Raw genomic sequence first — 243,793 nt, forward strand, 5'->3', positions numbered from 1 at the left:
AGCTAGCTGTTAAGTTGAACAAATCCAAAAGGGACAAAAAGAGACTGATTGAAATCAATGCATTAACATGAACCAGCATTTAAAAACGTTTCATAATGTTCCCAAAGAGAGCAAGTAAACTGCAGCAGTCTCAGTGCAAAACTGCTGTAATCTGTGTTCCCATGTAGTCATTATTCATACATGGGAGTATTCAGCTCCTACAGTCATTTTTCATGCATGAATAGTTTAAAACCCAAAATCACTGACATAACCCACAAGGGAGACCTCCCTTTTGAAAGTTAACATCTCGAGAACTCTGGTAAGGAATGTGAAGCCAGATACCAGTCAGTGGACTGAGACCACTTTTCTGTGGGGAAGGATGTGAGTGCAGCCCCCCTTGGACCGCAGGCACACCCAAGCCTTCTGCAGCCCCAGAGCCACCACCGGCCTCAGTCCCGTTTGCAGAGCCAAACCCAGCACGGTCAAGCCAAGTCTTGCTGCTTCTCCCTTCCCTCAGCGGCATGAAACGGGGACCTTGCACATAGCGAAGGGAGGTCAGCCCAACAGCTGCTTTGGGCACGCACTTCCCTTGTCAGGAGAATATAAATTCGGAGACAAAAACTATCCCATAAGCCGTTTCTGCATTAAGGGAAGGGCTCTTTTTCTCCCTTCTTTCCCACAGGAAGGGTGACGGGCTGGCTGCGGGCAGATGGATAGGCTCGGTGCAGAGGAACTGGGCTCCGAGGCGCTCCATGGAGCAGTGGCTGGAAATGGTGCCCTGGCTCGGCCGTCCCCTCTGACTGGCCCAGCTGTCACACGAGAGTGACAAAGAGTCAAGAGGGAACTGAGGTGCGGAGGGGGTCACACGTCTCCCTCGTCGGGAAAAATCCCGGAAGGATGGTATGTCACCTTCGCTCTGCAGCATATGAGCCCCTTGGCAACCATGTAACCAATTTGGTTACAATACACTGCAAGCCCACAGAACTGGCCATCTAACGTAGGCCTCTCTCCATTTAAAATGTACAGCTCTTGCTGGTGCTACGATAGTCGGTGCCCTTGCTTTCAACTTGCGTTTTTGCATGGGCGTTCAGTATTCAGGGCTCTGTTTTTTAAGTCCGAACAAGGCCAGCCGCGTGCCCTGCCACAGGTGCCTCCGGGGCGCGGGTGGGCGGCGGCGGGGCCCTCCCGGGGTCCCTGCCCGCGGGTCTGTCTGTGTCACCTAGCCAGCCGTGCCGAGACGGGAGAGCGCTCTGGACACGCACCGGGGAACACACCACGGCGTGCCTAAAGCACAAGCGGTGCCACACCGCGGTCTCACCCTGCGCCTGGTGCCAGCACCAAGGCGGAGCGCAGTGGCCTCGGCCCCGCACGGCCCGCGGGCTGCAGGGAGCGGGCGCGGAGCCAACGCCCCCGCGCTGTCCCGGGCCCGGCCCCGCGCTGTCCCCCCCGCGCTGCGCCGGGGCCGCGGGGCTCCCGCGGGTGCGCAGGGAACAAGAGCTCCTTCCACGCACGGTTCCTGCACGGCCGATGGGCGAGTCCCCAATGCGCCTCAGGCCGGCGATCGTGAGCGTGGTAACGGAGCGGAAATGTGCGATGTGAGCCCCGCGTGAAAAACATGAAAACACTAAGGATGCGGTGCATGCTGAGAGTTGTATTCCTCAGTGACCTTTTAAAAGAAATATGGTCTGAAACTTCTTGTCAGGGTCTGCAGGAAGACACAGCTGTTTACAAATGGTAGCCGGTACTCAGAGTTGTATTACCCATTCCACTTGGTGACAAAGAGCTCCTCATTTCCCATTCCATCCACACAAGGAGTGGAAATGTAAATTTAGTGCTGCTCTTTTTTTAGTTCTTTCATTACAGATACAAAGCCTAGCACAGTTTCAAGGCAATGAGGGATGCTATGAAACTGGGATGAAATCTTGGAGCATCCCAAGCCCTTTCAACCACCTTTATAGCTAACAAACAGAACTACATCTCGGTGAGTTATGACTAAGCTTCAAATAAAAAATAGTATTGAAAATATATTAATAGCTGCCAATGACAATTCTAAGCAGGATTTAGGACCTCTGTTTCATTAATGTTATGTAGTTCACTTGCCACATACATGAAACAAAAGCTACTTTCCAACTCAAGGATGAGTGAAGTACAGCCATGGAAGCTAACATTTGAGTCTGCTTTGCTCTTTGCACACATGCCCTTTCTTCTGGCAATAACAGCAGCATTGCTAAGAGATAAGAGACAGGCTTCTCAAAAGATAATTCACGTAACAACCTTAGAGAACAACTGGCCTGGTACAATAGCTGAGTGACAGGGGCAAGACTGGAGCTCCACAGCATCAACAAGCTTTTCTGACAGAACACAGATTTACACTTAGTGACTATTTTCATTACTGATTAGGTTTCCACATCTTCACAAGCACATTCCGGTCATACTTCCGAAAGTATCTGGCCAGACAGCACAACCTTGTATAGCAGTAGACAAAATGGCATCTACGTAAAGATTGTCTACAGGGGAGAAAATGCAAAACACAGGCATGAGGGTGAGGATTGTCCCAGACTCAGCATTACCCTCGAAGCCTCAGTGCTTCATGTAAGCAACAGGTGGTTCCTAAAGCCGTGCCTCTGAAGGAGGCAATACATTGTCCACTATTTTTCCTCCTGTTTTGCTTTTTAGTCATGTTATGTCCTGAATTAAAAGTCTTAGAACAGATACCCACTCCTGCATTAGAAGTTACGGGAGGGAGTTTTTTATAAAAACACATCCATCAGATGTTTCTCCAGTAAACTTTACCTGTTGGGATAATGGATTGTTGTCCCTGTCCTGGAGGAGGCTGATGCTGGGCATGTGGCTGCTCTGTGTGCCCTCCCTGATGCAGAGCTCTGGGACTCTCCTTCCAGGGCTAGATCGTGATGTTTCCGTCTCACACCAACTCTACCTATGGCTGCACTCACAGATTTTTCAGTGAAAACTTACACAGCTACAGCACCTGACACTATATCAGCCCAGCATTTCCCAATATTAGGGATATAGAGAAAGATAAAGTACTTTACTCCCTTCTGTGCATCATCCCACTCCAGGAGAGGAAACCATTTCTCACAGGGCTTAAGTAAGCAAAAGGTGATGCCCACAATTAACTAGAGCCACAAATACAAATGATAATTACCTCAGTGGAGAGGTAAGTGTTTCAGTATTAACACCTGAAAAGTTTGAAATTGAGTGACACATTTTCAAATCAGCCTCAGAGTGACAAACAACGCAAAGAAAAATATATAGCTATTTTGGAAAGTGTTAATGCAGATTAAATCCAGTCAATAACAGAGTTATTCATTAATTCTTCTGGTTCTCAGATCTGTTCTTCCAGAAGAAAAGCACTTGAAGAATGCAACAGATGCTTTGCTTTTGAGCACACTCCAGTAGATCTCAGTACAGCTCATCTACACCTGAACAAACAGGAGTTCATTCAAGTGAGGGAGCAGGCCTGCCCCACATCTGTTACAACTTACCCACCTGCAGGACTAACACCCAGTTATCTCTGTAAAGCTAAAACCAACAAAACAAAACCAGGAAGAGTTAAGGTGTAAGAATAGTTGGCAATTTTTCATTGTATCCAGAAGGACCTGGAATCAGCAATTGAGTTTAGGTGGATGTTTTTCTGTTTGATAAGCACAAACACAGAATCCAGATTTATAAATGCAAGTGTCACTGGAATGGGAGGATAGAATTGTTCTTAAATCACAGGTCTGATCTGTTGGAGAGCTAGTATTAATAAAAAAACTTGAAAATTAATGTTCCTATTGTGTCACTGCAGGGTAAATCTTTCTTTCCAGTTCTCCTTCCAATCTGAAATTTCTAAAACAGTTCACAGAAGTGCCACAGACACCTGCTCTAGGAAACTTAACTTTCTCCTGTCACTTCCAAAGCTTACTCTGTCCTACAAGCAAAATCACAGCTCCCCCACTACACTGGCTACAAGATGTCCAGGTCATATCATTTCCCTTCTCTAGCCAGCTTGGGAGCATGAGGTATCTTCACCCCTGAGCACTGCTCAGCTCCTCTTAGAGGAGGAGATGTCTGCCCCTTCCAGATCACAGGAGGCAATCGGGTGCCCGCCCTCCTTGTAGCTTTCTTCACACCTGCAAAAGTTGCAGCAACAGAGTGTAACAATACTTCTGTAGTGAGGTCAATGTTCTCCACCACACAAAAAGGGAAAATCCAGGAACATCACAAACAACTGAGGGGGGACTTGGATTTTTCTTTGAAACAATCCTTTTTATTTACAAAGACTGTAGAAAAGTACTATTTTCTTGAGCACAGTTGTTTTTTTAAAAGCAGGAGGTATTTTCTGTGCTCAAAATTCAAAGAGGCACTCAATTGCACTAAGCATAAACATGCTTTTAGCATTTTATTAAGCAAGATGCTTCTACTGTCAAAATGACTGGTCCTATCTTACTGTCACCTTTCCCCAGTTATTCACTAGTGCTGCATGAACATGCAGATACACCCATCTACTAAAACAAAATGCAACAAAGCCTCTACCCAACTCTGGATCTGCTTAAACTGACAGTAAAGTCACAAGTTACAGTAGGAACTATTTTTAAGTATTTTCAAAAAATACAATTAAATAACAAAACTAGAAAAAAAATCACAGCAGGTCCTATAAGAGTGTTCAGACAAGAACTTACAATAACACCTCATTTCTTTTCAGGTTACCATTTGTTTTGCACTACATTTAAATATTGAAGAATGCTGGCAGAAAAAAATGTTTTTCATTCTTCTGCCGTGTCTCTAGGCACTGTAAGACAGTCCATTCTACAGCAAAACTTCTGCTGAAGTAGGCTCTGGTGATGGACTGCATTTAGAAATGATGGCCAGATGATGGCACAGTAAATGTCCTTCTTTTGACGGGCTGTACATGTCTATTAGAAATACTCCTTGTTCCATATGCCTGTGGAGGATTAGACACATATACTCGTCACACAGAACAGCTACCTCCCAGAACATGTCAGCAGAGTATTTACTACCAAATCCTGAAGGAGTTTGTGATTCGTACATTGTCCCCATTAATGAGAAAAATGTCACTATACAAAAGCTTTCTCTTTTTTCCCCTTTCTTATCCAATCCTTCAAACAGCTGATAACTAGGTTTTATAGATTGGAGAGTCAGATGGAATTCTGAATCTATTATTTTACTAAAACCCCAGGGGTCAACTTATCACCTGAAAATCATTTTACATGGACAATTTGACTTTCATGTGGAGTGTCAGAACATACCCTAGATGGAAATCTAAAATAAATTATATGGAATAGTGCCTTCTTTGTGCTGAAATTTATCGGTCCCACACTACAATAATTTTGAAAATTGTATCCCTTAAGCTACAGTGCTGAGATATTATTAACTGCTTGAACTAAAAGAGTGGGTCTGATCAGCTGCTATAAAGTCTATGGACAGAGATTAATTTCTGTTGAACCACATGCTTATCTGAAGCTCTGTTCCACCATTGCAACTGCCAACTTTATTTTCTTCCAGAATACACTGCCCATCTTTTTACCATCATCCTCAGTATGCACTGTCACTTCAGCAAATCCATTCCAGAAGCTAAAAAGGCATCTAAGCTTCTGCTAATATGGTTGTGTGAGACAATCACACCCAGGAGACAGGGAGGGAGAGAGATCCACTTGTACCTCTTATCTTCCTAACACAGGTTATTTTCCTCTCTAAGCAAGCCTCCAGTCTCTGAAATGCATCTCTGGGATGTATCACAAGATAAGCATATCTATTTCATGGCCAACACTTTCTTTATCACTTCTGCTGCCACACTTTAGAAATAAAATTATTTGATAATATGCTGCTGCTTTGGTCAATGCACCTTTTACATCTTAGTAAAATTAGTTATTAACTAAAATTGTTAGTACAATCTTTAGAAACCAAACTGACCTCAGAACTGAAAATCTTTATAATTGAGAAGGTCCTAAAAATAGTAAATGATAACAGCTGTTGGGTGACTATTCTTTGAGTAGAAATTCCCAGCTAGACAGAAAAACCTTCTCTAGGCATAATACATAAGACACAAGGATAGAGTTCTGGGATAAAAGAAGTGTATTTCCCACACTCAGGAACCTAACAAATCTGAACTACAGCAGCTAAAATATTACACCACAAACAGGAAAAATAGTAATAAACCATACTGCCCATTTTCATTCAGATAATTTAATAGCCTTTATAAACTGAAAGAAATTGCTAAAAAGGAGGTTCTAATTTGTGCATCCAAGTTTCTAGGTAGCACTACTTTCCCTTTTTTTTAACTAGACAGTGTCAAGCTCTCCATGAGGTATTCAAAACTGACAATTCACTGGGGCAAATCAATCTCTCTAAGCAGAGAACCTATTGCTTTCAGCAATGGCACTCAGCTCACTAAGACCTTTGCCAGGCAGGAATTTGAAAACCAAGGTGTGGCAGGTCTCTTCCAAACCTTTTAATGCCTAACATTACTATTTTAGGATAGAGCTAAGAAGCAGCAGGAGCCTGTCAGTAAGTGGACACTTGTCCCAAATGAGTGGCTTGGCTGCTAAAAGAAACACCATCAAAGGTATTGGCAAAGCAAGATATAATAAGAATCTGTGAAAATATAGAGTTCAGTGGCAAGGTTCACTGTATTACTACACAGATTAAAGCACTAAAAAAGGTAATATTTCTGTGTCTACTTTCATTACATCCTACCATTTATTAAAGTGACCCGAGCAAGTTAGCAGCCTTTTTCTGTCACACCCAAACAACAGGAATTCTATCACACCACAAATTCACAGTACTGGAGATAAGGAAAAGTGCCAAGTTCAGAGTTTTCCACTTGTACTGATGAATATTCTGAGTACTTTAAAGTGCTTAAACTGATGAGATAAATGTTTTGTAATCTATTTCTCTAAATCACAGCTTAATTAGATCAAAAGAAGAAATCCATAATTTCAAAGGATAAAGCCTGAAAATAGCCTGAATCTAGCTGGGAGTGTGATCAGGTATCAACACGCAGCAGCTTAAAACAAGTTACACAAGCTGACCTTATTATGTGTGAATAACAGGTTTCCAATGTAGAAATATGTATTTTTCAATATACTTTTCTGAGCAGAAATCATGTCATTTATATGCAAATCAGACTATATTCTGCAGCTGATTCTTCTGTGCTGAAGCCATGGGAATTATTTGCACTTAATAAAGCCTCATAAATAGGTTTTGCCTCTAAGTGGGTGGGGGAACAGCAAATATATCATAGCCATTTACAGTTACAAGCGTCTTTTTATTTCAAAAGTTATATGCATCCTTTAATAGGAAGTTTCACAGTTACAAAAGAAACATTGTTTCCTTTATATAAACAAAATACCCTTACAGCCTTCAAAACAAAGTATTTTGCCTTATTCCCTATGCTCAGCTATCTAAAATGTAGAAATTGCCATCTAGCCTCAGTCAAAAAGACATGCTAGTCGCATGCAGTATATGTTAAATACAGGAAGAAATTACTTTTTATTATATCTAGGCACTTTTATTATATTTGAAAGGACATATACCTTCTTTATGTTAAGTATGTCCACCCAGTACAATCTATTGCATTTCTGCAAAGCATGTTAACATTTTCACACACTACCAATTAGATGTGCCCCTCAGGTCCTGGCACATGGAAATCATCAATTTAAAAAGCACAAGAGGACAGACTTGGGAGCACTCAAAGCACATTCCCCAAAGTGCAGTAAAGTGCAGTGTTTCTGTGTGGTAGGCAGCACACTAAAGCAAACTGGGAAACAATTCTCCCTAACTGGTATGAACAGCCTGGACTGGGACTCCTGTTAAGGGTAGGACTGCAAGTTAACAGTAGCACATCTTTTCCAATCACTTCACAACCAGAGGGAAGAGCAACAGTGATCAGCATTGCCTGGAGACAGAGCTGCGACAAAAGGGCCCCGAGGGCCCGTGGTGCTTACCGAGGTGCAGTCCTTATCCCAGCCCATTCCATCTGAAACGCCCGTCCAGAGCACGTGGAGACCAGGAATTGTAACACTGGGAGAAAAGTGAAGGCTTAAACTGATACAATTTAATGTCACACAGATTGCAAGAACACATACAGAAACATGGCTCAGCCAGGTTGGCCTTTATCTCAACTGGACAGTGGCAGCCAATAAACACCTGCCCTTTTTCTATCTGATTATTTTCAGTCAAGCTGAAATTCATCACTGAAAACACTGTATGTGCCTCAGTTAATTCTCATGGAAGTCTTCCAAAAATTCAACGTGTTATTAGCCCTCTGCAGGAAGTGAATTTTACCCTGATTAGTACCTTCTTTTCTATTTCCTTGTTAAGCAAAGGAGCTTGGAAAAAACCCAGGCATTCACGGATCTCATTTCAGAGATATAATTAAAGATTCTGGCAGTGAAACAATTGACATGATACAGCTCTTTTGCTTATCTACATAAAATACAGATGGGGTGACAAAGAGCTAATGCAAGACACCCTTTCTTTCAGAAGAGGTACTACCAATACTGTCATAATGAAGCATTACAGTATCATTTGTGCTCTGCAAAATGACTGATTTTAACTATTTTGTGTATATTGGGTTCACACGGTGACTTCTTTAACATTATTCTGACTGCCTTTAAGAGCACCAACTTTTATACCTCACATAACTATTCTGTGAAGGTATAGCTGAGTAAAAATACACCCAAATAACAAGAGTCTGACGTGTTGCAATTATTTTAACTTATTTTAACAATTCCTGTAATGTTTAACTCCTGAAAAATCTTCAAATAAATGAATAAAGGCTACATAATTAAAATGTGCTTAAGACATGCATCACACAATGAAAATTATGTCACAATACATTCACAATATTCTGTATGGTATAAACTTACCTTATATACAAATATGTCTGGCAACATGTTTAAACACTTCTTATATTCCCACTATCTTTGAAGATTATGGGTTTTGAGTGCATGTTGCATTTTCTTCAGGCACAGATATGGTTGACCTCAGTTTATATTTTGAAATATAATATTTGTGATAGGACACACACAATATGTGTGACAGGACAAGGAAGCATATAAGGAAGTTGAAGTTAAATTAAAAGCAGGTATAAGCATGTATTTTATTATGGAGAATCACACAAGTAAGATAGTAAAATTTGACTTCTCATCACATTGAATTTTCTTTCACTACTCCATTATAAGAAACTATTTTATATAATGTAAATTTTGTAGAATTATGCCCAGACTAAAGTCTGTGGCATCCTGCTGTATCCCCAAAGAATTACCTACACAATCCCATTGATTGAAACTCAAGCTACTCATTTAATGTTTTAACTCTATGTAGAATTAAAATAAGGATCAGTTTAAACTCTAACAATATTTTTATGTACTTTAGTCTGTATTTTACTCATTATTCGTAGCTTAGTGAAAATGTTTGATGATATCCTGTTGAATTTAATTAGTCTCTCTTAGTATTTGGTCAGCACCTGAAACAAAGCACAGCAATTTTTGCCGTTTTACTCACCTTAGGATAGTTAGATCCTTACATGGATAATAAAGTGTCTCATGTGCACAAGGAAGGCAATATTCAGTGAGCCTGTCTGTGAAATGGCAGCACACCAGCTTCTCCATGTCACTCTCATTACAGGCACTTTGGAGAGTTCCACCAGAGAGCAATTCAGCCCACTTACAATCGGAAATATCTTCTACAGTGCCTGTGTCTTTCTAGTGACTCGACAGGGAGTCCAGGTGAACTAGGTTTATCACTTCCTGGGATTCAGTTAAACAGGGGCAATCACAGCTCTCCATAGCTGTACCAACACTTCCCTTCTGGGGCTTGGCCTGGGGTTTTGGTTGCCTGGTCATTTATATGAAGCATCATTGAGAAACACCACGGTATCTGCCTGGGAGCCATTTGTTTCCCATGGAAATCGGAAGATGGTGATGGGCAAGAGATAAAATCTGCATTCTTAAATCTTACCCTGACACAGAACTGCAATGTGTACATGACTAGGACTACTGGGCTAAATGTAATTACTGTAGTAATTCTGAGTTACATCAGCTTGGAAGTTTAATTAAAAAAAAAAATCTGACAGAAAGAGATGTGGCATACTAGTAACTTTGAGATGTAATAAAATACTTGAGGTGCAGAAAAGTGGGGCCTGTTGGCATTTGCATAGCCAAAACATATTGAGGGATGAGTATTGAGGCTGCTTAGATTAGGCCATTAGAGAAAGAGTTATGTCAAAAGAGTAAGGAAACACTGGAGTCAAGCAAAATGTTATTAGCTGAGAAAATGACAACCTGCTAGTGCAGCAAAACATGGCTGCATTTAGTTGCACCACAAACAATGTTGAAAGAAGAGACAGCTAATGATTGTAATGTGACTGTAACATTTTAATTCCTCACATTTTTGAATAATTAACGGTAAAAATTAACATTCTCTTGGATTTCAGGCAATATCATATATTCCACTAACTGTTGAACTTACAAGATCTACTATTCTAGTAGACAAACACTATTCTATTCTACAAACAATTCTATTCTATTCTACAAACACTTAAGCCACATGAAGATATCCAAATCTAATGCTTGGTGCCTAAATCTGTATTAGGACACATGGATGTCCATTTTATGACCTTGAAAGTGTCAAGTGTATGAAAGTGAACAGGCAACAGTTTTAGAGTATTTTTACAGACATTTAACAATTGATGTGCTGAGAATCTGGAAACATATATGCTTAAATTGCACTTTTTTATTAACATGTTCATAGCACTGTCAAAGGGAATATCTAGAATAATTTACCATTCTATTACTTCTATTATAAATCTAATTATATTATAGAATCAGTACAATGAAAAAAATCACATTTAGAGAAACCGAAAGAAAAATCAAAAAAACATTATGAAATTTCCAAAGAAAAGTCTTTCATTCATTTAAAGATTACTTGAGAAGCAGGACATGTTACTACAAACACATTACTACAAATCCTTTACTTTCCCTAATGGGATTTTCTTTTATCTATAAAAGTATCCTCAATTTGTGAACTATTCTTCTTTGACATATTTCAATGTTTTCTTTGCAATCCTGAAAACAGCAAGGTCAACCAAACAAATACTTAAGTACTTATCAAAACAAGGTATTATTTCTTACATTCTATAAATTCTGTAAATTAGATATTGATAAATAGGTATACAACAGAAATCAAATTCTCTTGACTGAAGCCTTCACTGTAAAACTGACTGTAGGTTCTTTCCCTAGCACTTACAGTGTATTTTGTTTACATGTTTTACAAAATACCATCAAATATTCCAAGAAAGGGCTTGACATCATTGGATTCATCATCAAGAAGATATCTAAAGAAGATTAAGCAAACAAATTAGGTATGGCACGTCAAAAATTATGGAATCAGGAACACTATATAGAGTCAAGAGAAACCAAGATAAGCAAAATAATTGTAAGTAATTTCTTTTTTAAGAAAAGTTAATTGTTACTATTATTGTGAAAACTAAACTTTTTAACAATGCATATTAGCAACTAACACATTGCCTGAAGTTCTGTGTTCCATGGAGACCTAAGCACTGGAACACTAAGGAAACAGAAAAACATTAGTTTTTATTACCTAGGATCTACTTCTTTTTCCTGTTCTTTAGTGAAAATAAAAAAATCTTCTTTCCTTGTGAATTTAGAAGAGTCAGAGATCATTTCTGGGATGGAAGAACACTGTACAGTTTTCTGCTCTTGAGAAAGACTTGAATGCTTTTTTTCTTGAAAACTGAACTGCAACATAAAAGTTAAAAAGCATATAATGGTTAAACCAACTGAAACTCCCAGAGTGTTGTAGAATGTAGGACTGGTATTTAACTGGTATTAGGGTGTTTGACAAGGACCAAGCATGTCATGACTCTAACTATATACTGGATAGAGGAACTATCAAACTGAATAAATAGTGTTGAGATCATGCCATATAAAGTAAATTCATATCCGATTTCTTTGTAGCAGGAATATCCCACTGAACACAGAATGCCTGCAGGTTTGGACAGCACAGAGAGGTTCAGAAATTTAGGATATCCTAATTGATTCATAAGTCAGGTATGGCATATATATTTACACAATAAATACTCTAATTTTAGAAAATTCTGTTTTCAATATATTTCTACTCACCGAAGTTATATTTCTATTCTGTACAGATAAATTCACTTTTGATGTGCCACTGACCATAAAAGCATTTGAGTTCTGAATATTGGTCTCATCTTGTACTGTGCATGAACTGAAAACACCAAGTTGAATAATTTCAGTATTATTACAGAAGTGCAAAATTATTTGCTTTTCAATTCAGGATTTTCTACTTATTTCCCTGCATACTTAAATAAAATCCAAATTAAAATCATTCAACAATTCATACACTTTCACTCACTTTTATGAGTGAACAACCTTCTGTATGTTTGATTCCACAGCTACATGTGAGATTCAGACAATATTTTAAGCAAATATTTGAATATTTGAATAATAGTAAATATGTAAATAGTAGTAAATTATGTAACTCTTACTCTTTTGAAATGTTATTTGTGGCTTTGCTTGCTGTATACTGGCAGAAGGGTTGACATTCATCTGGAATTTGAAGGCAGGTATTTCCATGTTCTGTGAAAGAATGAAAGTTTTAAAAAGAGAGTTAAGAAGTAGCCACAACCCCGTGTAAATATTTCACATGACATGATAAATAATACTTTGAAAATTAGGAAAGTGTCTTTACACATGAAATATTTCTTCTGTGGGTTTTGGGCTAATGTAAAGATAAACACAGAGATACAGTCATATATTCTGCAACAAAAATTATGCAGTTGCAGGCCATCAAAAAATTTAAATTGTGACTTTTTCAACTCTACCTTCTATATTAGATTTGTCAAAATATATGTGACATTCAAGGTAGAATAATAAACCTGTCAGTCAAGTCAATTAACCAAAAATTTCAGGTGGCTCTATTCATTGTATACTATAATAATTTATTCTCAAATAATAGCCCATAGAATAATTTATATGTAGGAAAGAAAAAGGTTTGTTGAAATAACCTTACCTAATTCTCTACTGACAAAATTACTAGCAAATACCAATTTCTCATCATCAATATCATCCCAAATATCATCTCCCAGTTCAAAGTCCACATCCAAAGCATCTGAAAAAAAACCCAGTATCTGCTGTTATCTGTGGCAAAAAAATATGAAGCATTAATTTAAAGATCAAAACAGTGAACACTGTAATTTTAAACATTAGCAATACTTACTACTCTTTCTGCAATTCCAGGATTGCAGTTGTTTCTGAGATACTCCTAAGGTATTAATGTTATCTATCTGATCCACTGAAGGTGATGAAGATGACAGTTTATTGCTAGACCTATTTAAAAAAAAAATCAGTGACATGTCAGTTAAACAGCTGCAGAAAGTTGCAAATTCATTTTATTCACAAAAAAACTCTAAGCAGTACCTTGGCAAGGCTGGCAATAAAGACTTAGGTGTAAAAACAAATTGTTTGAGATCCACATTTTCAGCTTGATTTAACATCTGCATCTAAAGAAAGCAAATAATTTTAACTTTTAAGATATAAACACACTGAGAACTGTTTTTAACAAGTTTAATGACATCATTAATATTATAAGTTAGTGTAATATTCAAATGTCATAAAAGCTTTCTGATATCTGCTTATCTAATGCACTCAGTTAAAAAGGTTTGAATTATGTGCTTCTAGTGGAGGTATCCAAGCACCCTGGCAAAGCCAGACTGGTTAACTCTCGTGTATTAGCTGTAGGCTAAATAAGCCTCTAGTGCAAACAAACAAGCAAACAAAGCTGTGAAGGGGAAATAAAACCCTCCAATACCTCAAATATCATTCTTGCTGCAGAAAGACCTAGTCTGACACTACATTCAGAGGAATAAAGTGCAAACCATGAAATCTTTCAGAAGTTTAAGACTAATATGAATGGTTTTCTTATGAACAAGTGGATCTACCTGCCACTGAAAAAGGACTCTTAGTAGCATGACTAATAAATACCACCATTTGTTTCATTCAGGTCATATTTTGCCCAACCAAGTCACAGTGAGTACCTTCCAAAATGCCTCTGAACCTCACCAACCACAACTTATCAAATACCACAAAAAAAAAAAAAAAAAAAAAAAAAAAACCACCACCAAAAATACAGAGGACATGCACAAAAGTGGACCATTGGAAGTGTCCCAAAGAACAGTAGAACCTCTCAAATATTCCTGGACCTTTGTACTTCTTTACTTTTTTGCACCCCACACAGAAAATTCAAAGTTGAATGCTCATATTTAGTGATAAAATTCTCTCTGCAAACAATGCCTACAAATATGTAACAGATTAAAATAAACCTATGAAATGTCTGACTGCATTCAAGTGAACCTTTAGCCGTTTTACTGGGGGTATAGATGAAACTGAGTTCCTGCTCCTTAAGTCAGCCAGGTACAAAGAAAACTTCATGTCTCCACTTATCTGTGACTTTGGAGGTACTCCAGTCTTACCTGAGAAAATGAAGCAAAACAATCTTTAGATTAGTTATAAAGGATAAATCCTAATTATTTTCAAATTACTTTGAAAAACTTTGCCACTAAGCTTAGTATCTTCTGTTAAAAGATTCTAAAAGATTTAACATGCTAACTAAAAGCTCCAACGCAGTATTTATATAAAAGCATAACAAGCTTGACATTTTTTAAATCATATCCTAAGTACAAAAGGTATTATTAATCATTGTAGTGCCTATGAACAGGTTGACAAAGCCATTTATAACTGTTTTTATGACTGCATCCTAACAACTCAGGCCCCATTCTCTTGCTTGTATTGTTGCTGTTAACATAGCCATTGGTATGATGGGAGCTGTTCTAAACTGCATTTGTCTAAAAGTATCAGAAGTTGTAGATTTAATGAAACTCACAGCAGTCATGCCCACACACATCTTTATTTTTACAGCGGTGGTTGCATTCTCTGTTTCCATATTTCTTGTAAGCAATCTCCTGTTTAGATCTGCCTCCTAGATAAATATAATACAGAAATTCAGACAGTTATATTGGATATCAAACACCCATGATTTTTCTTACTTTCAAAATCATCAAAGAATTGCACTGTAGTACTTGACAAGTAGAAGCAGCACAGTTGTATTTTTATTACCTTTGAGAAAGAAACAGCAGGGATAAATAAAGATCTAGCTCCCTAGTGAAAGCAAAATTCAATTTTCTGTTGACTTTTCTTTTAGCCAGACACTGTGATCTGACCATTTACCTGTATCTACTTCTGCTGCTGGCAGGCTTTGGGGTGAGCCACAACATACATCAAGTGTAGATTCAGCTTTCAATTTTTGATTTGTGACCACCTTACATCCCTCTGGTTTTGGTGTTAAGTAGAAGGCTGTATATGCTTGCTTTATATCAAGGCCAACTTGGAGGAAAAAGACAAAAATATTAAAACTGCTTTAAACTGTTTCTATACTACTGATTCTCTTCAGTATTCTGAAGTGTTTAAGCAAGTAAATATTAATCAAAGATCATGGAACATTTTTAAAAATAATTTGCCCTTAAAGCACACTCTTGTATGATCCGATTCTTTAGGATTGAGACTAAAAACCCCAAACATTTTTTAGAATTAGATATAGTTACTAGAAGAAAAACAGAATTAGTTCCTTTAACCAAATGTTCTTGTACTGTCTTAAAAGTACATTTATCTATGGCTTTGCACTGCTGATAAAATTTTAAATTTTAAACTGTATTCCAGTCTGTGTTCAGGAGTATCAGTAGCTCTGAACTGGCAAAGGCACAAAATGAGTATGCTGATAATGCTTCTCCAGTTGAATGCAATATTCACAAGTGACTGAGACATACCCTTTGTAAAGAGAGTAATTTTGTCTTTTATCAGGGAAATAACATTTTCTGGAAAACCAGACAAGCTTTTAAAAAATGTGAGATTTCTTTCAAGTCTGAAATAGGAATAGATTTTGAAATAAGTAGAGATTAAGATGACCTAGTTTTAGTCTAATTTCACTGTTACCAGTTTCAGAAAAATTAACTGTTGTGCTAAGTTTTATTGAACTCAGTACAACATGGAGAAAAAAGAACCATTTTAATTTCTGTGTGGTTAGAAAACCCTTCTTTTTCCAGAGCCACAGGTCTAGCTATAGAAATATAAATTATTCCAGGCTTGATTATTGTAATAATCTCAGTGTCAATATTTACCACAGAAGCATCAACTACACTTTAGGTAATCTAGCACACAGCAATCTTCTCTACAGGTTGGGCATGATGATAGAATTTAATGGAGCCAATCTGTTTTTAAATTGTTTTTAAAAGTTTTGTTTTCAAGCTCATAAGGGTCTCTCCTCATTTGCTGCTGTAGTTCCAATTGTATGGAAACTGAGGGGACCCATGTTTAAACCTGCACACAGTGAGGCACAACACTTTCAGCTGTGGGAATTTCTTGTTACCAAAGCAGAGATGAATCCATATCCAACACCCTTTACTACAATACAAAACCTAACCATTCACAAAGACAGCTCTGCTCAGCATAAATAACCTCTCAGGCTGATAGGCTATCCCTACTCAAGTTAACTCCCTTCAAGGAGAAGGACAAAAGAGAATCCAAATCTGTATTAACAGAGCAAAACACTATCTCCTAGTACCAGTTTTGATGCTTCCCAGTTCCTTAATGTGGTAGTAAATTAAATAAACAGGTAAGTAATTGTGAGAGATAGTATGCAACCCAGTAAAACATATGTAATAGAGGTTTGTTTCCAGACCAGCTTGCTTTATTATACTTTGGCTTAATAGAAAGGGTTTTAGTAATTTGTTCTAAAGTCTTATGCATATTAGTTTTTAATTCAAAGAATACCCTAACCTACCATAATCAGAACTAATTAAATTTATACTAATGTCTTCTGATTTAAGAGCTCTTTTAACTTCAATTTTCTTCATCCAATTCCCAGTTTTCAGCAGCACAGAATCCCTGTAATGCATCAGCAAACTTGTTAGTAATTGACAATGAAAACACAACTGCACACTATGGTATCTGTAACCAAGGGAGAGCGCCTGTATTTGGTCCTAGTACTTCAACTTTGCTTGATATTTGGCCCAAGAATAACTTTCCAATAATGTATGATTTATGGCCATAGGAGGGCCAAGATCCTGCAGATCAGTTTCAGTTGTGCCAAAAGTGCCAGATTCTGGCCAGAATTCTCATTAAGGTCAAGCAGTTGGAAAAGATTTTGTTTCTCTTTTCCTATTTGCTCCAAGCATCTCAGCCAACAGGAGAATTTAAATCCATCTCTGAGGGAAAAAACCCCCGATTTTAAAAATATAATTAAAGAAATATAGGTAACATGAGTAAATAACAACTGGATTACCTATCTTTTTTACAGATATTGAACTTGTTTTATATTTATGGTAAAACTGTTATGACTTTTCCATAATATGACATTGATGTTGAACATTTACACGTGCTCTCTTGCACTGACAAGCACACTGGCATGTTTTGGGGCTTTCTGAATCTTGTGTAGCATTTTAAATTACAACAGTGACTAGAAAATGCTGTAGGATAAAGAATAATTTTGTACTATTAGACATCAGTAGGAAGTATTGGAAAACCTGCAAGTCACAGAACAGATGAAAGGCCAACATCATAAAATGATGTGAGGCAAAAACCCCGATCATACATACATAATTTTCTGATTAAAAATGACTTGGTTGTCAGCATCTCCTATGACCAGCGTAACATAGTGAAAGTCTGGCGCTGTTCTCTTTGTCTGTAGCTGCTCATAGTTGGTTAATTTGACGGTTACTAAGATTTCAGCCAATGTGTCACTGTATTTTGGAAGCTAAGGGAAAATGATACAGAAGACATAACTGTTAAAATATGCAAAGTAAAATATAAGCCCTTCCATAAATTTCTATCTGTTGACACAAGCACAAAAGCTCAACTCAAGCAATTTGAATTTGTGGTGCAATTTTTATTTGTAGTTCTGAGACACTGATTTTTAGTACTAGCTTGGCCATAGCTGAATATTCCAACTTTGATTCAGTACTGGGAATCAAAGACAAATGTAAAGAGAAATATGCAAGAATAAGACATTTATACAGAAGTTATATTTTGGCATCCTAGCAGTCCTCTATAAGATATATTTATAATTGTTACAACTTTGTTCTGAGAATTGAGCTACTTATCTGGTATTATGTCAAATGAAAAGTAAACTAGAACTGATTGTTATACCAATAGTATTTCACACATCTACTGAGTTTTTAATTTCAAATGTGTCTTCATTTCTACCAATTTTAAGGTTACTTTTCAAATTTTGCATTTTAGAAAGCTAGAGTGTCTTTGTGATCCATATAAAGACAAAATGCATATCAGAACCTCAAAGCTCTTGATTACACATAGAATTGTACCCTTCCTTTGAAAGGGCACCAGCTAGGTTAATGTAATAATTTATTGTTTCTCTATACTCTAAAGTGTGCTATAGAAAGTAAACATGAGTTAATACCATTTCAGTAAGCTTTATTTGGGTGTTTTGCTGTCTCTAGGGTTTGTTTAAATTCAAGATAGAAGAGACCTCTCAGACTCATATATAATGCTAGAATGTGAATATACTGGTTTACATCTGTAACATGAAATGCTATCAATGACAGAGGCCAATATATTATGGGGAATGTCTGTTCCAAGGCTCTCCTTTGAGATGTAGGAGTTTCATTCTACCTACTAAGCTGGAAAGAGGCCACAATATTGTGTGATCTTCTGCCCACGAAGACTCAAAATTTCTTTAAGTCAGTATTTGCTTTTTCGTTTAATAATAGCAGCATAAAAACATAAAATAAATATAAAATAACGTACCTGTTCAATTTCAAGTTCATATTTTGGAAGGTGCAAAACAGACTCTTTAATCTGGTTTCCAAAGGGAGGATGTCTGTTTAAAATCTGCAAAGATGTAAATCCAAGGAATCAAAGTCCCCTCAGTAATGATGTTAGCAACAAAAGCCCCTTTCACTCTTAGTTCTCTATTGTCAGTGATGCCCAGAACAGCAACATCACCAAAAGAAAATTCCAACACTTTTTCATGTTGCTCCTGCTTTTTTTCAGTTAACAGCCAATCAGCTACCAATGTCTACTCAGGTTTTATATGAGATGACTCCTCTATGTTGCACAAGCTTTAACTAAAACTGAACAAATGACAAGAAAAAAACACAAAAAGAGCTAGAAATGAGAAATCAAAACTTTCTTAAGTCAAAACAGAAAAACCCAAGTAAGATTTAGAAGCCTGTTATATCTTTCAGAATAGGAATAACAGTTTCCACAGAAAAGAAGCCAAGAGGCAAAGAACCAGGCCTAGGGTAACATCCACCTTTTCTAAAACTTAGAAGATTTTTATTCGACTCCTATCTCAAACTTGCAATAATGGAAAATTGGGATTTTCGTAATTAACATACATAAAGAGAAACTGTAAATACATCTCCCCTTTTATATTTTTCCAAGACTCCTAATAGAGAAGTGCATATTGTCCTTTGTTTCAAACCACAAAAATGGTGAATTTCTACATATTTAAGCATCTGCTTTCCACAGCCAGCCAAATCATGAAATCATCATTCACACTAAATTTGCTACAACAAAACATCATTTTCAAAGGAAAACACATTTTCAAGGAAAACCAGCAGCAGCTACACAGCTTTTTAATTCTACTAGTTAAAATGAATAAATCAGCTAAACATCTCAATTTTGCTATGATCACATAACAAATATATATTAACTATACTGCTTTTGCTGGAAACAGTATTAATCCTCAGTATTTTCCCTATCATATTTATCTATGTACAAAATAATAAGTTACCAATTCAAGCTCCCTTGCATTTATGTCTTCAATTTTTTTAAATGATGTCAGCCCAGCATTTACCATGGCATTTGACAGTGATACACCTGTGAAAAACATGTATACGAGTTTTATGCTGTTAAAGGACAATGAATAACCTCAAATTATTCTAACAAGTGCATTACAGCAGGTAAACCCAAAGCATAAATAATTTTATTTTACATTTGATGCAGCTTCTGCCCAGCAAATCACTATTTTTAAATTAAGTATTTCAGTATTATTTAATTTCTCTATTAGTAAAGAGAAAAAGAAAGGCAATACAAACCCAACATATTTCAATATTTCAATCATGACAACTTTGCATTTTCTACAGGAAAACAGACTTTAGATCACTGTCTAAAAGAGTCAAGGAACGTATTCTGTACATATATGATAAAGAAGCATGCCACACAGTATTCTTTGTCTCAGAATTTTTTCCCTAGTCAAGGAATTATTTAATTATGTTGAAATAGTAAAGATCTCAATGTTTTTGAGCAAGTTAATAATGAAATTCACTGAAAAAGAAGTATTTATTATAATCTTCTACAGTCATTGCAGCTTCAGCAAAAAGCTTTCCCATGGCATACAAGCCACAAAAGCAGAGAATTCCACGTACACTTCTGTTTCTCTTCATGATTCCAGTAAGATTTAGAGCTATCACAGCATATGAAAAGGCATTTAACTGACCTGGAACTACAGCCTATTATAATAACTGAATGACTGTAAGTAAAAACAGTACCAAATACTTAGAACGAGTATTTGGATCCTTCTCACACAGTTCTGCAAAACAGTATAAAAAAATCTGAAAATCAGATGGGAAACCTCTGTAGATACTTCTAGGTTGCTTCTCGGAAGACACGACAGTAATCTTATAAGAAAAGACTTAATTCAAGGATTCAATAATTTAGTAAACAGAAGACCTTTTGTCTTTTTATGTGTACTTGAACATCTTTTGGGTCTGGTTTAGGGGAAATATATTTTACCATCTCCCTGCTCCTTCACAGAAGCTCTGCAGTCTGAAGACTGAAAACTCTCACAAATTACTTCTGCTGCTAGAGCTGCTGCCCTGCTTCTTTATAACTGAATTGAAGATTAACTCTTTTATCCTAATTCCAAAAATGGCAGAAGGATTTCTGCCAGTGAAGAGAATACTGTTTTTTATTTTCACCTACACTTCTGAGCAAAATATAAATGGGGGTGGAAATGAGACTGAACAAGTAGCAAACATCATAAATCCTGTATGACAACTGATCATTACCCTGTCTGTCAGAACAAGCAAACAGAAATCAAGCATACCATTCAGCAACAAGAGGGAGTGTAATTATTGGACAAGAGTTGTAGAAATGCAGTAAGAATTCAACTGAATTATCAGTCTCAGTACAGTCAAATGTCAGTCAAAGAACAATCACTCTTATAAAGGAAATACTCATTAGTAAGGCATTTTTAAGGTTCAAAAATAGCATACTGAGATAAGAGTTAAAAAATTAAGGATTTCTGAATATGCTACATGGTATCAGCAAATTTCTATGAACTTAAACAATTCATCTAACTTCAGAAAGAAACAGAATAAGATTAGCAGCCACAAGCAGAGGTTACAAATCACATCATACAACAGTTGTCAGTTCAGTGTTTGATTCAGGAAAAGAGTGAACTGTCAGAAGAATGTTCAAAAGAAGCTTGTGAGGGGAACAAATGACACTTTGGAAGTTAGCAGTTCTTTGTAACATACACTGCAAGAGCTATGACAGCATAAGAAAAAAGTACCCAAAACCAGGAAAATTGGACAGAGATGTCTGTATATACACCACTTATATTATTAAAAAACTAAACGTGACTTTATTCTACTGAATATAGCATACAGGAAAGGATTTGTCTACACTGCAAGTGCCATATTTATTCCACTCATCCTAACCCCACAGAAATGCTGAACATGAGGCAGCTTCCTCAGATGATTGTGTCGACATTGCCACAGTGTGGGATAGTGGAAAGGTGTTCCCAGCGCTGTGCACAGAGCTGTGCACAGGCTAACAAGCCCTGCCCTTGCTTTGAATCCACATGCATGAAGCATTACAGCCTCTGCACTTGAGCAGGCAGGCTGCAAGGTACTGTACCCCATGGACCTTTGGGTTTAGCCATTCTCTAATTTGCAGATCTCTGTACTACTCTGTACTGTTCAGTGCAGAGCTGATGTATCTCTAAAGAAGAAACACAGAGAATGTTGCAGTGAATTTTGAAAGCATGAAGGTACGATAACACCAGACATCAAAGCAGGAAGATACACTACTACCTCAAACAAGTAAGACTACATTTTTATAACACAGAGGACTCAAAAATTTCTGAACTCCTTTTCAAATAATTATGACAAGCCGGTACTTCCAGCCAGAAGTTCATTCAATAACAAGATACAGTGAAAGGAAGAAGATCATTAGAAACTTTTGATCATCATGTGTTTCAGAACCTCATGCAAAATACATTGATTTCTATTTCATGATTCCTCTCCCTTTCAATGTGAATTAAAAGGTTTTCATGCATACAAGTAAGAGGACCTAAGCAACAGCTGCTTGGAAAGGAAGGCATAGCCTAGTCAGGGGCACGCAATCACATCAGTGTGGAATATGTCTGGGATACTGAGAGGAACATTAAGGAGTAAGAACAACTCTGAAATACTTTGAAAGCCTGAAGAAAATTACTGAATAGTTTACTTTTGTTATGGCAGATTCTTGTGACAACAGTGGTACTCAATTGTGGCAAATAAGTAATTAGCAGATTAATTCAATTATGTAAGCAGACATCACAGAAATTAGCAGGCTAATTATGTGTTTTGATTCTCTGTCAAGATTACATTTCTATAATTTCTAACTAGTACCTACCGATTTTCTCCAATTGTTTAGACACGTGAAGTGAATTTTCCCAAAGTCTGCACCTGAAACACTTTGCTAAAATCAAAGAGTTTAATAAAGCAGAGAAGTTGTTCTTAGATGATGCCAGAAAGTCAGATAACCCTGTAAAAGGAAGATTGACTTATGTTAATAAACTAAAATGTACCTTATTAGTACATGTACCAAAAAAAAGGATTAAATTTTACCATACATCTAGTAACTCTCAAGCCATTTCTAAATATTCTGCCAGTATCTTGTGTCAAAGTAAAGTCTTGAATAGGAATGCATCCCAGCTGAGCCTGAATGAGACTGGAAAAAGAAAGGGCTAGATATATAAACTATACTGTAAACAAAGAACAACAAAAAAGTTTTTAATGGGGGGGAAAAAAAGGAAATTCCGAATAGAAACAACAAAACACAAGATCTAGTCCTCTGTAAAATGACCAAAAAAAAAAAAAATAGAGACTTCAACAGCCATAAAATGACCGTTTTTCAATAAAAAATAAAAAGGCAATATAATATTTACCAGTTTACTTTCATTTCTCTTGTTTTTATCTTCCCCTCCATTGGAAACCTATGCACAAAAACATACATATTTTCTACAATTCATTTTATTTATTGTTAAAAAGGTATTTTCGATTTTCAATGCATTTTTTTAATACCTGATAGTTATTTTGTCTTTGTCTTTATTCAAAGTGTTCAATATTTTCTTTTCATTTGTTCTTAACTTCACATCCACAAATTCTGTGCAGTTGGAGATCATTCCAATCTGTTATAATTAAAGTTTTTTAGTAATTGTTTTAATTTGTAATTTTTTCTATGACTTCTATTTTTTTTTTAAACAACACTTTAAAAATTTATATTGTCTCAACAGTACCTGAAGTACCTGAAGTACCTGAACAAAATTTATATTGTCTCAACAGTACCTGAAGACACAATCCATCAGTTCCTTTTAATACTGACCAACTTTCCTTCCTTTCCCTACAAAGGCTATTAATGAATGGGGAAAATTTTCTTTCAGCTTTTAGATTACTATTTCAGTTGACCACACATTGCTAACATTTTATACATGGCAAATACAGACAACTTTTTTGGTTGTATATTTCACCTTGCTTTCTTCACACTTTAACAACAAAGATAGTCACAGGAAAACAAGCGTTCCATGTTTTTCATGCCAAACCTGTTCTACTACAGTATTTGCTTGAAAGGAAAATGTCTTGTGATTCCAATAGCAACCTGTTATCTGAAAGAGGTAAGTTGTTTAAAACAGAAAGACAATTCCCTTAAAAGTAAAATCTGCTCTTGATGCAGCTGGTTTTTGCAACAAAAAAATCTACTCAACCAGAAAACATTAAAGGTTTTAATACAGAAACAGAACAGCTTCAGCAACTTTGCATCTTTATAAGCAAGGTTAGTGAGGGGAGAAAGAGTTGGTAATCAAAAGATCTCAAAGTACAAAGCCTCAGAAATACTCCACATAGAATTTAATTAGATGTATTATCTAAAACTTTATATAAACAAAGCCTGAGTTATTTAAAATAAGTAACACCTTATGCTTCTTTTCTTAGACTGTTAAAGAACAATTGAATATAAGTAATAAAAACAAAAAAAGGTCAAATTACCAACTCATTTAGTGTCTCAGTTCCCTTAATTGTGAAAAACTGCTTCACTGTATCAAATGCAATGTAATACCAGGCCATCAATCTTCCAGTCTCTGTAAAAGAAGAATATACCTTAAAAAACGAATATGCCAAGAATATTTCAGTGGGATGGAGTTTCTTAAGCCCCAAAATCAAATTAACTTTCTGACAGGCCTCTGTGAGATTTTCCACCACTCCTCAGCCGTTGCCCCCAGCTGTCCCATGGACATTACTGACCCGACCGTGGCCTGGCAGGCAGAACCAGGTGCCACTTGCGGCTCTCTCCAATGGAGACAGTCACACCAACACACCGGGCAGCGAGCTGTGCTTGCTAAGAGGCCAAACACCTCCATCAGAGGACAGTAAAGAGCAGGTATTGATAAAACCTGTCCTTCATTGCTCTGTGCCACAACCAATTATCCTGTCACAGTGTTCTGCAATCTTCTCCTAGTCTGCAACAAATTTTCAGCAACAAGAGAAGATCTATTCATGAAACAAGATTAAGAGAATGAACATCCATTACTTGGTCAAGAAACTTGTCCATATATTCTACTCAAACAATCCCTCAGATTTTTCTCTCTACCTTTGTACTACTAAAGGGTCACAAGGGTAGTTGAGAGCCTGTATAATTCACCACCACCTCTACATCACTTCTGAAAATTAGGTTACATGAAACAAGTGTTACCTGTTGGTTTGAAATTATTTGCTTCATCCATCCTGATCAAATCAAAAGATGATAAATCATTTAAGTTCTTCAGACACAATTCTGTCAAAAATTTGAAAAATGTTTTCTGCATGTACTAAAAATACCTATCTATGTACAAACCAGAAACATCATCACCATATTGCAATGAATGTATATCCATGTAATTCCACTGAATTTTACTTAAATTCAAGAAAACTTGTATTTTTAGATTTGCAGAACTCGATAGCAAAGTACTCTTTTATTAATACACTGATTTTTTATCTATCAGAAAACTTACATTAAAATAAATTAACAAAACAAAACCATCTGAAGAGTAGTATGCTATTTCTGTATTTAAAGTTGGGAGGCACCAATTCCCAAACTATTTATTAGCTGTATGTTTTCTATTGGAATTGCAAACAGCTAAAATGCAGTATTTAAAAAAAAAGGTCAGTAACTGGGTTTTATTTAAGCCTTAGCAAAAAAAAGCCTCTTAAAATCATGCAATTTAAAATTGTTTCTGGACAAGGCAAAGAGGTTTACATTTTATATTCTTTGTTTTCAAGGCTAGTTTTATGAAGGGAAGATGAATTTCTGAAAAGGCCTTTTTTGAAAGTATAACAACAGAAATTAATGAAAGCAAATGACATCAATCAAAGGAAAATTAGGAAGAATGACAAACAATCAAAATTAAAGTGTTTTGTTCCATATTTCTGAGTGTGTATATGGAGATGAGGTCGGTAAAGGCATTTAATTATTTTCCTCTAAACAAGAAAAGCTTTTCTACCAGTTAAAATGTACTGATAGTATTTCAAAAATATTAATAATAAAATTAATAACACATCATAAATTACACTTGTTCTGAAAATGGATCTGTTGAAATTAATGAATACAGATAATAAACATGGGTGAACCTATCCTAAATTGTAACATTTTACTGAAAAAGGCTAAAAAACCACTTACCTTGTAATTTTGCCTCTATTCCAACTTTATCTAATCCAGATGAAAAACCTTCATGGAAAAGACAAAAGTTGTTTTAACCTAGTACTATCATACACTTCCTCCTCAATTTTATTACCCATTAAAACTGATTTGCTGACTTTTAGGAGCTAGACAAATATCCCAAAGTGAAAAATGTGGGAATATTCATTATACTACAAACAAGTCAGAAGTCTTACAGGGTGTTAACTATCTAAATATCAGTAAGAGGCTGTTAGAACAGATGTGCAAAGGTAAAATCTGCAGATGTTCCCCCATGTAAAAATATCAGAGTCCTAAAAGTTTCAGAAATGTCAGTAGAAACTTCCAGGTACGGTTTTGTTATTTTGGAATATAGGAAGCCACTAAATTTTAACATCTACTCAAGTACTAGATGTACTATGTTCCAGTCCCAGCCATAAATCCTTATTAAAAAATTGTCTCCAGCAATTATCCAGTGACTTCAAAAATCCGGTGTTGAGCAAGTGGGCAGGAACAAAGGTATGGCCAGGGCTGAAGACTGGGATAATGTTCTGGACAAGCCAAATTGAGTACACTGGAATTTTATTCTAGAAAAAAAGCTATGAAGTAGTATTCCTTTTCTTAGCAGATTACATATTCAGCAGTGAAAAATACATTATGGCTTGATACTGCATTACTGCATGGTACAGCATGTTAAGAGAAAAAGAAACAGATTATGAAGCTGTAAATGGCTTCTTGACAGCTTTTAAATGTTATACCATGCTGAAACTCCCAATATTTATGTTAAAGAACAAAATGTTACAGGCCTCATTGCACAGCTTGTTTTCATCACATTATGAAATAACAGTCTATAAGAAAATTACAGAAACAAGTTATATGGGCATAACACATCCTAGTGTTGTAATCAGACAAAAAATAAAACCACACAAACCATAATGAGTTGGATTTTTTAAGGCTCTAATGTACAAGAATGTTGATCGTATCCATTCCAAAGCTACACTGACATCCGTGACAGTATGCAGCACTATTTCTGCATTTAAGTGTTCAATAAGGTGCCTGTGCAAGCTAGTGCAAAAAAACAAGAGTTAAAGACATTTACCAATGAGCAATACAAAAAGTGCTAAAACTATTTTTTGGGAAGAAACAAAAACCAAACAAACCCCCTCCCCCCAAACCACAACTGTTCACCGTAATCAGTGAAACTGATGGAATACAATAAAGATTATGTAAATAATCAACAATGTAAATTTATTATTGCATAATATCCAGCAAGCAAAAATAAACTATCAAGTGTGAAGTTTCACATTCATTAGTAAAACAAAGTTACATACATTTTAAAATGACAGCACAGACATTCTGTACTGTTGACATTCTAAATATATTTGAAAAATTAAGTTTTAACAAAATTACATGAGTAAAATTTCCTGTTTAACCTTTTAACATCTTAACTTTCCCACATATTTCTCTTGATAATCTGTTAACAACAAATAGAGGTCTAGTGTTCTCCAGTCTCTACCATCTAGAAATTCAGAGACGTGGTCTGCGTTCAATTCCTGCTTTTTGTCTTTGCAATAAATACTCTTTCAGCTTCCTCAGTTTTCCAGCAGGAATCTAAAACTATTTTTTTTTTTAATTTAAGATGTTCTAAAGATTCTTTTGTCTGATAAAATAAGAGGCCATTAACTCTCAAATAGCTTGGTTTTATTTTTTTCTTGATTTCTTCTAAACACCCCAAAAGCCACATGAAAAAAACCACATTCTGTAGAAACTATGAAGTTTTGCTACTACCTGCAGAGTCTTATAAAAAATACTTAGTTACCTGCTTTCTATTATATCAGCACCATTTAACATCTGTACATATCTCTCCCTGGTACTGCAACGAGTCATAATCACTGCTGTAGCTGTAGTGTCAAACTGAAAAATAAAACCCCCAATAAAAGCTGCTCTCTAGTTATAAGAAAATAAACTAGTTGAATATGCATCACATACCTGCTGAATCCACTAAAACTCTTTTCTTAAAATCCTGTCTGAAATGGATATTGCATGCCAGCTTCCTAGTCTTTCTCTAATCCCCATCCACTATGAACCCCAAATGTAATCTTCAGATCTTTTTCCACTGTAAGGTGAAGCAGTGATTTTTGATGGACAATACAAAAGCAAACAGATTTCTTTCTCAACAGAAAAGTTATCTAGGAGTAATTTAGGTATTAATAACCCTTTAAAAACAAAATGTTGCAGTAAGATTCCTGGCACTGTACTTTCTTTGACAAGAATAGTTTCTACTAATCTGACTACAGACAGCACCAACACAATAAAACATTCCCTTACCTGAGGCCTTCCAGCTCTCCCAATCATTTGCAGAATATCAGTTTCACTGTACTCTTGGAACACTCCTCCAACATAATGCATTGTGGATTTTATAACCACCAGGTGTGCAGGTAGATTGACTCCCATAGCTAAGGTGCTAGTAGTAACTACATCAGATCAAAGGATATGAACATCATCAACATGTCTGGCAGGCACTAAACAAGCAGCAAAGAGGTGACAACGCTCGATGCCCAGGAGTTCTTAGTTCCTAATGGAATCAGTGGGCATTCTGCACCACAACAAATTTGATGTAGATTACAGACAAGTACTTGCATAACAGTTTCTGTGTATCTGATCATCAGCAATCATTTGTTTTCAAGTTTTTAAGAAATTACGTCCCTGATACTTTTATTTAAACATTCCTTTATATTTGGAGATAATCCAGAATATGATCCATGTTCAATATAACAGACACACAATGGAGAAACCTTATTCTCATTTATTCAAGGGTATGTATTTGAACAGAGCCATGACTTCATCTTGCTTAGTAGTGGTCAATATTTTTAAGATTTTTTTTTAAGTCACCAGTCATTAACACTGTTTATACCCATGGTACCAAACCAGAATCACAACCAATACTATACTTTATCAATACACACTGTCAGAAAACAACATTCAGATGTGGCAAGCAATCTTACACTCATGTTTCCTAATTCACTTTCTCTAAAGAATATATGGAGTGGAAAGAATTCAACACAAAGCCAGTCATATGGGCCAACTGCTATTACTATTCTGCTAGGAAAACAAAGGATTAATGAAATTTCCAATTCTTTTTGAGACTAAATGAAAATTAAAATTAATAATTATATTTTTTTTTCTTATGACCATTGTAATGGGAAAGAAAAACATCCACAAATCATTTAGTGTTGTACATGAGCCACACAGACAATTCCCCATAGCATCTGGATCTTTTTTACAGAAAAAGAAAGCCCGGATGAGATGAGACAATCACATCTCAGACTCCTTGTCACTTCACATAACAACAGATGGAATATTTCTTAGAGACCTCCCCATCAGTCACAACACCTAGCATGGGATTTTGAAAATAGCATCCTGCCCACTTAAGAGGCATAAATGTAGACAATTACCTTCAGGGAAGCCACAGTTGCAAAGGACCCAAAGAAAAGATGTTGGGAACTCAGGGGAAAGATTCACTAGCGCAGAGCTCCATCTCAGTGGGAGGGTTCAGTGACAGGAAAAGGGAATGGACATGGCCAGAACGCTATGGACATAGGAGGGGGATGACCTCCATGTGGGTTAAATTAAGTTTTGTGGCCTTTAATAGCAGTGCATATGTAGACTCACAGGGTAAAAGTGCATGTGAAACACAGAAACACCTTTACCTGGATTTCACAACTAGTTCCAAAGGCTAAGCAAGCTATAGAACCATAATATATTACCACTTCCAAACTGCAATCTTCTCAGGATACATAAATGACATTTTGGCTTTCAAAATTAAAGTTACTTACAAAGTACTGGCAAGTCTCCTACAGTGAAAGCTCCTTCAATTATTTTTCTGTCCGATATCTCCATACCCGCATGATGATAAGCCACACCATATGTCAAAAGGTCTAATAATAAAATTATTATATACATCATTTAACTAAGTTTTCTCAAGCAAATAGTCAATCACAGAGCAGAGAAGCAGTAAGTTATATTTACCTCTCAGTTTGGAGTCTTTCAATGAATTTGCAAACCCCTGTAATCTATGCAACACACACAAACAAAATAATTAAATTAAAATGTATACATTCTTGGAATATTTTCAACCATCACCTTTCCCATCTTCACAGAAGGAACAGACTGACTCTCTGGGGCAGCTATTGTAGATTTTTGAGCCTGGTCATCCCTCCAAGTGACAGTCTACAATCTTTATGTATTGCTCACATAAAGCAAATAAGATCACATTTTAGGTCCAAAGCAACCCTAAAGTAAATAATAATTAATATGGCTGTATTTATTAACAGTTATCTGATAAAGGAGAGACATCTTACGGCTTAACTGAAAACACTAGTAGAGTCATATCCAATTGAAGTATTCATAGGCTTAATCTTTGCACTACAAGGTCTCAGAGGGCCATAAGAATTAGCATTTTTACGTTTAGAAAGCAGCTTTGAGAAACAACTTAATGTTTGTGAAAGGTATCCTAAAACTCTGAGAAGCAAAAATTTCCCAAGATGAGTGCCAGTTTATCAAAAAGGAAGTCAACTGCAATGATTTTGTTGTACACTCCTCTGCTAGAAACTGTATTAGCTCAACAGCTTTCTTCAGATATCACAGGTTTACTAAAATGTACAGACACTTATCTCCAATTTAAATAGAAAAATACCTTTGTTTCTGTTCTATACTCAGTAGAAATTTAGCATCTTTTGCAAGAACAGAAGCAGCCTGCTGTACTCCTTTTCTTGTGGCACAGAACTATAAACAAAAGATTTTTTTTGAATCAACACAAACAACACTTTCAAGAAAAAAAACAATTTCAAATGTGATAAAAAGCTATTGTACCACAAGTGCTGGTTTTTGCTCCGAGTATGTTTGTATAATGCCAGCTATCTTGTAGTTAAGAGTTAAGTCAAATTTGAATTCTGTCTGATTGTCACTGCAAGGAAAACCAAGAACAATTTTGCGTAGCTTCACTGGTCGTTGATCTTCATCTATTTTCAGGCATACAGCAGGCATCTTATTATCTGAAAGCCATTCTGCAATCTTTAAAAAGAAGTAGAATAGAAAACATAAATATTCTTGTAATCATGCTCCTTCTCTAATAGCATCACACAACAATTAACTTAGCTTTTGTCACATGTAAACAAGTAACACTTTTTAATAATCTAAAATCCCACATGAGGTTCTGCTTTTACAGGACCAATACAATTTGGATTGAAATCTCGAGTCTGCTGTGATTTGTACATAAGAGGCATCACAAGCAGAAATCTAAAACTGAAGCATGTCCATACATGGCAGGTATTTCCATATGGTTGAAGGTAATCTTACATTAGCAGCAGCCTCATAGCTGTCTTCAGATGACAGCTTAAAAATTACAATTTTACTATCAATCTAAAATTGTAATTCCAGATAAATTTTATAAAATACTACCCTATTGATCAAAATACAGTTAAAATGTAACTCTTACATCTTGAGTATTTGGGATTGTTGCAGAAACAGCTACAAATCTCAAGGGAGGAACAGTGTCATGCTTCTCTAAGAGACGCCAAAGAGAAGACTGAATAGTTTTCATCCGACTGACTACAACCTCCAAAGTTGCACCACGGCTTTCATCCTTTATAACATGGACCTACCAGGAATGTTAAAAGATGTGGTAAATATTTTTCAGTTACAATCTGAACATGTGCTAAATACATGTAATATTTCCTAAGCTTCCATTTATCTTCACAAAAGATACAAAACCAGTGCATAAACCCTGATTCATTTTCTTACCTCATCAATGAGAAACAGCCGTACAAGCTGGACTATAGAGTTGTCTCTCCACCTTCTAGTCATGCTATCCCACTTTTCCTGGGAGGAAAAAACCAACACATCAAAACAACAACAGAAGCTGCAAGATGTTTTAAAGGCCAACATGTGCCACGACTATAGCACATGCAGACATGCCTAAACTTCAATAAATCTTTAAACAGAAACAATTAAATGAATTCAAGATAATGCCATCTGTGTTTCATCTAGGACATTATTATATTACTAACTTTTGTTTACATGAACTGAGAGTATGTACAGCAGGGTGCAGACAAACAAATGGATCATTAAATTACTATGTATTACAAAGAAAAAGGAGCAGTCATTGCAGCATACAATTAGAAGACTGCTAATGTCTGTTTATTCTAAGTTCTTGTAAGAACTGGGAATGAAACCTACAGGTGTAGTGATAATAATGTCAGCATGATGTATTTCAAATAAATCATCCATCAGTGTATCTCCTGTCAGCTCCTTGCAGGTGAGTCCTAGAGGTCCAAATTTTTCTTTCCAATCATCAAAACGCTGACTGCATAGAGCTTTTATCGGCGCCACTAAAAACACCAAACAATGAGAATTAAATCAGGAAACCCAAATCTTCAACTGTATTAAAAATGTATGCATTTATTTTCTCCAGGAAGATATCTTCTTGAATTTAATTTCCCTAATTTTCAGCTTTGCTTCCAGAACCATAAAATCTGTACCTGGTGTTACTGTCCTTATTATCCTACTCCACGTGTACAATCAGTGTTGAGCTTTGGGCCCCAGTTCTTCCCATCAGCAAGCAGAAACAGAACCCTTTAATTAAGGTTATTTATGCTCTCTCTTAATACTGTAGCCTGTTGGGTTTGATTTTTTTGCAGTACCACATGGAAACAATCATTTAGCTATCAAAGGTCTTCTCACAGATGGAAGAAACGACATGAACTACATCTTTTCTAATGGAAGCTCATACAAATACAAATCTTTTCCCAGTTAAGAATGATTTGAGTAGTCTGTATTCGGAGAGAAAAGAGGTTATAAGTGAGAAACCACCCAAGAGCGAGAGACAGACTATTTCTTCTGGTATTCTATCGAAATCAAATGTACAGTTAAGTGTAGTGTCACACCAAGCAGCTAACATAGCAAGTAGCAGTCCTTGTGCTGCTTCTCATGAACAGACACCTAAAACAATCCACTCTTTTTTTTCTTTCCTGAGGATGCACACTGTAGTTTTGCAGATTCTTTTTTTCCAGAAATCCAATGCAATTCTCAGTAAGAACTGATACTAACAACACATGTAAGGCTATACTGGATGATTCATCTATATGGAAAATACGGGGCTTAAAGTGAAAGAGGCAAGCTATGCATGAGCTGAAAACAGCCCTAGTATAACAGAACTTGCACTGATGACATTCTAGCTTACTCAGAGCCACTGAAATACAAATGATTTCTGCATATTAGCTCACAAATGATCCCTAAAATGAAGAGATTCAAAGAACCAGTCTCTGCTTCAGAAAGAGCTGTAAAATCTCATAAGACTATCAGAGAAAAAATTAGCTCCAGACAACTAATAAAGCTGACAGCAAGTAATTCACAAAATCACATAGCTAATCATCTTTAGCAGAGCAAGAAAGTGAGATGCAAGTGATTGCTCCTGGAACTACAGTCACCAGTCCTCCGCTACCAGCAAACAACTCTACAGAACTACTGCAAGCTAATTCACATACATGGGGCACTGATGAACCAGGCCCCAGTGCTCACACCAGCAGGGCATAGTCTGATTCCCTCTGTTCCAACATTCAGAAAACCGACAAGTCTCCTCCTCCATCACTGTGGATCTGGAAAGGTCAGCAGATCTAACTCCACCAGCAGGTAACTGCTTCCTTACTGACACTTCCAACCAACCACGCTGTATGAATTCCAGCAAGGCAAGCGGAAATCATTACCATACACTCAACCTTGTGCAGCTGACAGAGAACCTGAAGCACGTGCCTGCTTCTAAGATCAGTTTACAACACACAGTAAACTCTAAAGCAACACTAGCTTTATTGTAAGAAGTTGAACAAAATGGAATTAAAAAAAAAAAAGAAGGTTCTGTAAATATAAGGATGAAACCTTTAAAGCAATACTGACATATCAGTGTACGAATAAATTAAAACTGGGAGAAATTCACCAATTTAATCAAATTTACATGACATGAACTCAGTTCACCAGGAAGGAAAGAAAAAAAGTGTAATTGGTGTGACTATTTCCAAATATTTTCATATTTCTACAGAGATCAGTTAAACCCATGAAGATCACAGTTCTGGTGCCTCTGAGGTAATATACAGAAAACAGAAGGAAATTTTGCCAGGTAAGTGAATACTGGAAAATTTGATCCTCATCTCAGAGCAACAGACAGCTATAGAAAAGAGAGTCAGCCAGAAATCACGCACTAAGAATGTCTTTGTTTTCTTTGCTTCCTCCTTACCTTTTTGTGTACATCTTGCCTTCTTGAAGGACAAACTGCTACAGGATTTTCTGATTTTTATTTGTAAAGACAATGCCGAACACTACAATTACACAATGCTGGTAAATACTAAGTATATTACAATGGTACTACAAATAAACATTAAACCAACTTTTTAAAGAATGAATTAGGTTGCAATTTCTTAATATATTTAATCTTAATATCCTGGACTCACTCCAGATCTCTGCATTCACAGAATGACATTTTCTGCTCTGTCACCAAAATGTTTAAAGCTGCATAATACTTACTGTAAACAACTTTAATATTTAACCAAGGCAGTGGGGCTTCCATGAGTAATCTGGTAATAGCTAGCTCAAACATTACAGTCTTTCCAGAGCCAGTTGGAGCACAAATCACAAAGTTCCTGTCTGTGTATAAAAGCTGGGAAAGAATTGCCAAGCCCTGTTAAGTTTTCAGTAATGACAAATGAAAGTCCTGCATGACTGTGCTTCCTTCTCCCACATTTTATCCTCCACCCTCTTAAAAGCCAGGTATGTCCATGTCAGGCTCCCTCATTTTCCTCTGACAAGATTGATTCTTCCCTCTTCCCTCCTCTGCGGTGTCACTCACCCATGTCACGCACTCATCCACCCACTCTTCCTCCATGCAAATATATTGCTAATCTGTATGCATAAATAGAAATATAATTCGCATCTTCACACAAATATATTTTAAGAGGAGAAAACACTTTTTAAAGTTCTTCTGGTCTCCTCTCCCAGCTAAGCACAACCCTGATAAACTATTCCAGGAAGAGGTTTTAGATACATTACAGTTTTCTAACCCCTTTTATGTTCTGAATATCAAAGTACCCCTTAAATTTATCTACAAAGTACTACTTGCAGCTGCAGTTTATGTTCCATACTTACATCATCCAAAGCTTTTGACTGTGCATAGTTAAAATATGGGAACTCCTTAAAAATACTCCTAAATTGTGTAGCTTGAGAGCATTAAGGAATTTAAAATACTAGAGTGTAAGTTATAAAATTTCAGGAATGTAAATGCATCTTGTTCTTGCAAACTAAATGCAAACTTAAAACATACCACACTGTTTCACAGGCTTGTAAAAAGTTATCCAAAAGTAACCTATTTAATGATTGAGTAGTTTTATATTCTTGGTGTGCCATATATTCCCTATCAGTGAAAAAACCACAACCTATTTGAGAGGTCTCAGAATTATGCCAGTAATCAGGAACCTCCTCCCTGGTACAGGCTTCAAGGAACGGCAAACAGTTCTGGAATGTGACGCTGCAAGGGACAAACCAGATACAAGAACAAGCAGAACACTGCTGTTACCCTGTCTCAGGTGTCAGATGTCACATAATATTTGTAATACAACATAAATTATTTAGCATAATATTGTATGTTCAGACATAACAGTGGCAAAGAAATTCCCCTATGACCACTTCGTGCTGACTGTGGGTTTCAAGATTTTTCAGTAGCTAATAATGCATGTTCTTCAGACAACATTCTTATCTAAAATATGCAGAGGACAAAAAGAGAGCATTGATAGGCTACAGCTCCAGAGGAGTGGGCTGATCCTTGCCTGGACTTGCCGAGCAGCCACACAAGCAGCCTGACTGTGAGCATCTCATCAGGCCAAGGACGAGCACACAGTCAGGTATGACACCGACAGCAACAGGAACAATGAACCAGATTGTTCATTGTAAAGGCCTCAGATTACATTCACCAACTACAGAGAAGATGATACATGAGTAAAGCAAGAAATAAAAGCAGATAAACATTAAAAATGGCTAAAGATAAGTAAGTAGCATTAGACAAAAGAAAATAAGGATTTTTTTTAAAAAAAATACTTATTTAAAATCCATGCTCTAAATCAGTGATCTGTTTTCAAACTGCAAAGCATTAATGATCTGTAATTGTAATGAATCTGTAAATTTACAGAATTCACAGAATTAGCAGGCTGGAAGAGACCTTCAAGATCTTCGAGTCCAACACATGCCCTAACACCTCAACTAAACCATGGCACCAAGTGCCACATCCAGTCTTTTTTTAAGCACACACAGGGATGGTGACTCCACCACCTTCCCAGGCAGGCCATTCCAGTAGTTGATTCCCAGCATTATGCAACAAATTGAAACTATTACAATGTAATGCTTTAACTCCTACGGCTATGAATTAAACACTATAATTTTGCAAATGTAAAAGCCCTGTAATAAAATCAGGAAAATCAGATACAGCAAATACAAGGATACGTATTTCTGTAACAGCCCTCAAAATTTCCAATTTTCTTCCTGTAGATCCTAAAGAAGTAAAAATAGTACATTTATAAAATCAGTTTCATTTTCAACCAATAGCCATGACAAATATCTTCCTGACCCCAAGCTGTGTGTTCTGTAAGGAGCTTCAAGGCTGTAACAAGGTCCAAGTGACAGAAAGGAGATTACGGGATAAGACAGGGAGGTCACTAGCTCATCTTTTGAAAAGGCCATCCTGGTGGCCCTTTGATGAATTCACTCCAGTTTAAGGCTGTCTTGCACACACCAGAGGCTCAAAACTTGATGCAGTATCTAGGTGTGGTCTCAAAGTGCCCAGGAAGGGACAATCACTTCTCTTAACTTCCCAGCTTTGTTAGCAAAGCCCAGGCTGCTGTTGGCTTTTGTTAGTGCTGGGACACAGAGCTCCCTCAAGTTCAGCAAGCTGTTGTCAGACCCCAGGGACTTTTCCACAGAGCTGCCCCCAGTCAAACCATCTCAGGGGAACCCCATGGGTTCTTCTCTTTCCCTGGGGCAGGACTGTGGATTTGCTCCTGCTGAATTTCATGATACTGCTGTCAGCTGCTGGCACGTGGGCAGTGTGACCCGATCACCACCACCCTCTGAGCCCAGCCAAGCATTTTTACACCAGGCAGTTGTTGATCCACTCCTAACACCCTACCATGGGTACCAGAATCTTGTGGAAGATGGTGTTTCGCAACCACTCTGATTCTATGAAAACTCTTACTGAAGGCAAAGTAAACAATATCCACTGCTGCCCCTCACCCACAAACCGAATCACCACTGCTCATAAGGCAATCATACAGGAATCATGCTTTTCTATCCTGACCTGTTTCCAAATCCCATCCTAAGCCACTGCTCTGCCCTACTCTTTTCTGCTAGAACTAATTTTCTACTCCATATTTCTGTAGCAGTTAGTCAGGCACACAAGGTACATTCCACAGACTGTCATGTCCCAAAAAGTTTAAAATCTAGAAATTTATTACTTTGTTAAAAAGTATTAAAACCCCAAAATAATTTGTAAACTAAGTATTTTATAATTTCATCAAAATCTCACCATTTCTCTCCATTTTCTAGGTATCTCCTACTTAAATTCTGTCTATACAAAGATAGAAATATGAGCCACACCACAAATAAACATTTCGTTTTCAATTTCTGGTTTCAAATGAAGATGAAACTCTTTACCACGTGAAGTGACAAGGCTGTTTTTTTTTCAAACTGCTGAGGGGATGTGAAGTGACATTTTCAAATAGGTTTACACAAGTTAGCACTTCTGAAAACGTGAATCTTCTTCATAAATTGTTTAGCCAGTTCATATTAAACAACAACACAATTAAGTTCCACAGGACTGCAATACATTCTATCAGTTTTAGCCAATTATCTCACCCTGAACTGGTGAAAATATTGTTTACCTCAGATCTTGGATACCATTTATTATTATATACCAAAGACAGACAATGGACTATTTTTCTTGAAATAGAGTAAAAATAATTACCTGTCATATCCAGAATCTCTGAAGCATTAGAAAATGATTGAATTTTAATTCCATTTTCAGACACAATCTCCTCATTATTTATCCTATGCAAAGTAAATTCTGAGTCTTTAGTTGTTGGAGCATGATGATTATTTCTCAAAAAACCTCCTTTTGTCACTTCTTTCACGTTTTCACTTGTATTTAAGTAAGTACCAATTTCTTTCACATCAACAGAACCAGCTTTAAATTCTGTATTTTTATGGATATTGCCAGACTTTTTAAATAAGCTGCAAAAGATCCAGAATTTTCATTAGCTTGCTGTAATGTTACAGTCTATCTAATATTTGAAAAATATTAGATATAAATTGTATTAGCAGCAGAACTAGTAAGATAAATGATGAAATTGTATCAAACTTTATGTAATCTGACCTGAAGACTCATTTCAAGATACATTTTAACTTTACTTTCATTCCAGAAAGAACACGAAAGAACAAATTCCCTGTCCAAATGGGCTCTGACTCCTAATAGCAGATTAACTCTGAATTTCTATATCATGAAAACCAATAGAGACATCCGGATTCTGTGGAATGGGAGGAGCTGGACACAGAAGAGCAGTTTATCAATAAAATCTCTCCTCCCAGGCAGCACTGAAATCACACTGAGAACTGCTCAAGGTATTCCTGACTGCAAATGATCTCAGCCTTCTTCTTTGTCACCATGTAGATAAAGAAATTCACAGCAATATTTTTCAAAAGCTTTGTTAACTAAAAATATCTTTAAAATTTAAGCAACAAACCTGAGGTTTACTTTTCTCATGAATGAGGCAGAGCTCGGGACACATTTAATTAAAGTACTAAAATATTGCGAAAAAGAAACATCTTTTTCTTACACTGAAAGAATTAGCATCTGGAGTCTGCTAAAGTACCTTCAATTGAAGGATTCCAAACATTGTGTTCAACAGATTGATCTAAAATAAGAATATGATTCTGACAGTGATAAATTATCTGAGTTGACTAGACACCTACCTTTTTCTCAATGTTGAATGGACACTTTCATCATCACTGTTTTCACTTAATGCTTTATTTTGCAGCTGCTGAGAAAAATCTATTACTCGTTTAGATTTATTTTCATCAAAAGAGAGAAAAGATGACACCATTTTCAGATTTTCAGGCTGAAAACCAGTTTTATCTCTTTCTCCTAGACTTAATTGTAGGACTTCTTTTTCAGGGGCTATGCCAAAATGAACAGGTGCTGATGATTTATCTTCTACTTCCTCTGTGTTACTCTTACATTGTTGTATGAAATTCTCGTGTTTTCTCCCTCCTACAAAAACTATAAATTATTTCATTCATATTCTTATTCACAGTCATTTAATCAAGTATCTTTCACACAGAATCAGCCAAATACACATCTTTTATACAAATTGATATTTCTATCTTATTGCGAAACCTTTAGTGTGTATTTTATGACTTATGCTAATGAATGTAGTGCATACGTTGTCAATGAAAAACTTAAAAAAATAAGGTCCCTTTCTTTCCTTCCCATGCAAAGTAAAGGATAAAAACTATTCTTCAGAACTACAAAATACTTTGTATGACAGAACTCTTTACCCTGTCACAGAATAAAGATGTTCTTTAAAACAAAATGACAGTGACCAAGCTTAAAGTTCCTGCTACAAAACAGCCAAGGTAAGAACACTGCAATCTCAACAGTCAGAACTGGTACTGATGTTGGTGCCAGGCTGGCTTCAGAACCTTCTTGGTTAATTATCACATTTTGCAGTGTAGAGTCAGTGTCCTGATCTGGCTGACCAGATCGACAAGCACTGCTGTTGGCAACAGGAAGGCAAAGGCAGGAATAGAAATAAGCAACTAAATGCAACAAGGTAACAGCTCTGTTTTGCTGTCTGAATTTCAATATTATCCATCTAGAAACTCACAATTACCATGCCCTGTTTGTGACACAAACCCAACAGTTCTAATTCTACAAATATCAAAAAGCTTATTTGAATAAGTAGCTCTTAATGGAATTTTTCTTGCATAAAGTAGAAAAAACCCACCTTCTGTTTTAGTGTAATTCCTAAATAGAGAATATCATAAATCAGCACAGCAGCTAAGAAATGCACAAATCTAGTCGACAGAGATAAAGCAATGAAATTCTTTCAAATAAATTTCCTTAAGATAATCCTGAATGTCTAGGAATATGCCACTTGGCAGCAATTAATGACCAAATTCAAATTCAGATGCCTCAGCAAATTGATTAAAGGCCCCAAAGGAAAGAAAAAAGTGAGTTTCATATAAACTCTCTGTTCCTTGGGTGGGAGACAAGCCATCAGATTCATGTGATAACATTATGCTCTTACAGCCACTTTCCACTGTGTTACAATGCTTCGTGAAACAAGGTGCAGTCACTGAAATTTTGATTATACTTCTTACCTTGCCAACTGCTGCACAGGAAACCTGTGGCATGTATATGCCTCAAGAGGACTGCCATGCTTCTGGCACATCTAACACCATCATTCTCAACTCAATGACATTCTTTGTCTCATGCATACCCAGAATATTTCATATCTCACACTAAAAGAGGAATGATCTGTCACACTAATTATGTGTTGAGTAATTTAATATCAATGCCAAGTGCTATGGTGTGAAAAAAGTGTAGTGTAAGGTTTATGGGTGGACTTGATCATCTTAAACGTCTTTTCCAAGCATCCCAATGATTCTGTTATTCTGTTCTACGATACTTTACCCATATGAGTGTTGGCTGAGTTTTTTTCCAGTTCCCTCTGTAGCTCCTCTGCAGCTGGAATTTCAGCAATAGCTGGAGCAGGTGCAATAAACCAAGTCTTACGCTCTTCATTTTCCAGACACCTATTTTTAACACACAAATGTGAGGTTAAAGCATTTTTTAAGTACCCTCCACCACAACTTGCTCAAAATTACTAGTCCTAAATAAACTATTGCTTCTCCTGCTAAAACATTCTTGTTCTTCAATTCATGTGACTTTTAATAACATAAAATTACAGAGGCAAAATTCCGCTAACCCTTATTTCTTATAGCCCTAAGATACACCTGCACCATTGAATGTGCTTGGAGAAACATTTCAAAGTATGGGTCATGAACCCTCTAGAAATTTCCAGCCCCATATTTTTATCAGTAGATAAAAAAGTGAATCATAAGAAAAAATACTGCTGCAAAATGATTCCGTTTGGAAAACAATTATATATCTCATAATAAATATTTACCTTTGTCTCACATCTGGTTTTTCATAAAATAAACTATCCAGTGAAAAGACCATGTCTGCAGAGTTGAACATTTTTAGATCAAATGTGAAGTCTCTTGGTCTGCAAAGGGCAGCACAAGAAAATGTAAAACTGAATTTACTAGACTTGAACCTGTCTAAAGCAATAAAAAGTTTATTATTTGTAAGTGCCAATATTTCTATATTGTTTTGCTTTAAAGCCCTTGACTACATTCTTAATCCTTCTTCAAACAGAGAATCTCTCTCCTGATGAAATAAAGCTCTCCTATTACTTCTGCTGAAAACACCCAGCAGGGCAGCACTTGAAGCAACCTTTATTACCACAACATTATCTGGGAACAAAACGTGGGTAGGAGTGAAGATCCAGACAAAGTTGATCTTAAAGTATTTAAATTCTAAGAACAATGCCTAGAGAAGGATAGAGAAGAGAAGACTGAAGGGACAAATCACATTCTTCAATTTCCACAGGAAGGGAAGAAGAGAGGCAGGCACTCATCTCCTTTCTGGGGTGACCACTGACAGGACCCCAGAGAATGGCCTGAAATTGTGTCAGGGGAGGTTTAGGAGGGACATTCCAAAAAGGTTCTTGACACAGAGGGTGTCTGGGCACTGGAACAGCTCCCCAGGGCAGTGGTCACTGGACTGACAGAGGTCCAGAAGCACTTGGACAATGCTCTCAGGCACAGGGAGTGACTCTTGGGGTGTCCTGTGGTTGGACTCAATGATCCCTGAGTCCCTTCCAACCCAGAACATTCTGTGATTATTTTATACAACTGCAGACAATTATTTTTTTCAATTGTTTTGTTATGATGACAGTCCCTCAAGTTTTTGCAAAACAAAATTGTACTGTTACCCCAACAATTATTTTCATTTACAAGTAAATGAGACTTTTTAAAACATACATGCAAACTACTTACCTGGATACTTGGAATATGGGCCCAACACATTGAAGCTGTTAATAGCTGTTAATAATTCTGAAACATGAGGACCAGAAATTATTTCTAAATTATTTATTATATACATCAGTATATAATAAATCAGTTAAAAACACCCCAGCTAACTTCAATGTTTTTAATGTAACACCATCTGTAGACATCAGACATGCTTCTTTATGAGTTTGTGTTGAGAAGTTTTACAGCTCTTAATTTTGCTTGAGGACAACTTTAAAAAGCAAAGATCTTACTAAAAGAATACCACACAGATGATTTTATGAGTCAAAAATCTTAGACTCACTGAAAAAAATAGTAAAATATAAATAAAGTTTATAAAGTTCAATAAAGGCCAACTCTGGAGGTAAAATAACAAAACAAAGCTTTCTTCTTTATCTACAGAGACAAAACCAAAGGTGACACTTCTTTTGTACTCCAGCATCTCATTAGTACCATATGAAAAGGATCTCCTAAGAGTGCTTTGCAAATAGGCTTCAGGTTTACTTAATTACTGTAGACTGTCAGATGTAAGTCAAAAATTTTAAAAGTACTTTTCTTTCACAGAATCTGTAAATCTTCAAATATCCCAGCGAGAGGTTTTAAATTTAAAAAAGAAAACATTTCACAGTAACAGAATATAGAGCACATAATCAAAACTACCTGAGAACACAGTGAAGAACTTTAAACAAGAACTCTGCCCAATGCCCCTTTTACAAACAGTAAGTCTGCAGTACCACTTCTGCTAATGTCTGCCACTCCCCCACTGCCGGGTTTTGCCACTTTCTCCTTCACATTAATAATCTAGTATTTAGAAATCACACTGATAAATCTAACAAAGGCATTTAATTTTGCCTCCATGTTTTTAGTGCCAGTAATCTAAAGCAGGAGCTCTCAGGCTTGGTATCAGTAGTGGCAGCAGAAAGTATCTGTGAGGAGCACTAATCAAGCTGAAGTAGTAATAATGAACGAAGTAGTAATAATCTGTGTTAGTGCCTATCCAAGTGAATAACCACTGCTCCATCAGCTTCAAGGAGCTGCAGTACTGCACACCAGTATCAAACTGTTTTCCTACCTCAGGTGGGGAATCATCAGTATATGATGATTCCATTTAAATATTCTGGATTTATTATTCCCATTCTTGAACAGCCTTTGTTATGCACAATGTTTCATCTCCTGGGCCCCTGCCTCTGCTCTCTATGTATCATTTTTTTCTTTTACCCTATTAAGCCCAATTGCTTGATAATGTAAGTAAAAGTAACAGGAGATGTCATAGTCATTCTACAAGACTGGAAATCTAAAAGAAACGCACTCCTTTATGCAGCTCTGCATTCACCCACCTACTCCAGCTGGGAAACAGTGAAAAGTCTCTCAAACTTTTAAAAGAAAAGAAGAAAGCAAAAGAGGCGGGAGTGGGAGTGGTGGGGAGGAGCCGAGAACGTTTCCAAGATGGCCAGGAGACAAAGCACCTTTTCCACGCGCTCACTGCTGTTGGATTGCACAGGGGAAATGCATATTCCAGATGGCAGAATGAGGGAGTAGGTGTTTGCAAGAGCAGCACAGACCACTGATACACATTTACTGAGAGGTATTTGCCAAATCCTGAAAGCAAAGACCTCTCTCGTGAATCTGCTTTAACAAACACCACAGACACTGCAGGCCACGAGGGAATTTAATTTGCTCAGTTTTGAAAGCCGCTTTCCTTTTTACATTCCTCCTAAAACAAATTCTTTCCTGAGTCCACGCATTATATCACACGATTCTCTCCAGGGGCCCAAAGTGAAGGACACAACCTTCAGGGGTGCCGACCCAAACAAACTGCCCGGTGTCCCGGAGGGCAGAGCGCATCCCCAGCTCACTGCGCTGCTCCGCGGGTGCTGCCAGGCCCTGACGCCCCTCACAGCCAGGCTCCCGCTCCCGCACCGAGGAAGGAGAACTCTGCGCCTCCCGCCTCACCCACAGCGCCTCCCGCCGCTTCTGCCGCGCGAAATGGCGGCGGCGGGGAGGGCGGCTGCAGCCGCCTCAGCGGGGCGGGCGGGAAGCGGCGATGGCGGCCCGCGCCTCCCTCAGCGCGAAATGGAGGGCGCGGAGCCGCCTCGCGCCGCCGCCTCCTGTGAGGGGCGGCCCGGGCGCAGCACCTGGCAAAGCCCTGCTCGGGATCCCGTACCGGGAAAGGACGGGCCCGAATCCCCGGGAAACTGCCAGGGAGGGATGTGGAGACACTCCACCGATGCTGGATTTAGAGCTTGTCCGAGCGTGGATTTAGTGGGAATTACTCTCTTGAAAAGTCTCTACTCACTTCGGCCCTGGTGTAAATTAGAAAAGGCAGCTGATTCCTGAACCATACGACTCAGGAAAATTATTCCTGCAGGAAGAAATAAAGATACAGAAAATATTCATCCTTTTAGTGGATTTTTGAAAACAATATGGGTTTTTCCTTGCTGCTCAAGTGCAACAAAATTCTTCAAATTATATGAATTGAAACAATATGACAAAGTATTTGTAAAATGCAGAATTAGGTCGCTTACCCTTCTCCCCCCTGAAATACTGCGACCTCAAATTCTGGACTTGCCATTAGAGCATAGCTTTTGAACTAGCAAATTTTAAATAAATGGCACAACTGTCTAAGGAAGTCTAAATTTTAAGCTGGTTCAAAGCTTCATGACATTCAACAAATACTATAGAGGCAGCTACTGTAAATATGTATTTCCTCATACATAAATAGATGAAAAGGAGAATATTTTCTCAAATATTGATTGATTTTTACATAAATAATTTTTATTTAATCAACTTTTTTGTTTTTCTTTCTTGAAAATATTAATTTTTAACCTTCCATTTCAAATTCTTAGACATTGTGTATATTTACATAATGTGTGTTCACTCAAGTTGTGCAGGCCCAGGTCAATTAAGAATTCAATGCAAGAAATATTACATTCATTTTTACTATCCAGTGTATATCCAGGTCTTTCCCTTATTTATTCTTCCCTTTAAAAGACTTGATGAGAATTGTCATATTACAATATTGCAAATTTTATACCACACATTTAGATGCTTTAACCCACCTCCCCATCTAGTTACAGCCAAAGGTGAGAAGCACCTCATTCCTACTTCCAACATGACAGGATCCTGGCCAGCATGGAATAACAAAAGATTTTATAAAGAGCTTAGAATACAATCAGGACTGATAATGAACCCAGTGTCTGAACTTAGATTCTGAAGCCATCAACTTTGTTCAGTAATCGGAATAAAAGTGGGAAAATGTTTGTGCTTATAAGCATGCAATAAGCATTCATTTTTTGCATATAATAAATTCTGAAACCAGAAAGCATTTTTCCTTCCTACTATTAGTCAATGCCTTCTTTGATTCTGGCCTCAGGCAAGTTTCCATCTTAGTTCACAACATCTGCTTTTAGCTGACCAGACTTTAATGTTTAAAGCCATAATACAAACAGTTCATTTTTTAAAGCTATTTTTTCTTCGATTCCTTTCCCTAGGTGACATCTCCCTCAACACACACACAAATCACATAAAATATATAGCAAAGCAGTCTCTCAACTGCTCTGAGACAGTTTAATTTTTGATTTTCCCCAAGCCTAACATCTGATCTGCCATATGTTTTGAGTCTTTCCAGCTCATGAAGATCACATACTTAGTCACAAACTTGCATGTTCTGGAGCAACACAACTAGAAAATCATGAGCACCAGACACTGGTCAGTGATCCATATGATAACAGACTAATTCTCACACTTGCTAAACACAGAGTTGTTAGAACATTCAGTTTTCTCCAGAACTTAGAAACTGAACAAATCAGCAACAAACAAATTAAGTGCAGAAAAGTAGGAAGATATAAGTGAGCTCACAGTCTGTGGTAACTTCTCTCAGTTTTCTTTGTTGAGCTTCTTCCACAATTTCAGAGACATGACAAAACCATTGGTCTCTAAAAAGCCCCCTTCCTCATGGTAGAAATCACTGTGAAATGTTAGATGACACAAAATCACAGGCAATCCCTGAACTGCATGATTTTTATCAGTGCTTGAGGCAGCTGCAATTATGAATTTATTAAAGAAATTTTAAAAGTCAATAATTTAAAAAAAATATTTAAGCCTGTAACCTTTTCCAGTAAAATAAAACACAAATAAAAATACAGGAAAAATGAAATTACTTAGCTAGGTGAGGAAAAGGGGAGTTTCTTCCATTTTATCATGTTGGCTAGGATTCACGAACGTGGGCTGGATGTGGCACCACCCCTGCAAAAACTTAAAAGAGGTGAATAAGTTGATTTGTGGCAGCTGAAATTACTCACGTGCATAAGTGTTTGCAGGACTGGGTCTTAGGAGAGCTAAACGCGGCTCCCTGGGGGCCGCGGCAATGCTGCTCTGCGTGTCCGCCCCAGGGCTGGCCCAGCGCTGGAACACGGCACTGCTCCCCAGGGCACAGCCAGCGCCTGCCCCTCCTGCCCCCAGCAGATGCTGCTCCGGGAAGTTTCGCTCCTGAGCTTTCATTTTTATGTGCCTAAACTAAAATGGGTTTAGCATTAATGGGTTTTTTCATGGTGAGGTGGAGAAAGTGATCGTTCCTGTACTTTTTTAACCTTTGTTTCCCTTTTCAATTTCTTACCCATATATGTTTTTTAGTTGGATTTTTTTTTTTTACACTTTTAAGAGATGAATCCCTCAGGTATAGACTAACCAAGAACTATTTTCATTATGTATAGTATTAGTCTTATTATAAGACTATAGTATTAGTCTTATATTCTGTTTCAAATTAACAAAACAAGCACATTCCACGTTTATAACTCCACCCTGAACAAATCTTGTCATGTAAAAGCATTTATGTTATGTCCTATAGAGACATTAACAATTCTGCACATAGACAAAGGAGATATATTGAGTATAGACTTTATAGTTCACACAGCTGATACTTGACAATTCTAGTACATCTGAACCAAATGCTCAGCTGACAAAATAAGACACACGCAGAAGGAAAGAAAATGAGATTAATGCTATAGTTATATTTGCTCTTTTGGAATGTACCTCCCAGGAGCCAATTCATTGCTGCTTCCCTTAAAAATGAAACACAAAATGTCTCATTGAAAAGTGTCTGTGGAGTCTGCTTTTGTACAGATGACAAACCTGAAAGTTATATCTGTAACCACTGTTTTGGAAAATACCTGGTTATTTTCATCTTGTCAATTCCAACAAGGCAGGGATAGAACGGATTATTTTAAGCTAGAGCTATTTGGTTAAAGTCAGTTCTCAACAGAAGTACAACAAATGCTCCTATTTTATTAGCTTTTTACTTAAAATTATTATGAATCAATTCTGTTTACAGCTATACTGCTAACATCTGGATTCCAGATCTTCTGATGGTTCATGCCCTTTGAAAATGTTTCCTGTCAGCAAGATTTCTTGCTTTGGATTGGAAATTATAATTCTATAATTTAAAAAAATATTCAGAATTCCTGAAAAGTAACTTTTTTGAGTTCTTCCTTTAATTAGATGAGTGTACTAGGAAATCTATAGATTATATTCCTAGAATAATTTTTTCATTTGTAAAAAAATAAATATTTGTCTGTGGTCAAGAAACAGAAGAAAATTTGAGTTTTGAAAAAACGGATCTGATATATGATTAATTTTTAGAATACATTTTGTTTTACACATAGCATTTTTATTCACCAAGAAAGTTTATATCTTTTCAAATGCAGTTTATTATTTTGGCAAACAATGATTTGAGGAAACTGTGACACTATGGCCACTTACCAACTATGTGTCTGATTCCTCCTCAAGGGAATTATTTTCTGGGCTTTGTGTCCACTCCATTATGTTTGGGGAAAAAAAAAGGAACGAACATCTTAGATACTGTTCTTTTGAAATGCTCATCCAAAGGTTTCTAGAAAACTTCACTTTTTGCCTTCCCTGGTCACAGCCTAATTATTAAATTTATAGTGATTAAGGCAGAATAAAACAACTCAACCACAAACAGTGTTTAAAGCAGCAGTGTGATCCATATGGAAAGTGTGGGGGGTCCAGCCAGTGTGATTAATGGCTTGATGTAGTCAGGGCTAAGACACATATGTATTCCAAAGATAATTCTGTTAATTTGAAACTGTCTTTCTAGGATGACAGCCTACTTACTCAGTTATTTCTAATAATCTTCTATACTGTAGCTATGCTGTGCATTTTAAGTTTAACAGCAACAATATGCCAATTAAATTTCTGCAGACTATATGATCTGAACACCCTACAGATCCTTAGCTTTTTCAAAGTGGGTCCGTGTATACAGAATTTGTTTGATCTCTGGTTCATGTCAACCTGGTTTTGAAACATACCATAACTAGGAAATGTTGCTTTATGATATGTTAGTTATCAGGAATGTGATCTATTCTGATAGAGGAGGAAACAAGTTCATGCACTGATCTTTCTTCAAAAATGAAATTTATTCTCCTTGCATTAAGGTAGAAAGCATACATTCTTCAAAGTTTATATTTTCTTCCTGTTTCAACTTTTATGATCATTGCCTTAAGCCTTAGGATTTTAAATTTACTAACTCAAATTTGATAATATATTTACTGATACATCATAAAAAGGTTAAGTGCAAAACTGTGTGTCTTGTACACAGGTAACAAATTGTGGTCTAGTCTTGAGAAGAGCATTGGGATGTTATTGCAGTGCAAGTAATACACAAGGAAGTACAAGTGCAGAAGTATTGTGCATCCTTGCAGATGATGGAATGGACACAAGCCAACCCTCCTGACCCATATCAGATACCAGGAAATTGTGTTTTACAGCACTGGAACCATATTGATGTAGGAACTCAACATGACTTGGCCTTTGAAACTGTAATCTTATAGATGCAGCAAGATGCCACACACAAGAATGACACAAGTATGCAATACCAGGATAAGAAGAAACGGCCTCAAGTTGCACCAGACAAGATGTAGATTGAATATTCTTCATGGGAAGGGTTATCAGGCATTGGAACAGCTGCCCAGGGAAGTGGCCTGGTGAAATGACCATCTGTGGGGAGATTTAAAATGTGGTTCTTAGGGAAATGGTTTAGTGGTGGATTCAGCAGTGCTGAGTTCACAGTTGGACTTGATGATATTACAAGTCTTTTCCAAACTAAAGGATCCTATGGTTAAGCTATCTGTTCAGTACTTCATCATAGTCCATGGGTTCACTGCCCTTTATGAACAAGTCTATGCAACTCCATTGCACAAGTCTCAAAGGCATTGGAACAGAATATTTTTTTCCAACTCAAACAAATTTGTATCACTGTAAACTCCAGCAGTATTGTATTTTGGGGACTGAAAATCCTTGTGAAACAGCATAATTCAAAACTGTAAAGTAGCAAATGTCTTACATTTTGGAATGCAGTAACAAATACAGATGTTCAGATTCCAATTGGGGCACTTGAGGCAATTGTACCAGTTCCTGATATGTTCTGAAAACAAACCCAAAAACAAAACAAAAAATTACATGAGAAACAGCAGAATAGAATGTCTGAGAACACTCACAGTTAAGAAATTTTCCGTCACCAGATGGGTTTGTTCCAAGCAAACTGTGGACTCCAAACTGCCGAGCACCTCAGGAGTAGGCACAGTACTAAACAGAACACATTCTGGGAAAGTTCCAAACAACGAAGTAAAGACAATGACGGAAGCTTGGGGACTTATCATCACAAAAACATTTGAGTACAAAATCCCACTGCACTTTGGCACAAAATACTCAAGATGGTTTACACAGACTCAACTTATCCTCAAAGTAGCACAACTGCTTTGGTGACAGTGGAGAACCTGAGATATCAACATGTTGCAAAGAAAGAGAAGAACTTCTGTCACACCGATTTTTTGATAAAAATGGAAGAGGCAGCAAGGAGCACAGCTGAAAAATGCAGTATGTCAACACTACCAAAAGAAACAGAGTTAGATATGAAACACTTTTATAACAAGCTGACTACTGACAACGATACAGAAAGTAGGTGACAGCATTTCAAAGTCAAGACATTCTACATACTTGTTGATGTGTTTACAACATAGATGAAAGAGCAGTTTCAAGATTTCACAGAGAAATGCAGGCTGACATGTTGACATTGATAAAGTTTTTAAAACATCTTCTCATATAAAGCCTCAAAGAAAACTTTGTAATTTGCATATTTAGTCCAGCTATTCACTAACCAACCCTTTCATGTATTGATTCAGACCATACAGACCTATTGGTAAATTTTCAATTAAGATGTTCAGAAGAGGACATATACATTTAAATACACAAAGTAAAAATGGAACGATCACTGGACTTTGTCTACAGAAGAATTTGGGATGTCATAATGGTCTGACAGTTTGTAAGTCTTCTGCAAGGTGGTATGTATGTTTTCTGCTGGAACATTCTGTAGGAAATTGAAAGTCCTGGCTTCCATATATTTCTAAAGAGGACTAGGGAATTTATTGAGTCTAGCCCATTACTATAAAGTATGATAGGGTTCTCCCTTCACATTTTACCAAACAGCATTATAGTATTCACTGAAAATCCCTTCCCTTTCTGTGAAGTGATTTCAGTCCACATGTCCCATCTCATGAGGGAAATCTCCAGTTACTCCATTATTGGGTTTTGTGATCCAAGCCTGTACCAGTTCTTTGAGGGTAAAACCCTCAAAGTTTGGTGAACCCCATTCAAAGTTGTATGGAATAATTAAACCTGATGTAGAAAGAGCACATGTGTGCCAATAGCACTGTTTGACTTGGGAAAATCACCTTAGACTTGTGAGACACCCCCCAACGAAATCATTGCATTCCCCTAGGATACAAGAGAATACAGTCATTTGTGCTCTTGTCCAAATATTTAATTCATGCAAAGGAATTAAACCCACTATATTTGGGGAACAAATAGCCGCTGTAAGTAAGCAAAGCATTTCTAGTGACATCAGCAATGTTTGGATCACATTTGCAAGAAAAGTCAAATCACTATTTAAAACTGAAAAATTGTTCACATGCTAATGAAATTGAATTGCAGGAGTGGATTTTATATAGGTCTTAATGTTTAATTTAGATGAAAGAAACTAAAGATTAAAAACTCATGCCTTAACAGAATGTTTCTGCAAGTCATACTAACTTACAAAAAATATCAGCCTAACCTAAACTATTGCTGTAGCATTGCTAAATGTTACAAAGTGTGAATTCCAAGTGTTGAATAGCCATTCATTACTTCTTTGTACTTAATTTAATGTGTTATGCTTTCCTGTTAATCAAGCTAGATTTGCAACATCTAAGCAAATTACTCTAACATTTGGTCTTCATAATCTGACTACAAAATACCCAATGTGAAAAAGATTTTTTTCATGAAAAGTCTTGTTTTCTTTGTTGAGAAGTTGCTGATAGATAAAATTCTCATTATATTCAGACAGTATTTTAATTAATATATATGTACAAAAAGAAATCCATCTCCTGTCTCTTTGTTTTAGCTCTTTCTGGCTTTACAGAGCCAGAATGGTATGACCAAGGAGGCTGTAAGAATCCCCAACCTGAGCTTCTTAATGTAAAAAAGTCATTAAAGTTCACGAAGTCACCTCCTTTTTGAGACCTGTAACTTTTCATTTTCCCTCCACCCTTCTGTTTTCTCCAAAGTGTGACCTATGGCCTATATTCACAGTCTGAGCAGAGACTGTGGATGCAGAGGGATTTGAGGTAGAAACATTTCCTTGGGCAATAGAAGTGGTAACAGCAGGAGTACTAAGGAAAACAAAGTGCTAGGATAAATCTCCTCTTAAAAAAAAAAATAAATCACAGTGCCAAGGTGTTCCTTGCAGCTACTCTGTATGTATGGGGAAGAATCTTAATCATCTGTGCACAAGGTATGGGATATATAAACCATCTACAGAATTCCAGAATTAACTAAAAGTCACTGTATTTGTTTAAAATAATAGTAATTAAAAACTGGAGTGTGAGAAAGAAATGCACTAAAATGTTAAGACAAAGCCCAGCAATCATGCAGTTTTAGAGCACATATTTATCCTGTTGCCAGCTTTTTGCACTATCTAAATTTTTCCTAGTTTTACTTTAATAGGGAAAAATCTCAGCAACATTATTTGGTACTCTCATAAAAATAAGCCAACTTTCCCATGATGATTTATATAGCTAGACAGTATGCATCAAGTATCTTACGTCCTATAAAACTGAAATTTGCACAAAATGGTAATTATACCATTTTGACATTATACAAGGGACTGTTTGCCAAGGACTAAAAAGGACTATCCTCATAAAATTGGGGAGAGGGGCTTGCTACTCACCAGATTTCTATTCCTATTTACAGCACTTCAAGTAATTTCTATTTTAAACATAAGAACCCTCAAGAAATATCTACAGAAATATTGTAAAAGAGAGGAAAAACCCCTGATACCAAACACAAAAGACAATGCTGCATTTCATTACTATAATTGTTGCATCAAACCAAGCATCCAGGTTAGTAATCTGGATGTTCTCAGAAAAAAGAAACAAAATTTCATTCATATACACCCAATTTCTCCAGTTTAAAATTAATTTCTTTCAAAGAAGGTTAACACCACGAGGGTTTTTTGCCCCTTTGCAATGCTCTGTAGTTCTGAACCACTAGCTGAAAATAGGACTTCAAGGCAGTGGAGGAAAGTGTAAGATGAGTTCAGGAGCGTTCTGTGATTCTCTATCCATTGAATCATTAGTACTTCTGAAACTCAGGAAAACTGGGTATTGTGTAAAATAGCTTGAGGGAACAGCTTCAGAACATTAAAATACAGTCCACAGGCAATTTTCTAAAAGAACTCTCCTCACCATGGTTCTGTCCTCTTTTTCAATATTTTAAGCTAGCTGCCTTAAGTGATGTATTGCCCTCTGCTCAGTATGTACCTTCCCTTTGACAGGCTGCCTTGGTGTGAGTGCCACCATCCGCTGGGGCTCCCGGTGCCCACTGGGACGCTGGCACAGCTCTGCCAGGGATGCTGCCAGCTGGGCACAGCACAGCTCTTCCTGAGTGTATTTCCACCTTCTTCTGCATGCAGCTATGGAACAGAACACTTCTCTCAGGAACCTGTGGCTCTCTGCTCCTGTGCTGGCAGCTCTGCGGACAAAAGTGCGGCAGGCAGAGGGAAACCCCTGACAGTCCCACTGTTGCTCTGCTCTAGTCAGTGAGCTGAGGGCTCTACCTCTGGTATACTGATGAAAAAAAGAGGAAATACAGTCTTCCCTCTAATCTTAATCTAAGAGAAAATATACATAAAAAAAGAGCAACTAAAACCTAGAGTTTTGGGGCAGGGATGTGAGGGCTTTTAGAGATTTGCAATTTTTTGATTTTTATTTGAAACATCACCCATAGGGGGTTGTTTCTTTTTTTTGCTAAACAACAAGAATAAAAGAACCAGAGTTTTAAAAGCTGGAGTTCAAAAACAAATACCTAGCCTCTTCTGGGTTTAGAGTAGTAAATCCTTGTGTGCATGCATACTTGCAGATAAGTGGGCACAGTTTTACTTGTATGGAAAGCTAAGTGTTAGATTAAAATAACTGTTCTCACATCAGTGACAATTTCAAAAAAAATATAAATGCTACAAGTATAAAAGATACAACAAGCAATACAAGATATTGTTTCAAACAAAGTCAGTTTTCCAGCTTATTAATTCTGGGAGCTGACTCTCTTGTTTATCACCTTTTTTTAAACCACCAATACCAAAATAGAAAGCATGAATACTAGCAGCATAGCAAAAAAAGAAAAAAACCTCTCATTTTTTTAAAATGAGGATCAGTGGGTAGAATGCACAAAGAATTCAGTTTTAAAATCTGAATAAAATACTACACCTTTCAAGAAATAGCATACAATATCATGCTTTCCTAAAATGATCTTTTAATTTGAAGAATTCAGTCTTGCTAAAACAGAAGGCCAATAAGAAACAGGTATATTTTTACACAGAAGATAACACGAGAAGAAATTCAGCAGTATCTAAGATCACAACAGTAATAGCAGTGGAACAATGAAGTTACAATTGCCTAGAAACAGCATAGGAGAGTGGAAAATCTAGCCTTGTGCATGGATTTAAATAAAAGCCTGCATGTATGTTGTTAGATCCTATTGGAAGTGACATTGTGTTAAGAGGTTTCAGCCATTGAAGTTGTACTGATGTAAGCTCGGGCAGGATTTGGCCCTGCCTATCACATTTATTATACATGTGCTGCTCACTCTCTTGTTTTGCTCCAGTCTGACCTATTGGCTGTCCCTGCTGGCTGGGATGCTGACTTCATCCTTGACCCTGGATTTCTTCCACACCCCAATTCTCCTGTGGCTGCACATTACTGCTCTCATTGCTTTGGCAATCTATTTTTTACTGTAATTTCATCCTCACTGAAGTCTCCCATTAAGAAATCTGATTATTTCAAGCTATCATCAAATCTGTTTGCTTTCCTAATTTGAAATACTTGCATTTTGACCTCAATGCTTCTCAGTATAAGCACCCTGCAGAAACATTAAAATTAATCCTCTAAAGGCCAATTTTAATGTAAAATTATGACAGTTTTCATCTTCAGCTATCCCTACCAGGTCTTCATTGATTGCAGGATCTGTTAAAAAATGTCTCTCCTTGTTTTCCTCCATGGATTTTCTCCAGACTACCTTTTCTTCTAAGGCTGGACTTTTCATTCCACCTCTCCTTAGGAAGTAACTTTCATCAGAGCTGTGTGGATACCAAAGGCTATCAAGTAAAACTGTTACACACAGCTTTGTTTGCATTGTATATATGCAAATACAGATAAAAATCAGCAGAGAATAAGGTCCCATTGGTCAGTGCTATGCAAGAGTGCCCTGGGATAAACATACCATCTACAACACAGAATACCCCTAACTGTGTCCAAAGGATGTATTTTGGGTAAAAAACAAGAGGAAATTGAGTTTTCCGAGTTGAGAGGGAATGGTTAGGACACAAAGCCTGTGGCTATAAGAATATTGAATATAATAGGGATCAAAAAGCTGAGAGGCTGTGCCTTTCTTCTGGCATGAAAGGCAGTGTTCATAGTGGAGGAAGGCATTACAGTTGCCTTATTTCCTTTCCCTTACTGAAATCTCTGAAGGCAGACACCCTGCTAAGTTGTGTGTTTCCACAACAGCTTCGTGGTCCTTGCTAGAAGAGCAAACAGGAAGACTTCAGCTCTCCCCAGCCACTCCAAATGAGCTCTGTAGTGTTCCTGTGAGTTCCCACCCCCACATTTAGCACCATCTCCAGTCTGTTCTGTCCTTTGTTAGAGTTTTACCAGCATTGTTTACAAAACTGCTTCTGCTACCTGTAAAAAACCCTTTTCTCAGTCCTTCCATCCAATCCTATTGCTTTCCCATTTCTTTTCAAAATCATATGATAATACCTGTTTGAGTGACCCCTTGTACTTTGATAAAAATTTCAGTTAACAGAGGGTTAAAAGAGAGAATATGAGGGATTTCTGTGACAGAGAGCCATGTCTGAGAATGACATGGACTTGCAGAAAGGTCCGTTTGCTACCACATTTGTATCAAAACCAGGGACATTTCAACACCCCCTGTTTGTTGAATACATGCACTAGTCACTAGGTAGCTGATAACTCCTATGGACAAAATATGAGCAGCAACCATTGCGTCCCTCATGCCCCTTTCAGGGAATGCTAGTAGAAAATATATTTTCAGTTAGGCAAAATATCTGGAGTACTCCCTGTGTTACTCATAAATTAAATTAATTTTCAGTTTTCTTCTTAACATTAGATATTTTAGAAATGCCTATTGGACAACAACTTTTCCATCTTCAGAGGTAAGGGGTTTGGGCTTACTGCTTTCTTGAATAGTGACATAACTTTTGATGAATTTAACTCATAGCTTCTGGATTTTGTAGCTGTAATAGGAAGCAGACTTATAGTGAGCACACATATTTCTGTGGCTTTACCATATGGTCCTGTGGCTTGCATACCGCAGAGTGAAGAACAGAACTAAAATCACAGTGTAGTGAGACCAAAAATCTTCCTGGAAAGCTCATGTGCAGCAAAACCCACTACTTGGAGCATGCTAACACCAAGTTACAGCTAAATATTTCCTCACTGAGGGTATGAAGGGGATCCACAAACTCCAGAAATGGTGTTGTGTAGGCAGAATTGACAACTAATGCCCTATATGCCTCTCCACAAAAAACGCATTACAGCAGAAAGCAACCAGATATAGGCAAGGCAGTGTCACAAAATATTCTAAGTGAGCTCCTATGCTTAAAGGAACACTGAAGACTGAGGCATTTGAGGGCTCAAAAAAGTTCATTTTTAAGTGAGTGTCCTGTCTATTCCATGTAGCCATATGTGCCATTTGGTCCATTGCCTCACCAGCCTGGAGAGGGCTTGTCTGAGACACCTGAACTTGTAACTTGGTAACAAGGAGAACACGGCTCCCATTTATTTGCCAGAGGTCACAGTGGACAAGAACACATGGCATGCTTTTCCATGCAGGGAGGAGGAGAAGCAGAACTGCCTTTCCACAGGATCACATCCCTGCCTTCCCTGTGCCAGAGCTTGAGAAAAGCCTTCAGCTGTAACCTGACACAGAGCTGCCCCTCTCACAGGGGGCCAAAGCCACAGCAAACTTCAACATCCTCTGCCAGCCCCCAGAAGTTACCACCTTAATCTGGCATTAGAAAAGTGACCTCATTGTAGTTTTCCACATATCAATAATGAAGCTAGTTTTCATTTCATCACCTGTAGCTCAGAATAACAACAATAAAAAAAGGAAAAATCAAAAACCCCAGATAATTGTCTTTAAAAATAAATGAATCCGTCAACTTGCAGCAAACTACTCACAAGAGAATTCATCCTTGGAATTTAATACAGAACAAGCTCTGCAGTGCACCAGTACACACTTTAAATAAAGCCTTTCCAAGGCATGTTATCCTCTCAGTGAAAGGGAAAAAAATCCAAAAGAGGAAAAAAAAAAAAAAAAAAAAAGGCTCTATATTCAAAATCAGCACTGTTATTCCTACAGTAGCTGGTAAGCACTGCAGAAGCATTGGAGACAACTGACTTGGAAATATGACTACTTTCAGTATGAGAGATTGCAAGAAATTAACCATTTGTCTTAGATTTCAGTGTTTCTGCCCCAAGGAAAAATTGAAGTGGCAGCAGCAGAAAGTTACAAGTGTATCACAGTCCAGAGCAAGGAATTCTCCCAATTTACTGCTAGGCTGCAAGAGCCTAAAAATTAGGTTGCTTGGTTGCCCAAACTAGGCTATGTGGTGTCCAATTTAAATTTCTGTATTTGCTCTCTTTGGCCAAAGAACCTGGGAGTCTGAACCTGGAGCACACACAATTATGTGCAAAGAGAGCTGCCAGGCTGCAAACACCTGGGTCAGCACCTACCTGGTCTGGAAAGCTTCCATGGAGAGTCTCCTGGGCACATCTTTGTACTGGGGGAAAGAAGTAAAGGAGAACCGAGATAAGTGTGGCATTTCTTCCTCAGTAAAATTTACCTATAATAATCCAGGCATAATATAACCTTGGAGTGCTGGGAGGGACCTCCAGCGTGGGCAGGACCTGAGCAGGGCAGGGAGGAGACAGCCCCCACACCCCTCTGTCACCTCCCTGGGCACAGGGACAGCCCAGGACATCAGCCCACAACCAAACAGGGCTGGAGGGAGCAAGAGAGCACCACCAAAACCCAGGCCAAGGAGCCCAGGCTGGGCTGAAATAGGGAGGTGGGCAGGGTGGGGAGAGGCCCCAGGTGGGGATCACCAGGCCATCATTACTGTATTGACTTTTTTCTTTTTAATTAAACTCCAGAAATGAAAACTACAGAGTTACACTATTCATTCATCTTCAAAAATTAATGCAATGAATACTTTAGGTGTAGTGTTTTCCGGTCTTATTCAGTGTTATAGAAATAAAATAAAATAAGTGGTTAGACAAGCTAGCATGAAAAGTGGCTGGTATTTTTAGGAATTTTCTCATTCAAAACACCTGGTCATGTGTTAAAGGGACAGGAATTAATGTACATTATTAAGCTTTGCTCTGACCATAAATGACTATGCAGAGTTTAAAATTGTCAGAACATCCTTTGCCTCTGTGGTTGGGTTATCCAAACCAGGATCCTTCAGGTAGCTGCCTGCCCATTTACACACACTCACAAACACACGTCCCTACCTGGCACATGCTGCTGACAGCAGCACACAACCCAGTTCAGTGCCTTCAAGGTTACACCTGTGTTTAAAGTTATGTGTACGCTTAAGTGCTTAGTTGCATGAAGCCCAGCACAGTGGCTCACAGACCCTTATTTCACATGCAAAACATTGATTCAAGAACAGTCATGCACACAGTTAAAGGCTCATTTCTTAGTCTTGGTAAGTTTGAGATGCTGAGAGATTTCCCCAAGATGTGCTCCCAGAGAAGCACTAAATTCAGTAAATTCAGTCCATACCAAATCAACAATGTCAAAATTCAAGCCAGAAACTTTTCCTGCAAAACATTCTTCAGGTCTCTGCACCAGCCCTGCAGCCTGGATGTTCTTCTCTATTGCTCACTTACAGTCATTTTGTTATGGTGGATTTCAGAGGTTCTGTGGGTAAGGTTAAAACTCTGCTTGGGTTACAGCATACAGTAATAAATCCCTGTGGGCTGCTCTGTAATGTTCAGCAGGTAATTCACATCTGGACTCTCACTAGGATGGGTACCTGAAGGGAACATTAATTGCTGCTCACCTGAATAATGGTTTAAAAACCAGGTGGCTTCAGGCTGGATTGTGCTGCCACACATGGAGTTAAACCTTGATCTGCATACCAGCACCTCTGCCCAGTGGAAGAATTTTCCCTACCTGCTTCTCCCTGGCATTCCTTATAGTCTTCCTTAGGCATCTTTTATTCAAAATTGTTTCAGTGTGTATGATTTTAAAAAAGGTATTGCATTTCTCTGCCTTTCATAGGCATTTCTTGGAACTCAGGGATGGGACAGGTTTTGCCTATTTTCCAGAAAGTGCCTCTGCCAAGGAGAAATGCATAAAGAAAACATTTATTTCATCTGGATAACCCAGTGTTTCCATTAGAATCACATAATGTCTAATTATGTACTCCATAAATCTTCATATTTTGTTATGAAGCTCATAATAACAAAATCTGATAAATAGATTCTCTCCCCTGGCCACTACCAATTCAGTCGAAAAAATACTTATTTATGAAGCTTTATTAATAAAGTCTGAATAATTCAAACAGCTTCTTCAGTGAAGAAACAGCATATTCCTATTTGCATATAAATGAAATGATGCTTTAGTGTCAGAGTGAAGAATTAAATAATACGAATTTTTACAGTGCAGTCCTGACAGCCTCATAAATATTATGGTCATAAGTTGCAGTTTCCTAAAAATTTCATTTTATCTTTTATTACAAAAATATGACCAAAGGGCCAAGTCCTACTCATTTTACATGTGTGAGTATTCCCAATGACAACACAACCACTCAGTAAGTGAGGTTACCACATTCAGCCTTGTGCCAGCTACTGGAGCAAAAACACTCTGTTATCTACATATTTTCTAGGAGACCAGAATCTCCTATTTAACCATGAGGAAAATCTTGTGTGATGATAAAATATAAAGAACAACAAAAACCCCTGTAGCTCTACATTCAAAGAGACAATATAGAACATGAGGAAAGGAAAAGCACAGAGCTAATACACATAAGATGCCAGATTTGCTCTTAGTTACACTGGTACCAGTTTGGCCAAGCCAAATATTCCTGTTAGGTGTAAGCAATCACAGAAGCTGATGCAATTATAAGAACACCTAAATGACTTCAAATGGACTGATGCTGCTGAGGAAAGCTTTGATTTTATCTGTTTTCTTTGAAAGGTTGAAAAATCTCTGAAGCATAACCCCAGACCAGCTATAGAGAGAGCTGAACTGAATGAAGCACATTTTCCTAGCGGTCAAATAAAAGTGAGGGCCATGACACTACTTAAGCAATTTCTCAGAGAGGTGTTGTGCAGTCTCAGCAGCTGAGACAAGGAGTGGGTGCCTCCATAACCTGTCAGTGATATATTTCCAGCCACAGTGCTGTGCAAGTGGGACAAAATAGTGAAATACAGATAAGGCACACATGGAAAATAAAGCTAAACTTGAGGTGGTAGGAGGAAAAGAATTATTTATAGATGTTTTGGAGAGTTTACAAAGTATAGAAATTTATTTATGAAGTCTAAAGGAGATTATGGGAATTTATAGTTTGATCTGTAAATTAGGGGCAAGTGTATCCAACCCTGACCTAAGCCTGCTGCACTCAAACACAACACAGCCTGTGTTTGCCTTGCCTTGCTTTCCAGAGAGACACTGGGTCTCAATCTGAAGACACCCAAAGCCAAGTAATCAATGATGGCCCTTAACTATTCCAGGGAATACTTATTGTCAGTACTGAACTAGGTACTGAAAACTATTTTATTTTGCTTTATTCCAGCTACTAGACATTTTTCCTTCTTATTCCAGTGTGGTAGGTTCAAATGTCCCTTATATTCAACATTCTTTTTGTGTATATGTGTATACAGTTATCAACTCACCTTTCAATCTTTTTGATTCAGTGGCTAAGTTAAGGTTCTGAGTTCTTCAATTACAGTGCATTTTCTCTGACTCCTGATCATTCTGTAGCTCTTCTCAATACTCACTTTGTTTTTTCAGTATCCATCCTGCAATGTGAGCATCACAACCGTGCACACCATGGCCCAACCACCCTCAGCACTTTGCACACACAGGTAAAAATTGCCAACATTAACAGCTGCACTCTGTCTATAAGTCAAGGTTTGCACAAACCCTTTCTGCTACAGCAAACTCATCAGCTTACTCAGCTTGGCCTTTTTAAACTTTTCCATTGTGCAGGAGAGCCTACATTCTTATTAGTATATATCAATAGATTTTATTAAAATATACTTTGTTTGAATGAGACCCAGTTTATAAAAGGTTAAGAATTCCTCTGTATCTTTGCCTGAAGTAATTTTTATATCTATTTTTAACTGCCTTTAAATAGGCTGTAGACACTGCTATTGTAGTATGTTTTCTGGCACCACAATAATTCTTGATATGTGAGATATAGCTGATCAGAAAATGTTGGCAGAGACAGTCACTGACACATCTGAGTGCATTATTCTAGGGCTGCACTTATTTGCATGTGAGAGCAAAGCTGGCAATCTCAGTTTTCCTGGTTAAGAAATGGAGATGGAAAATGAAAAACAGAAATAAAGGACTTTAGTCCCATGGTTTTCAAATCAATCTCTTCATGTTAGTGCAAGACTCATGAGTCCTGAGTGATTGGATTTGACAGTATTCCTAAAGGGCACAATAGCATGAAGAGATTTGTCTCAACCTGGTGCCAAAGAGAGCAAACTTTTGCCATTCAATCATATTGCTAACAAAAAGAGTAATTAGAGGTAGGAAAGTATGTGTCATTTAGGCTAATGAAAACTGAATAGTACATTTAACAGTCGCTAAATTAACTGTCATTAAAATTGAATTTTGTCTATATGCATATATGTATATTTCTAATACTGACAGGGCAGCAACTGCTTTTCTTTACTCTTTTCTAAGTAGTCTCTAAGTTGTAATTATAAATTTCTAATTTATGAACAGGTGTTCATGGCAGCAAGGGGATGTTAAGGATCTCCTACCTCTGTGCTGGCTCTTGCTTATTGTTTTTCTAAGGCTGTACAAACACAGGGAGGCTTCTAGTTTCCTTGACCTAGGAAGCAGTTAATAGATGTGCTCTAGTGTCAGCACAGACTCTTTTAGGCCCATCAGCAGATACAAAAAGCTTGATTCTGCAGCAGTGGATGCAATCACACAGCAATGTTTGGATCCTTTCCTGGCGAGCTCCCAGATGTGGGTTTTGGCAATTGCTTATCAGCCGTAGGGAACGTCCTGCATGGGCCTGGCTCATCATTTGGCTTCTCATCCTCCATATCCAGTCTAGAGGTAAAGCCACTAGAGAAGACAGGGCACCAGTTTGGCTCACAGAGCATTAGATGTGCTGCTTTGTCATTTTCAGTTGATGTGATTTCTTCTCTTTCCTTCTGAGAAGTCCCTGCCGCGGTGCATGGTTGGAACTGAATGCTCAGTGTTGAATGAGAAGGTGGAGCCTTCTTTGCCCCACAAGTGAAGGAGTTTCTGCTCATCCAAGCCAACAGCAAAGAATGAGTGTCTTGTGCCACAGCAAAGGCACAGAAGCTGTGTAGATGCAAAGCAGAAGCTATACCTTTAGTTTTTCTACTTCCATTCAAAATAGAGCAAAAATAAGCTCAAGGTACTTAAGCAAGTACTGAGGAAATAGAGTGGGAACAGTACATATAATCTTATCTCCTCTGAAGATGTACATGGAGAAAAACATTGATGAAGAGGTGACTTTTGAGAAGTATGAGAAGAGTCATATCTATTTTGGCTTAATTTCCTCTTGAAACAGAGGAGAAACCAGAAGGTAAAAAGTCTTTTGCAAGACATAAATGAAGGCAAGCATCAAGGCTGGCGTTTGTGGCAGGCTAAAAACTAGGGCAATAAATTAGGAAACAATATGAGATTATACTACAAAGCCAGTTATGCTCATGAGAACAAAAAAAAATATAAATTTGACATGATGGAGAACCAGAATCACTGGAAGGATGGCATGAGAGAGCACAGCATGTTTGGATCAATAAGAAAGGAGGAAATGGAGAGGAGCTAATGATCAAGCTAGAAAAATGACATGGGTCTAAATGAAAATAATTTTAGGTGTTGGAACCAAGATAAATTGAGACATAGCAGGGAAAGAAACCACAGCTAGACAGGGTCTTGATAAGAAGATGTAAAGAAAGCAGATTTCTTGAAAGTCCAACTGAAGTGATGAGGATGAAGTTATGTATAGATATGACTGACAGGGAAGTGCCAATAATGGGAGCTGTATAGAAATGCTGGTGATTCAGTATTCCACATGAGGACAACTCCAAGGCAGAGGCCAAGGAAGTTGGATGGAACTCTGACCTGGCCAGGAGGCAGCAGAGCTAAGTATGCAACCTGTAAATAATCAGCAGCTATTTTGCAAGTATTAACTAGCAAATATAATTCCTGGTTCAACAGTATTCAGAAATGGCTGTAGGTAAGATTGTCCCAAGAGGTTAATTTAGAATGTTGTTGGTTGTCATTAGCACTAGGACAAACTTGCACTCATGAATACTTATGGTGCCCTTTGAACTTCTGTAAGATTACATGGACAAAAGAAAGAACAGAATTTGGCCTACATTATTTTCTCATTATAACTAATTTAATTAATGTTTGGTATAATCTGCTTTTAAATACAGTCACACTTAGCTGAAATTATTGAGCTTGCATACTTCACTTAATCTCAAGCTGCTGCACTGACTTCTTAGAGCCCTAAACAGAAAGTGCAAATGAGAACAACTGTTGGAAAAGAAAAATCCACACATCAAACCAAAATCTGCTAAAAGCAACAAAGCAGCTCAGCAACTCATTTCTGCACCCTCCTTGTAGAATGTGTCATAGAAACACAACAAAAGCAGTGGAACCTGCGTCTGCATTTAACAATTTGTTAACCTAAACACAGCTTGTTAAAAGGTAAAACCAAGATAGAACATTGCCTTGGGAACTTTGGAACCCCAGGCTTGGTTGTTGTTTACCAAGGGCTGCAGTTAGAGATCTCTACCTGAATTATGCAATAAACAAGAGTATTCTGGTTCATATTCTAGTGAACAAGAGATCTGTGCATTATCAAGTGCAGTGGAGCTACTCTTCAACAAGAGTAATATTATTTTTATCTTTAAAAAAGAAGAAATATTGACTAAAAATCGGTAATAGACAAGAAGTGCTAAATCCTTTTATTTACAAACAACTGCATTGGTTTCAATAAAATCCAACTACTCCAAACGTCTGCAAAACATTACAGTGAATGGTTCCAACAGTTCCACTAAATTTCGTAGTCCTGCTCATTTCTGGTCAGCAGTTACAGCCCAGGCCAGAGCCAAGATACAAATTTAATTTTGTATTCTGTGCGATCTTTTCTGTTGTGTAACCAGGCAGCCAGGCAAAGCTGCAAGCCAAGCTGTTTCCCCCGTTAAATGGTGTAGGTGGAGCCATTCCTCGGCCTCTGGGCCATTGACTGAGTTTATAGCGTAGCTAATGAGAAAAACAACTTAATGGAGACTTGGGATTGGATTATTTCACAATAACCACACATAGAAAATGAACTCTAAGGGACAAACACCCCTGGAGGCGCCTCGACCCCCGCGCTCTCCTCCCGTCCCGGCCGGGGGCCGGGCACTGAGGCGGCCCCGCCCCGCCCCGCGCGCCGGGCCCCGCCCCGCCCCGCGCGCCGGGCCCCGCCCCGCCCCGCGCGCCGGGCCCCGCCCCGCCCCGCGCGCCGGGCCCCGCCCCGCCCCGCGCGCCGGGCCCCGCCCCGCCCCGCGCGCGCCGCTCCGGCCGGCCAATGGCAGCGCGCCCTTCCCCGCCCGGCGCCGCCATTGGCCGGGGCCGCCGCTTCCGCCGAGGGCCGGGATTGGCGCGCGCGGCGAAAGGCGGCAGCAGCAAAACCCCGGCGCGCGCCGGTGCCCGCGTGAGTGCCCGTGTGAGTGCCCGTCCGCGCGCCCGCTCCCCCCGCTCCCCCCCCCCCCCCGTCCCGCTCGTGTGGGGGCCCCGCTCCGCGCACCCTCCGCGCCCGCGATCCCCGCGGCGGCGGCTCCCCTGCCCTGCCGGAGGGAGCTGAGCGCCGGCCCCGCGCGGGAGCCGAAGGGCCCGTCTGCACCCCGCCCGAAGGGCCCCTCTGCACCCCGCTGCGGCCGCCCTTGAGCCCCGGGGCCGATGGGGAAGCCCGCGGCGTGCGCTTGGCCCGGGGCCTCGCTGGCGGGGGCTGCCCCATAAAGCCAGTGACGAGCTCCGGGTGTTCCCGCTTTGTGTGACCCCTCTCGCAGGGGTTTGGACGTGTGACGGCTCTTGCTCTTCCTAAAGCAGACAGATGCTCTGTATCTGTGTGTTAGCTTGCCGTCCTTGTGCTGCTGGTGAGGGCATGGTGGTACACGTCTGGAGCAGGCTGATCTGCCTACTCAACACTAGCAGAGGGAGTGGCTATCTTAGAACCAAATAATCGCGTCCCAGTAGCTTCCAAATCCCCCTCCAGCAAAGCTCCAGCAAAAAACGGGGCTCAAAAGAGACAGCTTCTGCCTCTTGTCCCTGCTATTACACAGGGATGACAGACTAAAGGAAACTCAAATTCTTTGGGGATAAAATGTATTTCTGGCTCCACAGCTGAAACAGATGAATTCTTCCATCAGGAGTTTTTCAGAATATGTTTTCCCCATATGGAAAACTTCATCCGGAACTTTGAAGGTTTATTAAAGTGACAAGGAAGGAAGTTTTCTGAATGGAATCAGTTTTGAGTAACTGTAAGAGCTGCTGCTTCCAGGCTCACTTGTCACTGGTTGTTCTGCCCTAGGAGTCCCTGCCACTCTTTTGCTCCTGAAAAGGGAATATCAGGGCGTTTTTTGATTGTACAATATTAGTGGACTTTACTAGCTGACAGTTTTATGTATTGTTTCCAAGATTTGGGAAGAAACATTTCAAAATAATCATGTTCTATTTTTCTTGTGGTGGGAGGGCAATGAATAGTTTTGCATTCTGTTGAATTTGTCGAGGAGGGAGACATCTCTTGTATGGAAAAGGGTTTTTTTTCTTTTATAATTTTTTTCAGTTTTTCTGGCTTTCTGTAGCTTATGCAGTGTGCAGTACAGCTATTCCTGTGTACATCAGTTCCTTGCCTTTCAAAGCAAACTTCAGGGAAAAGACAATGCTTTAATGTGAATGAGGAAACATGAGAGATGAAAATCAGTTGTGTTTAAGCTTATCCTGCAGTCTTCCTTCCCTTCCCCCCTCTATCCTCGTTGCTTTACTGGTTTACTCTTTCACTGGAACAATAGGTGACACTTTGTTTTAGGCAGCACAGAGAAACTTCTCAGACTCCCTAAATCTCATCTCAGGAACTGAGTGCAGGGCTAGGGAGTGTCTTACCAGATATGCTTGCTCCCCCAGGTGTCCAGAAGTGGCCTTCGAAGTCTTGGTTTTTTTCAGTTGAGACTCATTTTGTGATGGAGGCAGTGTTGAAGTCTCCCTGTGACGAACAGCACCCTCAGCAGGCTGAAGACTTCCACGGGAATCTTGAGCAGAACAGCAAACTTTCAGGTATGTGCTGAAACAGGGATGGTGAATATTACATTTTGTTGTTGATATGCTGCTTCATCACTTAGGGAAATTCCAGTATTGATTATAAGCCTGTCTGTATATGATCCTGTTGTATAAAGAATTAATGAAATGGCAACATTTGAGGGGGCTTTTGATTTTAAGTTTATTCCTGCTGTTTGTACTTTACAAAACCTCAGCAACAGTAGTTTGTCACAATTTGCTAAACCTACTATTTATATATTACTGAACATGTAAGAGGATACCAGAATGAAAAAAAGCCAGTCCTTGAAAATAAAACTGACCAGACAAGTAGACAAACCCAGTATTTTGCCTATGATCCCCAGCTTTATGTTTCAATCTCTTTAAATGTGTTTATGTCTGTAAAAACACTCTTCTTGTTTTTCTTTGTAGAAGCTGAACTAAGAACATGAGTTCTGATAGAGGTTTTGTTGGTTGTTTCTGAGCCTCTTTGTGTACCTGAGTCTCCACTTTCTGTACAGTGCTTGCTCAGGAATCCCTGATGGTCAGCCAGTTTATAGATATAACATGATATATCTATAAACTGATTTATAGATTCTGATTTTTTAAAAATATATAGTCCTCTTTTCGAAAAATCTTCTAGCTTCAAAAGAAGTGATTTCTTATGTGGGGTGTAGAAAATGCTTGAACAACAAGGATTTGTAAGCTGAATGGAAAACAACATGATTTTTTGAAATACTACACTACAGCATCCTTGTCGTGCCACCTAGTGATTGCAGCATGCAGTGCAGCAGCCTAAATGCAGCGCAAACATGGGCTTTGGTGGCAACTGTTTTAAGTAACAGTAGGAAGGATTGCATTATCGATCTTAAAAAATCTAAAAAATAATACTTTTTCTGCATTTCTGATTTGCATCTGATGTATTTGCACAGAAACTGTTATCGTTTAGTCTTTTGTCAAACTGCTGTTGCAATTTGCAATTGCAAATCTCATGTAAACATTTAATGGTGAGCTGTAGGTGTCCTACGAACCAGAAGGTTTTGCCCTCTCAGAATCTGCTATGTGTCAGATGAGTAAAAAATAATTGTTTACATGCTGCAGCTGATTAAGGAGTGTGATGAGAACAACAATATTGAGTATCCACATGGCAATGTCAGCAGGATAGAATACTTTTGTGCTGTTTTTTCCTCTGTATATGTGAAATGTAACTTGTGATCTCCAAAACAGAGCAGATATTGAATCAAGTAATAAAATTCCTGAATTATTTTCCCCATTCCTTCCACAGCAGGAGTAAAAAAAGATATTGAAAAACTTTATGAAGCAGTGCCACAGCTTGTAAATGTGTTCAAAATAAAGGAAAAAATCGGAGAAGGTAAATGTTTCATTTTATCTTGCTTAGAGTTAAGATTTCTTTTGGCATTTCTAACTTAAAAAGTATAAATCTAAGATCCCAATATACACAATTTAAACTAAATGCCTTTTTTTTACTTACTATATTGTCACTATAGGAATTCTAATATGTTGCCGAGCACATAGGTGTATTAATTTGGAACATTTTCAAGATATTTTCTTGAAAATATTAAAGCCTTTTCAAAAAACAGCATTCCAATTCTGTCAATTAAAATTTTTTGAGGTAGATTCAAGTAAATAGTCTTAAAAATCTATTCTTTTTCTCCTTTACATGAGGAATCTACTTATTTGTAGCTGCGTTTTGACATACTTAATTGGCGTTCATTAGGATAAATTTACTTCCTAAGAGGTTTCTTAGGATATCCTTAAAATTAAATGGCTGGGTAAGTTTATACAGTGTGAATACTCCCTTTCTCAAGCAAGTGTATCACACTGGATGTGGTAAAATGCTCTGGGTAAATAAACAGTGTAGTTACACATCATGTGGGAAGCCTTACTTCATAGATGAAGTACAGAATTAAGGAAAATGTAGCAATTTCAGACGTCCTTTGAATAGCACTGGCAGTGCTTTTCAGATTAGCATTATATAGTCCTCTTACATTGTAGGGAGAGGAGTTAGATGTCAGATGAAAGTAAGCTACCTAAACAAGAAAGCAAATCAAAGATAGGAAATTTACATTCAAAGAGCACTGTGTCCCAGGCAAGTTAGACAGTGTTATATTTGCATTTTTACTGACATAAAAAACTTGTATACAAGATCAGTATATTCAGTAGTAGAAAAAAGGAACTGGATTTTTCTCTTCCAGAATCTGCTTTTGATGTAGTATCAAGTGTACTGCATGATTGTGAACAGTTAGATCACTTCTGTTAAAATCTGCATTGACCTAATTAAAAATGTTGAAGACAGGGTTTTTTCTCCTTTGTTTACAGGTACTTTTAGTTCTGTTTACTTGGCCACAGCACAGCTGCAAACAGGATATGAGGAAAAAATGGCTCTGAAACACTTGATTCCAACCAGCCACCCTCTGCGAATAGCTGCTGAACTTCAGTGCCTCACAGTGGCAGGGTACATAAACAAAAAAATTATGATTGTCATGACTAAACTGCTGAACGTTGTCTCACTGTTCTGTATTTATTTAAGCTTTGGCACTTCTCCTGATTTGTTTCTAACTACATACATGTGTATTCTTTTTATTGAGAGCAAATAACAAAAGGAGTGTCTTACCTGTAATGGATGCCCTTTGCTGCTACTCTCTGTTTGGGGGAGTGCTCTATTTACCAACTGAGAAATTCCATTATATGTGGTGGTATACAACACTCCTGTGGTAACAAAGTTCCATTTCTGAAATGCTGGGAAAAAGGAATCACTTCATTAGAAAATGTGGTTTTTGGAATGAATACTTGTTGGCAGAGTGTTCTGCATAGCACCTTCTTAAAGTAGTAGGATCATGAAAGTTGGGGCCTGTATTAATTGCAGTGGTAACTACAAACTACAGCCCCACAGATAATCTGCAGAGTTCTCTTTCCAAACTGCAGAATGGAGCACAAAATGGAGTTCAAATGGAACACAGCAGTGAGCAGCAAGAACGCAGCTGCTGACTGCTGATACAACTGCTGTCAAAATATAAATTAGGATTATAAAAGAAAGCCTGACTGAAGTTTTTAAGAAATAAAGGAGAATAAATATCCATCTTCTGGTCTTTGTTCAGTAACATTACTTTTCTTCTAGGGGACAAGATAATGTTATGGGAGTTAAATACTGCTTTAGGAAAAATGATCACGTTGTTATTGTTATGCCATATCTGGAGCATGAATCCTTCTTGGTGAGTCTCAGACTTCTGATAAGTAGCAAAACATTTAATTAAAAGCAGATGCATAATTATTCTATCATTACTCTATGATTCTATAAATTACAATATCCAAATAATCTTTCAGGACATTTTGAATTCCCTTTCCTTTGAAGAAGTGAGGGAGTACATGTTTAATCTGTTTAAAGCGCTGAGGCGCATTCATCACTTTGGTATTGTTCACCGTGACGTCAAGCCCAGCAACTTCCTCTACAACAGGCAGCTAAAAAAGTGAGTCTGGCCATACTGTGATCTCATCTGGGGATGTGTGCCTTGGCAGAACAGAGTCAATTAGGCCTTTAGGCTTCTTTCCTTCCAGCTGCATAACATGTGCTTAAATAATAAAGATGAAAATGTGGGTTTAATTTGTAAAAGTTTTCTTTCACTGTTTAGGGACTTAAGAAGGGAAGGATTTTTTTTACCTGATGTAATATATGTTTCCTAGAGTAACAAATACCTGCTGAAATTAAGATTTTACCACTGAGTAAAAGTACTACATTTTCAAGTAAGAATGAGAAGAGTAAAATATGGGTTTTTTTAAATAAGAACGTTAATTACAATTTGTAGCGCATAGAATGATCCTTGTACATTTTTAAAGATAGCTGGCTTTGGGCTTTTTCACCTTACATTAAATTAATATTTATAACTGATAGGGCTGCCTCTGCCTGCAAGTTACAAAATAAAGATTGTAAGAAGGGACTTTCTGCTTCTTTGTGAAGCGCTGAAATGGACAGAATGCTTCAGTGCTAGCAGTCCTGTAGCTGTATTTGTTAGCATTGTGTTTGTACAGTTGAGACACTGAGGTGTTGGAGTGTGTCCAAAGCAAAGCACTGAGAGGAGGCTGTAGCAGGATGCACATCCCCAAGTGAAAAGTGATGACAGGAAATGGCCTCAGGTTGCACCAGGGAAGGTTTAAGTTCGATATTAGAAAAAGATTTATCAAGCATTGGAATGGACTGCCCAGGGAAGTGGTAGAGTCACCATCCCTAGAGGAATTTAAAAGACCTGTAGATCCAGCACTTAAGGGGCATGGTTTTGTGGGACTTGGCAGAGGGGGATTAACAGTTGGACTTGATTTTAAAGGTCTTTTCCAGCCTAAATGTTTCTGTGATTCTATGCAGTGAAAGTTTGTAGGGGAGGTTTGATTGCATTTTGCCAAACTGCAAGTGTAAAAATTTGAGAAATACTGATTTTTTTTGTAATCTGTCAAAATGAATCTGTAGTGTCATTTAGGTCTTCCAGCATTTGTTTGAGCCTTAATCTCTACTTTGTGTTTAGAGGTGTGGAGTTGAGTTTGAGACCCAGGGACAGATGGATTGTCTGTACTGGTTGTAGCAAAAAATAATTCATCATGTGAAGTAATGTAGTCTTACCTAGTTTGAAGAGTAAAGTCAATTCCAATAGTATTTGGCAGAAGTCTGTCAAAATTTAAAACCCTTTTGGTCTTGTCTGTCTTCACTGCTACCTTTGTCCTCTGCCTGTGGGAATCCTGCAAGAGTCGTCATTTGTACAAGACTGCTGGCAGAATATTCAGGGCTGTAGGATTAGAAGAACTTCAAAAAGGAGTTGCTAGAAATATTTTTTAACACCTTTGGAGGAAGGATGCACTTGAGATTTTGGGATAAGAAACAATGAACAATGGTATAGCGTAAAAACATTGAGGGGATAGGTAAGATGGGACAGTAGGAGGAGAAGGAAGAAAATAGGACTGTGATGCTGGCAACAGTACAGATAAGCAACTTTGCATGAAATGTGAAAGAAAGAGAAATAGTAATGAATAGTAAATGGAATGATTAATAGATCGTTTATGACTCCTGATTCTGAATTTGTGTCTTTTCAGGTATGCCTTGGTAGATTTTGGCTTGGCACAAGGAACCCCTGATACCAAAATTGAGCTTCTTAAAACTGCACACTCTGAAGACCAGCAGGGAAGTTGCTTGCAAACGAATCCCATTGTAGCCCTGGGAAATGGGGTTTCTGTCAGTGTCACAGCACCTAAACAGATAGCTCAACAGTCAGCCTCAAAAGCAGCTGATAGAAGGTCCAGCTCGCTTTCAAAAGTACAGATGAAACAAGGAAGAGGAGGAAAGGTTCTCAGTCTCTTTTATTCTGCTGTTGTATATGTTTAATGTGTTCCTTCATCCAACAGGGGGCGATGCAGTACTTGCACAGAAGCTGAGCCTGCGCAGCGTCAGTGTTGATATCTAAGGAGCTACTCCTACATAACTATTGGCTTCATCATTATCTGTTAGATTTGCTGCATTATCTGTTAGATACAGTGCTGAAGGCTGTATAAAACTCCAGCATGGGTTACTATTTAGACAGCCTTAAATCCTTTTTTAGACACATGGACGGTGAAACTCCTCCCCAAGCCAATAACCATTCACCTATGTTTAGTTACTAGTTGCATAACAAATGCAGTACAGACTACACTGAGATTGTCTTGGGGCACTTCAGAGGTGTGATTCGTTTTGTAAACATGTTTGCTGTTCTGTCTAGACCATGTTTCTTCATCCACAGTAAATGATGCCTGAAAATGACTTACATGCAGCTGTTCTTGTTTTATGACACTCCACACCTTTTTTTTAACTGTCAGTACCCAGATGCCTGTTAAACAAGATCCTTACTGTCCTTTTTGTTGGGATTGTAGGAGGACTCTGTGCACCACTCTGTCCAGCGCTCTGTCTTCGGAGAGAGGAATTTCAATGTCTATAGCTCCACATACCAGGAGAGCTCAAGCACAAAAGTAAGAAGTATTCACTCATCAGCAGGATCAATCTGCTGCGTATTTGAAAAATTATAGAACTAGTGTTCTTAGAGACTGAGCACTGCTCCAGAATGCTGTACAGCTAAAAGGTTTTCAGCAGACTCTTAAATGTGTCTTTCCCGAAAGGCTCGAAGAATATTTCATATCTGTTTCAGTCTCTTTTGAAGCCCTTAAATGAGTTCTGTAGCTGTCTCCCTAGCTGATCTTGTTTGGATGCCAAGTTAATCTTTTTTCCTATACATCTGTCTGTGCAGCTAATCATAAAATCACAAAATAAACTGAGTTGGAAGGGACCCATGAGGATCATCAAGTCCAACTCCTGGCCCTGCACAGGACACCCTGAGTCACACCCTGTGCCTGGGAGCATTGTCCAAATGCTCCTTGAGCTCTGCCAGGCTGGTGCTGTGACCACTGCCCTGGGGAGCTGTTCCAGTGCCCAAACACCCCCTACTTACCTTGTGAAATATTTTTTAAGTTATTTTGCACTTGAAGCTGAGGATAAAATTTGTAACTATTTTTTGTAATTAGTATTTATTATGGGGGGAAACCCCAACTAAATTAGAAGGTTTGGTTTATGGTATTTTATTGTAGATCTAGAGTTAGTGTCTGTGTGTTGCTGTGGCATTTCATATTCTTTTTTTCTTATTCTCATGTTGAGCCAAAAAAATCTTGAAACACTATACTAACTTGAAAAATACTTGTCTTGTAGCTTCAGAATATCTAATATATATTAGATTTTTGGTAAACACTGAAAATGTCTTCTGAAGGGGAAGGGGAGGAAATCAGGCTATCTAGAAAGTCCCAGTGTCTGTTTTATAGTATTTTTGATACTGTTAAAGAGGTTTGCTGTCTGTTGTAAAGTTCTTTTTGTTTGTGAGCACCTGTTAAGTCAGTATTTTAGGAACTGTCCTGTTTATATGTAAACTTCTTAAATATGTCACCTTCTCTGAAATATCTTCATTGCAGCTCATAAAACAATCCAAAGTGATAGATGTTTCATCTAGGAAGTTAGTAACAAAGAAGAAGATTATTTCTACCAAAACTGTGAGCAATGGGGCAGCCAGGAAAGCTGCCAGTGGTTGCCCTTTAAACCTGCTCTGTGGCTGTTATGCAACGGATAGAGTTTGCAGTATTTGCCTTTCAAGGTAATTTGCTTTTATAATGCTGTAAAATTGTCTGCTGTGCTGTCAAGCAAAGTCAGGAACTTAGATTTACTAGACTGCTGATTTAGTAAGTGAAAGATAGCATTTGGTCTCTGCAGCCCTTAAAAGACTGAGTATGCTCTTTTTAAACAGGAATATTTCATGGAATTCGTGGGTTAGTTCACTGCTATCTGCAGCTAGAAAGGTTCACTGGTAATTATTTTCTTGTTGTTGTGCTTCAAACCTCTGTAAAACTTGAATAAAGCAGGGTTAGGTTGTTTACATATCTTTACACAAGTGTACTCTAAAAATAACATTAAATATTATTAGATTTAGAACTTACTTATCAAGTTTTATATTCTAAATATATTTGTCTCTTGTTACAAGGCGTCAGCAAGTGGCTCCCAGGGCAGGAACACCTGGGTTCAGAGCACCAGAAGTATTAACAAAGTGCCCCACTCAGACCACAGGTACTGCCCAACAGACTCAAACAAATGGCTCTTTTCATCCTTCTCATTTATGCATCTTTTGTTGTCTTTTTTATGGGGGGATTTTTTTAACTTGTGAAATTATTTTTCATACCTTCTAATGCTTTTCAAGTATTTCCTGATTTGAATTGAAAGAGAGAGATTTTCTATTCAGAGAAAGATCAATTCAGGAATATTTTTCCTGTGTTTGAAACTTGAATGCGTCTTCATTAATTTGAGAGGTAGTGCCACGTGCAGGAGTAGAATACAATATATTTTAAAAGAAAAAAGAATTTTTTATGAAGTTGCTTGGCTTATTTGTTCAAGAAAAATCTTGAATAAATCTTTGGGAGAGAGGACATTGTTTAGCCTTTTCTAGGCAGGTTGTAACATGCTGCCATAGCAGGCATAATTAATGGTGTAATTGCAAATGTGTTATAGAATTCATTATTTAATGATTTTATCAGATTTTTTCTTTCTGCTAGTACTTTAAATAGCTGGTCTGTAAATGTTGTAATTTTTTAAACAAAAATGTTAATTTCCCTGTGTTAAAATTTAGTTAATAAGATTCAGTGCTTTGGGTAAATATTGGAACAGGGCAGAGGGATGGTTTGTGCATCAGCTGGTGCAAGCAAGATGGGAGAGGTTGTGCCTACCTGCAGGATGGAGAACCAACAGAAGCAGTTACCATTAAACATTTGGTGTATGACCAGGAGTTCTCACTTACAAAAAATACAAATATCCTCAAAAACTGGATTTAAAATAATATAAGGGTTTTTTTTCTGAATAACTTTCAGGAAAGTTGTCAATTTTCAGTAGAGTATGTATACACACTCAAAATAGAATTAACAATATATTTGATCATCTTATGCCTAGATAGCTTACTGCTGTTTGAAACAGCATCTGTCCTGTGGGTATGACTGGGATTTCGAAGGTGTGGCAGCTTGTTTGGAGTTGTCGTGCCTGTGCTGTAACAGCCAGCTTTATGGGCAAGCAGTCATCCAGAAATCCAGGACAGCTTAGACAATCTCTGAATCTGCCTAGACAGAATTGAGGCAGAAAGAAGACATACCTAGGAAATCTTGGACACATGCTGGTGTTAAACATGCTTTCAGATGGTTCTCTGTTCTCTGGGGTAATGAATAGCAGGATTACAGAAAGTGGGGATAAATCTGGACAAGCTTGGGTGTGGCACAGACATCCCTTCCCTGAGTCAGTGGTGCTGAGCTCCTGCAGTATGTAACAAAAACCTTAATTAGAAATGGGTAGACTAATGCTAATATTTATGATATGCTTTATTTGAACTAGCAAGTATTGCTGTCCACTTTCATTTGGGGCTGCTGGAGTCACCTCCATCTGTCCTACTCCTAGTTTTGGCCTCTGTGTTGATACCGAGTTACTGGCTGAATCCAGCTAACGCTGCCCAGAGCTACTCTAGCACATCTGACCCGGGTTCACAGTGCTGGGAGTACAACCTGAACTCCCAAGCTGAGGCTACACAGGTCCAGCTACACTTTTCCTTGGTTTTTCCCTCTGTTCCCCTTTCCTCACTAGCTGGATAACACTAGACAAAAGCAGAGGGAGGATCATGATTTTGATGTCATTCCACAAGATCTTGCACTCTGCTGATGATCACAGCTCTACCACAACTGTGGGGCCAGGATTTACTGCCCTCTCAGATGTATAATGCCTTTTAATTTCAGCAAGAGTTACATAGGTAAAACTTTTCAAAGGTCTTGACCTTGGTTACTCCAGCTTACCCAGCCACATCCCCAGGGGGATGCACAGCCCCTCAAACAGATAGCATTACTATATCACTGTTGGAAGGATGATACTAAAACTTTTTTAACAGGAACTGTGCAGAAGGCAGAAAACCTTTCCACTGTAAAATGTGCCAAATGATAAACCTGGATTTTGATTTTTTAAATAAAAGACATAAAATCTGGTTTTGCAACTAAACTCAGCCTAATACTTTTTTTTCAAATCAAAGTATTGTTCTAAGTGTGTTTCTAATTAAAATGTCCAAATAATTATCGCTTATTTTGCTATTCACTTTTTTGAATAGAACTGAGATGAATGTGCCTCTATTTTGCAACTGAGAATTTTTCTCTTCAGAGTTTGCGATCCTTCAAACTCTCTCCCCTTCTCTTTCCTTGCCATCTCTCAAAATGTGCACCTTAGTGAGCCAAAAAATTATGGCAGACAGGTATTCTTGTAACATCTAGATGGAAGTTTCCATCAGGCTTTGGCCTCTATCCCCAGAGTGCTCTCTGAACTATTCATAACACACTGAAAGTGATAAATAACTCTGAACTATTACTATTAAACTGCCTATCCTTTCAAGTGAGATCATATTAGAGAGGAACAAAATTCATAATAAGATAAATTTCTTAGTACTGCCTACCTATGCCAGCCTCAATTCCCAAAAAATGTTTTCACAAACATTTGTGAGTTATTTATAATTTATGACCCTTATACAAGGTTTTCTTCATGTGAGATAAAGTTAAATATGTATCAAACCTGCCATTTCATTTGCCCTTTCTCTTCCCAGGTAAAACAATGTCAAACATTATTTCGGTCCATTTTAAGTTTAGCAAGTTAATGGAATTACTCATATGAAAAACAATCCCTCTGCATCAAAGTAGGAAATTATTCTTCAATGTAATTACAGTAATTTCCACTCTTTGTCTGAAGTATTATCTATGTGACCAAAATCAAGAAGTACTTCAGAACACAACTTTTGCTGATAGAAACTTTTCAGATCATAATTTCTTTTTAAAGAAAATTGAGATTTTGTTTGTGATGAAATCATGAGTTTAGTTGTTAATAGATTTGCTTTCCTTTGCAGCAATAGACATGTGGTCTGCAGGAATCATATTCCTTTCTCTACTCAGTGGACGGTATCCATTTTTCAAAGCAAGTGATGATTTAACTGCTTTGGCACAAATCATGACAGTTCGTGGGTCCAGAGAAACCATTCAGGCTGCGAGAACTTTTGGTATGCAAACCTTAATTATGGAGGAAGGGGGAAGATGTTACTTGATGCTGTGATTTACAATCAATAATATTTTGTGTGTATATAAATACATTTTTAGCTTTGAGAGTAATTTTGGAAGTAAGTCACTTTTTGCATGTCCATATTGGCAGACATTTAAGGCAGTTCTGTGTGTTTCTGTCTTTTACAATGTGTGTATGGGGTACTTTATGTCACAGTTCTCCCAAGCTGTCTGCTGCCTTTCACTAAGTCAGGGCTACTTGAGGTGAAGTATGCCAACTAAATGTTTCCTACTGGCATTAGGTTAGAATTCTTGAGACAGTGTTTCTATTCCTACAAAATTTGGCCTGGAGGCTTAAGTCAATATGACTTAATATTTAAATGATGTAAACCTTGCTTTTTGCACCGCCCTTTCCCCCAAAAGGCTGAGTAAAACAACAAGCAAACGTGCTGAAAACCCAAAAGCCCAATACCCAACAGCTGGCCTGTTTAAAAGAGACATAATCACCACAAAACACCAAATAACCATTCCCCTAATCGCTTGCAGGCTAAACGCTGCAGTACTTGCTACGTGGATGTGTAACTGCCAGCATCAATTCTCATTCTCCAGACAGAGGTGTAAAAATCAGGGTATTTAATTGTCTTCAGTTCTGTTAAAATGACAGTAAAATGCAAAAAGTTGGTGTTCAGGGTGGCTGACAACCTATCACTATATAACATCACATAACCCAAAGCTCTTTGTTCTGAGCAGAACTGAGGTGATGACCCCTTCTGACTTTCAGGGGCTGCTGCTGTAACAGCAGGGCTCATGTGGAGGTGTAGGAGGATGGATTTGGTTCTTTGATAGATTTTGGATGTTTTTCTTTCATGCTGGTTATACTTGGAGACATGAAGCTTCTCTAAAATGAAAGTTAACAGTTTTATAAGAAGTATAATAAAATGTGGCTTCCTGTGCAACTTCTTTCCCTAGGAAAATCAGTTGTGTGTACCCAAGTTGTCCCAGCTCAAAACCTACGAACCCTCTGTGAAAAGCTGAGAGGAACAAATAGCAGCTGTAAGAGACCTCAGGGGGAAGGGCCCAGCATGTCTGAAAACAGCACAGCGTTGCCAGTTGCAGCAGACAAGCCCCGTGCTCCTGAGACACTCGGAAAACAAGCTCAACACTTAGAGAGTTTTCAGGAAGGTGACGGTGCTTCGGAAATGAAGGCAACTGACATGAAAGGATGGGATCAGGTTCCTGATGAAGCATATGACCTACTTGATAAGCTACTAGACTTAAACCCTGCAACAAGAATAACTGCAAAAGAGGCTTTGCTGCATCCTTTTTTTAAAGATGTAAGGCTCTGAGAAGATAACTTACTGTTATTCCTTTGACATGTTTTGTGTGGAAATTGAATACTTAGGCAGTTTTACCTTGTTGCCCTCAATATTTACACTTACTGAAATAACATCACACTGTGCTCTGAACTACTGAAATTTTGTCTTGTACAGTTAGACTGCAAGTGTCAGTTTAAGAAATACTTGCAGATGCAAAAGTTACATAAACATCACTAACATGATCTTATCCTAGGAGGATTATTAACTTCCAAGAGGTTATTGCTGTGCATACCTGTTCTCTAAGAAAGTTAACTTTGATCAAAGACAGCAAAGAAAAGGGAGTTTCATAAGCTCTATGCTTAATTCTCGAGATATTCCCTTAAAATTTACAAGTTTGCCTCAAGGTAAGACTGAAATAAAGTGTTTGAGAGACTTTTCTGTACTTACGTCTCTCTGCTTTGTTCTTGTTTAGTACATGGGGGACTGAAAATGAAACAAAGTGTATTCATTTTGTTAGGACTATTTTCAGAGAACAATACTACTTTGGGAGTGGTGCTAGAGGAAAGGCCAGGTGCTTGAGCTTATATCATCAAAAGAAAAACAGAACTTTTAAAAGCACAATTTTGTTCCTATCTGGCCGTAGGCAATAGTAATAAATGCAGTCACTCATTTTGCATAGCCCATGTTTCCTCAGTGCCATGGGTAACTGTCAATATTCCACAGCTGCTGCCTTCAGGATGTCTTGGGTGCAAGGCATAGGTTTAATTTCTGTTATGGAAACTTGATTTCTTAAAATATACCTGTTCAATAAATGATTTGGTTTTATAACTTCAGAAGCTTGTCTAGAGATGCTTCTAAAAAGTCAGGTAAGGTTTTCCTGTGGGATGTTTCTGTTCAGGGAATCTTTCACATTGGTTTCCTGCATAAATTCCTCAGTGATAGAAGACACTTTTGTATAGCTCTAGTGTGTGTGGCTGTTATAGTGGAACTATCTTAATTGTCAAGGAACTCTCTTGCCACAGAGTTAGCTAGTTATTGTGTGGTCCTAAGGAGGGAAATCCCATGCCTTCAATGTGCAAAGTAAGCTACATCATGTTCAATAGAAGTTTCTCTAAACCCCTTGATAATTCTAGAGGCTGAAACATAATACAGTGTTTTTCCATGTACATTTCTTGAGATGCTGATGGAGTTGCTGTAAGAGGTTCTGGACCATTCTGAGAAAAGATTGCTGCTTTGATAAGTCCTGTAAAAGCCTTCTCATATGATCATATGGTTATGATATTGCAATGATCCTTACCAGGACTGGGGCTGAAGAGACAAGATTTCACTATTTTCAAAACCTTGAATACACAGCAAATAATGGTAATGTTGCTCTGTTTCTGGCATCAGCTGTTAGGGAAGAATATTTGCAGATGTCAGAATATTGATTGCAGAAAATCTTGAAACCCTCAAGACCCTGGGGCCCAGGTCTTGTAATTTCTGCTGTTTATATAATTTCAACAGAGCACGTCACTGAGAAATTATTTATCTAAAGGAACCGTGGCCAAATTTGGCAAGCAGTGCTGTCTGCCAGTGTCTACAGATGTATTGTTTCCTCCTACATTCACTCATGCTGTCTATGGTCTTATGAGAGCATCAGCTGACAACAAGCAAACATATGTCAGCTTTCTATTGTGAGCTTTCTAAGCAACTTCAGCTCTTCAGCTTCCCTGCTAACAGCCTTCAGCAGCTCCTTCCATCAGCTCTACAACAATTAACCTCTGCATTCATTTAATAGCCAAAAGGGAAAAATCATTGCTAGTGGTAGTTTTACCAAAACATTAAGGGTAAATACAACTTGTAAGGAACAAACTCCATGTATTATTCCATAATGAGCTGAAAGAACATGCTAGTATTCCTTCTTCCAGACAACTATTTAAAATGTGGAGAATTTTTTTCCAAGGGAAGAATAAAGTAAAAAGAAAAGTGTGTTCAAACTAGCATATGCTAAGGAAGTACTTTTTGCTGCACGCTACAGAAGAAAGCCAGAAGTAAAACGTTAAGTGCAATGGGCTCACTGGAAAAAAAAAAAAAAAGAAAGGCAAGAAAACAGGCTAAGCAGTGGTTGCCACTGGATTTTCTGCTTCTCTCTGTTGTGTTTCTAAGAATCTCTAAAAACCATAGGTAAGAGCCAAGTACCAAGATTCCTTTAAAGTTTAAACACATGATTTGAGATATTTATAAACTGAACATGAATCTTGTACCATGAGAGCTGCAATTAGAAAAAATTCTGCACAGAAATTACGTTGCTTTAACAAATGTTCAGTGGTTGGGAGGCCACAGCTGGGTTGGTGTTAAGTTCTGGACACCCTCTATGACAAGATTAGTAAGAAACTGGGCAGAAACCAAAAACAGCAGCAAAAAGCTGCATGGACTTGGGGAGATTAATAGAAACAGATACCTAAAATTGTGAGAACAGAATGCTAGCAGCAAATCTAAATACATCTGTGTATTCAGCATAGGGAAGGCCAGCTTATTCTCAGTACTAAGCCAGACTAGATGAGGAAACTAACATGTTTATTATGTTCATACTAGTTGAAAAAGGTAACAAATGCACATTTATAATTTATTTTCCTAGCACATTTCTGGCCATTACATTCTATTAGTGAGCAAAATACAAAGAAAGAAAAAAATCTGTAGAGCTTGCCTCATAGAGTAGTCAGTGATGAAGAGTATGTTCTGAATGAGGTGATACAAATAAAGTGTTTGCATTTAGCAGGGGACACCTGAACTTTTTCTACCTCATAAAGGCAGACCACACACGGCAACAGAAGTAAAAGAAAATACCCCAACAACCTAGTTTTCTTATGTTCGTTCAATTTTACACCACATTTAAAAGACAGCTTGGCTATGTAGAGAAAATGACTAACCATTCAAATCACTTAATAGAACATCAGCATTTTGAAAGAAATTAGTACTTTATGGCTTCATGAATTCCTAGTCTATAATGAAACTATGTAGTTCAAATGGTGGGCTTATAGCAAGGACAGTTCTCTTGAGACATAACTGAAGCAATGTTCTTACTGCAGCACAATTGTAGAGGTTTTTTTGGTTGGGTTGGATGTTTCTGATGTTTGTTTTTTTAGAGCAGGTAGTAAATTATTCTACTAATGTAGCCACAGTGTGTCCACTTCAGAGTTCTCTTGTAGCTTATCCAGAAAACAGAACATGTCCCAGGTCAGTGGCAGTGCACAATGGTTCATACCCCTCTCTGCTGCTGCATTCCTGGCTGGCCAGTTCAAGGGGTAGTAAATATTTAAATTGGCAGCCTGCACACAGTGGGTGGAAATTGGATAGTCCCTTTGATCATACACTTACAAAGACCAGCATATAGAGTTTTGTTGCCCTGGTAACAAAAAAAATTGTGGTACTGCTGGGCTGAGAGTCCAGTAAATTGGATATTTTGCATCAGCATAACCTAGATAACCAAGGGTTTTCAAATATGCCTGCTGTATACTTAATTCTGCCCCTCCATGAGTCAGTCCTTTCTACTTTCATCTCCACTGACTGCTAGAATGTTATCCCTATACAATGGTTTATTGTATCTTGTTAAAAACTAACCACTAGAAGCATTCCTGAGTATCCCCAGAGTATTGTTTATTCCATTTATGGAAAAACTCACATCTTCCTGTGGGGTTATAGCAGGGAAGAGAGTGGTTTTGTTACATGTTATTTGGTTTCTTGCATAAAGTTCTTCCATAGTTTTCAGAAGAGCCAGATTTTAATCTAAGACCTAATTAAACCTTTGTTTCAAAAATCTAGTGCTAAGAATATTTTGCCTAAGGTATTAATTTGATCCATGAATTTTATATGGCATAAACAGACTAATTAAAACAAATAATGCATAATTAGTTTTACATAATGATGTGATGAGATAGAGCTATAGCCTAACACCTGACATTTTAAAAGAAATCAGGATCTTATGAGGAAAGCTTAAATTATTGATACAATGAATGCCACTGGTCATGTGTAGCAGCAGGCAGCTCATTGATAAAACCTCCCGTGTACTTCCCATCCCTGTTTTTTCTCACCACCTGCCCCAAAAAATCCTACCAGAGGATCAGATGCACTGTGTGTTTCTATAAGGCATTTGTCTTTAATTATTCTTTCGGTAATTTTAGTTTTACTGTTTATGTGAAAAGTACCAATTACTTCAAGAGTTGTGGGAGTCCCCTTGAGTCCTCCTGCTCCTGTTCTTCTGTCTGCTCGTTCTAAAGAGCTCTGCTTCCTTATCACTTGATAAGGACTTGGCAGTGTAGGCAAGAAATTCTAGAGTTTTCTGTAGCATTTTGGTTCTCTTGTCTACAGTCTTGTCAGATCTGGGAATGCCCATTCCAAAGAGAACTGCTGAAATTTCTGCTACATGAGTGTACACCTGTCAAGAGGAAACCACTGAGATGAGGCAGTAGCATGGATCTCAGAGGTCACAAAATCCTACAGCCATTTTTTTCCTTGTTCTATAAACAAGTCCACAATTTCTTCCTTCACCAGATTGATATTCAGCTATAAAATTTTTTCAAACTTGCTTTCAAAGCTCCCAGAAGCTACTCCACCTTGTTATGGCCAGCCTACTCCCTTGGGCTGTGTTAGCTACCTGTGGGGCTCGTTCCACATCCCCGAAGTGAGGGGATTACAATGGTCACTTACTGCAGCAGAGAAGACACAGAATATCCTGAGCTGCAAGGGACCTATCAGGATCATCAACTCCAACTCCTGACCCTCCCAAGAGTCACACCATGTGCCTGAGAGCATTGTCCAAATGCTTCCTGAACTCAGACATACCAAGGATCTTTTTGTTCTTTTAGCACTTTTAATGGATTAAACTGTGCTGGTTTACTATGGACAGTTCACTGGGACACAGAATTATCCTGCACGCAGCTTACAGCCAAGCAGTTATTGCCTGCTGGGATCCTTCACAATCTGGCATATGTTTTCCATTGCAATCTACTTGCAACTAATTCTATAACTCTGTAACCTGAGTCACGTTCATTGCAGTTACTTAATGAAAAAACAGTGTGCAGTTTGAATTTATAGGTACTTAGCCCAGCTGTCTTTGTAGAACTCACAGAATTCTGAAATATTCACTTACAGGCAGCCCATGCTGGGAGGGGAGAAAGGTCTGTGTAATTAGCTCCTGTTAGCTTTTTGTTTGCTAAAATCAATGCTTTTATTAATTTGCTGCATTACTACTTACATGTAGTAAGTCCTCTATTATGATAGCAAAAAGAGTAAAATACGTGGTAAATTACTTTGGACAAGGATACAAACATACTGGATTAACAGTGCTCCAGAACTGCATTCCCTTGCCTTATTTCAGTGCTTAAAATGGAGACTTAATGTTGGGCTTTTCGTTGAAGTATTTTCCATGGAGATTCATCACCTACAACTTTCGTAGAGCACAAAAAACTGATTAATCAAGGCCTACTACTCCCAGCCATATTGGAACCTGATGAATATTGGTAGGACATTACTGAGCCACTTCAGCTGATGGCTGCTGAACTACCAAGCTGCTGCTGCCACACCCCTGTAGGAGAAATACGTACTGATATCTGGAGATCAGAGCATAATCTGAACATGCATCACTCTGCCCATGGCCTCCCAGTACAATTTGAGGTCAAATATTAAAATTACCAACCCAATTGTTTTTCTTGTGGTGACAGACCATAATCACAGTTTATGAGACAATATTGTTTTCTTCTATGAGGTACTAATTGTTCAAAAGAACCATATCATCGTGCTTAAAATACACTGGTTTTAACCCTGTAACGTTTGTATATCAGGGGCATGAAATGCTGAGACAAGCCACACATTTAAATTGTAACTACAAGATCTATATGTCAGCTTCAAGTGCCTCAGTACATGCTAAGATTTGGCATGCAAACCTGAAAATTAGATTTACTACAGAATTTTCAAATATTAACGTCACTCATCCCCCATCACTAGAATCAACCTGAGTGAAATGCTAATTTGAAATGTTCAAAGAAGTCTCAACATATCCAGAGGAGAAATACATTGCTGCAATTCAGCCAAGTGCATGTAGTCTGGATTAATCCCAGCAGGTCTATTTTCTATCCTCCTGTGCAAAAAGCTCCTTGTGAATATTCTGGAAGTTATGAGACAGGCTTCCGTAAAAACGAGGATCATATTCAATAAGAAATCAAAAGTAAAACTCAGGTAGCCCAACAAATACACTGCCTCTGCTAGTTTTGGTGGTTGTGGCAGGGGAAACCGATGGCCCCAAAAGCACTGTGGCGGGCACAGTATCATATGGCTGAGCAAGGGAGCTGTGGATGCAGGAGAAGCGCTGCCCACAGCAGGCTCACAAGGTTACAAGTGGAGCAGCCCTCCCAGGGCACCTTTCAGCCCAGAAGACACCATCCTTCAACAGCAGCCCTGGTCCAAACAATCAGCACCCCAGCCGTGCGGCTCCCGAACAGGGCAGTGCCATGCAGGGCTGTTCCTTTGTGCTTGGGCCGTGCAGGGTTTGGGCAGGACCTGCAGGTCTGGAGGCAGCTGCAGGGAAGTGCCCTGGTGGGATGTGCCCTGTCCACCTTCCCTGCTCCCTGCTCAGCAGGAGCCCTCAGCCATCGGGCTCTGCACACAACACGAGCTGCAACCCTCCCTTCTCTTCCCACTAATCTTCTCCGGTTTATAAAACTGACAAACAGAGGGTAATTGATGGTTTATAAAGATATGCAGCTTATTTATCAGGAGGAATGAAGTTGGATACAGCAGCACAGGATTTTTTACTTATCAAAACAGATGAAGAACCGAAAGATAGATACTACCAGATAGCATAATAAATTCCAATTCCCATCAAACTAACTGTAACAAGTCATTAACATCCTCCCACTTGGATGGAGAGAGATCATCCTGTTGGTCTGTTAACAGAAACATAGCATTTGTTGTCAAACTTTATTTCCCTCAGTTCACAATTAAGTCTTTCTAGAAGTAAAAGGTGTTTCTCTCCCACTCTCTTCCTTTGACTTCTACATTCTTTTTCCCAAAAATGGGTTTTTCAGGTTTATAATGTGTAATTTTCAGGTTTATAATGTGTAATATCAGACTGTGCTGGTTTGAAAGCAAAACCAGTGAGAGACTCCAAGTCAGAAATACAATTAAATAGGAGAGGAAAGAAAGAGCAAAAATAAAAGCAATAGTACAAAAGACCACTGACAGCGTCAGAATACAACCTGACAGCCTGTTAGTTAGGATGATGGTGGCAGTCCAGATGAAGCAGTCTTGTTGAAGCAGTGATCCTGTAGAAAGGTCTGGTAGCTCTTCTGTGGGAATCCAGTGGGTAAGGCCTGCTGTGCGGTCCCAAATCCCAGATTACATCCAGGTGGGAATGCTTGGCTCCTCCCCTGGGCAGAGCATCTCACTGGGCTGATCTGAGTCCTGCAGGGGGTCCTTGATTGCCCATTAAACAGAGAGAGCTCCCAGAGGGAGTTACCTGTGAGTCATGGGCAAGGCATCGATGGCCCATTAACAGCAGATGGAGGGAGGGAGGGGCCAAGGGAAATGCTGCCCCACCTGGTTCCAACAGCTCCTGAAGATGGTGATGGAATACATACTGCGGGCACACCTTACACTGTAACCTAGGACACAGACCTAAGCACAGCAGGGATCTTAAGGAACTTTACTGAACTCACTGGTGACCAAAGAGTCAGAAGAGGCCTCCAAGCTGAGTTCCTTTATTTGGGTGGATCAAAGCAACATTTTCCACTGTCTGGGGAAAGAGAGTGCAACTGAAAGGCTGACAGACTATTGTCTAGTGCTATTTTTCTGGTGGCTTTTCAGAGAGAACATCAATGTCATGGCAAGAACATAATTTCCCTCAAGCATTTTCAGCCATGGTTGTTCTTGTAAGGTTCTCTTTGACCATATTATCATTAGAACTAGGACAACTGAAATTTTAATTCAGAACTTCATTATAAATCAATTCATACAGAATATATGTATACAAATTATTGCAGCTAATAATTAGTATGAATACAGAATGTCTTGAGAGGCAAAAAGCAGATGAAAACACAAGAGAAAGAAACATAGAGGAAGGGCAGCAATAAAATGAAATGAGAATGGAATTCAATCCAAAAGGAAGAGCAATTTATTCTCATATCTTGGGGGAGTAAAGGAACAAGCCCTCTGCAAGTGTTTACACCCAGAGTGCCTCGGGTAATTGCACAAATACTGGTCAGCCCACGCTCTGAGGTGTTCTGAACACACCACCCCGGCCGAAAGGGAATTCTCAGCGCTCAGTGTTGTAGGCTATGTGTACACTGAGGCAGGTGTGCACCCAGCACCTCGGCAGCCCTCGATGCTCCACCTGCCATGTTACATGAACAAGCTGCAGCTGTCTTTTAGCCTGGCTCCTCCCTCTGCAAAGCTCACATATGGACAGAGAGAACAGGAAGGGAGAAGCCTGGGCACTTGTATGCCTTCGTCTTGCCCCACCATGTGAAGGCAGGCTGAGGCCAGGGAAAAAACTGCATCCTGCTGGCAAAGTGCTTTCTAAGCGTAACCTCGTGAAGTAAAGCTCTTGGAACAGAGATTAAAAGCAAACCCACCCCCCTCCCCATAGCAGCTCATGTCAAAGAAGCTTAAGCACAGGCCTAAAGTTAGCCAGATGTTTAGGTTTCTGCTCGTGGGGCCTGTGCTGACTCTGCAGGATTGCTGGTTTACAGGACTGACTCACAGCAACCCCAGGCCCTTAATTCTGCTGTACCTCTGCTCTGCTGATATGTGCTCCTTGGTATGCACACTCTGCAAGCACTGACCCAGATGCCAGATTTCTGTAACATACACAAAGCCATAAAAGCACTTCTCAAACTCTGGCTATCTAGTTGATTCAAATAAAGCACATAAATTTCTTGAAAATGATGTATAGATATATTCGTGTGATACACAGGTACAAAATGTTTTCATAACATTATCATTCACCCAAATACCCTAAAATGCCACAATAAAGCAATAGTGGCCAAAGACAAAAAATGCAAGAGAAAGGGAAAAATACAGATTTTGTTACATTATTTTCAACCAATGATGTTTAAAATTGTCTTATCCACAATGTCTATAAATGTGTTACTTGTGTTTAATCTCTAAATTATTTTTCAAAACTCTTTGCCCTTTTCTAGCCTAAAATGTCAGGTTTTTCCAAATGGACGTTATCTGCTTTAGAGATAGACTCCACTGTCAGGGGAGGCTCTAGTTGCCAAGCACTTGGCAAGACAGATTTGCAATTAAGTACTTCCCTCTACCCTAGGGAACCTGGACTATAAAAAGAGAGCAGGAGACAGACCCGGATTTAACGAAAAGAACTGCACCCACTCCAAACGCTGCATGCCAAGTTTCAGAACAGTCTGACTTGCAATAAAGCTTTAAAGAAAGGTTTCCAGCAGCCATCTCTGACAGCCTGCTGAAGGCACCCGCACATGCTAGGATTTCACACAGAAACGGAGTCCATAGTGAGGCCTGGGTATCACCACTTTTGCCAGAATTAGGACATTTATGGAAAGCATGCTCATGCATTGCTATGAAACTCAGTCCATTAATTACAACTGGCAAGCAACACATGCAGGAGACAAGGCTGGTTGTGAAACAGGTTACAAGATGTGCTGGTTAACAGTCCATGCCAGAGGTATATGAGCAGGCTCTGAATACATGAGTGTATTCCTGCAACAGATTATTGACTGCAAAGACAAACTGGCACACAGATTCTTCACTGGTGCTCCAGACACACAGCAACTGACTTGCTAATCAAGCTACACTGAAAATACTGCTTTCTTACAGTTGTCTTTTCAAGAAAATTGCTGCAGATGCACTTATCATTTGGGAGGAAGAGATGAGAGGGTCACAAGATGCTTAAGACTTGTCACAATTTAAAAAAAAAGTATTTTCTAATCCTTTCTAGTTTCTGAAGCCTACAATGATGAAGCCAGTTAAAATGTTCCATTTAAGAGGAATCTATGAGAGAAAGCCTAAGCCTTTCTCTTAAAGGGTTAAATGTGTTTACTCCCTTCACAGATGAAATTTGCAGTGATAAAGTGCACATTCTCCCTTTTCTGTATGGTTAATTTTGCTGAAAACTTACCAGTTCCCCAAAAACTTCAGCTGCACAGAAAAAGGTCATCCACCATGGGGATGAATGCACACATGCATGTGCAAGCAATCTGAACCATAGGAATATGAACTAATGCAATACAAAGCACTTGGGCATACTAGGAAGCATTTTTGTTTACAGTTTTAAAAAATATAAACCAAATATATTTATAAAAGTAGAAAAGATAAATTTTATATTTTTATCAAATTCCTTCTATTAAATGCTCTACACATGATTCTAAAAACCAGATCTAAAAATGATCAACAGCCTGTGTAAGTGTTGGCTGTACCTGCCCAGTCAGGCCAGTACAAAGGACCAAGGCCATGCTTGGATTTTCAAAGGAATTCCATTGCCTCTGTACACAGACAGGACACAGAGAAGCTCAAGGAGAGAAACAGGATACCTGTAGCTGAAAGGAATAAAATTCTTTCTACAATTGCTGGATATTTAGTAGCAGAGAATCTGCATAATATCTTTTCCAAATCTGATTTTTCCATTAGCTTTCATAATAATAAACAATGGTAGAGGTAAATCCTTCTAATCCCCAGAGAGCTATACTTTAAAGTGATTGCTCAGATGGGGGACTGCTTGAGAATTCTGCAGTATTAGGTTAGCAATCCTTTCAGAGGAACCAGAGAATTTACCCCCAAAAGATGGCAGTACCTTATGACCTTCTAAATTTTATGTATTTGTATTTTACTCTGGTTTTATCATTAGAAAATTGTAATATGAGAAAAGTTGACAAAGTGTCTTGCTTAGGGTGTTAATGATGATAGAAGTACGTAATTTCAAAACAAAAACGAGTTTAGTTCATGTTTAAAGAATGTACTGACAATGACCATCTGAGTAAACTGAGGAACCTTGGGAACCACAGCAATGAGAAGTTCATTTTTCTCTGAAATACACAGGAACTGTTTATTTCTTTATGTTCTCAGACATAATCTGGATTTTCATTTACTTTTGACTGGAGCACATTGAATGAGAGCGGTAGCATCCTGGTAAATTAATTATTACCAATTCCCCTCCATCTTTTCTCTGTTTTCATTCTAATTCTACAAGACAGGCACAGTATTTCCACTCCTCCTTCTTAATTCTAGTTACCGTTTTGAAAGAACCAAAAATCACCTGAAAATATTTGCTGATGTTTAGCAAGATTTTACTATATATTTCTTTCAAAACACAGGTTTGTTTTTCCATAGCATTTCCATTTCCAATCATTTCCAGTCAGGTGAAGCTCAGCCACTGCTGTGCTGCTGGAGCTGCAGGTCCTGGTTCGGGTTGGGTTGGCCTGTCTGTGATCCGTGAGGACAACCTTGGCAGGTAAATATGGACTTCCCAAGGCTCAGGCAGGCTCTGCCAGGGAGGGTCTTGCCTCCTGGGGGAGAGACATTTTGGTCCAGACAGGTCAAGGGAAGGAGGAAGGGAACATTCACACAACACCAGGTTCTAGTACAGCACAGCCTGCTCCTCAGCACCCATGCCACCCTCCATGCAGCAGGGCTGCAAGTAGGATCCTAGCCCATTCTGCCTTTTTTTTTCCTTTTCCCCACAGGTTGTTCATGCTAGATAAAGTAGGCAGAAACTGTTGTTTTGCATTCTGGCAGAGTAGATCAAAATTGTCCCAACCCTACCCATCAGAGACCAAGACCTTGACACCTGCTATAGAGCAAAACTGAAAGTTTCCTCCTTGTATCATCTCTCCTCTTCTTGGGAGAAACTGAGACATGATTTTGTTTAAGAGTTCTGTTTGTTCAAGTCTAACATATAGCATTATAACTATGGAACTCTGATGGTCTCCAAATATCACCACATAAAATAATTCTCAACAAACATCAGCAAGGGTCAGACTTGCAGCAAGAACCCCAAAGCCTGGTCACACATTGTAGGAAGAACACTGAATATACTGTTGCCCCTGCTCTGGTCCTCACAGCAACAGGAAATTTGTTAAACAAAAGCTTGAGCTCATCCCAAGAAGCAATCAGTGCCCTCAGTACACATGAAAAAGTGATCTGAAAAGAGAGGTCAGGAAACATGCTGTCAATTGTCTTAGTCTGAGTACAGGACAGACACCTTGAGAAGTTTTGTTACCCCTTGAGATGCATAAATGGCACAGGATGAAGCTGATTTCCATCAGCTTCTGTAGCAGTTTGATGGTGATGATGCAGCTCCACACTGCTGTGGAGTTGGTGTGTCCTGCCCTGGACACTGTCCGTGCCTCTGGCACCGCAGTGGCTGCGATCCAGCGGGAGGGAAGTGCCACTGAGGGCCAGCAAAGAGCAGCACGAGCAGGGCTGCTCCATGAGGGGCTGTGAGCCAGAGGCGGCCCAGCGCACACAGCCCCTCACACACACACACAGTCCTGCCGTGTGTGAGCAGGGCAGGTGGAGCTGGCACAGCAGCATCCCTGAAGGGGACAGAAATCAGGTCCAGGGTCTGTGCAGAGGGTCCAGACAGTAGCCAGAGGAGGCGGGGGTGGAAGCAAGACCACAATGCAGAGGTGCATCCAGGGCCAGGGCTGGAGACAAACACACTGACAAAGCTTGAGCTGGAACTGGAATGCACAGCCCCAGGGCCAGCAGCTGCACTCCCAACACAGTGGTTCAAACCTTAACTTCTCATCTTGCAGAAGGCTGTTACTATTGTAATCCTATTGCCTTTATCATATTTCCAAAAAGAAAGACAGCTGCCTTAATATTTCTGTCTCTCTCTTAAGAGAACAGTTTTTAAACTGGCTGTTAGGGTAATTTAAGCTCATGCTGTCAAATAAATTGACCATGCAATTTTTGAGGTTTACTTCATTTATACCTTTTAAAATCAACCTCAGGGACTTTAGTGTTGCTGCTCTAGTAAGTATTTTGTTGCTTTAACTTAGTATTGAAAACATATTACTGTCATCTCTCAATCTCCATTTGGCCTTTCATACAAGCTCCTTCCTGCCACATCACACTCATTCATTTCTGGTTTTTTATATAAAAAGCCACAGACCCGGCGTGTGCCTATTACGTAACCCCCTGCTAGCAGACTGAGGGATCGGGGAGAGCGAGCAGCCGCAGAAGAGTGAGAAGGCTTGGCAAGCTCAGAATTTACTTCCTGTGAAACTGGAATGCAGAGCAGCTGCTGGCCTTTGGAGTTTGTACGGTAATTATTCCACTAAAGTGTAAGTCTGCGAAAGGAAAATAAGGCAGGTGTTGAAGCCTCCTGCCAAGCCAGCAGAGTGGGGCTCAGCTGAAATCAAGAGTTTAAAAGTAGGTCAGGACACCATACTGCACCTATAAGTGGTCACTGTTGTCAGATCACCTGTGTGTCACAGCAGAACATACAAGAGCAGGATTCCAACTGAACGTGACTCAGAAAAGTCAGCCTGCCCTGCTCCTTCTCTTCTAACTCCTATCCCAGCTCCTCTATGCTCCAAATATTTCCAAGCTGCTTGATTTCTAATCAGGTGTCTGCTATGAGCAATGAAAGGGGAGCTGGGTTTACTTTTGAGACGTACAAAGGGCTGCCTTATTCTCAAGCTCTGGCACCAAGGACCCCAAATGTTTCCAAACATCTGGAGATGTTGCTTCAGGACAGGCTGCCCAGCCCTAGAGTCCTGGGTTAGGACAGGCCCACTGACCCTGGCAAGGTACCTGCCTTCTCTGAACACTCAAGAGCTCTGTGGAAATGGAGTGCATTAGGCAATAAGATCCATAGAGGACCCCACGTGCTAAATTCAGAAAATATTTGCAAATCCCTTGCCCCTGAAAGAATTGGGCTGAATTGCTTCACCAAATCATGAACAGCCGCGTTTGTCAGTGGAAATGTAGAAACAGTTGTCCACTCCTCCACTCCAAGACATGTGGTTCCCTTTTTGCATTGAGTATAACAGTGATAAGAATTTTCACACTGCCTGCTTAAGGCAGTGCTATCTCCACTCTTGGGAATTCTGGAAGGGGGAGATGGATAGCGGGATGGTTTTGAATAAATATTACAAACAATGTCACAAATTCTTTTAAGTTTAGCTAGTACAGAGGGCAGAATAGAAGTATCCAACCCATCCAAAATTCTCTCTAAAGGAGATTCTTGTGGTATTGGTGGCAAAATCCATATGCCTGCTATTTGTGGAAGACCAGACCTTCCAAACCCTGCTTGTTAAATTTCACCTCATTTCATACCTAAGCAAGTGCTGACACTACCAGTGTCACTTGTCACAAACTGTTATGTAGTGGGCATGCATTAGCAGCCCTCCTCATTTCTGCCTCTCCAAGCAGAGATGACTTTCCTCAAGCTAGAACACAGAGCAGCTCTTCATAATTGAAGTAGGATCAAGGTGTGATAATTTCTTCCCGGTCTGAGGGTTTCACTTCTCTGTGCCACCCAGCAGGTTACTGGTAGGTGTCATCTCTTCTCAGTGCTGATGAGTCCATGATGAACAGAGTTCAGCATGGAGTCCATGATGAGTAATTAACATTCTTATGTTTTTTCTCATGGAGTGACCCGTTTGCTGTAAGAAAAGACAACACACTGACCCCTGGAGCTCACATCTGCTTCTCTGCTGCTTCCCTGTGACCTGGCACAGGAGTCACCACCTGGAGCTCCTGCACTGAGGTGGTGGGAAGGGACATACGAGCTCCTCCACACACCACTCCCCTCATGCTTGCCTAATTTAAAAAAAGCCCTTAGAAATACCCAGATCTGTTGGTTTTGCAAAAACTAGAAATTAAATCCTCTCTGTTTTTTGACAGATACATGGGGGGGGTTGTGTTTTAAAAAGTGACTTTTGTAAGTGACACTAGTAACTTCAATTATAATCTCTAGGATGCAAGGGTTTCTTAATTTTTTCTTCCTGAATTAGGAATAGAAATATGTCACCAGTTATGGACAAGATGCAGAAACAGTTAAATTGTCCTTGTTCCCCTAAAGATAATGAAATTGCTCACAATGAGACAATTTTGAAGCATAGCAGATTTTAAAAAACATTTCTTTTGGCTTAAAATATTTAGAATAAGATTCCTAGTTTTCCAACAACACAGCTGTTATATGTCTGGCTTTTAACCCAAATCTGTTTGTATCATACTAAAATTCCCAGTGAATAGTTGCAAAACCTCAGGGCTGATTTTCTTTAGCATTGAAAATTTATCCTGTAATCAATGCATATTTGTAATAAATTACTTCAGTTAAATTTCCTTTATTTCCTTTGAGGATGCATTCTGTCAAATAGATATTTGATAAGATTAGGGGTTGCTCAAGTCCCTAGCCCAAAACCTGGAAGTGAGAAATGTTGGCCAGTGTCTCAGTAGGAAGTTTTCATTTCCAGAGGAAAAAAACCCTGATTTATCAAAAGATCCACAATGGGAAGAGTTTAATTTACCCGAGTATAATTGATTTTTACATTCATCAACATTCAAAACATTCAAATTCTAAATGAAAATATTTTTATCTACTGTTTCACAGTAGAGAAAAACCAAAGAGGGAGACTTTTAGTTCTCTAGATATTTTTTGCACTTCTGAAGCTGGAATCAATTAGATTTTTCCAAGTTTAACAAGTGGGTTTATTTCTTTGAGCTACCAATGAACAGGAGGAAAAGAACCCAAACTCCCTCAGTATCCTGCTTGCATCTGAGTGAAGGCTAAATCAGATTTATTCAACGACCTCCTGACTGGGTGGAGGCAGTGGGAAATACTTGGCCATACTGATTACCCCTGACAACAGTTGTCCTGAAGGAAAGTGATTCCTCCAGGAGCATTCTTGGATTCAGAGGATCCCTCCTGCAGAAGAACATCTTCTGCCCTCCCGCCCCCCTGCTCTGTCACACTGGCACTGCTGCTTTTTTAACCTTGCTGCAGAGTGAGCCACTGAAACAACAAAGCCTCCCCCTGTGTCCCCTCAGAGAGGCAGATCACACACCCCTGCACCAGCACTACCAAGGGGATAATGGACATAAGGAGAGCACAGGGGGATGAAGGGGCTACGCTGTGGGACAGACATGATTTTTTCTGATAGGCCTTGCTGGAAAAGCAAATGTATCAAACTATACTTTCAAGCATATTTAATCCAAATTCATGGGTAGCACACAGCCATTGAAAAGGACACATCAAAATCCCCCCTATGCATGTACAGAGAACATATACCACCACAGTTCTATGGTTTGCTTGCTTGCAATTTCTAAAAATACAAATTATCTCTTCTGCTCTGCTCAATGCTTTTGAAATCATATTTTTCTGGAAATTTTTCTTTTACTGGTTGTACAACTGCAGCTGTGTTAATGCTGAAGTTAGGATCAGAAATAGCTGATTAAGAGATTGATTTTTTGGATAAAATAACAACACTGTCAAGGTGGTTTAAAACCAGCTCTCTTTCCCATCCATCCTCACCTTTGAAAAGATAGCAAACCAATTTTGCCTTCATTATTAAGCAAGGAATTCCACATAAAAGTGAACATGCAAGAAGCATCTCCTCCATTGTAGGGCACTAGCATGACTAGAGTTGCTCAACTTTTCCTGTTTGTTTCAGGCTTTCCCATCTCTGTACTTTCCCAGTTTCAATGATATCTGTCTATTTAAAAAAAAGATAAAAAATGGGAGCTCTGTCTCAATTCCAAAGACATAACACTAGTTTTAGCATGCTGCTTTTGTGTGTTTCTGGAATCTTTTCTCAAAACATATTGTATCCCCACCAAATATTTTCATGTGTCCAGAGGAACACTGGGTGCAGAACACTAAGACAGGAATTGATGCTGGGCAAACAGTTTGTTTATAGTGAATACTCTAGAATTTGCCTCATCAAATAGTATTCACTGGAGCAAAGCTAGATTAAAGTAATTTGGCTGATGTTATTCTTCCCACTATTCCATTCAAGTCAGCAGATGAACATTTTCTCTTGAGGATTCCTTGGCTTTGCAGGAATTCTGACACTACTGTCTGGTGCTTTGAGTGTTACAATCGAATGAGTCCCAGCTGTTTATTCCCCCATCCAGCATGTTCTTGCACACAACACACCCTTCAGCTAAACAACTGATACACTTCTCCTTGCATATTACCTAGTAGGCCTTGGGTTTTGGTCTGATCTCCTGCAGTAAGGAGGTTTCAGTGATTGTATTCTTTGTACATCAATCTCTTATTTATCTACAAACCCATTTTTGACATTTTCTACCAAAAATTGCTAAAGAGTAGAAACCTCTAAGATTTGTTAATAGATGGCCCAGAAGACAGACCCAAATTTCTTGCCCACAAGGGGACTACCATTACTAGCATGTACAAAAGTAGACATAAAATAGCAAGAAATCCACCCCGCAGGCATGTTAGGAAACCTGGGAGCAGAAAGCCTGAGGCATGGCATCAAACCCAGCTGGATTTCCACAAACTCACCCTCAACTCTTGGAGAACACTTACAGGTATAAGGCATGTACAGGCTTTAAAACCTCCTGAAATGGAGCCACATTTTATATTGTACTGGCAAACTCCCAACCCCTCGAAACATTAACAGAGCTGCAAAATCTTGCTGTTCACTTTCTTTTCTGTTGCCTATTTTCAGGTTTGTTGTTTTCTCCCTAATTTTTCAAATATTGTCTCTCTTTTGCTGAAAAAGACATCTCACTTTGCCATTATATTTCATGAGGCTTTAGCACTGAAATTGCTTTTCATATAAACAATTAAGGACTGCCATTTAACCATGACTGATTATTTTGCAGATGTTTCACAGGAAAGGGGAATCACAATCTGTTTGCATCAGCAGTATTTTCTCTTTTAAGCAAAAAACTTCTAACACTTTGAATTTTCTCTCACTGAGTAGTTAAAATGTAGAATGCATTTCACTCACAGAATTATCTATTCCCATTTTTTCACACTCTCTGTTTAAACTGTACTGCTTTCTGCTGTATTACTCCATAAATGGCATGGTTTACAATAGAAAATACTGGAAGTGCCTTTATCTTTTATTTTCCAACCCCTTGCATTACTTTGTTCTATTTCTAGTTAACACAAGCCTATTGTAGCCAGCAACACTGACTGTTGCTATGGTTTTGCACTCCTTATGTTTTGTTTCCATTTTCTACTGGTCCTTTTTCAGTTATTTGACATGTTTTTTAGTTGCTTCATCTATGATTAATCTCTTTATTGACTCACTTGCTTAGGTATCATTTGGACTCAAATATATCTGATCACATAGCTGGAAAACCTCCAGACTTTAAAAACAATATTATAGAGTATTATGCTTAGAGTTAGATGGCAGTCTAGCTCTTAGCTAGCTTCATTTTCCTCATAGCTGACTACAGGGAATGAAGCATAGCCCACATTTTTATGGTGGTATGGATGGAACTGATCTTCATCTGAAAATAATTTTATATCTTATTACTCCTTATGATGTGCAGACAGACAGAAGGTCAGGATGGAGCCTCTGTAAAATAAAGCAAGCTGCCCCCATCTTTTTTCATGGTTCTAGCTTCTGGTGGCTGGCAGCTGGGACTCTTGTCTGGAAAACACCAGGCTCAATCCTTTCCTGGAATCAGTAATTTTCTAAAGTCCCATCTCTTACTGTGGAGTTGAAATCACTTCAGAGCAGGCCATTTTCACATCCAGAGAGTAATGAGTGCGTCTATACTTGTGACTGTGCCTCAGTAAAATGTGCACCTAACTCCGAGAGATGCTTGAGCAAGGTTGGACAGAAAGAGGAAAACTAGAAAGTAGAAGCTGAAAATGTTGGTAAAACTTATTGCCACTTCCACCAGAGCCAAAGATATGACCCCTATATACACTCATCATCACAACTACAGGTTACACAATCAGAATAACTAAAAATGGCAGCAAAAATTACAGATTGACATAATACTATTTTCAAATCTGCAGCCAGAGTTCACCCTTCAATACTTCAGGCCAAATTGCTTTTTATACAGAGATTGGCTGAAAATATTGCTGAATCTTTGTTTTAATCTCTCTCTAACACAATCAGACCTTTTTCATGTGACATTTGCTATCCCAAGGGTCCCTCATTTGGCTAAGTTGGACCATGGTTGCCAAAACTTGATATATACTAGACATAGGATAACCAAGAAAATTATTCAGGTTAACCTGGTGAGCAGTCATTGCCTGATCTTTTCACCAGGCATACTTTCTGATTTATCCATTCACACTACATTTTTTTAACACTTTCCCATCCTCATACCATTTGTAATTACACTGGATGTGTGGTATTAACACCTATGGCACCAAAACATATCAAATAATTCTGCTCTTTCCTACATATTTAGAAATGCCTAATATGTAATTATACTTTACTTTTCATCCTAAAGTTCTTAAATTTCCTTATGCAGTAAATCCATACTATTAGAGAGTAATTTGTGTCTTCTAACTCTTTTCTGTGGGGTTCTTTTTTTTAGGAATGTTGTGAACTGTACCTAACAGGATGGAGCAAGACATGAAGACAGGCATTCCCAACTCCATGAGATCAGGGAGACTGAAAATGTGCACATTTAATCTCAATATTCATATTGCATTATCTTACACATATTCTCTAATATTACACTTTAAAACTACCTGTCTTACCTGTTCTGAACATATCCTGTCCTACAAATACGAGCATGCACAAAGAACATGTTTGGGCAGAAGACTGTAAGCTTTCTCTTCCAGAACATTCCCCCTCCTCCATGCATACTTGACTATTTTCTTATCAGGGGTTCAGAACTTGCTGATTGCAAACAGCAACAAAATATCTAATCAAAACCCACAAAAGGCAACACTCTTTCTAAATCAAATATTGATTTAGTGGTAAAGTTCATGTATGGAGTGTTTACAATCTCATAATTTACAAAGTAGTATATTTTCTATCAGACTTTTATAGGGTAAACCTACTTTGCCTGGAAAAAAAATTACTTTGCACTAGTGAAAAATCACAATGGAAATCCTGCTATTAAAACTCCCCTCATAAACACTATCAAAGAATCATACCAAATAAGGCTTGTAAGGATCTTTTATTTAAATAACTAACAAACTATTTATACTTTTACAAGAGTCTGTCCTATTTTAGTAAATATTTGGCAAAGTTATTTGATTAAGAGAGCAACCTGACCCTCATTTAACATAGTTATTTGCCATAACTTATTCTTCTCTTATTTTGGTTAACTACACAAATAATTTTTTGACATCTTTAGGTTAAGTAATACTTCTCATAGCTTGATTAAGACTGGAATTTGCCAAGATAAGTGGCCAGGGATCTTTGAAAATCTTTTGTACAGACATCTTAGGGCTGAAATCCCTCTCAGCAACTTGTCATCAAGTGCTACACGGAGAACAGCATGATCACCTCTTGTTTGATCACTAGATGCATCTTTCATTCCCAAACAAGCCTTGCTTTAGAGGCTTTTTTTAAATCTCTGAAAGCTTTTTAGCAGCTGTGATTCCTGTTCTTTGCTCAGACATTGAAGCACACCTTGGCACGTTACCCAGTGTAGTGTCTTAAAGCATTGCACACATCAGAAGGAAGGAGAGCCTGGCACTGGTGCTGCAGAGAGCAGGGCAGTGAGGCCCCTCCCAGCCCTGCAGCTGCCTGCACTCTGGGCTTTACCTGGGCTTTACCTGGGGTTTACCTGGGCTTTACCTGGGCTTTACCTCTGGGCTGGCTGTGCTCCCCCTGCAGCTTTCACAGATCAGCCCCAGCTGCTGCCACCCTGCCCTGACCGTGCTGCTCTCTGCTGCTGGGCATGGCTACAAAGCCATCAGCAAAGTCAGCTTGACTTTTCTTGAGGAATTTTAAACAGATGGAAGTTAGGTCAGTCATGCTGCAAGACATTTTGAGTAAATAACAGACCTCATAATCCGCCCATCTCCCCATTCCAAGTACTTTTCACCTGATGAACTGAACGACCTAGTTTTAGGAAGACTGTTTAGGAAGCTCATTACAACTTCTAGAAAGAGATATTATTTTTTCAGGACTCATTCAGGTTGAAGCTTTCAGGCTCCTGTTAGTATCTACTCACAATTTCATCTCCAGGAAGGTAAAGGGACAAGGCCTTGAAAGCTGGACTCAATAATCAAGTAGCATTTGTGGAATCTCATGGTTTTTGTGGACACATTCTAATCAGATCAAAACACAGTTATGGCCTCAAAGCATGTTAGGCTCTAAAGAGATCTTAAACTGTTTTGAATATCAATAATTTGCATGAATTCCATACCACATACTCTTCACAGTTACAACTTTTCATTCACTGTTTTTTACTAAACCAGATGCTTAAAATGGCAAAACAAAGGTTGTGGATAACTTTGCTTCTGATTCTCCTGCCAAATGTGAATGGGGTTTGGGCAGTGGTTTTACATTTGCCTCTGATCTGAGGCTGCTGTCACAAGAGTCAATTTCTTTCATTCTCCTCTTTCTTTTTCAGTAGGAATAACAATGCAACCATGAGATGAATCAGGGAGATGATCTGAGTGAAAATTAATTTTCCTCCCCTTCTTTCTATCCTAAAGGTTTAGTTTTCACCTGTGCATGTGTCTGCAGTGTGGTTTGCTTTACAGTCACTTACATGAACACCAGTTCTGACACTAAGGCAGGAACCAACACCAGGGCAAGTTTTCCCCAGTCTCAGCAGCAGAGTCTCTCATCTGATGAAAGCATCACTGCTGCCACGACCCAAGCTCCATAGGAGCAGATCCAGAGACTGTGCTGGTGTCTGCAGCTGATGACTTACAAGAGATGAGGCAGAGGACCTGCTTTAGACTAGGAAATTTTCCCAATTTCTTACATATCTCAGTAGAAGAGGGAGATTCTTTGGAGTAATCCTGTTTCTTTCTTGTGGAGAACATACCATGTGTGCAGATACCTTCTTAGCTGTGGAGAGAAGCTGCCTCACCAACTACATACAAATGTTCATTTTATCTCATTGAAAGTTCACAAAATATGAGGTGATATATCAAACATAAACCCTTCTCAAACCCTGGGCTGGTCTAATCCCCAGCTTATAAGAAATTGCTCTGCAAAAGGCTCTGTTAAAGGTGAAGAAAGTTTTGATAACACTTCTTTCCAGTAATGTAGACTAATAAGATGGAGAAAGCAAATTCAAAATCATAATGGAGATTAGCCATCTCCACTGAATTAGCTGTTTGTCTCTTATTGTTTTTGTCTAGCCAACCCCCTTGCAGTTTCAGTTCTTTCTGGATACCCCGCTAACTGCTGTGAAGAAGGCTGTTCAGACATTATTCTAACTGTTGTTGCCATCTGTAAATATTTGTACAAATTACCAGAGCTCTGAATGTGTAAATTTCTGACAACCAAAATAGATCAAGCTTTTTAAGTAAAAAGACTTAAAAGCCAACTGTAACAACTGAAGAAAATACAAACCCTCTCCCAGCAGAGGCTTGTAAGGAAAATGTGCTTATTACTGAAAATGAGCTTGTCGTTAATGTAGTGAAGTTTTCCACTCCCGCACAGAACAAGCATGCAAAGAGGTTTTAAAAAGACTAAATTGTCAGTGGGCATCTCCTGCACTTGGGAGAAAAGTCTTAAAAGACCAGCAGCACGTGGAAGGAAAGCAAGGATCCAGAGGAAGGGGATATCACTAACAAGCAAGAATGGAGCTCAGATCCTGCTGAAAGAAGAGGCGTGCTGCTCCTCCTCTGCCCCCTCAGACTCCTTAGCTGCCAGAATCACCAGAATAACCTCAAAAGAGTCAAAAAATAGACATATCTAATGATGACTGATGACATCCCTCTAACAAGGATTTCATCAGTTGCTAGTCACAGGCATCTTAGGAGATGGATCTCTGCACCACAGGTCTGAAATAATGTTAAAAATACTGAGAAAAAATTTCAAAGGCCAAGGCACCAGGTTTTAAAATGTAAACGTTCAAGGAGAAGTAAAATGCCAGGGCAGTTGCTTTTTACCTCACTTGGCCACAGGAGTTACATATCTTTATTGCCCAGAGAGGTGACTTCAGCTTGAGAACACCAAAGAGAGCGAGTTTATAAAGCACTTGTAATGCATTTGCTCATATACCTGTGCTTTCCAAATACAGTGGCTCACAGCCTCCTCATCTGCTGTATTACAGCAGGGAATTCTGTTTTCTTTTAGTGCCACAGAACTTCTCTGGACTTATTTTGGACTCCAGTTTCACACAATAAATGAGTTTCTCAGAAGCAGATCTTCAGGATTTGCCTTCAGTATTCTGGAGGTTTTGTTTTGGAGCTGGTTTTTCTTTGGTTGGTTGGTTGGTTGGTTTTTGGGGGGTTTTTGGGGTTTTTCTTGTTTTGTTTTTGATGGAGTTGTATGTTTGTTTGCTGGGGTTATTTTTTGGTTGTGGGTATTTTTGTTGTTGTTGTATGATGGTGAGTTTTAGGGGTCCTTTTATGATTTTAAACAGGATTGCATTGTGTTCCAGTACTTACAAGAAGGATGTTATATATTATAAAAACTCCTGAACTGTGCTGCACAGGTTAGGCACGTTCTACTGCACATCCACAGGTGACTAGGACAGATGTGATGTATTACCTGGCCTAGTGCCCACTGAGGTTAGCTGGAACATTTCCACTGACTTTAGAGAGCTTTGCACAAGGCTACTAAAAGAGGCTTTCAGGGACAGAAGAGTTGAGCTCTGTCTGTTCTTACTAGCATTAGCAATGTCAGACTAAGAACCCTTTAACATTTTGGACATCTTGGTGCAGCCAAGGGGTGTGAAAAATACACAGTCCCATGGAGCATAGCCCTGCTTTCAGAACTTGATTCTGCTTTTGAAAATAAACTTGCTTCCCACTAAAACAAAGGGAAAAAAAGCATAATTTTTTTCCTCCATGTTGTCCGATATTCTCACCCTGACAAACACTACCTTTTCAAGAGACAATTTTTTCCCCAAAAATCAATTTAAGGAAACAGCAGATTTCCCAGGACAGCTGCCTTGCATGCACAACAGTCTGTCCCTACCCCATGGCACTTTAGTCCAGGGCAGCTGTTGCACTCCTGACTCCTCTGTTTAAAATTCCCTATAGCCTTTGTGGGTACACAACCTCTATGCTTAACATGCATGCATGTCTTGTTCATAAAAAAGGTTTCAATTAACATCCCAGACAAAAAAAATCATGCCCATAAATAAAGATAAAATAGTACCTCACAGGAGAATACTGAATAAAGAAGGGAACAGTAACAAGCAACAGTAACCAACTTTTCCAGCTCCATAGGGAGCTGAGAGCATTCAGCAACCATCAGATTCAAGCCATCAGTAAGTTTCTTTCCTTGTTCACTTCAAATTAAACTTCTAGCATGAATCAGTGCAGAACATACGCATCAGATCCACAGGATTATTCACACAATGCTCACACTTCCCTGCAAACCCCGCATCTCTGCATCTCTTGCACACAACTCCTCGCTGTCAGTCACACTCCTGAGACCAGGCAGGATTAAGCTGCCTCGTTAAAAGCCATTCCCAGTGCAACCAAGCTAATTGCAATGAAGTGCTGACAGTGCCTTCACATGTGAGGGAAATGTGCTGTGGTGAGAATGAAAGAGTAGGAATGTCAGGATAGAAGGTGATTCAATAGCTTGTGCATTTCCAGGCCTCATTTCAGTTAGAATATTTTTGCTTAAACAGGCTCCTCTGAGATACTGTAAGGTTATGTTTTTCACTTTTTTTTTTCTTTTCCAAGTTTTTCATAACTCTGGGATACAACTGGAGGGGCCCCTGCAGTATTCTGGCACAGATCCCACAGAGTTAAGAATTACAGCATGGACATATGCAGCTTGACACACACCCTCCAAGAGATTTTGCAGAGAAGGGAGAGTTAGCCTGTGCAGGGTTCTCAGGGCTAACACATCTAACACACTCTTGGAGTAGCACATTCCCAAGGAGAGCACAAGGAGCACCAGGTACTGCTTCCCATTCACTCAGGGAGCTCCAACACCCCTGCTGACCTCCACACAGGCAGCATTTTCTTTACAAGGGGTGTCCCAAGCCACTTAAATGTCATAACTTAAAACTCAAGTTAACCGTATAGAAAAATCTGTAATCACAGGTTATTATAACTGCCTTTCAACCATAGTATAAATAGTGAGAAGTATATATTGTAAAAACTGCACAGAGAGATTCCCAAGAAGACTGCAACAGCTGATTGATCAGTGCCTGAAGACGTGTCCCCGAGGCTCTGTCCTGGCAAGCAGGCTGCACCATCCCCTGCTGGCCCTGACTTCCAAATCACACAACTGGTGCTTCCCTCAGACTTCAAAAATTAATTGTTCTATCCTGAAAACCTGATTTACTGTATTCAGTAAAAAGATATTTTGTTTTTGAGACTTATAAGGGCTGTGTGTTTTCTTTGGGAGTAGTATATATCCCACAGAATTTTCTCTTGTTTTTCCTAATGTATCATCACCTTTATCTTCATCCTTCTTAATCTAATTCTATTTCTGATGGAAACCTAAAATGTGAAATTTGGGCCCCTGCTCCATTTCATCTGTTGTTTGTGTGTTCTCCTTCAGTTTTTCCATCTATGATACTTATTTTAGCACTCAGCATTTCAAGGAAGCCAGGAAAGATTATAGTTCCTGGTATCTGGAAAAAATGTCTTCAGACAAACCCTGGTAGTCTGCTCAGTCTCAGATTTTTCTCCACTGGCATCCACAGCCAGGGGGGCACCCTGCAGTGACACCCAGCTGGTGCATCCTGCACCAGACCAAGGGATTTGGAAATTGTTTGCTTCTTTTTGCAGACCAAAAATTCATTCCTCCCAGGGAATTAGCCAGGTAGATTCTTTTGCAACCAAATGCTTATAAACAGTGTATTTTAGTGTTAATAAGTTTTTTCCTAGAGCAAAGAGACAGCTGTCCCTATCCTCCACACTGGTGCAGCATGGCCAGTCTGCAAGTTTTCTGGTGTGAAGTAATCATCTAATAAAGGTCAGAAATGTAGTAATAACTAAAACATGTACACTAACTAATACAATCTTTCCTAAGCACTTAAGAACTCGTGTACTCTGCTGATATATTTGATATATTTCTGCTAAAGGCAGCTTATGTCAGCAGAAGGTGCCCATGGTGTTTTCCTCAGCAGCTGAGCTTTGTGAACCCCACACAGGCAGAAAAAACACATATTTAAAGATCAAGTATATTTTTTTTAAAAAAAGCATCACCTAAGTATTAATTGGTCCTCATAAACACAAAGTTGACCATTGCCAAAGAAATAGTTCCACAAAAGACTGTGTAAAGAGATGACAACAACCTTCAGATACCTACAAGACACCATAAAACTACATTTGATCTAAATAAAGTAGCTGAACACATTTAATAGCTCTGCATTTCAAAGGAGCAGACACCAGAAGCCACTGGCCAGGATCTAGGCTGACAGATGGCAAGCCTTGGACTGTTTGAATGTGAACTTGGCTGCAGCAGTCCCTGGGAGCTGGAGCTCTCAGGGACGCCAGAGCCCTGGGCTGCAGCTGTGGGAGAGCAGCCCCCAGCCTGGGCAGTGGCACACAGAGCTGGGGGCCGGCGTGGGGCACAGCACTCTCAGGAAGGCAGGTTGGATGTCTGAGCAAGGAAATGGCATTATGCTCATTTCCAGTGCTTGAGGGAAGAGGACATGGTGTTCTAGAGTGTGTGTGTGTATAACAGGTTGCATTTCTGCCAAGGAAACACGCTCCTGCCAGCGCCTCCTAACAGGGCAAGCACTGCCTGGCCTTCTGGGCAGAGACAGGAGCAAACAAGAGGAGAACTGTCACCCTTCTTCTCCCCAGTGACATGAACTCAATTATCCTCATAATTTCCTGTTTTTGCCAGAAGCAGGAAAAAAACCCTAGGTGCTCAATCACCAGAGCCCATCAAGTGTAGAGGCTAATAAAGCCTTTTTTTGCAGACTGAAGTCAGACTTAAGTCCGAGTGGTTAGTGTGCTTTGGTCAGTTATTTGTTTTTCTCTTAAAAATTTGTTCCTGACCGCTTCATTTGCGGTGAGGTATTTGTGTCTTTTTATTACTTTTATTATTTATATGAGACATAAACCAAACACACTTTCCCTCCTAACTGGCCAAACAGTGCAGTGGTCTGTTTCTCTTACACAGAAACAGCCTGGAGGCCTGACAGCTATCTTGCCTCTCCTCATGTTAGTCCTTAAACAGGCAAGAGTTTCTCCAAGGCCAACTGTCCTGATCCATCATCGCAGGCTATCAGCGAGCTCATACCACCAGAGTGACATGATGAAATACCAGTTCCTGGCCAACTTGTACTTCTTCCCAGCATTGCTAATGGTTCAGCATCCTCAGTACCACCAGAGGTTAAGGACAACCAGCAATCTGCCAATCAATTTTTGTACAAGGCATTATTCACTCAAGTAGGATATAAATCAGCAAAGACACCAAACAGTGATTGTCATAAACAAAGTTTACATTTTGTGTGCTAGCCTGGAGCTTTTTGGAGAACAGAAACCCCTCAGAGCAGAAATGGCACCCAGCTTTGCTTTTTGTTCTATAATGGGGGTATGAAATGACAGGCTGATTAAGGGTTTGTTTGAAGTCCATGGTGGGGGACAATTGCTGAACAAAGTGCACTCTTTCACATCAGAATTTGTATCATTTCTTATCTCAAAAATATTACAAAGAGAAGTTGCTTTAATGACCTGTATCTTAATTGATCTTAGTTGTTTCATCCCAGACCAGGTAGGGTTACCTGCTTCTCCTTGAGTTAATACATCCTGCTCATATCTATGTTAGCACAGCAGAGAAGTAAAAACTCAATACACAGCCTTGATTTTTATAAACAAACATGCATAAAAATCTTGTGAATTACAACTAGATTATAAAATGCAAACCCTATAAATTACAAAACAGACCCCTGAGAACAAGATCAACAGCTTCAGAATCAATAAACAACAGAGTGCTAATTGTGGCAACAAACTGTGTTGAAATTCGTGTGTCCTTGTTGGGTTTCCAGCTTTCATTTTCAGATGTAAACAGTCAAGGAAATAATGTTTGAGTTCTCCTTCCCTAGAGGGAAAGGAAAAGGGATACGTAGAGATTTCCAAAACTTTGTGAATTCCTTTGGCACCTCCTAGTTGAGACCTCCCCTTGCCAAAGAATGAATGTTTTACCTTGTGACATTTCTCAAAAATGTGACACGATGTACTAGACATTTAGTCAGCATTACATTTGTTAGCATGTTTCCATGGGCTTGACAGTGCTTTGGTACCCAGCGGAGTGTCTTGGGTTATTAATAATTTATTCAAGGCTACATTTAAAATAAAGCTGTTGAACACAGAACAACAGTCCTGAAATATCACACTTGTTTAACCTTCTGGAACGGTGAGTTTGGAGAAAGGACATTCCCAACTGTCCCACCAGAGAGGCCGTTTTTCGAGAAGAACACAGACTGTGGCCGTGACAGGGAGGTTTTGGGGAAGGCTCTGTCAGGAGGCAGCTACAGCAAGCCTCAGTACAGACCAATCTAGAAGCTGTGTGTCTGCCAAGCAGAACAGGCATTTCTTTTCTGGAGAAAAGGCATTTCTTCTCCTCTTTGTAATGTGCTGGTTCTTAGGAACGTGATGTAATGAGGGCTGGATGATCACCACCCAGTCTGCTCATTACCTTGAAAGCACAGCCCTGACTGCTGTGGGATGGAAAAGGGCTGCCAGAACAGGAGCTTGGCTGTACAAGGATTTCACCCATGGCCTCTGGGTCATGTCTGGTGGCCACAAGTTGGGGTTCAGCCCATTCCTAGGGTTAGGAGAGAGACACAGCTCCATGCAGGGGCAGAATGCAAAAGTGTAACCAGAATAATAGATCAGCCACACAAAATTAATAAATAATTAAGTATTTGTCTGGGCCACAACTGGGCATTATTTTATACTGATCAGCCAACTTTTGGGGTTAGTGTTAAGGTAAAGAAGAACTCCTAGGGTTAGAAGCACCAGGTAGAACAAGGCACCTAAGAGAGGGAAGGGTGGGCTGTGCAAACATCAGATCCCTGGCAGCTCATTCCTCTGGGCCATAACTGGGGGGTGATGGGCTCAGGCCAGGAGCAATGATTCAGGTTCTGATTTGGGTCAGTGTTTACTGAGGCTCTGTCTCACTGTTAACCTTAAACCCAAGTAGAACATCAGGCATGGACAGAACCTTTTTCCACATTCAGCAGTCATTTCCTAAATTGTCGAGTCCTTGTGCAGGCCACTCTTCCATTTTGTAACTCCTTTTTACTTCTACTCCAGTTGTAGTCCTTGGCTTTTTCTACTTTTTATCCTAACTGTAACTGGGCTACATCCCCTAAGATTGCTGGAGCTCTTTCAAGAACTGATTCTTACTGCTTTTTCACTTTGATAATTAGTCTTGCCAAACCCAAGCTGGTCCTGAGCTGTGAGCATGTAGTCCTTGGAAATCTTAGGCAGTTCCACCAGCTCAGGGAGCTGATTATCCTGGCCCTGAATATAGGCTGTATTTACTGGAAAGGAGATGAGAAATTAGAATATCCATTTGTTTACAAAGACTGACCAGCTTGCAGGCTGCTAACATTGCAAGTTGTAACTATAGTGCTGTTGTAAACTAGATTTGTGACCATCTTCATATCGTAACATTAATATTTTATGAAGATAAAGTACAAATATTAATGAAGATAGCATTAAGTGATTCTATTGCTCAGTCCTCATTTTGGACCCTTGCAGTACAGCTGCAGAAAATAAACTGCCCAGGAAAACGACATTGCTTGCTGGAATACTAAAATAGGAAAATGGCTGAGATGGTGTTTCTGTGTAACATCAGACTGCTTACAGAGGGAAAGGGAACAAACAATACAGCGAATGCTGTCAACAACTGCAGACCTGTAAACATGAAAATGATTAAGGCAGATGGTAAAAACCTCTTGAAAAACCACAGCAAACTTCTCACTCCAAAAGTAGAAGTAGAGATCAGATGGCACAAATAGCTTATTGTATGTTGAGAACTCATCAAGGTTCCTTGGGGATTAGATGTATTTTGCAACAAACAACACCTGCAGGAGCACTACAGAGCCAAGGGATGTAGTGGGTAGAAGAGGAAAGGGATAATGATGGAAATCTTGCAAGCCAAGCTCGCCCCTTCCAGGAAATATTACAATACCACATACCATGCCTGAGTTGTTTTTCTTGCTTTATCATTTGATTTTCCATATGGTTTCATAATTAGCCACCGTAGTTCATGGTACCATTTCACATCTTTCCTATAAAGTGTTTCCTCAAAGCACTTTATAAGCAGCTAACAGAAACTCCCTGACAGTGGTTTTGTGTGTACAGCAGCAACAGAATTGACCGGATTCCTGGAGTTCTGCCAAAAACCAGTGTCTTCCAGGACTGCTCAGCTGGCAAAATCGTATGGCCAAGATGTAATGGTCGTACTGATTTCTTGTAACTCCATCAGTATAACAAGGTGAGTTGGTATAAACAGAGCTTAGGGTGCAAAAATCTCCCAAACATCTATTGCCTCGACAAGCCAGCTGCCACTAGAGCAGATCTGGTACCTAGGTTACTTGCTGTTGAACAACAGAAGAATTCAGTGAGCTCAGGCCATTGCACAACACTGTCTGCAAAGAAAGGCAGGAATTAGTTTTTCCAGACTTGGAACTGTATCAGAGACAGCTCAGATGCACTCACAGCTGGTTCTTATTGGACCCAGCATTGATGTGAGCGAGCACCAAGCTGCAAGTGACCTGGTGTGTGCTTGCCAGTGGAACTCAGAGCAGACCAGGACACCACAGCCATATAAAATGTACCTCAGACACAGTTACAGACTGGCCTTTAAAAAAAACCAAAACAAGCAAAATTGCAAAAAACCCAGCCCAACATACAGACTTAGTAATCTTGAAAAGGTTAAGCAACAAAAAGTAAATGTAGCAATGGCAAACACTGGCTGTTCTTCCTAATTTATATCCACAGCTAAATCTGATTTTGCCTCAGGCTTTCTGCCAGCACTGTGTACCAATTCTCCTGTTTTTATTAAAAGCAAGATTGTGTTGTAAATTAACCAAGTTTATGCTGCACTTGAATCACCCTTTGCCACTGTCCTCCTTTTTCAAACATGATGACATTAGACTGCCTTTGCAGACCTGTGCCAAAACTAACAAATCTTAGGTAGTTCCTAAGCATTTCAGTATCAGTAAGTATTCTCAATCCTGCTCTTTATAAAAACATGAAAACATTTACTGAATCAATACATATAAAAATAGAGTTTCAAAATGAAAGAAATTTTGTTGCTATGGCAGAAGTTATTTGTATTTGCCTGTATTAATTTCTTTCCTCTGCTTACCTTTTCTCTTGATACCTCATTCAATGACCAGAGTTGCTTAGATAAACAACTAAGCATATCCAAAAGAAACAACAGCAAAAGTCAAAGAAAGTTCTTAGGTCAGCAACATTTAAAAATGTCATTGTTTCAAACCACCAGTATTTTGCACAAGCTAGCATTTCTTAAGATCTCTACTTTAGTAACATACTTGGTCAAACATGCATTTTTCCCTCACCTACCTAGCAATGTATTGAATTTCCTATATATTAACAATGGAAAGGAGAGGAAAGGAACAGAATGGAGAGGAAAGAAATGGAAACGAATGGAAAGGAACACAAAGGAGAGGAAAGGAGAGGAAAGGAGAGGAAAGGAGAGGAAAGGAGAGGAAAGGAGAGGAAAGGCATTTACCACTGAAGAGGATGAGAAACCATTTGCATACTAATAAATCTACAGCAAAACTGTGTCCACCCAAGGCCCGGTTTTCGGGAGTTGCTTGGCAGCTGGCTGGCAGCACGGTGAGCCCGGCTGCGCTGCATCCCACCGGAGCTGTCAGCCTGCTCCTGCCTCTCCCGCCTGGGCAATGACCGCGGCTGCCGGCCCCGCCGCTGCTCAGGCACTGGGGCGCAGCCCTGCTCCTGCTGATGCTCCCAGGGAATCCCGGGGAGCCGGCAAATACAGATTTATCCATACAAACACTGAACCAGTGTAAAACCGCAGGAAAATGTAGTCATGCCTAAGCCCAAGCAGCTAAGCTCGGCTCTGGGAAGACAAGCTCGGTGTCGAAGCCTTGCTTTGGGCTCCCAGCCCCGGGGACAGGGGCCGGGCTCCCCCTGGGCTCTCCCTCCTGCCGGGCTGCCACCAGCCAGCCCCTCTGCCTTCAGTCTCCAGGCTGTGCTTCCGTGAGAAATCCCTGCCTACGACTTCGGTGGCCAAGGAAAGGCAGAACAGCCTCAACTTGCCCTAGGGGCTGCCTTGTCCCCCTCCCCAGCTGGCACAGAGGCATCCCCGACTCCCACCCCCACCATGAGCAGGATCAAAGGAATTGTGACATTCTTACTTTTGATTGCAAGTAAATGGAGGTGGACAGCAAAGTGAGCCATAACCTACGCTCCTAGTCCACAAAAATTAGCCTTTGCACAGACTTCAGAGGAGATACTGTGACATGCAAATTATTTAAGGATTTTAAAGCTGATATTTCACATTGCTTAACTTGCACATTTTTCTCCAGATCACTTTGCCCTCCAACATGCCCTCCTCTCTCCCTGCTAGCAAAGAAGCATGTATTTTTTCCTGAGTCTTAAGAGAAAATAAAGGAATGCAGGGCTTATCTGACATTCTGTTTACTCTTATATATCACCATTGTGTAAGGTCTGTAAATATTTTCCATATGTTGGCTAAGCAATCCCTCCATTTCAACATCTGCAAGATCTGTCCATGCAGCCTTTCCAATTAGGCTTAATAAATTATTTCTGACCAAAGTCAAATAAAGGCAGCTCTTCACACGCCCATCCCCCCACGCTCCCACATTTGCAGCAGCTTTACTCTGAGACAAATTCACCATGGGGTTCATTCTCACTGTAACTCCAAAACTTTAGGTTCAAAGGCCTTATTTCAAAAGTAAAAATCAAGCATATTCATTTTTAAAGGATGCCTTACTTTGCCTAGGTAAAATAAGCCTAATTTGAGCACTAAAAATCTTCAGAAAAATAAAGCAAAGTTTATTGGTCAAGTCTCAGTTTGAATCACACATTAGAAGCTTTACTCAGGGGTCATGTAATGTGCATTTCAATGGCAGTCAGTCCTAGGGAAGGTGAGAAGTTCAGAGAACATCCCTGAAGTTTCTTAGTCCTTGGCAATGAATCACAGAGTATGTTGAAAGCACAGCCCATGACACACAAAGAGTGGTTTCCTTAAATTTGATGACTGATAAGAGAACAACTCCAATTCCTTAAAAATACTTTAGCACTGTGCAACAGCTTCATGTGTCTGTATTTGAAGAACTGAACAGTCATTTCTTTCCACAAACTCTAAATCTTTTCCAAAGGAGTCAATACAATGAATATACTTATCCCATCCAGTTATTTTCCCTTCCCACCTCTTGTCTAAGAGCACTGTGTGATATTACTGTTTTGGTTGCTATTCCAAGGCATTTGATGAGCCTTAAATGCAAGTTTCAGTCTATGTGAGTTTTTTGCAGCCTGTTACCTGGAAATATTTCTTTAATACTCAGGAATTCAAATGCCACATGCTACTTCTTTGTCTCCAGTGACAAAGTCACCTAATCTACAAAGTCACTTCCAGACGACAAAGGCAAAAGTGTTAAGATAGAGATGTGCTTGCTTTGTCCAAAAAGCATACTTGGAAATGTGAATGGACGGCACTCAATGCAGGAGTGGCATGAGCTCAAAGGAAAAAGAGAAAGAAACCTTCCTGAAAATTTGGATCAACAAAACAGTTTTCAAGCCTCCCTGATGAATGGGCCTCATCACATGCAGTGCCAGCTAGCCCAGTCCTGGCACAGTATGGACATATTTTATAGCTGCCAGCTAAAAACATCTGGGAACAGGCCCTGTGAGCAGGGTGTCAGGGGTGGGATGGCTACAGCTGATGCATGTATGACTAATGCTGCTGTTTTCCTTGGAGACCTCAGCAAGTGTTGCTGAGAAAGGGACACGAGAGCAGCAGTGGCCCCTTGCTGACTGTCACCCTCATCAGGAGCGAGCCCACTGCAGCCTGGAAGCCATTTACCTCCACAAGTGCCAAAGTGACAGCACCTGGGAAACACAGCCCAGTGCTCCACACATTTCCCTCCCTTAATGGGAGTAACATTGCTCCAGAGAAAAAACATCAAATATATCATGGGGCACTCGTCTGGGCAAGCCCACAGCCACACTGTGAGTGAGGAGACCCCAGGTGCCACCCTCTGTGTGCTGTGCTCAGGTGTCCACAACACCCGCTTCAACCTTTTCTTGTAGTTTTTATAGTTAAACCTACCCAAGTCATTGAAGCTAGAATAGCTCTAATGCCTTGCTGCCTTGCATGCCCTGCTCAAAAGACATATTTTTTTAAAAAAAAGAGCATGGCATTTTGCATGATTTGCATTTGGCTGATCTGAAATGTGAACCTTCTTGACTTAAATGAAAACAGGAGGACCAGCATGGCAATTGTCAGAACTTAGTTGGGAACAAGATTTAAATCCTGATTAGAGCTGAGGAAAAGAACTTTACAGCTGTGGAACAGAATTCAGATGTTTGGAGAAAATGGGTAGTGTACTGAACTAACATTGCAATAAGTATGTATGACATGAGAGACTAGGGAATAGGTCCTGTTTTTAATAAAAATCTAAAGCAGGAGGGAAGAGCTGAAGTTCAAGGAATCATCTTTGGATCTGAAGAGCACTGGCAGCTGTCAAAACTGTCTGCTTGCCAGATTATATTTCTGTTATTAGGTACTAAAGAACAGCTTACATACTTGAGAGATGCTTTGTTGGTGTAAATAGACAGAATTTGACAGAAGTTGAAGGAGCAGGTTTATACCAGGTGACAGTTTGGCCCTCAGTTTGCTTTAGAAATGATGTATGGATATTCAATAATGCAAACTATTCTTTTCTTCAAATGTGGCACTGAACCTGGATCCTGAACACTGAACCTGGCAAATGCCTCCAGTTTTACACACCTTGGTTTCTTTCCATGCTGTGAAAAATCTGAAAAGGTTGTAAGCAGGGGCCAACACTTGAGTTATCCCTCGTAGAGAGAGAAGCTGCATGCTTGTATGGCAGTGACCCTGATCTCCTCCACTCTCCTTCCATGTAACTGTTTCCTTTATTGATTGTGTCAAAGTAAACCAGTATCATATTTCTACACTGGCACCACCAGCACATGCAAGGTCTGAGAACAATGAGTTCATTCAGATGGAAGTACATGATTTTTTAAGAACTGATTCACAGCATGAGCAATGCCCTCCACAGAAGATGCCCTTGCAGATCCAGCCCAGCCCACTGCAGGTGCTCAGTCAGGAGTGGGATTTCCTGGGATCTCCCTGGTGCTGCTCAGCAGACAGGAACAGAGTGCTGGGCCAGGGCCTGCCTCCTCCAGCCACCATAAAGGAGGCACAGGCTGTGGCTCCCCTAGCTGCCTGAAGCCAGCCAACAAAATCCAGGCCTGTAAGAGTCTGAAAGACAGCACAACTGAGTCAAATCTCCCAGATGTAAATGCTTGTTCACAAGAGCACTGGCTTGCATACTCCACATGCTTTTTGCACTACTCATGGCCACGTGCATTCGCCTCCAGTACGGTGGAACTTTCCCTTCTTGGGTTCACCCAGTACTAGATGGAATCATGTGTGTTTGTACATACATGTGCATTTATATTGAAAACATAACTGTGTGAATACCTTGGGTTTTGATATAACAGTTTTGGTTTTGGTCAAAGCACAAGAAATCTAAAAAATGTAGCTCTGGTCTACATAACCATATTATTTGTCCTTAATCAAATAAACACTGCAATTAAGATTTCTTACAACATCTAGATGAGAGAATAGCAAATTTGGTCTTGGCTCACAATTGTTTAACCAGATACTGATTAAAAGGCATGCACTCTAAAAGTGTGAGGTCTAAGTTTCAATATCTTATAAATTTTTATCTTGTCATGAAAGAGCAGTATCATAAATGAAAGTTCACAAGAACAAGCAATAGAAAAATCATCTGCAATCAGCTTGGCATAACCCTACTCATACTATTAAACCAGAAAACAAAATTAACCCTTCACAATGCCTTGCCAGAGCTAGATTTGTGAAGTTCCCAGTGTAACTGTGGCCTCCTTGGTAGGTGATCCCACGCCGTGAGGGTGATGGGCACAACCCAAGCAGAAGAAATCATTCTATCCTCAGAGCAGATCTTCCTGTGCTTTCCATGGCCCACAGGGACAGCAGCTGGCCCAGGCAAGGCCTCTTGGTTTATGGCAGCCCCTTATTGTCTAGCATGTAGCATATGACTCACTTCAGAGACACACATTTGAGGGAAGTCACAGAAAAATTAACTAATCACTGCCAGTAAAAACATGGGTGTACTTACTCTGTCTTTGTAATGGTACAAAGCATCTCAGCGGGGTATGTGCTTTCCAGTGTGATCATCCCTCAGCCCTCTGTGGAGAAAGGCAGTACCGTCATCCTACAATACTCATAATCACAACATTCATCCAACTTTCTCTGTCAGCCAACCTGACAATAACCTCATCATGGATTTCTTCCTTTTCCCAATCTTAATTATCAACATTGCCTCCCCACATCCTCAGACCGAGGGCACAACCATCTTAGAATATGTAAATCAAAGTCACAGCCTCACCTTCTTCATGTAGGAGTTTGTCATCCCGTTCCTGCTCTTGCCTCTCCCATCTCCAACCCCTCACGCCCTCACGCTTGCGTGCCTGCTCGTTCCGTGCTGCCCTGCTCATCCGAGTGCCTGTCAAGCGCATTCTGGGGCTCTAACGGAGTGTGAGAGGTTTCGCCAGGGATCCCAACCCCACCTTTGGGTTTCTTTCCACTCACAGTAAGAGCGAGGGAGGCCTGGTTGTGCCCAGAGCCCCAGACTGCCGCAGCTGCCTCCTGCGGCAGAGATCCCTCAGAGCTGCCAGTGCTCCCGGAGGCTGCGGAGCCCTCCCCGCTCCCCACACGATGCGCCAGTGAGACGGCAATTTAACACTCCCCAAAGCCCACATGCATCTTTCACTGACAGTGCTGTTTAATTTTGTCCAAAAAGGGTCCTAGTAGCTCTGCCGCTCCCGTCACAGCTCCCCCGGGCTCACTTGGCTGCCCTTTAAATCCGCACCCCCACAGCGGCCCGCTCCTGTCCCTGCGGAGCCCTCGCCCGTGGCTGCCGTGAGCCCTCAGCCGTCCCCCGGTGCCGGCAGCCGCCTGCCCTCGCTGAGATCCGCGCACAGCCCTCGTGGGACGCTGCCCAGCCCCACGCCGCCAGTGTGAGCCTGCCTGAGGGGCCACAGGTCCCACCCGGACCCGCAGCGGGCCAACTGCGCCATCCCGCTGCTCCTGATGAGGAAAGACGGGAGCTGGTTCTTGGTCAGGACGGGGTCAGTTCCTATTTTGAACTCCTGGGCCCAGTTTTTAGCAGCAGAGGAGCACCCAGACACAGGGCTGGTGCTCTATCTCTCCTGCCTGCAAGACGAACACTCGCCCCTGACCCTCCCAAGAGCAGACTGTGAGCTGCTGCCGAAGCCTTTCACATTTCACAGCCCTTCTTCCCAATGCAAGCTCCAGCCAGGCCCGCTCAGCCTGCACACACAGCTGGTTTGCCTGAACAGCCTGTTAACAGCGGGACTCTCACAGGGACAGCCGCACCCGGAGTCACCAGCACAGTCCTGCCTGTGACAACCCTGCTTGGCTGATGCCCAGCGCTGCAGGCTGCAGTTCCTGGGACCATCCCTGCCCTCATGCCCTTGGCACGCTGGGGGCATGGCAGCCCTGCAAGCCTGCCAGACCCAGCTCCTTCCCGGCTGAAGTGTGGCATGAGTCTTCAACTTCCCATTTCCAGACACTTCTTAACTGCTTCTTTCATGTTATTTTATTTCAGTGATTTAAATTTTCTGTGACATACTTTGGCACTCAAAAAATTTTGTGAAAACCTAAATATTCCTGCTGTGAATGCTCTTGTGTGTACACTCCTCTTAAATCTTCCTGTTTATTTTATTTTTTAATCCTAACAGCCAATGTTACTAATCACCTTTAGGATCATGGACTAATAAAAATATTGTGTAGTGCAAAGACTACATCCCAAGCTCTTATGACTCCATGGGATATGCCTGCTGGTATAAAGGACAGGCTATGAATTTTTTAATCCTTTAACTCTATTATCAAAGCAAATCTGGACTTTAAATGCTTAGAGAACTGGGAAAACCATAGCTACTTGCACAGATTGCACTGTGATTTTGCAGGCACGCCATAAAAAATTTACTGACAAAACAGAGCGCTTGGTGAGGCACTTAACATGTTGTTAAATACCATCAGCTTTCCCTGCCTAACACTCAAGATTTTGGTTTTTAAAATACTGATTTAATTTTTTGTCTCTACAGTATGTTCTTTACCAGAGCCGGCAGTTTACAAGCAGCAGTAACAGAGGAAAAGAGCCTCCACCCAAATATTTTTTAACCAATTCCTCAAAATATTTGTGCCAAAATTGGATGGAAAAAATCTGTTATTTAAACAAGAGTGCAAGAGTAACACTTCTGTGCTGCTTATCCCCCTCATCCATCCACAAACCAACCCCTTTTTAGCCTTTCCTAAACACAGTAAAGCTGCAGCTCAGCACAGCAGGGCGAGCAGCCGAGATGGGCTGCAGAGCCGGCCGGAGCCACCGGGGCACATCACTGCTGGGCAGGCTGCAGTGGCACCCCGAGGGCTTCCAGCAAATGACACAGAAATGACACAATTGGAGCTGTAAACTCCCTCGGGTAGGTGCAGGGATGTAATTTGATCTTTGTTTTGCAAAATGTAAATGCACACAGGTTGGCAAGCCTAGGTTCAGGGACTGAGATTTGGGAACACTGTACAAAAACACATGCTGCAATCAGGCTTCCAGCCTCATAAATATCTGCGTTACAATTACAAAGTGACAGCTGTGAAAATTTATCAAAATATTGTCTCCATTTCCTTTTATATTGTCTTGGAAGGAATGCTGTGATAAATTTCATTCTGTTTAAACTTGAAGAGCTCTGGACTGTGTTTTCCCTGAAACTGGCACCTGGTATTTTTTGACTGTCCAAAACATTTGCTTCACTCACAATGCTTGAGAGAACAAATACGCTCAACGTTTATACCTACTCTGCAACATGGCAGTACTCTTACCTCTTAATGCCTAAAAATACTCATGCAAATATATCAGAATGCATTGGCTAACAATTGCATTTTAAAATTAATTCCACATATGAGACACTGATCATGTTTTCACATCATGTTTCAATCCAAATATAAATTTTACAGGCAAAAGGGAACAGCAGCTACAGCAACTGTCAGGAGAGAGTTCACCCTCTGGAGCTCATTTCCACTGGAAAACAAAATTGTCTTGATGCAGACACTGAAATATGGTTGTTATGAAGCAATAAATCTATTGCACCTCTGTGAATTGTGTCATAGGCAACACGTGAGCTTAGAACTGCTTCTAATTAATAGCCCTTTCTGTACTGAAGGATGCTTTGTTCTTAAAGTGATCATTTAACATTTCAGATTTCCTTACTAAGGAGCTCTCTTTTGTGAGTCAATAACTACATCTGAATAACCCAGGGAAAAAATACTGAGGTTGCTCCCCTGAAGCACCCATAAAGAATATTCTGCACAAAAAATACAGGAAACAAATTAGAAAGCAGCATAGTAAACACTCAAATTCTTGTCCTGCTGATACACAGCCAAACTATTGGCTCCTGCACAGGAAGATGAAAAGATCCAGTGATGAAAAGAGTCTTGCTCACGTGTCTCCCGTGTGCCTGTGTCTCACAGGTACCACCCACCAGCACCCTGCTGCTGCAGAGCCATGGGCACCACTGTGCTCAAGCCAGGCTTTGTGCAGAATTTGGCTGAGGCCGCGTCTTGACACGCAGCAACTAAATGCCCACAGGATCAGGGCTCTGGACTTCAAGCAAAAAACAGCAGCATTTAACTACACGTATCTACTGGCTTCTGCAAGAAGCCATGATACTGAGTAATTGAACAGAGCCAATGGATAAAAGAACTAAGAAGTGAGAAAACAGAAGTGGATACACAAAATCAAATCCTGCACACAATCCCCACTGAAATTTATGGGACATGACGACAGAGCAATGAGACAAAATTCAATCTGTTGTTGTTGGCTCTGTACAACTTAAATGAATCATTACATCAATTATTAATAAATTGATATACACTTTATTATGCACAAGAGACTAAGATGACATGACACTGTGGTTATCAAAACTGTACAATTATGCATTTCCACAAGGCTCTGAAATACTGAATGCAATATGAAATACAAATGGGGTGTTCAGACTGGCCACAGGTATCAGCAAGTAAATTTCTCCCATTCTTTGATTTAAAAAATCTGGCATTTGCACCTAAAAGAAACATACTTATTTATTCAAATGTGAGAATATTGTGTTCGGAACTGGCAGGACATGGCAGCGAAGATCTGGTAACCTATGAACATCCCGGTGAATGACAAACAACAACAGGGCACAACAGTCACCTCACACGAAGGGCTGCCAGCACAACCAACAGTACAGTCTTCTTGTGAAGCATGAGGTAGATATACATAACAGAAAGAACATACAGGAGACGAATGGTTAGGAATGAGCAGGGGGAAGGTTACAATCATCAGCATCTACGGACATTTTGCAAAATCCATTTCCATGTGGAAAATGCTACAAAAATAGCCAACACAGAAAGATCTGATCTCTTGAAACACAATGTCCAAAACCAAATACTGTAAAAGGCTAGAGTTAGTGATTAGATGACACATGACAGGACAAGCAGTCTACTTTGGAGTTTAAGTATGCTACTAATAGCTTTTACAGGCAGAAGGTGTCCATTTTAAGCCCAATCCTCCCATTCTTACATAAGAAGTTCCTTCGCGGTTGATTCCATCATGCTGAAATTAATCACTGACTCCATCCACCCAGAGCCCTGCTTTAACACCCTCTGATGGGACAGGAGAGTCCCCCTGGCCTTCCAGACCCCACAGGGCTCTGCCGTGTGAGGCCAGCGTGGTGACACCACATGGGACAGAGGTGGCAATCAATGCCTCAGCGGTTTCGCTTTCAGGAGCTGCCACACCACGCACAGAGACCGGCAGTGGAGACAAACGGCTGCTATAAAAGCACAGTCTAGAGGTGTATCAGGCTCTGGGCTGTGGGCAGCTTAACAGCTGCTGCAAAGTACTACACATTTCTGTAATAAAGTTATTCACTGGGAATGCTTGGCTTTGGTTCTCTCTTTATTGAAGCAGAAATGCCTCTTCTATCTGCTAAGCAATCATGTGCCATTTTGGTAAACTCTAACAGACAATTAACTCAGGTGTATTAAAATTGCTGAATTAAATAGCTGAGTATACCAGGTTCAGTTAATTTAAACTGTATTTCACACACAAGTCAACAAATCAAATCTTTGACCTTTATATGTTTTTGGTTTATCCAATGGTAAATATAAATCTGTAAATTATTCTAGAATTAAAATTTGATAAAAAGATTGATAATGCAGCATGTTTCTCTCAAAAATATACAATTATTTTACATAAAATTTTTAAACCTGTTCATCCCAACAACCAAATCTAATACTTCCTATGAGAAACTACTTAATAAAATATCTGAGGAAGGAAAGGGTTAAAACAGGGAAAGGAATTTACACAATATGTAAATTTCACAGTAATTGAAATTAAACATTTCATATAGAGTAACTTACATTTATCTAAAACATTTAAATATATCTTTATACAGAAATTTAATGTAGTAAAATATAGCTATGATTGAAGTTAAAGACTCTAGTCTTCTTTGAAGACATCTTTAAAGACTTTACACATAGAATATGCTTTAACAATACATTCTGCTGAAGGTTAGGCAAAGCGCTTTCTTTTCAACCACACAGGTAGCACATTCATCCTCCCGAGGCCTCGGAGCAGAGCCAGTCCTGCACACCCTTCTGCACAGGGGTAACTTCCTCACATGACACCCTGTCCACATCACCAGGACTGCGCACTGGCCTGGGAACATCAAATCTCTTTGCACGTGTAACCCTGAGGCCTCCCTGCCTGCACAGACTGAGACCAGCCCTGGTGTACAGAGTGGAGCACGTGCTTCCAATAGTGAGGACAAGATGTGCAGTTACCCCTTTGCACAGACGCTTGCAGGATTGGTAACAGATTTGATTTAAAGTGAGTAACGCTCTGCCTGATCCTGGGCACTTAAATCTATTGCATATGTGGCACTTGGGCCATCCTGGCATCAGCAAGGCACAAGTGTAGAATCAGCAAGAAATCTGCAGCTCAGACTTCAGAGCAGACTATCACTCGAGCATAATGAAGTCCCTTCCTCTCTTGCAGAACACAAGTAACCTTCACTACAACTAATGGAAGTTATTCATCTCATTTTTAGAGGAAAACAATGCTCTTTCTTCCTCAAAGAAGGATCAGTAGAACACATTACAAAGTGGCAAGTAACAGTCAAACAATTACATTATAAAAGTGTCTTTTTTTACTTTTCATTTTGCATCAATTTGACGGTCAAGATAAGGCAATGACATTAAAAAGTAGTGACAATTGGTACCCTTCTGCCATTTCCCTATTCTGATACTACTTTGGGACTATCCAATCACAACGTTCATACAACAGTTTGACACAAACAACTGCACAGCTATTTTCAGAGAATAGCAAACAACAGGCACCACTGTACATTCCTTCTGCCTCAAACTCATCTCTTATTTCAAAGAGAATTTAGGCTAGTTAAAAGATTAGAACCAAAACAACTTCTTTATCTCCTCTATCTACCTATTATAAACTGAAAAGACAGTTTTTAATTTTACAGATATATTTATGGATGATATGTTTATGTATGGAAGGAATGCCGTGCTAACTTCCAATTGGTAAAGTGGTTAGGCTGTGTATACCTTGATATATATCTATCTGCATAAAGACATTGCCATTAAAGGTACACACCCATCTATGTTAGTGCACAAGACCATTCGTGGTCTTTATGTTTGTGTGTGCCTGTATTTGGTATAGCAGATCAAAAAATCTCTAATAAAAGAGCTTTGGCTCACAAAACAAGAAGGAATGTTAGAGTGTGTTCTTTTCCAATTACCAAATCAATGAGTATTATAATAAAAATACCTGGAACAAACCTGAAGCTGCAAACACAACAGGAAAGCAAATGAGATGCTGTAGCTGTAAGCTGAACAAAACAAAGATTATTCAAAAGAGGTTAAATGTAGCTGAATAATAAAATACTATCTACCAAGGAGATCTGACATTGATGCTTTCTTGCTCAAACAGAAATCCTTTGACCTAAGATCATCTTTGTTCTGCTTATCTTATGTAGTGATAGGACAAGACGTAATGGCTTTAAACTCAAATAGGGCAGGTTTAGATTAGACATTAGGAAAAAACTCTTTACTGTGAGGGTGGCTGGCACTGAACAGGTTGCCCAGAGAAGTTGTGGATATCCCAACTCTACAAGTATTCAAAGGCACATTGGATGGGGCTTGAGCAACCTGGTCTAGTGGAAGGTGTCCCTGCCCATGGCAGAGGGTTGGAACTAGATGATCTTTAAGGTCCCTTCCAACCCAAACCATTCTGTGATTCTATGACTGAATTCCCTTAATGAATACCTTGTGTCAATGAGAAGGTTCAGGGAAAGGAAAATATCATATAGACAAAGCAGCATTTTTCCAAACTGGCATAGATTTCACATTGAGGCCCCACAGACCCCTAGAACAGGTTGCAGTACTGTACAATTAGTAGCTTTGTCACATGTAGCATAACATGCTAACAAGATCCAACAGGCTGTGTTCACTCATGCATTGTGTGCTCATACACACACTCACACACACAGTGGCTTCCCCAAAAGAAAATCAGTCTTTTTTTTTTTTTCCTGTAGAAAAATCCCTCCGATTTTTTTTCAGAAGCAACCAAACCAATCCTTTTAACGTCACAAAGCTGCTGTGCGATGTCCCCCCACGGCCCTGTCCCCGGGTTAGGTGGCACTGCTGCTGGAGCAGGGGGTGCTCTGGGTGCTGCCAATGCTGTGTGCTGCGCTGCTGTTCTCGGAGGCTGGCGGCGACGTAGGGACCTGCTGTCTTCCCGCTGTTTCCCCTGAGGGACAGGCAAGAGAAAAAGTGGGGTCAGGAGAAGGGAAATTGAAAATGTTGTCATAGAAAACAACAATCCATTTCTTCCCAGTCTTCCTCTTCTGGCTGTCTGTTTTCCCATGCAGTTAATTGGAGTATCACTGAAAATGTTACTAGACTTCGGCACCTAAGCATTGCTGTGCACTTGGGGAAAATAACAGCACTGTTTCCTTGAGCATTTTATAAGCAGCTGATGGAAACTGCCAAGATCAACATTGTCTATCTTCTGTTGTCAGCTGTCACTCAAAAGGGGTCCTATTTCACAACTCAGACACTTTATAGCTTTGCTGTTTCCAGGAAAAAGGCCAGGAAATGTAGGCATTACTTTTAATGCCATATTTACTAAAAATGTAGCTCAAGACAATGTTCTTCAATCAGCTGGATACCACATATCCTGAGACACAGCCAGTTTTCTTCATGTAGGAAAACAACAGTCTATCCCAAAAGCTTGACTTGATTTACTCCTAATACAACATGCAGGAAGGTTTCCTACAGCTACCAGAGTATGTGAAGCACTTACAATCTGTAGTGAGAACATGTCTCACCATTTCTTGTGAGCTGTTTACTGACAATAAATTAAAACCCCTTCACTATTTAGATTGCCAAATCAAGCACTTGGGGTCTCCTCACACCGTTCTGCACCTGTGGCGGGGATTGAAGGGATAAATCCAGCTGACAACTAAACATGAAAGTAGTAATTATGCCATTTAATGCCTAAAAGATCATAATAAGGCCACATAGGAAACCATAACTGTGGCATTTTTAAAGTTACAGTGCTCAAGTCTGTAACCTTAGTGATATTACAAAACAGTCTCTTCAAAACAGATGGCAAGACTTAAGTTTATATAATGTGCACTGTAGCTGCCCCCTCCCTTGAGCTCATCTCCAGGATGTGAACCTGTGATCTCAGTGCAGTAACAGTCACACTGCTGCTGCCCAAGCTGCAGACCTGCCGTGGCAGCCACACCAGCACGGCTGCTTTCCCAGAGAAGGAGCAGGACGGAAATGATTCGTGGGATCATGGGCAGAGCAGTTAGGAATAATCAGAGGCTAGTACATCTATGGCCTCATGAGCTTATGGTGACACAGCTCTCCTGCTCCACATGATCCTGTTATCCAAAACCTGATGCCACGGGTCAGTTCTGCACACTCCAATTTTTCTTAGGATTTGGTAGAGATCTCACTCCCCAGTGAATGCTTCAGCAACAGGCTGAAGGCTGGAGGCACAGCCTGCACACAGAGGGTTACAGTGCAAGGACGAGCCAGCTTCCTCCCACAGGAGCTGCTCTGGCACATCCCCATGCCCTGTGCGCTGCTGCCCAGCTGCCAGAGCCCGAGCTTCTCGGAATGCGGCTGCAGAGGAAATGCGCCTTTAACGCTTTGTGTCTCAGGCCAAAATATCCTTCTGCAGGCTGCTCAGTACCCAGAGCTCTGCTGCAAACAAATAAGGGAGGTCTGACAATTTCTCACAGCAGAGGTTGCAAGTGCTCTGTGTAATGCAGACCAGCAGATCTGCTGCTAGCTCAAGCCACAGCCACAGCTGAAGTGCACTTAAGGCCCCACAACACACAGCTCTTGCCTTACACCCCACTGGTTTAGGAATTGGGGAGGAAAGAAGGGACAGGACAGGACAGAAAAAACAACAAACTAAACTATTAAATCACACTGCCCAGGAGGCCAAACAAACTTTTAAAAAGAGGCTGAGGATCTTGTTTTTAAATTCAGCATTCAGTCCAGCATTTTACTCTTGTGAGCAGTGTGTTTTTCCCAGTGTAAGAAATAAATACTGTAACTCATCCATGAGCCGTGCATTTCTGCTCATAGGCAGCAGGTCAGAATCTATCCCCACTCATCTGCAAATAAATCAAGTTCCAGCTTTACCTTGCTTTGGAAATGGCTTTGTAACCCCCCAGAATAAACAGTATCAAATCAAAGTATGTGTCATCGTGCTGTACAGGCTTTCAAAAGCCTTGTTTGGATGTTTCTTCCCCTCCTGACTTGCTCCCTTCTTCTCCCGTTGTTTGTCTACATGTCTTCCTTCCTTTTGTACTACAGCATATATTTATAAAAGCAGCAATAAGCAAACTCCCTTTCATTAAAGCTAAACAAGTGAACACAAACATCAGAAGCAGCGAGGGGGCTGCAGACCCCAGCCCCGCCGCAGAAGCCGCTCGGGGCAGGGGAAGGGCGGCCGCTGGGCTCCCCCGGCGGGGCCCCCGCCTCTCCCTGCAGCTCCGCTGTCACCCATTTCACAAACCACATGGTTACTGCACACAGCTTTGGTCAGCCTCAGCACATCAATGCAATCCGTATGCATTTAAACATAAATTCATTTATAAACCAAACACGTGGGTTTTTTCATTTTATGGCAAAGTGAAAGCACAGTGCTGTGCTCCCCAGCAAGCCCAATGGCTCACACTCCCCTCCTGGCTCCCCTGGAAAGCGTCCTAGGAGGCACCCTCCCTTCTGTTTGGGTTGGAAGACCCCTTCCTTCCACTGTAATGGCCTCTGCAGCACCTCATTTCCAGAGCACATCAGCAGCTCTGATGCACCACAATCACTTCTCGAACAATAACAATTTCTCAACGGTCTCAAGAAAAAAGAAAATCCAAGTCACAGTGATGTTATGAACACACAGCCTAGCAACTACATCTGGACTGGCTGACTTTTCCTGTATTTTATTTCCTCAACACCTAACTAAACCGTAGAAAAGCTTTTTTAAAAAAGAGTATTCAAGAAGAGGATGTAAAGAAATGTAAACGATCACTGAAGAGGATTTCTCCATCTGTCTTTTTCATGTAAACAGCTTCATGTAGCTCATGTTACCAAACCAAAACTGCTCAGAATGGACACATCTCATCTATTGACAGTAAACAAGCTTTTACCCATCTGAACGCGACAACATGCACTTTATTATTCACACTTAGGAAAGCTGCCAGTTGTACTCCCTGTCCAGGAAGTCTGAATGTTTGCTTTTCTATCTCCATTTGCCAAATAAAATTGGTTGCTATGTCAGTTTACTTTAAATCAGATCCCATAAAAAAGGGAGAAGTGGGGGAGGAGGTTCACTTTTAACGTCTCAGATTTTGGAACACTTTATCCTCTTAACTTGCAACACCGCCTGGAGAAGGGAAGCGCGCTTCCTAAGAGAACGCAGGGACGGATGTTTTCTTTAACACACTTTACAAGGTTTAACGGTCTCATTAACTAATCAAGCTTGTGCCTGTCTCTCCTAAACACACTCAGTGATCCCTACTAAGACATGTAGTACATTGATACATATTTATATGGTTAAATTATGAAGCGTTTTTGCATTCATGCACACTGCAAATTTTTTGCTTTTTTACAGGACCCCTAGATAAATGAGGCTAATTGTGACAAATTAAATCTGGTATTTCCCTTAGTTCTTGGGTCCTCTCCAGGCAGCACCAACACCTTTCACACTCTTTAACTGACCAGAGAATGGATCAAAAGTAGGGTCTTTTTGCAAATAAATCAGCTAAAATTCCTCCTCTGTTGTTCTGATATTAGCTTTCCCTCTCTCTTCTCTTACTACCTGTGTATCATAGGACATCTCTACTCCATGTTGAATTGCTTCAGAAAATCTAGAATTTTCTAAAGCACAGCTGTGATGCTTTGGCAGAAATTTTCCATGACTGAAATCAGCAAAAGCCCTACATGACAACACAACAATCCTTGCTCAATATCTGGAGATGAAATTCTATGTATTTTGTAGTTCCTTTCTGCTATCACTTGCTTGAGGTTTTAATGCTAATGGCCTATCAGACAAATAAAAGAGCTCATTCATGTAACACTCTCTTTGTTAGCAGCAGAGACATACTGATAAAAGTGTATCAGCAAATCTTACTACTGGCAAAAAGGTGGCCTTTTGCTGCATTGCACATAGCACTACAGCAACAAAAATAACTTACTTCACACATCCCAAGCTGCCATTCTCTACTAGCAGTAGCTTTTATCTGTGCTCTGAGTATCAGCAAAGCAGAGTTTTAGAATGAACTCATATTTTCCAACCTTTCATCTAAATCATGTGTTGGAAACCCAGTACTACTTACAATAAAAGATGGGATTTCAGAACACGATTCAGCAATGCATAAATTTTCTAATGGCAAAAGACAGCCACTCTGTAGATGAAATTTTGATTATTTTTTCTTCCCCTCCTCAAGTTAATAAAAGCCCGCAGCAAGCTCTGAAATGTTTCCACTGCAGCTGGATTATCTTGTCTGCCACAGCAGTTGTCCTCTAAGAGACTGTGCCTGCCAGAGCCTTCGCTGCACTCTGCTGCAAGTTATGCCTTGTAGATACAAGACAGCAAAATTACATGCACAGGAACATAGGTGCACTTTCACAGTCCTTTGACAATCCAAACCAGAAAATTTCCTAGATAATTTTTATCATTTCTCTAATCTGGTGAGTTACAGTGTCTTTCTCATATTAATTTACTACTTTTTTTCTGGCCTTTTTCTCTACTTATTTTCATCTCTTAAAGATGAAACCCAGAGCAGCTGCCCTCTGCACTACGTGGATGTGGCCACCATGTCTGATGTACCTTGCTAATATTCTTTTAATGGGATTAGTCCTAATTCTACTGTTGCTGAAGGATTTATCATGTTGGCTTCCCAGTGTTCCTTGAGTACTGACACACAACATGTGTCTATAGATGGTTCTGTATGTGGATAGGTTGAACTTCTACAAATGCAGGACCAAAGGTATTAATTGAACAATTAGTTAATTTTTTTTTGTTAATAAAAGTTACTGATATGGGAATTACTTAACTTCCCATTTACTCACTGAAATAGCACTTACTTTTCTTTCACAATGTTTCAGTACTTATATGAGACAGATTTATACAATTTATACATATTATCACAACCTTTAAATTTTCCATGTTTGCTTCAATTCCAAACAAGTTTCATAAACAGCTGATGCACTGAGAAGTATTAAACTGCTTATACAAATTTGTTGCACTGCCAACTGGAAAAAACGCCATAGTTTTTATTTCCAAATTAGCATAAGCTCCTAGGTCATAATATTTACAGAAGCTCTGACCCAACAGGGATGGAGTCTCATTCCTAAGTAGCTTTCATGAGGCTTTAGGTGCCAGAAAAAAAAAAAAAAACTGCAGTAGGCTACAGGCAAATTTCAGTGCTCCAGAGCTGCACAGGCTTGGAGCTATTGACCTCACATTTTTCCCACTTCCCAGATCTTGGTTTGGTCTTGTGAGATCAAAGTGGAAGTAGCTGGGAGCCCAGAATACTCTAAGGAACCTGAGATACCCCATAATCCACAAGCAGCCAAGGTGACATGCTGGAAATCAACGCTCCATCAGTGTCCAGTCCTTGTCTGGGGCATGCAACAGAAAATGCCCCAAATGTCCTCTTCTTTCAGTACATTATTCAATTTTTGCTAATTTAGTTTAGTATTGAAAAAAATTCCAAGGAGACACTGGAAAGTTATCTGTACATAGAGGCTGCACCAATTCAGACACATTCATAAGTACTTGGTTGCACACAATTAAAATTACATGTGACTTCTATCAACTGAAGATAGTAGTAGAATGAAGGAATAAATAATTGTGGCAAAAATTCTTTGTAATCAAGACCCCCCAAAATTTTCAAGTTTAGTTATACTCAGAATATGTCTGTTTAGACAAAGCATTCGCTTAACCATTTGGCCCACTTCTTGTACACATCAGCCTAATGTAGTAACTGCAAAAAACCAATTTTAAAAGTAGTATGGGAACCAGAAAGGATCCGTTTACTGAAATATTAACTAAATTTGAAGTACAGAGATGTTACTAATGATAATATACATGCCAGAAATACTCAGTTTTACTCATGTCCCAGGTGAGTTTTCAAGACTTGTGTTTAAAATTATTTAAGCAAACTGTAAACCATAATATCTCCCTTTAGGGAAGGGCGGGTATCACTCGGCTGATACGCAATAGAGGGAGGAGCTGCTGGAAAACTCCTGAGTAAGAAGAGAGAGCCAGAAGGTAAAAGAGCCCAGGCTAGGCAGCGGTGTCTCCCTTGCCCTCCCCAGCCCGTGCAGTGTTCAGAGGACGCGGCCGTACCTGTGCGCGAGTAGATGAACCAGAGCGCTCCGGTCAGCAGGGCTCCGATCACGAACGCCGCGAAGGCGATGCCCACCACGGTCAGCGTGTCCAGCCCGTACAGCACAGCTGCTCAGGGAAACACACACAACACAGGCACTTCTTATTCACAGAGGCAGATTCCATTTTACAGAAATTCACCCGTACTCTTTCATGGAAGAGTTCCTAAAATTTCATGGTTAACTAAGCACTGCTTTGAGAAACGGACTGGCAGATTTGCATCAAGGAAATGAAAGCGATGCTTTCAGAGGGGCTTCAGTCCAACCAACTGTTCCACATCACTAAGTAAAACTCCAGCTCAGCACACCCAAATCTGGAAAATGTTGCAAAAATTAAGCATTTTCAGTTGGCTGTTAATAACATGCTTTCAATTAAGTATTCATTTATCTTTGAAGTGTGTTTTAAAAAGGCTGAAATGTTTGGTAAAAATGCTTTTCATTTAAATGGCCTAACATTCAAGCAAACTTTCCCCTACATCTCCTCAAGTTCAGTCTGAAATCTAGGTGGAGAACGGAACTGCTGTTAAGAGGAAAGAGATGCCAGCAAAAAGTCAGCGAAAACATAAATAGAAACAATTGTTTTTCACATTTGGCAACGCTTTCAATAACTGAAATTAATTCCAGATCACAAAAATAGAAGCACATACACACGTAAATCACTTTCTAGGGGAGAGGCCCTTTTGTAGGACCATTTCAAGGGTAACAGCATTTGGTTCCTGGATGTATTGCTCCTCAGTGCTAATCATCCAAACAGAATTTTTTTTTGCCTCTGTGTTCTTCTTTTTGGTTATTAGAAATACTAATATATCAATAATCATTTGGCAACCTTTTGGGGAAATCTCTCCTAAAAAAACTGATTTCTAGTTTTAGTATTTTTTAGTATCTCCCGGTGCAGAAAATCACTTAGGCCAGTGAATAACATTTTACTGACTATGCTGGCCAGGAAATGAGCTGACTGGACCTTAGTAGTATCCTTCAGTGGAATTTTCAGTTCTCAGAACACAACCAACACCCTCACTTTACACATCCTGCATTCAGCAGATGTCTCTAAGAACATCCCTCATCCTCTTTTGACAAAAGTCTCCTCCAGCAGCTCTTACTGGCAAGGGCCTTCAGGACCCATTTCTGGGTGCTTGTGAGATAGTTTACATATACAACACCTAACAGAAAGTGTTTTGGAAGGTTTTTCTTTCATTTTTTCTATGAGACAGTTTCTGGTTCCTTTGGCTTGGAGGCTCCTTCCTTCTAGTCATTCAAATGCACACACAAAAGACAAAACTCAACTGTTTTTTCCAGCAGGCACCAGTCAGTGTCCTCTCATCTTAGGAGGAAACACAGTGGACAGAAGAAAGCTGCATGGAGAAGTGGCAAAGCTTAACTGCTCACTGCCTTTGCTATTTTGAACAAATTTAGTCTTGAAGACACAGGGACAGGAACGGAAGAAAAACCTTCAATTCCTTTTTAAATCTCCCTTTTCTCCATTCATGCTTGCTTTTGGCTGCACATCATCTGTACCTTCCTGTTTATCTTCTTCCAGTGCTGCTTCTCTCCTTTTCTGGGTCACTAATTGACCCTGATTAATTCACTACACCAAGATAACATCAAAACCAAAGAAATGAATCCATATCAAGGCAGGGACCTCCTCCTAGCATGGCCTGTAAGTGCTGTGGGCTGTGGTGCAGGACAGGAGTGAGGCTGAAATGGGATACAGGTAAGGCACAGAAGCTCTGAGGGATGGCACTGCTGCTCCAACACTGGCATTGGAAGCAGTGGCCTCAGCAGAGAGTGACACACACACATCCCCCAGCATGTGACCTTGCCAAGGCTGAGACTCTTGGTGGTGTTTCCCCAAACCTGATTTTCATGTACACAAAAGGTCACAGTCCTCCTCTGAACACTGATGAGAACCTCTCAATCAACAGTACAGTCACTTCTGTCTCTGAATTAAACATGCACACATTCAGAAAGCTTAAAGAGAGTTTTCTTAATTTATCTAATGCTTTGTAGACAAAAGTTTAGAGGTTGAAAGAGATTATTTTAAGAGTTACTTACGTGGCTGTCTCACGTTTGGCTTTGGAAGGGATGGATCTAATTTAAAACAAAGAAAATGCACAAAACATTAATCAGATAGAGTTCCACATGCAGCCTACAAACTATGCAGGTTCTGATCTGACAGAAAGACATTAACTGTAATTCTTACAAACCATGAATTTCAGGAAAAGCAGACCAAATTCAGTAATCTCATTCTGCAGAAAAAATCTATTCATATATTAAATATTCCTCAAGGCGCTCTATCTAGAATATAGTTCATGCACTGTACATTTTGCTGGCAAATACACTGCAACCTTTCCCAAATCAGATGTCATCAGGCATGACCCACAGTAACTCTGGTTACCTTTATGTGGAACACAAAGTTCAGATTGTGAAGGAACAAAGATTGTATTAAGGTGATTGCATCCATCTGACCCCTCACTAATCCTAAATATGAGATAACAGCACACTAACTCACACACACACATACACAAAAGCAAACACTCACTAAAGAACAGTGAGTTTTATAGCATAATACATACTTTGCTTTGTCCAAATTGCATGAATATGTGTTAATTCACCCATTTTCCTGACTCCTACATGGTATTCTGTCTTGGAAGTTCTGTAGGGGTTTTTTGGGGGGGGGAGGGGTTTTAAAAATTTATTATTATATATAAGAAATAAAAGATCAAAGGTATTGTTCTAAGATCAAAGCTATTATTCTAGGCAAGAATACCAAATATCATCATCCTAGTGATGAATATATCACCCTGTAACAGAAAGAGACAAGTAAACAAATGTTTAAAATATGAAGAATTTCCCCTCCTTTTTCTTAATTGGCCTCTCTTATCTTTCTCCAAGAATGCCACCTCAAGCAGAAGAGCTAGAAATTCTGGCTTCAGACCCAGGGACCTGTTTGGTTAGCTGCAGATTGATTCTGGATTGCCCAGCAACTCAGGGATTTCATTTATATTCTGGCATATCTGAGTGTGACCAGTGCAACAGTTTTAAAAGGATTTCATAGGACTGTGCTTCAATATTGGTTTTGTATCTTTAGCAACTGGAAAAAAATAATTTAATTAATTTCTATGCAATGTAACAGCCCAAAAGTACTGAAAATAAATATATTTATTTATTTAAAGTGTTCTTAAATAAGACTATGCTTCTAGCTTCTAAAACCCAGATGGCAGCACCATACTTCCAGCAATATCCTTTAGACCGTTAGGCCCTGAAACACATGTGCCTACAAAATCCAAGAAAGCATTTTATTCTTAAACTGTGTTATTGTGTCTTGTTATAAGATGTATCTCTTGCAGATGGCTTTTGGCAGATGATAGGAAACAGGTGTAACAGTAGGAGGAAACAGGTGAGCACATAGAGGGGTGTGTGGGGTGGTGCATGCACACATAATCTGGAAAGTTATCACGTGCATGCAACAGCAACAGAATAACTGAATGTAAGATCAGCCAGGAGGGCTGGACTGAAACCAAGGAGCACTGAAAAGTACAAACATGGGTAAGGGCACTGTCAGATTGTCCAAACACTCCACTGGCATATCCCAAGTGCCAAGAAAATGCCTTCTCAGCTGAGGGGAAAATTAATTTTCCATGCTATTTCTATCACTGGCCTCTCTACAGAGAATATGTAATCAGCTAATGATAAGCTGTGTAGCTTATTATCAAATCTCTTCAGTTATCCAGTTCTTACATGTATTTTATTGTGATTTGCTCAGAGCAATTCAGAAGCAGTGAGAATCATTGATGTCTACAAAAATTTAAAATTTAAAATAATTTAAAAACTAATTTAAAAACAAGTGCTTCCAGCCTTTAGAATTATCATAATTTTCTATACCTTTGTAGGATAGAGGCACTTGTTAGTTACCCTTTTCATCTTTTTTCTATGACCTGTTTCTTTTTGCTGTAGAAATAATAATCTAAAGTTTCTGCACTTAGCAAAAATCTGAACAACACTGGTAAATTTTTTTCCACAGAACATGTATTTCCTAGCACATAAATGGCCATACATGTGCTTTTCATGGGAGTGGGGGAGCGCATGGGAAAATGCAGGAATGCAAAGGGAATGGATGTGTCATGGAGTTAGGTTTTAAACACTTCCATTGGGATCTACTGCAAATTCTCATTTAGATATAGTATTGTCATTTCTAATACAGGCAATGACAGTTACAAGCTTGTCTGAAGAAAAAAAAACACCTTCGCAATGAGCAGTTTGCTCTGACTTTTGAAATGTCAAGCACATGACTTTCACATGTGGCTTGATGAGAAGAGCCAGGGGCACATGGAGTGGTTTGAAATAGTGAAAGCTAGTTCTGTTCACATCAAAGAAAATTAAGAACACCACCTCTGAGAGGTAAATCTTCCTGCTCAATAACATAGGATATCATTTCTTCTCCAAATCTTAGGTTCACGTATTAGCCAACAACGGCATTTGGCTTTAAGAAAGAGGTTTTGATTCACTGCAGGACAACTGCATACCAGCAAAGCTACATTGTTAATGTGCCACTTTGTATTATGCCTGAAAGCTGGGATGTGCTGGGGAGATTTCCACCAAGCCTCCCACGATTATACTGAATCACCCACAATGCAACAAAATACTCTCTCACACTGTTGTCTTGTAACTAATCTTTATAAATTTAGCTTGTCTTTGCACACTGAGACCTTGTGCCTCTGACAAAGACAACATTCTGAGTGGAGCCCAAGATGGGAGCTGCGCACAATGCTCCACACATCATAAGGACAAGAGAGCTGAAGTTCGAGTCTGTTAATTGAAAGCCAAATTTCAGTTGCAGGATTTACTCATTCCCAATAGAAAACCAACTGAAATAATATGAGAGCTGAGCAAAATGAAAGTCCAGAGTCAGGCTCAAAGCACAGTTTTAATTGTAACAGCGACAGATCAAATACCTGGCTTTAATTCATAATGAATTTGATCTGTATTAACAATTTTGTTAAAAACTCTCCAAACTAAGTATGAGCTGACTTGCAGGGTTAGACAAACAGTTGTTGCCTATGTCCCCTAGCAATGCTGTATTTGGACTTTAAATTGTTCAAAGACTAACAGCATGCACTGTAAAACAGAGGTTAAAGGACTCCTGATCTCCATCCTTTTGATGCTCCCTGAAAAGCATTCCAGAGGTCAAACAGCCTTTGGACACCACTAGAAGATTTTGATGTGTATGGGAAACCACTGAAGCTTCTTATGAAACTTCAATGCAAATACAAAAAGAAAAGATAAATGCACATATTTCCTTCTATGACTGCATCAAAATGTGATCGATGCTGTTGTCAGAGTGATCTACTAAGAAAAACTTTCAAATTAAATGAAACTGTAGAACAGTTCTTACTTCCCATCACTCACAGGGCATGTTCTTAAACTAGAATAAGATCTCATCATGCTGTTGGGCATTATCTCATAATGCACTTCAGCCTCTCCAATTCCTTCAATCAGTTACTAACCACACTTTTTTTCCCCAAGAAAGATTACATATTCAAACAAGTCCCACCCAAGTGGAGCCCCTTTGTGCATACTATCCTTTGCTCTTCATAGTTAAAGAATCCAGCGAGTCTCCAGGGGCCACCTCTTTGCCTTACAAACTTATCAGGCTTTAACATTCTCAATACTTTGTAATTCCATTGTTATTATTCATAAATTTATATTTACAAGCACAATAAATAAAGGACACAGCAGGGAGCAGAACACTGCCTTTGATCTCTGGGCAACAAGAAATTGCTCCAAGTGCTACTGCTACAGTCATGCGTCCAAAACCCCTGTTATTTTGTATTCCCCTCAATGCTCGGCAAACCCACACATCCAGAGAACAATAACTGCGGTTAAGACTTGGCCTGATGACTGCTGCCAGGGAAAGGTCCTAACAAGTAACAGCTTACAGACACAGTATCACCACAGGATTATACAATATCACATACTCATAGCACTCTCCCATTTCAAGTGGCTGTATGGTACACAATATTATATATATATATAGCATTATGAAACAGGTCAAGCTCATTTTTGTACCTTCTTGTTTTCCTTCATGTGTTACTACAACAAGGGGCTTGGTGAAGGTTTTCTTGTTGTGCATCATGGCCAAGATCATATCCACATTGAGAGAGGTGCAAGCTTCATCAGGAGGAATGCACTGGAGTGCAAAGAACAGTGTGAGGTCAGTCACCCGTCTGCCAGGACAGCTGTACCAGTGGCATATTGCCTCATAACCAGTTTTACCCTACACAATTTACCAAAAAATGAGAGCCTCCAAACAACCTTCTCTATTGTAGCAATCAGATTACAGTATTATCCAATATGGTGCACGTCTTTGGAAGTTAAAGATAACATTGTTTGTGCTTTGGATATGGATAGAAAAGATAAACTTGAACCACTTGTGCAATAAAAAGCAATTTCTATTTGTAGCCACCTAATGAAATTTAAACAGCAAATACAAATTATGTAGTCAAAATGCACAATATAATACCTCTTATAAATCAAAATCTTGAGCCTAGAGATATCATGTTCATTAGACAATTCCATAGCAAACTATTTATTATCTTCAGAGTTCAGATGAAAAAAATACATTGTTTTCATCTAAATCAGAAGTTTTGATAAATTTAATTAATTACTGACCTTTGGCAGTCCTTGAGTATCTTTGTCTTTATTTGTACACAAAGTCAACTCGCAGTGAAGAAAGAGCAGTGAGATGTTGAACATTGGTTTGAACACAAAGCTAAATCTTTTTCTGTCCTTCTGTGCATGTGGTATTGGAAAATTCTCTTTCTCAATACTGTAGAATTTAACAGATTCATCTTTAGGACAAATGTTTTCTATAATGGTATAGTCAGACATTCTATCCGGATTTGAAAACGGGGAAACAAAGCACGTTTGAATAGCGAAGCCCAACGATCTGTCAGCTTTAGTCACAGACACCTGCATTAAAGAAAGAGACAGTAAGATCTCAGAAATGACATTTTTAGTTCACTTTTCATTAATATTTTCAACAATTTTTAAAGCAGTTTTCCAGTGCCATTTCCAATCTGAAATATTTTGAAGGCTAAATGTTAAGGGTAAACTGTCAAACTGAGAGACAGAAAATCTGTGGTTTCAAAATCAGCAGCTGTTTAATGGCATAACCATGCATAAACACAGCAATCCCTTATCTGTCTGAAAGCAGATAACACCCCACGCAGCTAAGACACACAGCTAACATCTGTGTCTGCCACCTGAGATGGCACTGCCTCCCTTAGACACACAGGCTACAGCAGAGCTGTATGGAAATCAATCACTAATTCCATGGGTTTGTATCTGTTCAGAATTATGATGAAAACAGAAAAAAAAAAGAAATAAAAGCAACAGACACAACAGAGAATCCACCCCCAGCCAGGACAGGAATGCAAAGGCAGAGAGGAGGTCATGGTCTGACGTGTGGGTGGCATGCCTGGACTGGAGGCTCAGGGAGCCTCCTAAAAAGCTGTCATTTCTTGTGAAAGGATCCTTTTAGCTTATTGTAAGTTTGAAATTCATAGTCTTTTATGAAAAATAATTAAGATTGAAAGCTTCCAATGCCCTGATGTTTCTCAGCTGGATTGGAATGCAGACAAAAAATGCTACAGAATAATTAGAAAAAAAAAATAAATGGAATTTGTAACAAATGAGGCATGTTGCTCTTAATAAACAACAGAAGCATTTGTCTAACCATTAACACCGCCCAATGAAACAGTTCCACAAGAAATCTTCTTAGAAGAAATGTGCCTTATATGGGTACTTAATCCATATGTGCTGCATCTATCTTTTAGGAAATGCCTGCCAAATTGTGTGGTCTATGCAGTAATTTGTGGGTGCTAGGAATTTTGCTGTGAATAAAAGCATTTCTCCTTTTTTCTCTCCCTTATGTGAGCAGCAACCAAACTTGAGATGAAGGGATGTGCTGAAACATCTAAGCAAGAAAGACTGTCTTCTAAAATGAACAGAAATAAAGATGGATGAACAAAAGTCATATCCTGTCAGATACTGACAGGAAATGAGCTGATGGTGTAAACTAATTAAAAAAGAGATTATGGAAAGCAGGACAGGCATACTGCAGTTAATTAAATAAAAGGACAAAAGGATATCTCACGGAAAGAAAAGAACCACAGGAGGAAGGTGGAAAATCAAAATATGGTAAGAAAATGACAGCAGACAAGAAAGAAAAAAAGCCTCAGAAGCCAAAAGATTCAAACACACACACACGCCAAACAAACAAACAAAACAAAAAGAAAACCCCACAAACACCACCCACAAAAACCAAAAAACAAACCCTTACCAAACAAGGAAAAAGGAGATTAAAAAAAATTACCAAATATGTATTTATCAAAACCGCAAAATATTTTTCTTAGTAACAAATGCAAAATAGAAACAAAAAAGGGAAAACAAAAATCAGTGTCATCTTTAAAAAATGGAGTAATAGAAGTTCAAAACTGGTATGTTTTCCACTGTGCAAGAAAGATAAACAGAATAAAAAGGCTTTTGCCAGAACAGGTGATGAAGAAATCAGAACATCTGTCTGAATAAACAGCTCCAGTGGGCTCAGAGTCAGGAGGATTCATCCCAGATCAGTGAAGGAAGCAGATGGTTTTAAGTGTTTGTTATAATAATATTCTTAACTGAGACAGACTTTACTTTTGCTTCAGCTGTCTTAAGTACTTTTCAATGGGTAGAGAACAGAGAAACAACAATGCAGACTGAAATCACGAAGAAAACTGCACCAAATGAGTTACTGTGCTTGTCATGTGCAACACGGGCTCCCAAAGAGGAACCGACATGGGCAAGAGAAACGCGGCACGGCGCTGCTGCTTTTCCTGCTCTTACAGCCCCACAGCTCATACCTTGTCTAGAAACTGGTGATAATTCTTCATTGCCAAAGTGGCATTTGGTAATGTCTACCACTATTTGAAAATCCAGAATTCTGTTCACATAGGTGTCTTTAAAAATACTGACTGTATTGGTGTGAAAGTCCACAGATTTCATAAGCAACTCAGCAACACATGGAAATATCATGTGCAAAATCCACCTGAAGTCAAGGGCACCCGGCTGTTGATTTTGTTTTAGTATTATTTATCTAAATCCGCTAGATCTCTTATGTGATAGCATTTAAAAGGATTATAACTGATATTTTTAAGCAGATTGGAGAGAGACCAGAATCTGTATTAACTGTGTAACCTCAGAACACTTGCATATGAAAGACACACATTTGTAACGATTTTTTTACATGTCTACATCTTTCAGACAAGGTTCGGATATACAATAAAATGAACCCATCAGGACATGCCAGTTCAGAGCATGAGCTCAGAAACCATTTATAAGTTTGGTAGGGAAAAGCAGATTTAGCAAGAATCACTAATTCACTTGAACGCTAAATTCATCCATCTTGCAAGAATCTTTTGGGTTTTTTACCAAAATATTTTGCTACTTCTTATCCCACAGTTTCTGTTCTCTGCAGCCACCACAATGGCCTGAACCAACTGCCCAACAAAACCCTTCAACTGACAAGAACAAATTTGGCTCAGCCACACAGCCTTGCAAAACCCTTTGGTTAGTTTGAAGTCTTTTTCAGGTTGTTACCTCTACATATACTGGCCCATTCTTGGCAACAGAGAAGAGTCCTTGGGAGGGAGCAAGGAACAAATCTGTTTTGTACAGCTCCATGTTGAAGGTCACATTGGTGATGTGTGGTTCAGGAGGCCAGAAAATGCCTCTGTCATCCTCTGGCTGGTGCAGTGTGCAGTTAAACTAAAATGAGAAAAGAATACAGTAACATCACAAGTCAGGAGTGGTAGGACAAATTTGTTATGTTCAACATAGGCCCACCCACGTTACATCTACTTAGTGCAAATCTTCAACAGGGTCATAAGAAACTGTAGTGAGAAGAAATGTGTTAAAAGACAAATTAATTTCTAGACAATAATGTAATTTATGTGAAATGCCTATTACAGTAGTATTTCTTCACTGTCAGGTGCAAACCCAAGGGTAACATACCGCTATTTCAGGCCAGCTTGAGAAAGCCACCTCTCCCTCATCAGCATCCCCTGGAAATCCATTATCACCCGATTCCATGTCGTCATCCTCAAAGCCGCTGCCTTCAGCTGGTGCTGACAGCTGAATGACAATCTGCACAGAGAGATTGCAAACAAATTAGATTAGGTGATAACTGAGCGCTCTCATGGTTATTATTTTCTGCTCTCTTCAGAACAATGCAAAGGCCACAAGAAGAGCACCAGCTAAGCAATGGCAAGCATGTCTAAAACAGCCTTGTGCTGAGTGTGTAGGATATGTAGCTTATATATAACGAATGCCTGAGTTTTCTGCAGAATTCAGAGCCAGTGAAGAGAGACACCAGTCTGGGTGTTGGTGTCTGAATGAGCAGCCCAGCATTTCCGTTCTATTTCTAGTATTTCTATAGCCAACACTGAAAAAAGAAATGGTTTTCTAAAGTGATACTTTGTTACTTGCAGCTCTCCTTAGTGCACTCATAAAAAAATAATTAAAACTATCAAGGTCACAAAAGGATTTTCTCTTCTGTCATTAGCATATTTTTATAGACATGTACACCAAAAGCCATGATATTCCTTCTTTATTTTCCCCCCATTTTTTTTCCCCACAGAATTTCCCCCTCCCTTTTTTTTTTGTCCTTTTCACTGTCTTCATTTTTTCACCTGGAAATTTATGGTTTTGTTTTCCAGTGTTCTGCATTCTGCTTCTTTATGCTTGCAGCTTCTCAGCTAGTTCCCTCCCTCCCAAGACTTCATCTTTGTTTTCTTAGACTCAGAGCAACTGCTAAAAAATGACATACACACACCCTTTGACACTCCACTGCAGGATGTCTGTTTTTTAGGAGATACACTCCCAAATTTTGAACAATCCCATACATGACTTGGAGTTCAAGTGTATAGCCAAGACTATTAAAAGACCACGATGGAGAAGGGAGAGGAGGTAAATGACCACTTTTACTTTAGGCCATGATAGAATACAGGGACCATGAGAGTATTTAGCTCCAGACCCGTGCTGTTCTGTTGTTTGCCAAAGGTTCTATCTTGGTTTGGGACTGTTTCTAAAGTTAGGTGCTACTGACTCCCCAGCACAGAACAGTTTTAACCAGGCAAGGTCAGACTGGATTGCCTGAGCTGTGTTTGGGTTGGACCACAGGCTTCCCATCATTTGCCAAAGCTACTTCTATGTACTGGAAAGCTCAGCAAGAGAAACGTGTCATTACTTTTGAACCCAGAATATCTGCATTGTACTCTGGCTCATAAGCTGAGCCAATCTGGAAGCAGTTGCACACAACCTAACTGGGTTCCTTTGCATCATCACTCATACACTAGTACTCAAGAGTCCCTTCATTATGTATAGCAACTGCTAAAAAATATAAATTCAAATTCTAAGAGAAAAGCATGCAAAAATAATGTCATTTCCCCACATTTTAAAAGCCTTTTTTCACACACTATTTTAGAATACAAAAATTTCACTTAATTCGAGATATGAATTAAAAGGTATTGCTTTGTGCAATTACAAAACTTCCTTCCTATTTCTCTCTACAGGAATGTATTACTGCTTATGTATGGATGATCAAACAGGGAACAACAGTGAAACTCCTCCCAGACTGGTACAGATGGTCCCCAAAGGGCAGCCGTGTTGTAAAATATATTTAACTCCAACTCCCCTGTTTTCCTTTGGGATACTATCTGACCACAGGAGCACACTGAATGTGCAGCCTTCATACCTCCTTGAATACAGGGACTGTGGCTGCAACTAGGTTTGAGCTAGGCAAGAAAGGACCAGGATGCCTCCTTTTTGCTAAGACTAAAGCTAACTACAAAGGCTTCCTCGTACTACTATGATGTGCAGTAGAGAAGGTGGATCCTCTTTGTCAAATACTCACAGAGTTAAAGTAAACAATCTTGTTCAGGACATATGCTGTCCGGGTGCCACATTTGTTGAGCGAAGATTCCAGGATGAAGTGGGTCCCGTTGGTCCTGGCCTTGCAGGAGTGGTCCAGCAGCGAGAGCTCTGTGCGCGCGTAGCCGCCAGCCTGGAACAAAGGCGCTTTGTCAGGGGCTGCAGCACAACTGTGCTCGCTCCTGCTGAGGAGCAGCTCAGCCACTGCTCGTGACTGCTGACAGGAGGAAGTGAAGTTCATTGTACTGACGTCCAGGGAAGGTCACTCGCAAAATGCTCTTATACATGCAAGACAATGAATAAATGTAACATGGAAAAAAAGGAAACAACAGGTTCATTATTAATCTGCCGATTAATAATGGTGACTCTGTTTGGTCTGAAACAAGCTAAAATGTTGTCTGTTTCAGGCTCTTTTCCACGATACAAATGGACACAAGCAACCTGCCAGCTGCTAGATGGTAAAGATAGATCTTTAGATCTATTTAGGTCTCACACTGCTACCAAAAGCAGCTTCTTAGTAGTTTGGAAATTAAAAACTCAGACCGATGGCTGAGTACAGTAACTTTTTGACACAACAAACCATGCACATCTTCAATCAGAAATCCCTCTCAAAACCACCAGATTGTTGGGAAGACAAAACACGATTCAGAGTTATGGCAAAGAACATCTGCAGTATAGTTTTCTCACCAAACTATTTTGGGGGGTTGTGTGGTGATGGCTGTAGGACTTCAAATGTTTATTTTTTCAGTCAAAATGCAAATAAAATGATCTGCCCAAAAAAGCCTCCCCAGTTTTGAGAATAAGATATTACACCAACCTGTAGAGAATCTTTTTCTACAGCTACTGTCATAACTTTGTCATCGCACTTTACTGACAGGGCCATACCAGCACTGCCCTGAACTTCTTCAGGTTCTTTATGTTTTGAGAGGGAATGCCCAAAGTCATGATTTATTAATGTATCTACTGAATGCCTGGATGGGAAGATTTCTTCTCCCACTGTGTCATGTCTTCCTCTGTTAATGTGAAATGGAAAAGTCAGGCCATCAGTATTCTTTGGAGCTGGCAGTGGGTTAGCACCCAGCAATTCTGTCAGCTCTGGAGGAAGGGAATGGTCTTCTTCATCGTTCATCTCTTCTAAAAAGGAAACAAGCCAACAACAAATCCACATTAGTTTATTAGGTATTTTTCCTAAGAAGTATCCCGAACTAATAATCTTCATACAAAAAAATATTATCCATAAAGGGAGCTCCTGAAGGACAATAAAAGCCGCATCTTTGTACTTTTCAGGTAAGTAGCCACGACTCCTACAACTAAGGGTTTAGTTGTTACTGAGGCATCTAATCTTGGTATGCTTAGTAGTCCCTGTCAGAAATCTCTCTCACCAAGAGCTGAAAATAAACTTTTGGTGAGTGTACCTATGATATGTAAGAGATCCACAGAGATAAAAGAAACATCACATTCATCAACTATACTATTTTGGTACTGCTGAAAGAGCCTAAGTGCAAATCATTAGGTGAAATTCTTCCACTACCTGACCCATCAGAAATTCAGTCACTGCTGTTGTGAAACTACTTATATAACCAGAATGAAGTTAATAATAAGAGTTAACTTTATAGTGAGTAGATGAGAAAACTGTCTCTTGGCTTATACGCGTGACTGCTGAGGACAGAATCCATGAGAGTGCAATTGATAAAATTAATGTGAACATAAGCTTTATCAGAATTGTAAACCAATCGTTTTAGAGGTTGAAACTCAGAATTAGTGAAAAAACCAGATGCAACTCTTCTAGCTTTAATGGACCCCAATAGCTTTACATCAGCAATTACTTTGGCCAAGTACCCAATTTTTTTCAATAGTTGTATTTATTCGGTTTGCTCAGACTTTTTTGGTAAGTCAGTCATGTCTGTAAACAGTTTCAATGTTTATTTAATCATCTCAAGGAAACATTATGCTCATACTTTTGGAAAAAACACACTAAAAAAATCAAAGCCAGATTTATTAACTAACAAGCTATCCAGTTGTTGAGATCTATTTCAGTGAACGCTGGGTACCATCAGTTATGAAGTCTTGTGCATTGGATAAACCATATACATTTAATTCCACCAAATTTCAGGAAATAACACAACTTTGCCTGGGCTTTTCTAATCAAAAAGCCACAGATTATTATTTGTAACCACCATTCATAGATATTACCAGCATTCTTCATGACAAGCAGTAAAAGAAGTGCAACAGCCAAAACCAAAGCTTCAAAACTGAGAAAACACCTTTCAAGTAATTGCAATCCTAGAAACACAAGATGTGTTTTTTCTAGATGCCAGAAGTCCATCTTCAAACTTACCTATATCTTCAAGTTGCAGATGAAATCTGTTAGCAACAGGTGCTTTTGTGTAGGAAATAACTGGACTGAAATTATGCTCATAAGCCCACTTGATCAAACTCTCATGCGATGAGGGAAGGTCAGGTATTACTGATTTACTCATAGTCATGGATCGTTCTGTTTCTTTTCCAAAACCAATACTATTTGATGTCTGTAAATACAGAAAAATTTGGTTTGTGATTTAGCCCTTAAGGACACTTACAATGAAAGAGTGACACTGATTGAACCCTGTTTTTTTTGGACTGTTTTATCTACTAAAGAACAGCAAACTCAGGACACCTGGGAAATGAACCAAACCCTGCCACCTTAGGCACATAACTGCTGCACAGATGGAAATGAACCCCCTGTTTCCTCTCAGTCTCTGCCTGGAGTACAATAAATCAAGGCAATCAGAAACTGTTAATCCCCAAACGAGACATATTTACAGCCTTTTGTATAATGCCATACTTTCTTCAAATCTGAGCTGAAATTCCTCCTAAAGTGAACTCAAGATGACAAATGAATCTTCAAGTGTCCCCTTAATTTCTTGGATTGGAGCATTACCTAAGATGGATAAAGGAAAACCTTTGTTCAGATGAGCATTACTGAAAAAGGCAAAAAGCATGCTCATGAAGGAGAGCTGATACCAGCTAATGGTGTAAGTCAGCTGGCACCAAGAACAGGCTGTGTCTGAATGAGCTTTACCCTAGAAATGCTGTGTGCTCCTCCACAGTGTTGAGTTTGTTAAACAGTAAACACATAATAGAGCAGTAAGTGAGAGCATGCACATTTATGCATGGCCAGACTACTTAAAAAAGACAACATATACTTTTTTCACACAGAAAGATTTAAAAATTAATTAACAATACAAGTTTTACACAAATGCATTGATACAGCAAACTCATAAAGGCACATGCTGACCTTATGAATGAACATGATGAATTATGATGATAATTATTATTAAATAAATGAGTCACACAACCACTTAGAGTGAGATGTTTCATTCTCCTGTATGAGAAGTTTGAGAGTTTTCATTCTCCTATAAATGTTTTGTAAAAATTTCAAATTTTTTTTCCCAAATGGGCAAGTCAAAGGAACATTACAAGTACCTCTCACTGTTCGAAAATACTCACTTGTATTACACAAACTTCAGCAGCTTGGCATCTTTAACACATATTCATTCACACCAAAGCTAAATACATATTTATTTTTTACAGTCACAACATTATTATTTTCACTATAACAATCACATCAATGGCTACAGAACAAGCTGAACACAGATGCTGCAGGAAAGGCAAGATGACCCACTTTTCAATGATTTCTGCAAAGTGATTGAAATTCACTTTCTAATGCAGCTGATACCATGGAATGTTCCACAAACACTTTCATTCCCATGCTCAATTACCTTCTCCATCATATAAGCTGCATCTTCTTTTCATCTCCGCTGGTTTTTCCTCAATGTGAACAAATCTTAAATCTCTTTCACTCTAGAACACCAGAACACTGACTAGAGAGATCACTCTTAGACTGTGCCCATATGCGCTACACAGGTCAGAGAGCTCACTCTGCACTTCTCTACCTGACATCAGAATGAGTTTTTGAACAAAGAACTGAATAAAGCATGTAGAGAATCCTGATGGAATAGCATACTGTACCTTCACCTCCCTCCCCCATTTCTTCCTGAAGACCCAGTTCTGCAGCCTTTAAACACTTGGAGCTTCACAACTGAAGTTAAAGGTAACTTTAAGTACAGAGTGCCTGGTTTGAGGATAATGTTACCAGAACAGTTATCAATGCTCAGCAAAAGCCACTGAAGATAAGAAATAAAAATGGAGCAATAGGTATCCTAATTTTAGTGCCTTACTACTCTTTGGGATCAACTACTCACTGATCTGCAACACATGCAAATCTGGACATGACTGATCCTGTATTTTCATATTACCACACAGCTTTGACTGTAGGAGTTATTATGCTATCCCAACTTTCTGCATCTCTTTACTATTCTGTCATGAGGAGACAGCTGAACAAATATTATCTCAGAACTTTACTGTCCTAGCTGGGCAAGCCCTTTCCAGGGCTTGTTTACACCCCTCCACTCCACACTGAGCCTATAAAAGTTCAGTCTTGCACTGCCTCACTGAAACAAAAGCAACAACGAGGGCTTGCAGGGATAGACCTTCCTTCACTTGCCTGCCCTGCCAACACCTTCCCACACAGTGACTGAAACCAGGCAATCTGAGCCCCCACCAACCTACTCAGAATAGACACCATGTCAGAGAGTGGTGGGCAGTTGTTCTCAGGTAAATAACCGTCCCTCCAAGCCTCTGAAACCCTCCAAGGTTTGCTTTGTGCATTGCACCTCTTTCACTCCTTGCACCTCAACAAACTGAATTTCTTTCTGGAACCTCACTGCAGAGTTTCCCAGCTTTGCAGAGGGACACCAGCTGCAAAGGAAGCCATATAAGCAGCAGTGTACAAGCACAGAACCACACCAGCACTGCATGTAAGGACTCCACACAGGAGTTAAACACAGCCTGGGAGGAAAGCACTGCACATAATGTGCAAATGATTTACCTAAAGCACTGCCATTTTACTGTTTGTGGTTTGTGTCCATCCTCTTTGACAGCTTCAAAAAACACAAGCTGGCAGATGAGCTATATGACCTAAAACATCTTTTTCATTTTTTGTCTGTGAACTTAGCCTGAGTAACTTACAGTCCTGGGTTTGAGGCAGCTTAGCTCTAACCCTTCCCTCTCAGCTTGCCAATCCCCTCAAGACAATACTAATTTGTAGTGAGGGCAAGAAGTTAGGAAAATTGAAGTGCATGGAACTGCTTCAACTAATAAAAAGAACATTGTGAAACATTACCTAATTGCTTAGTAATGTTTTTATGCATTGTCTAAATTTGGGCTTGGAAAGGCATTCAGCTTAACAAAGATATGAAGAGATCCTAAATGCTGAATATGCAGGCTTTTTTATGACATGGGGGAGTTAATTCCCTCCCTTACCCCCTTCTGAATAAAGGAAAATGAACACATTTTTAGAAAATGAAACATCTATATAAATGAAGAAGTAAATAGTTACAAACCCTAACATGAATACAAAGTCTTTTAAAGACTGACATTTCTGCATATATTTAATGTATTACTTTCTCTTTTAGTTAATATTTAGATCATTTTTCCATTTAATTTTCTGAGCAACACCAATATGAGCTGTCTTTTATTTACCTTCATTCTCAAAAGCTACTATGAAATCCTGCTTACCAACCTACTTTCTTAGGAGATTTAGATCAATTAGCCTTTGCATTCTGCTAGAATTTCCTCTGCACAGATTACAGGCAGAAAGCAACTAAGCAAAATAAAATTCCTATAAATACCAACAAGAACTAGAGTTTGAAAATGTAACTGAATTGCTGCAAAACTGCTAATCTTGAGGCTAGTGGGTGGTCCTGAGCAAACATTCAGCTCAGCTGTACAATGTGCTCATAACTGATAAGTCACTTAAGCCAGAAATGGGCCACAAATTTATAGGCTGCAAGATCAGTTCAATGTATTTATTTCAGAGCAAGGGAACACACATTTTCTTAGTAGAAATGGTGTTAAGCCACAAAGCCTGTACCAAAAATCAACATGAATCAGCATCTCCAGTAATTTTAGAAGTTTAACTTTAGAGAGCCTGGTTTTAACTTTAAAAAAATATATTTTTTTGCTGTCTGAGGAGAGATGAGGTCAATTTGACCAAACACTTACTGGAGACAGAAGTACTGGCAAGGAAGAGGGATAGATACTACTACAACGCAAGCAGAGTAAAAGGGTTTCCACTTCTGAAGGGCTGTGGGTGTGTGCTGCATATCTAGTATTATCTATTCTGCACTCGAAGGCAGCATTCCAACTTCTGACATGAACCTCTTGATCCATTCACCAAAGTAACAGCAAAAAGAAAGATGAACGTCCAACTCCGTGTTTAGGGTGCTTCAACAGAAGTCAAAAAGACGAAATCCTTGCTCTAACCACCTGGCTTCTGCAATGTGTTGGTCAGTTTTATAGCCAATATATTAAAAGTTAATGAGATTTAAAAGTTTATGCATTTACTCCTTAAAATGCAATAATTATTAGAAAGAAGCAGTTAAGAGAAAACATTCAGAAATCAACATGGTCTAGCACTATATCACATTTAAATTAATTCTGAACTGTTGCATTATGACAGCTCTCAAAAAAATGAAAGTGCCTTAACTTACAATCACTTCCAGCTTTCCCTGGACATCATGAGACTTGATAACCCAATTGACAGACTTTCTGCACTTGAGGATAAGTACGACATCTCTGACAAGTCTGGCGCCTGGTTGAGATGGTTTAATGTCAACGATTATATCCACCTGGAGAGCACTGCATGTGGAAAATAGAAAGTTAGAACAGAATGCCAGCAATTTTCAGCTATCAACCTTCTTCCAATCCATCATCTTTCCACTGTCTGGCCAGCTGATTAAAATGCTGGATATTATCCCAGGCAACACAACATGTGCAAAACAGATTGTTATTCCATATACACATAAGTGATTTTGCATAACAATAGAAACAAGTACTTTTTAGAAAAAATAAATCTGTCCCTTATTTACAAGAAGTGTGCTACTCAATTCACCTATTATTTAGTGCAGGGAAGTTATACGACTAGCAGGTTGCATTCTAAAGTAAACATAATTTTTTTATTTCACTGTTACAGTGCCTAAATATAACTCTTTCAATTTCCTCTGGCTATAACTGTATTAAAACTTTAAGAAAGGCTTTAAAAAAGTAAAGACGACAAGCAGGTTAATACACACACACAAAAAGCCCAACCCAAACCACAAGTACTATACTGGGGGATGTCTCTGCCTAAACAGTTAAATTGTGGAATGACTTTGCTTAAGATCTTGCGTGCTTTGAGGAATTAAGCAGTGTATTCAGTTTCCACTACTTCTGGATATATACTTATTTTAAAAAGAAAAAAACCCAGATGTCCAGCCTACTGCATGCTGGAAAATAGATGAAAACTATCCAGATTTTCAAGATCACAGTAAAATAAGAAGAGCAAATGGGTTCTTACCCATCAGTAACAACTCATAATGCAAAATACCAATTCAACAGAAAAACCTATACTTCCAGACCATCTTATGGGGCCATACATTACAAGAGCGTGCTCATCCCCAAGTAATAGGTTCCAACTAATATTCTGCACTGAGACTTAGTGTATCTTGGGACCTGTGGTCCATCTCCTGCAGTTTTACAAATGCCCAGCTCAGCTTCCGTGTGTTTCTTTGTGGATTCAAACTTTGTAAGGATGGCTGTGGATAACACACAAAACTAAGAACAAAGTAACTTCGTACCTTTTTTTTTTTACTTTTAATAGCAAAATATTTAAACTTTTTGCAGTGTTATCATCCCAAAAGCAAGTTCCTATTGTACTATCTTCCAAAGCCAAAAGCTCAGGACCAGGGCTTTCACTGTGTAGCACTACAACAGACTTGGAATGAAGCTTAGCATCAGCTCTGTTCGGTATGGCCACGCATCCTTAATTGGGGTTACCTACTCCACTTCCACTACACCTCAACAGTTTCTTACTCTCCCCAGGTTACCAAGCAAGAAAATTATCAGGCTCTGGGTCCAACATCTTGCAATGAGAATTATCCTTTTCGCAACCACACCTCCTCCCACCTCCACCTCCCTGTGTGATTTTCTCATTAGGGATAGGATGCACTCACGTGCAGCTGCACGAGGAGCAGAACCAGACAATGCAGCAAGCAGACAGGGTTTTAATTCTACCTTATCTCTGATGAAATTGTAACCATCTAAATTTCATAGCAAATTTCTATTCTGGCAATCATACTTGGCACTTAGGAAAAGTTTTTCCAAGTATGATTATATGAAGCAAACCTCACTCATGTTCTCCCACTAAAATCTAGGAAAGAAGAGCAAAGGATGACTATTTCAAATGTCTTACCTCCCCCAAAAGGCATCTTTGACAATTTAGAAAATTCTCATAACATGTACAGAGAGTTACTTTTCCTAACCAGTAGTTAAAACCTTTTTTGGTCACTGCACCACTGTCAACCCTTAATATTTCTCGTAATAATCAAACTATCCCTTAAACTCAACAGGAAAGTTGACAGAAAATACTGCTGTGAATCTTCAAAGCAACTGTGGAACACTTACCATAGACCACAGATCACTTGCTGCCTCTGGACACTGTTTGGGAGCCACTGTGCTAGACCTTGCTGCTGGTCATCCCTACCTGTGACAGGTCAAGATGACTTTCAACCTCTGTCTCACCTCCTCATACAGTGAAACCTTAAAACCTCTCTGTCAGATACTGCCCTTACTGATATTCCCTTATTCACCTTATCCTTGGAAAAATGTGATTGATTGAGCAAGAAGGGGAGCAGTATGTAGTCTATAAAAGCTGTGCTTTGCAGTCTTGTCCAGAAAAATCCTGTGATTATGAAGCAGAATTCAAAATCTTTACATACTGAAGAACCGATTTCTATTTAAGGCAAAGTACTAAAACCCAAGCTTTTCTTTAAGGATGAAATGGCCACTCTCAGTAGATTTTTATTAGATAAGTGAAGTATTTAGCTATTATTTCAAACAGTTTTAGTCTATTTAGATGATACTTTACCTGTTAGGATTGGAATTTGGAGTGCTTAGTTCAATGATGTGAACTTCTCTTTCTTGGACTAAGTTAGACATAAGGCACCCCTCTGCTGGTTTTGGTTGTAGGTATCCCGCAAGGTAATTTAAAGAGAGAAAATTCTTTTTTATGTTGCACGAGGGAGGAAAAACTTGATCTGGAGGGGGAATAAAAAAAAGAAACTTTATGGAACTTTAAACACAGTTATCAGCTTAGATGTATGCACATACTACATCAACTTCACTATACTATAGTAAACTATATTGCTGACCATCTCTTCTAAGCACATATGACAAATCATCATACTGAAAGGGAGATTACTGCTGCACTAATACATCAACTTTCTAATACAAAAGATATGCTTCTAAACTGAATAGTTACTATTTATGGATTTAAACAATGAAAGAAAATCCCTGCAATGAGAAATTTGAAAACAATTATGAAGGAAACTATGTGGAAACTTTTTAAAATGAATAAAACACATTTGATTTGTTTCTTGCATCTTTACAAGAGATTTCTTTCTGCTGCAATTCACTCAGAGATAATTTTTGGAATCAACTCCTTCTCTCTGTGAAAAATGTTTTATTCTTGTTATTATAAAGTTACAAAATTTTAACTACAGAAAGTACATTCCATTTCTTTACTCAATATATTTTCTATATATTGCATAGAGTCAGTATTGTCTTGAAAGCAACAAATGCTACATTTCTCTTGCACATGGAAAATTAAAAACATCAAGAAAATGATAGAATCAGTTGCTGATATTAAGGAAGTCTGATCACAATATGCATAGCTGAAACAATGAAATTCTAGCATAGCTATTCAATCTCTCTTCTGGTTTTAACCGAAAAGCTGAACATGAGCATTAGAGAATCACAGAACAGGCTGAGTTGGAAGGGTCCCACAAGAGTCACTGAGTCCAACTCCTGGCCCTGCACTGGACACCCCGAGAGTCACACCCTGCGTCTGAGAGCGTTGTCCAAACACTTATTGAGCTCTGTCAGGCTGGTGCTGTGACCACTGCCCTGGGGAGCTGCTCCAGTGCCCAAACACCCTCTGGGGGAAGAAATGTGTAAAATGCAAACTCTAAAAAAACAGTCACTTCATGCCATTTAATCATGCACAGCCTATACTAGTGTACCCCAAGAAAGAGTATTTCCACTGAAGACCAGAAGCATCTTTCATTTCTGAGATAGCCTGACATGAATTGTCATAATATATAGAGAGACTAAGTACCATGTTCAAACACTTGAAGTCCTGTAAGAATACAATTCCACATGGCTGCATCTCTGACCCTTGCTTTACAACAAGGATTTTTTTTATTAAGGTCAGTAGCAAACACAAAAAAAAAACCCACCCAAAAAAACCAAAAAGAAAATGAATCAACCAGCATGCATTGTGAGCAGAAAACTGTGAATAAACTCTTATGAGCTGTGCTGAGGCCATGCACTCTCTAAATGAGAACTGAAATGTCACCTCTGAAGTGCATTTGTGTGTGCTACCCAACTTTGCAGGAAGACCAGAGACTCCTGTGACCCTGGTCTCTGCAGAAACAATCAGGGAAGTTTCTTCTCCTGATCTTATACAAAGCAGCCTTTGAATATTAACCCTGTTGTGTCCCCTACAGAAGCTACTGAAGCTGTATGAGGCTGTAACTATTCATCCTGCCCCAGCAAAGCACTTCTCCAACATCTGGTATGTGCCCTGCCAGATTAGCCTTGAATGCAGCTGCAGTTCTGCCAGCTCCTCCCACAACAGCACAGAATGGAAAACAATCCCAAATGGTCTATGCTGAGCTTGAATTTTTAAAGATATATAAACACACACACACAGACACTAGGTACTTGCTTCTTAACTGCTGTACATGATTCAGGCCACAAAACAACAATTCTGGAGTAGTTTTTGGGTAATTACCACACATGCTATCCTTTGCCATTGTGAAGAGCTCAGTTCTTGCTCTTGGCACTTCCATTAGCGTCTCTGGAGCTCTCCAGAAGTGCTGCTCTTGCCGCCAGAAGCACAGAGCACTCCCCAGCCTGGGCCTCCACTCAACAGCATGCTTTTCCTCTGCAGCAAATTTTAACTCTCTCACAGGTTACCTGACATTCACACCAGAATGTATTTACTCTCATCCGCACCAGTTACCAAATTCGGGCTGGAGCAGAAAAGAAAAGGGGATCCATTTCATCTTTCTTTGCTCACTATACATCTCTTCTTTTTTAGTTGCAGGGCTGTCTACTTACTTTGGAAAGGGACTGCAGGTGTCTGCAACCAATTAAAAACATTACCAAAGCAGCCAAGAAACAGTCAGTTTATGGATTCTGTGCCTCTCTAATCTCCCCAGACTCCCAATATGGAATCAGACGTGAGGTTTGCAGGCAACACCCTGAGCAGAGGGTCTCTGGCCAGCAGGTTGGGGTGCCAAGGGGCCCCGCTAGCCAGAAAGCAGCAGAGCTGTGAGCAGTGGCCAGCAGCCACCTCCTCCTTCAGCAAGTGCCAGGCTGCCTGCAAGGAGATGGACTGCACACCAGGATCTGTATGCAGCACTTCTATTTTACTGATGAGGACAGACATTGTCTGCTCTCTGCACAAATTAGGTGTCATCCACAGGTTCTTGGCTAAAAGTTGAATATGCAAGCTTAATATCATCCTGAGGAGGTTTTTGTGCAAATGAGCACTGTTAATCAAGTGTCATTCTCCAAGTTAGGCACACGGGGCAGCAGCAGGTGGATTCAGCAATAAAAATCCCAACCAAGCAGAGCTTGCCTTTCAAAGCCTGAGCTGGGCATAAGCAAAGTGTTTGGAATTTTCCTTGGGCACTCTGATGGTAGGGCTTATTCATGTATTTTGCAGTTTGCTAGCCTTTAGCACACAGTGATCAGAATCTTGGTTGGCATTCAATGGCAGGATAGCAATGGGATCAGGGAAGGGCCTACAGGGTTCTCAGGAGGGAGGATGCAAACTCCAGGCAGTGCTTATCCTGCAGCAGGACACACAGCTAAGACAGACACAATGTGACCACGTGCAAGCATTAAGCCATGCAAGCATGGCATGCAGGATATGTGTACTGGTGTGTGCTGGCTATAAATTCAGAGTCAGGACCAATGCTTCAGCTTCTGCTAGGACAGAAGCACAGTGTTACTGTCTGTAAATAGACTACATTTTCCACTTTAGCTACTATTGAGGCGGATTTTTTTTCTTATTCAGCCAAGAAATGTGTTGAAATTAGGGTCCCTCCAGGCTAGCACATTTGCCCTGGATTTACTGGTGATACTGGAAGCATTAGGTAACATTTAGCTAACTGATAGGACTTCCTGACTTGTTTAATCATGTCTTACTGAACCATGAGGAATTGAACTGACTTCTGCTGAAAAACGAATTCCAAGGCCACTTTCACCATGAGCAGTCCTGCTTTCTAGAATCTGACAGTGATTATCACAGCAGTCACTCTGCCATCTCCTTCATTACACAAACTAAGGCAAGAACAACTCCACTTCTTGTGCCCCCTTCTTCCACATCCCTATTCTGGCCCCTTAAAGTTCTTGCTGTGATCACCATCCCTGCAGTACTTGATCACCCTCTTTTTAGAATCAAGAGGATTCAGATGCACTTGGCCCTGATCCAGTTTGCTAGTGCTCTCAGCTGCCTTTCATTTGCAGTTTCAAAAGCGACTTCACAGATCCATGGCATGAGAAGCAGCTTTATTCTATGAAAGATCAGCCTTCTTCAGATCTTTTGTCCTTTGGCTTGCATTTTCTGTTTGCTGTATTCAGCTACAGCCTGGACTTCTAAAATGTTAAAACTTCCAGTTTCAGATTTGTCTAACTTGAGTGAAGCTGAAATGTAGACAATTATATAGCCAAAGCCATCAAATTCTGTCACATAGCAAGGAACTGCTTTGTATGACCACCCATAGATCATGAGCAATGCTAGCAGTGATTCACAGACTGTCAGCTGAGGGTACCTTACTGAATCGCACGAGAGCGTACGTTTTGCATGAAAAGCCTAAATCGTATGCTGTGGTTTGTGAAATCCAGTGATTCTATTGTTCACTCTGCAGAGAAGCAGACCAGGACCACATCCCACGTGGTTTTCACAGAACTCTGCACACGACTGCAGCGGTTCAAGAACTGACCCTGTCCCCACCCCTGAACACACGCACAACCCCCACACATACACACAAATTCATTCTTCTGCGAGAAGTTAAATCACAATCCAAATACGGTTACAGCTGAGCTAGTTTGTAGGAGCCTGCTCAGGAACTGTCTGTTTTGGTTGCCTGCCAAGTTCCATTTCGTGTACTTACTCCTAATTAAATTGTGTTTTAGTGCATTCTAAAGATGATGGAAAACTCTCCTGTTTAGCCCCCTGCTTTGACTGGAGATGTGCAAATCAACAAACAAAATTTTATCTGTTTGTCTTCAACATACCTAATTAAATATTTGTCTCCACAATGCACAGACTGCTATGCCCATGTATATGTTTCAAGAGCACTTTAATAAGCAAATAAGTATATTTCTGAATGATTTTCTGGCATTAGAGTACAAGACTGGTGCCAAGTAGAACAAAACAAACAACCCTACACCCCCACCCAAAAAACAAAAAAACCCACACAGGGGAATACTCTACAAATTTGGCAGGATTTGGATAAAACTCAGGCATGTTCTGACTTTGGGGGGCAAACCTCATGTGTCAGGAAATCAAATGATCAGATACATATGGTTATGAAAGAATGTTTTCTCCACAGAAGGCTTTTGGTTGGTTTTTTCTTTTCTGTAACCAACTAGTTCAGCTGTTTGGGAGTTTTGGTAGAGATACTCTTGCATATAGTTATGTTGTGCCAACACTGCTCAGCTATGGAGCTACAGCCTGAACCCCATCCCCATATGTGAAGTCCCCGAGGAGCCGGAGTCCCCTCCCACCTGCACTAGGCCACCTGAAGAATCTGGCATGTGGCTCACAGGGACAGGAAATCTTTCTCCTTGGGATGAAAATACATATAGACAGACTGAGGAAACTTAGTTTGGTGAGGAAAGCAATCATTCTTTGCCCAAAGAAGAATTGCCGTGGGTCCTTATACAAGCAAATACTGAAAAAAAATAACGTAACTCAGGTCTTTCTAGAAATTTCCCCCTACTTCAAGCTTTCCACTTCAGTTCTTCAGATGAATGCACCCAAATAACAGTCATGAGTAGTTAATTCTGTTTAAAAGGCGAAGTTTGACTCTTGTAAGATTCTGAGCAATTGCATCCACATTTGTAAGCGTAAAGTTATGGCACCAAAATCCATTAAAAGTCACCCAAGTCCAAGGTCTGGTCTTTAGGCTTGCTCTTATTTCTCTGCCTTCCCCTTTCATATCGCATCTCTTGGAAAATTAGAGGTATGTTTAAATATTAAAATAACTTAAATATAAGCAAGGCTTATTCTCAGTATCTAAAAATGTCTATGAATTCAGTTGGTTTTGTTTTGGTTTACCTTCTCCTACTTTAATATAGATGTTTCTTGATATTTTAAGTTCAGTGAAAGACGTTACTGCTCCATATTCCTTCTGGGCCCACTGTAGCAGATGTTCATTTTTCTCAGGAAAAAGCTTTTCTTCCGTTTCTGCTGACAAGGAGAAGTTTCCCTTCTCAAACTGAACAACGGAACCTAAAGACACCTGATGGGAATAAAAACGTATTTTTAACGAGGTCCGTTTATCCACACAGACATGCAGCATATTTAAACAATGTAATCTGTCACACACAAATGCAGTGACTGAAGGTGATTATGGCTTATTTCCAACAATACCTAAATGTCACATGTTTTAACATCTAGATTATGATCCCTTTTTCAGAGATGTTTTTTAAAAAATGAAGTTCCTATCAGCCCAGGTGGGGTGCACATGGCAGCTGAATAACACAAAGCTCTGAGCCACTCTCCAAAACTGTACTGCTGCAGAAGTGGAACCACAGCACTGCAAGGGGAGATAAACTTTGGGGGCAAAGGGATGGAGAGAATAAGAAGAGGATGGTCTGAAGAGTGGAGGCAGGTAAGACTGTGAAGCTCAATAAAACTGGGAACTACTGAAGTAAATCCCAAATCAGAAAGAACATGAGTCCAAGTTCAGTAATGTATAAAGGCCAGCCCAGAAAGGGAATGTAAGGAAACAGAAAGGCTAAGAGAAAAGGACGGTATTTACTGTTGCTTTATTTACAGGAAGTGAGGAAATACTTTAGTTTAATAGATAAAGCAGATGAGTTATATGCATCTTTTGAAAAATTCTTGAAAATAGGTTACATTGACTGAGGTCTTGTATGGAAAGACTAATATGTTATTTAAAATAGTGAAAATGGAAAAACAATACATAGATGTGTAACAGGTTCTGCAGGAAAGCCAAAGATGTTCAAATACAACTTCACTGGAGTGGCAGAGGCATCATTCAAAAACAGAAGGTGGCAGAGGGTCAGACTCTCTTTCAGATTGTGACTTGCTTGAACCTGTGTTGGTCTTAAGAGATAAACAAGTCATTCCAGATTTACTACAATGCAACATCATCCCAGCAGCAACCTTTTGACTCGCCTGTCCCTACAGATGGATGTAGCCAACACTTCCAGGACATCTGTCAGCTCTCGAGAGGTCCCCACAGGAAGTGTGAAAGAGCAGCATTCCTTCATTTGCCCAACCCATCCCTTCACTGTCTCCTCTTTCAAGGTGCTCAAGGACTGGGGTCTGCAAGCCATTGAAGGCTGGTCCTTCAATGAACACTTTCACTAAGATCTAAATACCAAGTCAAGACGAATATGTACTTGAGTGAAAGCACAGCAAGATGAACAAGCTTTCAGGTGTGAAATCATCACTGATTTTGGACACACTCCCTTTAGTTTGTTCAGATACAGTGCACAGCCCCTACTTCCAGACCACTGGAGTAGATAAGGTTCCATGAATGTACCACCACTCCATTTTCTTTTGTCCTCCAAGCACCCCAGGAAGAGTCTGAGTCACCCTGTTGTTCTCCTCCCCCTTTCTTTTCACATCTTTCTACTAACCCAGACTTCTTTGGTGGAACAATATATTTTTTTACCCAACTGAGAAGCCAAAAATACTGGTAATTTAAAGAGGGAAAAACAAAACATAAAAACACATCATAACAACTTCTGTCTAGAGCACTGTTTACACCTTTTAAGTATCTCTCAACCTAATTATTTTACACAGATTATCTGAAGCCAGGTTCCAATTACAGAAATTAACTAATGGCAACAAACTAATACCATCCCTGAAGCTATTGTTGCCAGCACTATTTCAGGGTGATGCATACCAAATTATTTGGCACTTGCAAATATTTGTCAAAGTAGATACATAAATTATACAAATCTACATAAATAGATGCATAAATTGCAAATTCTTCCCTGTGCCTCCAGCTATGACAGCATTTGTCATGCACATATCACATTCTTCTCTAAGAGAAGGCATAGGTAATTCAGAGTTCAATTTGACCAGATCTGTCACAAAAAACACCTTCGAAATTCTTTTGCCAGAATAGTTTCCAGAGTTCAAACTAACATCTGTTTCGATTCTGAACAATCTTTCTTATTTTTTTTAAATGACTACCATAAAATGCTTCCTTTGAATGAAAATAATTCTTTATTATTCAGTGTAACAGAGACCACACCACATTTTCTCAATACTCTCACAGTTCCCAAATAAGGAAGCAAAGTCTGCCATTAGAGTTAATCCAGTTCTAGGAAAGAAGAGCAACCAGTTATCTCTATAACATATTTAGCAAATAGCATTCACTTTGTATTTTCACCACCTAGAAGCAGCTACGCCACGGGCTGATTTCATGGAGCATCTCTACAATGCTCCTAAGACATCAAATGCTGTGTGAATTCCAAGTGTACAGTCTCAGAGGATGACACTGACACATGCCAGGTCATGTCGGATTGTGACCTTTGATATCAGAGACGTGTGGGACATTTTCACAGAGCTTTGGCCTAACTAGAAAAATGTTCCATGCATGAAAATTATAAGATTTAAGGACCTAATCAGTGATTATTTTGTAGGAATATTAAATAGATGTTGGCATTTTACCCTCAGAGACAAACAGTTTATCCAGTAAGTACAATAGTTGGTTTTTAGTTACACATTGTTTCCATATTTTTTTATGGTCAGCATCAGGGTAAAGCAGCATCAATGTGTATTTTTAAACATTTGAGGACAACATGAGAGAAAATATTAGTCCTTCTAAATAACAACCAAAAAAATGGATTACCTTGCAATAATACATTTTTGCTGTATTTTTCATTTGAGATAATTAAATGACAGCGGTCTTCCTCAGAATACACTTGGTTTTTCATTTATTACTAACTAAAATTTGAAAACTTTTTGCATCATCTTGCAGCATGACAAATGTCTTCCTGAGGGACAGATAGATCCTTACCAAGTGCTACAAGGGAGGAACCAATAGACAGAGTGCAGAGCAACTAAAAAGTCTGGCATAAGCATCCACACTAAGTGATCATACAGTAAACATCTTTAAACAAACATGAAGCTTATAATATTTTTTTTTTCAATCTGAAGTCTATTTAAAATGCTGGTTCCACTACCCAGGTTTTAGAAAGGACTGCAGAGTTCTGCTGTGCTTGCCAATGTTGGGATTTTTACTACACAGACCTAAGGCAAGATTAAGTGAGCCAAGCACGTTATTTGTTCTGGAAAGAATTCAACAGATCCTTCCAAAAAAGGCAACCATCACTGTTTCAACACCTGCCTTGAACATTAACCACTTACTCTTCAGAACAAATCAAAAGCAAATCTAACATTGCTTAGGATAATGCAAAGCATTAAAGTCAAACAATGTTTTAAATATTTGGGAATTAACCAACTTTTATCTGAGCACTAATTATGCACTGATTGAGTGATTAAGAGACTGCTGGCACAGATACTCTTATCTCCTCCCTTCAACTCCTTTAGTGGTTACTTTCTGAGGTTGCAGAGTGGAAGAAGTGCCCCAGTTCTGTTTCTCCAGTTGTTCTGAGGACATTAAAAGGAACTGTACTGGAAACATCCTCTGCTGCTGAGTAAACCTACATGTTCTGTCACTTTTCTGAGGCTAAATGAAGAAGCTGGACATGGAAAATCCATTTGCAAGACTAAAAGATACTGGCCATGGCCACTAACCACAGCAAGCGCCACAGTTCACAGGGCTGCTCCCCAGGGGAAAGGAGGATCAAGCACAGTATATGCAAAACTTGCTACCAAAAGCTGAGTGTTCCATCAAAGAACCAAACGCTTTTAGGAACACATTTTGGTTGCATTCACTGCTACCCTGCTGACCGTTGGGGAAAATAGGGCCTGAGCCCTTGCACCATACCAAGGCAAGGAAACATACACCTCTCATGTTGGGGGGACAAAACAAAAATAGCCTTTCTATGTCCCTTAAGAAAAGTTTCCAGTCTGAATAAAACTGCCCTTGCAAGGCTGCCATGGTAGTTCAGGACATCAGTTATCTGGCAGAAGTGCCAAATGCCCTAAGTTACTATTCCCCAGAGGGAACAACTCTCAGAGCCAAACCTGAGTCATCTCAAATATATACAGTGGTGAGCATATATACTGCACACGCAAAACGGCATATTCTGTTTCTTATTTCACCTATTTCCTTCTCTCCTTTTAAAAGCTTATTGCCTTTTTTTTTCCTTTGAATTTGATCCAGGGGGATATTTACTTTGCTTTATAACATTTTAAGTATTTAACATAGTTATAATTCAGAACTCCCAAGTAGGAAGCAAGTTCACAATTTAGCCTTGAGAGAGAGGTAGGCACCTCTGGGACATGACTCAGAATACAAAATTAAGTGTCCACAGCATGAACCAATCCCTCCCCTCACAACAACAGCTACACCACTACCCATCGAGGGCCTGCCAGCACAAGTGATCACCCAATCCACCCCTAAAGCCATGACTGAGGCAAATATAGCAGAAGGAAAAGAACCAGCATCCTTCATATTTTTATCTGAGCTGTACAGTATCAGACCTGTGGTGGTACAGGCAGGAGAAGAGTGTATCTGCTCAGAATAAAATTAAAAGACTTGAACCAACTATCAGAGCAGCCTACGTGGGATCAGAGTCAGCTGGTGCTTTTTGGCGTTGTACTTTGATGTAATTTCATCCTCTTACTCAGGAAAAATAAAGCCATGGATGGAGAACTATCAGGTATTCCAAAACTCAAAAATGTATCTTTTGTTGTTCATAAACTCATATACAACACACTTTAATCATCAAGAGAACAATTCTCTTCAACAAGTGAATAATAAACATGCTGCTTTTGAAGCTGCATGCCGCATTTGTGAATCATCTATCAAATCTGCATAGTCATTATAGCCACAGAGGTGTGATGTTTTCAGGCAATGACAAAAATTTTCATTTTAGTGTTCTCAAGACCACATACAGTCATTACAAAATTCCAGTTCCAGTTCTTACATTTTTGAAAACATACACATAAGCAGTATTATTTTAATTACTCTCTAGACTTTAATTCAACTTCCTAGGAGATACTCAGTTTGGCAGCTACCAAGAATCCTTATATAACTAAGGCTGTTCAATGTTTTCTCAGGGTGAAAGCAGAACCTTAAGAGATCAGAGAGCAGACTCCTGCACATCTTTATCTAGCTAGAAAAAAGATACTGGGATTTTCTATCAAAGCTGAATCTGTGTCAAATCAAGTGGAACTTTCAAAACCCCTAAGGAACAGTTACTAGAATGATAAAGAAACAAACCAGCAAATCCATGTAAAGGGGAAATCTGTTCCCCAAGTTTAAGGCTCAGCAGGAGTTTATTAATTGCACACAGGTAATTGCCCACTCACGTCACATAAATTTAACAACATCTTACATCTCAATGTAACGCTTGTTTGATATGAGCAAAATAAGGTAGCAGTAGCTTTTCCAGGGATTCTGTTTCAAGTTAGAGGTGATTTTGTGGATGAAGCGAGGGCAGAATTAAAGCCTATCTATGCAACTGCAGCTACAGTTTCCACTGGAATCAGTGACTCAGTAACACAACCTGTTGTGATTTATTATCTCCACGTCACTAACACCAATAGTCTGCCAAAATCCACTGCCTGCTTCTGTAAACTTCCACTGGCTAAGCCCCCTGTTTACTGAAGCAAGCAGAGAAAGGAAGGAGCCATGACCATACAGAAGAGAAAAGACTACCACAGGTGCCTGTTCCAGGTCCTTCAGCCTCCTGCAAGATTGGTTTGGGAATACACCTCAACCACTCAATGCCCACATAGTCTTTGTTTCCTCACTCTGGAAGCTGCATTAGCCTCAAGTCTCCATCTTCCTGACTAGCAGCTGTCTTGGTTCTGAAAGTGATGGGTCTGGGCTCCTAGAGGCACCAGGAGAAGGAGGAATGGTAAGGCTGACTCAGAGGCAGCAATGAGAAAGATCAGCAGGAGATACAAGGGGCAGCATCATCCAGATCTGGCCCACCTGCACTCCGCACTCCTAATGCAAGTTCTGGTTGGAGCACTGAGCCACAGAGACAGCCCACCCTCAAAGCCAAAACAAACACCACGCAATAAAGCTCGAGTGCTGAAAGATGTCTTAAATCACAAGGCACGTAGTAGGAACTCCATGACACTCTTAGCAAACTAGGCTCTCAAAAAAATGCAGGCCTTTGAACTCCCATGAAAAAAAGAAACCACGGCACAAGGACCTGCCTAGTTTCCGATGAAATCTCCTAGCAAGGTGGTATTCTTGAAATATTTCTGCCCAAACCAAAGTGATTACAGTGAAAGCAGAGGATAGCTATACATCATAAAATTCCCTATTTTGGGACATCACACATACAGGATTTTTTTACCACACTCTGCATATTCATTTCATGTAGTGTATCTTGCTTCCTAAGCCAGAAATAGCACTTCTCTGCAATGTCTTCCTGAAGCAAGCTTTGAATGGGGAAAAAACCCTCAACCCCCCTAGATATTTAAAGATGCCTTACTAGGGTTACTGTACTCCTAAAGTCCTTTCACATGCATCATTTTCAAGCATGTATTTGCTATCCTGTCATTTTCTGTCCTTCCTACTGCTGACAAAATCCTTCTGCTCTTTTGCCAAGAACATAAGAATCACCACCATATGTAGCCTGAGGTCCCCCTAATATTTCTGGGAGTAACCCATTTATATAGACTTAAGAAAAGCAGTATTTTGCCAGGGTTGAGTCATGCCAGGAGACAAAGTCTACAGGGAAATTTACCATTGTGAAAAGCATAGTAAGAGTTACTGTCTACTAAACACTGCTTTTACTTTGACACAAAATGTTAATTTTGACATATTTTCAAAAGGCAAGGAAACAGCATGGGGAGGGCAAGGAAGAATATGAACTTTTCCAAGTGGAAAAGGGCAACTACAGGATTATTTCCAGCTCCTGAGTAGAAGAATGATGAAGATTTACAAAAAAAAGCAAACTCAGGATTCTACAGTAATGTAAACGTCCTTTTAAATTCCTCTTCACACTTTTACACAACACTGAAAATCTACTGCTTTTACTTTGAATAGTGAAAGCTCACTATTTATACCAAATCTATCACTAGTCATGCATTTCCTATCCTTCCTCACTCTTCTCCTAGCAGAGCACTCTGTTCACATCTGGGTCTGTTTAACCAGTGATTGGAAATTTAGCCTCCTGATTTCCCGTTAAATACTAGGCACAGGAAAACAAATAGCACTTGTTTTTCAGTGAGTTTTGTCAGTCATCCAAATCTAGTGCAAACCATAGAACAGCCTGTGGTTTGGTGGCAGTGACTCAAAATATGTGAACCATATTTTCATGAAGTAAGAGGAATAAATCAGCAATTGGCTAAAGAAATAAGAACATGAGTTTTTTCTTCTCAGAAATACTTAGAAATTACTAATAATTAAACTCAACATTCTATCACTTTGTCTTCTTTAAAGCTTTTATCTTTTCAAATCTCAAATCAAGAGTAAGTGATCTGTTTTTGTATTTGTCATTACTGCTCTTGCTGCTTCCATTTCACTACCTTAACACCCATTCACTCCAAGCTCTTGCAAGTAAAGTTATTTGTTTGCATAAGTGTTTTCTTATCCATAACTCTTACTCAATCAATTGCCTGAATAACTAACTCAGAGAAAAAGCTGAAGCACCACTTCTTAAATCACATTTTATATAAAATCACATATGTAGATATTTAAGGGGGTTTTGGATCTAGTTTAACAGTGATTTCTAACAGGAAATCACAAAGGATTGGGATTTTTTTTTCGTTGATTTAATTCTCACTACTTTCACTTGCTGAGTAAAGACATTCCTGGGCTATAAAAGCAATTGAAAAAGCTACCAAATATAAAGAAAAAAAATTACTTGCTGAGTAGCACCTATAAAACTCTCTTTCTATGCAGCTTCATAAAACTTCTGGTTTTGTGCCAAGACATGTTCGCAATAAACTAGTTTTAGGGAAGGAGAGAAATGACGACTTGATGGGAAGGAAGGAAACTATTTTGCTGTATGAAAACTTAAAAGTGGAGTGGTAGAAGAGGTCTGGTAATGTTTTTCTGCAATACTGACTTGCACCAAGATCTCAGGTAAAGGCAGTTTCTGCAGTAGTTGTCTAGCTTACATAAAACTGTGATCTGTCATAACCTAACCAGTGTCATCATCTAACCAGTCTAATCACCAGTGAAGATGTCCTTCAACTTACTCTCCCATCCCTCTTCATAATGCAATTTTGGCATTTATTCCTTGGAGGGGGAAAAAAATGCACAGATGCCAAGCATTTCCCCTGCTGAACCAAACAGAGCTCCCCACCCACGCAATACTCTTCAGAGCAATGAGCCCACAAACACTTGAACAGAAACAATTCCCAAATTGTTGTATTTTTGTGACACGTACAAATATACAATCAGACTAATATGACTACATGCACCAGTCACTGAAGTGATGATTTACAGTTACGTAGGTCAGGCAGTCCATGCACTATCCCACTGCAGGTATTTTTGGACTGACATGCCATGATACTAAGGTACATTTATTTTTAACACAATGAAAATAAACTCAAGACTTATTTTACTAAAATTACAATAATTTCACAGCATCACCTACTTCACCCATCAATATAAAGCAACTCATGCAGAGGCTGAAAATAACCCTGTCCATGCTAAATGTATTGTTAACACCACACTAGGCAGACACCATATATTCTTTTCTCTTTCTCGTGCACACAAAGAAAATTTTTGTCAGGTTTATATCAAGATGCCTAAATTTTCTCTTAAGACTACTCACCAGTGTTCTTTCTGATTTATAGATGGGGAAAGCACCCCAAGAAGCAAAATGACAACACAGGCAACAGAATAGTGAAGCACAATTCCCCTCAGCAGCCATGCCCCATCATGATGGCCTCCTCCAAAGTACTGTCACTCTGTGAGAAACACTGGGCTTCCATTCAATGACACTTTGGAAAAAATCCTTCAAAACATGACACTAAAATAATCCTGATGCTAACCCAACACAAACTTTGGCTTGTTTGGGGCATGCTACTTAATTTTAATGATAATTTATTCCACTGTGAGGTTTAGCCACCAGTAGACATTTTGTGAAAATGAAACCATGAGCTGTTTCCATGAAGATAAGGCACATGACAAGTCACTGAGTGAAACTATGTGCATTACATGATAAAAATAAGTGCAAAACCATGTATGTACATGAAATCTACATGTCCATACTGAAAAAATGTTTGCCAAGACGGTAATTTGTGCTTTTCACAATATCATAGCCACACACTCAAAGCCTGGACTTTCTCCCACATTCATTTTAAGCTTCTTAACTGACGGAGGACCAGGCCAAAGGCAAAAATCCATGCTCGAACTATGTGATAAGAAGTTAAACTCCAGCCCAACTCAGTAGTATTGTATTTTCCCAGTCTTTTGGATATGTGCTTTAAATCTTTTCAGCCTTCCCTGGGCCAGTTTAGCTTTAATGGAAACTCAAACAATAAATTCACAGAGTGAAGGAAACAGACCATTTTGCTAATGAGGACACTGGAAACATACAGCCCTAACTCCACCCTCTTCTTCAGTACAATCACAATTCAAGCTCTGTGTGTCATGGTTTCTCCACCTGTACAATGCCATTAAAAAAGCACTTGTACTCCAGTTCATCATCTACTCATATCCTAGACACACCTTTGTTAGAAATAATCTTGAAACTTACAATACAACTAATTTTTAAATTTTATTTAGTTATTTACTTACTCAAAGTATATGTCCCTGTAACAGTTCAAAAACTTTATTATGATACTTTACAAGGAAAAAAAGCTAATATTAAAAAGAAATAAAAAGCTAGAACTTCACTAATGGTTACATGATTCTTTCACCACAAATTTTGATCTGGCTCTAGCAGTGTGGTTTTTGTCAGCAGCAAGTCACAGAAGTTGTCATTTAAACTTCTTTACACTACTTACCATTCTAACTAGGATTCAATCAGTGAAAGTCATTGCAATTCATACTTTACATACAGTATATTAATAAAATTGTGAATGAATGTATTGTTTGGAAAGTCTGAGGAAAAAGCTGGACAATCAACGAGTATCTTGCCTGAGGCTTCCATAGAGACAGATGCAATAGTTGTGACACTCCTGTGGTATGCATGCCATGGATTTCTGTTTTGAGCATAGAATTCATGGGCACTAGAAAAATTTTTTCAAATTCAGAATCTTTTATGATTCAAAATACTAGATTTTCTGGTTTGGTTACATATTTAAGGAGACTGACCAAGTCAGAGCCACAGAGCTAGGTATTTTTAAACAAGGGCTAAGGAAGCATGCTCTGCACTCTGCAGAGTGCTATTTACACTGGAGCTGCTATTTACAGTCCTAGGGTCAGTTGCCTGGAACTCACTGAAGGCTCTGGCACAGAGGCAGGAAACCTCTCTGCAACTAGGGCAGAAGCAGTTTGTCCCTTTGCCCCTCACCTCACCTGAAACAAGAACCCTTGATTCTGGAAAGGGATAACCTTCCCTAGGACAGAGACTGTCACAGGGGTTGCAAACCAGCACAGGCAAACATAGAGCCCCTTGATCTCTACCTGGCATACTGCATTTGCCTATAGGTGCTGCTAGGACTTCCTCCATATTTTTCAAGTTTTCTGTGCAACATGATTCTGTACCATTTTTTCAGAAAGCTTTTGGGACATCTCATCCTGAGATGCCCCAACTAATGAGAAACTGAGCCATGAAAAGTGGGAAGGCTGGTGAATCCACAGTAAGAGACCGAAGATAGCTCATGTTTACAGCAAAAATATCACCTTAGGGAAAGAACAAAGTGAACTTTAAGAGTGAGAGGGATGACAGAGACTAAACTCAGAGAGGCATGGTGGTACCTGGCACTCTGTAATCTTGTTCTTTGAGGTCTTTGTAGGAAAGGAAAATAGAAACCTTAACATAGTGGAGGGAAAAATACGTAAATTCATATGGCACTTAAAGAGATCCAAAATTGTTATGGAGAGCTATTCAGATGGATTAATGATGGGTTAACAATGACAGCCAGTTCAGTCCCTTACAACACAAAGGCAAGCTCCCACAGGCAGCAGCATTATCCCAGCACCACGGGCTGGCAGGACAGCACAAGGCACCACAACGTTCAGCCCTTACCATGACCAGCAGAGTTTTGAGAGAAAGTATTTGATCTGAGGCCCCCAACACAGCAGCAAATCTGTAGTTCCTACCAGGTACTCCTGCCCTACCTGAGAAACAGTCCACTCCTCCCTGCAGCATCAGTGGCCACGTTTAGAGTTCTTGAGGTCAGGCAATATCTTGTTTGGCAAGAATCATGACTGCTGCTGCTCACCTCAACACCTGAAACAGTTTTCTGCAGCAAACAATTACTTACCTAATGGTACAGTTTTGGCAGTCAGAGCTTTAGGCACATGCCTATTCCTCCTATGCCTTAATGCAGGCTGCTGAAAGCCCACTGAGACAAGCCAAGCAAGCTCAGCATGATCACCATTGAACTCCAGCACAATCAGCTGAGCAGAAAAGGATGGGTCTCAGCAGACCATCTCTCCACTCCCAGAGCAAGAGAAGGGCAGAGGGAAAATCCTGGGTGCAGAGCATAGCTGAACAAAATCTAGTTGATAGGAAACGGGAGTAATAATGTATTGTAGGAGAAGATCAAAACTAAACTGAAAGTAGGTCCAAGGCTTTATTATCTGATGAAAGATGCTGCTTCTTTTGTCCATGAGAGGAATGAGGACTTGTCACACTGTTGCTTCACATGTTGTTGCTCAGCCATTTTCTGAGCAGACCAGAACTGTACTGGTTGCATTAAGGACACATAATAGGAATGGTCAACACGAAGATAACACTCGTGAGTCTCCAAAACACGAATGAAAAACCCAAGATTGTGAATGCCTTAGAATAAAAACAAGCCCATAGTCTTTGCACCAATCAGTAATACACTGTACTGAGTGAGTCTCAGGACTGAGTCCTTCAAAGTTCAGAATATCAAGACTACTCCTACTCTTATACCTTGATGACAGGAAAAAGAAAAACAATCCAGAAAGCTTGCAGTGTCCAGCAAGTGACAGAACTCTTGGTGCCCTTAACCATGTCACCACCACAGCAGGTCAGCTGAGCGAGCAGTGGCCTTTCTCAGTGTTCTAACGCTGTACATGGCCCATCTTCCTGTCCTGCTGATGCACAGTGACACAGCTAAGCTCCCACTGGGTGCTGCAGAAACAATTTTGCCTATCACTGTCAGCTGTGCTGGAGGAGCAAAATTAAGCCCTATAAGGATACTGCCAAAAATAATCAAGTTTAGTTCTGCAATTAGAGTTGAATATAGTGAAAGCTGCAACTTTCATAAAGACAACTCGTGATTAGACATGATGTCACACATTAAAAATTTAATCCAAACAACTTGTCTGTTTCACTACAAATAGCAAACTTGAATGTCCTGGCAAACTGTAAGGACATGATTTACAAATACTAGGTAATATTTGGATCTTGCATTACAAGCAGTGCTCCAGTCTTTCTGAGAAATAAAAATGACTTCATTCTGGGCTTAGCTTGGTCATTTCAATAGACCAAAGCTTCATCAGAGACATAAACCATAACTGGACAGATTGAGCTCAATACATACAAATTTTTGTTTTGGTCACAGACCACATAATTAGCATCCACTCTTAATATTTCCAATTGCTCTGAGGCTTTTTATTTTATAGTACTGTTAGAATTCCAATCAGGACAAGCAATCTGGTATAACCTCACAGCTTTTTGAACTTGAATGGCTGTTAGTATTAATAATTATATGACATGCAGATTCTGAAAAGCAGTTTTGCTTTCCTTTCCTTAAATTCGCATAACAAGTAATTGGCTACTTTTTCCAAACTGTTTTGCCCTACCACCTAACTGTTCCCCAGAGCCCTCAATGAAACTTGACCCCCTCTTAACTTTTTTTTTAATCTAAGTTTGAAAAATTTCCAAATGAATGCCATTAACTCCATGCCTTATGCGACAAGCAGCTATGATAGAGAGCAGGCCAGAGGACTGTGTACACTTACAAAGAAAACTCTTCGGATTCCAGGTGCCAGTCTTTCTGTTTTTAGCTTCCAGACCAAAGGCAAAGGAGAGTTGAGAAGAAACACCAGGGGCTTCTGGTGAATATGCACTGATGAAATTGGATTCAAGTGTAATGTGACCTACAGAAAAACAAAGAAATATGTGAATACTTCCTGGAATTTGAAACAATGAATCAAAGGTAATTTTTATATATATTATGACTTTTAGCATTCAGATCTCTTGACTCAAGATTATAGACTAATCTACTTCAGTCAACAGAGTATAGAGAAAATAAAACATGAAATAGTTAACATTTGTGCTCTGTGCTTGCAAAGCACTGCTAAAAAGAAAACCCTGGCAAATGCTGATGAAAAATAGCTTATGCAAAAGGTCAAACCACTAAACTGAGAGTTGGAGAACAAGAAGATAAAAAGAATTGCAAAGCAAACTCTGATTCCTGGTTTCTAGATGGTAGCCTACAAAGCTGGCTGAGAGTATAAAACCTCATCTGCTGATTCTGTTAAGGGTATAAATCTAGCCTGCAAAACAAAACTAAACAAACAAAACCCAGGAGGAACAAATCCAGAAACACAAGCGAGCACTACAATACTTTATGGATGGAATTTTGAAAGAAATTTTAACATACACTAGGGAAAGAAAATGCCTGTATTCAGACACTAAAAGACACACAGGATAAATGATCTGAGGAAACTGGACATCATGGAAGTGTGGCAACCTGTTACAGGTGGCTTTGAAACAACCAGTTTGTAGTTGCTGGAAGTCCCTCCTGCCCAGCTCCTCGTATCCCAGTACTGCCCTTCCAGAAAGGGTTTAATGTTGGACAAAACCATAACCAAACACACAACAGAACAGCCTATCATTTCTTAGCATATACAGACTTGCAATTGATATTACAGTGGTTTTGTGGCACCTAATAAACTGATTAAGCAGTCAGGATTTAGTTTGATACTTCATCCCACGTTATAGGGAGACACCTCTAGTGTGCAATGGAGAGATGATCTACCATAGACTGAGCAGGGAAGCTGATGTCCCACCCCGCTGGTGACAGGCAGGTTCCCTGACAATCACAGCTCCTTCTAAAAAAAGTACAGAGGATGCAAACATGAACACAACCACGAGTTTGAGTGGCAAACAGAAATGAGGACAGAGATAATTCAGAATTAATTCTGTATGCTGCTAATTAATATCCTAAAGAGAATTTAAAAGGATATTTGAGATAGAGAGGAGCCACTATGTATAGTTCATTGCATGATTCTTATGTAGGGGCAAACAACCATTAATTTACCAGTAAAGTAAATGGACATTCGTGCAGTAAACTAACTAGATGAACACTAGAGACCAAATTGAAAACTAGGTACCTATTACTGTTGAAAATATTTTCCAAAATAAAAAGTAGGAAAGCTTTTTGTTTGGTTAGTTTTGTGCTTTGTTTGGGGTTTTTTTGTTGGTTTGGTTTTTTGAAATTTTTTTCCTTTTTTATTTATTTCACCTTGCAAAGTTCACCATCACTATAAAGCCAAAGCCAGGCCCTGGTCTCAGGTCCAAGACACCCAGAGGACAGCAGAAACACCTTTTTTCTCTACTTAAGAACTTGCATGAAAGCCAGCAAACAGCTGGCTGTGCACCAGCAGAGTGCTCCAGATTCTGAAATGCCACTGACCAAACAAGTCTCCAGTCCCCACAATGCCAGACATCAAACCACTCCCCAACACCTCTGAGCACAGGAGCACCAAGGACATCCCTGTCCTCCTCTTTGTTCAGCTTCATTAAAATTTGTTGGAGAACTGAGCAATCCATATCTGTACTAAACCCAAGCTGCTTTAAAGGACGAGCTCCTCTCCTGGCCAGCAGCCAGGCAGTGCCATCATCTGCTCTCTGCAGCCACCTCTGGCATCCCCTGGCCTCTCCAGCAGAAGACATGGTGGGATTTACACATTTCATAAAGAAAACACCAAATACTACAAATTACTAAGAACCACATTTGTCTCCATTTTCTTCCTCTAAAGAATAAAATACCTCATTTTAGCAAACTGCAGGGTGGTAGTGCTCTCAATTCTAATGGGAGCTAGACAAAGAGCTGAAATGCCAAACATTCACATTCTTAGCCACAGAAACTACTTTGCTCTATCAGCTATAGGGCCAAAGTAGTTCTGTTACCTGAAACCAAGAGAAATTATTCATTTTACAAGACTCCTGCTTTGTTGTTCTGTCTAGAAATGGAGAGGTGAAAGTAAAAAGGAAAAAGTGTTTAGAACCACTATTAAATTCACAACAATTAAAAAGCTTTCATTAATTCTTGTGGCTTTTCAGCTGTAATCACTGCTAATTAATAATAAGCTGTTTAAACTATTAAATGTAATTACCTTGTTCTGGGCTTATGTTTTCTTACAAAAAAATAAAAATACTGTAATCTCAGTTTGGTAAAGTGGTCCAATTATATCTTGAAGTTCTGATCTTGCAAATATGAGTTTAAATTTATTCTGATTTTTTTTTCAGCTTCAAATGGCATAAAGTGCATCCAGCATACTTCCACGCCCAATAATAACTGATTTCCTTTGATTCTAGATATTGATGAAATTACTTATAATCATTTGTAGGCTTAAATAACCAAGAATAAAAAACCAGTAACAATCCTCTTGCACTGGCCAACAGGAGCACTCAGCTTAGGCTTGCACCCTGACTGTGTTTTTGTCAGAATGTCAAGTCAATGTAAGAGATACGGCTCTTATTAGAAAATTCAAAAAACTTTTGCTGTTTAAAAACTTTGTTATTTATTAAAAGTGTTATTTATTAAAAGTGGGAATGATACAATACACTCTGAGGACTTCATTCTCAGAAACAGGTAGGCCAAGTCCTTTGGGTAATAAGGAAATGGAGAAGAACCTCTGTTTCAACTGATCTCAGACAAATTTGTTCAAAGCCAACATCCATCAGACAAGACAGATGTTTTAGACTTCATGTAGATTTCTTCCTGTTGTTTTAGTCACATGAGAGCACACAGAGCACTCATACTACCTTAGTGAAAAAATCAGAGACACTTTACAACTGCATCTACTATCAGATTTTGTAGTTGCTATTCCCTTAGCTTTGAAAATTAAAGACGTATATAATACACACATGCATTACTATTTCCATACATGAATGGAAATAATCAACAACGTTTGAGCTGTATGCAGAAGTGGTGATGTATCTATCCATGCCTCTGGCTGAAACTATAGGGTAAGTTACACCACATAATGGAATTTTCCTACATTTCTGCCTGAAAAGTGCAGATCCTTGGGAAAAGCTACAGGACTTCAGCACCAAATCAACTTTTTTCATAACTAAATGAAATGCTTCTGTGAAAATTTTCGAAATAAAGGTAATTTCGCATTACTGCACTCATCAGTGATGCTCACGACTAAGCAACAAAACACACAATGCAAAATTTATATGCCTAATCCTAAACTTGAGAAAGAATATTGTTAAATTGATCATGATTCTGCAGCAGCCTCCGTCACTATATTCCTTAGCATATTCCCTGTCACTAAACTTGTTTGCATAAGAATACTCAGGAAAAAACTGAGTCTTGAGCAAAAAACCAACTTGGTTTTACAGACTGGGAAAAAAAAAACCCAGAGCGCCACAAAAAGTGCTCAGGACCATCTGGGTGATCACCTCTTTCAAAAGCAGTTCTGCTTTAGAGCAGAAGGAACCTGCTAAGGAACCTACCTGCTGGGTAGCCACGTCTGAATGTGACTGTTCCCACTGAGAAGCTGTACAAAATTAACACACTCCTCTTAGCATATCTATTTCCCCCTTTATGTTTACAGTTGCTCCAACATCACTGTCAGTACCTGATGATACACAGCAGTGGCATCTATTAGGAGAGAATTTCTTCTGGTTCTTGGAAAATTTTTCAAGCAAACTGCTGGGGAGTTACCAGCACTCAAGGTCTTTATGCAGAAACCCTGCTGCCAAGCATTTGGGTGTTTCACGTTGCATAACTACAGTCAGCAGGTATCACATGGAAATTTCAGCCCAAGTATGGTAGGCATGGTGAGAACAGCTCACCAGAGAGGTGTTTATGTGAGGAAGAGGGGTTTGAACTGCAGAGTCCAAGTGAAAGCCTGGACTTTGATTATGCATCAGAGGCACTGAAATGCCTCTCCCCACTCCTGCTTCAGAGACAGAAAGGCTTTACAGGACTCTAAGGTGTTAAAAGTTATGACATTGACACAAGCACAAGTTCAACACTTCATCTGCACCAGCACCTCCAGCACAACACCAGCCCTCTCTTTAGCTCTGCCTGGCTAAGCTTCCTGCTGCCACAGCTCTGCTCCCACTGACTTGTCCCTTTGCTGATTTCTGGCACGGCTGCCTCCATCCACAGCAGAGGAAGATCTTCATCCCTGTCTCTACAGCAATCTCAACAAAATGTCATTTCTGCTGCAAGGCCCCATTGTGGCTCTAGTTACACCATATATTAGCTGAGTCCCAAGTGATCCCCCTCTCCTGGACACATTCTGTCTCAGCTCAAGATCTATTCAAGGCACATCCTTTCTCACATGTCTACAGTTCATAGCACCTTCAAAACACAACACAAATTGTTAGAAAGACACTGGATTGCTTTAAATCACAAAAAAAAAGTTTCTAATTAACAGCACAAGAGATAACTATAATTTTTCCCTTCCTTTTTGTATTTTCACTGGCAAAATCCATATTACTATATATTTATGTGAAGCCTTGCCCAGAAACTCCATCAGAAGCCAATCCTACGTGTGTTCAGTGCTGTAAAGAGTGTTTTGAAGACATGGTGTGAAACTCTGAACTCACTGAACTCTGTGGTAAAACTCCTAACTTTTTCCTGAAATTCCCATTTAAGCTAAAAAAAAAAATTCATCAGGGATACAAAAAGGGACATTCTCCATTCATTCCTAGATTTTCAAAGAACAAAACACACACATTTTGTATTTCTCAAGAACATACTACCTCAGTCAAAGTCTTCTGCATCTCAGGCAGCTCTGTGACCAGTTTGGTCAGACAATACCAAAAGAAAATGAAACCAGAATCATTAAATGGATGGGCATTTTTAGGTCACCTAGTCCATTTAAAAAGCAGCTGCTATTGCTTTGCCCATATTATTTTAAAAACATATTAATAGACAGCATATTATCCAAGCAGACAGCAGCACAACAGCACAGGAAAAGAAGTCAATGCGGTCCAACACATTCCTCACTCCCAGTGAATCATTTGATCACAAAGCTGTTGCACAGCCAGCGTTCTCATTGTGCAATCAATAGCTAGGCCAGACCTTCTGGGCATGTGTGTCAGCAATGGTCCTCTCAGCAAGGCTCAACTTCAGCAGCTGTTTGTCCGAGGAAGCTCCTCTTCAGACTCACGTCTGGCCCCCTTTGGCACACACTTCTCCAAATAAGACATGACTAACTTGTGAGGAATACAACAATTTGGCCATAGCTGAAAATTATAGACTAACGCTATTCTGAAAACGTAAAACAAAACCTACACATTCCTTTTTAAAAAGCATCCAAGTACAACGGGGATGCGAAGCAGCGGTTCTGTCCTGTTTGCTGGAATGCCACGTTCCATTTGCAGGCGCGATGCCCATCACAGCTCCGCTGGCACTGCTGGGCCAGCTGCTCTGCTGGACCCACGCTGGCCACTGCTGCCTGCACACTGCACACCGCTCCTGAAAGGCCTCCAGCAGCAGCAAGGTTAAGGCGGCTGCAGAGCCTTCTGTCCCCAGAGATCAGTTTCATGGAAGGCTGAGTATCACCACAGAAACCAACTACAAAAACAGTCGAAGGACTCCTGCCCTGCTGCTCTGGTAAAGCAATTTGTACTACGTGAAAGGCAAGGACACAAATGCTGAAAACTGATCAAAGTAAATGCTGCTGTTAAAGCACCATTCTGTTTTGCTGACTTCAAGGCATCAAATCAAAGGCTCTGTGTTTTGTTCTAAAAAGATGAAAGTTAAGTTCCAAGGATTTGTAAGGTTGAATTAACTATTCCGGCATGAAGACCTTTAGATAAATTCATAGCACATTTTCCAAAACAGCCATTACAAATCTGTGCTAATAAGCCAGAACAAAATATGTGGTGTTGTACTGAATTACACTGCTAGTCTTGGACAGCTGTTCTCTAAAAAAGAAGAAAAAGAGAATTTTAACTCTCAGATCACATAAGTACATTTTCTGACTTACAAGTGATGCAGTAAAAACAGATTTATGACATCTTAACTCTTTACTCTGTTGCAAAGATTAAATTAACTCATTCAAACTGGGCAAAATTTAGAGCTGAAATCTGAACATTTACCTATCTCTGCCTAGAGTGTTCTCACTCTTTTTGTTAATACAATATTTAGAGAGCATAGTTTATTCTGTCAAAATCACAGAAATTAATATGAAGAAACTTATTTTTACAGCTCACATGTGTCTATCAATGTAGGAGATTTGGAATTTCTACTAAAATTCACTTAAAATATACAATGTTGGTACATTTGCTATAACAGAATTCAGTCTAGAATTATTCCATTAATCTGGTGGGATCTGGTACTGCACCACTTTTCAGAAGTGTTCATCAAGTACTTTGGAAAGGATACTTTTCTGTTTAAAATAAAAGTAAAGAAAAAATGTACTCTTTAGACAGGAATTGTGATTCAAAATGGAATACTGTTTTTTCCTCCCCCTCATATTTTTGCTATGCTCACTGAATATTGTGTTACAGATTTGATACCAAGCCAGCTATAGTAGATCACAATACTCAGCTTTCCAGAGCCAACAGTTTCTGAGAGAGAGTTCGCTGATTTTTCCAAGAAACGCAAAATATGTTCACATGGTGTTACTGCATGAATGTAACTTTGCTTGCAGGGTTACATATTTGCACTCTTAAATCAAATGATTGTATAAGCAGTTCCTAAAAGCACTGCTTTTAGGAGAGATCCTACTGCTTCCCTTCTGGGAAGGTCCTCCAATGCAGACTCTGCTCAGACGGAGAAAGCACCAATTTTTGAAAACTCACCCCAGCAACCAGACAGAAGATCTTCAAAATGGTATCAAAGAAACGGCTAACTCCAGGGGAACTGCAGTGGCACTAAAAGCAAGCACTCATACCAACAGAGAGTAACTTTTTATCCTACAGAACCCAGCACTGTGCCACCCTCACAGCCCTTGCCAGGGACACACCATGCCACATTCTCTCTGCCAGACCAGCACTGCTGGATGCTGCTGGGGCAGGGACCTGCCCCTTTGCGAGAGGGCAGGCAGGGAGCTGCGATGCACCAGGCACGAGGGAAGGAAAGACCTCCTGTTACTTCCAGGATGAGGTACAACTCAGTCCTTAGGGAATGGATTTGAGTCACAGGTAGCATCTACCGAGTTTCAGGGGAACTGAATCTTATTTCCAAGGCTCATGTAACCCTCTAAGTTTAAAATCAACCCTTCGTTTATGCTAAATATATGATTGCAAATAGACTGGCATTGCCTGGACCTTCTCGCCCACACAATACTAGAGAATCAGATTGACTAAACAGCAGTTATAGCTCAGTTTTAAAAATCATGGGAAAGATTCACCCCTGGCATAATTCCACTGAAGCTACTGGCATTAAACCAGAGACCGATGTGGTCCCATACATTACTTCATAGAAGAGAGAATACTATTGCACAATCCCTTGACTGTTACAATCTACCACCCAGACTGGAAAACTAGGCTCCATAAAAAAGAAGATAAGAAAACAGAAAAGTTGATAAGGACTGTCCAACTATGACCTGCAGCCCACTGCACTCTCTTCATTAAGAAGTACTCTCAAAAACCTTTGACCGAAAGGTGTTTGAAAACTCCTTCTCACTTCACCCCTGCCTGTCCTGCAATAGGGGCTGAAGGTCAGGGTGTGCTGTGCTAGACATAAAGAGCTTAAAAAATAAGTCCTACAGCACATGAACATGCCAATATCCACTAACAAACTATTTTGAATTATGCATGATGTTCCCATTATTAATGATTCAGAGAAAAAAAATCAGAATCACAGAACAAGCTGAGTTGGAAGGGACCCTCAATGATTATTGAGTCCAGCTCCTGGCCCTGCACAGCACCATCCCCAAGAGTCACACCCTGTGCCTGAGAGCATTGTTCAAATGCTTCTAGAACTCCGTCAGAGTTAGGGCTGTGACCACCTCCCTGGGGAGCTTGTTCCAGTGCCCAGTCACACTATGGGTGAAGAACCTTTTCCTAATATCCAACCTAAGCCTCCCCCAACACAGTTTCAGGCCATTCTCTTGCGTTCTGTCCCTGGTCACCCCAGGGAAGAGATCAGTGTCTGCCCCTCCTCTTCCCCTCATGAGGAAGTTGTAGAACGGTGAGGTCTCCCCCCAGCCTCCTCTTCCCTAGGCTGAACAGTCACTACATGGCAGCCCCAAAACAAGGATGTTCAAGACAAGAACTAAACAAAGTTCCCTTCACCTTCAGTAGGGATGAAGTACCACCCTTGAGTTTGGCACCTGCTCCATGCAGAGCAACCCCTTGTTTTAATGAAGATCTAAGCTAGAAATGAAGAACCAGCTAGAAAACTGACATGTCCATGCACTGACTTTGTAGTTGTATCCAACAGTTCGATGAGAGAAAGTCCTTTAGAACAAAAGCCTAAGGGCTTGCAGCATACTCAGAAATTATCTGTAGTTCTACCTCCATTATAAGGTCTGGGATATTTCTTGCCCCAGTATTAAATGACCAAGCTGAGGGTCTGTGTAATAGGATGGAATTGCAGCACATTTAGATCTCCTCATGTGGATTTGTAACTCAGCTGCTCCAGACAACAGACTAAAAAAAGCAAATTACAAGTAAAATTTAGTACTATAATATTATCATGTGCCAGATGAGTACAATGGTATGCTGTATGACATTAAACACACTGCTCTGTTCCTGGCAGCAGAGCTGCCTGTGTCTGGTTCATAACTGGTGGGTTCCTGCACCAGTGTTACTTTCTCCTCAAAAGTGTAAGAGTAGGTAACCATGCTGGTAAGGTTTTACTGGAAATGTAGAGCCTGTTCAGAAGGCACCACAGCTCACACAGCGTCAGAGAATTCTGACACAAGCAGATATTACAAAATGGTGCTTCTACCTTCATGAAAATGTTGGACTATTTCCAAGAATAATAAGAGTAAAAAAAACTTGAGAGTTTGTATAAGGACAGAACACAAAAGGCAGTAACTATTAGTATAAGTCATATTGAGACAGTTCTGTGACAATCATCTTGAAAGTATAACCCAAAGAGTTAACTGATAAATTCTATGTGGATATCATACACACACTGGCTACGTTAGCTTCATTTACCTGAATTATGCAAAATCCAGCTTTCCCTGTGCATATGTATTTCAATTCAATTTTCACTGAATGTGTTCTGCATTACATAGCTTTGAGAACCAGAATTCTCCTGAAAAAGATTTTTCAAAACTTCTATCTGCAGCAAAGATAGCAGCCTCTGTCCAAGCAGTTCTGCTCAGCTTTGCCAACCAAATGTAACTTTCACACGATAATCCCCACTTTGGTCACCTGCAGAGCAAGGGCTGCCCACAGGGACCAGCCCCACGGTTCAGTCAATGGAACACTGATGCCCATCAGTGCAAAGCTGGGACCCTTTGCCCATTCTGTCTGTGACCTGAATGAGATGCTGAGGCTCCCAAGGATTAAGTGAAACCATTTGTGCCATCTGACCTTCTACAGATCAGCCAAGCTTCTCAGCACTCAAATCCTAAAAACACAATGCTTCACTCAGCTTTGCATACATCAGTAGATGTCAATACCATTCACATGGCATATAATGAATCCTGAGGGGACAGTCTTCCTTTTACACATTTTGTGGGAAAATTCCTTGTTGGTTTTAGATCTGTTTAAGGGCAGAGGATCTGCCCCTGTATACCACAAGTACAGCATCTCCTCTACTGTTGCTAGCAGCCTATTCAGAAAATGGTATCATCACACCAAGTTTTACTTTAATAATTAAGGTAAAAGACTCACACAGAAATGAAACAAATTTCCAGATAATTTTCTATTATCTATTATTCTATTATAAATTTCTAATACTTATATTGCAGATCTTGGTTTTTCTTTAGTGCATCGCCTGAGCTGTAAATATTGATTTCCTTTCCCTTTTCCCACCCCTAAACTATTACCAGGTAGTTGTGTTAACAGGGTACCCAATGCCCTGAAAAGAAAAAATGGGTGTGGAGGGGATTAATTATGTCAGAGGATATATGAGTACATACTAAAAAGCAGCTCCTCTCCCAAAGGAAAAGCTTCTTAAACTGAGAGACAGAAGACATGTGACAAATTTATGCCAGGACCATTTTCCTTAAATGCATTTGGGGCCTTCTAAACAAATCTACAGAGGCTATTTCAGGTAAACACAAGTTTCTATTGCCTGTATTTTCAGCAAGTTAGACAGGTGCAAACCATCCAGCCAGAAATTATAGAGCTGCACAAATGTATCACTAAAGTATCAATACATCTTGCCTTTCAACAGGTCTTGTTAGTCCAGGCTCAGTAATACTAACACTGAAAGCCATGTGCATTCAGAGACAGCATTGGCACTATCTCATCTCCAGCTCTGAGGACAGAGCTGACATAGCAGGCTCATAGTTCATCTCAACTGCAAAACACCATGCAGATGTAACACAGCACAGTGTCTAAAGAACATCACAGCAAAACTGGAATCTGAAGACAGAATTTCCAGATCTCAAGGTAAATCCTAATGGTTTAACATCATACTTTCCCTTTCCACTTTCAAAAGCTGCAGGTGTGGAAGGGGAGGAGGCTGAGATAACAGGGCTTAAGTAAGCAAGTCAATACTACCAAAAAAAACCAAAAAAAACAAAAAAAAAAAAACCTGAAAAAGATGACAGAAAGACTGCAGGGAAAAGAGTTATGCCAATTGAAAGCTTCTACACACAAAAATTTTGGTCCTCTGGGTTTGCAGCTAGACCACAGGTAGATCCAGATGACTGAAAAAAAGAAACATTATTCTACAGGTGTCTCTGAAAGAGGCACTGCCACACAGAAATTAAAATGCAGCATTCACGTCTTTATTGGACATGCAAAACTAAATTCTTGCTTTCCAAGACAGGGTAAGGAACAGCATGTGTGCATGACTCATAAAAACCAGAAAACCTAGCAGCAGCTCCAGATTTAGGAAACAGTTTTGTTTACTTTATTGTCAGTAACTCATCAGCCCAAGTAACAGTTGGTACAAATATGTGTCTGTACTATATATGCTCACAAACAGTATTAGAAATTAAATACAAAGGAAACTGCATTCAGAAGATTAAAAGTAATTGTTACCAAGATATTGTCTCTCTACTCCCCTGGGGCGGGTCTTCAATCTTCCCAATTTTTTTCTTATTTTCAAGCTTAAAAATAATCTGAACTTTTAATCTCTGTACAAACAAAGCAGTATTTGAGGAATATTTCAAATAATGATGTTATGATACTAACTACACAGGAAAAAAGAAACCCACCAAAACCCCTAGGGAACCAGACTTTCTATTTAATCAGGCCTAGCTATATATGTAAGACTACTCATCTCTCTATATAATTGCAGAAACAATACCATAAAATCTGACAAAAACCTCCAGAAGAAATTTGTGATGCTTCACTTGCACAGTGGAGCCATTTTATGCACATCATATCTGCACTGTCTCACTGATTCTGGCTTGAAAAAAGATTTACTGAAGAAAATACTGGCTTGCTTTCCAGGTAAGAACTAATCACTGCTCCTTGCATGCAGTATTTCCATGTAGCTTCCAGGTGTGTTTTCACAGTTCAATTTACTTCATTGCAGCTATCACTTGAAATCCAATTAGTGAAGGAAAGAAGGCATGTTCTAATGGCCTACACTGATGACACACCCACAAAGCAAGGGCTACTGTATTTCTCTGCAAAACCACTGTCATACAGAGTCACCTTTCCCAAGAGGCCCCAGAATCTCATGTACATATTCACATGCACTAGCACATCATGTCCATGCAGAAGACATGAACACTGTGCTTCCCTGAGAGATGATGGAAGAGTGAGCCAGACCTCAAACAGTTTTCAGAGTAAGAGAATGTTGGTTATCTCCAGAATAGTGACAGCTCTTAATACTTTTCCCTCACTGATGGCATTTGAGTCTAGACCAAATACTGCCTTTCTTCTAGACTACTAATTACTGCCACCACCATGTTTATTACATATGATGTGATGTCCAATCATAATAAAAAATATTTCTTTATTATAAAGTGCCACAGCAATTGCTAAAGAGGCAGTGTCAGCTATGAATTACCTATACCTCCTTTAAACTTTTTCAAGCAAATTAAGTTTCAGACATTTATACCTCACAGTGGTGCTATTTTTGCATGTTCTCCTTTAAACAACAAGTTTTCCTACTGTGTAAGTACTCTGCTTATGTTTCACGGGGAAAACAAGAGACTCTTCTAGAGAAACACAAACTTGAGTGTTATCAAAGTGTTATCAAAAGCAAGATTGACATAAAAACACCCAATCAATTAAAACATTTATTGCTCTTCTATCTTGCCATGGTTTTACTTTTTCAGCTGATACAGGAGCATGGCTGTTAGGCATGGCAAGCCCCACACAATTTATGTTGGAAATTTTCCCCTGCACTGGCAGGTTGAAGAAGAACGACTTCATTAATTCCAGCTTTTGGTTCAAACAGACGCTCTAGAGAACAGCATAAATATGACCACTCATGACAAATGTAGCTCCAACATCTCACACACACATGCATGAACCCAAAGGTAGACTGGAACCTGACCATGGGGTTTGTGATATAAGTGGATTCCTGGAAATGTCATCACTTCCTTAGTATCTTTTCTTGGAGAAACTAATTACAGACAAAGCAGTAATTTATAAAGAAGATTTGTCAGAAGCTTTGAGCAAAGTGTAGACCATGGATAAAAATCACAGTCTATGATCAAAAAATCAACACACATCTGCCTGAAAGAAACATGTGAGCCCACATGCACAGTGTGCTTACACACAAAAGCCACAAGAGACAGGAAGAGTCCATCCAGCAAACAGCAGCAGCAGCCCTCTTGCTCTCTACAACCCTGCAAGAGCACATCAGTACCTGCAGCACCAGAGGAAAACAAGAGTCCAGTTTACAGCTTCCAACACAACATTTTAAGCTGCAGTCAGCAAAACCAAAAACTGTGAGCAGTCAGAAAACTCATACTGACATTTTTCCCTCTGAGCCCGTTAGTGTTCTGTGGTAGGCCTTGGCATGGCTTCACACACCGCTCCACACTGCTCTCTCTCAGCTGAGAACAGGGCTCACTTTCTGCACGCAGCAAACAGTCCCATTTCTAAAAACGGAAAATACCGAGGGTTTGCACAGCACTTTCCAAGTCATGAGATGCCACTGCTGCCTCTTTAAGGGCAGACACGTGTCAAGCCACGCTCCTGCAGGACACAGGGCTCTGTACAAACAGACTCCTCCAGCCAACACAGGACTTCCTCTGGCAGTTCTGGTGGGCAGAGCTTGAAAGGACTGCCAAACCCAATGACCAGCAAATCCTGAGCTGGCTAAAAACAGTGTGGAAAGACTGCAGTCCAGACAAACAAGATGAAAAAGCCACATTAAAAAAAGTGGGATTTTATGTGAGCACAGATGCCTCAAAGGGCTAACAAAGAGAAGAGGGAAAAGAGTATTGTAAAGGTTTTCAAACAAGCAAACTCCACTTCTTAAAGATATGGCAATGTCATGCTCATCATGAAGGCAATTAAGACATCAATGTCATTTTAATGTATCAGTTGCATGGGAGTTGCAGCTTTCAGCAGACATGGAGTTATCTGAGACAGACACTGAATGATTACAATTTCTATGGCACATGCTACCGTTATTTTTAAGGCTTTACAAGGTCCATCACATACTTTTTTTCTGATTCAGCCTAGTACTCCAGCTGGGCTCTTGGTCATGGCCGTGCATAAAGGGAGTAACAGCAGCCTGCTAAACCACCCTGGTGAGCCAGTTGAGCTACCACAGGCTGTGGGCAAGCTTTGGAAATTACCCAGGATCAAAGATCCATGTGATGAGGAACTCCTGCTTTCCAAGCAACAAATACAGGGTATTCCTGGAGTACATTTGCCACAGCATCACTCACAGCTCTACTCTGAGACCTCACTGGCACAGAGCACTGGTGGAAGCAGTAATTCATCTGGACTTTCCATTCTCGATCTTATGTGGCACCCTTCCCTCACAAAACACCATGCAAAATGATTGCAATAAAAAGCAGTAGTCAACCTCAAATTTGACAGAGAGGCTTGCAGGTGGCCAAACTCATTTTCTATTGTTATTGTGTATACCCAGGATGACTGATTATGTTGCCTCTGCACAACTTCATGAACCACACATCATCAAGGAACAAGAAGTAATGGGTGAAGTGATCAGGTTGACCTTGATGGGCTCAGCATAACAGGAGAGCTGGCCAGCTGAAGAGGCTGAAGGTTTAAAACCCCTGAACATACTTGCACTGAAACGTGCAGGTCTGCTGCTATAGCCAGAGATCCACTACTGCTGCCAAACTAAGGTGGTCAGAAATTGAAGAGGCAAGAAAAGGAAAATACCCTTGCAAAGTTCAGATTTGATCTGTACCTTGGCAGAGGCACAGTGCTTTCTTTTATCTCTCAAAGATGCTTCTTCTAAAACAGCAACTATTTTTCTTCAAAGCAAAGGCCTTTGACCTACCAGAAGTACTAAATATATCCACGTGCAGCACTGTATACCTATTCAAACAAATGAATAGGTAACAAAATCTTCACGAACTCCAGCTGTCAAGTAACAAACCTTGAATCCCCTTCCTGCCTGCTGTCAGCACATGACCTCCAGGCCCCCTCTGACCATGGCTCTGGTGCTACAGGTCAGTATGTTTTAAATACTCCCAGAAAGTGGCCCCTTTATCAGAGCTGAATCTCAAGGCTGTTTCTGGATCTCTGGATGCCTGAGCATGAAACAAAACATTTCTCCCTGACATAGCCTTGCGTAAAGCTGTTGTTGTATTAAACTTCTGAAACCAGTTAAAACAAACACTGGGAAATCCAGTAAACATGTAGCATAATAGGCAAAATGAACTAGGCTTTCACCACCTTCATCACCCCTATCTTCAAAGTCCTAAAACCCAAAAACACTGTGACACAAAAATTATCCTGAATTCAGAATACCAGCCTATCATAATTAGCTTATTCCAGGAGCTAACAGCCATTTTAATATCATGTTTACTCTCAAAGGAAATTTTTTAAGTTGCTATTATTAACTTTTTGCCAAGTAGCACTGATTAAACAGTCAGCAAAAAGGTCTGTCAAATTATTACAGCCTCAGTGGCGTTACTCTAAATTATAAAAATAAAGACAAGGCCTTAGTTTTCCTGCCTTCATTTCATATAACACATGTTAAACATCTGTATCAGGCATAACATCATTTTAAAGTTTTTGAGTATGAGGATGTCAGTGAAAACAATAGTGAATCCATTGCCAGGAACTATGATTCCATGTATTCATATGTATTCAATTCTAAGTATTCACTTGAGATTAATTTTATATGCCCCTCCTCTCTCCCTTTAACTATTTCAATTGTGACTGTGTGCTTGAAGAAGCTCAGGGAAATTCAAGCAACAGGTATAAGAAAAGAATCCTCCATTAATTTAGAACTTAATATACCTAAAGAGTGACTTCCTTATTAAAATAATTTTTATGCTCTTCTATACACATTTTTCTGGTGCACACTTCTAGAGTCTCCAGGTGACTCAGCAAGCAATAACTCTTCCTCAGAACAAACAGCTCCATGAGGAAGCAACTATCTCTGCTCTAAAAACTGACAAACTGAAGCAGTGAAGATACCCAAAGCTAAAGAGAAAGTTATTGTAAGAGTTCAGTAGTTCCTGGCATTCAGCTGAGACCCAGAGCAGTACAGAAATGCACACACGCACTCACTTCCCCAGGAATATTTGATCAAATAAAACAAACAAAAAAGGCTTGCATTTTTCTTGCCAAGTTCAATATAAACACTTGAGGCTATTACATGCACCCGTATTCTATTTCCTATGATAAAGCATGGCCAAATATGAATTGTGATAAAAGACATTTCTAAGAAATACTTGAAAAAGATTGTAACTTCGGGGGTTCTTACTTGAAGAAAGAAGACAGTCCCAGTCTCAACATACAAGATTTCACCCCAGTGGATTAACGAAGTAAAATACAAACAAATTCTTTGAAGATTATAAATTTGAGAACAGAATCTCATGATATGATCTTGTATTTACCAGATTTCTGCCTTAACACAGAAGTGGTAAACTACTGATACAGTTTCACAAAGACTATTCAGAATACATAAACCTATACATTTCTCATCTGTCTTTTGTCTTCTTTTTTCCAGTTTATAGGGAAGGAGAAGCACCCAAATCTCACAAACCCTTACTGAAAAGCCTGCCTGTGTTACAGCAGGAACACATACCCCTGCCATGCCCTCCCCCTCATCAGCCACCCCTCCTATGTTTAAATTTGTGAACATTTGTTGTCTGTATACTCTACACAAGTGTCAAAGTGAGTTAAATTAATGCATACACATATGTTGCATATTTATGAGAATCATGATAACTGCACAAGTATGTTTAATGCATGAACCCTCCAAGGAATTTGCTAGGGGAAGTTTACACTTCTCCCAGCAAGTAAGGAATGTGTAATTTAGCAGCATTCTATCACAGTGCAGGTTAAAAACAAAACAACCCAACCTCCTCCCCCAAAGCAAGCCTTCACTTAAAGATTTTCAGATCTTGCATTCCATATTATCAGAACTTCACCCAACCTCTGAACAAATATATGATTCATTTTAAACATGCTTTCAATGTTATTAAATCTAAGTAATGTGCTGTCAAATAAACCCACTGGTTTTATTCTGGAGTCCACTGGAAACACTACAGGACAAACAGATCTCTACCTTTGCTATCAGCATTTGCAGGCAACAGGAAATACCTCAGCTGGTAAATCAAGCTCATGTAACTTAAGGTGATGGGTACATTCTACTTTTAGACAAAGGGCCACTTGGAGTTGGTTTCTACAATAATGGGAAGGATAACATTTGCTCTGCTTTGTTCTTTGAGTCTGATCCTATAAGTAAAATCTGATCTTTCCAAGTTGTTTACACTCTTTTGCTCAACACTGCTGCCAGCAAACCTTGCTCCAGCTTCCTGTGCATTTTTAGAGCAGCCATCTCCAAGGGCTGTGACTGGAAATTGCTCAGGAAATGGGAAAAGGAGGCTAAGGGCTCCAACTGCTGAAATCTATTCAGTGCCCTACACTTCAGTACACCCCCAAAGCACACAGACAAGACAGCTTAGGGCAAACTGCTCTCTTAACATAAGCACGTTAGACGAGGCACAAGCAGCCTCTTTCTGCTAGACAGCAAGTATGTTACTCAAAGCCAAGTGTTGCATTCTGTCATTGTGTCACGCTGATCAGGCAGTGGGGACACAGCCCGCATCCTCGTGCACGCGTGACTCGCTCACGTTGTGCGCACACAACTGCACAAAGCGCCGCGTTTCAAGCAGCGCCAGCAGCACCGGCCCAGAGGGACATTTGGGCTTATACAAATGTGCACTCAGCACTTGAGTCATGCTGCTCTCTTGGGAGGTACAAGCTCCAGCTGCAGCCCATTTCATCCCACCCTGAGCACCCTTTAGTAACCAAAAAGTTACAAGTTCCCCAGTACCACGTCCCCACAGTGCGGGTACTCTTCTGGCCTGCTTTCAATAAAAATTGTGATTACTTTGTGAGATCTACTCATATCAAATTTGCCTATGACTTAGCAATGGATTTAAACTTTCCTGGGAGATGAGAGAAGCACTGAAAAATCTATAGCAGAATCACATACAGCTATTTAGTTCTCATTGGAAACTATGCTCAAAAAACCCAAACCAATCAACTAACTGTAGAGTCCCTGCAACCCCTTGACTCAATACCCAGCATCTGGCCTTGGCAGGACAGACTTGAAATCTCCACCCAGCCTGAAAGAAAGAATTCCCCAATGGTGCTCTGATGGCATTCCCCAGTCCTCCCCTCCCTTCCTAATGCCCTTCTCCCTTGGTTTTTCCTTTCCCCTGTGTCTCCATTGGTGGTGGGATCCCTATGACCAGCCCTGTTTTCCCTGTAGGCCACTGACCTTACCTGCCCTTTGTACCAGCCCATGTCTCAAGGTCACTGGCTGCTGAAGCTCATTCTTAAACCCGAGCCTGGACATGTTCATGCTCTTTGACTCTGGACAACCCTTTGGTTGGTGGAAATAAACCTGGCTGGACCTGATCTGCTGCAAGGGCCTTCTTGCCTCTCCCTGCTGAGCAGACTCGTGCTGTGTGTGTAGATGTGTGAGCTTGACTGCTTTGCCTGAGTTTCCCCCAGCGGCTTTTCCACAGGAAACGTTTACTGGGGTTTAAGCCTCAACTCCACTCCTAAAAAGCACTCCTAAAGCTACTACAACAACTCCAACCAACCCCTCCCCCCCAAGCAAACAACCCACAAAATCCAGAGGAAAACCAAAAAGCCATACAATTTGGTTTTCATGTCCAGAGAACTGATAGTACCTACACTTTTTTCAGTCATTCACAGTGCACTTATCAGGCTGATAACCCAGTGCCTGGTACACTAAGAAAGGCTTAAAAAACACCAAATCAAAACAAAATCCCAAAGCAAACCCCTACACCACCACCACCACCACCCCCTCCAAATATAAAAATATCTGTTCCTCGTTCACAGTCCCACCAAAAAAGTATAATTTTTCTATTCATCTCATGACAGTAGAAGATATGACAATTTTGATTAATGGAAGCCAATGAGATACCTACTGAAAAAACTGTAAATAATTTTTCTCATCATAAACTAGACATTTAAGATCATATATATATTGAAAATGAACACAACAGCTGAAGTTTCATGGATGCATACAATACACATTGAGCTCAAGTCACCATAAACCCAACAAGGCTGATACTGGAGTCAGTGGAAAGACTGATTCTGGCCAAGAGAATCTACCTTTATTTTAATCACTATGAAAGACTCCACTTGAAAGTTCTTTCAGCACAGATTTAGACCCTCTTTTCCTAAGCTTCACCCTGTTAGATCGTCATCTTTGTTCTCTCATTACCAACTTTCTAATTGTGTACGTACACATTCCTCACACAGGACACAGTACTAAAGATTTGTGTGTGTAATACTGTAAGAACATGAACTAAAAGGCTCAGCTGTCACAGGCACACAACGTTTTCTTTGCACTTTGGCACTCTGTTTTTGATGTGTTTTAAGAGTAAACAACAACATGTCACAACTTTACATCAAAAATTTTATTCTGCTGTTGCTTTCAGAACAGCTAAAGTTTTTGCCAGTCCCTCTGAGTGCAGCACACATAAATAAGTAATTGGACTACCACAGTCAGCAACACTTGCAGTCTGTACAGCAGTCCCCCCTCAGTGAAGCATTAAAGCCATAAAATCTGGTAAAGGAATCTGAACTTCAGTATTTGTTTATAGTGGCCATGGCAGGGATCCAAAGGTATTCATGTTAATTTACAACACATTTAGGTAAACGATCTGCTTTTGAAGACAGCCAATTCTGTAAAGGCCTCTTGGAGATCTAAATATGTTTCTTATTTCCTTTGCCCACCCCCTACCCTTTTTAAGTATACTTTGTGGTTGTGAAAGATAATGAAGATGGTGGCTAGGTATGGAAGCAGTTTATTCATACGACATACAAAGCATAGGTGGACAATCTCCATGCAAATTGTACATGGTTCTTCATGGTACTTCGGTGACAATTCAGAAATAACTTCATGCAGCAAATTAACGTATAATAATCCCATTTGCAGACATACTTATCACCAGGGATCTGAGAAAAAGCAATTTCCCCTTTACCTCTCTCTCATGATGGCCAAGACCCTCCTTGGGGTTTCTGAGATTGAGGACGTGCACCTCTTGGGGCAGGCTCGTCGTGCCCCGGCTTGCACAGCCGGATAAGACTGTAAAGCTTTCCAATAAGGCTTGGACTGGGTGCGAATTGTTAACAGGCGATAAGACACACTCCCTCTGAGGCACAGGACCTGCAGAGAAAGACAGACACACATCACTTGGAGAAAATGAAGCAATCCGTCATTTATACTTGTCAAATAACGATCATCCTTTTGTTCAGAAAATCCACAGGAACACAAGAAGAAGCTCTGTGTTCATTCTCCACAAAATTAAGACTTTTATTCCCATTACCCTTCTCAGTTGTCCTGAATATGTTAACTCATTGGTTCATTCCTCTCTGAAAGCCTAAATTTTCAAGTATGAATTGCCAAACTGAAGATAGTCTTTTCTTTACCAAGGAGGAAAACAAAGAGAGAAAAAAAAGTCAAAGAAAACCCTACTAAAAAAAAAACATAATCAAACAAACCCACCAAAAAAACCCTCAACCAAAACCAACCAACCAACCACCCCAAACCCCCCCCCAAAAAATAAACAAAACCCCACTACCACCAGTGATAGTGGTCAGGGGAATTGGTTTGTCTTCGATGTTTACGTCAAACACTGTTATCCGCAAACACTGTAAATGCAGTCATGTGTATATAACAATGAAAAGTTAATATCTACCAGAAAGGTAATTATGTCAGGAAGGATTTGGGCGAGTTGGATTTGTTGCTTTTGAAGCAGTGCTGATTTATAGTGAACATCATTCAAATACATTGTACAAAACAGCAGGCATCTGTCACATGATAAAATGAAATGTTTGTTTACTGAGTCTATTTTGTGTCTGACAGCAATTATCTGCACTGATAACAGTTATCTAGTCCAAAACAGAGTGTACGCCCTTTCAAATAATCACCACAGCATGATGTAGTGCCATAGTCTTATATAGTACGTGAGACCGTGTGATGTGAGAGAGCAAGATAGCACAAAAGCTGAAGCATACAGAGCAGTTTACATTTAAACTATATCCCAGGAAACTAAATCAAGACAAATATTTATGAAAAGCGGCCCTTCTTTTCCAAAATGGCTCAAGCCCACCCCTGACAGTAACAGATACATGAATGTTTTTGATCCAGAAGGTCACAGGAGAACGTAATTGATTTAACCCCTAATTTGCACCAAAGTCACTCAGATGAGAATCAGACTCATATGAACCAGTCAGTTCAGAGGCTGCCACACATAAAAGAGAAATACAAGGTAGAAACAGAGTTTTTTTCCTGATCATGCACATCTGCAGTTGAAGTAAAATGCTTCCTTTGAAAGAAGTTCAAAATAAAGAAAATTCTCAACTGATTAAATGGAAGAACTATCCGGTTTTGTCAAGTCTAAAGCCAGTTATTGTAGCACTAGAGATCATCTGACAGTGGTGTACACCTATGTTTAATTATATTAGCACTGACCTACACTTTGCTGGTTAAAACCATGGTTCTTTCAAAATACAGTCTGCAGCTGGCCATTTACTTGAAAGTCAGAGTCTGTCTTAAACCAGACTATCGGGGAAAAAAGTAAAGCCCTTGAGCACAGAAGATTTCTGCAGTGCCTTAGGCCACAAAGGGGCCGTTCCTGAAACCCACCAGTGCATAGTGCATATCGTATGAGCTCCCACAGAGAAGGAATATTTGTAAAGGCAATGCTCAAGGCATAAATTACGCATGCCTGTGCTTGGGATACAGAGGATAAACAAACTTTCTTCTCCCTAAATGAGGAGCTTGGCAGTAGCACTGACCACCAGCTTGGAGGACTTGAGGTTTTCTGGGTTTTATTTAACTCCTTTTAAAGAATACACATACAAAATGTGACAGGTCCAAGCAATGATACTCAGTTAAAAAAAAATCCTTTGAAAAACTGCCCTTTGTAACGGTTGAAGAAATGTTTAGAATTTGTAACAATAACAACACAACCAGTAGAGAAGGCCACATTTGCCTGACGTAGAAGAGCCGATCAGAGAACTTACTGATCAATTAGCCCAGCTACTGATGTGTAAGTCCTACAGCACACCATGTTATACAACCTGCACAAAACACTTCTCTAAACTCCACAAGCATTTCCTGGGCTAGGAAGGAAAGGAACACTTGTTCATTGAATTGTTTCTTGTTGGCCACAACAGAGTTGATGGTTAAGATGTTTCAATCATAACACACACTCACCCACAGAGAACAAGGCGCTAGACTGAACAAAACCAGAAATGGAGTTGCTGACAAAAATGTGCATTTTACTTAGCAAAGGTTCAGGAAAAAGAGCAAATACCTTCCTAGTGATTTCCTTGTGAACACCAATTCCCATGCAGGACATCTACCAATCCTCCCCTCCAGCCTCCATCTGGTATTTACTCTGAACAAGTTTAATACATTAGAGTAAAAGACATCTGGATTTTCCCCTCACATCCTACAAGGGGAAGATGATTGTGACTGCTCAGTTCAGGCTGTAACTGCCTCCTTTGCTGGCACCTCAAATGCACATTAAGAAATCCCTCTGTTCTGCTCAACATGCAAGATGGAAACAGTCCCAGAGGGAGCAGAAGTTCACATCCTGGATAACCGTGTGCAGCTGAGCTTATCTGCACAGACACGGGCAGAACAAGGCATGCCTGCTCTGCCTGCACTCCACCCTGGCTGGACAGAGGCCAGATCTCCGGCAGAAATCCTGTCACGCTGCTGGCAGTGAGCCCACGTGCTGTGCCAGTCCTGAACAGGGCTTACTGGTGCAGGTCTACTCTTACAGCAGTGCAGCTGCACAGCATCTGCCTGCACACCCCGGCAGCCTGGGGCATGTCCCCTCTGTCAGCTCTCTTTGGAGAGAAGGCGTGCACAGAGCTGCTCTGTGCCACTCCAAGAAACCAGTGTTCTGGGGGAATTACTGTCTTAGAACTGCTTTCAGACCAGCCTTGTAAGAGAAAAGGATATAAACCCAGAAATGTGAACCAACGACTGGAGCATCTGGAGGATGCTCTGCTGCAATCAGACCACACGTGCTGTGAGACTGCCCACGTACAAGGCATGTTGTGGGAGCTGTGGCATTTTTGCCAAGTTGCACACAGGTGCCTGAGCAGGTATGTCCTTGGCCCCTCCTGCCCTTTCAGCAACTCAGGACTCCCACAATCACCGTTCCTCTTTCACTGGCAATATCAAACCGCAGTCCTCAGCACTGATACTCGCATATCCGCCCAACACTAACCTGGCTGCAGTGCCATGCCCACACACACTGGCATGCCTGAAGGTAGCGCCAAGCGAAAGAAAACTTCTTTCTAGATCAAAGTCCAGTGAATGCTCAGCCAGTAAATGGCACAAGGCAGCTCCTTCTGCCACCTCTTCTGCATTTATGCTGTACTTTAGTCTATTCTTACACTGTGTGCACCACAGCAATGCTGGAGCTATTTGCTCAACATTCATTGACTGCATTTCTTTCTAGCCCTTCCTACTGCACCTGCAGATCTGCCGCACTCAAAGGTGGATGCTGCTACAAGGCACTGTCACTCAAGTGGGAGCTGCAAGAGCTCTCCTCTCTGCAAATTAGCAACTTTTGGCTCCCTCACAGATCCTTCATCTTCATCTTCCTTCCTTCCTGCCACTTTTCTCTGACTAGAAAGCCAGCTACTTCCTCTATATTGTTTAAATCCTACAAAATGCTTATTTACCACTCTGAAAAAAACCCACCAAAGTCCTCCCTAGGACACTACTAATCTGACTACTTATATTTGAAAGCCAACATGAAACCACAGCCTCATCCTACCTGGGCTTTACTGTTGCTCTGTCTGCCACAAACCCCAGGATGAGGCTTTGCCAGTTTCCCACTCCAGCCTTGCACCCTGTTCCTGCTAACCTCACCTGTACCAGTGACACCAACATCCTGCAAAAATTCATTATTATCAACGTCCAATTAACACATCAAGATTGCCTTATCAACTCTAAATACGTACAGATATTCTCCTGCATCGCCATCCGCATCAAAGCACTTAAAAGGCCAAAGATATCTTCCAGTTTATCCATCCTAGTGCGGTCACAAGCCTTTAGTGCTTTCTCTGCTGAGAATCTAAGTGTGCACACACAGCCATCCTTGGGCTTTTGTTTAACTTTGGAGTATGTAAGCACTTAATCTTGTTAGCAAATCCTGGATCCTAGCCCAATAAAATTTTAGTTGCTTAATGCCTTTAGAGGATAGAAAGCAGGTTAGGCAGTTTTATAAGAACCAACTATTAGGTATCTATTTTACAATATAATGCTTATTGCAAATGTTTAGTGAATTCAGACTTCTAGAGAACTGTTGATTATTGAGTTGTTTTTCACTTCCAATTAATATTTTAAAGGAAGTCAGTGCAGACCCAACCTTGTTTGATACTGTGTAGCTGTGTCCATCTGGAACATATTCAATACAACTTCAACATTCTTGTTTCTCATATCATCCATGCTACTAATGAGTAACATGTGTTCTGCTGTAAGAAGGTAGCAGAAATGGGAGTAAGACTAAGGGGGATAATACAACAACCCAAGCCCAACTCATAACTGTGATTGATTTTATTGAAATAGTAAAGGGTGAAGTACTTTCTGTTGTATTTCCATGGTGATTTCTGCAGTGTTGTCAGCTCAAAAGCGCGAGCAGCTACCACAAATTGCATGAATCTGTGCTGGGGGGTCCACAGCACATTAGCATGGTTCCCATATGCCATAGCAGAGGGTAGCAGCCACACCAATGGGATAGAACACTCAAAGGACAGATTTATTGTAATTGATTTGTGAATGAGGGAATGACACTAATCTAGTCATTATATATAAAAACAACAACAAGAAAAAAAAAAATCAGAGTCCAGACTTGAGGAACACAATGGATCTCTGCTGTTGGGTACAAAGTAATATAAATTACTGCAGATCCGGACAGAATTCATCACTTTATGCTGAAAGGCACATTAAGATGTGGAGGAGGCTAACCAAAGCAGAGATTTCAGTGTGCCCAAATGACAGACTTTCACTTAAGTTCTTTCAGAGAAGGTTAATTTAAGAGTATTCTCTTAAATCTCCTAGTGACAATTATGGCTGAAACAAAACTACTTTTGAATGACAACAGGGACGGGAAATCATTTTCTCTTAAACTAAAATGCTTCACAGAGCACTTGAGCGAGACTCAGCAGTAACTTCTTCCCATGATCTTCACCACTCATTTCTAAAGATACAAGTGCATGCACAAAGGGCCACTGTTCTATATGGAGCAATTGTTACCACCCACACAACCTTCTTCTCATAAAGGGTTACTCACTGAGGGAGGCATTTACATCAAAATATATACACAAGAGTTGATACAAATAAGAGTTTACAGAGAGAAGTGACACCTATCACTCCCAGAAAAAATGTCAGCCACTATTACTTATTCAGTATGGGTGGCTCTGTAACAGTAAATACTAAATTCCTTCCTGCATGCCCCTTCACAGAATACCATCTGGAAAGCCAAATTCCTAGTAATTTAAATGTAGAGGATAATGGACAACCTCCACTATTAATATGAAGAACAGCTTTTAATACAGATGACCACGGAAAAAGTTTCACACTTCTAAGCAAGCACTTGAGCAACACGTCAATGCTCAGGACCAGTTCATTCTGGCAAGCAGCCTTGAGAGATAAAACACACAAGATAGGTGGTAGGAAATATTACACGGCTTTGTGCTGAGGGACAGAGGAACAGAGGAAACCTCAGTGTTTCTGCTCATGAGTAGAAGCACCTCCATGATGACCAGCAACCACAAGGAGCTGAGCTGTTCAAGACTACTCCCGGATTACATAATTTTCCTCTCTGATAAGTGTGACCGCCATAAGAAACATGCAGGGTAGAGAATATCAGACCTTCATACTGGCCAGGAGGAAGACTAAAGAAGATGACTGTCTAAATCCCTTTATACTTGTATAAATCTACACATTCCCTTCAGATCCTTAATTTTCAGGGAGCTCTTTTACTATCGCATCTAGCACATATTTTTTATGGTGGAGCTACTTTTGACTAAATCACCATTGGAGCAAGGGTGAGAAGTTTAAAATTGCAGGGAGAAGATTCATGAACATTGATTATTTTAGCTATTTTGAAAAAACAAGCCAATCCAACCAACCAAAACACTCAAGATATCAGACTCCACAGATACCTTTTTGAATTGAATGAGCTATAAAACTTCTACTGAGAAGAGAAAAATATATCCTGAGGAAATATTCAGCACAGGTGGCAAGATTTGGTTGTAGAAGGAGTTAAAACATACAAGCTGTACTAACTAAAAACATGTGCTTTTGTAAAAGCTCAGCAGAGGTTTCCCATTCCAGTGTACCGAGCTCACTAACCTCCAGCAACTCCACAACACCATCCCTACTCCCTTCCCCTTTCTTCAAGGAAGAAAAAATATTCTCTGGAACTAGGCATTAACGTACGTTCTTCACCTTTACACTGACATCTGGTGCTAGTGTTATATGCAATGAAACCCTTGCTCCATGTGCTGTCTATCCCCAACCATTATCCCCCAATTAATTCCCATTCCACTATTATCAACTCTGCCCTGACTTACTCCACATATGGACCAAACCATTCAGATGTTTCAACACATTAGATTACACTTAATCTGCCACGTCCTTTGATCCTCTGTTTTCTGCCATTTTTCTACACATTTCTGTTATACATAGTAAAGTCTATCTAACACCATCTGCCTGCCCACTGGGAATCATTCAGATGACATGCTCCATACCTTTTTAGGTTGCTGTTATGCTTGGTACAAACTCCTGATGCTGGCTGCTTCTTCTAAGCAAAGTAACTTTTTATGCCTCTCTGGTGGATGTATTGCAAAACATCCACTCTTCATGGCTCCCAGCCACTGGTAAAAGCACAAGGTTTATGCCTGTCTAGCAGAGATGACCTAATTTCAAGTGTTACCTGCATACACCTCATTTCCATGCAGGAAAAAACTGAAATTACATTTTCAAAGCAGAGATTTCTTCTTTCACTTTTTGAAAAATAAGCTTCTATTCATCTTTTGTCCTTATCAGGCCATAAAACTGATGCAAGTTTAATTGGAAAGATTAACTATCAAATAAAACTCAACTGCTGTAGTAATGTACTGCTAATCAGAAATCATTAATTAAACCTAAATGATCCATTTCATGAAAAATTGCAAATTATAAAGTCATGCTCATTTGTTACACAGCAAAACTCTATTTCAATACCTAAGTAAGCAAAGCAAAGATAGGCAATGTGGATCAGTTGAGTATCTTGTTTAACAGAAGAAACTCCAAGTGTTTTGTTTATACACATATTAAGCTAATTAAAGAGAAAAGGCAATGAATGAAAAACCTGTTTGGTTTAACATCCGCTGAGCACAATCTCAAGACATTGCTACCCATGAGGCATAATCTCAGAAAACAAACATCTGCACCTGGAAAACAAAGAAGTCTTTCAAAAGCAGATGTACTCTACCACAGAGCTACATTTTACATAACCTCTGCTGTACTTCTTTCTGACCAGAAGTACTGTCAGAACTCTACCTTCTCTTGAGGCTTGCAGCAAAACACCGCTTACAGGAACTCCTCTCTGGTATTTTTCCATGCCTGAATGTGCAAACACATCCACATATGCTCTTACTGTCTCTTCCCATTCCTTCTCCCAAGCCAGTATTTGGAAAACATTTCCACTAACGTAAGATCATCTTTTTAATACTCATAAACAGAACAGCCTGTATGCATTGACTTTCATTTAAACACATCCAGAAAAGCACAATTTCTGGTTTCCATGTCAAAGAACTGAAAACAAAGTGGTTCACCAAATGTTTCAAAAAGAGTTGTTGACTTTTCCCTTTGTTATCCTCAAGAAGTAGAAAAAAACTCCAAGTTTCAAGCAATTAGCCTAAAAATCAAATGCAGATAATTCTCTTGCACAAATCTTCTGTCCCATGAAGCACCCATTCCTTTTTAAACAGTGGTCAATGTTAGACTGAAGGCTTCCCTGCCCCCTAGGCATGGCTGTATTTCAGAAATGCCTGACAAAATTTTATCAAGACCGTAAAAGATACAAAGTTATTTAAGGTAACAAGCAGTACCTAAAATGCAAAGAAATATTGTGTCTTAACAGAAGAAGCAAATGTAGCATTCAATTTTCATCATTGTTAATGGATGAAGTTGTCTTGAGCAAAGTGATTGTGCAAAAAAGGAAGAAATGAACAAAAACTATTTCTAATATTCCTTGTTCATTATTCCCAAAAATATTCAGACTTCATGCTGTAAAAGTCTATTTTCCCTAGAGGTAGCCCATAAATTGTCTCAGATTTACCCCTCTTTACCACAGAAAGATAGGAAATTGCATGAAAACAATGAATGGAAGTGCACTTTTTATCAGAAAACAACAGGAAGCGCTCTGCTTGGTTTACATGAGAGCTGTATTGGGGCCAAAAGAGGAAAAAAAAACCTCATATAAATATTTAATACCTGCTTAGACCAAAACACTCCAAAACAGGTTTCAAAACCATTGTATTTTTAATAAATCAGTATTGAAACTCATCAAACCATCCTACCCACACTACTGCTTTGACTAAAATTGGGTAAATTAAAGATGACAGAAGAAAATCCCAGATTTCAGAAAATCAGTTTCAGAAGGCAAAGAGAGAGAACCATACTTTCACGATCAGCCATACAAGAATTCATCAAAGAGGATGCACAAAAACACACATGTAAACTTCAGCAATCTGTGCTTATCTAAGGAAACAAGTCCTCTGAGTCTCTCCCAGCAAAAACACCTATTTAAATTGCAAATATATACTTCAGTTCTTTGCATACTCATGGGTATTCTTGAAAGTGCTGATACAAGCTCTAATGATTTTCAAACCAATACAGGATGTGTTGGAATCCCATCTCAGGCAGTATCAATAGTATAAATGACGGTACCAAAATATATGGTAATAGTAAGACTATAGAATGCATACACTAGACTAGGGGGCAAGACTAAGATTTTTGATATAGGTAGATTTTGCTGGTTTTTTTTTTTTCATCGTTTCTTAATCATAATGATTAAAAAATATCCCATGGCAGTTTTTCAGAATTGCAAGTAGCTGTCACATGCTTGATCCCTACTGACCCTCATCTGGAACTACATATTGAGCCATCTTTTGCCCAAACATATATAGTGTCATATTGATTGTCCAAGGGGCACTACCATGCAATGAAAAGAGTTTATATCTTATCTGGTGGCTAATGAGAGCAACCTCCATGACATCAGGAGAGATTCAGAGGTGTCTTGTGTTTACTGGTTCAGGGGCATCCCAACCACAGAACTGATAGCTGCTCTTGCAATTTAGAAAATTTTCCAATTGCTTTTACTGAATCTATTAGACATTTCACAAACATTCCTAAACAATTACAGTATCACACAATTCTACAAACCATTAACAGATTTTCCTTTAATTCATAACATTAGCATTATTTTTGATAGGTTATCCAAGCTTCAGAGTAAAAGCATAGCCAAAGTTTTCCTTTTATTTAATTTCTTTTATCTGGCCCAAGCTGCTTCCTTTTCTTCACACAGACATACTGAAATTACAGGTGTTTTGTTTGTTCCCCCTTTTTTTTTTTACCACCTCTATGAGTTTCTTTCCTTCTTGGTAGTTGGTTTTCTTTCCTATCCAACCCCTATTATTCCATTTAACCATTCCTACCTAGTCCCCTAAGCTTCATCAACACTTGGCATTTACTACACCTGCATACAGAGGGCTCTTCTTCCAATAAGATGTCTTGCTTTTATCTTCAATTCAATTATCAGCAAGTCCTATACTGGTCTTGAAAGAGAGAACAATGAATTCTGGATGCTGGTGCATATGGATGCATGCACATCTGGAGAGTTAGAGAGAGGTGATTTCCTTTCCAAAACATCTTTTTGACAGCCACAGGAATGCAGAGTACCAGATGGTACAGCTGTCAGCTCAACATCAACTTCCTGCAATCATCTTCTGCTTTAACTTTGTCACTGGGCCCAGTGCATGGGAGCCTTGCCATTTGTGACTAGCCCATCAGAAGAGGCTTGCAGCCAATGCCTCCAATCTTTGGCCAGTACTGAAACTTGTGGATTCTGCTTGCAACTCCAGGCACTCAGTGAAATACAGCTGGGGAGGGCTTTTTGGTTTGGGGTTTGGTTTTTCTTCCCCTTAGTTCTGCCTGTCAGAAACTGACATAGGTGCTTCGCTCAAGCATGAAACTTTATAAGGCTTCCCCTTCCTAATCTCAGTTTGCACGTCAGAAACATCACTCCATACTAAAAAAGGGAACATCTGCCCAGTGCTGTGTGTCAGGAAGATCTGATAAACACCGCGGCTGGACGCAGCGTTGGAATGAGAGCAGCAGCACTGAAACATGTGATCCGCATGCTGCCAGCCACACCAGGACATGCTGGGGCTGCTTTTTGCAGCTCCTCAGCTGCAAAGGGATTGAAAACCCTCATCAGTGGACAGCACCCTTCGTAAATAAAGAAATGTGGCTTTGTTACTCAGGCTTTCAGCTGCTGCAGTTGGCAAACGCTTGCCTCAGTCCCATCAAATGCAGTGGGGAATCTCAGAAGCAGCAAAAGCCAAAGGGAAAGAGAGGAACTTGGGGAAAGATGGCTCCATAACTGAAAGCATGCCAGCTTTTTCCTAATTAAAAATAACAAGATTACAAGTTCAATTGAAGGCTGAATTCCTGTAACTGACCCTTTAAGGATGAGTTCACTATCACTAAATGTCTCATTGAACAAACCTTGAAAACAGATCCTTATAAAGTGCTCAAGCAAAACAAAACTTCCCTCCACAAAACATTTTAAAGCTTCAGTCTTGTCTTGAAAAATACAAACGCAGATAATTAAAAAATAAATTAAGTAAAATATGCAAAAACTACTGTTCCACTCAGTTTAGCCCTCACTCAGTTAACCAACTGCTTCTTGCCCTCTGCTGTAGAATCAGCAAGGAAATCAATCCTGGAATATGCCGTGATACAGGTTCTCTCTTCAGATTTCTGAATAATTACTAGTTTGGTTTTAACTAGGAAAGACTCTGTGCTCAAAATTTTTAAAGGTTCTGAAGAGGACTAGGAAACACCACGTTGGCCCTAGCACTGAGGAATGCGCCAAGCCAAGGCAGTTGTGGGCAGCATGACTTCATGCCTGGACACTATGTGAAGCTTGCTCAGAAGCACCAGCCTGGCTGCAGGACAGGCCCCCAGGTCCCAGTGTCTGCTTGGCAGGTGACAAATGCTGTGCCTGGCACCCAGGGCACCGTTCTCAGCTTCACACAGACAGAGGACACATCAGCAGGAAGGAGATGGACCCAAGTGAAGAAGTCTGTGGCACGGCAGGTTTGACAGAGCTATACATGTGGAGCTGTTTCTGCCAGTAATGAAAACACAATAAAATCTAACACTGCAGGTTTATAAGACAGGATGAATCATCCAACATCTAACCACAGCCAAACCCAGGGTGCCTCATTCTCTCCACCTTTCTCCTTTCCACCAACACTTTCCAGCTATCTTATGCCTCTTTTGATGCTGATCAAACCTGCCTTCCCCAGGAGCTGATTCAACTCACTAACAAGACAGGAAAGTAAACCAACAATAAAGAGACTAAGCAGGTTTCTGTTGGCCTTTAGCACATTTGAGAGCAGGAGGAAGGTTTGGGGAGTTCCTAGGCTGGCTGTCACCAAGGGCACTGGAATAACCTGCACCCCTGTCCCTACTACGGGCAGCAGGGAGCCTTCAGACTTGATTGTGCTTGTGAAACCTCACTGACTGAATGTGAAAAGAGCTTCCTAGAAAGAGATAATACTGCTTAAAATATGTGCTGACTGCACAGATGCAGTTTCCTTTAAGTTCATGATAAGCACAATAGTGACACAAACTACCACTTTCAAAAGCTCCTCGTGCATTTTCACTTTGAATAAATATTTCCATGGTGGAGAAAACAAATATGACACAGTGCAGTCACAGCTGAACAACCGCTCTGATTACCAGAAGACTTCATGCAACACCTCACTACGCTCTATGTATGTACATATGCCTGTGTGTCAATATTTATGTATACACATACATGTTCTCCATAGCTATCTCATCTAGATGTTGACAAAACATTCAGTGGAAGTGAGATCAATCACACTTTAGTCATATAAAGGTATTTGTTCCACTTTTGAGGAGAATGCAAGAGACTGATGTTTTTTAACATAAAAGCTTTTCCTGAAGGAATTCTATTTAATTTCCTCAGCACTACTAAGCTCATCATTTACAATGACAGGACTTTGCAGTCAGGACACATGGTCTCTTAAAATTGCATTCCTAATCAATGTTCCTGTAAGCCCACTCTTATCATCATATATAGAATGCAAAACTGGAGCTACCCCTTTTTTAAGTGGTAACCACATTGCACTTCTGCACTCCCCTTGCCTTCTCATCTCCACTTCCTGTGTTAAACTCCTGGAAACTCCATTTACAGCAGCACTGCAAAAGAACCACCTTAGATGTAGCAGAAGTCTAAACTGGTTTAATGATTTATTAAGTGCAAACAACGTCACTTCAGTTGATTTACATATTTAGAGCCACATGGCACAGTCCTTTGGATACCATGAAGTTATTTACTATTGCCGAATTAACATAATGCTTTTCATTCAGACAGAATCATTTTTCAAGGAGACTGAAGGAGCCATACAATGCTTTTACCAGCTCAGCTCTCAGCCCAAGTCAGACTGGCCTCTTGCTTTCAGGGTGGGGTAAAAATGCTATTAAAAAAAAAAAAAGCTAAAAAAAGAGGATCAGAAGGTTTTGTTTACTGCTCTGATTAAACAGATTCTGAGTAAATCCTGTCTGATTTACAGATTCTCATCATCTCAGGTTACTGCTATAGCATCATCTTATGGGACAAGCTGTATGTACACCAGATGCTACAGATTTGAAAACTGCTGCAGACAACTTCTCTATGCATTCACCTTGCAGGATCACTGTCCTAGTCCAAGGTCTGAAATAACTTACCACACCACACAGTTTCACTTACATACCTAATGAAACAGGGTGACTTGCTAAAACATCACAGTATGTCCAGGGAGAAATTTACAAATATGTAAGTGAATATTAAAACCCAAACCACTAACTACCTAAAATTATGATCTGCAGTGCCCAATCCTTTCCTTCAAAAGCAGCAGTACTGTCATTCTAGTGTAGCACCTGCATATACGCAGGAAACAGACATTTGTCCTGGAATTCCAGATACCTGTAAACTACCCAAGATCAGTAACAGCAGTTTAACTAAGCTCATAGATCCCAAAAAGTCCTGAGCAAACAACCAAACTCCTGTTATTCTGTCCAGAAGAAGCTTGCAGGTAAAAAAGACATGGTGCAAAAGTGCAGACTAAGTCAAGAGGCTATCTACACTTTCAGAGACTGAATATTAAATACAAATGAAAGTCCAAGTGTTCAAAAGTAGACCAAAGTAGGATTAAAGCCTGTTGTTTCTGCAGGTGTTTCAATGTCAGCATCCATTCTACCCAACTGACTGCTGCCAGGTACCTGTCTTAAAGACAGGTAGACCTTAAAGACCTCTCCAGCACAGAGAGGTGATCAATCATATCCATATTATACAGAGCTGGGGACCAGGAAGTCTGAATCATCAGCACAAAATTTGAGTGACCAAAAAGGAATCCAAATCCCTTCCCATGAATGGGTTTATTGTGCATGATGACTTGATGCCTCAAAGGAGGAGAAAGTTTTCTAAAGGAGCAAAAGCACCTCTGACTCAGACTAGCTCTGAAACCATCCAATCATAAACAGATAAATCTACAGGGTTTAGAACCCTGTGAACCTTGTACCATAAAAAGACTTAATAAATAATTAAACATCTTCTCATCAGTATTGTTCAGAGGTTTGTTTGCTGGGCACAATATCTATCCACATCAAGTGCATGGTCTTTTCTCATCTTTTGCTGCCAATTCTATGAAATTGTCAATATTCAGAAAGGTAAATAAAGAGAGCCTCTCTTCAAGTCAAACACTTTTGGCTTATAGCTCTGAAAAGCAGAAACCATCTTTGTTTTGTCCTCCCCAAACTGGAAGAAATTGATCTTTGCCCTCTCAATAAGGCTGACTCAACAGGATGAGTGAAATACAAGCACAGAGATCAAGTGGCGTCAGAAATCTCTGGTTTGAACATTTACACAAAAAGACTGACCAGAAAGCAACAAAAGCAGTACCTGAATTTTAACAAGCTCAGTGCTTACACTACACTCTGAACAGAACCTGTTTTCAAAGTGTGATGTTACATATTAAACTCAGCTGTTACTCTAATACTGATGTGTGAAAAACAACCAACCCACCTTCCACTGGACCACAGGCCATTACACCACAGCTCAGTGTTGCCATCATCACAGTGAAGTTATCTATGAGTGAGATTACTTAAACCAGAAATTCCATGTGCATAAACCTAGACAAATATTTTTCAGAGTATTTTCAAGAAGTTGAGGATCTGAGACTTTTGAAATGCTTGGGCCCAGTTTCCTAAATACATAACTATAATTTAAAGTGCAACTTAACACTTAAGATAAGTAGTTTGAACTAACATGGCTCTATTGGTATATGTTCCCCTTTTATAACTTGTTAACATTATTACTATTAATTTATAGGGCAAATGAAATTTAGCAGCTGAAAAAGTGAGCTTATCCTTAGGCAAATAATATGGTGGCTTTTAAATGAGACTTCAAATTAACCCTTTTAACCTAACAGAACAGGTTCTCTTTGAATGTTTTATGCAAACACTACCACTTAAAGTTTATTCACATCGTCTGTAAAAAAAAAAGCATACTGCAAAACACATTTAATGGAGAAGAAATTGATGGTAAGAGTGTGTAATCAAGCAACACTGGGCCAGAGTGCCACAGTACAGCATATGCTCCATGCCCTGCCTGATCTTCCACTCCCCTAAACCCAGTAATCCAGCCCTGAAACACAGTAACAGCCATACATGTGAAACAACTTCAGAGGAAGGTGTTCCAGCCCCCTTATCAACTTCATGACCTCCTCTGCACTTGCTGACGTCTCCAGTCTGTCAGTGCCCCTCTGGGCATCCCTTCCCTCCAGTGTGTCAGCCCCACCACACAGCTCGGTGTCATCACTGAAGCTGGCTTAGGGTGCACTTTTCCAGGCACTGCATCCTACCAGTCCTTTCCACAGGCTGGGAGACTTCCCCAGCTGAAGCCAGCCAAAGGCATTTACAGGTACAGAGGAAGTCCTCATGCCTTCTCCTTCCTGCCCTCCCCCATGATAACCATGAACTGTACAACACAGATTGGATATCAGAAATCATGTTATTTCCTTCCTTTCCTTCACAGCCCTTGCCTTCTACTCTTTCTACTCTTTCTTTTCACAGCTTCCCATTTCTCAGTCAAACCCCATCTTCCTTCCTTCAGTGTCTATAGGAAAAGTGACCACAAACTTACTGGTTCACACCACTATCTTGAATATGCATCTGAGTGTACAAGAACACTTTTACTAGGCTTTGTTTCATATCTGTTTTCATCATAACCTCTTGGGGCTGCATCACTTGGGCCTCTGCAATCTGTTCTGCCTGACTCACAAAGCATCCACACTTGACTACTGCTATCTGTATAAACATTGTGTGTCACTGGGTCATCACAGCAGAAGTCCACGTTGCAGGAAGACAAAACACATCATGCTTGCAAACACTCAAGTGTTATCTGTTTGACCAGATAATACCAAGTGTGCAATCTCAGTGACACCCAGCCCTGTGAACCTTTTACGGAGCCAATTATAGGTGCAGAAGAAAAAGAAATATATGCACCAAAAAAGATTATAAAAACAGGAGTGCTGGTCTTGAAAGACTGAAAGAGCATTACTGCCAGAAAATTACCTAGATTTTTAGGTGACAATTTTTTTAATCTTGCTTTAATTAAATACTACCTGTGTTTATAGTGAGCTTTACAATCAAAAGTTACTTTCTTAGTAGGCATCCCGTAGCTATGCTGCAGCCTTCAAATCAAGAAACTTTTGTCTTTTAGGAGTTATTCTTTTAACCTAAAATTGAATTTCAGGCCCCTTCTTGTGCCTAGGTGCAATAGCATTCCAAAAGAAACCTATAGGCAGTAATAAAACATTAAAGAACAGTTTTTTCTCATGTTAGAAATTATTTGCTAGTCAAAATGCATTTTATACTTACCCAGTTTTTAATTAAAAGATAAGTTGGGGGTTATGTGAGTGTTTCAATATTTCTTTCCCCCTTCTAAACTGGGAGGTTCTGTGGGAATTATTTTTTTTTTCTTTTTTAAATTTTGGGGTTGGGTATTTCACTCTATTAAAATAAAGTCTAAAGAGCATTATCCATACAAAGAGCTGAAGGTCACTATCCAACTGTGCTCATTATCTCATTATATGGTCTAATCCAGTAATGTGTTTTCTTCCTGGATGTGATAATTAGCATTGGGTTTCTTTGTTTCTAACAAAAACATGGAGACACTGGAATCTTTTAAGGAAACTGTGAATCGCTTGGGAAGGCTGTGTGCAACAAGAGTCAAAGTTAGGACCCTTCCCAGATCTTACAATTTCATGGCCTCCACTTCCCAGAGCAATCTGCTCTTGGATCCATGCTTTTAGGAAAACAGCCCCTAAAAAAGTACAAGTACCAATAAACTGAAATTTTCTGGTGAGAAACATCTCCATACACACATTTAGAAAATGAAAATTCATTCTAAATAAGCCACAAAATCCACAGAGAAACTATGTGTTTCCCTTTCCATTGAGGATTGAAATCATAGTAATATACTCACAGCTTAATCAAGTTAGAGCCAGTATGTATACTGTAACACAGCCAAGCTCTGAAATCATTACCTTAAACCCAGCATACATGCTGAAGACTTTAGCAGCACACACTGCCTTCAACTCCCAATGAAATCTGTAGATTCTTGCAGGGATGTTGGGGTTTTATTATCTCACAGGGTCAAGCTCTTAGTCCTTAATCAGGCAAGAATCCAGATGAGGTCCATGGGAGAGTTGCCAGAGAAAGGACTAAATGGAGAGTAAGAAAGGATGACTCTAAACAAGCTGGGAGCAGATCTTTAGACAGAGCAGAGCTTGCATATTGTATGCCTGATTCATAGGCAGTAATTTAGCTCATGCAGATGGCAGCCACATGTAACAGGACTTGGCCGTATATATCCTATACTTGCGCCTCATCCTTGCTGAAAAGAAAAAGGCTCATCAGCACACAGGCATTAGTTTGACTATTTAAAACAAATTTTGACAGATTAAGTCCAGTAAAAAGATTTTCAAAACTGTTAAGATAATACAAAGAGATATATATTCAATTATAAAATAAAACACTTCCTAACTAGTGTCCTTGAGGTTACTTTTTGCCCACCAGAAACAAAACAAACCCCACACCAAACCAAAATCATTCTCAATGAAAAAGTAAAATTGCTCATTTAGGAAAGGTCTCTCAAAAGGCCATCTGCCAGCATCAGAGCTCTGAAATGAATCACCCACTAATGTGTCTCTTTCCATTCCCCCTGAGGTAAAGTTCTGTCTAAGGAGTTTCTTACTAAATGCCACCACTCGCTCATCTCCTTGCTATCTGGGCAATAACTGACACTTCACTCACTACAGCCCTTCTTCCCTGCCAAAACACCAAAATATTTTCTCCTCCTTGATTTCCTTCTGCTCATTTCTTTCCTTATTAAGCATGTGCCCATTGTGTTATTGTACAGCATTTCCCCCCACATAGTTCAACAAGGGCAACTGAAGAAACTCAGATGTGGTTCTACAAGAGTTAACTGATTTCACATTTTCTTAATGTACTGCCCAGCTGCTTGTTAGCTGTAACCAGAAGGAGCACACACATTGGCAGTTAACTGCTAAACGCATTTTCAAAACTAATAAGAAGCTGAAAACAATTCAAGCTCTGGATAAGAGTACAGTGTATACTCCCAGGCGAGCAGCAGATATAAAAGAACTGAGATGGCCTGCATATGAAATCACAATGGGTCTTCTCCTCAAATAATCTTTTATTAACTTTTTTTTAAGGGAAGTTGGGGAAAGGAATTTTAACTCAGGAAATAAGTTATTTGTGCCCAATGCTAACATAGCCTTTATAAGGCATGCATCTTAGTATCCTTGTTGCACAGAAAAAAGTCTCAGGGAACCTCAAAGCCAATTCAGGTTTCAGAAAATATAAAATGTTCACATGCACATCTGAAGTACTTCCCTTTCAGAGACCCCACAGGTGTAGAAATCCATCTCTCTGTATGGCAAAGGTTCAACTCCCATTTAAGGGCTTGCATGAAGGAAGCATGGGCCCCTGTGGCACTACAGATGGCAGGGAACACATGAGCAACCTAACAGCTGGGGATGGAGTACAATTCTGAGTCTTTTCCAGTATGGGAAAACTCCTATGGCTCCTTCTTCAACAAGCAAACAAACAAGACTTGAGGGAAAAAAATGCAGGTACATTCTGTACAAACCAACCACAAAACGCTAACTAAATGTAACAGTGCAAGATCACAGAAGCTTTCTTGCCCCCTGACTTAACTGGAAGCAGAGACTTCAGTGAGCAAGATGGTTTTTTTCTTCCAGCAAAAAGAACCACCAATACCCCAGCCCTACATATGGGGTAAGGAGTGAGAAACCTTTCTGTGAGACTTTCAAAGTGACTTGGCAACACCTAGAACAGCACAATTTGTTTTCAAGTACAATCAGTAAAGGATAGTGTTATACAGAAAACAGTCACAATATCCTGGAACTTTCTAGATGCAAAATAACTTTGGAGTGCAGTCAGCAGTCTGAGAGGCCTCATACGCGATTTGCAAACTTTCAAACAGTCGCCCAGAAAGGTGGGGGAATGAGTAATCTCTCTTCCTGTTAAACATTTAAAGTACACATAAAAGCTATCATTGAGTCAGCACTTGGTGGTGGCAATTCATCTGGTTTGCTGGGATTTTTAACAACCTGAAAGTGGTCACTGCTATGCATCTTACATGCCCTGTTTTGGTTTTTTTTAATTACTACTATTGTTTTTGTAGGAAAAAAAAAACATGTAAGCAACCCATTTCAGCATATTTGTAATTGGGAGGTAATATCAGGTTTTGATTTGGGGAAAAAACAAGAGCTAACAACTGAAAAAACTTAGATGTTAAACAAATACAAACAAAAATCAAGCAAAGAAACTAATGCAGGGCCTACTTAAACTGTATGTTTTGAGTAGAGTTTAACAAGATCAAATGTTTCAGGCTTCCACTTGCTTACACTGTAAGCATAACACACTGACGGTGAAGGGTTCCAGCTCAGAGTCCAGAGGAGGACTGTTGCCTCTCATTTATTGAACAGTCTTCACAGGAAAAGGATAGAACTTTCAACATTGTATTGTACAGTGGCATAGATCCTTTTTGTAATGTATTGCATATCACTGCGGGAAACCAGTTGACAGAGCCTTGTTATGGCTACAGTTACATAAGTTACATGAACAAAAAATAGTGCTTCTGTCAGCTTTTTCATGTACTTTTCGGTAAGGACATATAGCTGTGCCAGTAAATCAAACCGTCTTGTTGCCGTATATTCCAACTGTTTTATTTTGTGGTTATGTCCAGCTATGGCACCAGGTGAACCACAGATCAAGTTACTCAAAACACTTGAACAATACTTTGATACTCTACTTCGGTAAGAGGAAATTCATTTTTGACCAAGTACAAACATGAGCTGCTGCAAAAAAGGGAGGCTCCACTACCCCTGCCACCCACTTTCAAGGGTCCCTTATTTGCTCTCCCTATCACAGGGAAGCAATCATGATGGTTCAGAGAAAACCAGACACTTCTAGGACTTCAAAAACTCTCAGGTAAGCACACAGGAGCCTGGCTGAAAATTCTTCCCATCAGCGGACCAGTGGTTTAAATTCACTGAATGGAAGTTAATACCCATTCTTTCAGTAATATCTCATGAGATCTGTGATAATTTACTGGCCATACAATGCAGAGGCAGGCTTAACACTACACTGCAAGGCAAAGTGCTTGGAGAAGCATAAGCCTGAGTGTATCCTACTTCAGAAAAGCCACCACCCCCCACTGAAGCAGGGTATCAACATCTAATTGGACACAAACAGCTGAATAAGAAACACCTCCACTCCCTGCTCCGAGGACAGCGCAGACCTGACTCATGATCAGAGTCCAGGCAGAGCAGTTCCAGTCCCACTGTTCACAGCCCCACCACCAGTGCCACAGGTTTGGCTGGAAAAAAACCAAATTCTTGTTGAGGACAAACAACCTCTGGATAAAAAGGTTACAGTAACAAATTGAATACATACAAAAACATAGCACAAGTGTAGTCTCATCTACCAATTCTTCAATTGTCCTCACTATTAACCATTAACAGTTCAGTTAATCCCCTTGGACACTTTACTGCCACTTTCATTCATTGTAAATGCAGAGAGACCCCACATGTAACCCACTACACATTGTTTAGCCATTGTATAAAAAAAATGTTTATCTTTAAAGCTTCCAATGTAACTGCACTGTTGTATTTAAATGTTCTCTGAGATCATCCAGGATATTACAAAGATGCTTGTTTAAAAAGTCTCTTCCAGCTGTTCTGTGTGTATTAGGAGCATTACAAAGGCATCAGATACTCATTAGTGATGAGATCATCCTAACTAAAAAAAACATACTAATACACATCTTGGATACAAACAATTAGAGTGAGCTATTGAACACAAGAGGGGAACATAGCCCCCAGTAAAGACGGAGCAGAGAGCATCACACTCATTGCAGGGTCCCACCGAAAGTGAGCAATAGCACGATTTCCCTTCACTGGCACAACAGCCTTTGCACAGCAGTAAATCTCAGTAAATCTCCCTTCAACCCCACTAGCCATGGCCTGGTTAACAAAATAGCACAGAGGACCTAACAAGAAGCAGCTTTAAAGAAAAAGCAAACAAACCCATGTGTCACCAATGGAAGACCAAAGACTTCAGACCAGAACACAAGTTCTGCAATCACTTCAGGACATGAACCCTAGGATTAAATGCATTAAGAAAGTGGACCTGTGCTACACCATCTTCAAATTTCTGCCATTAAATGCTCCTAGAGACAATGCTGTACAACTGCAGCAGGATCAGACACCTACTGACTGGTTTAGAATAGGATTAAAGGGAAGAAGACACAGCGACTCTGCAGAAAGTTATGCTCTCCATATGAACCTGTTCTGCCTGCAGCACTTGTAGCCCACCAAGTAGCAAACTGAATCCTTAGAAAGCATTCCAGCAAGAGATGCCACAAGGGAGCACAGGGACACCAGTATACAGGCTGGTTCCTTCCAAAAATTTGAGGAAAGCAACTGGAACAAGATGACAGCACAGGTATCAGAACTGAATCAACTTAATTAGTTCAGTCAACTAGTACCAAAAATGTTGATTCCTCCAATTAAATTACTTCAGTCCACTAGGCCAAAAAAAAGCACTGATTCATTGCTCAAAAATCCTCCTGGGTAAATCCTTATTTCACTCCACTTTTTCTTTGAGCAATCTTGTCAAATCACAGACAGTTACATGAATGCTTGACCTATAAAACCATCTCAAGTGCATTATTATTTCCCTGGAGAAAGAGGGAAGATACATTCTAGGACTCCTCAAGGCAGGAAAAGAAAAACCAGGAGCTCTTTGCTAGCAACTTTTATTTGAAATGTTTTAGATAATATTTTTGGGTAATCCTTTACATAGTGCTCGTGTAATGTTGAAACAAACAGAAGAATAAGCTGGTTTGGTTTTCTCCACATACAAGAAAATTTTAACAACACCATTAAGCAGTTCAATGCTCAGAACTGTTTCATTAGAATTCTTTTCTCCTGAATCATATCAATAAAGTTGAAGTTCAGTCCAGTATTTATGAGAGCTGACTTACAGGCTTTTTGCTGCAAACATACTTTTGAGACCCAGTAAATGCATCAGAGACCTAGAATTAAGGAATTTTATTTTTTTGATTGTTTTACTCAAAATCAACCATCACAAAGTCTTAAACATTATTTTATCTTGGGCATGAAAGTGCTGAAAAATCCCCTAGCTTTTCTAATTTCCAAAAAGACAAAAGATTTCAAGAGAACAAAAGTAACAAACCAGATCTTATTCAGGGTTGCTTGTATTTCTCTGTTACTGGCATGATGCATTTCTTATTCTGACATTTCAGTTACCTTTTCTCCCTTGGTAAAGAAACCATTACTAAAGTCAGATAACTGGCCTTTTAACAGGAGATACTACAGAATCATTTGTCAAGTATTACAATTAAGGCAATTGTAATCTTCAGCAAAACCTCAGAGACCTTCCTACAATGCATACCTGAGCCCTCTTACTTCCATCTCTGATGGTAAATGGAATCACAGAGATGAAACATTAGCAATGGGAGAATGAAAATGAATGCAGTGAACAATATGGCCATGAGCACTATTTTAGCAAGAAAAACAACTACTATGGGCCTAGTTTCAAAAAACAACTGAGACAAGTAATTTCTAAAGTAATCTCTGAGGAGTTCTCTTGCCCATTTACTCAAATACTTATTAATTTTTCAGCTTGAAGGTGAAAATATCCCACAGAAAATTAATTACTGCTTTGAACTCATTAGTGCTATAAAAGAAAATTTTGCCAGACTGACCTAACATTTCAAAGCAGAAGATACGGAAATCTGGCAACTTGTATAAATTATATAGTTTAACAAATCATCTCCAATGGGCAGGAGAAGACTCCACCATGTCCTCAGACACAGCAGCATGGGTGGAGCCATGCCCTGAGGCACAGGGAGCTTTTATGCTACAGAGTAGATGCTTCCCAGGAGTCACCAAATTGCCCATTTGGACTAAACACACAGGCACCAATATATAAAATGTGTGACCACGGCTTTTAAAGTTCTTCATCTTCTACAGATTTCCTTAAAGCAACTTCAAATTCGCAAACTGAACTATGCTAAGCTACTTCAGCAATAGCTACATTTTCAAATAACTATTTCACCTTTATCCACTTCCATACAATTCCTGGTGCCTGAAGAATCACCAAGGCATTGTGACACTGCGTGTTCAGTCACCCCTGCCTGATTTTTACACATTAATGAAAGGCATGCATTCCTGTGAAGGAAGAAATTAATTTTGACTTAGTAGCTAGAATCAAAATAACTTGAGGAGCATCTCTAGTAGCATATAGATTACTGCTCCATCCACATTAAAATTAATAACAAAGAAACATTTTATTTATTCCAAAATAAATTGCATCCATCATTCTTTCCAGACACAAGGCAAACTTGGTGATCTAGGAAATTAAGGGAAAAAAAAGGAGGGAAATGAGGGAAAATAATAAAAATTAATTCTTCACTCACTCTTGACTCCAAGTGTTAAGAAAAATACATTGGTTTAAAATTCAGAAAGAGAACAAAAAAAAAACCAACACAAAACACCAAACCTGCTTCAGATGAAAGCAAACTTTTTGCTGAAAACGGCAACAAACCTTACATATGTTTCCATTGTCCTGCCCCATATTCCTGTATTTGTTAGTTCTTTGCTGCACTACTTCAATGAGAGTAATGAAGTTTTCAGTTTAGTTATTTCCATCACTGACAGGTAAAATCCCTTTTTTATTAAATGCCTATTAGTAAGTCTCACAGTGTGGCAGCTGCCAAAAAAAGGAACAATAACTCCATCTTTTATAAAGTACACTTATGAAGAAAAGTACATTGTGCTAAAAGCAGCTGCAGTTCATGGCATTACTAAAAACCTTTCCTTTGCTTTTGTCACCTGGGGTCAAAATTTATCCTTGGTGAAATTCCATTGACTTAAAACAAGTTTACACCAAAGAGGAATCCAACTCAATGCCTTCAGGTAATAAAACATGGTACAGTCTTTGTGCTAAATATATTTTTTTTCACTCCAAATTCATCTCTCCTATGACTTACAGCCTAAGGGACTTCAGTTCTTTTTGTGATTAGCTACAGAAGATGAAATTATTTCTCTTCCTTGAAAAGGCATGTATCTGGTCCCTGTATTTTCTCTACACTACAACATCACCAGTGGTAAAATAATGGCATTGAATTATGCAAGCATATTTCAGTGGAAGGAGCTTATAAAAGGAAGACTTGCAGAAATTCAATACAATTTTCATGTGAAAACAGCAATTGTTTTTCTAATAGCAGATGCTGCATTTCTTATTGAGACACCCCAGGATCACATTTGGGAATGCTGGGTGTGGAGTGCCACAGCATATGAAGTCTAATCTTCAGTTAACTAAATATCCTTTTCAGGTTTTTATTAATTAAAGGGGGTCAAGAGTTCATGTTATTTAGAAGACAAATGACAGATGGAAAAGCTAAGAAAGAGTTAATAAGGGCCAGCAATACAGAAAGGATATTAAAAGATCTGCAAGCAAAACCTCAAATCCCAATTCCCTTCAGAAAACAAAAGAATTATTTTTAGCAAAGTATTTATAAAATAATTATGTGAAACTTAGAACTTGTTGAAGACAAATTTCTCTTTAAAAAAACAAAAAACCTTGAATAAATTTCCTTACAAAGACAAGGATTAATGCCATTCCTAATTCTGTGCCATAAAATTTTCCTCAAAACTACTTTTCATCAGTGTAGTACTCCCCTCCAGAGACCCTCAGTAACACTGCCATTTGCCTGCATCTGTGCAATTCCAGCACTGCATTAGAGACTTCCTATTTCTTAGGATTCCTTTGGCATCACCCACAGCCAGTTTCAGTCAAAGAATCAGATATTCATGTTTAGTGATAAATGCTCAGGTTCAGCAAGCACCTCGATATACACTCAGCTGTTCTGCTGAATCAGGACCCACAATCCCACATCCTTCTGCTCCACATGGGTGCAGAATTGTGCAGAATTCTGCTGAAATTCAACTGCTTTTGGCTTGAGAGCTTTGCTGATACAGGAAAAATGAAGGCTGTTCAGTTCAAGCCATTCCAAGTCTGTGATACAATTGCCTCTTTGAAAATACATAACCCTTCTCTGTGTCCTGACTCTAAATTCTTCAGAATTTTTGTGTGGGTTTGGAAGATAAAACCCCACTATTTATGCATAAAACACATAGAAATAGCACAGAATTTGACTCAATTCAGTTGCTGAAAGACAGACGATACCAGATTAAAAATGTAATTTACAAAGGAACAGATCATCATGCAGCACAAGAATGCTAAAGAAACTAAAGTCAGGGGACACACAGATTTAGTATAGCTTCCCAGTTTTAATCAGTCTTTGCATTTAAAGTGCTCACTTAAAACAATTTACTGCTTGAAAGCTATTGTGTTTTATGCAAAATGAAAATTAACACTCGTTTTAATGTATATTTTGGCATCTCCAAATTATGTCACAGAGCTCACTGATATGAAGTGAGGAATTCATTTGATTCCCCATCAGATAAACATGTGGTATCAAGGTGTTTCAAATCACCATCAGGGCACTGAAGGAATAAAAAATTTAGAACAGTTTCCACTTCTAATAGCCAGCCACTGGTTTTTCAATAGTATTTCTCAGAACTGAGAGCACATTAGCATCCCCTGAAGAACGTGGGCATTCCCTTGCAGCCCCTGCAGGAGGGCTGGCAGCCTTTCTGACACTGCACAGCACATGAACCAGCTCTCTGCTCCTCTAATTCCCTGAGACTGCAAATCTTCCAATGTTCTGAGCACTGGTTCATCTCATCCTCAGAAGTCTGAACACTCGGACCATAAATGGATAGGAATAGGTGATTTTACAAGGGAGGTAAAAGTCAGCTGATTATGAGAAAGAAGTGAAGGGAAAGGGAGGTAGAGAATGAAACCCTCATCCATTTAAAAGCTGCATGCAGCCTGTGCTTTACTTCAGTCCTAGGAATTTAAGATCTAACCTCTGTCCCTTGGTTTTCATCCTCTAAACACCATTTAAACAAACAAAACTCCACACCTCTGGCAACAAATACTTTGGGGAAAAAATAAAAACTTAGTCTAATTACATCTGGGAAATACCCAGCAAACACTGTTTAAAATAGAAGGAAATTTGTGTAACTCCCAGTATTAATTTCTATTTTCTTTTTTAAGTCATGTCCTTCACCTTCCAGTGAAAGGCTTTTCTATTACACTTTGAAGAATCATATATTGCTTTTGGAAACACTGTGTTCAAGGTCAGGGGAAGTTCATCTCTACAAAAAAAAAAAGTAGATGTCATGACAAGGCCTGCTTCTTCCTGTTGTTCCGCTTATTAACATGGCACCCATCACCACCACATCTGGGGGGCACAGATCCAGAAGATACACGAACTTGCAAGTGAACAGTCTTATTGAAAATGAAGCACACATGCTCTGAACAATGTAAGATTACTCATAAGAACAAGTATGTAAAAAGAAAGAAAAAACAGCCAAGATTACAACAGAATGGAGAACCAGGCAATAAAGAGCTTTTGAAAGAAAATCATAAAGACAGACCTAACATGAGCAGATAAAGCAGTAACCTCAGTATTACAGGAAACAGATAAATTCTTCAATATATCTAATTCTTACAGGGTCTTCATCTGCCTGATCACAACCATGGAACTCTGTCATAAGGAGAGACGTGTCTACAAGTCAAGCACAGGCAATGCTAAATATCAGGGGGTTTGAAGGAAAGTGAACATGGCTCCATGGACAAATTCTGGTTGGTATCAGATGTCACACCTGTGCTGCTTTCTCAGCAGCAGGAATGATTTGCACCAACAGAGGATATACCCCAGAGGCTGGAGTGAGAACCTTTGGCCTATGTAGATCCATAGGCTGTATCACCCTCCTGTCTTCCTTCCAGCTGAATAGTAATGCAGGAAAGAAAAAAGGAAAAATAGAAGTTCAAGTTAAAAAATGTTCCCATTCCTTCACAGAAGGATCTGTCTTGTTGAAGGTTTGGCCCTAAAGGTCTAGACCAGGTACGTAATTCAGTTGTCCTCTAAGGCATTTTATTAGGACACATCACGCACCCAACTGCACTGATTTGCCAGCAAGTACAATAAATACGTTCCAGCCTTTGATATAAGCCACATTAGGACAGAATATTTTTGCTCCAAGATTAAAGAGCCAGACTAATTTAAGAGGTTATCCAAGGTCTGGATAACTGTGTGCAGTTCTGAGTATTTGTGTGGAGTTCCTACTACAGGTTGCCAGACCTTAATTTAATCCCACTTCAAAAACTTAATTCCTTCAGTCGGACAGATAGCTTGCCAGCAGTTTTTCTCTCCGTTCTGCCTTGGACTTTCCACGAAGTAGAAAAATCTCAGAGTAATCAAGGTTTTCTTTGCAGTCTCTTTCTGTCCAATTAAAGCTGTATAAATAAAAGCTTACAAGAAATCCATGTACAAGACAAAAACAAATCACATTCAGGTAAGCATTTAGCTACATACGTCCAAGTAGTATAAGGAGGTAGAAAAACAGGCAAATATTCTTTGAATATTTATACAGACCATTTTCAATACAGTTAAAGAGGTGCAATCTTTAAGCTATTAGCTTGAAAAACATGCATATCTGTGACTCATCTTTGACCATTCATTTCTGTGCATCATATCATGTAACTCCAGGTGTTTGGGGGTTTTTTGATGCACTTAGCACACTAGTACATTCAAGAGCAAGAACAGAAAAAAAGAAACCAAACAAAAGAGATTCTGTCTAGAAGCTAATTTATACCTGAAAATACAAGAACACTGAAGCCATTATAATGTCAGCAACATCCCCCCCAAACCAGTAGCAGCAGTTTCAGTGTAGGACTGGCAAACAAAACAAAGGTGTGCTCTGCTGCAGCAGCCTCACTTCTTCGGAAACAAAGAGCAAGCTGGAATAAGGCTCAAATGTATAAAAAAAATCAATACCCTAAGGAGGTGGCATGCTGCCCCCTGCCTCCCCCAGGCTCCACCACAAGCAAGGGATTTTATTTATACTTCTTCACTTTATTTAGACTTCTAGCTTTATTTATACTAGCACATTAGTGGTTCAAGACTGAAAAAGCTCGGGTTCTGTACACTGGCAATTAAGAGTCAAGTCTGCAGTGCCCCGGCCATCACGCTGACCAGATCTCTGCCAGCTTTTCACAACTGGAGCGCGCTGTTTGCTCCCACCTGTTCTCGCCTAGAGACCAACTCCCTGCATTTAAAGTATAGCTGTTTGCAGTAAAAGGACTCAAGATCTCAAGCTGCAGAAGCTCTATCTAAATAACCTTCAGAGAGCTGTCCTTCCTCAGTTTTAATTATATCTGCCTGACATCTCTTTCCTCTTCATCATAGTCCATTGGTTCTTGCTCTTATCTTGCTGTGCTCATTATACTCTGTAAAGGACATTATCTAGTTGTTCTCATTAAGAATTTATTGAAAAAATTAAAAAACATGGAAGAAAACCAAACATACAGGCAGGTACAGCCAGAAACCACAGACAGTGCTCCCTCACCTTCCCCTCACAAACTGTGACCCTTTCTACTCCCTTCAGCTAATTTACTCCCATGCAAGATAGAGGGAAAATCAGTCTCCAGGAAAGAAAGAATTCTCCTCCAAGCAGGGTGCTGGACTAGACTTCCAGAGGTCCCTTCCAGCCAAAGTAATTCTGTGATTCTGCTTATGAATAAGCATCTGACTGAATCCAAAGCCTTTTAAGAGTTTGTTTCAAGAATATCTGCCAGAAGAAAACACAGAACTGGGGAGTAAAACCAAAAAAACCACAATGAATTTCAAGACAGACGTGTTCCGTTTTCTGAACACAGAATAACTTTCTAATAGTAGTACTGTTTGAGAGCACTTTTAAATCAATGGGTTTTAATTAAAGCCAGTGTTAAGAGGTAAGCTGACTCGATAGGCAAGTATTCTCCTCAGCAGCAAAACACAGAATTATGGTTGTGATCAATTAAAAAAGCTTTTTTTCTGCACTGGCACTTCCTTTTAAATTAGATTTTTTTACACATCTAGAATCACACAGATCTACTCCAAGTAATGGCTCCTCTCAGCCAAGAGCAGCACTGATGTCCTCAGCTCGAGCCGCAGACACACTCAGCCACACCCTGCATGGCTGAGAGTCTGTCTGTAATGAAGCTATTGCAAAATGTCAGCATCACGTACTATCAAACAATCAAAGTTACTAATGTTGGATGGATGCCTTCAAGGAGGTCAAACCCAGAGAAAGTCCCACAAGGCCTGAGGGCTTGAAATAACATAATTTTCCATGCTGAAGATGAAATGAAGCCAAATTGTAACACATTTAATTGCTCAGTCCTGTCTCTTCCAAAGCTGGTCATCTTTTCCATACTGAGGACATCTCAGATTTAAGTAAGCCATCTGTCCAGTGTCCATTTTTCCCACTGTCTCATTCTGACTGACTGTATATCCACTTGGCCTCTTCTCCAAAGACCCACGCTGTACACAAGCTGGACACATAGGAGGCTTCCCCTTGCAACCGCAGAAAGAACTTGGACAAACAAACATCCTGAGTAGAATCACTTGAGTGCTTGAAGAAACTACAGAATAAACTAGGTACTTGAACTCCACAGATCTTTCCTTTCTCTGTCACAAGTTGTTGCAACATACTGTTTTAAAAATCCCCAGCTAGGCCAAAATGTGGGACAGGAAGAATCCCCTTAAATGGCAATGCATGTTCCTAACCTACAAGGACTCCATGAACACAGACAACTGTTATTAAAATGGTTTTGCCATCATCACTAATGGTTGACTATAAATCAGGTTAGACAACTGTCAGGAACGCCCAAGGTGAGGTTTATCCCAATATGGCAGAAAGGATGGACAGACTCAGTGACCTATGAAGAACCCTTCTGGGATTTTGGCAGACATATTTTTTATAAAGTCAAATAATTCGGGCTTAATTCCAGATTACAGGTCTTGGAGGCAGCATGGAGCTGAGCTGGTACACCCTTTCAACCCAGCTCTGCAGAGAGACTTTAGCAACCTCAGCTTCAGGAGCCCAACCCTGCACCCAGGGAAATAAACCCAGCCTCTTGGCAGAGCCAAGAGTTCATCATGCTGGCAGAGCTACCCTCTTCCACTCCCAAAGGCTTCTGTTATCAACTCTCCCTTTATAATATACATTACAAATATATACTTTTATATATGCATATTACATGTGCACCATGTAATTTTTAAAAATAAATAAGTAAATAACCACAATAATTTACATTACTACCACAGTTCTTAAATTATTTTAAGGGTGAACATAGATGCAAGAAAACATTCGTATAGGAACAGCATATTTCTCACATCATATACGATGTCATTATGATCACAATAGTTTTATAGAAAACCTAGACATAAACAAACTTTAGCTGACCTACTTTTTTCAGCATGAAAAAGTATTTCTTATCAACAATTCTAAATATGCACAACCAGTTACACTGAATGTATGATTTGCATAATACTACCTACCTGCAGCTGCAAAGCACAAAACCATCAAAGCAAACACTGAAGTCACACAACTTGATGACATTTTTCTAAATGCTGTATCTTCTCAAATCAACTTGCTTTGTGGCTCTTCATGTAGATTTACTTCCTTTGAAATTTGTGGTATGCTTTGAAATCAGATCTTCTGGACTTTTAATTGCCTACAGAAAGAAGTAAAAATAAATATTAATACAAATACAACTTACAGAAATGTTATTAGATACTCAAAATTATCTCTCTTGTAAGAAGAGAAACAGAACTCTTAAAGGACTAGTAGGGGAGTGCATTTTATATTGTCAGATACCCTAGGTACAAATAACCTTGTACTCCTCCCCCTGTATTTCAGCACCTCTCTGCACATGTTGCTCCCTTATATTACACATCGAGCAAGTCAGGATCTGCTTGGAAGTGAGGCCCCAGAGTCCTTTCTGTCAGCTAATACCAAAGTCCCACTGAAGCCTGCCAATGGTACTCACACCCTCAAACATGTTTATTTTAAGTAATCAGACTTTCTCTGGGGCATATAAACATTTGTTTGCTTAGTTATCTGCTGCTGCCTTCATTACAGCACATTGAAAATTCTGACCCCAGAATGCATGCTACAGATTTTGCAGGGGAACACTTAAGCAGATCCACAACATCCTCTTCCACCTTTTTTTTTAACTCTATTCTCAGTCACCTAGATGTCTAGAATAAGATTACAGACCAAGAAGGTAAAGAAACAGAATGTTGGTATTGTGCCTTCGGGAGCAGATGACACCGTGGCAACCATTAACACTCCTCATAAAGCAATGCAAGAAATTACAACTCCCCACCAAGGGACTAAGTGACAGCAAAACGCCGAGTCAGGATCAAAAATATCTAAACTGTGGCAATGTGAATACCATTTTAAAGGTTCTTGCTGACATTAAACTGGAATGAAGCACAAGGACAAAAGGCCAGATGCTGTTACACAGTGAGTGCCATGCTGTGCACCAGCAAAAGTCTGCTCAACTAAAACCTGCACTAGACCAGCACTTCAAGACCAGCATCTCTGGGGCCAAGTGGAAACTCCAGAATCTCCTCAGCAGCATTTCTGCATGGGTTATTTGGAGGGGATGGCACTGCCCTGTGCTCAGGGAGCTGCATCTACACACCTGAAAGGGCTGTTGGGGCCCAAGGCCAGAACTCCAGCCTCCTTCAGATCCTTCACTCAGCACCCAGCTCCTGGAACCTCCAACTGGTCTTGGCAGTGGCTCAGATCACACCAGGAGGAGGGAGGAAAGCCCAGGAGCAGCTCTGCAGGCTGCTGGGACACACAGACACTTCTGCAGGACAGCAGCATACTGGGCCAGCAAGGAGCTGACTACCTGTTACGACATGGGGGTTCATGCAGGTCCTTCTCAAGCTCAGTGTCCCACAAAAAACACACTTGGCAAAATGGCAAGACAAGACAAATACTGAGCATTATTTGGGAAGTCAAATATAAACTGAAATAATTTGCTGCTATTTCCCTAGATGAAAGAAACCGAACTCTACCTAGTGATAGTATTTGGTTGCTAATTCAATTTTTAAGTGCTGCCATAAAGAAAAATTATCAAAGAGAGCAAATAATGAGGTTTCTAGTCAGTGTTATCTATAGAAAACCATCATAATGTTCTGCAAGATGTCATATGTGCAAACAGGCAACGAAGAAACATTCTGAAACTCAAGTTACTGACATACAGCCATTTCACCACCAAAAACAAACAAAAAGAAATTAGAAAAAGAGCGACTACAGCACATATGCTAATGTATCGAATAACAAAACACAAGATATGACTTAGATCACTCTCCCATCTGCACAAACCTCTCATTCCTCAGTGACAGTTTTATAAGACACCAAGTTGTATAGAAACAGGGAGCACAGCGAAAGAACTGGAGAGAAAGAAATGACATTTAGAATCCCATTCTGACCTGAGCATCTAAGTATGTTAAAATGTCAAGTTTCAATTCAACTTGGATGGAAGTATTTTTGAAAAAGGTGATTTGAAAGGTGGAGAGAACACACACACATTTCCATCTGTAGGAGTGATTTGATTCCTATCACATCCCACTGACCGGTAACATTTCCAAGGTATAACTCAGAGCTGCCAGTAAATGACTGAAAAGCCCTAAACTTCTACCCTGATTCTTCCAGTTCATGAAGGGTGAATAATGAAGACATAAATGAAAATTTGGAAGACCTTTCTGAAGAGTGAGCTCACTTGCTTGAAGACATACACTCACAAACTTAAAAAGGAGGGCAAGTATCAAACAACACAAAAAGGTGACAAACTGACACTGAATTTCATGAATTTAGGATGAATGATATCCAAACTGTCACCTCCACAGCTGCAATTTAAGTCAAAAGACAGACAAAACTGCTACTACTAACTCATTTAAGACTAAAACTACTAAGCAGGCAATTTGTCAATATTTTGCAAAATCTGACCAGGTGTGACAGGAATCAGCTACAAAGCTGCTATTAAGTGACCATCTGACAGTACCAACAAACCAACAACAAAAAAAAAGTAAGAAAATTAAGCTGTGGTGCAAAAATCTGTCAGATTTTGCTTCAGTGTGAGACCTGCTGTCACTAGAAAAAATGTGAAACCTGCAAACTAGGAAAAGTAGGAAAAGCCAGTCCACAAAATAGGAAGATATTTCCTTTGAAATAAGAGAAGAAAGCTGTGCAAAGGGATAAGGAACCTTAACTATTTACCCAATAAGTAAACACGAATGCTAGTCAACTTGACATTCAAAAGAAATTTCCAAGAGAATCTTTTCCTTTGGGGTATATTTGGGTGGCTATTTTTGTCAATGAGATCACAAAAGGGCATATTAAAAGTATATCCAAAGAACCCTGATGTGAAAGAGAAAGAGAAGACGACATGAGAGTTTTGGGTTTATTAAATATGTTTTCATACCAATGCTTTGTACTACAAGCTGCAAGGAAGGCTGGCAAAAGAGGGCATCTGAATCAAAACCATTGAAGACTATGGGGTCATTTTCACTGAAATCTGCCATTGTAAAGGCCACTAGTCCTGGTGAAAGTGAGGGTCTAAAAAGCACAAAGACCCTGTTTTGTTGAGAAATATATATTTGCAGATCCAATCAGGAATATGTGCTGCTGGGAACATCAGGAAAAACCTGACTACTGCTAGCTTTTACCAGGTTTGAAAGAAGACTGGGGAAATGAAAAGGGAGGAAAAATATTTTGAAGTACACAAGAACGAGCAGAGGAGAAAGCATGAGGTTTTAATTTGGTTTCAACAAGGAGCCTCCTGACGCCCATGAGAATTTTGATGCATAAAGCTTAGCTTAGAACAGTGAAAAGCGTGGTGCTTTTGAAAGATACCAAAGCGCTGACTGGAAGGACAGATCTCATTGCTATGCTAAGCTAGAGGACAACAAATACTCCTTAATTCAGTGGTATTTAAAGCAATCTACATTTGTTAGAGCCAGCAGCAGACAAAACACAAATCACTTGAGGGAACTACGGGTTTCTCTCTGCTTTTCACCAACAGAAATAGTTTTCTCTGTAAAAATCTGCTACTCATCTTCCTCAGAATTTTAGTCTTTGGATTTTTAAAACTAGCCTTTGAACTAAAAAGTCATCTTTAATACTACAAGACAGAAGAATTCACAGGTTAGAAGCATGATGCTTACTCTTTAAAAACTATCTTTCCCTGTGGATTTTCCAGTTCTTACTGACAGGAACTACCAGACCATAAAGCTCTGTGGTTTATAGATGGCTTGTCACTAAGAAATTACATTCTGCATTGTTGTGCCATAGCAGAAATGTATCCACTCCCACACCAGCTTAACACTCTTCAGAAAGAGGATGGGACTCTGTTCTAAAGTGCTTGAAGAACTATAAATGAAAACAAATAAGTGTACACCCCGGGATTAGGCTGAGACTTCAGGATATTTGAGCACATTTCTACTCAGTCCAGTTCCAGGCAAGTACCTGTTGTGTAGTACTCTTCTTGAAACCAGCAAGACTTGGCTCCAACTTTTACACACTTTTCTTCTCTTGGTAAATTTATTTTGCTTACTTCTTCAAAGCTTCTCTGCCCAGTCCAACGTGTAGGTGGCCAGAGCCACAGATTCTGGGGTGTTTCTGTTTCCTATTAAAGGCCTCCCTAGCATAGGGATTTGCCACATAACTTTCTGAATTGGGATCTTAAGAGTTTTATTTACCCCTTTTATTTCTGTTCCTTTAAGCCCTTTCCCCAATAGCCACCACCTGTTTCATTAATCAGCACCTACCTTTCCCATACAAATTCTTCCCCTGCCTTAACTCTATCCTTGTTGTTGTCTGGCCTTTTCCTTTTCTGCCTGAAGAATAACTTCCACTTCCTCTCCTCCTTATCAGCATGGACTCTGGTAATTCCCTCCTCTTCCCACGTGTGATGCCAGAGGTTGCACAGCTCTCTACAACACTGCTAACAAACACTTCTCTACCAAAGCAAGCCAAAAGCCCTCCTCCTCTAAGTCACATCACAAGTCTCAACAAAGTGAATGGGGATGCTTGAGTGAAGCCAGCAGGATCTGTCCCTTTGTGTTGTTTTGCCATAGCAACGTGAACCCAAGTTTCTAGGCCATCCAAGGCCGCCTTCACAGCAAAAGCTTTTTCACTTTTTGTTTGCTTGTTTTACGCATGGCAACCATTTCACTTATTTAACCAGTTTTTCTTCCACTTGTCCAAGTTGCTTCCCTATGCCAATGCAATTAATACATGCATGCCATGTGTAAATAAAAAGGCAATAATTTGTAATCAAGTACACCCAATCTCAAATAAAAAAAGACAAACCATAAATAGTTAACCAGATGAGCAGTTCTGTAAACTTAGGAATAGCATAAGAATTTATTTATAACCCTACTTGTATTAAAAATGCATTTTTGAAAACATCTTCTTTATTCGCTGACATTTATCATGTCAATTCCGCATGATTTGCTAATCCTATTAATCAGCTTTCCAGCCTTTGTGTGTGCAAACGTTCATGTGGAATTGAAAATTTGTACATATTTTTAAATGTCTATGTCCAAGGCATATACACAAAGTCCCACCATTCAGAACTCGAAATAGTAACTTATTCATAAATCATAAAGAGACAGATACTGGTTTAGAAGCAACAAAGTGGTTTCATTTTCAGGGAATATATGAATAGCAATAAAGCTAAAAATCCTGACATATCAAAAAGCCCAGGGAAAAAGTAACTCTGATGTCCTGCAGTTCACATGCTGCTGTGCTTGTAATGGGACATTTCAACAAGTCACAGTTAAAAGACTATGGGAACTGGAAGAGTGCCAAAGGAAGATGTTTTATGCCATTAAGTAATTGTGCCCCTCTATTCCATGTGATTTTTGGTTTAGTATTTTGTTTATTTATTTTCTTATTAATGCATTACAATGTAGCCTGCCAAATCACAGGAACAAAAATATACACAAATAAGCCAAATAAAAATGTGAAACCATTCCACCTATTTAGTAATAGTATACTGGAGGCAGATTTTGCTACCTGGCATATGTTTTGCCCACAGCTGGAATGCAGTTCCAGTTTGGATGGCGTTGTCTATTCTCAGTATCATTTCATAACCAACTTCCCCTTCAGCTTCACAACTTACTTTTTTTTTAATTACCTGATTTTATTGCTGTGAGTTTAGACGACACCAGACACTGGAAGCTGCAGCTCAAAAATCATTGCATAAATATAGCACAAACATAGCACAAAGAGACAGTTTCCACAAACAGGACAAAAATCATTCTATTATGTATTCCCAGGACTTCCCTCAAACACAGGGAGGTATGTCACTAAACCTTCCTAGGCCGAGGGCAAGGTTTTGCTTACCAAGTGTAAACATGAGAATAGTCTCTTACAGGGTCAGGATGCAGGAGGGTTTCAATACGTGGAAGGGAAGGAAGTGCATCCAGGCATCTTTTAGTGGAAGGGGCACACAAGACTTCCACAAGGAGGAGACTGGAACAGATTGCTTTTTGACAACAGCAGAAATTCCTAGAGGCTACTTAACCTCTACAGGAAGAAGCACAGATGGCACCACAGAGTTCAACAAGGCCAACATGCTACACATAATCTGGGTACCAAATCAGAATTTTTTACTCTATCATAGAGCCCTCAGGAACTTGTACATCAGGACATCTTAAAGGGAGTGGAGAAAACCAGAGGCTGGGATGCTGTACAGCTCTTATACTGTAATGGCTCAAGCAATCTGCAATTTCCACCAGCTCCAGCCACATATTTTCTGTGCAACTCACAGCTATTCTGTTCTTTCACAGGCAAAAACAGTCATAACAGGACCTCACCTTAGCCACAGCAGCCCCCCCTTAATACCTGCCTGGAAAGACAACACTACTTTAGGCATTCTGCTTCCAACTTCTAACTAGAAGATGGACAAGAAATCTTACTGACCTTACCAGAGAATACCAGCAGCACAATTATATGCCATCTTTCTGATAGACATCAAGGAAGCAGAAAGAAGAAAAAAAAAAAGCAGAGATTTCTAGAAACATACATACACAAAAATATGGAAACCTGAGATCTCAAGTGTACATTTAAATAAAACTCAAGTTCCCAATTAACCAGTAATATCTCACCACAACTAACAGGAACCAAGCTCATGTTTTTAAATATCACTTGCTGCTTCTGAAAAGTTTACCATAAAATAAAAGCAACAGAAATAGGAATCTTCACACTGAGAAAGATCATCACAACTTGCTTTAAAAAATCTCTATAACCTTTCATTCTCATAATTAAATTTCTTTGGACTAATTACTAACTTTTTAATTGTTTCTAATTGGAAACAGAGTAGATTTCCTGGCACTGGACTATCTTACTCTTCACAAACACACCAACAGCCAAGAACTTCACACAAATTTATCTTAAGTTTTATTTGGCTGAGTTTCTAATTGCACACCTAAACTAAACAGATAACAGCTCTAATGTACCTATCAAGAGAGATATAACCCTAGGGAAGGCAACTCTGCAGAACTGAAGCCACAGCAGGATGGAAAGTTACCAACATTTCAGCAAGGTTTCTTCCACTCAGGGTAAAAGATTGCAGCAAATTGCTGTTAATGAATGCTTGGCACTGTTATTTTTTTCAAGACTAAACTGCAAAACCTTAGGACTGCATTTAGAAATATTCTACCTAGAACCTTTCTACTAGGAAAAAAACCTAAATCCATCACTGGTGGACTTAAAGCCTCGAAATGACATCTACACATTTAGAAAAGTCGTTTTGAAACCATGACCTATAAATACCTGAAACCGTCTGCATTAATTGTGAAACCCACAAACAGTATGAGGAAAAGCAAGACTATAGCATTAAACATAAATTCACTGTATAAGGAAGCAATCCTCTTTGGGAAGGGTAAAACAAACAAGATCAGTAAATAAGTGAACATGATTGAAAATCAGTGCTTCCCATTACAGGGGAATTGGATGAGGTGATACAAATGAGCCCTCCTCACAGCCATGGGCCATTAGACACTACAAGAAGTAAATTAACAGATTGAAATATTAACTACGAGGGATTTTAAAGTTAACTGCATGCATTATCAAACCCACATTTTGGAAAAAAAGCCAAACAAAACAGAACAACAAAAGAAGCATGTCTTATGGTCTCTAGAATAAGGCAAACTCTAATATGCAGGCAGATTAATAGATTATTCCTTCAGGTTGCTTAAACAAGAATGCAAGATAAACACATTTACCAAAAGTTAACTGTTAGCCACTAAACTTTCAGCTGCACATCTTACAGATAGGAAACTTCTCCCACACAAGCAGGGAAGTCCTTAAAGTGACACACAGTTAAAAGAATGAGGCAAAAGGAGTTTCCCTTTGTGTAGGGGTATCTACCCCTTCCCTGCCTGTCGAATAAGTGGTGTAATTCCATTTGTTGAGCAGAAAAACACATTCAGGTTGGAGCGAAAGTTTTTAATAAAAAAAATTGACTTAAACATACTTCACTGGGGATTTGTTTCAGTCAAGGTATGAATCACTAGCATGCTCCACTCAGAATGCGTATACACACCCATAAAATCTTTACTATTCAGAACTTCCTTTAACCATTTTACATTAAATGTATAAATGACAACTGTAAAAATATCTTTCAGCACAGGTACAGGGAGAGGAAAGACCACAACAAACTTCTGTACTCATATAAATAATTTGTGCATCATTCTGTCAGAAGGAAATTGCTACACCTCATTACTGGAGTGAACCAAATCACCAGATCTATAATTATTTAGAAACACTGGTGATTTTAACTGCTGGAGGGAAGAACTAATCTATCACAGAACACAAGCTGTACCTACTGGAGGAGTGAGTCGGTTCATTAATGCAACAGCTTTATCATAAGAAAAGGCTCACCTTCTCAAATACTGCAACAGCTGCTTTGTAAAGCAGAACAGAATTTTGTTTCACTCAAATCACTGTCAAAACTAATGTATCACCTGTGTGATAAAACTACTCCCATAGTTCTTAATCACACAGTGTCAAATGCAGCTAGAGTCTAACAACTTACTTGTCAAATGTAAGGCAAAAGAGGACATATCAGTCTTCAATCCACCTCCAGCTTCTTGGCAAAGAAATACATGAATTCAGCAAATTTGTACTACACAGTAAGTTCACTGAATACTTTGGGATTTTTTTATTGTCCCTGACTCACACAATATAACTCACCAATTTCCAATTGGTGAGAGAAAATGCCTATACTTACAAAGGAGAATCAAAGAATAAGTGAATTGCCATTATTCTTAGAATCACTGACAACACTTCATGTATCACAGCCTCTGTTGCCTTCTGTGCAGAAAAACAACCTCCACACAGTAGCTCTATAATTAACTTGTTTCAGACCCAAGATCTCTAGGTAAGCTGTTCGCCTGCAATCTAAACAGGTCTCTTGTAAGGTCACAACTGAAAATATCTGAAAGAGAGGCCCTCTCCAGTTCTCAAAATCTTACAACAGGAAAGAAAAAAAAATCTGAATTTGGCCAATTAGTGTACTGAAATCAGATTATTACAAGGAAGCGCTAATTACAATGCAATTAAATTTGCTAATAATAAGCAAGTGCAGCTCATTTTGAAGTACTATTCACAGAATGACAATGAAATTATTAGTTTCCCATTTTCCTCAAAAACACCATTCATTTCATTACAGAAGCATCAGAAACTAGTACACTTTCCAAGTCATAATTATTTGTGAGCTGTGCAAATTAATAGTTATTACACCTAAAATACAATATATGAAATTTTTGCTGCTAAACTTGACAAATATGACTACATAGATAATCAAGGTCATAAAGTAAGTTCTTCTTTAAAAATATTTTGTGATATTTTAAATTTTAAAAAATGGAATGTAAATTGACAGCTTTAAAGTCCCTCTTTCCATGATTTCCAGAGATGTGTAAATCTCTTTCATTTTGGCTACCACAGAGTTAATTGTTGCTGCAATAGCACAAGAAATGCCGCTCTATTGGATGAGTGCCAGTGCATAAAAATGCGAATCCACAGTGATGGATAAAGCAATTCCAATTGCTCTACTTTTTGCTAGTACATTTTTATGACAAAACATGCTCCTATTCATGAAGTGGCTAGAAACTAGCATACCACTGTTAATTACCACAAATACTACTGCTGTAGAAGTAATGCCTATTTATAATACACAAATATTTCGTGGAACTAGATCAAAAGCAATATGATTGCAAAGACATTTGCAATCTATATCCCAGAGAGTATTTTCTGAGATCCTCATAAATGGTCCAAGAGTTGCTAATTCATGTCTTAAATGTTGACACAATACTGTTGGAGGTATCAAAGAAAAGCATTGTAAGACAAATTAGGGAAAGATTTACTGCTATTTTCAAATCACATTAAAGCAGAAATTTCGGTTTGGCTTTACAAATTACACACTTCATCTCAGAGAACCCTCTGGAGAGAAAGTTTGGGGATTCCATGAAAACAACAGAAGATGAAGATTGCCAATAGAGATTTAACATACACCTTTTTGTACCCTCAGTAACAGGCTAATGATGTATGATCATGTAATGCTCTTAGAGAACAATGCACGGCCACTGAAATATGCATAAACTTTATATATATTTATATCTATTTTATACCTCACTATGCTGTTAGTGCCATTCCAGAACCAGAGCTTACCTATCTTGCTTTAAACCCGACCTGGGACTGTCAGTTTCAGTTGAACTCTGTTGTGTCTGTACTTGCTCTAACACCTAATGCTGGTGGAATATACAATTGTTATCACTCACAAAATTGGCTACTCCGCAGCAAATGCTCCTTGGCATGTTATCCCACCATCAGTGAAAGGTGGATTAATCCTAAGTAGAAGCAGCAAGATTCTTGCATTTTCTGCAGGCAGGAGCCCATTCTCGAGCTCTTACTGGGGAATGGCTGACACGCTGCAAATTCCCATTCTTCACTTTGCCTTCAGCCATCTGTTTGTACATCCGTACCCTTCAGTATTTGCCATTTGCCTGCACCAGACTTCACAGACTACAAAGCCATGTGGATCGGTACAAGCCATCCACATCACCTTCTTTGGCACAGCCTTTACAATCAATATTCCTGGTACAAAAGACAGTCATTATGCCAATATGAATCAAAAAGGAAAACCATTATTGCTCTGTGCTGGGACCATCAGTTGACCTCTACAGTAATAAGCTAATAATGACTTCTTAAAACCTAAGAAAATGTCTAAAAATATTTTCTCTTACAGAAATACTAAATACTAGAAATAGTTTCTTCTGAGAATACAACTGCTTTGCAAGTCAAGATTACTATATACAATCATAAATGTGATATAGTAAGAGCTCCACTGTGAAAATATTTTGTCTAGTTCATTATCTGAAACTTTGCAGGATTACTCAAAATACCATTTCTTGGGTTTAATTCACTTCAAACATCTTCAAAGATATTTCACTCAAACAAACCTCTAATGTTTTTGCAAGTTAGTAATTGCTATATGACAAAAATTGCATTCAGAAGAATGGGAGATATGTCTGCTAGAAGAAATTTATAAACAAGTATTTAAAAATAATGCATTTATTTCAATGTATGTGGGTGTTCCAAGTAAATTAACATTCACCTTCTGAAGAAATACTATCAAAAGTATAGGCCCAAAGTTTTAATAAATTACAACTGTGGTAGGAGAAGAGACTTAACAGACAGAAAGTTTTGTGCTCCCCCTGCTGGTTTAGCAATTGACTTCCAAACACTGTTCCTGTGGTAGGCATCAAGATGCTGGGGTATGAAAATATGTTTTGCATGCCAGGAACAACAACTGAAAGTTACTTTTTAAAAGAATTTGCACCCTTGGTGGATATCACTTACACACTTTGACTAGATGAGGTTCTGGACACACCAAACACGCATCAAAATCAACAACGAAACATCTCCCCAGGGACAGAAAGTATGTCAAGAGAGAAAAATCTGAAGTGTCACTTTAAACTTGAAAAGGTTGGACTGCAGCAAACAATTGGGGGAAGCAAGTTTCAGAGTAAAGGACTCTTCACTGAAGGAAGCCAATGACCTGCCCCCCCTCCAACACGCGTCCCTCCCTTCCTCCCCCAGCCGAGAACCAGCTGCAGCAGTGGCCCAGGTCTGCACTCGAAGAGCAGCTCCTCCTCAGCTGCAACTCAAGCCCTGTAAGCTTTCATGGGTTAAAATGGAGCTCTTCAAATGAATAAGCATCTTCCATTGACATTTTACTAACACCCTTGTTGGGACTACTTTGACCAGACACCTGTGCAGTGCTAACTAAAATCCAATTACCAACTTAAGCTGTGCCAGGCATTCATGGAAAAAAGCTTGAACTGTAAGGGAAATAAAGTAATCACCGTAAGTAGCAATAAACAAATAGATTTTGTCTTGGGAAGACATTTCATTTACACATGTAAAGTCTTCCACAAATGAGACTACAATCAGTCCTCGGGGTCACCATGAGATAAACCTAATCGATGCCACAGTCAGTGAGCAGACAGCTCTCTCACTTTGGGTTTTCCCCCCAGGGGGGCTCTAATATCAGCCTGCTTGACCTCACCAAACAAAAAGTAGATAAACTTAGATCAATATAAATACAGACACAACCAGAAAAAACTTTTTCTTAGAAAAAAATCACGGCACCTGTATGTCCAAATGTCTTTCTAGTAACTTATAAACACTATCAGAAACATTAAAAAATTAACTGTGCTGATGATCACACATTTGAGAAGAAAAAAATAAATCTAGCAAATCAATTTTAACAGCTACAGCTTAATAGAACTGATATAAGTAGATTTACGTCTGGTCACATGCACTGCAAGTGGGAAAGGCATAACGGCACGTGCACAGTACGGCCGAAGAAGTCCCTTTTTTTGAAAGGGACAAGAAGTATCACATCCTGTGCTGCCTGCCACCAACGACAATGACTTTGGAATTACAAGTGCACTTGAAACTGGGGAAAGCTCGTGTTTAAAAAGTTACTTAATTTACATCCAATACTGGAGCCACATTCTTGTTATTACTGGGTGAGCCGTACTCAAAAGCCTGCAGTGACTTGACTCCAGTGCATCCCCTGCAAAATATGCAGCACTAACTCCCACATGTCAACAACTCCTCAATGAAATAGCACTGAAGGGACATTACACTGGTCTTTACGTTATTGTCACACTAAACTCACACTCTGCTCGTACATTGCCGAGTTCTCACCTGGCCTCATGAAAGGTACGAAGACACGCGCTCAGCACAGCGCGCCTCAGCAAAGGATTTCCCTCGGTGCTCCTAACTCTGCCAGCACGTACCAACCACCCGGGCACAGTGATGTCGCTGGGACACCTGTAGCTCCCCTCCCCAGACGCCGCCTCTCGGCTGTCCCCTCAGCTCCCTCAGGGAGCCCGCAGCTCGCACGGTCCCGAGGCGCGAGCCGCTCACGGCACGCGCTGACCGCCCCCGGCTGCTCCCGCTCCCCGCGCCCGCCCCGGGACCGTTCCGCCCAGCCCGCGCACGGTGACACCTCCAGGGACGCACACCCCGCGCCCGCCCCAGCGGACGGCGCATCCCTGCGGGGCGCCCGGCCCGAAACCCCGCTGTCGGGGCGGGGGTCCCGGCCGCCGCACCTACCTGGCGGCAAGTCTGTCCACGCCGCGTCCCGCGGGGCAGGCGCGAGGCAGCGCGGCTACGCCATGGGCACGGCCGGCCGGGACGGGAACGCAGCCCTCACCAAGGCCGCCCAGCGCCGGCCACTGCAGCCCGGCCCGCGGTGCGCGGAGGAGGCGTCGAGGAGGCGGAGGCGGAGGAGGCGCGTGTGCGCCCGCCCGGCCCCCGGCCCGGCAGTAACCCCTCGGCGCACGGGGCGGGGCGGGCGGGCGAGAGCGGGCGGTGCCGCCATTGGGCGCGGGGCGGAGACAGAGCCGTGACGGCCGCGCCCGCCGCCACCGCCCCTCGCGCCCGCCTGCAGCGAGCGCGCGCCGCGGCCCCCGCCCCTGAGCCCCGCCCCGCCCTTGAGCCCCGCCCCCTGAGCCCCGCCCACCCCGCCGGCAGCCGTGAGGGGGTCGTGGAGTCGCACACGGCCCGGCTGTGCTGGCAGCCAGCGGCTCCAAAACCCCCGCGCAGCTGGGGCGGGAGGCACAGAGCCCGCTCACGGCAGCCGGGGCCCGCAACGGCCTTTAAGTTACCGGCCTCGAAACCGCGTGAGGCCGCCGGGCACCGCGTCCGTAACGGAGCCTGGGCTGCGCTCGGTATCGGGCCGGTGTGAGCGGCGGTGTGGCGGTGCCCAGCCCTGTGCACCGAGGTACGTCCCTGCAGCCCCCCGAGCGGGCCCGGCTCCCACCGGCTGGCTCAGACGCCCCGGCCGCCTCCTCAGTGCTGCCACCCCAGCCAAGGGCAGCCAAAAGCCCACATCAGAACGAGTTTTGGCCAACACCGCAGAGCTCACATCGTTTACAGCAGAGCAAACTAATCCAGATCACTCTAGGTTCATTATGCTAGAAAATAATAGAAATAACAGAAAGTGCTGTTCACTGCAGAAGGCGCGCTTAAGATTGTCAAATCCCCCAACTTGAAGACTATCGACTTGTGGAGCAAACTCTCATTAAGGGAGCTACACCACAGATGAGGCCTTTCCACCCGTAGCTCAGCTTAGCCGTAACTTTATCCTTCAGCAGGATGAACAGTTAGTTTCTGACACAGTCCTGAAACGTCAAGTGTGTGCTGCTCTCTGAACCTACATGTCCTCTAAAAGTCATGGTAATGAGAGCAGTACTAGAACCTGGCAAACATTATTACAGCAAAACTCCCATCACAACATTGAGCCCTACTCCTCTTATTATCCAAATAAGCAATTGTTTAGACAATTGTAGTAGGCATGGAGACCATATGGAGATATTGAGAGGCAGAGAGGAGTTTCAGGACGTTTCAGCAAAATTTTACTAGTTTAATTGACCATATGGAGATATTGAGAGGCAGAGAGGAGTTTCAGGACGTTTCAGCAAAATTTTACTTGTTTAATTGGCCTTCTTACTGAGGGGATTAGGGGGTGAGTTGATTTTTTCATAATGCTCTTTGACTGCAGGCCCTTTGCCCTGGGTCAAGAATGCCAAGTTCTTACATCTACCCAAGAGGTGTGTTATGAGAGTTCAGACACAATTTAGCCACTCTTGAAATGCCAATTGGCAACCTAGAATAATCTACTGCCGTTTACTTTTGACCTCTGTGTTTGGACAAGCCTTAGTCACAGTTTTTCATGTACCACACATCAGTCAATGACTGGGTCCCCCAAATACTGGTCCTCAAAACTTCTATATTATCTGTGTATGACAGCTCTAGCAAGGAAAGCAAAGTAAATCAATTAACAAGCATTTTGTCTACATTAAATATTTTAGCAAATAGACTTATCCAACCTGGAGGAAAACCTGCAGAAACAAGTAAAATACAAGTTCAGACTGCTTGTTGGCAGCCTAAGCTCACTTACAGAATTTTTTATTTATTTTTAGCTTTTGAAAAGTTGTGCATGTTGGAGCATGACACACCTCCTCTCTTATCGCTCTCATATGTAGGAAGCAAAGTTTTTGCAAGAGGGATGTGGAGGTGGGGGAAGTCCCTTCAACAGAGTAAAACTAATATTCTACAGCAATATATGTATTTCAAGGCATATTGTGTGTCTACTATATTTCTGCTAGCCAAAATTCCAGACTGCTGATTAAAAATGGGATTGAAATTTAGCAAGCACATTATTTTTATTTTAATTACTCATTTAGGTCCCAATCCTGCAAAGATTAAATCAAACAGGTTGGGTTCACTCCAATAAGCTGCCATGAGAGCTGTTCAAGTGTGTGACATCAAATGTGTATGCACAAGCCTTTGTAAAATCAAAATGTTTGTATATAGGTCTAACCTTAGTCAAATTATTTTCCCTATTTTCAGTGATGTTGGTAAGAACTGATTCTCATCCCTGGTGCCAATGCTGTTAGGTAGTCAGCATCCTTGACCAAAGTCTAGGATTTACACCACTTGTCCTGGTGTTTCAAAAAGTCCAAGACTAAGAGACAAATAACATTGATATTTAGTTAAAAGCTGATATGTAACTCAGTTGATGTAGATGACGTTCAAAGACCGAAGCCATGACAAATTGCCCCATTAAAGTACAATCAGGCTCATGGGTTGGCTCACCCAGGAATATAATGATATACAGTTGGCTTTGGCATTTTTTTACATTTTGTGGCAGAATAAACAGAAAACACATCATTTCCTCTTAAAACCATGGAAAATTCCTGCAATATTAACTATAGCGTTCAATCTTTGCAGCTGAGGGACACAATTATCTACATAATTTACATTTTTACTTACTTTTTAAGTATTTGCTGAGCTAGTGATTAACTTCAGTTGTGGGCAGGATTATTTCACTTAGCAGGCTTTGGCTGAATCCAGCAATGTAATGTATTATCCTCACTAAGATGTGTGAAAGCTGGGACAGGTCACTTTTGCAGGAGGTTTAGAGGTTTTCATGGTGCTACAGAATTAAACCTAAGTAAATGTAAAATCTTAAAAAACATGAGCTGTTAAAACTATTAACATCACAGTTTTCATTTTTTTCCTCCTTTCCCATAAAATACAGTAGGGATACTCCTGCAGATAACAACTACACTTATGTCACCCTGGTTTTGAAGACTTTTTTAAGCCTTCTGTTATGTTCTTCATATTAGAGTCAGAAGTTTCACCTTATCACATTTTCTACTATAAACACTGGCCATGTTTTGCTAACTGTCTTTTATTGTTTACATATTTCTAGGTAGGAGGAGAAATGTGATTGACAGTTAGCTCGACCAACGTGGATTGAGAGGTGGAATTCCATCCTCCAATCCACGGGCACCATGGGAAATGTATAAAACTGGGTTTTGTAAATAAACTCGCCCTTTTTTCCTGCTTCGCTCACCAGCGTGTCCTCGTGTGGTTCTTCCCGTGTCCACTGTGACACACTTATACTACTCTTAAAAAGTTGTAGACTAGTTTCAGTTACTAACTTCATGTTATGGTGATAAAGCCCTAACCTGCAATACAGGTTCTGTAACAGTGGATCCAGAAAACAGGCCAGCAGCCACGTTCTTGAACCTCTAAGAACCACTGAAGAACCACTGGTAGCTTTGAAAGCCCAGAAAAGAGTAAGCATGCTAATTCACTAAATTTCAAAAGCCAAATGATGAATAGGCAGCCTGAAGGAGTATCTTGTATGTTAGATAGGTTTAGAACTAAGATTAAGCACAGGGAGTAGGTTCAGATGAGTGCAGTCATTGCCTAGCACATCCACTCTGTCCCTCTCTGAGGTAAAATATTGTTATTTAAAATTAGCTTTGTGTTTTAAGCTGATTTATTGTGCCGCAGAAAGCAAGGAAAAGAAAGGACTAGAAGCATTAACTATAGGTTGCTGACTAGATATGTGTTGTTATGCTGCAGTAACTCCATTGTTTTAGTCATATGATTCTACACAACAACCTTTAGTATGAAGGTTCAGTTAATATAATTAAGCCATTAAAAGCTTCTTAGGAAATAACTCATTAATACAAACTAATGAGGTAAAATTCTACATTCCTTACTAAAAGATCCTGCATTCCTTGAACATCTAAATCTTTTGCTAAAGGTAAGCAAATGTTGGTGTTGAACTGTTAGGCTTGTCCACACTTGAAAGTTGCTTTGGATTAAGGCAGGGAGTGAATTTCAAGTGCAGCAGCAAATCTGGAATAATTCCAAACGTGGACAAGTCATGTATAGTGCAATACTGGAAGATACCAGGTTTTAAACTCAAACCTAAAGCTATATATCCAATTCAAATAACACATTCTTATAATTTCAGGTTTTAAAAAGGAAGGGAAAAAACCAAAACCCTCCAGCATGATTAACCATCTCCTTTGTGCCTCCTGTTCTCCCCTGCCTGCCTTACACAGGCTCCTGTATACCCAGCACTCTTCTTGACTCTGATATGCCCCTTACCCTCCTTCCAACATTTTTCTGATAAGAGGTTTATAGGCCCTTAACCTACCAAATGCAAACACAACAGACCAGAAGAGGGAGGAAAGAAAGAGATTATATGAGAGAAGGAAAAAATCAACAAAAGATCAAACAGAAAAAAAAGTGAAACTAGCATACCTTCATTGTCCAATCACTTTCTTCTGGCTGGATCCCATTCCTCATATTGCATGTTGTCTGTTTAGAGCTCAATCCAAAATCTAATGAAATAGGCAAAAGTCAGTAGATTACTTTAAACTGTTCAGTTCCTGACAATGCTCTTTATGTTTAATCATAACACAGCTAGAACTCAGTCACAAAAAAAATATTTAATAAGACATACTTTCAGATTCCACATATTAAAGAACTGATATGCACCCTGTAATATCTAAAATATGGAACTATACACATGGCTAAAGCTGCATGTGTGGTTTGCAGGATTGGGTTCCAAACTGCTGTGTTTTGTTTTGAAGTTCATGTTGCATGCTTGTGGTTTCAAAACCAAATTATGGGTGAAATTCTTTGCAGCCAAGATGAAAGTATCACAGTTTAAAAATTCTTCATGTCCACAATTTCCTAATTACTTATTATTTTTTATCTTTTTTATCTACATAATTCCACAGGGTGACAAATATTTTGCTGAAGAACATCAAGATAAAGTTGCTGCATAGAGAGCTAACAACTTCAATTAGCAAAGGTAAGTGACTGAAAGGGATGCGAGAAAGTGTAATTGTGCATTGAAGTTTGACAGACTGTATTAATTATTTGTCTTGGACATTTTCTTCTAGCCCTTTTGATCTTTAGTTGATCTGTTTTTCTCTTTTTCTTCCATTCCCAATCCGATTTAATTGCAAAGACATGATGAAATGGGTCATGATAAAGAAATGGAAGGAGATTTAAGTACAGTCTGCCTCACAGATGAAGCAGAGACAAAAATCAAGCTGTTAGATAGATAATCGTTATCTTTCATAAAGTAAACTTTATCCAGCACAGTAAAAATGCCTGAAATAAGACTGGTTTAGCTATATTTCTGTCTCATAATGAAAAGGTTGACTAGATGTTCAGAATCTAGCTATAAATACCAATGAAATTCCATGTCCAATAAACAATCAAACCTAAAAAAAAATTTTAAAACCCACCAAGCCATAAAACCAGAAGTTGCAAGTCCTTATTTTGTTAAATAAATCTATTGTTTTATTATCAGTCTGCCAAGGGGTTTGAGGCAGAGGAGGTCATGAGATGTTTATAATATCATACAATGTGATGTTCTTGAAGCCCAATATAGGTAATCACATTTGAAAGCAAAGCCATAAAGTGAGCCTCTCTTCAGTGTACAGTGTGTTTCCAAACATGTCCCCTACAAGAAAAAGTCACCTATTTAAACCCATTAGCTATATGAACTTAAATACCAACCTGTGGCAAAATGCTGGGATTTGGGAACTACCAAGTAATACATTGCTCATACTCCAAATTATTTCTTGTTTAAACTCCAAAAGTTTGAGGAAGAAACTCTGCACTGCTGCTCTGTGCTTGGGTTTAGCACTGCTCCTGAAGAACCTGCATTTTTCTTTCGCAATGGAAATTACCAATACTACTGCAAAACAAATTTGTAAAAGGGCTTAATTTTATACTTTCCTATGGGACTTACAATTTAGATCTAGCTGGAATTGTGAATCAACATGAAAGTTTTTCCTTTATATATATACAGTGCAGCATTAACTCTTTCAGAGAACATATTCTTTTGTCTTTGTATATATGAGAATTAGAGTGTTTTTGCAAGTATTGGATTTGATTTTTATCCCTACAAGTGACCTGCAAGACATGACATTCCTTATTTTGCTTTAGACTGCTTCTGACTAATGCCTTAGGTTGGATATTTGCTGTTGTTCTCACGTGGCATTTCATCGTCCTTGGAATCACAATAACACGTGCCAGGGAATGTGACCTATCAATCTTAACTGTCCTTCACTGAGTCTGGATGGGGATGTAAGGCAAGTGCATACACATAATACGTGAAGGGTTTACACTTTAATCTGACACATAATTTGCTGCTGGAAGGCTTTCATATCATACATTGATTCATGAAGTATCAATTATTTATTGCAGATGCATGTGAATTGCTATCAAAATCCAGTCTTTGGTGCCATTTACACATTAAAAAAGCCAAATACAAGTTTCTTTTCTTTTCAAAAATGCACAAAAGATCAGGAGAGATCTTGAGTAATAAGACAGAAGAGGAAAAACAACCCAACCTTCCATCTGCTCCTTTACCAAACCTTGAGGGAAAAGATTGGTCTTTCCACTCCTTGGATCTCTTGTTTGTACTAGTGAGAATAGGGCTTGTGGAGAAAGACAGTTTTTCTACATAAAAATCAACACAACTCAAAAGCAGCTGACCAACACCCCTAATCATAGCATATATCTGGAGACAAAAAATGTGAAATACCAGATCACAAGCAGTCCTGAGTATATTCAGCTAGCTGTATTTTCATTAATAATTCTCTCTGTGGGCCCAAACACAAGCCCTGGTAATTTTCACAGCTGTTTCTTGTAAGCCGTCACCATTCCCTCCCTTGCACAACTTAGAAAGAATTTTGTGTATTTCTGGATTATTACTTCCACAGAGCTGGCAATGTCAAATATGAAGGTGATAATGAGCTGAAGGACATCAGCAAACGAAGTACGTCAGAGGCAGTGCCCCCAGCGTTATCAGGTGGAAGCTGGTTAAAAGCAGGGACAGCACAGGCCCTGCTATATCACAGGACCAAGCACCTTCTGCACAAACCAAGCTGCTTCCACGTGCCACCTGTAACCTGTGCATCTGTTGAACCATCTGCGTTTGGCAGACAGGCAACAAAACTGCACACTCAGTGCAGTTGAAAACCACAGACAAAAAGAAACAATCAAAGGCAAATTATGCCTTTAGCAGAGATTATAAATACATGCATCCAGTAAATTTACTATTCCGGCCTTTCAAATTATGTGGTTGCCTGAAGGATCAATTTTCTCTTAAGGACTGGGAGTTTCATTTGCACTTTTTTTTTCTTTTTTTTTTTTTCTTTTTTTGAGGTTCTTTACAGACCTTAAAAAATAGCATGGTAGGTGGCCACCATAGCAATATAGATCTGCAGGAGGTTTCAAAACTTTTAATGAAAACCTCATGATTTGGCTAGTTTTTATGAACTAGCCAAAAAGTGCCTAAGAGTTTTCAACTTCTATAGGATGTAAGAGACCAAAAGTGAGAAGAAAGAAACATTATATACTTGCATTTTCTTTTTGATACTTCATTTGTTTAATTCAATTGTTTGGGGGGGAAGAAAAAATGGGAAAATCTACAAACAATTTCTATACAATGTGCTCTTTTTAGAACATGTAAGGAAAACATTGCCTACCCTAGAAAAATATAGTGATCTATACAAGTACACAGAGAGAGATAGAAAAATCTATACAGAGTTTTTTGTTATCTCACAGATAAAGGACACATTTTTTCAGATTGCTTAGATATTTAGATATTTATATGTCAAAATATTTAGATATCAAGAGGCAACAGAAGCAGAATAGTTAACTACATTGAAAACTGTTCCTAATATGCAAACCACAAAACTCACTGTGAGGGTGAGAAAGGCCTCATGCTAAAGAACACTGGCTGGCCTCCATCTGTCTCATCCTGTTTCTCCCATGAGATAGACCAACCACTTTGTTAATGAACAGTAATTAATACCAGAAGGAATAGGAGATACAAGAGCAGATTCCCATAATCATTTTTTTTTTAAGCAAGACCTATTAATGATCAGGCTGTGGGTATCTCTCCATTAACAACTAGCCAGGTAGAATAGGAAGGGGTCTACAGAACAAAATCTCATGTGTTGAGAGTCTGGTGTCTACACTAGACACAGCTATGGGGAAGTTATTTCCAACCAGTTCCAGTGTGGACTGCATAGCCATTAGTTGCTGGAGCATGTCAGGTTCTGGGTCCCAGTTTAATTTTACTCAGGAGATAATCCCTTTTGTGTACTCTGACACTGTAAGCCACCTTGAAAACCAAAGCCCCACACGTGGGAATGACCAGGAGATTCATTTCCAAAGCCTGCTCCTGGTCCAGCTAAAATGCTGAAGGAGGCATATCCCAAATGCCTCAAAGCACACAATTTAACTCTAATTTCTCTTCTGGGACACACATGGGCAAGAGAGACTGGCAGGTAAGATACTGCAGAGCAATGACAGCACTAGCACTTGCTGCCTGCCAAATACATACATCGGATACTATTCTAAGATGTTCGCGTTCAAAGGGAATGCAAGTTCACAAAACATTTTCAGGTCTTTGCTTTTAAGTGTCAAAATACATGCCAATGCAGAGAAATAGCTTTCATGTACTGGTCTGCCCTTCTTCATTCCTGTTTTGGCTCCTTACTGTGTCCAAGATTTGTACTGGCCCTTTGCTAGGGAGAACTTCACTGACTGTCCTTGAAGGGATTGTAGAATCCTTCTCCCCAGTCCTCTTCTCTCAAACAAAACACAAGTGACTTCCATTAGAATTAGAACCTTACATATCCATACTTGTATATGCGAGGTAAATACACCAGAGGAGATAGCATCTCCTGCTGACCTTCATTTTATAAATGGTTTTACTTCTTTAAGGTAGAAATATTCAACTACAATTCTATTTCATTGTATGGGATGGAGTTCAGATCCCTGAAGAGAAAACCACTGAATCCCTTGGTTCAAGAGGTTCAATATTAGAAATTAAAAAGGAATGAAATTCTCTTAAGTGCAGAAGGGATTACAAAGGTAATTTCTTAACAGCTGCATAACAAATCCCACATACATTAATGATAAAAGAGGCTTCTTTACCATAGGTTGAGAAAACTTTTTTTTTACCAAAATGAAGAGTCATTTTTCAGATACAAAATATTTCTTTTCACTTTTATGTTAAAAAGTGCAATGGCAACAAACTAAACCGTTCATCCAGCAGAAAGGCAGTTAGCATCTGTTAGGTCGAGTTAGCAAAGGACAGATAGAACTTCTGACTGGGCTGCTGCCTTTTCTAATTACAAGGCATGCAGTTAATGTTTGAGAGTAAATCCTATCCTAAGCAGTAATACTAAGGCCCATGTTGACTTTCTGTATTTGTTGAATTTCTGTAGGTAAAAAAAAGAATCCAAACTAACCTATTCAGCAGTTTAGTTGTATTTTCTTGTTCTATGTGCAGTTTTTGAAATGCAAGCTTGTTGCATTACTCAAAACTTAGACCTTGGTAACTATTAGAATTTTATTAACAACGCTAAATGTACATTTCTTACTGTAACCATATACATCTCTCAGAGGGGCATAATCTGGAGACCATTTATAGCTCATATTTGTTTTCCCCATGCAGCCCCACATGTGGTGAACAGCTGTAGAAGTTGTAAAATTGTCTTTACACATTGCTCATGCAGTTGAATATATTATACATACACATTATGTATGAAGCAAGTCCTGAAGCAAAATAATGTACTAAATATTTCTATTTAGTTATTTTGTAAATATTTGTCTTTATTTAAATAAAGACAAATGTTTCCTTTTAAATTCTTTCAACAAAATAATAGCACTTAATTATTCAGAATTGCAGGTTTACCAGTTCTTACCACAAGCAAGCCTCTTAACCACATCCGCTATGGCAGAGAATCAAATGCTGTCAAAAATGAAACTGCAAAGCAACTGTTACTATGGTATTGTGACCAGCTCCACTGCAATAAAATACAGAAATGAAAATGTAAATTGTTGCTTACATATACATTTTGCTCCAGGGTACTATAAGCAAAAATGAAAACAGCTGACAGTGAGTCACCCTTCTAGATAATAAATATTGCTAATATGAATCTGATGTGTTGAAGGGTGGGATGAAGCTCCAGAGACTAACACTCCCCTCATTAATATTCCATACCAAACTGAAAGAAAGGTGGGGTGCTTTCCCTGTCTCTAGTGAGAGCTTAGTTTTCTGAACACAGCTAAATCAATCCCCACGGAGCTATCTTATCTGCAAGGCTCATGAAAAATATCTGACAAATAAATGGTTAGCATTTGGAATGGACCACACTGGGTGAAGTAACAGTTATTTCATAAGAGATTTCCCATGGTATATATTCCCAAACCCAGCTACGAGGCTTTCACTCCCACACCCACCACAAATGATAATATTGGAATCCTGTGCTATACTATTAATACGCTCAGGGCAATTTTAAGCAGCAAAGTACATATAGCAAAGCACACTAAAAGGATAGCTTATTTCTTGGTTATTATTAAAAAAAAGGAAAGCAGACCTGTTTAAATGAGGAACACTTCCCTCTGCTCTCATTTTCCATCTGCCAACAAATACAGATGCTGCATGTGGGACATATCACACACCAGAAAGAAAAGTGTTATACAAGCCCACTGTTAAATTAGCTATGTTAATGTGAGTAATCTTTTTTTTAGTATGTCCTTTTTTCTGCTTTCTCACAGTTCTTGTAGCATGTTCAAAAGAATAAGCATTATTCTGAAAATTATTATTATTATTATTATTTCAAAATTATTTGCAACTATTTACAATATTTTGATCAACTATATACTGTGGAAATGTGCTGTCCTTTTATTTAAAGTTAGCATGTATGAAAAGAGAAGCAATTTGCCATACCAATTGTCTGCAAGTCTTTCACATGTATCTACTGTGTGTTTTCTGCATACACTAAATCTGGTCACAGTAAACTTAAATGTTTTTCTTGTCAATTTATTTTAAAAAGCAAACATGAATTTAATCTTATTGGGCATCTGAAAAAAGAGGTTACATTAGCTTGACAGATGATTTGAGAAATTTTACAAAACATTTTCATTATAATATCTAATTACAGCACTCTATCTTTTTCTTATTAAAAAAAAAAAAGAAGAAAAAAAGAAAAAAAAAAAAACACCAACTTTTACAAAGTGGTTTTACTTTACTACTTTTAGTATTACCTTATGTTTGTTTTTCATGCCAGAACAGCACATGGATTACTGTGGTGCTCTGATACAGGGGATCATCTTACCCATCTGTGCCAGTGAAGTTCTTAGGGAACTTTATCTAAAATGCATATCTTCATGAAGTCCCAGTTCTGCCATTACTGATTTATGTACCAATCCATTAATAAGTTTTTCCCCTCAGAGTTAATGAAATTGCTTGAGTGTGTAAGTTTTGTTGCCAAGAACTATGATGAGATCATCTGCCTGGAGAGATGCAAGTTGGAACCCCTCACTATTTCGTTTTGCATGAATTCAAATCTCCTAGTGGTACTAGCAAACAAACCCTAGCCAAAGACCAAGACTCAAACAGAGATGAGACTCGGGCCAGAAGAAGAAAATAAAAAAATACATGCTATGTTGTAGGGAGCTGCCTTTTCTTCCTTGTGGGATACTGCATAACTCAGCCAAGGTTCTAACAGCTCTGCGTATTGGGAAAATTCAACACTGACATGAGTGCTTGAATCAGGCCACTGCAGATTAAAGACTCTGGGACTTCTAGCATTTAGGCATAGGTTCACCAGACAATATGCTCCACCAAAAGTTAGATATTTTTTCTGTTATCACAGTA

At 39.7% G+C, this 243,793-nt stretch overlaps 3 protein-coding genes and 2 long non-coding RNA genes across 8 annotated transcripts; 1 reads left to right on the top strand and 4 right to left on the bottom strand.

Annotated features, from left to right (window-relative positions):
* Nucleotides 1-9,689: 9,689 nt before the first annotated feature.
* HFM1 (helicase for meiosis 1) lies at nt 9,690-44,121 on the bottom strand. 3 transcript variants are annotated; one of them, XM_063407487.1, is made up of 40 exons: nt 44,051-44,121; nt 42,249-42,305; nt 41,315-41,413; nt 40,819-40,940; nt 39,096-39,402; nt 38,092-38,357; nt 36,576-36,623; nt 35,229-35,299; nt 34,611-34,743; nt 32,274-32,425; nt 31,839-31,916; nt 31,534-31,695; nt 30,909-31,109; nt 30,733-30,821; nt 30,066-30,109; nt 29,873-29,974; nt 28,365-28,510; nt 27,856-27,950; nt 26,968-27,101; nt 26,040-26,087; nt 25,077-25,157; nt 24,374-24,465; nt 23,414-23,520; nt 23,278-23,325; nt 22,963-23,060; nt 22,743-22,874; nt 19,855-19,940; nt 18,864-18,947; nt 17,696-17,853; nt 16,882-16,985; nt 15,273-15,428; nt 14,929-15,024; nt 14,415-14,518; nt 13,467-13,549; nt 13,267-13,376; nt 13,060-13,158; nt 12,536-12,626; nt 12,150-12,255; nt 11,608-11,765; nt 9,690-11,341 (listed from the first exon to the last, which is right to left on the bottom strand). In XM_063407487.1, exons 3-40 carry the CDS (start codon nt 41,383-41,385, stop codon nt 11,275-11,277), a joined length of 4,329 nt encoding a protein of 1,442 aa, XP_063263557.1. In that variant the 5' UTR covers nt 41,386-41,413; nt 42,249-42,305; nt 44,051-44,121; the 3' UTR covers nt 9,690-11,274. The 3 variants fall into 3 exon arrangements, with proteins under 3 accessions (XP_063263557.1, XP_063263555.1, XP_063263556.1); XM_063407485.1 differs by having other exon boundaries at nt 14,400-14,518; XM_063407486.1 differs by lacking the exons at nt 42,249-42,305; nt 44,051-44,121 and having other exon boundaries at nt 14,400-14,518; nt 41,315-42,235.
* A 4,643-nt stretch (nt 44,122-48,764) lies between these two features.
* LOC134555324 (uncharacterized) lies at nt 48,765-58,279 on the bottom strand. Its single transcript, XR_010081407.1, has 3 exons — nt 57,623-58,279; nt 49,621-49,701; nt 48,765-49,274 (listed from the first exon to the last, which is right to left on the bottom strand). It is a non-coding gene; the product is annotated as an uncharacterized LOC134555324 (long non-coding RNA).
* An 8,027-nt stretch (nt 58,280-66,306) lies between these two features.
* Nucleotides 66,307-79,150, top strand: CDC7 (cell division cycle 7). The gene is made up of 11 exons (XM_063406807.1): nt 66,307-66,440; nt 67,705-67,791; nt 68,760-68,895; nt 69,559-69,652; nt 69,765-69,907; nt 71,517-71,766; nt 72,327-72,422; nt 73,410-73,588; nt 73,973-74,055; nt 76,901-77,050; nt 78,018-79,150. Exons 1-11 carry the CDS (start codon nt 66,347-66,349, stop codon nt 78,392-78,394), a joined length of 1,689 nt encoding a protein of 562 aa, XP_063262877.1. The 5' UTR covers nt 66,307-66,346; the 3' UTR covers nt 78,395-79,150.
* On the bottom strand, nt 66,320-116,069 carry LOC134555315 (uncharacterized). The gene is made up of 4 exons (XR_010081403.1): nt 115,234-116,069; nt 114,761-114,830; nt 69,055-69,179; nt 66,320-66,447 (listed from the first exon to the last, which is right to left on the bottom strand). It is a non-coding gene; the product is annotated as an uncharacterized LOC134555315 (long non-coding RNA).
* A 2,504-nt stretch (nt 116,070-118,573) lies between these two features.
* On the bottom strand, nt 118,574-232,043 carry TGFBR3 (transforming growth factor beta receptor 3). 2 transcript variants are annotated; one of them, XM_063407488.1, is made up of 17 exons: nt 231,835-232,043; nt 218,679-218,854; nt 188,190-188,374; nt 168,231-168,368; nt 155,156-155,339; nt 149,669-149,837; nt 147,255-147,402; nt 143,000-143,189; nt 141,479-141,795; nt 140,645-140,794; nt 138,745-138,876; nt 138,331-138,498; nt 135,361-135,660; nt 134,758-134,878; nt 130,744-130,779; nt 128,654-128,761; nt 118,574-122,527 (listed from the first exon to the last, which is right to left on the bottom strand). In XM_063407488.1, the coding sequence occupies exons 2-17, from the start codon at nt 218,737-218,739 to the stop codon at nt 122,409-122,411; spliced, it is 2,526 nt and encodes an 841-aa protein (XP_063263558.1). In that variant the 5' UTR covers nt 218,740-218,854; nt 231,835-232,043; the 3' UTR covers nt 118,574-122,408. The 2 variants fall into 2 exon arrangements, with proteins under 2 accessions (XP_063263558.1, XP_063263559.1); XM_063407489.1 differs by lacking the exon at nt 231,835-232,043 and adding an exon at nt 231,424-231,634.
* Between the last annotated feature and the right edge of the window lie 11,750 nt (nt 232,044-243,793).

Source organism: Prinia subflava, chromosome 10 (assembly GCF_021018805.1).
Source record: "Prinia subflava isolate CZ2003 ecotype Zambia chromosome 10, Cam_Psub_1.2, whole genome shotgun sequence".
Taxonomy (NCBI): Eukaryota; Metazoa; Chordata; class Aves; order Passeriformes; family Cisticolidae; genus Prinia; species Prinia subflava.

Coding starts and splice junctions, on each gene's coding strand:
- HFM1 (XM_063407485.1), bottom strand. CDS start 41,385: ATGTTCAACTCTGCAGACATGGTCTTTTCACTGGATAGTTTATTTTAT. Junction 23,326..23,413: donor AAAGACAAAATAACTATCAG/GTATTAAAAAAA, acceptor TTTTGTGCATAG/GTTTCCAATGGAGGGGAAGA. Junction 13,550..14,399: donor CCCCAGTAAAACGGCTAAAG/GTTCACTTGAAT, acceptor TGCTTTCTTTAG/ATGCAGATGTTAAATCAAGC.
- CDC7 (XM_063406807.1), top strand. CDS start 66,347: ATGGAGGCAGTGTTGAAGTCTCCCTGTGACGAACAGCACCCTCAGCAG. Junction 68,896..69,558: donor CAGTGCCTCACAGTGGCAGG/GTACATAAACAA, acceptor CTTTTCTTCTAG/GGGACAAGATAATGTTATGG. Junction 73,589..73,972: donor TGCAGTATTTGCCTTTCAAG/GTAATTTGCTTT, acceptor TCTTGTTACAAG/GCGTCAGCAAGTGGCTCCCA.
- TGFBR3 (XM_063407488.1), bottom strand. CDS start 218,739: ATGTCATCAAGTTGTGTGACTTCAGTGTTTGCTTTGATGGTTTTGTGC. Junction 135,661..138,330: donor ATGGGCCAGTATATGTAGAG/GTAACAACCTGA, acceptor TCTTTAATGCAG/GTGTCTGTGACTAAAGCTGA. Junction 130,780..134,757: donor ACATGAAGGAAAACAAGAAG/GTACAAAAATGA, acceptor GTTTTAAATTAG/ATCCATCCCTTCCAAAGCCA.